The sequence below is a fragment of the Pristiophorus japonicus genome, chromosome 18, assembly GCF_044704955.1.
Source record: "Pristiophorus japonicus isolate sPriJap1 chromosome 18, sPriJap1.hap1, whole genome shotgun sequence".
NCBI classification, from domain to species: domain Eukaryota; kingdom Metazoa; phylum Chordata; class Chondrichthyes; family Pristiophoridae; genus Pristiophorus; species Pristiophorus japonicus.
Window position 1 is genome coordinate 82,739,664 of NC_091994.1, and position 288,358 is coordinate 83,028,021.

Consider the following 288,358-nt stretch of genomic DNA (forward strand, 5'->3'; position numbering starts at 1 on the left):
GAAGACTTGCATTTATATAGCGCCTTTCATGACCACCGGACGTCCCAAAATTCCTTTACATCCAATGAAGTACTTTTGAAGTGTAATCACTGTTGTAATGTAGGAAATTGTTCTGCTAATGTGAGCAGTCCTCCAGTATTTCACTCAATTGACCAATGTTTATGCTTAATTCTAAAAGAAATGTCCCAGGAAGAGCATCGCCCACACATACACACTTTTTGGCTTGGCCTATTTCACTGCAATCAGGAGCATGAACTCTGACTGAGATTCCCCCTCCCTAGCCAAAGGGAACTGAGGTCATTTGCACTTAGAATCATAGAAAAAGCATAGAAAACTAACAACACAGGAGGCCATTCGGCCCATCATGTCCATGCTGGCTGAAAAAGAGCTTCCCAGCCTAATCCCACCTTCCAGCACTAGGTTCATAGCCCTGTAGGTTACGGTTCTTTAAGTGCACATCCAAATACCTGGATGGCGGTTGATGTGGGTGGCGCTCTCCAGGCCACTATTTATTGCCCATCCCTAATCGCTCCTGACAAGGTGAAAGTGAGCCGCCTTCTTGAACCGCTGCAGTACATGTGGTGAAGGTGCTCTCACAGTGCCGTTAGGGAGGGAGTTCCAGGATTTTGTCCCAGCGACTATAAAGGAACGGACGATATATTTCCAAGTCAGGATCTCTATCAGTGAGTAAACTTTAGCATTGTTGTTGCCAATTTAAGTGTATCTAAGGGTTAAGTCATGGCAGGAGAGCTCGGTCACGTGTTATGCTCCTCCTGTACCATGTGGGAACTCAGGGACACTTCCGGTGTCCCTGACGGCTACGTGTGCGGGAAGTGTATCCGCCTCCAGCTCCTGACAGACCGCGTTGCGGAATTGGAGCTGAGGGTGGATTCACTATGGAGCATCCACGATGCTAAGAATGACGTGAATAGCACGTTTAGTGAGTTGGTCTTACCGCAGGTGAAGAGTCCACAGCCAGCTAGGGAATGGAAGACCAGCAGGAAGAGCAGTGCAAGGAAGATAGGGCAGGGGTCCCCTGCGGTCATCCCCCTGCAAAACAGATACACCGTTTTGAGTACTGTTGAGGGGGATGACTCATCAGGGGGGGCAGCAGCAGCCAAGTTCATGGCACCGTGGCTGGCTCTGCTGCACAGGAGGGCAGGAAAAAGAGTGGGAGAGCAATAGTGATAGGGGATTTGATTGTAAGGGGAATAGATAGGCGTTTCTGCGGCCGCAACCGAGACTCCAGGATGGTATGTTGCCTCCCTCGTGCAAGGGTCAAGGATGTCTCGGAGCGGGTGCAGGATATTCTGAAAAGGGAGGGTGAACAGCCAGTTGTCGTGGTGCACATTGGTACTAACGATATAGGTAAAAAAAGGGATGAGACGAATTTAAGGAGCTAGGAGCCAAATTAAAACGTAGGACCTCAAAAGTAGTAATCTCAGGATTGCTACCAGTGTCACGTGCTAGTCAGAGTAGGAATCGCAGGATAGCTCAGATGAATACGTGGCTTGAGCAGTGGTGCAGCAGGGAGGGATTCAAATTCCTGGGGCATTGGAACCGGTTCTGGGGGAGGTGGGACCAGTACAAACCGGACGGTCTGCACCTAGGCATGGACCAGAACCAATGTCCTAGAGGGAGTGTTTGCTAGTGCTGTTGGGGAGGAGTTAACCTAATATGGCACGGGGATGGGAACCAATGCAGGGAGACAGAGGGAAACAAAAAGGAGACAAAAGCAAAAGACAGAAAGGAGATGAGTAAAAGTGGAGGGCAGAGAAACTCAAGGCAAAAAACAAAAAGGGCCACTGAATGTAAAGGGGCTGCAGGAGGGGTCAAAACTAAAAATCATGGTTTAAAAACCACAATGAAAACACTCTACCTAAACGCACGCAGCATTCGAAATAAAGTAAATGAGTTGACGGCACAAATCATTACAAATGGGTATGATTTGGTGGCCATTACAGAAACGTGGTTGCAGGGCGACCAAGACTGGGAATTAAACATACAGGGGTATCTGACGATTTGGAAAGATAGACAAGAAGAAAAAGGAGGTGGGCTAGCTCTGTTAATAAAGGATGATATCAGGGCAATTGTGAGAGATGATATTGGCTCTAATGAACAAAATGTTGAATAATTGTGGGTGGAGATTAGAGATAGTAAGGGGAAAAAGTCACTGGTGGGCGTAGTTTATAGGCCCCCAATAATAACTTCACGGTGGGGCGGGCAATAATTAAGGGAATAATGGAGGCATGTGAAAAAGGAACGGCAGTAATCATGGGGGATTTTAACCTACATATCGATTGGTCAAATCAAATCGCACGGGGTAGCCTGGAAGAGGAATTCATAGAATGCATACGGGATTGTTTCTTAGAACAGTATGTTACAGAACCTACAAGGGAGCAAGCTATCTTAGATCTGGTCCTGTGTAATGAGACAGGAATAATAAACGATCTCCTCGTAAAAGATCCTCTCGGAATGAGTGATCACAGTATGGTTGAATTTGTAATACAGATTGAGGGTGAGGAAGTAGTGTCTCAAACGAGCGTACTATGCTTAAACAAAGGGGACTACAGTGGGATGAGGGCAGAGTTGGCTAAAGTAGACTGGAAACACAGACTAAATGGTAGCACAATTGAGGAACAGTGGAGGACTTTTAAGGAGCTCTTTCATAGTGCTCAACAAAAATATATTCCAGTGAAAAAGAAGGGCGGTAAGAGAAGGGATAACCAGCCGTGGATAACCAAGGAAATAAAGGAGAGTATCAAATTAAAAACCAATGCGTATAAGGTGGCCAAGGTTAGTGGGAAAATAGAAGATTGGGAAAATTTTAAACGACAGCAAAGAATGACTAAGAAAGCAATAAAGAAAGGAAAGATAGATTACGAAGGTAAACTTGAGCAAAACATAAAAACGGATAGTAAAAGCTTTTACAGATATATAAAACGGAAAAGAGTGACTAAAGTAAATGTTGGTCCCTTAGAAGATGAGAAGGGGGATTTAATAATGGGAAATGTGGAAATGGCTGAGACCTTAAACAATTATTTTGCTTCAGTCTTCACAGTGGAAGACACAGAAACCATGCCAGAAATTGCAGGTCACAGGAATGTGGGAAGGGAGGACCTTGAGACAATCACTATCACTAGGGGGGTAGTGCTGGACAGGCTAATGGGACTCAAGGTAGACAAGTCCCCTGGTCCTGATGAAATGAATCCCAGGGTATTAAAAGAGATGGCGGAAGTTATAGCAGATGCATTTGTTATAATCTACCAAAATTCTCTGGACTCTGGGGAGGTACCAGCGGATTGGAAAGCAGCTAATGTAACGCCTCTGTTTAAAAAAGGGGGCAGACAAAAGGCAGATAACTATAGGCCGGTTAGTTTAACATCTGTAATGGGGAAAATGCTTGAAACTATCATTAAGGAAAATATAGCGGGACATCTAGATAGGAATAGTGCAATCAAGCAGACGCAGCATGGATTCATGAAGGGAAAATCATGTTTAATTAATTTACTGGAATTCTTTGAGGTATATAACAAGCATGGTGGATAGAGGTGTGCCGATGGATGTGGTGTATTTAGATTTTCAAAAGGCATTCGATAAGGTGCCACACAAAAGGTTACTGCAGAAGATAAAGGTACGCGGAGTCAGAGGAAATGTATTAGCATGGATAGAGAATTGGCTGGCTAACAGAAAGCAGAGAGTCGGGATAAATGGGTCGGTTTTCGGGTTGGAAATCGGTGGTTAGTGGTATGCCACAGGGATCGGTGCTGGGACCACAACTGTTTATAATATACATAGATGACCTGGAAGAGGGGACAGAGTGTAGTGTAACAAAATTTGCAGATGACACAAACATTAGTGGGAAAGCATTGTGTAGAGGACACAGAGAGGCTGCAAAGAGATTTAGATAGGTTAAGCGAATGGGCTAAGGTTTGGCAGATGGAATACAATGTCGGAAAGTGTGAGGTCATCCACCTTGGGGAAAAAAAACAGTAAAAGGGAATATTATTTGAATGGGGCAAAATTACAACATGCTGCAATGCAGAGGGACCTGGGGGTCCTTGTGCACGAATCCCAAAAAGTGAGTTTGCAGGTGCAGCAGGTAATCAGGAAGGCGAATGGAATGTTGGCCTTCATTGCGAGAGGGATGGAGTACAAAAGCAGGCAGGTCTTTCTTCAACTGTATAGGGTACTGGTGAGGCCGCACCTGGAGTACTGTGTGCAGTTTTGGTCACCTTACTTAAGGAAGGATATACTAGCTTTGGAGGGGGTACAGAGACGATTCACTAGGCTGATTCCGGAGATGAGGGGGTTACCTTATGATGATAGATTGAGTAGACTGGGTCTTTACTTGTTGGAGTTCAGAAGGATGAGGGGTGATCTTATGGAAACATTTAAAATAATGAAAGGGATAGACAAGATAGAGGCAGAGAGGTTGTTTCCACTGGTCGGGGAGACTAGAACTAGGGGGCACAGCCTCAAAATACGGGGGAGCCAATTTAAAACCGAGTTGAGAAGGAATTTCTTCTCCCAGAGGGTTGTGAATCTGTGGAATTCTCTGCCCAAGGAAGCAGTTGAGGCTAGCTCATGTATTCAAGTCACAGATAGATAGATTTTTAACCAATAAGGGAATTAAGGGTTGCGGGGAGCGGGCGGGTAAGTGGAGCTGAGTCCACGGCCAGATCAGCTTGATCTTGTTGAATGGCGGAGCAGGCTCGAGGGGCTAGATGGCCTACTCCTGTTCCTAATTCTTATGTTCTTATGTTCTTAAATGTGATGAGGATTTCTGCCTCTACAGCCCTTTCAGGCAGTGAGTTCCAGACCCCCACCACCCTCTGGCTGAAGAAATGTTTCCTCATCTTCCCTCGAATCCTTCTACCAACTACTTTAAATCTATGCCCACTGGTTATTGACCCCTCTGCTAAGGGAAATAGGTCTTTCCTATCCACTCTATCTAGGCCCCTCATAATTTTATACACCTCAATTAAAATCCCCCTCAGCCTCCTCTGTTCCAAGGAAAACAACCCCAGCCTATCCAATCTTTCCTCATTGCTAAAATTTTCCAGTCCTAGCAACATCCTCGTAAATTTTCTCTGCACCCTTTCTAGTGCAATCACATCCTTCCTGTAATGTGGTGACCAGAACTGCACACAGTCCTCAAGCTGTGGCCTAACTAGTTTTGTGTACAATATAAAACAGAAAATGCTGGAAATCTCAGCAGGTCAGATAGGATCTGTGGAGAAAGAAACAGAGTTAACACTTCAGGTCGATGACCCTTCGTCAGAACTGCCGAATGTTCGGAAAGAACAGATTCTTAAGGAGCACTGAAAGGGGGAGGGGAGGAAAGGACAAAAGGGAAGGTCTGTGATAAGGTGGAAGACAGGAGAGATTAGAGAGACAAAAGGGATGATGGGCTGACTTGAGATGGTAATGGCAGAAGTTAGAAAGAGATTAGTCTTGATAGGGTGTGATTGGCGGAATAATTGCCAGCTGCCATGGGAAACAGAGAGAAAAAAAAACACATAAGATCGGGGTGTGAAGTGGGGTTGGAAAAATGGTGCTGTATACAGTTCTAACATAACTTCCCTGGGTGAGATCAGCAAACAATTGGAGACTATTCCTGAACTGTACCACACAATGCAATGCATTCGCCCACTAGGCCATTGGAGAAAATATATTTGGTTCGAAATTTTTCCATATTTCATCATCTAGAATAGTCCGCCATCCCGTCAGCAGCAAATTACAGCCCATTATGTGTGTGAATTATTGTCTCAATATCATGATTTAAAAAAAATTCCAACATAGTCATAAAATAAGGTGTGAACGAATTAACAGTATGTTTAAGCCGTGGAATAATACTATAAAGAATGTGAACGCTGGCAAAGATACTGGCCAGGAATCAAACTAAAGGGTTTTGATGGCATTGTAAACTGTGAGAGAGCCCCTTGATTCAATTGAATTTTACTGCTAGCTATTGTGGATACTCCATGACTTCTAATTATAAGTGAAACTGGCATTTTCATTGCAGTGTTTAGACAGCATGTGGTAAATGTAGAAATTTGTGAGATTTGTTGTGTGATTTCACCCTACTTATAAAACTCATAAATTCACGGAGTGGAATCAAAAGCAGATTCAGCTGATTTTCTTGCGTTGAAAAATACTACAAAAATCTCGTTAACTTTTTTTTTTCTTGAAACAAGGTTTTGCTGAGTTGTGCAATGTTTGTCGAGACATGGTACTGTACAGATTACATAGTGCTTGGTCTTAGGGGAGACGGAAAGGAAAAAGTGCAAATGCTGCAAGTCTGCAATCATCCGAAATTGGCTCGTTCATTCTCATCTTTCAGTTCTGACAAAGCGTCATCCAAATTGTTAACCTGTCTTTTCTGAGGCTCACAAGCCTGCTGTGTATTTTCAGTTGAGATTTTTGAAACAATTGTATATATTTGAATCGCACTGTACAGAGGCTATAGCAGGCCTAAAGTGAGTAGAGATTGGTTGTTGGTGGGGTTTGAGTGGCATAAGAACATAAGAAATAGGAGCAGGAATAGACCATTTGGCCCCTCCAGCCTGCTCCGCCATTCAATAAGATCATGGCTGATCTGCTCTTGGCCTCAACTCCACTTTCCTGCCCGCTCCCCATAACCCTCGACTCCCCTATCGTTCACAAATCTGTCCATCTAGTGTCTGGTGTGCGGAGTTCTTGGAGCTGGCAGTGAGTTACTGGGGCCTCAATGTTCTCTTTATTTGGGCCCCTCAGATGTGGACCTGAGGGAGGGGTTTGGAAGCAGTGGAACTAACACGGTTTGGAACTTCTCCAGCTACAGGTGCATTCCATACTTTACTCAGACTGGCATATACCACACAGGTGTGTAGTCCATGTTTGCCATGGTAAGGGGGAGTTGGGTTGTGCACCAATAGTGGGCTACGCCTTCTCATGTGCAGAAACAGAGACTGTGCCAGCTTCAAGCAGCAGCAATTACTTACCGTCATAGTAGGCCAGACTTGGGGCTAGAACTAGGGAGATGGTAAAGCCAACCACAGTTCATGCGACCTCTACAACAACAACTGGCATTTATACAGCACCTTTAAAAACATCCCAAGATGCTTCACAGAGGCAGAATCGGACTTTTCAGAAGGATCTTTTTGGAGAACTATGAAAATAGGATATGTCCTAGGGTAGTCCTGACTATTCTAGGGTTTCCACAGTTTGCCCAGTCCAAAACCAGAGAAGGGTCCAACCCACATGCACACCCGTCCCCACTTTTATCTTACATACGACAAACAGCTTTTTATCAACTGGCTTTTAGATCCAAAAAAAACTTGATGGCCATCCCTAAAAAGATTTTTCAACTCTAAAAATTTGCAGAAAATTGGTGCAAAGTTCTGTGAGGTTTCCTCTGGTCACCCACCATTACTCTAACAGAAGACTGGCAGAAACCTCCACAAAGGGGCAGAAAGTTGCTTACACTGAGTTTGCAGCGGTTGACAGAGTCCCCAGTGGGCCTCGTCAGAACCTCCTTCCCCCCCTTTTGTGCCAGCAGTTGCTCAGTGGGTAGCACACTCACCTCTGAGTCAGAAGGTTGTAGGTTCACTCCAGGGATTTGAGCACATAAATCTAGGCTGACGCTCCAGTGCAGTACCGAGGGCGTGCTGCACTGTCGGAGGTGCCATCTTTCAGTGGGGCCTCTCTCAGGTGGATGAAAAAGATCCCATGGCACTATTTCGAAGACAAGCAAGGGAGTTATCCCTGGTGTCCTGGCCAATATTTAGCCCTCAATCAACATAACAAAAAAAACAGATTATCTGGCCATTAGGACATTGCTGTTTGTGGGAGCTGGCTGTGGCATATTGGCCGCCGCGTTTCCTACATTACAACAGTGACTACACTCCAAAAACAAGTACTTCATTGGCTGTAAAGTTCTTTGAGACGTCCGGTAGTCATGAAAGGCACTATGCAAGTCCAAGTCTTTCTTTCTTTTTCACAAAGTAAATGTCAAGAGCCGGGGAGGGGACACCCAACACCTGGAGCTCCCCCTGGCACTGTAGGGACATGGCATATCTCTGGAGTACGCCGAATGAGTTTAGGCATACTGGCCTTCAGATGGATGACAATGGGCCCCACCAGTGGGGTCCAGGCCAGGGAGTTGGCTTGGTCCCCCGAAGATAGGCTTGAAGGTTTTTTTAAAAGATGGACATAGCCAGAGTTGGCGGTCAGGCACCGGATATTTCAGCCACATGGGGCAGACAAGTGCCCGAGACAAGCCCGTAGTGGCACTTGCGCCCGCCTGCCCTATGCAAATTAGCTGCTCTGCCACTGACCCCACAAACCCCACTGGCAGACACTGGCTGCCCAACGTAACACTGGAATCATGTCCCAAGGAATTTCATCCCCGATATGTTTTCTACTCTAAGTATTAAGGCAGGGCAAACAAGCTTATTCCCTTTTAAATCTGTACAAGTGTGGGGCCCCTAACTGTGTCAAACTGTTTCACAACTGTTTCATGGTGCAACACTGCCATATGCTGGTCGTGAAGCAGCATTGCAGCAAATACTTGCGTCAGCTGAACAAATATCAAGGTGAAATTCCACGTCAATAGATTTGCAAAAAAATCTTCATGAATATAAAATTGTACCAACGGGAGAAATTTCATCACAAGGACATTAAGGTGTGTAGATAATGCAGGCTTTGTCTTACTCTTTCCCAACATGTATATAACAAAAGTAAAATACTCTCGCATCGTTACCTCTGGTACATAAGAAATAGGGGCTGGAGTAGGCCACCTGGCCCCTCGAGCCTGCTCCGCCATTTAATAAGATCACGGCTGATCTGATCATAGACTCAGCTTCACTTCCCTGCCCGCTCCCAATAACCCTTTATTCCCTTATTGCTCAAAAATCTGCCTATCTCCGCCTTGAATATATTCAATGACCCAGCCTCCACAGCTCTTTGGGGCAGAGAATTCCATGGATTTACAAGCCTCTGAGAGAAGAAATTCTTCCTCATCGCAGTTTTAAATGGGCAGCCCCTTATTCTGAGACTACGTCCCTAGTTTTAGTTTCCCCTATGAGTGGAAATATCCTCTCTGCATCCACCTTGTTGAGCCTCCTCATTATCTTATATGTTTCGATAAGATCACCTCTCATTCTTCTGAACTCCAATGAGTATAGGCAAAAAGGTGATAATGGCAAGAGCAGTGGTTGGAGAAACGTTGAATATCATGGAGCTATTTGTAATCATGGGTGGAACATGAAGGGTGGTCAGAATCAATTTGACTTGGATGCACCTAATAACAGCCCGGTTTTACCCTGAAGAACATTCTACCCTGTATAGTTTTAGGAATTAAAAGTATTGCATAACTTAGGAAGATTTTGATGCAATCTTTACTACACAGCCATGTTTCAATATCTGCCGGCTTTACAACCGATGAGTAAGACAAAGCCTGCATTATCTACATACCTTAATGTCCTGGTGATGAAATTTTTCCCGTTGGTACAATTTTATATTCATGAAGATTTTTTTGCAAATCTATTGACGGTGGAATTTCACCTTGATATTTGTTCAGCTGACGCAAGTAATTGTCTCTTGGTCTCGTTTGGAACCAGCCGGTACGGACTATGTGAACAGTCGATTAGACACTGGCAACATGTGAACTCCAGCAACAATCAACAATAATTGCACACCTTACACAGTACACTGCAGGTAATGACTATATTGTATGTTTATAGCTTCATAAGAACAGCAGGTACAGTGAAACACAGCTGTGGCAAGCCTAGCAAATGCAAGTTATAAAAATTGCTACAATTCCCAAATGTGGATTAAAATATTTTCTCAGCTTCCTTCATTATTTAGTTGGTGTAATGTATGCATCTGTATGCTCACAGGTTTGTAGAGCTGTTGAGGACTTGGGCTGGAGAGTGTTGCATGGAACAGTCCCGTGCAATCGTTTTTTTAAGTCAGTTCAAGAATTCCCAGGCCGCCTGTAATTTCTGTGGTCTGGAAGAGTCCGTGTTCCATGTTTATGTGGAGTGTGTCAGGTTACAGCACCTGTTCCATATTTGAAGGGGCTGCTCCTCAAATTCTGGTTGCACTTCAGTCCCACACTCCTGATCTTTGGGCATCCTGTGCGGATCCTTATAGGACTGCCCCAGGGCATGGCCAAGGTAGCCATTAACCAGTCCAGGCAGCGGGCGGTCGAGAGGTTCGTTCAGCCCGACTGCCTGCCTCTCTTCCACGATTATATTCGAGCCAGGGTGTCCCTGGAGATGGAGCACGTGGTGTCCACCGGTAAGCTCGTGGTCTTCTGCGAGACGTAGGCGCCTGAGGGATTGGAGTGCATCATCACCCCTAGCAACCAAATTCTAAGTTGATCCGTTTAATGTTAAAAGTGTAATCTGTTTAATTTGTCGATTTTAGTGCCCCTTTAATAAGGGAGCACTTGATTTATAGTTTCAACTTAAAACAGTTGTAGAGCTGTTGAGTTGGAAGTGGCTTAGCCAGTCATGTGATGCTCACAAGACTCAATAAAACCCCAACCAGTTGGGTTCGAGGAATCCACGATGAGGCAGGTGTTTGTGAGCCTGGTGGATGAACTGTAATGTGTAGTGTGATTGTTACACCTTTGCTAATAAACCAACTAGCTCTTAATAGCAATGTGTTGCTATGGATTCTTAAGCAAAAAACCCATGAAGCAAATACATTATAGTTGGTAAATCCAATACCCATGTAAAACTGAGCCGTACGGACAAGGAGGGTCTCACGTGCAATCCCCAGCATGTGATGACTTCGCTGATCTCAGTCTGAGTGGTGGTAAGGGAGCTAAATCTGTGTCAGTGCCTTTGGACTAAGGAAGGGGAAAGTCTGGCTTGAATGGTATCCCAATAATGAATACAAAGGTGTCACTAAACATAAAGCTGCTCTTACAGTACATGCTAGTTCAAGTTCTGTTATCGATTTTTTTCCGCAAAGTTGAGCCACCACAGAGTGAGTATGACTTTGCTTTGCAAGAAGGAATATATGCATATAATACCATTAGACATATCAGTTTCAGATCAATGGACTGTACTTCCAATTTAAATAAGAAATTCACCAACCCCAAATTCTCATGTGCAATAGTTGGAAACGTTTTTGCTCCCTGGGTTTTGGTGAACTAATTGATGACCTGAAAGATGTTCAATATGTATCACTGTCTGTTGATGCATCGAATAACGGACATGTAGATTGCTTCCTGTTATGGTTCACCATTCCAAGGCTTATGAAGGCAGTTCGTGTGTGCAAACTAAACTTGTGGATTTTGTTGAACTTAAAGGAGAGACGTCAGAACTTATTGCAGCTGAGGTAATAATTGCTATGAATAAGTATGAATAGGGTTGTGGCATTATCAACAGGCAATACAAACACAAACTTTAGCAGCCTACAAGGTCATGGAAGAGAAAATATGCACACCAAAGTAAAGGCGAGCTTAAAAAGGCCTTGGATGCCCAGCTCGCATCGTGCACAATTGTGCCTGAACTGCAAGGGACGCAATCCCTGTGGACGTTCAGAACATTCTAAGTAGGATTTTTGGATATTTTCAAATATTCACTGTTCACCTGGAAAGATTGCAAAGTTTTTGTGAGCACATGGGACAAGAATATCAGAATATACTGAACTACAGTATCAGTTGGCTGTCAGTTACTTTTTAAAAAATTCATTCATGAGATGTGGGCATCGCTGGCAAGGCCAGCATTTATTGCCCATCCCTGATTGCCCACGAGAAGTTGGTGGTGAGCTGCCTTCTTGAACCGCTGCAGCCCCGTGTGGTGAAGGTACTCCCACAGTGATGTTGAGCAGCGAGTTCCAGGATTTTGACCCAGCGACGATAAAGGAATGGCAATATACTTCCAAATCAGAATGGTGTGTAACTTGGAGGGGAAGTTGCATGTTCCCATGCACCTGCTTCCCTTGTTCTTCCAGGTGGTAGAGGTCGTGGCTTTGGGAGGTGCTGCCAAAGAAGCCTTGGAGAGTTACTGTAGTGTATCTTGTAGAGGCTACACACTGCAGCCACAGTGAGCTGGTGGTGGAGGGAGAGAATATTTAAGGTGGTGGATGGGGTGCCAATCAAGCGGGCTGCTTTGTCCTGGATGCTGTCAAGCTTCTTGAATGTTGTTGGAGCTGCACTCATGCAGGCAAGTAGTGGCATTGCACTCCTGACTTGCGCCTTGTAGATGGTGGAAAGGCTTTGGGGAGTCAGGAGGTGAGACACTCGCCGCAGAATACCCAGCCGCTGACTGGTTCTTGTTGCCACAGTATTTACGTGGCTGGTCCAGTTAGGTCTCTGGTCAATGGTGACCCCCTAGGATGTTGATGGTAGGGGATTCAGCGATGGTAATGCCGTTGAATGTCATGGGGCAGTGGTTAGACTCTCGCTTGTGTGGCGCGAATGTTACTTGCCACTTATCAGCCCATGCCTGAATGTTGTCGAGGTCTTGCTGCATGCGGGCATGGACTGCTCCATTATCTGAGGAGTTGTAAATGACTCACCACTGTGCAGTCATCAGCGAACATCCCCACTTTTGACCTTATGATGGAAGGAAGGTCATTGATGAAGCAGCTGAAGATGGTTGGACCTAGGACACTGTCCTGAGGAACTCCTACAGCGATGTCCTGAGGCTGTGATGATTGACCTCCAACAACCACAACTATATTCCTTTGTGCTAGATATGATTCCAGCCAGTGGAGAGTTTTCCCCCTGATTCCCATTGACTTCAGTTTTACTCGGGCTCCTTGATGCCACAATCAGTCAAATGCTACCTTGATGTCAATGGCAGTCACTCTCACCTCACCTCTGGAATTCAGCTCCTTTGTACATGTTTGGACCAAGGCTGTAATGAGATCTGGAGCCGAGTGGTCCTGGCGGAACCCTAACTAAGCATCGGTAAGCAGGTTATTGGTGAGTAAGTGCCACTTGATAGCATTGTCGACAACACCATCCATTCTGATGATTGAGATAAACTGATGGGGCGATAATTGGACAGATTGGATTTGTCCTGTTTTTTTGTGGACAGAACATACCTGGGCAGTTATCCACATTGTCAGGTAGATGCCAATGTTGTAGCTGTACTGGAACAGCTTGGCTAGTGGCAAGGCTAGTTCTGGAGCACAAGTCTACAGCACGACAGCCGGCATGTTGTCGGGGCCCATAGCCTTTGCTGTATCCAGTGTGTTTAGTCATTTCTGTAATTCACGTGGAGTGAATCGAATTGGTCATACAATACATATGTGCATGGGGAAAGCAAAAAGATGATTTGAGAGATTTGAAGTGTCTGCTTTTAAAGAAAGTTACTTTAAGATCCGAGGTTGAAACTGCAGTAGAATTACTGCAGTAGAAATGTCCGAATGTGACACTGTTTGATGAAGTTTAGGGGTGGAAGATTTTTGTCTATGGACAATTTATGTCTCTTAAGACATTATTTGGGAAACTGTGAAAATTAAGAGTGACATGTTTTGTATTAATGTGCATATAAACTATTTCCTCCTCATCATCATAGGCAGTCCCTCGGAAGCGAGGAAGACTTGCTTCCACTCTTAGCATGAGTTCTTAGGTGGCTGAACAGTCCAATACGAGAACCACAGACTCTGTCACAGATGAGACAAACAGTCGTCGACGGAGGGGGCGGGTGCTTGGGACTGTTTGCCTCACGCTCTTTCCGCTGCCTGCGCTTGATTTCTGCACACTCTCGGCGACGAGATTCGAGCTGCTCAGCGCCCTCCCGGATGCACTTCCTCCACTTAGGGCGGTCTTGGGCCAGGGACTGCCAGGTGTTGTTGGGGATGTTGCAGTCTATCAGGGAGGCTTTGAGGGTATCCTTGAAACATTTCCGCTGCCCACCTTTGGCTCATTTGCCGTGAAGGAGTTCCGAATAGAGCGTTTGCTTTGGGAGTCTCGTGTCTGGCATGTGAACTATGTGGCCTGCCCAGCAGAGCTGATCAACTGTGGTCAGTGCTTCAATAAACTATGTAAAATCATTTTGGTTGTAGTTTTATAATGCGCCATTAGATGGCGAATGTCATTTCTGTGAATTCTCATTGCGACAAAAACAACAACTTGTATTCATATAGCGGCTTTAAAGTAAAATTTCCCAAGGCGCTTCACAGCAGGGGTTTGACACTGAGCCACATAAGAAGATATTAGGGCAGATGCAAGAGGTAAGTTTTAAGGAGCATCATAAAGGTGGAGAGAGAGGTAGAGAGGTTTAGTGAGGGAATTCCAGAGCTTAGGGCCTGGGCAACAGAAGGCACAGCCACCGATGGTTGAACGATTAAAATCAGGGATGCTCAAGAGGCCAGAATTAGAGGAGCGCAGATATCGCGGCGGGTTGTAGGACTGGAGGAGATTACAGAGATAGGGAGGGGCAAGGCCATGGAAGGATTTGAATACCCCATGCAGGGGTTTTGCTTCTTGGGGCACTGGCACAAGTACTGGGGAAGGAGGGAGCTGTTCTGTTGGGATGGGCACTGTTGTGTTCCTAACACAGATGAGACTGCACACAGGGAGGTTAAAGTAACAGTGACCTCAGTCTTTATTAAGACACTCCAGAGTCAGGAACAGGCCTTAGGGGCCGGCTTATATACAGTGCTCCAAAGGGATGCTGGGATCCCTTGGGACTTCAGGGGATGCGCTCCCTGGTGGCGGAATATGGGAGTGCATGCTTTACAGATGCACAACATCACTCCCCCTCCAAAGTCAAAGTGAAAACTATTTACAAAGTGAGGTGGTCGGGAGCCTTTCTTTCCCTGGTGGACCGCCTCGGTACAAATGTCTGTTCTGGAGTGTTGGCTGTGCCCTCGCTGGGCTGGTGTGTTGTTGGCCCTGCAGGGCTGCTGGGTGAGCCTGGCCTTGCTGGGTTGTTGGGCGAGGTGGGTTCAATTTCCTGGTCCGGGATGGTGTCGTTGATCCTTTGGGTGTGTGTTGTGGGCTCAAAAAAGGTGGTGTCTGCCGTGGGTTGTTCAGGGCAGTCTGTGAACCGCAGCCTCGTTTGGACCAGGTGCTTTCTGCAAATTTGTCCATTATCTAGTTTGACTACAAACACCCTACTCCCTTCTTTAGCTATCACCATGCCCGCGATCCACTTGGGACCATGTCCATAGTTTAGCTCATACACAGGATCATTCAGATCAATTTCCCGTGAGACAGTAGCGCGACCATCGTTTACATTTTGTTGCTGCCGCCTGCTCTCTACCTGATCATGCAGGTTGGGCTGGATCAGCAAGAGTCTGGTTTTCAGTGTCCTTTTCATGAGTAGCTCAGCCGGGGGCACCCCTGTGAGCGAGTGGGGTCTCGTGCGGTAGCTGAGCAGTACTCGAGACAGGCAGGTTTGGAGTAAGACTTCTGTGACTCGTTTAAGGATCTGTTTGCTTGTTTGTACTGCCCGCTCTGCCTGCCCATTGGAGGCTGGTTTAAACGGGGCCGATGTTTGATCCAATTGCAGGTCATGAATTCTTTAAATTCGGCACTGGTGAAACAAGGCCCGTTGTCACTGACAAGTATGTCAGGCAGGTCGTGGGTGGCAAACATGGCCCTCAGGCTTTCAATGGTGGCGGTGGCGGTGCTTCCCGACATTATTTCACGTTCAATCCATTTTGAAAAAGCATCCACCCCCACCAGGAACATTTTACCGAGAAACGGGCCCACATAATCAACATGGATCCTCGACCATGGTCTGGAGGGCCAGAACCACAAAATTAGTGGTGCCTCTCTGGGCGTGTTGCTCAACTGAGCACACATGCTGCATTTCCGTACACAGGACTCTAAGTCAGAGTCGATACCGGGCCACCACACGTGGGATCTGGCTATCGCTTTCATCATTACTATACCCGGGTGTGTGCTGTGGAGATCCGAGAGGAACGTCTCCCTGCCCTTTTTGGGTGGCACTACGCGGTTACCCCACAACAGGCAGTCTGCCTGAATGGACAGCTTGTCCTTTTGCCGCTGGAACGGCTTGATTAGCTCTTGCATTTCAACGGGGATGCTGGCCCAGCTCCCATGCAGTACACAGTTTTTTACAAGGGACAGCACAGGATCTTGGCTGGTCCAAGTCCTAATCTGGTGGGTCGTGACAAGTGATTTATCATTTTCAAACGCTTCCATGACCATCAACAAGTCTGCGGGCTGCGCCACCATCAACAAGTTTGCAGGCTGCGCCATTTCCACCCCCGTGGTGGGCAATGGTAGCCGACTGAGAGCATCCGCACAGTTCTCGGTGCCTGGCCTGTGGCGGATGGCATAGTTATATGCTGATAGCGTGAGTGCCCACCTTTGTATGCAGGCTGAGGCATTAGTATTTATCCCCTTGTTTTCAGCGAACAGGGATATGAGGGGCTTGTGATCGGTTTCCAGCTCAAATTTGAGGCCAAACAGGTACTGATGCATTTTCTTTACCCCGAACACACACGCTAATGTCTCTTTCTCAATCATGCTGTAGACCCTCTCTGCCTTAGACAAGCTCTTGGAGGCATAGGCGACAGATTGCAACTTCCCCGCAATGTTAGCTTGTTGTAATACACACCCAAGTCTGTACGACGACGCATCACATGCTAACACAAGTCTTTGTCACGGGTTATAGAATACAAGCAGCCTGTTGGAGCATAAAATGTTTCTGGCTTTCTCAAAAGCAATTACTTGTTTTTTTTTCCATACCCAGTTCTCACCTTTACGCAATAACACATGTAGGGGCTCTAAGAGGGTGCTGAACCCCAGTAGGAAGTTACCAAAATAGTTGAGGAGTCCCAGGAACGACCGCAGCTCCGTGACGTTCTGTGGCCTGGGCACGTTCCTGATAGCCTCTGTTTTGGTATCTGTGGGCCGAATGTCGTCCGCCGCGATCTTTCTCCCCAAAAACTCCACTTCTGTTGCCATGAAGAAGCAATTTCGACCTCTTCAGCCGCAGCCCTACGCAATCCCGTCGCTGGAGGACCTCCTCCGGCTTTGTAGGTGCGCGATGGTGTCCCGACCTGTGACCAATATGTCGTCCTGAAAAACCACCTTGCGTGGTACTGACTTGAGTAGGCTCTCCATGTTTCTCTGGAAGATCGCTGCAGCTGACCGAATTCCAAAAGGGCATCTGTTGTAAATGAACAGTCTCTTGTGCATGTTGATGCAGGTGAGGCCCTTCGAAGATTCCTCCAGCTCCTGCGTCATGTAGGCCAAAGTAAGGTCGAGCTTGATGAATGTCTTGCCTCCTGCCAGCGTCGCAAATAGGTCATCTGCCTTAGGTAGCGGGTATTGGTCCTGCAGCGAGAAACGATTAATAGTTACTTTACAATCACCGCAAATCCTGACCGTGTCATCATTTTTGAGTACTGGAACAATCGGGCTGGCCCACTCACTGAATTCCATTGGGGAGATGATGCCCTCACTTTGCAGCCTGTCCAGCTCGATTTCCACTCTCTCCCTCATCATGTGAGGTACTGCTCGCGCCTTGTGGTGAATGGGTTGTGCCTCTGGGACCAAGTGGATCCGCACCTTCGCCCCAGAAAAGTTTGCAATGCCTGGCTCAAAAAGGAAAGGAAATTTGTTAAGAACCTGGGTACATGAGGCCTCATCAACATGTGATAGCGCTCGGATGTCATCCCAGTTCCAGCGGAATTTGCCCAGCCAGCTCCTTCCAAGCAGTGTGGGGCCATCACCCGTGACAATCCAGAGTGGCAGTTCGTGCACCGTGTCCTCGTAGGTGACCTTGACCATGGCGCTGCCCAGGACAGTGATGAGCTCTTTGGTGTATGTTCTCAGTTTCGTGTGGATGGGGCTCAGGGCTGGTCTGAGTGCCTTGTTGCACCAGTCTCTCAAACATCTTTTTACTCATGATGGATTGGCTAGCGCCAGTGTCCAGTTCCATGGCTACGTGTAAGCCATTCAATTTTACATTTAGCATTATAGCTGGACATTTTGTCGAAAATGTGTGCACCCCGTGTACTTCAGCATCTGCCTCCTCTCTCTGAGGCTCGAAATTGCTTTGATCCACCATGTACCGATCTTCCTCTGCCACGTGGTGGTTATCAGGTTTTGCAGAGCTTGCAGCTCGTCTGCAAGCTTGTTGGAGGTGCCCCATTGTTCCACAGCTCTTGCAAACATACCCTTTGAAGCAGCATGAATATGCTGAATGGAAGCCTCCACAACGCCAACAAGGTGTGAATTGCCTTGCATTCATCCTTTGTTGCGGACTCTGAGTCATCTGGGTCACCTGAGGCCTGTGCTATCGCAATGGCCTTACTGAGGGTCGGTGTCTCTACAGTCAATAGTTTTCGTAGGATAGTCTCGTGGCCAATGCCCAGTACAAAAAAGTCTCTGAGCATCTGCTCTAGGTAGACATCAAACTCACATTGTCCTGCAAGTCGCCTTAGCTCGGCGACGTAACTCGCCACTTCCTGACATTCAAATCGCTGGCACATGTAGAACCGATACCTCGCCATTAGCACGCTCTCCCTCGGGTTAAGATGCTCCCGAACCAGTGTACACAGCTCCTCATATGACTTGTCTGTGGGTTTCACCGGAGCCAGAAGATTCTTCATGAGGCTGTAGGTCGGTGCCCCGCAGACCGTGAGGAGGACCGCTCTCCTTTTTGCAGCGCTTCCTTCTCCATCCAGCTCGTTGGCCACAAAGTACTGGTCTAGCCGTTCGACATAGGCTTCCCAGTCCTCGCCCTCCGAGAGCTTCTTCAGGATGCCCACAGTTTGCTGCATCTTTGCGTTGGATTCGTATACTCGTCGCCAGTTGTTGTGCTCCTAACACAGATGAGACTGCACACAGGGAGGTTAAAGTAACAGTGACCTCAGTCTTTATTAAGACACTCCAGAGTGAGGAACAGGCCTTAGGGACCGGCTTATATACAGTGCTCCCAAGGGATGCTGGAATCCCTTGGGACTTCAGGGGATGCGCTCCCTGGTGGCGGAACATGAGTGCATGCTTTACAGATACACAACAGGCACCACTTAAACCGGGCTGGAACCAGTATCCTGGTGAATCGAATAACTAGGGCAGTAGGCAGGACTTTAAACTAATGAAGGGGGGAGGGAGTATTCAGGAAAGTGTAAATTTAAAAGCAGCAAGAGAAATGTCAAGGCTCTGGAGCAGAGCAGAGTTTGGGATAAAAATAAACAGAGTGGGTCAGGAAGGGACAGAGAGAGTAACAAAGGCCATCAGTAACTAAGGTGACATCAGGGGAAAATAGAAAAAAGTCAAAGCTAAAGACACTATATCTGAATGCGTGAAGCATTCACAACAAAATAGATGAATTAATAGCGCAGATAGAAATTATTAGGTTTGATTTAATGGGCTGGATTTTCGGCTTTGACGATTTTGGGGCGATAATGGCGGCAGGACGGTAAAGTTTGTGCCCAGGAATAGTTTGCACCTCAGTCATCAAAATTGGGGAGCTGGGCCTGTAAGTCTGCCTGTAGGAGCTGGCATATCTCTGTGACCACATTTTTTCAGAAGCACAGCCTTCTAACATACTGTGCCTCAGAGAGCTGGAGGTATGAGCGATGTTCCCTGTAAATGCATGGGGGGGTAAGACCTCCTCCCCATACGTTTGCGACCTCTTCGATTACGTTGCAAATGATCAATAATACACCTTCTTCCAGCTCGAAGCTGTATGAATATAGCAGCCAGGATTACTGGCTCCCGACCTAGCATGACCCCTATATCTTTTAAAATGTCCTTATATGTCCTTTATAAAACAAACTAGAAACTCACATAAAGTTCACAATGAAAAGAATCAACTAACGCAGTTGTCTTCTCCCAATCCTTTTAATCACTCACAACTCCAACTTTCTCCTCCGTTTTCAACATGGCGGCGTTAGCACCTGGTGCACCCTGGGTCCGACTGCTTTTTCTTGGCACATTCTTGGGCGGACGCTAGAAAGTTCCACCCAGGGCACTAGAGCAGTGATGCACGCCGATTTACGTCATCAAAATGGTCAAAACAGCGGCGGGCGGTAAGTTTTAGCGCCGCCGCAAACCCATTGGCGAAAGTTCCGCCCGGGCGCAAAATCCTGTGCGCTTTGTTTTTCGCCCAAAAATCATTTTTTCACCCTGCCGAGGTACTAAATGGGGCGCAAATCAGCCGAAAATCCAGCCCAAAGGGTCTTAGCTCTGAAAGAAGGAGGGAGAGAGAAAACAGGGAATTATAGACCGGTCAGCCTGACCTCAGTAGTGGGTAAAATGATGGAATCAATTATTAAGGATGTCATAGCAGCGCATTTGAAAAAAGGTGACATAGGTCCAAGTCAGCATGGATTTGTGAAAGGGAAATCATGCTTGACAAATCTTCTAGAATTTTTTGAGGATGTTTCCAGTAAAGTGGACAAGGGAGAACCAGTTGATGTGGTATATTTGGACTTTCAGAAGGCTTTCGACAAGGTCCCACACAAGAGATTAATGTGCAAAGTTAAAGCGCATGGGATTGGGGGTAGTGTGCTGACGTGGATTGAGAACTGGTTGTCAGACAGGAAGCAAAGAGTAGGAGTAAATGGGTACTTTTCAGAATGGCAGGCAGTGACTAGTGGGGTACCGCAAGGTTCTGTGCTGGGGCCCCAGCTGTTTACATTGTACATTAATGATTTAGATGAGGGGATTAAATGTAGTATCTCCAAATTTGTGGATGACACTAAGTTGGGTGGCAGTGTGAGCTGCGAGGAGGATGCTATGAGGCTGCAGAGTGACTTGGATAGGTTAGGTGAGTGGGCAAATGCATAGCAGATGAAGTATAATGTGGATAAATGTGAGGTTATCCACTTTGGTGGTAAAAACAGAGAGACAGACTATTATCTGAATGGTGACAGATTAGGAAAAGGGGAGGTGCAACGAGACCTGGGTGTTATGGTACATCAGTCATTGAAGGTTGGCATGCAGGTACAGCAGGCGGTTAAGAAAGCAAATGGCATGTTGGCCTTCATAGCGAGGGGATTTGAGTACAGGGGCAGGGAGGTTTTGCTACAGTTGTACAGGGCTTTGGTGAGGCCACACCTGGAGTATTGTGTACAGTTTTGATCTCCTAACTTGAGGAAGGACATTCTTGCTATTGAGGGAGTGCAGCGAAGATTCACCAGACTGATTCCCGGGATGGTCGGACTGACCTATCAAGAAAGACTGGATCAACTGGGCTTGTATTCACTGGAGTTCAGAAGAATGAGAGGGGACCTCATAGAAACGTTTAAAATTCTGACGGGTTTAGACAGGTTAGATGCAGGAAGAATGTTCCCAATGTTGGGGAAGTCCAGAACCAGGGGTCACAGTCTAAGGATAAGGGGTAAGCCATTTAGGACCGAGATGAGGAGAAACTTCTTCACCCAGAGAGTGGTGAACCTGTGGAATTCTCTACCACAGAAAGTAGTTGAGGCCAATTCACTAAATATATTCAAAAGGGAATTAGATGAAGTCCTTACTACTAGGGGGATCAAGGGGTATGGCGAGAAAGCAGGAAGGGGGTACTGAAGTTGCATGTTCAGCCATGAACTCATTGAATGGCGGTGCAGGCTAGAAGGGCTGAATGGCCTACTCCTGCACCTATTTTCTATGTTTCTATGAATCAGTTTGGGTGGAGCGAAGAAACAGCAAGTGGCAGCAAACATTGGTGGGAGTTGTTTATACAGTAGTTGTAATGTAGGGCAGAGTATAAATCAGGAAATTAGAGGCGCATGTAACAAGGGTAATACAGTAATCATACAGTAATCTACATATAGACTGAGCAAACCAAATTTGTGGTAATAATGTGGAAGACGAATTCATGCAATGTATACAAGATAATTTTCTAGATCAGTATGTTGAGGAACCAACTAGGGAGCAGACTATTTTAGATCTAGTATTGTGCAATAAGAAAGGGCTAATTAAAAACCTTGCAGTAAAGGGGCCCTTAGGGAAGAGAGACCATAATATGATAAAATTTTATATTAAGTTTGAAAGTGATTTCGTTAAATCTGAAACTAGGATCTTAAATCTAAACAAAGCAAACTATGTAGGTATGAAGGGTGAGTTAGCAAAGGTAGATTGGGAAACTATATTAAAAGGTATGACGGTAGACAAGCAATGGCTAGCATTTCAAAAATGAATACATAATTTACAACAAATATACATTCCTTTAAGGCACAAAAATTCCACAGAAAAAGTGGTCCAACTGTGGCTAACAAGAGAAGTTAAAGATAGTATTAGATCAAAGGAAGAGGCTTATAATGTTACCAAAAAGAGCAGTAAGCCTTAGGATTGGGAGCTTTTTAGAATTCAGCGAAGAGGACTGAGAAATTGATGAAGGGAAAATAAAATATGAGAGTAAACCAGCGAGAGGCATAAAAACAGACTGTAAAAGCTTCTATGGGTATGTAAAAAGGAAAAGATTAGCAAATGTGGGTCCCTTACAGGCGGAGACAGGAGAATTATAATGGGGAATAAGGAAAGAGCAGAGAAATTTAACAAAATTAAGGCTCATGGGATTGGGGGTAATATACTAGCATGGATTGACGATTGATTAATGGACAGAAAACAGAGAGTAGGAATAAATGGGTTATTTCGGGTTGGCAGATTGTAACTAGTGGGGATACGCAAGGATCAGTGCTTGGGCTTCAGCTATTCACAATCTAAATCAATGATTTGGATGAGAGGGCCAAATGTAATTTATCCAAGTTTGCAAATGATATACAGCGAGGTGAGAATTAAGAGTTGTGAGGAGGATGCAAAGAGACTTTAAGGGGATATAGACAGCCTAAGTGAGTTGATATGAACATGGCAAATGGAATATAATGTGGAGAAATGTGAAGTTATCCACTTTGGTAGGAAAAATAGAAAAACAGAGTATTTTTTAAACAGTGAAGGATTGGGAAATGTTGTTCAAAGTGACGTGGGTGTCCTTGCACATGAATTACTGAAAGATAATGTTGTGTATCTGTAAAGTATGCACTCCCATGTTCCGCCACCAGGGAGCGCATTCCCTGAAGTCCCAAAGGATCCCAGCATCCCTTGGGAGCACTGTATATAAGCCAGCCTCTAAGGCGTGTTCCTCACACTGGAGTGTCTTAATAAAGACTGAGGTCACTGTATCTTTAACCTCTCTGTGTGCAGTCTCATCTGTGTTAGGAACACAATAACTGGCGATGAGTATATGAATCCAACGCAAAAATGCAGCAAACTGTGGGCATCCTGGAGAAGTTCTCGGAGGGTGAGGACTGGGAAGCCTATGTCGAACGGCTAGACCAGTACTTTGTAGCCAACGAGCTGGACAGAGAAGGAAGCGCTGCAAAAAGGAGAGCGGTCCTCCTCACGGTCTGCGGGGCACCGACCTACAGCCTCATGAAGAATCTTCTGGCTCCGGTGAAACCCACAGATAAGTTGTATGAGGAACTGTGTACACTGGTTCGGGGCATCTTAACCCGAGGGAGAGCGTGCTGATGGCGAGGTATCGGTTCTACACATGCCAGTGATCTGAAGGTCAGGAAGTGGTGAGCTACGTCGCCGAGCTCAGGCGACTTGCGGGCCAATGTGAGTTTGATGGCTACCTGGAGCAAATGCTCAGAGACTTTTTTGTACTGGGCATTGGCCACGAGACCATTCTACGAAAACTTTTGACTGTAGAGACACCAACCCTTGGTAACGCCATTGCAATAACACAGGCGTTTATGTCCACCAGTGATAACACCAAACAAATCTTTCAGCACACAAGTGCTAGCAATGTTCATAAATTAACTGGAACTGTGTTTGCGAGCAGAAATGTACACGGCAGAAACCACGAGTCTGCAACTGCCAGCAGGCCTCAGGTGACCCAGATGACTCAGAGTCCGCAACAAAGGATGAATGCAAGGCAATTCACATCTTGTTGGCATTGTGGAGGCTTCCATTCAGCCTATTCATGCCGCTTCAAAGGGTATGTTTGTAAGAGCTGTGGAACAATGGGGCACCTCCAATGAGCTTGCAGCCTGCTAACCACCACGTGGCAGAGGAAGATCGGTTCATGGTGGATCAAAGCAATTTCGAGCCTCAGAGAGAGGAGGCAGATGCTGAAGTACACAGGGTGCACACATTTTCAACGAAATGTCCACCTATAATGCTAAATGTAAAATTGAATGGCTTACCTGTAGCCATGGAACTGGACACTGGCGCTAGCCAATCCATCATGAGTAAAAAGATGTTTGATAGACTGTGGTGCAACAAGGCACTCAGACCAGCCCTGAGCCCCATCCATACGAAACTAAGAACGTATACCAAAGAGCTTATCACTGTCCTGGGCAGCGCCATGGTCAAGGTTACCTACGAGGACACGGTGCACGAACTGGCACTCTGGATTGTCCCGGGCGATGGCCCCACAATGCTTGGAAGGAGCTGGCTGAGCAAAATCCGCTGGAACTGGGATGACATCCGAGTGCGATCACATGTCAATGAGGCCTCATGTACCCAGGTTCTTAACAAATTTCCTTCCCTTTTTGAGCCAGGCATTGGAAACTTTTCTGGGGCGAAGGTGTGGATCCTCTTGGTCCCAGAGGCATGACCCATTCACCACAAGGCGTGAGCAGTACCTCACATGATGAGGGAGAGAGTGGAAATCGAGTTGGACAGGCTGCAAAGTGAGGGCATCATCTCCCCAGTGGAATTCAGCGAGTGGGCCAGCCCGATTGTTCCAGTACTCAAAAGTGATGGCACGGTCAGGATTTACGGCGATTATAAAGTAACTTTTAATCGTTTCTCGCTACCTAAGGCAGACGACCTATTTGCGACGCTGGCAGGAGTCTTCGAAGGGACTCACCTGCATCAACACGCACAAGGAACTGTTCATTTACAACAGATGCCCATTTGGAATTCGGTCGGCTGCAGCGATCTTCCAGAGAAACATGGAAAGCCTCCTCAAGTCTGTACCACGCACGGTGGTTTTTCAGGACGACATATTGGTCATGGATCGGGACACTGTTGAGCACCTACAAAACCTGCTGGAGGTCCTCCAGCGACTGGATCGCGTAGGGCTGCGGCTGAAGAGGTCAAAATGCGTCTTCATGGCAATAGAAGTGGAGTTTTTGTGGAGAAAGATCACAGCGGACAACATTCGGCCCACAGATGCCAAGACAGAGGCTATCAGGCACCCAGGCCACAGAACGTCATGAAGCTGCAGTCATTCCTGGGATCTCAACTATTTTGGTAACTTCCTTCCGGGGTTAAGCACCCTCTTAGAGCCCCTACATGTGTTATTGTGTAAAGGTGAGAACTGGGTATGGGGAAAAAAACAAGTAATTGCTTTTGAGAAAGCCAGAAACATGCTCCAACAAGCTGCTTGTATTGTATAACCCATGTAAAAGACTTGTGCTAACATGTGATGCGTCGTACGGAGTCGGGTGTGTATTACAACAAGCTAACGTTGCAGGGAAGTTGCAATCTCTCGCCTGTGTCTCCAGGAGCTTGTCTAAGGCCGAGAGAGCCGACAGCATGATTCAGAAAGAGGCATTAGCGTGTGTGTTCGGGGTAAAGAAAATGCATCAGTATCTGTTTGGCCTCAAATTTGAACTGGAAACCGATCACATGCCTCTCATATCCCTGTTCGTTGAAAACAAGGGGATAAATACTAATGCCTCAGTCCGCATACAAAGGTGGGCACTCGCGCTATCAGCGTTTAACTATACCATCCGCCACAGGCCAGGCACCGAGAACTGTGCGGATGCTCTCAGTCGGCTACCATTGCCCACCACGGGGGTGGAAATGGCGCAGCCTGCAAACTTGTTGATGGTGGCACAGCCTGCAGACTTGTTGATGGTCATGGAAGCGTTTGAAAATGATAAATCACCTATCACGGCCCGCCAGATTAGGACTTGGACCAGCCACGATCCTCTGCTGTCCCTGGTAAAAAACTGTGTACTGCATGGGAGCTGGGCCAGCATCCCCGTTGAAATGCAAGAGCTAATCAAGCCGTTCCAGCGGCGAAAGGACGAGCTGTCCATTCAGGCAGTCTGCCTTTTGAGGGGTAACTGCGTAGTGCTACCAAAAAAGGGCAGGGAGACGTTCATCTCGGATCTCCATAGCACACACCCGGGTATAGTAATAATGAAAGCGATAGCCAGATTCCACGTGTGGTGGCCCGGTATCGACTCTGACTTAGAGTCCTGTGTACGGCAATGCAGCATGTGTGCTCAGTTGAGCAACACGCCCAGAGAGGCACCACTAAGTTTGTGGTCCTGGCCCTCCAGACCATGGTCGAGGATCCATGTCGATTATGCAGGCATGTTTCTCGATAAAATGTTCCTGGTGGTGGTGGGTGCTTTTTCAAAATGGATTGAATGTGAAATAATGTTGGGAAGCACCGCCACCATTGAAAGCCTGAGGGCCATGTTTGCCACCCACGGCCTGCCTGACATATGGTCAGTGACAACGGGCCATGTTTCACTAGTGCCGAATTTAAAGAATTCATGACCCGCAATGGGATCAAACATGTCACCTCGGCCCCGTTTAAACCAGCCTCCAATGGGCAGGCAGAGCGGGCAGTACAAACAATCAAACAGAGCCTCAAACGAGTCACAGAAGGCTCACTCCACCCACCTGTCCCGAGTACTGCTCAGCTACCGCACGAGACCCCACTCGCTCACAGGGGTGCCCCCGGCTGATCTACTCATGAAAAGGACACTTAAAACCAGACTCTCGCTGGTTCACCCCAACCTGCATGATCAGATAGAGAGCAGGCGGCAGCAACAAAATTGTCGCGCCACTGTGTCACGGGAAATTGATCTGAATGACCCTGTGTATGTGCTAAACTATGGACATGGTCCCAAGTGGATCGCGGGCACGGCGATAGCTAAAGAAGGGAGTAGGGTGTTTTTAGTCAAACTGGACAATGGACAAATTTGCAGAAAGCACCTGGACCAAACGGGGCTGCAGTTCACAGACTGCCCTGAACAACCCACAGCAGACACCACCTTTTTCGAGCCCACAATACACACCCAAAGGATCAACGACACCACCCCGGACCAGGAAATCGAATCCATCACGCCCAACAGCCCAGCAAGGCCAGGCTTACCCAGCAGCCCTGCAGGGCCAACAACACGCCAGCCCAGCGAGGGCACAGCCAACACACCAGAATAGACATTTGTACCGAGGCGGTCCACCAAGGAAAGAAAGGCTCCCGACCGCCTCACCTTGTAATTAGTTGTCACTTTGACTTTGGCGGGGGGGGGGGGGGGGGGAGGGGCGGAGTGATGTTGTGTATCAGTAAAGCATGCACTCCCATGTTCCGCCACCAGCATCCCTTGGGAGCACTGTATATAAGCCGGCCCCTAAGGCCTGTTCCTCACTCTGGAGTGTCTTAATAAAGACTGAGGTCACTGTTACTTTAACCTCTCTGTGTGCACTCGCATCTGTGTTAGGAACACAATAGTTAACATGCAGTTACAGTAAGCAATTAAGAAAGCAAATGGTATGTTGGCCTTTATTACAAGGGCATTTGAGTATATGAAAAAAAGATGTCTTACTGCAATTAGATAGGGCCCTGGTGAGACCACACCTGGAGTATTGTGTACAGTTTTGGTCTCATTACCTAAGGAAAGATATACTTGCCATAGAGGGAGTGTAACGAAGATTCACCAGACTGATTCCTGGGATGGGGGGATTGTCCTGTTATGAGAGATTGAGTATACTAGGGCTATATTCTCTAGAGTTTAGAAGAATGAGAGGTGATCTCATTGAAACATACAAAATTCTTACAGGGCTTGACAGGGTAGATGCAGGGAGGATGCTTTCCCTGGCTGGGGAGTCTAGAACGAGGGGGTCACAGTCTCATAATAAGGGGTCGGCCATTTAGGACTGAGATGAGGAGAAACTTCTTCACTCAGAGGGTGGTGAATCGTTGGAATTCTCTACCCCAGAGGGCTGTGGATGCTCACTCATTGACAGAGATCAAGACAGAGATCGATAGATTTTTGAATATTAATGCAATCAAGGGATATGGGGATAGTGCGGGGAAAGTGGAGTTGAAGTAGATCAACCATGATCTTATTGAATGACAGAGCAGGCTCGAGGGGCCGAATGCCGTATTCCTGCTCCTAATTCTTATGTTCTTATGAAAACAAGGATGAGATTTTTTAATTGAAGCACTGCTTAACCGGGAACCAATGCAGGTCAGCGAGCATATGGGTAATTGGTGAGCGGGACTTGGTTAATTATCTCTCTTGGTAGTCTGTCGTATCCAACAACGACATTGTTGTGCTAATCATCAATGGCATGTATCTTCAAGTGGCTGTATAGGCCAATTCTGGATGCACATAGTCTCTTGCACACCGGACAAGGGAAGTTTAGTGTGCCTGATGCTGACAATACTGCCACCTGATGTCGTCTATCTCTAGTGTCCCACAGGCATTGACATCGGCTTTCTTCGAAGGTCTGGCAAGCAGTCCTCGTGAGGGTTCGCCACTGGATTTTATTAGCTGCTGTATTCTCGAGGTCCTTTAGTCGGATGCCACAGTACTGGAGGTTAGCCTTAATGCAATCTTTATAGCACTTGCGGGGGTGCCCCTGGTGTCTTCAGCCTTCACAGAGCTCGCCGTGAAGAAGCTGAGGAGGGATCCTTGACTTATCCATGCGGATGACATGTCCAGCCCACCGGAACTGGTCTCGCATGATCATCACCTCAATGCTAGTTGTTTGTGCTATCCCCAGAATCTCAAGGTTTGACACCCGGTCTTGCCAGCGTATGTGGAGTATAGATCTGAGACTGCGCATGTGGAAAGCTTCCAGCTTTTTGGTATGTCGTCTGTAGGGTGTCCAGGTCTCACATCCATAAAGGAAAGATGAGAGAACAACTGCTCTATACACCGACAATTTAGTTGACAGTCGGATGTGGTGGTGACACAACACCTTGGTGCGCAAGCGACCAAGTGCTTGGCTGGCTTTGCAGATCCTTGCATCAATCTCCTTGTCCAATGACCCATCACTTGATATGGTGCTGCCAAGGTACTTGAAGCTGTCCACTGTCTTTCGTTGTATACTGCTGATGGAGACTGTGTGAACAGGTGCTGTGGTGCCAGGGGCAGGCTGATAGAGAACCTCAGTTTTACTATAACACTCGTTATATCCGCATTATCGTTGACTGCGTAATGATTAATGGAGGTTAACCTCTACACATATTCCACTAGCAGAAGCAACAATGTCATAATGTCGAGTTTCTTGAGATGCGACCTGGCTATTTTGCTGCGCAGCCACCCTGGATTCAGTTTAGAAAATAGGTCACCTTTCCCAACATAAATTAGCACTTTCAAGAAAGGTGTGGGGGAAATTGTGTGGCACCTTATTTATTCTTCAGACCTAGCCGGCAAGGACACGATGGGCCAAATGGCCCCCTTCTGTGTCCTAATTTTCTATAATTCTATGAAATTTACCTTGTGCCACTTTGAAGCTGTGGTCCCACTTTCAGAATTTAATATAAGTTTTTCAGATTTACATTTTTCCCGGGTCGGTCACTCTCTTCTTCGAAATGCAGCCTTTTTTTTTTAAATCAACCCCTTTGTCCCTGCTTCAGCAGAGAATCTGTCATGGCTGCACCTTCCCTCCTGCAGGTACTGACTGCCACCCCTTGCCCACTCACCTCCGCTCTCCCCGCCCTGCCGCCATTGTGTTGTGGCTCCGTCGCCATGGAGACCGGGCCGCCCGGAGCGGATTGAGGGACGGACCCGGCGCGGTCCGTGCGGAAATTGGTTCCGGCGGCCGTGGGCTGGGGAGGAGGAGGAGGAGGGGGGCAAGAGAAGCGGCGGCCTCGGGTTGCTTCCCGATCCATCCGTGCGGTGTCACTCGGGCCTGTGGTGAGTGAGCAGCGGTCCCCGGTCTCCCTTTGAGGCGGGAGGGCGGGTGGAACGGTTTGGTTTCAGTACCGGAGCCCGTCCTGCCGCTCAACGGCCGATTTCATTCAATTGCAGGCTGGGGCTTTTTAAAATATACCTTTATATATATATATATATAAATTGCAGCTCCTGTCAATGTTACATGACTCGGTGAAGGAGTTAGACCTCCCAGTCTGGCTCAGTGGGCCAGTTAGAGGACAAGGAGCCCCAGCTTCCAGCCTCGATTCCTCACCCCAGTCAAGTTTGTTTCATTTCGAACGGAGCAGGCTGAGTGAGGGGAGAGCTTATTGAGGCGTGTAAAATTCCGAGGGGCCTCGATAGAGTGGGTAGGTAGGACCTATTCCCTTCGCAGAGAGAGACTTGCATTTATATAGCGCCTGTCATGATCACTGGACGTCCCAAAGCGCTTTGCAGCCAATTAAATACTTTTTGGAGTGCAGTCACTGTTGTAATGTGGGAAACATGGCAGCTAATTTACGCAGACGGGCCAAGAACCAGGCGGCACAAATTTAAAGTAATTGGTAATGGATTTAGTGGGGATTTCAGGGGAAATGTCTTTACCCAGAGGGTGGTGGGGGTCTGGAACTCATTGCCTGAAAGGGCGGTAGAGGCATAAACCTTCACCACATTAAAAAAGTACCTGGATGTGCACTTGAAGTGCCGTAATGTACAAGGCTACGGACCAAGAGCTGGAACGTAGGATTAGGCTGGATAGCTTCTTGTCGGCAGGCGCAGACACGATGGGCCAAAGTGACCTCCTTCCATGCTGTGAATTTCTATGATTCTATAAGCTGGTTCCAACCAGAGTGGCCCTACAATTGACCTCCGTGACCCTGGGTTAGCGAAAGAGAAAAAATAAGCCAGTGATCCCACTCCTTATCACTATCCATTGAAATTGCCTATGTGTGGTCTTCAGAGCAGGGCATGGTCAGGCTTGACTGCCAAATAGCTTGTGAATACCTGTTGCCTCGCCTCGCACATCAACAGTGGCTGCGTGTGCAACGTTCACAGGGTGACTGTCTTCCATGAAATTGTAACCCTGTCAGAAGCCATTGCTGTCACGAAAGGAGGAGAGCAATTCGTATGTTTGGATCTAAATAAATATCAATTGTTGTACACAATGTAAGTCCAGTGATGACTCAGCTTTAGGTAGAGAGTGTTCATGACAATCCATTTCAAACTGCGTTCAGATTTACCCTCAAATTGTTCCTTTTGCAGGAGATGGAACCATCCTGTCGTAAGGAGAAGCCGAAGCCAAAGGAGCCGGCCTACCGAGGGGACAAAGCCAAACAGAAATCTGCTTTACAAGAACTCAAACAGAGGCAGCGAGCTGAGGTATATGATACAAGGCTGATTTGCTGATTAAGCGCTCAGTGAGTTACAAAGCAAGAGGCTGACCAAAGAGAATCTGCTGACGTCCAAAACCATGAGTAGAGATCAAGCAGTTTATGTTTGTTACCTGAACCCAGGCTTGAATTACAGTATTTGGTCGTGGTTATCCTGTATTACTGAAAGAAATAAAGACTTTCATTTATGTAGTACCTTTCACGACCACCAGACGTCCCAAAGCACTTTACAGCCAATGAAGTACTTTTGAAGTGCAGTCACTGTTGTAATGTGGGAATGCTGGTCCGCAAGTGGTAGCTACAGAGTATCTGATTTATACTGATTGGAGCGTGGGCAGATATAGCAGGAGCTGTGGGAGACTGTAGAGGGACGTGATCGGGGCCCAGGGGAGGCGCGAGTTCGGGGCCAGGGGCCCAGGGCCCAGGGGCAGCACGGGCCAGCCCACACTGCGATATGTATGCGCACTAGGTCCGTGCAGCAGAGCTGGTCTCCAGTCGTCTTGGGTAATCCTTGCCACTGGACCAAGACCTGACTGTCAAGCCCATGTGGTGGCTGGTGTGCTATAATGGCCACCCCACGTTAAAAAAATCCACGCACAGGCATCTTCCACCCTTCAGGATGTAGCTCGGATCCTTCATTGAAACACCTGTGAACTCGTCCTTTTTTTGGCATGCAAGCAAGTCATCCTCGTTTCGAGGGACCGCCTATGATGATGATGATGATTTATACTGCCTGGCTGGAATCATCCTCTTAGTCAGGAGAGAGCTTTTCTCCCGGTCAGTAATTTTTGCTGGGCTTGCCAATGTGGGCTTTCTCAGAATATTAAAAAAGATTAACCGTTGGATTGCAAAATTTTCACGTGGTCTATCAAACATCTTTTAAACCTGGATTGACCGTGAATTCATAGGCAATGTCAAGCCCAAGTGGGACAACCTCTCCAATGAGTAGGGTCATGGACCCACTGCGCTTCTAAGTCAGATCAGAGTTACATTGTCATTTTTGTGTCGCTTTGGAAACCACGTCACAATTCAAAAGTGTCGGTATGAATGCAAAATTAAATACACTGAGATATAATTTACAAAATCTTGGAAAATGGCATTTTCTTACCTTTTTTGAGACGTGTGTGTGTATGTTTTTTAACCTATTGCCATTATTGGAGCTCCAAGCAAGATTAGTTTTACCTCTGTCAAAATGAATTGTGAGATCTTAAGAAATATCAGTGCTCAGACCGATGGGATGAAAGTCTTTCCTGTTTGCTGGCTGTAAGGGTCTTGATGTGAAATGAGTTTGGGAAGTTTCCATCTAGTGTCCAAGAACACCAGCCTCGTCTGCTCTCTCAGGTGAAGGTAAAAGATCCCAAGGCACTATTTCAAAGAAGAGCAGGGGAGTTATCCCTGGTGTCCTGGCCAATATTTATCCCTCAATCAACATAACAAAAACAGATTGTCTGGTCATTATCACATTGCTATTTGTAGGAGCTTGCTGTGCGCAAATTGGCTGTCGCGTTTCCTACATTACAACAGTGACTACACTCCAAAAGACTTCATTGGCTGTAAAGTGCTTTGAGACATCCGGTGGTCATGAAAGGCGCTATATAAATGCAAGTCTTTCTTTCAGTTTGAAAACCTCTGCAATCCTATACTCCCAATGGAGAGCCTTACTTGACAGGCGTGCAGGTGGCGTGAATTGACGCCACGCTGTCCCTATCTCTAACATATTCATGCAGAATGCAGGGTTTCTGAATTTACTCTTAGCTGCCTAAGATTACATTGTTTACATCTTTTCATTGGTACGGTGCTGAACTTTATACTGTCTCCACCTCCCCCGACAGATCTACGCTTTGAACAAAGTGATGACGGAGCTGGAACAACAACAGTTTGAGGCTTTCTGCAAGCAGATGCAGTCGCAGAGCGAATGAGGACAGCACTGACTACCTGACACTCCACAGCCCAGAACAGGCAGCTTTTTTTTTAATAACACTAAATGCATACAAACAATGACGCATTAAAAACAAAACAATTCTATTCTTTGTTTTTAAGCAGACCTCAGAGTTAGACACAAAATAAATAACTCGTCTCTGATTACAACTTTTTGTCAGCAGAACAGGTCCCTATTGAATTATTTTGTTTCCCTCAAGTTAAAACGTTTCGGGTTACTGTATAGCGGGAACAACAATCAGCCAGGGTTGCCATCCAGTGTGTCCTGCTGAAAAGTATGCACGTGCCAATGTTGGGTGAAGTCCAGAAGGGCTTCAGTTGCAAGGACCTGCATGCAGGAATTAGTCTTTCAGTGCTTACTGTCAAGGATAAATGAAGAATGGCCAATTGAGTGAGGTACTAGGGGTGCTGTCGGTCCTCTCCTGAATCCAGATTCCAAACAAGGCTTCCTACCGACCCAGCTTCTCTTGCCCTCTGCAAAGAATGGCAATTATCTGCCATTTTATGAACTGAGTTGGGAAGAATAATCCTCACAAGCAATTCTTGTGTTGACATTTGCTCTTGTATATGAAAGTCTGGAGCGAGAAAAGGCAGTATGAACCAGCAAGCCTGCTGCACCCAGAATCCATGTATTATTCTAGCATGGAGTCCACCCTAAACCACCAGCACCATTTCCTGTTGATCCCCTCCAATAAGTAACACAAAATTCCTCACCTATCTCCCCTGAAAAATATCAGGCAGTGTTAATAATATCTCTCTAACCCACAAACCCCCCCCTCCTCAACAGATAGCGATCCAGTTCCCTCTTAAAGTTGGCCCTTGAATCTACTCCATTCTCTTCCAAATGTGCACTCCCTTGTGGGGGAAAAAAAAAAGCTTGTTCTGATTTCAGACCTTGCTCGAGTCTTATGAAGTTTGTAGTTGTGCCCTCTTGTATCTGTTTATCCTTCTTTCAAGCCACTATAGACTTGCTTTGCTTTGCTTCCAGCCAGCAGAGTTAAAAACAGTGTTCCCTCCAAACTGTGTGTGTGCACACGGTTGCGTGGTAATCTGCAAGGACCCGCGCGGGGCGCTCACGAGCTTTTACATTGGAAATACTGCGCATGCGCAGAAATTTAATGGGACCGTGCATTGATAGAAACAGGCCGCACAGAACATAGTACAGCCTACGGGGAACATTGGTTAAGAAGCTTCACTTTGCACCCAATACTAGGAAACTAATGCCTGACTCCAGAGCGAAGCAGGGTGAGCCTTCTCCAGCTTTACATTACCAATATGGTTGCTGTGTAAATGCACCTTATGGGTCAATGGAATCTTGGTTCAATAAGTTTTAAAGAGCCCTTGGAACAATCTTTTTAATTTCCTAAGCATTTGAACGTTTCCTTTGTTAGTAAATCAGTTTTGAATACAGGTGTTTCATCCAGCCTGACATGTCTGTATCTTGCAGGTCTCCAGGGATGATGTTGGATCACTCACTCTAGCTTAACCCCCAGTTGAAAAGGCCAGAAATGTCCTCCTTCCACCCTCAGTCACTCTAGATAGAGCATTAGAGCAACGTAGTCAGGAAGCCTGCCTGTAATATTGAGGGTTGGGATCAGCACAAATGATCTGGAATTTTCCTGGATAGATCGGGAGAAGCGTAAGCTGTAAAGGTTCGGAATTCTCCTCTGAGAGTGCCGTTCAGAATTGAGTGCAGAATGGAGCAATGATGAAAGTTAGATTACCTACTTTGTAAGGTCTTCATTCTTCAAATGGAAGTATTTTCCCATTGGTTTTCTTTAGAAAAAATGTGTATTTATATACGTGTTTATGTGTTTCATTATTTATTGTCATTATATACTGTAATTTATACGTGTTATTTCAGCTTCCCTGGGAAAAGTACTGGTAACAATCCGAGGGAGGCAAGATGGCTGCCACTGTAAATGACTATAAAGGTAGAACTTTAAAGGGGAATGAAAGTCTTATGTAGGATTTTTTGTTCAAAGTACTGCACAATGTCGATGTAAAAAAAAAATTATGAAAATATTTCAGGGTAGAGTTTCCGCTCGGTTGTGTTGTATTTTCCCAAACTCGGTGTAACTCGCGCAAAAGATCGTGGAGTTTTATCCGTAAATTACATCCAGCGCAAATCAAGTTTCCGCAATCTTTTGCACTAGATTCAAAAAAGATCGTGCTAGAAGCTGGCCCCGCCCACAAAACTGGCCTCGCCCCTGGGATGAATTAATCACCATTGGGAGTTTCTGCTAATTGCACTCGTTTGTGGTCTTCAAGGAGGCTCTAAAAATTAAGTTGGAACTTTTGGGCGCAAGGACACTAATTTGCACATTTTAAAAGCTTTTGAAATGTTTTTTCTAATTTAGTAAGAAACTGACTACTGTATCCCACTAACTAGCAAATGCTTCTGTGTATATTTTTAAGCCATTTGCAGTCATTTAGAATCAGGTTACTCACAGGTAGTGGATTGAATCTATGACTAAAAATACTCTCTTTTTTGTGATAAACCCATTTTCAGCTGTATTAATCAAACTGCACCAGGCTACCACACTTAAATATATCAAAGGAAAATTATTTAAAGCTGAAAAAAAAATTTATGAAACAATTATACGGGTTCGTGGCAGATTTTGCGTTTGGTGTTATGCAAATGAGTTTGAGCAGAAACTCGAGAATGAAAACACTTTTCAAAACTGGCGCAAATATGGGCCCATTTTGCACCTGGGTCACTGGTTGCAACCAAAGTGGAAACTCTAGGCCTTTATATTTAAACCAGTCTTGTTTCTTGCTCCAATGGAAACCCTCTTTCTCCCCCCCTGCCCCCCCCACCCCCCCCAGATCTCCTTCGTTCCGGAGCCTTGCCAGTGGTATCACTGACGGGAAGGAACTGTCTGCATCCCAGAACAGCTTCATTCATTTTAATAGGAACAGAGCCAACCCCCACCCCACCCTGACCCTGGGTAAAGCCAGTGAAGTCAGGCAGCTCTGCAATGGCTCTCGAGCTCAAACTACTGCAGGGTGCACTGAGCAGCAGCAGAGCTGTCCTGGTGGAGAGGAGGCCCAAAGTGGTGACTGACATCTTGTACAGGAAGTTTGACATTTTTAATACCTTTTTAAAAATTCAGTATGGGGCGAGGGATATTTGGAACAGGAACTACCCCCTGTCTTTCCTTTCACCTTTAATTATCCCCTACATTACAACAGTTCAAAAGTACTTTGTTGGCTGTAAAGTGCTTTTAGGACCTTATTTCAAAGAGCAAAACCGAGCAAAGCAACAGGCCTCTTTCAAACATTTGCTTTAAATGAGACAATGATGGTTTGAATTTTATTTTGTTGCTTAATGTTGTCAGAAAGTTTTGTAGAGGAATGATTGATCTACTCCTGGAGCAATGCCAACCAGCCTATCTTTTGTTGACTTGTTGAAATGATTAATCCTTCAGGCGTGCAGAATCATTGTCAGATGGATATTGGCTGATCAGATGTATGGGAACATGTTGGTGTTGCATTGATCAACTAATTCTGTTACATTATAATCCATTAGTTGCTTTCATTAGTGCGCCTATGTTGTTACAAGGGGTCAAAAATGATCTTATGGCTTTATGTATGCACTAGTTTTGCACAAAAGGATGCTAGTCTGGAGCTTCAAGCCACCAGTGTAGATACTCCGAAGATACACACTTAAAGATCAGCGTAGAACGGATAACAATAGATTGCTTCACCAGTGACTCTAAGGTAAGGTCTACCTCAGTCTCATACAGACCGTTGTGGTCCCCGGTTCAATCCTCACTCAGTGTTGAGATAGCTGGTTTCTCCCTGGGGCCATGGTAAGGAACATAAAGAATAGATGCAGGAGTAGACCATATGGCCCCTCAAGCCTGCTCCTTCATTCAACAGGATCATGGCTGAACTTCTACATCAACACCACTTTCCTGCCCGATATCCCTTAATTCCCGTAGTGCCCAAAAATCTATTGATCTTAGTCTTGAAGATATTCATCGACTGAGCATCCACAGGCCTCTAGAGTAGAGAATTCCAAAGATTCACAACCCTCTGAGTGAAAACATTTCTCCTCATCTCAGTCCTAAATGGCTGACTCCTTATCCTGAGACTATGGAGGTGAAATTCTGTTGCGTCCCGTTTGAGGGCGGTAACATCCGGGAGGCGAGACACTTTGTGCCAGGCGCGGAAGTCCTGCCCCGCTTGCTAAATTCGGGTTACCACCCCCAAAGGAAATGGAGCGCAAAATAACATGCTCCACTTCCTTTCTGGGGCAGTAGTGGGGTAGACGGGTCGGGAACCAGGTGCGGCACTACGCACCGTGGTTACCGCGAAAGTCGTTAGCGGCTTGCGCTGCACCCAACACCCGGGCGAAAAGTCGTTTGCGCCCCGTTAGCACCAACGGAAGGTGCAAACCACTCTAATCTCTAGGCCTGTGATTCCTAGTTCTAGACTCTCCTGCAGTAAGTACATTACAATCTGCTGCAATGCTTCGGAGTTAGGGAAGGTCAATTCAGCCAGGGTTTCCATTCCAGATTGCTATTCATTCACTTCTGCTGGAAGTGTGCAGGCATCGAGCTAGACTCTGATGTCTAAGACTCTGCTGCCACTCACTGTCGAGGCTTGAGTGGGATGCCAGGGGTTAATGCCAGCATACCCCAGTGAACGAGGTCAACATCTTCAGGTGAGGAAGGCAGCAAAGGGGGAAAAAATGGTTTAACATTTCAAGTAGGACCCTGCATCAGAACAGTTCTTGTGAAGAGTCCCACCTGAAACATTAACCAGTCTTTCTCTTTCTGAAACTAATGGATGAGCTCTGTCCTTTCAGCATTTTCTGTTTCTATTTCCTGCATTAAAAATAAGAACTTGGCATTTATTTAACACCTTTTAACTACCTCAGGACGTTCCAAAGCACTTTACAACCAATGAAGTACTTTTGAAGTGTTGTCACTGTTGTAATGGAGGGAAACGCGGCAGACAATTTGCGCACAGCAAGGTCCCACAAACAGCAAAGTGATAATGACTAAGTAATCTGTTTTTGTGATCTGGGTTGAGGGATAAATATTGGCCAGGACACTGGGGAGAATTTCCCTGCTCTTCCAATTATGCCATGGGATCTTTTACATACACCTGAGACGGCAGACGGGACCTTGATTTAACATCTCGTTTGAAAGACTGCAACTCCGACAGTGCAGCACTCCCTCAGTACCGTACTGAAGTGTCAGCCAAGATTAAGTGCTGAAGTCTCTAGTGTGGGACTTGAATCCATCACCCTGACTCCGAGACAAGAATGCTATCATTGAGCCAAGGCTGACACCTGTGTCTAGTCCAAGAATCATCGAGATCGATGTAACAAAAAACTTGGTGAGGTCACAGAGATTGGTTTCTCATTGTTGTATGAAACAAAACTGGTGTTTGTTGTATTTATGAATTAATTCGCTGAAGGAGAAGTCTGACTGTTTACACATACTGATGCTGGATACCCAGCTTGAAACTGCTATAATTCAATAACTTTTATAATAACCACGTTAAGTAACTTCACGCAAAGTTCTGATGAAGGTACTGTCACGGATCTTTGTGGGCCTATACTAAATAAAAAATTGCCTGGGAGTGTTCCTATAAAGCGTTTGAGTTATTGTCTCTGCTAAGCAGCCGCTAACATGCTGATGCCACTGTCTTCGGTCTCGCCACAAACTCCATTCCCCTCCCTGGTCACTGTCTGAGGCTAAAGCGGACTGTTTGCAACCTCGGCGTCCTATTTGACCCTGAGCTGAGCATCTGACCCCGTATCCTCTCCGTCGCCAACACTACCTACTTCCACCTCCGTAATATCGCCTATCTCCACGCCCGCATCAGCCGAAACCCTCATCCGTGCCTTTGTTACCTCCAGACTCAACTATTCCAATGCACTCCTGGCCCGTCTCCCATTTTCCTCCCTCCATAAACTTGAGCTTATCCAAAACTCTGCTGTCCTTATCCTAACTTGCACCAAGCCCCGTTCACCCATCATCCCTGTGCTCACTGATCTACATTGGCACCCAGTCCATCAATCCCCTAATTTTAAAATTCTCTTCCGTGTTCAGATCCCTCCATGCCCTCGCCCCTCCCTATTTCTGTAACCTTGTCCAGCACTGCAGCCCTCCGAGATCTTTGCACACCTCCAATTCTGGCCTCTTATGCAGACCCGACTTTCATTTCTTAACCATCATAACTTCAGCTGCCCAAGCTCTGGAATTCCCTCCCTAAACCTCTCCACCACTCATCCTTTAGGATGCTCCTTAAAACCTACCTCTTTGACCAAGATTTCATTCACCTGTCCAATATCTCTTTTTATGTGGCTCGTATTTTGTCTGATGACACTCCTATGAAATGCCTTGCGATGCTTTTACTGCATTAAAGGCGCTATCTAAATGCAATCGTAGGCGGTCCCACGAACGAGGATGACTTGCTTCCACAAGAGTTCACAGATGTTTCAATTAATAGCCCGATGTTCCAGTTCTGAATTCCAATTGAGGGGGTGGAAGATGCCTGTGCGTGGATTTTTTTTAACGTGTGGTGACCGTTGCACATCAGCCACCACATGGGCTTGACCTTTATCCAGTGGCAAGGGTTGAACCAGGACGACTGGAGACCTGCTCTGCTGCACGAATCTAGTGCGCACACATATCGCAGTGTGGGCTGGCCCGTGCTGCCCCTGGGCCCTCGGCTCTTCTGGGCCTCGTACCCTCATTCGCCGCAGCTTCACCCACGATGTTCCAGGGCCCGGTGCCCCAGCTCTATTTATAGCCCCGACCTGCGGTGGTGTTCTCACACAGGTCGGGGCGGCCCACAATAAATGCAATGTGATAGGGATTTACGTGCCCTGATTTTCCATTGGGCATTTTACTTGGTTTGCCTGAATCTTATGATTATTCTACTACCTATTAACACCTTCCCCCTTGTTGATTTATATGCCGATGTATTAATTGAGCACAGACCGAGGATTGAACTGAAGACTTTCCTGGTCCATAGGACAGTGCATTTACCAATTGAGCTACTGGGAGATTTTATTTTATTTTAATTCCACCACTAAATTCCTTCTCCACTAAGCAACCTCAAACCACCCACAACCACAATCACCTATACCCACAAGACACCATCTCCCACAACCAACATTCACCAATCAACTGCAACCACAGCACACCTCTAATGCAGCGCCTCTAATGCAGCAAAATGTCCCGCACTTTTACAGGGGGAAGGGAATACAGATACCAAGCAAGGAGTTAAGAGAGGTTTTTGAAGGTTGGAGGAGAGGCAGCAGAGCAGAGGGGTGTAGAGAGAGAGTTCCAGGAGCAGGTGAGTGATGTTTGCAGGCTCTGTTGCTTATGATGGAACACAGGTACAGGGGGAGGCCATTTAGCCCATCGAGCATGTTCCGCCATTAAATGAGATCACAGCTTATCTGTGACCTAACTCCATATACCCCTTTGCCCCATCTCCCTTAATGCCTTTGGTCAACAAAAATATATCCATCCCCAATTTAAAATTAACAATTGACCTAGCATCAATTGCTGTTTGCGGAAGAGAGTTCCAAACTTCTACCATCCTTTGTGTGAAGAAGTGTTTCCCCCTAATTTCACTCCTCTAATTTTTAGACTATGCCTCTAGTCCTAGACTGCCCAACTAGCGGAAATAGCTTCTCTCTATCCTATCCATAATACCTTGAAAACTGCTCAAATCACCCCTTAACCACCTAAATTCCAGGGAATACATTTTTGTGCAATCTCTTCTCATAATTTAACCCTTGGAGTCCAGGTATCATTCTGATAAATCTACGTTGCACTCCCTCCAAAGCCAATATATCCTTCCTAAGGTGTGGTACCCAGAACTGCTCACAGTAATCCAGGTGTGGTCTACATTTGTTTACTTTATTTAAAAATGAAATATGTGTGTATCAAGTGAGGGAAGCACTCCCAGGTCAGTTATAACAGATTTGAATCGCAGTGTAAAGCTCCCTCTCAGCACTGTCTTTAGAAGAGTGCCCCTACTGGGGAAATCTGGTAGTTTACAATTTCCCACACCACATCTTCAATAAGTGATATTGCCAATGAATGACTGGGATAATTTTGCACTGCGGACCCTGCTTCTTGGGCAGTCCCCCAGTGTTGAGGATGACTTGCTTCTACACTAAAATGAGTTCTAAGGTGCCTGATGCCAGGTCCCGAACATCATTTTAAAGGGTGAAAGATGCCTGTGCATGAATTCTTTTAACGTAGGGTGCCAGTTACCACACGGACTTGACCGAGCAAGGTCTTGGTCCAATGGCAAAGGGATCCAAGACGATTGGAGACCAGGCTGTGCTGCATGGGCCTAGCACACACACATTCCTACTGACACGCTCCCTCGGGTCCTCTCTCCCTGGTTTTCAGGACCCTGCCCACTTGGGACTGGGTTAAGACCAACAAACAGAAGGGTCATCCCATCAAACTGGACTGAATCCTAGGTCCCTGAAGTGAATGACTAGTGTCTAGCCCACTGCAGTACACATACCTCATAAAAGTTCTACCCCTTCTCCCCATCTTTCTTACTGATTTGATAGTATCATTTGTACACTAGCTCATTTGGAGTGGCTATACCGCAATTTTAGAAAGAGTGGCCAAAGAGCAATTATAAATACTGAAGTATTGATTTCAGCTGAAAGGCAGTGAACCCTTACTAATGTGTATTGGTGAAGCAATTTGTGGAAATGTATACTGACATTGCAATCCATTTTACATCAATGGTTTCTTTGAAAGCAAGAACCAATGTCTATCCTATTATTTTTAACTGTGTATTTGTTTTTCTTCCCTTCTCTTCCAAATGTGCTGAATTGTGCTGGGAGTAAAGTTTCTCAGGTGCAGACTACCCTCCCAAGTGGCCATTCTTATCTCTCTCTCTCTCTCTCTCTCTTAGGCCGTCCCTCGTATCGAAGATGATTATGTGCGGTTTCACAGCTGAGTGTCAGCGGGCTGGACAATTTTAGCAATGAGGAAAGATTGGACAGACTGGGGTTGTTTTCTTTGGAACAGAGGAAGCTGAGGTGAGACTAGATTGAGGTGTGTAAAATTATGAGAGGCCCAAACAGGGTGGATAGGAAATATGTATTTCCCTTAGTAGAGAGGCCAATAACCAGGGGACACAGACTTAAAGTAATAGGTAGAAGGATTAGAGGGGAGTTGAGGAGAAATGTTTGCACCCAGAGGATGGTCAGGATTTGGAACTCACTGCCTGAAAGGATGGTAGAGGCAGAAACCCTCATTGCATTTAAAAAGTACTTGAATATGAAGAGCTAGAAAGCGGGATTAGGCTGGATAGCTCTTTTTCGGCCGGTACAGGCACGGTGAGTCGAATGGCCTCCTTCTGTGCCATAAATTTCTATGATTGTATGTGACACTGGAGACCATCATTGCTAAGCCTGATGCTGCTCTCAGCAGTCATACACACATTTTCCTAATGAGGTCGCTAGAGTCAAACATGAACGCTGCTTGACTTTTTAAACCATTTCCGAGATCAGAGGCACAGGTCAATTATTGCCTGAGCTGAGATCACCTTACTCAGCAGAGATTGAATCTGGTTCTTCTGCTATGGGGAGGGTCAGTCACAAAAAATCTTCGTCAACGGTGTTCCCGTCCTTTCATATAAATTCCTCCATGGCCTTCCTCCACCCAATCGCTGCAGCCATCTTCTCCAGCCACATATCCCCTCCCTGCATGCCCCACTCCTCTGACTCAGGCCTCTTTGCCCCCCACAGTGGGTGAGAGCCTTCAGCTGCGCATTCCCTCCTTAAAACTTTCTGCCTCTCTCCACCTTTAAAAACCTTCCCAAACTCCATTTCTTCGACAAAAGCTATTGGTCAACCTTCTCAATCGCTGTCTTCCTAGCTCAGCATCAATTTTCCTGTGAAGTGTCTTGGCACAGTTCTTAATGTTAAAGCCACTATTATAAATACAATTTGTTGTTGAGTCAGTTGGAGAAGCTGAATACTGTAACCGTAAGACTATGTCACCTTGCTATAAAATCATTAATATTAAAGTGCTGGTTTCAGCTTACCAGGTATTCAACTGTTACTAAATGGTGTTTCGTGAAGCAATTTGTGGCAAACAAATATTCAGATGGTGCGATACACTTTGGGACCATGGTTTTTTTTATTTTGAATAGAAAAATTGATGCCTGAATTTCACAGAATGAATTTGAAATCCATCCTATTTAATTATTTTGGCTGTGTGTGTGAATCATTCCATTTTCTACCCTACCTTGACTGCACTAAATCATGCTGGGACTGGTTTCACAAGCATCAGCAAGCTCTCTGGGATTTCACCAATGTGAACATGCTTCGCTAGATCACAGGCATTCGACTATGAGGGGCATCTTAGTTGAAGGCTATTGGTGGTCGCCCTGTAATCGCTAGGTACAACCTTCCCAGCAAGAGTCTTTGGGCAGTGATCAGCAGCAGTAAATTGGCTGCTTTTTTTAGCCCTTTGGATTAAGAAAGACAGACTTGCATTTCACTAGCGCCTTTCACGATCACCGGCTGTCTCAAAGCGCTTTACAGCCAATGAAGTACTTTTGGAGTATAGTCACTGTTGTAATGTGGGAAACGCGGCAGCCAATTTGCGCACAGCAAGCTCCCACAAACAGCAATGTGATAATGATCAAATAATCTGTTTTTGTTATGTTGATTGAGGAATATTGGCCAGGACACCGGGGATAACTCCCCTGCTCTTCTTCGAAATAGTGCCATGGGATCTTGTACGTCCACCTGAGAGAGCAGATTAAGGGCACTGAAGCCAATTTATAGCACACCACAAAACTGTTCGGGTCTTGTTGAGACTGTGGCCACCAACATCTTTAGAATTTAACTTCTCCGAGTTGAATGATAAATTAGATACTGGGATGGCAGCTGGTGTTTTTTGCTTAATTACCGTAGGAAATCAAGGTGAAATTGAGTTTCTCAGGACTTTTGTTTTTAAATCAGCGGGGACAGCTTGCAGCAGCAAGTTGGAAATATTGGGCTAAATGTGTAACTGAACTATACAGACTCGGAAAATCCCAGCTTCGATCCCCATTTTTGGTGAAGTTTGTTGACCTCAGTTGGACTGATACTATGGGTGTAACATTTTGCCTTGGCTCCCCTGGGCTGCTGTTTCATAATCTAGTGACTCCTGTTGGATGGTGTGTGTGCGCGTGTGTATATGGTGTGTGCGCGTGTGTATGGTGTGTGCGCTTGTGTATATGCCACATGAACCAAGGTCGGCTGTGATGACTCGTGTGGTTGACTAAACAGGTGACACTCACTGCTTAAACTCGCACAGGAAGAGTGGTCTTTTCACTGAGGCGCCAAAGCACAGCTAGCACCCACGAAACTGTACCCCAGCATCCGTCAGCACCTTCGGGATAACAAGGGAGAAAATTGAAGAGGGAGAGGAGTGAGTTTGATCGGCTTACTGGTCTTTTCTCATCCGATACAGACATTTTAAACCCAACAGGCTCAATCAAAATAAAACATCGCTGAAGCCTCCCGTCAAAAAATAATGTATGGCAAATATGTAAGCAGCATCCCATAATTTTATTCAGGACATAATCAAGGAGGAAACAAACTATGTGTTACATTCTGCAGGTCTGAGACTAACATGGTAGGATTTCCATCATGCATCTCCCACCGCCCAATAATCCCACCCCAACCAAATCAAACACCTTCAAAGATACTACGGGCGGGCTTCTAACATTCATGGGCTTGATGAATATTTCAATCCGAAGTGCGAGAAACAAATACCTTTAAAGGATATCCTTTGGATAGGCTGGACATACAGTTTGTATTGATGTGACGGAGTTTTCAGCTTCACATCAATGTAAACCATCTACTTTTAGCATGCACTCTCGCACTGTTGGGGTTCCACACGGGCAGCAGCTTGGTGCAAGTACCGAATATTCAAAGTCCTTTGGACGGTCTGGGAACTTTTGGAAATGTTCAATTGGTATTAACGCCAGCAGAGAGCCCACAGTCCCACCAGCTCGCTCCGGACATGGGCATTTCACCGGCTTTCGAATGGTGCATTCAGCTCTGTGCAGATTCCTACTCTTGTCCCTGGGTAAGAAGTGACCCAGGGCACGTAGCTCCGGGCTGCCTGTCCCCACGCCAGTTATTGCAGGTGATCAGCTGGGACCAGTATGTACAGTACCACGACATCCATTAATTCAAGGGCAACCTTCACAAACCAGTCAAGGGTGAAATGTAGAACACAGCAGAGAAGGCTCAGTTGACAAAAGAAATACTACACTAAGTAAGACTTGTGATCTAATTAAAGAGGTGCTTTTAAAAGGTGACGTAACCATCCAAGCTGCCATTTTATTCAGTACTGTATTACTTAAAATGGCCCCTGCTTGTGAAGGTCAGTGAGAACGAATTTATTGTGTTCTCATCAATCTTTGACTGAGCAAGTCTTGGGCTTCAGCACATTATCACACCTTGATGAACAGAGATTGCTCCTCTAATTAGTTTGGGAGTTGCTTTGTTCAGATGGGGGAACCAGATCAGAAACCGCTCACTAGTGGTCCGCTGAGCACTGGCTCATCCAAGGATAACCATACAGTCTAGAAGGTTCAGGATTCCTGCTCTGTGTCTAGCCCACTGTTAGGACTCTACAACTCACCTCAGCAACACGAGGGAAAGGTGAAGTGGGGGTGATGACATAAATCCCTCACTCAGGGTTCCTAGTTGTGATCAGTAGACACGGCATCCTTTTGGAAAGTATGGATATTGGGTGAGGAGAGGACCGTAAGAACTAGGAGCAGGAGTCGGCCATACGGCCCCTCGAGCCTGCTCCACCATTTAATACGATCATGGACTCCGCTCCACATCCCTCCCCGCTCCCCATAACCCCTTATTGGTTAAGAAACTGTCTATCTCTGTCTTAAATTTATTCAATGACCCAGCTTTCACAGCTCTCTGAGGCAGCGAGTTCCACAGGTTTACAACCCTCAGAGAAGAAATTCCTCCTCATCTCAAATTTAAATGGGCAGCCCCTTATTCTAAGATTATGCCCCCTAGTTCTAGTCTCTCCCATCAGTGGAAACATCCTCTCTGCATCCATCTTGTCAAGCCCCCTCATAATCTTATACGTTTTGATAAGGTCACCTCTCATTCTTCTGAATTCCAATGAGTAGAGGCCCAACCTACTCGAACCTTTCCTCATAAGTCAACCCCCTCATCTCCAGAATCAACCTAGTGCACCTTCTCTGAACTGCCTCCAAAGCATTCTATCCTTTCGTAAATACGGAAACCAAAACTGTACGCTGGGTTATGAGTCAAATAGCTCCACCACAGTCACAGTCTGGGTTCACACAACCAATGGCCACTTGAGTGAGATACTGGATTGTGACAGGTGCCCATGGAACCAGCAACAAATCAAAGCCCTCGGGGGGTGGGGGATAGACTCAATAAGAGAAGGATTGCGTACAAAAGGTGGCCAATTTTCAAGACTGATTAATAGGCCAGTGCACTACAGGCAGGGTTCAAAATCAACTGTGGAGAGGCTCTCAGCTTTTATTTTTTCCCCTGAACTGCAGTCCAAACAATTAAAATCAGGTGAAATCAGCAGCAAATCATGCTTTCTCAGCTTTAAATTAGCAAACATCCATCATCGAAAAATTTCACCTTGCGTCAGCGAAACAGTTTCGCAGGCAACAAATAAAATACTTCAGATTAACGGTCCCGACCTGTCCTCGAAGTGTAACGCTTAAAAGGAGCCGACACATCACAAGCTGCATCTCCAGCTGTTCGTCTGCCACTGAACCCGGCTGTGCTGCCTTTCGGTGGCACGGGTGGCTGAAGGCACACACACACAAGCTGAGGCACAGCCTGCACCAAACTCACCGCAGTTGCGGCTTGCCACAACTGGTGGTTCCCAAATTCGGCCCTCATTTGGGAAAAAATTTTGGGGGGGGGGGTGTTTTGTGGAGGGGGTTGTGAAAGAGTCATAATCAGACACAACCGCAACAAGGCTGAACAACAGGGTGTTTAAATTAATCGTAACTCCAGAATAATCAATTCAACATCACACAGCAGCCGCCGCTGTAAGTTTTGACTTATTTTGAGCCGGCACGTACAAGTCAAAGAAATAAAATGAATAATGGTGCCTTCTAAAAATAAATACTCGAGAGAGAGAGAGGAAAGGTGAATGATGGGGCTAATAACTCTCAGTCGCCCCAGGCTACGGGAATGAGTCACGCTGCTAAATCGGAAAGCCTTGGCAGCGAGCCTCCCCCAATGGCTCAGGCAGTTAGTCCCAGTAAGTGGCTGAGCTACACGGACCGCCGCTCGATCAATCTCTCATTGCGCTGAGCGGGAGGTTTGACTGCGACGGGGCTTACACGATCAGCCGGGGTCCTTGCACCATTTCTTCACTCAGAGGATTGTGAATCTTTCGAATTCTCTGCCCCAGAGGGCTGGCTGTGGATGCAGAGTCGTTGAGTGTATTGATGGCTGAGCTAAGATAGATTTTTGGACTCTAGGGGAATCAAGGGATATGGGAATTGGGTGGGAAAGTGGAGTTGAGGTCGATGATCAGCCATGATCTTATTGAATGGCGGAGCGGGCTGGAGGGGCAGGGCCGTAGGGCCTACTCCTGCTCCTAATTCTTATGTTACTATCCAACAACCTCGGCTGCAATTTCTACATATGGGGGATGTTGGGCGAGGGGTAGGGTTGGCTGTGAAGGCTTCCGCAGTCAAATAGTCCGATACTGCCAAAGCTCCCGTGTGAATATGTCAGCAGGAACTCGAGTGGGCCCAGAGCCTGTGCACCTGTACCCCACTGGGAGTCAGCCCCTTCAGGAGAGAAGGAATGGGCAAGAAAAGGAGACGGGGTTGAAAGTGCAGCTAATGTTGCTTCTTTTGAATATACAGTGTGGAGAACATCGCTCCAGGCAGAAAATGCCCATTTTGGCCCTTTACATTGGAAGAATAAGTGCAGAAATATGGTTTGTCTAAAAAATGCACTATACCCGGACTGAAAGGAATCACTTGGATTGCAGTTACTTCGTGTAGGGTGCTAACTAATGAGTCTTGTTCTGTCCTAACTCTGCAAACCTACGGTAAACAGTCTGCCAAACCAACAGAACCACGTCCACCACTTTGATTTTAATGCACAGGGTGAGTGGTGTCAGTACTCGGGGGCGGGAGTGGACAATGTACTTCCTGCATCAAGCATCAAGCACTCCCATGGACTGCACACATCAGATGCTGAAGGTACTTTGGCTCTGCCCCGAACTTCAGAAGAGCACCCCTACTATATCCGTGGGACTTTGCATTTCCCGTTCCCGCAAGCCTTTTGCACGAGGATGCCGATTTAGTGCCATTATCGGAGCAGTTTTGTGTTTCTGGCCGCCGCCATTCGGGAGTGGGGCCACGCCGTTCAAAATAACTAGCACAGAGAAAAGTCTCTCACCCATCCAAGTCCGGGCTGGTCTCGGGGCGCATGCACGCTATAACCTTAGCACTGATCTGCAGCAGAAGCCTCACACCGTCACAAAGGTCCCGAGTCAGGGCCCAATCTGACTCCAGGCTGAAGCGGGACGATTCTTCCTCGTCAGGAAAGCCACTTCCCATCAGCATTAAAACTGTCATGCAAATGTATCCTGGCAGATAAAAACAGTCTGCATTCACCACCCAATCCCTAACCCACCCCCCCAAAAAAAGAACATTCATAAATAATTTGAGTTTCATTAAAGACACACTGACAGAAGTAAAGCACGGTGTCCCAAGGCCGACATGTGCCTGGCATCGATGTCTGTACGCAGGCGTGGTCCCATTCATCCACCACTTCGTCCATCAAACAAACTCCACGTTAAGAAATCTGAAAGCAACATAAACGAAAAGGAGTCCCAAACTCATTGATCGATGCACGTCCAGCCTCAATACCAAACGCGCTGGTTATTGTGAAAGGGTCTTTAAGACACCTCGGGTCAGCACTTGCTGACAGCTCATTTGCAGTTTGGCTAAAAATTCGCAAACTGGTTTGGAGTCCGTTTCGCTTCACACGTCATTCACATCAATTTGCATCAGTTTCAATCCCTCACTTACTCATTGCAATGTCTGTACCTGTAAGTATGCTCACGGGTTTGTAGAGCTGTTACGTGAGAGGTGGGCACCGGAGAGACTAGAGTGCATCATCATCCCCCGGCAACCAAATTTTAGTTTGATTTATTCGGTTTTCGAGTTGTTGTGCCCCTTTAACAAGGGGAGGGAACTTGGTTAGTTGTATGACATAAAATAGTTGTAGAGCTGTTGCATTGTGAGTGGCTTAGCCAGTCACGTGATGTTCACAAGACTCAATAAAACCCCAGTCAGTTGGGTCTTGGTCATCCATGATGAGGTATGCAGTTGTGAGCCTAGTGGATGAACTGGTGATGCGTCGTGTGATTGTTAAACTTTTGTTAACAAACCAACTAGTTCTTAATCAGAATGTGTTGCTATGAATTCTTAAGCAAGGAACCCATGAAGCAAATACATTACACCCACCCTCGTGGGTGGGAATTGCAGGCGACTGACCTGGAAAGAAGCACAAAGGCACACAGACAGGCATGCAAACAAAGTTCTGGGCGAAAGCCATCTGCTGCGCTTTCTGCATAAGCCTCCAACATTTAAACCTCATGCTGGTGACTGGATTGTTAAGTCGAGATGTGTCAAGTTTCAGGCACTGAGCCAAATGGGAATGGCGGAGGAAAAAAAGAGAAGGGGAGAGAGCGAGAGAGAAAATATATAACTACTAAAATATAAAACCAGTGAGGTAGCACAATGCAGCGGAGGACGATGGGCATGTTTGCCCATCCCACTAAGTTCCTGATTGCCACCTTGTCATTGTGGGGAAGCTGAGAGAGTCAAGGCTTGGTACTCCCAAATGAGGTGGAGGGGAAAAGGGAAAACAAAATGGAGGAAGAGGCACAGCAGGCCTATTTTGATGCACTTCCCAGAGAGCCAGTTTTGAATGGCACAGACAGAGACACTGGCAACAGGTTACCCACCTGTGCCCTCCCAGCAGTTAACGCCCTGACCCAGGAGGATCAGAGGTTCGAGAAGAGAAATAGATGGCCTTAATCTTAAATTAAAATCAAGAGGAGGGAGAGATGGCGGTGGGGGGGGGAACAGAAATCAAAAAGGGAGCTCTGATTTTATCCCAGCAGATTTTCCCATATTTTTAGATCCGGACGGTGTTGATTCGCAATGGTTGAACGTTTTTGCCGTTGGCGTGGCTCTGCCCGGGGCTGAAGTATGGGAAAAACTTTCTGTTGAACTTCTCCCGGAAGGTGTAAAGCCAGGACATGTCGTCGGCATTGTAGAAGGTCAGGAGGCCCCTATCGTAGTCAAAATACACGCCAACCTTCTCCAGCTTGGACTTGACGTTGAGCCGGGTCCAGGGCTCCGTGCAGGCGCTGTACTGATTCCCGTCGTGCATCACGATGCAATGGAAGCCTCGGGAAGGCTGGATCTGGATGCTTCCTTTCCGGCTGACGGACTCTAGCGCCACGCCGATCATCCACTGCGTTTTCTCCGACACCATCACCTCCCAGTAGTGGGCGCCATTGTCGAAGCCGTCCGACCCCAAGACGGACACCTCCACGTCAAAGCGCTTCGGAGAGTCTTGCAAAGGCTGCGGGTGGAGGTTCCCGTACGCCACGATGGTGCAGTCGTCGGAGAGGATGAGGCGTTGGTGGGCCGTTATAGGATCCAACGTCAGCGCTGCCGGGACTGTGGGGGAAAGAGAATTCAAATCGTGACCGTGCTTTCAAAATGACACGCGCCAGCTACAAAATCATTGGATTATGGGTAATCATCCATATCAGATCGTCACCAAGGAATCCAATAGGGAATTCAGAAGGAACTTCTTTACCCAGAGAGTGGTGAGAATGTGGAAATCGCTACCACAGGGATTGGTTGCAGGGATTAGTAACGATGCATTTAAGGGGAGGCTAGACAAGCATATGAGGGAGAAGGGGATAGAGGGTTATGCTGATAGATTTAGATGCAGAAAGAGGGGAGGAGGCATAGACAGGTTGGACCGAATGTCCTATTTCTGTGCCGTATATCCTATGTAATATCTCATATTATATATTTTGTTTTTAAATCTTTTTCTCCGTTTTCTTCCCTCCTCTCTTCGAAGAAAGAGAAAGAACTTGCGTTTATATAGTGCCTTTCATAAGAGTTTTCCAGCCAATTAAGTACTTTTGAAGTGTGAGGGCAAAGATCCTGGAGGAGCAGGGTATCTCAGACAGCAACTTCCTGATTTCCGCGTTTAACTGCGCATGTGCTGTCTGATATAATCCTTAATAAATGGGGAGCGCTGATAACCTCACAAAATCCGGACCACCGAAATACAACACACACACACAAATCTATCAGTAGAGGGAGCTGCAACCAGTCATTCATGTGGGCATCTGAACAGCAACAGTGCCACTAGATGGCGCTTCATCATAATTTTCATTAAATCCATTATTCTACAATGGAGTCCCATGCAACTACCAAGCCCTATCACTCGAGCCCTTGAAACCCAGGTTACTCAGTCTTATTTGAACCAAGAACCCCCATTTACTGATTCATCCTGTTTGTATTTTGTGGCCCTGGAGGTTCGAAAAGGGCTGCGTTTAGTGATGGCTAAACCTTAAATCAGAACTCCAGGATCTGTTATTTTCAGCGAACATACACAAAACAAAAATGGGAACGTGAATTTAAACTTCATAAGTGGTCCAGAGACCTCTCATGTCACAGTACTGTGCACAAAGACAAAAGGTTGAACATCCCTATTGTAGGTCACCTTATATTGAGCACCGGATTTGGCTAGTTGTCCATCCCATTCAGTCGAACATCAATCGGCATGGATACCGATGTACTACCAATGGCTCAATGAGTGAACGCACCACCTGCAGACCAGGAAGGCCCCCAGGTTTGATTTGTCCTGAGATAGCTGAACCTCAGCTGTGGAGGTCTCAGTGAGTCTGGGGTGATACTACAGAAAAAAACAGCAGAGTTTCTGCTCCTCAAAGGCCTTTCCGAGGATCTTAAGATTAAAAATGAACCATCGATATTACAGAACATACTAAAGCTTTTTCAAGGTCCGACATTGCCTGAAGTGATTGTGATGTTTCCATCATCGTTCCCCAGTGTGTCCACCCCCGCTGTTATTCATCAGATTCTTCATTCAGCTGCAGGCTACAGCACTATCGAGGGACCCAGAGTTACTGTGAGATTTTGCACTAATACATATTAAGAATGATGGAACAGGGGGGGGGGGCGGAATCCTTGTATTCATATTATTGTGCTAAATCTCTCAAATTAAAAAACACAAACAAATAGCAGCAGTGTGTCGCAATATTTTAGTTAGTTAAAAAATGTAAGTCTAGAGATTTTTTTTTAAAGAAATGAGATTCAGCCAAGAGCCAGTAAATTGACAAAACTATTATGGAGTAGAGTTGGTTAAACAGGTCGTTAGTTGGTTAGTGATTAACTGCTTATTCAATTCTGCCAGTACTTGATTGGATTCCTCCACAGAATGGCCTAAATTTACCCTCCTCGCCCCTCCCAGGACAGTCCAGGTCCAACTCCTCACCTCAAAAAGGTATTCAAACCCTTTCATTAAATTTGCTTCAGTGCTCAAAGTAACCCCAAACCCACTTACCCCACTCACGGACACAAATACAGGGAAACCAGGTGGACTTTTTGTAATAGAGAGCTCCACCTAGTGGACGACTGGTGTACTGCAACTACTGATGTAAATAATAAAGGATCATGTGGCAAGGTCACACGATGAGTTTCTGTATTGGAGCCATCTTGTGTAGTGTGCTGTGTTAGTGATGTAAGAATGTATCGCATTGCACTCAAGGATAAATAAAATACTGGCACAACTCAGACCTGTGCAATTTTTTATCTACACAATGTGATACTTTACTATGTTATTACATGCTGCGCGTTGACTACTCAGATCTGCCAGAAACTCTGCATCAAAGCCCCAGTGATATCCCGCTTTCCAGCCGCTCACTCATGCTGAACCAGACAATGTACATTCTTTGATACTCTGTTTGACACTTTGCTGAACAGCAAAACCCCGATCTTATCCATCCAATTTCACCTCCATTCATCACTGGCCTGCATCCTTATTTCACCTTCAGGCTGGATTTTCCAGAGCTTTCTCTCTTTTTTTTGAGCTGCACCCACCATAAACCCTAACTCAGCCAAGACTCTGCTGCAGGCATCCTAGCCAAAACCAGGTCCTGCTCACCTATCGCCCTCATCCTCACTGACCTTCCCAATCTGCAGCACATTGATCTCAAACTGCTTCCATGACTTCGCCCGACCCTGACTCAGATACGTGCACCAGCTCTGCACCTCAGCTCACACTGTCCACTCAGACCCTGAACTTCTCATCTTCCCTCTGTTCCACCGTCAATGACAGAACCTTCGAATATCACTCACCTGCTCCTGGAACTCTCTCCCTACACCCCGTTGCTCCGCTAGCTCTCCTCCAACCTTCAAAAGCCTATTTTTTCAACCATGTCTTGGTCCCCTCTCTTAACTCTAAGTCTTGCGTGGTATCTGTATTCCCTTCCCCCTGTAAAACAGTGCGGGACATTTTGCTGCATTAGAGGTTCTATATAGTGGTGTTGCAGTTGCAGTTGATTGGTAGATGGTGGCTTATTAGGTGATTGTGGTCGTGGGTGGTTAGAGGTTGCTTAGTAGAGAAGTTTAGAAACTAAATACATGGTGGAATTTAGTTTGTGAAAACATCCATTAAAATAAAATAAAACCTCCCAGTAGCTCAATTGGTAAAAGCACTGCCCTATGGACCAGGAAAGCCTTCAGTTCAATCTTCGGCCTGTGCTCAATTAGCTGATCTCAACCAGGGTAGAAGTAGGGATGTCACAATTGACTTCAATATCTCTAGGTGAGACGGCGTGGGGGGGGGGGGGGGGGGGGGTAAAAATCAGGCAGGGCTCTTCTAATCGTCGCCCAGGGGCAGTGGCTAGGCAAGGCATAATTCCACCCCGTCCTCTGTAAAACAGCCCATGGAACATCCCATGTCGTGGAGAGGAGGGAAGAAAACTGAGAAAAAGATTTTAAAACAAAATATATAAGTCATTACATAGGATATATGGCAAAGAAACAAGCCATCCGGCCCAACTAGTCCATGCTGGCGTTTATGCTCCACTCGAGCCTCCTCCTGTCTTTCCTCATCTAACTCGATCAGCATAACCCTCAATTCCCTTCTCCCTCATATGCTTGACTAACCTCCCCTTAAATGCATAGCTACTATTCGCTTCAACCAATCCCTGTGGTAACGAGTTCCACATTCTCACCACTCTTTGGGTAAAGAAATTTCTTCTAAATTCCCTGTTGGATTTCTTGGTGACTATCTTATATTGATGCCTCCAGTTCTGCTCTTCCTCACAAGTTGAAACATTCTCTCTGTATCCACTCTTATCAAAATCTTTCACAATTAGATCATCCCTCAGCCTTTTTTGCCTTCTATTTTCCCAAAAGAAAAGAGACCCAGCCTGCTCATCCTTTCCTGATATGTATACCCTCGCATTTCTGGTATCATCCTTGTAAACCTTCTCTGCACCCTCTCCAGCACTTCTATATCCTTTTTATAATATGGCGGCCAGAACTGCACGCAGTACTCTTATGTGGTCTAACCATGGGAGTCCGTGATTACTAATCCATTTGAAAAGGGGTCCTTCAACCCAAAAGGTTGTGAGAACCACTGCCCAGAGCAGCGTTGCCCATGGTTGACAGTAGGCTTTATGGTTGGCAGACCTGGGGCACCCCATTTAATTGGTTGCTCACCTGGCTGAATATCCTGGAACAAGGATTTCCATATGGTGTATTGCAGGGGGCCCATGTACTTTGAGGTCGGAAAGTCTTCATATGTTAAATTGGTTTCGTGGATTTTTCCCTTTAACCTGGAAGAGAAATCACATTTTAACGCAGAGAAAATGAACACTGTGACCCTCACTGGATCAGTCAGGCAGGATCAGGGGGCACAAATTTAAGATGTACAAGGCTAGATCTAGATTAGACGTCAGAAGGTGGTTCTTTTCCCAGAGAATAGCAGACCTCTGGAACAAGCTGCCCTCTCATGTGGTGGATGCAGACTCACTGAATTCCTGCAAGCAAAAGCTGGATTTGTTTCTGGCTGCGGCGGAGATTAACTCTTACAGAAGGTAGGTACTGCAGGGAGTTTAGTGGACAGAGTGATCTCCTGGACTAGTTTCAATTGCCTAGATGGGTTGGAGAGGAATTTCCCAGATTTTTTTCCCCCAAATTGGCCTGGGTTTTTTAATGTTTTTTTTCCTCTCCCAGGAGATCACATGGTTTGGGGTGGGGTGGAGTGTATATGTTGTGATACACAAGGTATCACAATTGTGTGGAACAGGCTCGATGGACCAGAGAGTCTTTACCTGTCCATCATTGTTCGTATGGACCAAGCCACACATAACGCAACAGAGTTCAAAGCATCGCTTCTTACTCTCCAATAATTAGCATCATTCTATAGTCTTTGAAGCACACTGGGGGGGGGGGGGGGGGGGGAGTTGAAGGCCACATATTTGGTCAAACATCCCCGGTTCCCTTGAGTATAAATGCACGTGTTCATAATCTTGCAGAAGCCACTGAGTAACATGCCAGCTTTGACCAAAGAAGAGTGAAATGATGAAAGTTAGCTCCTTTGATAGCTCAGTTAATAAATGCAACACCCAGTTTGGTACTGAGTTACACAATCCTTGATGAAGATGGGAAGGAAAGCAAAATTAAATAAACAGAACTGGATAACGTCAAATCAGGTCACTTCAGATACTAGTTAACACCACTCAGAATGAAGTCAGACCTCTGGCTCATGCGGCTGATGGGTATGAGAGGGTTCAATGAGGACCGAGTGGAAGATTGTCCCTGTGACACCCAACAGTCACAATCCCCTCCCACCTCCTTAAAATAACACCACACAAATGAAGGTACTAACCTTGGAATATGCAACTCGAGAAAGCTGTGGATAAAACAGGGCGATTTAAGTACAATCGACTCCGCCATGAAGAAAAATCCTATCAACTAATACTTGCTGCTTCACAACTCTCTAATTTAGTAAATGGTGGAAGGGCCAGACCGGTTAGCTGGCCCATTGGATTGCCAGTACACTGCAAAGGGAATGAGATAGCCAAGATGGCCAAATGTCAAACCTCCCATTTCAAGATAATGGAAATAGTACCAGTGTTGATCTTCACTTCTATTGCCACCAACCAGGAGTGTCAGAAGACAATGTTTGTGACAGTATGGACTCTGTGCACAGTCCCTCTGGCCTCCTGCTCCCTCAAACCCCAGTGACTATAGTCTACTCGTATGTCCGCATGCCTGATACGAGACTCCCAAAACAAGCGCTCTACTCTGAGCTTCGACATGGCAAGCGAGCTCAGATGGGCAGAGGAAACGCTTCAGGGACACCCTCAAAGCCTCCTTGAAAAAGTGCAACATCCCGACCCACACCTGGGCCAAGACTGCTCAAAGTTTTGTTAACTCTGTTCCTCTCCACAGATGCTGCCTGACTCGCTGAGATTTCCAGCATTTTCTGTTTTTATTCCAGATTCCAGCATCCACAGTATTTTGCTTTTGTACTGTGTATACCTACAGCTTAAGTCACAAAACCAAAGTAACTATTTCGTGTCAGAGGGTTATTATCATGGCCATTCTTGCCAGTTTTAGGGGACTTTTTTTGAAGCTGTTGGTCAGCTTTTGCTGGGTTGGGGTATATGGGGTTTTTCCCAGCATCTATAGGGGCTCTATTCAAATAGAACAATTGACCCTATAGTTGCTCCACTGGTAGAGTAATCTCTGGCCTTCATTTGGTAACTTTCCACGGTAAGATTGGGAAGACACTGCGTGGGGAATCAGTGGCACAGGCCTGTGTTTCATCATTCCATGGCACAATGTGATGCAGCATTCCTGGAAATGGCCCTCGAGCAGTAAGTTGGTTGGGAATGTGGTCCTCAACAAAAAGTTAGTGCAGCTCCGAGATAAAGGAAATGGAAGGTGAAGACACGAGTAGGACATGCAAACTCTTCAGCGGACCGATTTAAGATGAATGTCCCATGGAGCGGACGGTTAATGTATACTCTACCTCTCCAAAGTGGTGTTGATTCCTTCGAGGAAGAGCAGCTTGTCTGCCTCGACAAGCTTCTCCTGCAGGATCTGCATCCCCTCCTGCACCTCGTGCAGCTGGTGGCTGTAACGCTGGATCTTTTGCTCAATGTCGTTCAGGGTCCGGGCTGTGTCCGTCTCCAACTCCTCCAGCATCGACTTCTGCTTGTCCTTCAGGAACCGGTGCAGGCGCTCAAAAGCCTCCGCGATGGTCGCTCGAAGACTCTTTGCAGAAGACTGAGCAAGATTTTTTTAAAAAGCAGAAAAAAAAATCAAAGTCAACAAAGCTGCAATCAAACTCTTTCGCCGTGGTCACCGGCCGAGAATAGGCGGGCAATGTCGTATTGTCACATTTGGAATTGTCTGTTGGGGGAGGGAGGAGCCTTTGATCGTCATTTCTGTCGACTGATTAAAAAGAAAGGCATTTAAATAGCGCCAGATGTCTCAAAGCGCTTTACAGCCAATGAAGTACTTTTGAAGTGTTGTAATGTAGGAAACGCAGCAGCCAATCTGCGCACAAGCAAGCTCCCACAATGTGGTAATGACCAGATACTCTTATGTTGATTGAGGGATAAATAATGTCCCTGGACACCAACGATAACTCCCCTGCTCTTCTTCGAAATAGTGCCATGAGCAGACAGAGCCTCAGTTTAATGTCCCATCTGAAAGACGGTACCTCCAACAGTGCAGTACTCCCTCAGCACTGCACTGGAGTGTCAGCCTGGAGTGGGACTTGAACCCACAACTTTCTGACTCAGAGGCGAGAGTGCTACCCACTTAGCCACTGCTGACATTATGCCAAATGTTATCCCTCTAAAAGGAGCCATCACACTAGCAGAGTTAAAGATAAAGATGGATGCTAAACGAAGCAATACCTACCATTAAAAGTTAATTCAAATGGCCCAAATTGCTAGCTTACTAACACGGTCATGGAATGGGGGCAGGTGCGGGACCCAGTCCTTCACTGCACAGTTGACAATCTGAACTGCAGGGAGGCACCGAGTAAAGCCCGTCACCTCTCCCAACTAGGGTGAGGAGGAGGAAGAAAAAAAATCAGAAGGGGTCCGTCGAATCTCCTAGCAACAAATTGCAGGAGGCATCTGCAACAGCCTTGAGTAGGCCCTTCACTGTGAGGTGCCAGGATTGTCACGCAAAGAAACAAACATTCTGGGGCTACCCATGGTGAAGATATTGCCACACACAGACACACACACACTGTGAGCTGGAATAAGAACAGACCCTGACGATATTAAGCTGAGAGCACAATGTGCAGGAATCCAGCCTTCTGCTCCCAGTCACTGCTGCCACTCTCACAGACCTAGCCAGCTAAAGGTAGACAGCGGTGACACAACAGGTCAAATTTCACTTGGCTCCGACAGGAACCTGATATCTTCGCTGCCCCGATGGTTCAGTCATACAGTCAGTGCAGAAGTGAGTCATACACACCTGAAGGTCCCAACGTTAATCCCTGGTCTGTACTGTCAGCTGATATCAATTGGTGCTGTTGGAGCACTATAATTGGCCTCAGTATGCCTAATGAGGGGGGGGGAAATCATCCAGGGATCCGGCTTTGAAACACTATGCAGTGATTCCCTGTGGACAGTACGTGTTATGGACTTTAGTTAACGATGTGTTTGGCTCGGTTGCAATTAGCCTGCTGATGCTCGCTAATAAAGACTGGCCACTAGAGGGAGGTAATGGAGGGCATCACACACTCATGGACCTGTGAGCCAGCACCTTCTCAGGGTAAGAAATTGGAAGGTCAGGAAAACGCACACCGACATTTAGATTCTGGAATAATGAACCCGTTCCCAGTATCCCACTTCCCCATGTGGAAACTGTTAAATAAGCACATATACTGACCCATACTATTTGAATTACCTCAGCCGTGGCTCAGTGAGTAGCACACTTACCTCTGAGTCAGAAGGTTGTGGGTTCAAGTCCCACTCCAGGATGCGATTGGCTCGGTTGCAATTAGCCTGCTGATGTTCGCTAATAAAGATTGGTGAGTGAGCATGTAAATCCAGGCTGACGCTGCAGTGCTGAGGGAGTACTGCACTGTCGGAGGTGCCGATTTTTGGATGAAATGTTAAACCAAGGTCATGTCTGCTCTCTCAGGTGAATGTAAAAGATCCCATGGAATTATTTCGAAGAGCAGGGGAGTTATCCCCAGTGTCCTGGCCAATATTTATCCCTCAATCAACAGAGCAAAAACATTATCTCGTCATTATCACATTGCTGTTTGCGGGAGTTTGCTGTGCGCAAATTGGCTGCCACGTTACAACACTGACTTCACTCTAAAAGTACTTCATTGGCTGTAAAGTGCTTTGGGACGTCCGGTGGTCGTGAAAGGTGCTATATAAATGTAAGGTTTTCTTTCAACGTTCAACACAAGCCCTTTACTGACAAATATTTTGAATTAAGCACACTGAACATTAGGTGGCACTACCTCAGATCCCTGACTGTACAGTAACCGTTTCCCCATCTCTACATTTTCTCTGCTCTTTTGACGAAAGCACTGAATCATAAGAACATCGGAAAATGCGAGCATTGGCCATCAATCCCTCGAGCCTGTTTTTCCATTTAATTAGATCATGGCCGATCTGTAGCTCAGCAACATTTACCCGCCTTTGTTCCACATCCCTGGATAACCTTACCCAATAAAAATCTATCGAATCATATTGGGGTCCAGTTCCATGGACACTCACAACCTTACAGTTATATATGTAAACTTGTATATACCTTGTACAGCCACCAGAGGGCTCATCCCCTGGAGTCCCAAGGGACCCCACAATCCCTTGGGAGCACAGGTACTTAAGAAGGCCTCACAGGCTGGAGAGGCACTCTGGAGATCTGCAATAAAAGACTACGGTCACACTTTGCTTTGAGCTCACAGTATCCAGTCAGACTCTTCATTCATACACAACACTTAGTGCTTCATTCTTCATGTGCAAGGTTGGTCAGTTATTGTAGACAGGCCCTTTTTGACTATGTGGAGACACTGGCCCCGATATTCACGGGGTGTCGGAGCGAGAGGCGAGGAGTTATGGTCGGGAGACCCAGAAGTTCAGGTTCCCCCGAACGTCATGGAATCGTGCGCATGTATTTTCTAAAAGCAGATGCCCCACCCGGAAGCCAGCCCGACTGGCAGGCTTGGATACCTGTCGGGCAGGATATCCTGCGGCCCTAGGCCACAGCTCAGGAGCAGGTAGGTTTAGCAGTTGTTGGTGGTAGAAATCGCGGGGGAGGGCAAGAGCCTGGTGGGGAGAGGTGGGGGCGATTGCGGGAGTGTTGAAGATCGCAGGGAGTCGGGGAGAAGGGTCGAAGATCGGGGTAGAGTCGGAGATCGCGGAGGAAATCAAGCAGGGGTACGGTGATTGTTGGGGGGCGCGGGGGGAGCTGGTGGTTTGCTTGTTGGGCTGGGGGGGGAACACTCCTGCTCCTTCTGGCCCACAAGCAATGTTGTAAAGTCACTTACCTCATGGATCCCACCCCTCTTGCCTCCTTGTCAACTGTGGCTCAGTGGGTAGCACTCTCGCCTCGGTAGTTAGAAGGTTATGGGTTCAAGTCCTACTCCAGGAACCTGAGCACATAAATCTAGCCTAACACTCCAGTGCAGTGCTGAAGGAGTGCTGTACTGTCGGGGGTACCGTCTTTTGGATGAGACATTAAACCGAGGCCCCCTCTGCTCTCTCAGGTGGATGTCAAAGGTCCCATGGCACTATTTCGAAGAAGAGCAGGGGAGTTCTCCCTGATGTCCTGGCCAATATTTATCCCTCAATTAACATAACAAAAACAGATTATCGTGTCATTAACACACTACTGTTTGTGGGGGTTTGCTGTGCGCAAATTGACTGCCGCGTTTCTCACATGGCAACACTCCAAAAGTTGAGACGTCCGTTGGTTGTGAAAGGTGCTATATAAATGCAAGACTTTCTTTTGTTCTTTTAGCTGCCCGGTGTCCTGAGGCCTGGGAAACATGGGGAAAAAATAGAAACCCTGTTAAAATGAAGTTGCACAGCCTCCTTAAAAAGGTTCCAATGACTGACCCCCGCCTCCTGAGAGCAGATTGGTTACTCGCCCCTCGTCCCGCCTCTGTTAAACCGGAAGTGGGCGGGTTTCAGGTAGGTTGGGCCCCTGTTTGAGATTTTTGAACATTTTAACCTCCCACCCGAACCAAACCCAACCGTTTTGGGGAGTTAAAATGAACCCCCAGGATGCACCTTCGCTCGAGTGTAGCAGTGCAGGCTTCAATAGGTCTGCTTACATGCACAAACTGTGGCACTGTCAGTCTACCTCACGTGCGCATCAGCTGTTTGCTGATGTTGAGGATTTAGGCACAACAGCTGCCACCCATCAGGGCTCTGGGCTGCAGCGCCCGAGAAATACTTACAGGTTAGGATAGTAGCTCAGTTGCCATGCACACTAGGAAGATGTGAGATGTGATCTACCCAGTCGGCTTCAGCACCCCCTGGGCTAGCGAGGGAGTTTGAGCCAAAGTTCCCACTCCTGGTCGCTATGCTGTGACCCCTGCCAGACACCGGGTGCGGACAGGAGAGGATGGGGCTCGGTTGTGATCCCACTCCCCACAGTTGGATGCCCTGCTGATGCTCATTGTCTGGGCCCAGGCATAACGAATGGCCACTTGGGCGAGGTGCCGGATGGGAGCCAGTGTGTGTGGAATGGTACCCAAAGCAGAGTTGGCCCCCTCCGAAGAGGAGGAAAGATAGGTTGCATGGAGGTGTGTGTTAAGCAGCTTATTTTATAGAAACATATAAAATAGGTGCAGGAGTAGGCCATTCGGCCCTTCGAGCCTGCACCGCCATTCAATGAGTTCATGGCTGAACATGCAACTTCAGTACCCCATTCCTGCTTTCTCGCCATACCCCTTGATCCCCCTAGTAGTAAGGACTTCATCTAACTCCTTTTTGAATATATTTAGTGAATTGGCCTCAACTACTTTCTGTGGTAGAGAATTCCACAGGTTCACCACTCTCTGGGTGAAGAAGTTTCTCCTCATCTCGGTCCTAAATGGCTTACCCCTTATCCTTAGACTGTGACCCCTGGTTCTGGACCTCCCCAACATTGGGAACATTCTTCCCGCACCTAACCTGTCTAAACCCGTCAGAATTACAGAGTGCGTACAGTACAGTTCACGTCTCCAGCACATACACAGAATTTTGATTTGCATATAATGAATACAGTGAGGGAGACAATCTGGCCCAAAGCCCAGGCAGAGAGTTATATATAAGAGATAAGGATAATTAAAATCCTGGCTCAAATAATTACTCTTTCATTGGAGTAAGATCCACTGAAGAACCTTCTCTGTGCTTAAATATTTTCTGAATGGTTTTATTCGCTAGATGGTTCTGTCTCTTGCTGGCTTTGGGTTCCAAAAGATGCTGGGAGCCATCTGGTGCCTCAGCCAACTGGGCCTTCTTCACATGGGAGCCTAAAACAGGGAGTGTTGGCGGGCTACTCGACTACATGAGGAATCACAGCGAAATCGGAATCTCTCCTCACCCAACGTTCGCATACGTGCACTTTCCAGCAAGGGTCACTCGATCGTAATCAAGCGCAGGAAGCCTGGTCCAATTCCTCCACTTCAGTCCGGACTCCATCCATCACCCTGACAGAGATAAACTAACCTAGCATGGGCTCGGTGTTGAATCCAGGACCCTCTTGGTCAGCTCCACATTCATCAACTGAGCCATTGAGGAGGTGTGAATATTTTGTCAAAATAGAGCTTTTTTTTTTTATAAAGTGTAATATAAGAAAAACTCAACGGTAGTAAACATTTCCAGAAGCCATTTTTGTTAGTAATTTTGAAAATGGTTACGGCAGAATGTCAAAGCCACTTGGTCCCTACTTCTCCCACCTGTCTCTATATTGGATACGTGTCTCTTGCGCCCATCGCACAGCACAGCCACCGTGGTCCTGATGAGTAGAAGAGACCATTCACTTGTTTTTTTACAGTGGGTTAGACACTGTGTTTCACCTCAGGGGTCCGAGGTTTCATTCCAGCCCAGGCTGGTGAGATGGAAGTCACCTCCAAAAGATGTCAAGGCCCAACGCCAGGGTCTGCAAGCCCTACTGCAGGACTTGAGCACATAATCTAGGGTGAACCTCCAGTGCAATACCCGAGGGATGTTACATTGTCTTTCAGATAAGAAGTTAACCCAAGAAAATACTATAAATAATGTTCGAAGAAGAATAGGGAGTTCTTTCTTTTTTTCTTTCATCCATCCATCTATCTATCAACTGGTCAGATCGGTCGAATTTTGTTAAAAGAAAGACATGCATCATATAGTACCTTTCACTGGCTTTTCAATGGGAAAAACCGCGCATGCGGTTTGAATGGGTCACGCACCCAAAAAGAACATTGCTGAAGACTCTGGCATGGGGCTTGAAATCTTAACCTTCTGACTCAGAGGCAAATGTGCTATCACTGAACCACAGCTAACACTTAGATAAGTGCATCAAAGAATATGGGTCATGGGGGGGTAAATGGAGTTGAAGTACAGATCAGCCATAATCGAATTGAATGGGGAACAGGCTCAAGGGGCTGAAAGGCCTCCTCCTGTTCCTATCTCATTTGCTATTTGCGGGACTTTCTGAGCACAATTTGACTGCCAAGTTTTGCCTATAAAACGGCAATGACCATCTATCAAAAAGTAATTGGCACTAGCATGGTAGCATAGTGGTTATGTTACTGGACTAATAATCCCGATGCCTGGACTAATGATCTGGAGACGTGAGTTCAATCCCACCACGGCAGCTGGGGAATTTAAATTCAGTTAATTAAACAAATCTGGAATAAAAAGCAACGTCAGTAATGGTGACCATGAAACTACTGGGTTGTAGTAAAAATCTGTCTGGTTTACTAATGTCGTTTAAGGAAGGAAATCTGCCACATGCCATCCTTACCCAGTCTGGCCTACATGTGACTCCAAACCCACAGCAATGTGGTTGACTCTTAACTGCCCTCTGAAATGGCCTAGCAAGCCACTCAGCTGTACCAAACCGCTACTGCAGCGGCTCACCATTACTATGTCAAGGGCAATTAGGGATGGGCAATAAATGCTGGCCTTGCTAGCGACACCCACATCACGTGAATAAAAGCTAGTATCAGTAATGGTGACCATAAATCTACCAGATTATCATAAAAACTCATCTGGTTCACTAATGTTCTTTAGGGAAGGAAATAAGTCATTCTTGCCTGGCCTATATGTGACTCCAGATCCATAGAGAGGTGGTTGACTCTTAACTGCCGTCTGAGATGGCCCAGCAAGCTGCTCAGTTGTACCAATCCGCTGCTAAGAAGTATAACAGCACTGTGGGAGCACCTTCACCACATAGATTAAGGATGGCTCACCACCATCTTCTCGAAGGCATTTAGGGATGGGCAATAAATGCCGGCCTTGCCAGTGCCGCCCACATACTGTCAACAATTCTTTTTTAAATGGGCTGAATGGCCTCCTTCTGTGCAATAAGCTTCTATGATTAAATGCTTTGCGATGTCCTGCGCACATAATAAATTGCTGTATAAATCTTCCTTTACATGAAATGAGTTAGCGAGGTAGTTGACACTAAACTCTGCTATAAATTGCCAGCCATATTCAGAGGTTGGTTCTGGTTGGAATTGTCATGCTGGCACAGTCGGGAGCAGATGGGAGAAACTTGGAAGGGAAAATGTATTCTTTAAGGTTTACCTTTGTCTCGGAGAGCTGGCGTTTCAGTAGCTGTAGTGCCTTCTTGTGTCCATGCTCGCTGTCCTGCAAAGCTTCATATTGATCCTTCAACTCCCTCTGCAATTAAAACAAGGTAAATAAGTTTGGCAGACAATCAGGGGAAGCTGGCCTGGGAGTTTCTGACCCTGGCAGTATGATGCAAATTAAAAACAAGCACAGTTGAAGTGACATGAGCCCATCCTCCCACTCCCCAAGTGAAACCTTAAACCTGACTAAGGCTAAGAAATTGCTCTGGGTTTCCTGTTCAGACGTTAACTGTTAGTTTTTGAAGGTCAGAGAGGAAGCTGTTGACTACAGAATATTTCTGAATTTGGACGCTGTGCTGAAACATGTGTTCAAACGTGTGCACAAGGGGCCATCAAATGAACGGCAAAGTCAATAATCCAGACAATCAGCTGTGAAATGCAATTTAAGAAAGCTATTTAAACAGCAGCAATTACACTTGGGAGGACACGACAGATATTAACCAATCGCTGCGTGGCGGATAGCCGAGTAAGGAACGCCAGGTTTGCTGGCCGGGTGTCTTGCTGGGAAGGGTCAGGGAGAGGAGGGCCACCAAAGCTCGATTCCGGGGATGAGGGGGTTGACTTATGAGGAAAGGTTGAGTAGGTTGGGCCTCTACTCATTGGAATTCAGAAGAATGAGAGGTGATCTTATCGAAACGAATAAGATTATGAGGGGGCTTGACAAGGTGGATGCAGAGAGGATGTTTCCACTGATAGGGGAGACTAGAACTAGAGGGTACAATCTTAGAATAAGGGGCCGCCCATTTAAAACAGAGATGAGGAGAAATTTCTTCTCTCAGAGGGTTGTAAATCTGTGGAATTCACTGCCTCAGAGAGCTGTGGAAGCTGGGACATTGAATAAATTTAAGACAGAAATAGACGGTTTCTTAAACGATAAGGGGATAAGGGGTTATGGAGAGCGGGCGGGGAAGTGGAGCTGAGTCCATGATCAGATCAGCCATGATCTTACTGAATGGCGGAGCAGGCTCGAGGGGCCATATGGCCGACTCTTGTTCCTATTTCTTATGTTCTTATGTTCTTAAAGTGAGCTTCCCTCTCCCCAAAGCACCGAGAAGAGCAGAAATGGAAGGTGGTGACTAAAAGGGTGAATGCAGCATCCAGCGCCCAAAGGATCTAGTCAGGCATCAGGAAAAAGTTGCCAGTCCTCAAGAAATCGGTTATTGTAAACTAACGGCTCTGCTACGTGACAAGCACCGGCTTAAAAGCAAATGCTAAAAAACATCCGCATCTGCTAACAGTTTAACCATTTAACGCTGGGCGACACTAAGCAGCGAGACCAGGTTACTTAGATGCAGTCCTGCCACAATAGAGCCAAGTCAAAAAATGCTTTGTTTGACTGGGGACTAGCAAGATGAATGCTTACAATTACAAAGTGCACATTGGCAACCTATGGGCACAGCAGCAATTCTTAAAAAGGTTTCACACAAGGAATACATATCTTCATTTCATATCATGCAGTAAGAAAGACTTGCATTAAAAGAGCCAATGAGGTAGTTTTGAAGTGTAGTCACTGTTGTAATGTAGGAAACACAGCAGGCAATTTGTGAACAGCAAGGTCCCACAAACAGCAATGCGATAATGTCCAGGTAATCTATTTTAATGATGTTGGTTGATGGATAAATATTGGCGAGGACACCGGGGAGAACTCTGCTGCTCATCTTCGAAACAGTGACTGGGCCTCATCCGACAGACGGCACCTCCGACAGTGCCGCACTCCTTCAGTACTGCACAGAAGGGTCAGCCGAGATTGATGTGTTGAAGTCTCTGGAATATGTATCCTCGTTTCCTATCGTGCAATATGTACCTGAAGCTGTATGACACTGTCCTATGTACTTTCAATGTCTGTCCTATTCTGCTAACTGCAGGAAGATGATGGCATTTGATTGACACTAATAAACATGAAAACAGGAGGTGGTCCACAGCATTGTAAGTCATTAACTCCTTTCAAAGAAGCTGTGGTACAGTCAAGGGATTCAGGGAGAGTGAAGCCTGAATATTATCCCCCGAGCTCGGATCATAACTTCATGTCCTACTGAGTAACTGTCACACAGCCAACCGGAAGAGAGTCGCCCAATGAAAATACTTCTTCAAGGTAATTATTTGAAACTGAATTTTGACATTTTGTTCCGTCAGAGTGGAAGAACAAAGTGCAGTCATAGCTGCTGACCCCCCGAGCAAACCAGCGCCTTCACGGCCCCCTGTGTCACCATCACGTTCTCTGCCAAGCACCAACACAAATCCTGGAGGTTCCACATCGGCAGGTTGAGGGCGTTGCACTGAGAGAGTCACAGCGAATGGAGAAGGAGCAACAAGTGGTGACAGCTGCTCAAAGTCCAAATACACCACATCCACTGGGAGAACCAGTGGACAAGGGACAACCAGTGGATGTGGTGTATTTGGACTTTCAAAAGGCTTTTGACAAGGTCGCGCACAAGAGATTGGTGTGCAAAATCAAAGCGCATGGAATTGGGGGTAATGTACTGACGTGGATAGAGAACTGGTTGGCAGACAGGAAGCAGAGAGTCGGGATAAACGGGTCCTTTTCAGAATGGCAGGCAGTGCCGCAGGGCTCAGTGCTGGGACCCCAGCCCTTTACAATATACATTAACGATTTAGGTGAAAGAATTGAGTGTAATATCTCCAAGTTTGCGGATGACACTAAACTGGGTGGCAGTATAAGCTTTGAGGAGGACGCTAATAGGCTGCAGGGTGACTTGGACAGGTTAGGTGAGTGGGCAAATGCATGGCAGATGCAGTATAATGCGGATAAATGTGAGGTTATCCATTTTGGGGGCAAAAACACGAAGGCAGAATATTATCTGGATGGCGGCAGATTAGGAAAAGGGGAGGTGCAACGAGACCTGGGTGTCATGGTTCATCAGTCACTGAAAGTGGGCATGCAGGTACAGCAGGCGGTGAAGAAGGCAAATGGTATGTTGGCCTTCATAGCGAGGGGATTTGAGTATAGGAGCAGGGAGGTCTTACTGCAGTTGTACAGGGCCTTGGTGAGGCCTCACCTGGAATATTGTGTTCAGTTTTGGTCTCCTAATCTGAGGAAGAACGTTCTTGCTATTGAGGGAGTGCAGCAAAGGTTCACCAGACTGATTCCAGGGATGGCTGGACTGTCATATGAGGAGAGACTGGATCAACTGGGCCTTTATTCACTGGAGGGGAATGAGAAGGATGAGAGGGGATCTCATAGAAACGTGTACGATTCTGACGGGACTGGACAGGTTAGATGCGGGAAGAATGTTCCCAATGTTGGGGAAGTCCAGAACCAGGGGACATAGTCTTAGGATAAGGGGTAGACCATTTAGGACTGAGATGAGGAGAAACTTCTTCACTCAGAGAGTTGTTAACCTGTGGAATTCCCGGCAGCAGAGAGTTGTTGATGCCAGTTCATTGGATATATTCAAGAGGGCGTTAGATATGGCCCTTATGGCTAAGGGAATCAAGGGGTATGGAGAGAAAGCAGGAAAGGGGTTATGAGGGAATGATCAGTCATGATCTTATTGAATGGCGGTGCAGGCTCGAAGGGCCGAATGGCCTACTCCTGCATCTATTTTCTATGTTTCTGCCTTGGCCACAGTTCCCCGGGGGGATTCCGACCTTGTGGGACCTGCTTAAAGACAACACGCTGCTCTCGGTTTACATGGGTCACTTGTCTATGAAGCACTGAGGAGCTCACGTCCCAGATGTGCACATTCACAGTCGTCTGCCCTGCAGTCTTCCATGGGGCATGTGGAAACAGAGCCCTCAGTTGCCTAGGTCACTGGGCACAATCTGTCATGAATAATCACATTGCAGCTATAGTAGCCTAGGGCTAATGTTGTCTCGGTCAGCTTTAACAAGCTGAAATAAAAATCAGATATAGAGACAACCTTCAGGCAGGAGTTCACAGATCTCTTCTGCCCAAACTTCTGCTGCCAACTATGGCTCAGATGGTAGCACTCTCCCCTCTTAGTCAGGCAATTAAGAAAGCAAATGGTATATTGGCCTTTATTGCAAGAGGATTTGAGTACAAGAGTAAAGACCAATTATATAGGGCCCTGGTGAGACCGTGCCTGGAGTATTACGTATAATTTTAGTCTCCTTACCTAAGGAAGGATATTCTTGCCATAGAGCGAGTTTAACGAAGGTTCACCAGACTGACTCCTGAGATGGGAGAATTGTCCTATGAAGAGAAATTGAATAGACTCGGCCAATAATCTCGAGAGTTTAGAAGAATGAGAGATGATCTCATTGAAACATACAAAGTTCTTACAGGGCTTGACAGGTAGATGAAGGGAGGATGTTTCCTCTGGCTGAGGAGTCTAGAATCAGGGATCATAGTCTCAGAATAAGGGATCGGCCATTTAGGACTGAGATGAGGAGAATCTTCTCCACTCAGAGTGTGGGGAAACTTTGGAATTCTCTACCCCAGGGAGCTGTGGAGGCTCAGTCTTTGAGTATATTCAAGACAGAGATCGATAGATTTTTGGATATTAAGGGAATCAAAGAATATGGGGAGAGGGCAGGAAAGTGGAGCTGAGGTAGAAGATCAGCCATGATCTCATTGAATTGCAGAGCAGGCTCGAGGGGCCGAATGGCCGATTCCTGCTCCTAATTCTTTTGTCCTTATGAGTCAGAAGGTTGTGGGTCCAAGTCCCACTCCAGACACTTGAGCACAAAAACCTAGGCTGACACTTCAGTCCAGTGCTGAAGGAGTGCTGCAATGTCAGAGGTGCCGTCTTTCAGATGAGACATTAAACTAAGGTCCCGTCTGCTCTCTCAGGTGGATGCAAAAGATCCCGTGGCACTATTTCGAAGAAGAGCAGTGGAGTTATCCCCGGTGTCCTGGCCAACATTGCTCCCTCAATCAACATAATAAAAACAGATTATCTGTTCATCATCACAGAGCTGTTTGAGGGAGCTTGCTGTGCGCAAATTGGCTGCCGTGTTTGCTCACATTCCAACAGTGACTACACTCGAAAAAGTAATTAATTGTGTGTAAAGTGCTTTGGGATGCTCTGAGGTTGTGAAAGGCGCTATAGAAATGCAAGTCTTTCTTGCAGGCAGATCAATGGACAGTTCAGTGCCCAGCAGCAAAGACATCCCTTGGAGTACGAACGGTTTGGAGGCTGCCCCTCGAGGCAATCTCACATCCAGCCAGTCAAGCATCCCTCTGCACAAGTGGCAGTAGGTGTGACAGAAAGTAGGCTAGACCAGCCAATCACGAGACCCAACATGGCTGATTCAAGCGCAGGGACATCACAGTGCACGCCACACGGGAGGTGTTGGTCAACCAGATGGCAGAAGGTCATAAATCCCCTGGACCTGATGGCTTGCATCCTACGGTCTTAAGAGAAGTAGTGGCAGGGATTGTGGATGCATTGGTTGTAATTTACCAAAATTCCCTGGATTCTGGAGAGGTCCCAGCAGATTGGAAAACTGCAAATGTAACGCCCCTATTTAAAAAAGGAGGCAGACAGAAAGCAGGAAACTATAGACCAGTTAGCCTAACATCTGTGGTTGGGAAAATGTTGGAGTCCATTATTAAAGAAGCAGTAACAGAACATTTGGAAAAGCATAATTCGGTCAGGCAGAGTCAGCATGGATTTATGAAGGGGAAGTCATGATTGACAAATTTGCTGGAACTCTTTGAGGATGTAACGAACAGGGTGGATAAAGGGGAACCAGTGGATATGGTGTATTTGGACTTCCAGAAGGCATTTGACAAGGTGCCACATAAAAGGTTACTGCACAAGATAAAAGTTCACGGGGTTGGGGGTAATATATTAGCATGGATAGAGGATTGGCTAACTAACAGAAAACTGAGAGTTGGGATAAATAGTTCATTCTCTGCTTGGCAACCAGTAACTAGTGGGGTGCCACATGGATCAGTGCTGGAACCCCAACTATTTACAATCTATATTAACGACTTATTATAGAAACATAGAAAATAGGTGCAGGAGTAGGCCATTCGGCCCTTCGAGCCTGCACCACCATTCAATGAGTTCATGGTTGAACATGCAACTTCAGTACCCCATTCCTGCTTTCTCGCCATACCCCTTGATCCCCCTAGTAGTGAGGATTACATCTAAATCCTCCTTGAATACATCCAGTGAACTGGCCCCAACAACTTTCCGTGGTAGAGAATTCCACAGGCCCACCACTCCCTGGGCGAAGAAGCCTCCCCCCATCCCAGTCCCAAATGGCCCAACCCCTATCCCTAGACCGTGACCCCTGGTTCTGGACCTCCCCAACATTAATAAAAACATAAGAATTAGGAACAGGAGTAGGCCATCTAGCCCCTCGAGCCTGCCCCGCCACCCAACAAGATCACGGCTGATCTGGCCGTGGACTCAGCTCCACTTACCCGCCCGCTCCCCATAACCCTTAATTCCCTTATTGGTTAAAAATCTATCTATCTGTGATTTGAATATATTCAATGAGCTAGCCTCAACTGCTTCCTTGGGCAAAGAATTCCACAGATTCACAACCCTCTGGGAGAAGAAATTCCTTCTCAACTCGGTTTTAAATTGGCTCCCCCGTATTTTGAGGCTGTGCCCCCTAGTTCTAGTCTCCCCGATCAGTGGAAACAACCTCTCTGCCTCTATCCTGTTTATCCCCTTCATTATTTTAAATTTTAAATTTTAAACTTGGAAGTAAGGACTGAGTGTAACATAGCCAAGTTTGCTGATGATACAAAGATGGGAGGAAAAGCAATGTGTGAGGAGGACACAAAAAATCTGCAAAAGGACATAGACAGGCTAAGTGAGTGGGCAAAAATTTGGCAGATGGAAAGTGTGAGATCATGTACTTTGTCAATAAAAATCAAAGAGCAAGTTATTATTTAAATGGAGAGATTGCTAAGTGCTGCAGTACAGTGGGACCTGGGGGTACTTGTGCATGAAACACAAAAGGATAGTATGCAGGTACAGCAAGTGATCAGGATGGCCAATGGTATCTTGACCTTTATTGCAAAGGGGATGGAGTATAAAAGCAGGGAAGTCTTCCTACAGTTATACAGGGTATTGGTGAGGCCACACCTGGAACACTGCGTGCAGTTTTGGTTTCCATATTTACGAAAGGATATACTTGCTTTGGAGGCAGTTCAGAGAAGGTTCACTAGGTTGATTCCATTGATAAGGGGGTTGACTTATGAGGAAAGGTTGAGTAGGTTGGGCCTCTACTCATTGGAGTTCAGAAGAATGAGAGGTGATCTTATCGAAACGTATAAGATTATGAGGGGGCTTGACAAGGTGGATGCAGAGAGGATGTTTCCACTGATGGGGGAGACTCGAACTAGAGGGCATGATGTTAGAATAAGGGGCCACCCATCTAAAACAGAGTTAAGGAGGAATTTATTCTCTTAAACAGTGTTGTAAATCGGTGGAATTAGCTGCCTTGGAGAGCTGTGGAAGCTGGGACATTGAATAAATTTAAGAGAAAAATAGACTGTTTCTTAATCGATAAGGGGATAAGGGGTTATGGGGAGCGGGCAGGGAAGTGGAGCTGAGTCCATGATCAGATCAGCCATGATCTTATTAAATGGCGGAGCAGGCTCGAGGAGCCGTATGGCCTACTCCTGCTCCTATTTCTTATGTACTTAAGGGAACCATACAGCCGTCCGGCACATCTCCTCCTTCCACAGGGAACTCACGTAGAAGCAGCAGCAGGTTAGACACCGCATGTCGAACACAAACCACAAGCACAAAAGGGAAAGTGCTGTGGCAAATCACACTAACAGCCTTCACACGCTACACAAAGGTCCTGAAATTGGTTTGAACTTCATGCTGAGTACTTATTTATAGTGGCTGAGGATAATGCAGGTGACTGACAAAAGATAGGAACAGATGGTAGTTAAGCAATTGTGCAGTACAGTGCAGAAGATGGTTTGGCCGCTTACTTTGTAGATGTGATTAGTCAGACTAAAGAAATGCTGATGCTGTGGCACTTACTGAAGTGCATTTCGAATCCGTGCCTGGAGCACCAGCCTTTCTGGACGCATTGCTAGTTTGGTTCCTCATTCTTTGCTGCCAACTTCACCCCCTTGCTCTGCCACGGCTTTGCCACCCCATTCTCTGGGTCTGCCTGGTGAGATGTTACGCAGCACACAGGTGCCAACAATTCTTCATGGAGCTTCGAGGTGGGGATGTGTTGTACTCCATGTTCAGTGGGTAGCACTCTCGCCTCTGGGTCAGGAGGTTGTGGGTTCAGGTCCCACTCCAGAGACTTAAGCACAAAAAGTCGAGGCTGGCACTCCAGTGCAGTGCTGAGGGATTGCTGCACTGTCGGAGGTGCCGTCTTTCGGATGGGACGTTAAATCGAGGCCCCGTCTGCTCCCACAAGTGGAAGCAAAATATCCCATGGCACTATTTCGAGTGCAGGGGAGTTATCCCCAGTATCCTGGCCAATATTTATCCCTCAATCAACATAACAAAACAGATTATCTGGTCATTATCACATTGCTGTTTGTGGGAGCTTGCTTGTGTGCAAATTGGCTGCCGCGTTTCCTACACTAAAGATCTGCAAAAGGACATAGACAGGCTAAGTGAGTGGGCAAAAATTTGGCAGATGGAGTATAATGTTGGAAAGTGTGAGGTCATGCACTTTGGCAGAAAAAAATCAAAGAGCAAGTTATTATTTAAAAGGAGAAAGATTGCAAAGTGCCGCAGTATAGTGGGACTTGGGGGTACTTGTGCATGAAACACAAAAGGATAGTATGCAGGTACAGCAAGTGATCAGGAAGGCCAATGGTATCTTGGCCTTTATTGCAAAGTGGATGGAGTACAAAAGCAGGGCAGTCTTGCTACAGCTATATAAGGTATTGGTGAGGCCACACCTGGAATACTGCGTGCAGTTTTGGTTTCCATATTTACAAAAGGATATACTTGCTTTGGAGGCAGCTCAGAGAAGGTTCACAAGGTTGATTCCGGGGATGAGGGAGTTGACTTATGAGGAAAGGTTGAGTAGGTTGGGCCTCTACTCATTGGAATTCAGAAGAATGAGAGGTAATCTTATCGAGACATATAAGATTATGAGGGGGCTTGAGAAGGTGGATGCAGAGAGGATGTTTCCACTGATGGGGGAGACTCAAACTAGAGGGCATGATCTTAGAATAAGGGGCCGCCCATTTAAAACTGAGATGAGGAGAAATTCCTTCTCTCAGAGGGTTGTAAATCTGTGGAATTCGCTGCCTCAGATAGCAGTGGAAGCTGGAACATTGAATAAATTTAAGACAGAAATAGACGTTTTTTTAATCGATAAGGGGATAAGGGGTTATGGGAGCAGGCGGGGAAGTGAACCTGAGTCCACGATTGGATCAGCCATGATCTTATTGAATGGCGGAGCAGGCTCGAGGGGCCATATGGCCTACTCCTGCTCCTATTTCTTATGTTCTTATTACCACAGTGACTACACTCCAAAAGTACTCCATTGGCTGCAAAGTGCTTTGATGGTGGTGGTGAAAGGTGCTATATAAATGCAAGTCTTTCTTAGTCTTCTAATACGGTGGAAGCTGTGCCTGTAATGTCAGTGGAGCACTGACTCCAATCGCCCATAATGTGCAATAGAGTATAGGTTTCAGCTAGAGTGCACAGCAGCTCACCTTACAGTCATGTAAACAAATGCAGTTCCTTTAGCAACACCAGCTGAATACGAGACCGAGTAATGTTACTGTCGGACTGCAGTGTAGCTCCTTGTATCCGAACAATAACAAGGAGGGCGGCAACTAAACGGCAGTGGAGGGACAGGAGAGGACAGGAAGGAATAGAGGGATATATTGAAGGGGTTAGATGAAGAGGGAGCTAGGAGCTAAATTAAAAAGTAGGACCTCAAAAGTAGTGATCTCAGGATTGCTACCAGTGCCACGTGTTAGTCAGAGTAGGAATCGGAGGATAGCCCAGATGAATACGTGGCTTGAGGAGTGGTGCAAAAGGGAGGGATTCAAATTCCTGGGACATTGGAATCGGTTCTGGGGGAGGTGGGACCAGTACAAACCGGACGGTCTGCACCTGGGCAGGACCGGAACCAATGTCCAAGGGGGAGAGTTTGCTAGTGCTGTTGGGGAGGAGTTAAACTAACATGGCAGGGGGATGGGAACCTATGCAGGGAGACATAGGGAAATAAAATGGAGGCAGAAGCAAAAGATAGAAAGGAGAATAGTAAAAGTGGAGGGCAGAGAAAGCCAAGGCAAAAAACAAAAAGGGCCACATTACAGCAACATTCTAAAGGAGCAAAGTGTGTTAAAAAGACAAGCCTGAAGGCTCTGTGCCTCAATGCGAGGAGTATTCGGAATAAGGTGGACGAATTATCTGCGCAGATAGCAGTTAACGGGTATGATGTAATTGGCATCACGGAGACATGGCTCCAGGGTGACCAATGCTGGGAACTCAACATCCAGGGGTATTCAACATTTAGGAAGGATAGGCAGAGAGGAAAAGGAGGCGGGGTGGCATTGCTGGTTAAAGAGGAAATTAATGCAATTGTAAAGAAGGAATTAGCCTGGATGATGTGGAATCAGTATGGGTGGAGCTACGGAATACCAAAGGGCAGAAAACGCGAGTGGACCACCAAACAGTCGCAGTGAGGATGGGGACAGCATCAAACAAGAAATAAGGGATGTGTGCAATAAAGGTACAGCAGTTATCACGGGCGACTTTAATCCACATATTGATTGGGCTAATCAAACTGGTAGCATTGCGGTGGAGGAGGATTTCCTGGAGTGTATTAGGGATGGTTTTCTAGACCAATATATCGAGGAACCAACTAGAGAGCTGGCCATCCTAGACTGGGTGATGTGTAATGAGAAAGGACTAATTAGCAATCTTGTTGTGCAAGGCCCCTTGGGGAAGAGTGACCATAATATGGTAGAATTCTTTATTAAGATGGAGAGTGACACAGTTAATTCAGAAACTCGGGTCCTGAACTTAAAGAAAGGTAACTTCGACGGTATGAGGCATGAATTGGCTAGAATAGACTGGCAAAGGATACTTAAAGGGTTCATGGTGGATAAGCAATGGCAAACATTTAAAGATCACATGGATGAACTTCAGCAATTGTACATCCCTGTCTGTAGTAAAAATAAAACGGGGAAGGTGGCTCAACCATGGCTAACAAGGGAAATTAAGGATAGTGTTAAAGCCAAGGAAGAGGCATATAATTTAGCTAGAAAAAGCAACAAACCTGAGGACTAGGAGAAATTTAGAATTCAACAGAGCAAGACTAAGGGTTTAATTAAGAGGGGGAAAATAGAGTACGAGAGGAAGCTTGCAGGTAACATAAAAACTGATTGCAAAACCTTCTATAAATATGTGAAGAGAAAAAGATTAGTGAAGACAAACGTAGGTCCCTTGTAGTCGGATTCAGGTGAATTTATAATGGGGAACAAAGAAATGGCAGACTAATTGAACAAATACTTCGGTTCTGTCTTCACGAAGGAAGACACAAATAACCTTCCGAATGTACTTAGGGGACAGTAGGTCTAGTGAGAAGGAGGAACTGAAGGATATCCTTATTAGGCGGGAAATTGAGTTAGGGAAATTGATGGGATTGAAGGCCGATAAATCCACGGGGCCTGATAGTCTGCATCCCAGAGTACTTAAGGAAGTGGCCCTAGAAATAGTGGATGCATTGGTGATCATTTTCCAACAGTCTATTGACTCTGGATCAGTCCCTACGGACCGGAGGGTAGCTAATGTAACACTACTTTTTAAAAAAGGAGGGAGAGAGAAAACGGGTAATTATAGACCGGTTAGCCTGATATCAGTAGTGGGGAAAATGTTGGAATCAATTGTTAAGGATGAAATAGCAGCGCATTTGGAAAGCTGTGACAGGATCGGACCAAGTCAGCTTGGATTTATGAAAGGGAAATCACGCTTGACGAATCTTCTGGAATTTTTTGAGGATGTAACTAGCAGAGTGGACAAGGGAGAACCAGTGGATGTAGTGTATTTGGACTTTCAAAAGGCTTTTGACAAGGTCCCGCACAAGAGATTGGTGTACAAAATCAAGCGCATGGTATTGGGGGTAACGTACTGACGTGGATAGAGAACTGGTTGGCAGACAGGAAGCAGAGAGTCAGGATAAACTCTGCTTTTCAGAATGGCAGGCGGTGACTAGTGGAGTGCCACAGGGCTCAGTGCTAGGACCCCAGCTCTTTACAATATACATTAACGATTTAGATGAAGGAATTGAGTGTAATATCTCCAAGTTTGCGGATGACACTAAACTGGGTGGCGGTGTGCGCTGTGAGGAGGACGCTAAGAGGCTGCAGGGTGATTTGGACAGGTTAGGTGAGTGGGCAAATGCATGGCAGATGCAGTATAATGTGGATAAATGTGAGGTTATCCATTTTGGGGACAAAAACACGAAGACAGAATATTATTTGGATGGCGACAGATTAGGAAAAGGGGAGGTGCAACGAGACATGGATGTCATGGTTCATCAGTCACTGAAAGTGGGCATGCAGGTACAGCAGGCGGTGAAGAAGGCAAATGGTATGTTGGCCTTCATAGCTAGGGGATTTGAGAATAGGAGCAGGGAGGTCTTACTGCAGTTGTACAGGGCCTTGGTGAGGCCTCACCTGGAATATTGTGTTCAGTTTTGGTCTCCTAATCTGAGGAAGGACGTTCTTGCAATTGAGGGAGTGCAGCGAAGGTTCACCAGACTAATTCCAGGGATGGCTGGACTGTCATATGAGGAGAGACTGGATCAATTGGGCCTTTATTCACTGGAGTTTAGAAGGATGAGAGGGGATCTCATAGAAACGTATAGGATTCTGACGGGACTGGACAGCTTAGATGCGGGAAGAATGTTCCCGATGTTGGGGAAGTCCAGAACCAGGGGACATAGTCTTAGGATAAGGGGTAGGCCATTTAGGACTGAGATGAGGAGAAACTTCTTCACTCAGTGGGTTGTTAACCTGTGGAATTCCCTGCCGCAGAGAGTTGTTGATGCCAGTTCATTGGATATATTCAAGAGGGAGTGAGATATGGCCCTTACGGCTAAGGGGATCAAGGGGTATGGAGAGAAAGCAGGAAAAGGGTACTGAGGGAATGATCAGCCATGATCTTATTGAATGGCGATGCAGGCTCGAAGGGCCGAATGGCCTACTCCTGCACCTATTTTCTATGTTTCTATAAGAAGGGTGGGAAGAGGCTCGTGTGGAACATAACCACCGGCTTGAACCTATTTTCCGAATGGCTGGTTTCTGTGCTGTAAATGCCAAGCGAGACTATGTAAGACTAGTGTGAACTGGGAGGAGAGGGGAAGAAGAGTACCGTTTGCTACCAGTATGCACATCCTACAATGCTGCAGTGCACAAAATAAAACGTTCCCTGTGCGGCGGTTTGGCAGCAGGTGAGAAATAGGCAGGATGAGCCATTCTCTGAATGACTGCTCTCAGTAACCCTCCCACAGTGCCGGCGTTAAGCCTGGTATTGCTGCTGATAAATCAATCTTCTCACACTGTGAACACTCCAAGGGGCCGAAATTCGGTAATGCCCTATTTGGGGGGGGGGGGGGCGGTAACCGAGCCGAGGCGGGACATCCTGCGCCCAGCGGGGAGGTCCCGCCTCGGCAGCGAAATTGGGGTTACCGCCCCAGAGAGGAAGTGCAGCGCAATCTCACGCGCTCCACCTCTTCTCGGGGGCGGGACCGGGACACCAAGCGCGGGAATTTTACAGGTGCACCGCGGAGCACCGTGTATCACTGGTGGGGGCACAGGGCCCTCCTCTCCCGTTAAAGGGGATGACACGCTGCGAGCTCTGCAATGGGGCGAGGGGGTCACCGCTTCTTCACCGGGGAGCAGCCCGGCACAGAAGCGGAGTGTCGGGCTGCACCATCGTGGCACGGACCCCTCGATTTCCATAAGGGAAGGCCCCGGGGGGCGCTAACAGGAGGCGCAAACGATGCGAATTTCTCATCCAAGGGCTCTTCCAATTTTGTTGTGCCACGGAGAGGCACCTTGTCGCATACAATAAGCAGACAAGCAAGAAAACTAACAGGAGCTGGCCAACAGATTCACAAAGCTGACAGCCCGAGAAAAAAATCCTGACATTGGAAAACCGATCCTGACTATAGGCCTGTAACTCTGAAGGCTTACCGTAACGTAAGCAGGAGCTGTACCAACATTCCATCACTGATACAATGAATGTTTTTGCCAAAAACAGTCAGGATCTCTTTTCATTTCTTGCAGAGAAATTATTGTGAATCTGTAGTGGGAACTTTCTGTTAGAAACCCAAATTGATAATTTTTTTAAAAATCAGTAGTATATTGTGATGTATAGACATTATTTTTCCTCCTTATTCACAATGGAACTTTGCTGTCTCGCCAACCCCCCCACCCTCCCCCCCCCCACTCCCCACCCCGCCCAATCCCGGTTATACTAGCACTCTTCTCCTTCCGCTCCCCACCCGCCTCAGGACATGTTGGTACTCGTCCCCTCCCTCAGGTCATAGCAGCACTCTCCGCTCCTCCCCTTCCCATTTCTTCTCCTTTCCCTCCCCCCTGCCAGTCCCGGTTTCGACCTGATGCTGCATCTGTTCCATGCATGGGGATGGAATTCTGCTGCATGCTGTGGGTGGCAATTCCTGAGGCCACGCAACCCAGAGCATTCAACATCATTCTAGCCCCTTGGAGCAGGAGCATCGTGGCAGGAGCCAAGAAAGGCACAGAGTCCCACCTGCAAGGGCAGATCGGCAATGACTCAAAACACGGACTCTGGATGTGTGAAATATATCAGGCAGCACAAAAGTATGGCTTTTAGCTACAGTGTGCATTTAGGGATGGCTACACCTTATTGTAATATAATCGTGACACGGTGTAAGCACACAGTGCCAGTCCTACCAACTCCCACTTGCAGCTGGATGCTGTAATGCCATCACTGGGAGGCAGCAGGGTTGGCATTGTGGAAGGATGAGATTAGAAGAGATCATCCCTTGCGGTTAGGCAAGGAATTAGTTTAATTCTGGAGAGAGTGGATTGAACTATATGTTTTCAGATAGTGCCGTGTTTTACGCATTAACAATTGAGATTTTTAAACATATTCTTCAACCCTTGTGCACAGAACAAAATGACAAAGCCCTATACATTCAGCCGCAGAGTGCCCACTATTCATCATCATCATCATCACTGGCAGTCCCTCGGAATCGAGGAAGACTTGCTTCCACTTTTAAAATGAGTTCTTAGGTGGCTGTACAGTCCAATACGAGAACCACAGTTCCTGTCACAGATGAGACAGATAGTCGTTGAGGGAAGGGGTGGGTGGGGCAGATTTGCCGCACGCTGTTTCCGCTGTCTGCGCTTGGTTTCTGCATGTTCTCGGCAACGAGACTCGAAGTGCTCAGTGCCCTCCCGGATGAACTTGCTCCATTTAGGGCAGTTTTTGGCTAGGGACTCCCACGTGTCAGTTGGGATGTTGCACTTTGTCAAGGAGGCTTTGAGGATGTCCTTGTAACGGTTCCTCTGCCCACCTTTGGCTCGTTTGCCGTGAAGGAGTTCCGAGTAGAGCGCTTGCTTTGGAAGTCTCATGTCTGGCATGCGGACTATGTGGCCTGCCTAGTGGCCCACTATTCATGTGCTAAACGGCCTTCTAAGCCTCCAATATTGTGGGCAGAAAGCACATGCTCATTACGAGCAAGAAGAGGCAGTGTGAGGTCATGCACTTTGGCAGAAAAAAATCAAAGAGCAAGTTATTATTAAAATGGAGAAAGATTGCAAAGTGCCGCAGTACAGCGGGACCTGGGGGTACTTGTGCATGAAACACAGCAAGTGATCAGGAAGACCAATGGTATCTTGGCCTTTATTGCAAAGAGGATGGAGTATAAAAGCAGGGAAGTCTTGCTACAGCTATACAGGGTATTGGTGAGGCCACACCTGAAATACTGCGAGCAGTTTTGGTTTCCTTATTTACGAAAGGATATACTTGCTTTGGAGGCAGTTCAGAGAAGGTTCACTAGGTTCATTCCTAGTGAATGAGGGGGTTGACTTATGAGGAAAGGTTGAGTAGGTTGGGCCTCTACTCATTGGAATTCAGAAGAATGAGAGGTGATCTTATCGAAACATATAAGATTATGAGGCTTGACAAGGTGGATGCAGAGAGGATGTTTCCACTGATGGGGGAGACTAGAACTAGAGAGCATGAACTTAGAATAAGGGGCCGCCCATTTAAAACAAAGATGAGGAGAAATTTCTGCTCTCAGAGAGTTGTAAATCTGTGGAATTTGCTGCCTCAGAGAGCTGTGGAAGCTGGGGCATTGAATAAATTTAAGACAGAAATAGACAGTTTCTTAAACGATATGGGGATAAGGGGTTATGGGGAGCGGGCAGGGAAGTGGAGCTGAATCCATGATCAGATCAGCCAAGATGGGCCGTATGGCCTACTCCTGTTCCTATTTCTTATGTTCTTATGTAAGAGTGCCGCCCACCATGTTGGTAAAGGCCAAAATATTGGCCTGCCCATGCCTGAAACAGGAGTTAGGCCCTCACTCCCCATCTCTGTAATCTCCTCCAGCTCCCTTGAGATGTTTGCGCTCCTCTAATTCTGCCCTCCTGAGCATCCCTGATTATAATTGCTCAACCATTGCCTATACCCCAAGCTCTGGAACTCCCCGCCTAAACCTCTCCGCCTCTCTACCTGTCTTTCCTCTTTCAAGACATTCCTTAAAACCTACCTCTTTGCCCAAACTTTTGCTCACCTGAGCTATTTTCTACCTATGCGGCTCCGTGTCAAATTTTTTAAATCTCATGATACTCTTGTGAAGCGCCTTGGGATGTTTCACTACGTTAAAGGCGCTACAGAAACACAGAAAATAGGTGCAGGAGCAGGCCATTCGGCCCTTCGAGCCTGCACCGCCATTCAATAAGATCATGGCTGATCATTCAACCTCAGTAACCCTTTCCTGCTTTCTCTCCATACCTCTTGATCCCTATGGCCCTAAGGGCCATATCTAACTCCCTTTTGAATATATCTAACGAACTGGCCTCAACAACTCTCTGCGGTAGGGAATTCCACAGGTTAACCACTCTCTGAGTGAAGAAGTTTCTCCTCATCTCAGTCATACTTTCGTGCAACAAAAGAATTGCATTTTTATTTTAACAAGGTGCTTCACAGAGAGAAGAGGGGCTAAGTGGTCAAGGATTTTAGGATCGAGATGGACCGAGTGGTCAAATGTTTCAGAGAGTTGGGTGAAGGCACAGTAGGATTTTAAAATGTGGGTGAGGGAAGAGCAGCATGGTGCAGAGATTTACAGAGGGAATGTGCCAGAGTATTGGTACGGTTGCTACAATTTTGACCCTGGGATAGGGAGAGGACAAAAATAAACCCATGATCCCTCCCACTTTTCACTATCCAGCATCCCTGGATGGAAAGTGCGAATGTGGACGTCAATGAGGACAGATTTGATTATGATGCCCCCAATGATTGAATAGCCCGCTGCTACTCGCTGTTTAGGCTCACCGTGAAGAATGGCAAGTTAAAGTGCGGAACTGGAGAGCAGCCGATACCCGTGAAACGGACTACAGAGAACATGAAGTGTCAAAAACAATTGCATTGAAGATCACAGTGTTCTCTGAGACAGCACTCTCTTTCCTTCCCGACAGTTCAGTTGGTAGCTATGGGATTAAGGCCTACAGACCAGACAGCCCAGGTTCAATCCTCAGTCTGCCCCAGTTAAAGGGGGAGCGACAACCTTTTAGACAAAACAGAAGGACCCCACAGGCAACAGAGTGACACATTCTGAGACAAATGAGAGGGGTTGAAATTCGGTACCAAAAGAGTGAGAGAGCAGTGCTAACAGAGGCAATGCACACTCATCCTCGGGCACCAACGGAGCGGCAGCTCAGGAGACCGACTCGGTTTCCCGACGATGGGCTGTCGGTATCCTCGCGCCTGAAAAAGAAAAATCTTTACGAAAATTTCAGCGACCCACACTTCCCCAACTGCTACCATAAGTAAATAGAAGCTAAAAAAATGAACCTCCTCCACTGATGTTAAACAAGAATTGTTGCTCTTTTGAAAGATCAAAAATTTAAACTTAACAACTTACCTCACTCTCTGGACGATACCACCCCGGGACTCCCGATATACCAACACCTCACTGTCTGAACAATACCGCTCGGGACCCCCAATATACCAACACCTCACTGTCTGAACAATACCGCTCGGGACCCCCGATATACCAACACCTCGTTCTCTGGACGATACCGCTCGGGACCCCCGATGTATCGACAGCTCACTGTTTGAACTATACCATCCCGGGACCCCCGATATACCAACACCTCGCTGTCTGAACAATACCACTCGGGACTCCCGATATACCAACACCTCGCTGTCTGAACAAAACCGCCCGGGACCCCCAATATACCAACACCTCGCTGTCTGAACAATACCACTCAGGACCCCCGATATACCAACACCTCGCTGTCTGAACAAAACCGCCCGGGACCCCCGATATACCAACACCTCGCTGTCTGAACAAAACCGCCCGGGACCCCCGATATACCAACACCTCGCTGTCTGAACAATACCGCCCGGGACCCCCGATATACCAACACCTCGCTGTCTGAACAATACCACTCAGGACCCCCGATATACCAACACCTCGCTGTCTGAACAAAACCGCCCGGGACCCCCGATATACCAACACCTCGCTGTCTGAACAAAACCGCTCGGGACCCCCGATATACCAACACCTCGCTGTCTGAACAATTCCGCTCGGGACCCCCGATATACCAACACCTCGCTGTCTGAACGATACCGCCCGGGACCCCCGATATACCAACACCTCGCTGTCTGAACGATACCGCCCCGGGACCCCTGATGTACCAACAGCTTTCCCAGTCGGGGAAAGCGTCTGCCGGTAAAGCGGGCCATCTAACTGAAGTTTGCTGCCGCCGCGCCGGGTGGGAGGGGGGGGGGGGGGGGGGGGGGGGCGTTGCATGCTCGATGACATCACCACATGGGTGGTGTTAGTGCGCACAGCGCCGGCCCCACCGACCAACTAAAGTTTTCGGGAGGCGAGGACAGCGCTCCACTGCGTCGGTAAGTCCTTAGCCACCCGTTAGCCGTCCCTCTCCGGCGCCAATGGGTGGCATTAAAAAACGAATTTCGACCGTGTCTCTCCCTGTCGCCAAATGCGTTCAATGCAACATGCCCAAGATCTTTGAAAACAGCAACAATTCTTGTTTAACATCAGCGGAACAGGTTAAAATATTACGGAAGCAAGGCCTCGGCAGAGAGACAGCAGCATCTAAAAAAATATAATTGCTAACCAATTTCTTGGAATCTGGCACCGCTCTTTCCACGTACACTTCTTTAAAAAGTGGTCACAGCTGAATGCTCCTTCAGCTCATTGCTTATTTAATCAGCACACACCTCCACAAACACACAATGAAAGAATTATTCCAGCCCAACAAACACCTGCTTATGGTGTGCGAGCAGGGTTTAAGAGGAGGAAATTCAGTCACTCAGTCATTCTCTCCGGGTTGGGAGTAAGGCACAACTGGAATCTCTTTCCATTATTTGATTTTTAAAGCTTTCGACCAATATTCCTCTCTTCTCTTCTCGTGGTTTTCACTAATGCTCAGATACAGTTCTGTAGGGCACCATCTGACACTTCGTCCAAGAGGCCATTCTCCATACGTCAGGCTAAATAGTGGGGGAGGTTGGCAGGCAGTTCGATCACGGGTAGGCCCAGATCAGATCCTCAACTGACATTTATAAACGTGCACATTCTAGCAGGGGACACCGGATAGCGATCAGAAACAATAGTTGATTTTTTTCCCCCCTCTTTCTAGCCTAGGAATGCCAGAGCCAATTTCAGCAGGCCAACTACATTAATTAAGTCAGCAATTGAACCTGGGGCTTCCCTTCCTGATCTGTGTGGTTGAGCTCTTTTTGTTCCTTCCGAGATCCAAGTGAATCCCACTCATTTTCCCTCCTCCTGGCATCCTCATTCACTGCAGTGAAATCAAGATAGTTTGTGCCTCATTCTTTGCCAGCATCATAGAATCATAGAAATTTACAGCACAGAAGGAGGCCATTTCGGCCCATCGTGTCCGCGTCGGCCGACAAAGAGCTATCCAGCCTAATCCCGCCTTCCAGCTCTTGGTCCGTAGCCCTGTAGGTTACGACACTTCAAGTGCACATCCAGATACTTTTTAAAATGTGGTGAGGGTTTCTGCCTCTCCCGCCCTTTCAGGCAGTGAGTTCCAGACCCCCACCACCCTCTGAAATTTCCACTCAAATCCCCCCTAAATCCTACATAAGAACACAAGAAATAGGAATGGGAGTAGGCTATACGGCCCCTCGAGCCTGCTCCGCCATTCAATAAGATCATGGCTGATCTGATCATGGTATCAGCTCCACTTCCCTGCCCACTCCCCATAACCCCTTACCCCCTTATCGTTTAAGAAACTGTCTCTTTCTGTCTTAAATTTATTCAATGTCCCAGCTTCCACAGCTCTCTGAGGCAGCGAATTCCACAGATCTACAACCCTCTGAGAGAAGAAATTTCTCCTCATCTCTGTTTTAAATGGGCGGCCCCTTATTCTCAGATCATGCCCTCTAGTTCTAATCTCCCCTTTCAGTGGAAACATCCTCTCTGCATCACCTTGTCAAGCCCCCTCATAATCTTATACGTTTCAATAAGATCACCTCTCATTCTTCTGAATTCCAGTGAGTAGAGGCCCAACCTACTCAACCTTTCCTCATCTCTGGAAACAACCTAGTGAACCTTCTCTGAACTGCCTCCAAAGCAAGTATATCCTTTCGGAAATATGGAAACCAAAATTGCACGCAGCATTCCAGGTGTGGCCTCACCAATTGCCAAACCTTCTATCAATTACTTTAAATCTATGCACCTTGGTTGTTGACCTCTCTGCTAAGGAAAATAGGTCCTTCCTATCCACTCTATCTCGGCCCCTCATAATCTTATACACCTCAATGATGTCTCCCCTCAGCATCCTCGAATTATGGCATTCCTTAACTCCCTCAGCCTTCCCTTCCTCCCACAATCTGTAGGCTTTGAAACCCATGTATGGTGCCAATGAAGGAAAACCTTTGCTCTATGCACTGTACTAACTTGAGACCCCTACAACCTAACACAAGCCAACTTTTTAGGACTATCTCAAGGCACAAACCTAAACCCACCCTTTCCTTCAACCACTGTCTGTCCCACCTGTGACAGAGACTGTAGTTCCCATATTGGACTGTTCAGTCACCTAAGAACTCACTTTTAGAGTGGAAGCAAATCTTCCTCGATTTCGAGGGACTGCCTAAGATGAAAACCTTAGGCCAATTTTTTGCTGATTTTTAAAATTTAGTTTTCTTTTCTCTTGATGACGTGTTTACTGCAATATGGTCCGTGGACACAGTATCTCACTTGAACACTTATCATTCAGGTGTGTGTCATGGTACTAAGTGTCAGCATAGTATGGACCATGGGACGATATCCCATCTAGTCCTCCCCCAATGTTCATACCCGTAAATGCAGCATGGGGGTCACTGTGTCGCAATCAGGAACACCCTGGCAACATTTTCCATTCCCTCACCCAGATGCACTGCAGTTAAAACCGCAGCCTACAGTTATCCCAGCAGAGATCATCCAAGTCAGCACACCTGAGGAACCCTCCTTGATGGGGACTTCTGTGCCATTCACCTTTGAGCCATTGAGGGGATGGGGGGGGGGGGGGGCGGGGGCGGGGGAAGACATATGCCAAGGAGAAAAATATTCTTCGAGAGACCACCTGCCGAAACATTTTATGGTCCATGGTCCCCAACTCGCTCATACCGCTGGCCCCATGCAAATGAGGTGCCCGCCCACTGACCCTGCAAATTCACCAGGGGTGGCATTTCAGGGCCAGCATTACGAGGATCTGTCATTTCCTGTCCGATTACCTCAATTTTGTATCAGTTTTATACCTTTCTAAAAACAAACCCTAGCCCAGAATGTCCTGCACATCTCCAAATCATATTTCTATAACTATAATCTACCTCCAAGCATACCGCAAATTCCTTTGGGAGAATGGGAGTGAGAGCCAGGGTTTGAGACAGAGAGAGAGAGGCATGGGCCAAGTCTCTTGTCACTCACGCTGCACACACATTGGCCGGAATTTTGCCAACAGCGGCGAGACGAGTGCGGCTAGCAGTGGTGGCTTGTGGGAATTTTACGATGATTGGGCTTGTTAAGCCTGCCCTGCAAGGTTCCCGGCCAATTAAAAGGAAGCCGGTCTGATGATGTAATCTGATGACGCGTCATCAGCCGGTTTCCTTAAAGGGACCATGGCCAACCTTTTTTTGACAGTTCTTCTGTCCGTGCTCTCCAGCATTGAGGTGCTGCAAACACTGACAAGAGGTGCACAGGGAAGTGATAATGTAGATAGAGAGAGGGTGCACCATGACTCCCTCCAGATGCTTATGGAGGGAGTCACAGTACACTGGGAGGTTCTCTTCCCTTCCAATGGATGGAAGAGACCTCCCCAGGACACCAATGCATCCTGGTTGCACATTGCACAGGAGGGCACAAGCAGGAATAGTGTCAGGAGGACCAGGCTGCAGTGGTGCAAACCAATGATCTCAATAGATCACGAAACGTTACTGCAAAGTTACACTCAACCTTAGCCTGCTGTGCCTCTCATCACATCCCCATCACTCTGCCTTCCCTATCCTACTCCTGCACATCCTTACACCAACTCTCCTTACAACTCCACCCATCCCTCTCTATCTATCTACATTATCACATACCCATCTCACTAGCCACCCCTCACACTCACCCTCATCCTTGTCCAGCCATAGCAACTAACAACACACAAGGGTAGACACTTGGGTCTTTTAGCCAATGTTCCTGTAGAGTTTCTGCTAATGTGTCAAACGTTGAAATCTTTATTTTGAACACTTTATGTTCTTGGATAGATGTGTGTGCACCTTTGGTAATGGCTTAGTGAGTTGCAGTGAATGGTGAGGCATAATGGTACCTCCACAATAGTGATGAGTGTGAAAGGAATGGCTTCGGCATTGCAGATGCTTTATGGAGTTGGTGTGGGATGGTGCCAACCTGGCACATCATGTGGCAGCCAGGGTGTACAGCATCAAGTGAAGTAAATGTGGCCATGGTGAGGTCATCCCTGGCATCCCGGGCAGCAATGTGGCCGGATGCTGATGCTCTGTGTCCTGTGCAGCATCAGGTAATTGCGGAGAAGGTTGGTGTTGTTGTTGGTGATGCTGGTGTGTGTAGTGATGTTGGCGTTGGGGCTGATCATGGTGGGATTCTGAGGAGCAAGGTGAGATTTTCTCAAGGGCACCGATGCTGATGGAATGGATGGCAGGTGAAGTTGAGATGACAGAAGCGATCTGTCAATGGTGAGAGAGGTTGCTCCCAGGAGGTGACAGTGGATAGAGAGTTCACTGCGAACACTTCCAAAGTTCATACAGCTCAAAAGTCTCCTCCAAATCCTGAAGGCTTCAGGTTATCACATTGGAAAGTGAACAGCTGTGAAATGGTAGCTTTTATACAACTTCTGCAGCTGTCAACGAGCCAAAGCAATGGAGAGTCACTGAGAACCCAACACACTTACCTGGCATGAAACCCGAGGGAGGGAAAACGAGTCAAATAGTTTGTAATAATGTAAGTGCCTGCTTTTAATCCTCTTAAATAACACTAAACTACCTGTTAAGTACCTTAATCAACTGGCCTGCCGCTTGGTGTCGGGTCTGCGTGCGGATCACAGACCCGACAGTTGATAAACTTACAAGGAGGCGGGTTGAGAGCGGGATGTTGATCCCGCTGTCCTTCACGGCCATTTTGACAGCGGACCCACGTCCAAACCCGTACTCGCAAGGTTGGGACGGTTCCGGCCATAGCTTCAGGCTATTTGGATTTGCATAATGTCAATTTCGCAGGGGTTTCTGTTTGCAAGTGTTACAGTTGGGGTGGATGGGGCTATCCTTCATGCGCTGCCCTGGGCATACGCCTGTATGGTCATCCAGTCACGTAACCACTACTTTGCTGATTTACCTCATCTTCTCTCCTACTACCTTGGCCTGTCACTTTGGTTTCTCAATAAATGAGAAGCAGAAAGAGTAAATTTATGTTAGAGACGCAGCAATCTGGTACCATTTTAACACTCCGTATTCCTCGCAACAGACATGACGCATACAAGGTTAGAAGCCAAAATTCTGCAGCAAGATTTACTTAGTCCGAGGCTGCCTTGTGCATTGCCTCCTCCCAGTTCCAAGATCCAACTCAAAGTGAACTCATGATCAAAATGGCATTGATGTCCTTTGCAGACACGGATACCCTCAGGCGCTTGCTGTGCACCAGAACTGTAAGAGTTCGGAATTAATTCCAGTTCCTTTGAGCAATTTCCCCCCCCCCCCCTCCCGAGTTGAAATCAAAGGCCAGGAGCTGCAAGATTTTAGAAAACATAAATCATTATACTGCTACTCTAAATACGAGAGAGAAGAGAGAGAGAGGGAGAGAGTGAAAGAAGGAAAGGTTAGAAAGGGACAAAGTAAAGAAGGCTACACATTAATAGGACAGATTCTTTGACATATTTGTAGCCTTGGAGGGAACGGGGTGAACTTCCTCGGAGCCTCTCCCGTTCCTTCGCTGAAGGTGCAGTGAGAAATCACCCTGCAAAGGAGGAGTGCATGTATTCGAGGGGAGGCAGGGGGGGGCGGTGAGGGATTGTAACAAACTGTGTTAAATAATTACATTTGCGTCAGACTCACAACTAACATGCAGAGGGATAGCGGCCTCCATGGCTCAGTGAGTACACGGACTGCCCAGTGTAAAAATAGCCGCGCAGACCTGGGGAAGGCTCCAGGTTCAATCCTGAGTCTGTGGTAAATTCACTGACCTTGGCAAGGCTGGTAACACTACTACTTTTGCCCCTTGTGCCCCCCGGGGAAGATAACAAACAAGAGTAGCCATAATCGTTATCTGATGACCTCTCTCCACCCTGCCCCTCTGGAAAGTGCATATACATGTGTTATGTATTTGCTTCATGGGTTCCTTGCTTAAGAATTCATAGTAACACTTTGCTATTAAGAATTAATTGGCTTATTAACAAAGGTTTAGCAATCACACCACACGTTCATCCACTAGGCTAACAACTGCATACCTCATCGTGGATGACCTGGACCCAACTGGCTGGGGTTTTATTGAGTCTTGTGAACATCACGTGACTGGCTAAGCCATTCACAATGCAACTGGTCTACAACTATTTTGTTGTAAACATTAATCAAGTGCCCCCTAATTAAAGGGGGTGGGGGCACACTCCAAAAACTTTTCAAGTGCCCCCTTCTTTTTTTTTTTGAGGGCACCAAAAACACAAATTATACAAGTGCCCCCTGGCTAAAAGGAGGGGGGAGCACTAAAACCAACAAACTTAAACAATAAAATTTTAGACATAGTTCAAATTAAAATTTGGTTGCCGGGGGTGATGATGCACTCCAGTCCCTCCGGTGCCCACCTCTCGTGGAAAGCCGGGAGCGTACCGGTGGACACCGCGTGCTCCATCTCCAGGGACACCCTGGCTCGGATGTACGCGCGGAAGAGAGGAAGGCAGTCAGGCTGAACGACCCCCTCAACCGCCCGCTGCCTGGACCGGCTGATGGCACCCTTGGCCGTGCCCAGGACCAGTCCTACAAGGAGGCCCTCGGACCTACTCGCTCCCCTCTGCACAGGGTGCCCAAAGATCAGGAGTGTGGGACTGAAATGCAACCAGAAATTGAGGAGCAGCCCCTTCAAATATTGGAAGAGGGGCTGCAACCTCGCACACTCAGTAAAAACATGGAACACGGACTCTTCCAGACCGCAGAAATTGCAGGCGGCCTGGGAGCCCATGAACCGACTTAAAAACTTATTGCACAGGACTCCTCCGTGCAACACCCTCCAGGCCAAGTCCCCGATAAATAAGGGGAGGACTCCCGCGTAGAGAGGGACCCAGGGACCCCCGCTTCCTCCGGACGGCAAGATGGTACGCCATGGCATGTCTGGACGGCAGATGAGGATGGCAATGTGGAGAGTGTGCAGGAGCAGCCCGTACAGGAATCCCGTCCGCGCAGAACTGAAAGGCACGAAGGGGATTTCCCGGAGGATGCTCAAGTTGTGAGGCGCTGGCTCCCGAGGGAGGTTCCAGGGCTTGGCGCCGATGAAGAATTCCGTCCGGACAGAGGTCAGTTCGGACGGGATCTGCCCACGTGCTTGAGCCCCCTCGACACACCTAACGGAGTCAGGGCCCAGAGCTGTTTTTAGCGACTCGATGGCATTGGCCACGCGCCGGACGTCGGCCCAGTTTAGGCGCCGTGCCAGCACGTCTGCCGCCATCCAGCCCGCTCCTCCGCCATCGAGCAGGTCCCTGACCCTGGTCACCTCACCAGCCACAGCCCTCTCGTCCGACTGCCACCTAAAACCTCAGTCGTGGAGGTACGGATTCCCGAGCAGCGGCTCCTGCAGGACAGCCGCCACTCCAGACGAGGGAGAGCTGTGCTTGGTGGCGACTCTGTTCCAGACCCCGATGAATAGCTGGTAAAAGACAGGCAGCCCCCGCATGGCGGTCCTGATGCCCCCCAGGTTCACAAACAGGAGCTGCGTGTCGTAATTGAGGCTGTGCTGCTGGCGGAAGAAATACGTCGCCAACGCACACCATCTAGGAGGGGGCTCGACATACAGGTATCTCTGCAGGGTTTGAAGACGGAAAGTCGCTAGCTGGGTGCTGACGCACACCAACGCCTGGCCACCCTCCCTAAGCGGGAGACTCAAGACCGCGGCAGAGACCCAGTGCTTCCTGTTGTTCCAGAAGAAGTTGACCAGCTTCTTCTGTATCTTGGCGACAAACGCAGGGGAAGGGGTCAAAGTGACCAGCCGATACCACAGCATAGCGGCCACCAGCTGGTTTATGACTAGCGCTTGACCCCTATAGGACAGCACTCGGAACAGTCCTGTCCAGCGCCCTAGGCGAGCGGCGACCTTGGCCTCCAGCTCCTGCCAGTTCGCCGGCCAGGCTTCCTCGTTAGGGCTAAGGTAGACTCCCAGATAGAGGAGATGGGTCGTGCTCCAGGCAAAAGGCCTGAGCTCCTCCGGCAGGTAGTCCACCCGCCACTGACCCACCAGGAGTCCGGAACATTTCTCCCAGTTAATCCTGGCGGAGGATGCGGCCGAGTAAATCTCGCGCATCCTCCGCAGGTCAACGGGATCCTCGACCATGAGGAGCACGTCAATCGGCATAAGCCGAGAGGACGACCTCCACGCCTGGCCCTTGCAGAGCCAGTCCCGTCAACCTCTTCCGCAAGAGGCGCAGGAAAGGCTTCACGCAGATGGCATATAACTGGCCGGACATGAGGCATCCCTGGTGCACCCCTCTCCCAAAGCGATGGGGCGCCGTCAAAGACCCGTTAACCTTAATCAGACACTCCGCAGCGGCATACAAAAGTCGGATGCGGGCAACGAAATGCGTCCCGATCCCGAAAGCGCCAGAGTTCGCAACAGCTCTACAACTATTTTGTAGCAATCAGAAAATCAAGTCCCCCCTGATTAAAGGGCGGGGACACACCAAACACTTTCAAACAAGTGCCCCCTTGTTTTTTTTTGTCTTGTGTTTGAGGGCACTAAAACACAAATTATACAAGTGCCTCCTTGCTAAAGGGGGGGGTGGGGGGCAAGAGCACCAAAACCGGCACAATAAATAAATTAAACTTTAGACACAACATAAAATTAACATTTGGTTGCCAGGGGTGATGATGCACTACAACTCTTTTTGGCTGTAAAACAATAAATCAATTACATCAAGTGTCCCCTGATTAAATGGGGGGGGGGGGTCGGAGGACGCCAAACAGTCTTCAAGCGCCCTTTTTTGTTTTTTTGGGGGGGGGTTTTTGTGGTTTTTTGGGGCACTAAAACCACATTATACAAGTGCCCCCTGGCTAAAAGGGAGGGGACACTAAAACCCGGCACAATAAAACAAATTAAACTTTAAAACATATAAAATCAAATAAAAATTTGGTTGCCGGGGGTGACGATGCACTCCAGTCCCTCCGGCGCCCACCTCTCGCGGAATGCCTTGAGCATACCGGTGGACACCACGTGCTCCATCTCCAGGGACGCCCTGGCTCGGATGTACGCGCGGAAGAGAGGCAGGCAGTCGACCCCCTCGACCGCCCGCTGCCTGGACCGGCTGATGGCACCCTTGGCCGTGCCCAGGAGCAGTCCTACGAGGAGGCCCTCGGACCTACCCGCTCCCCTTCGCACAGGGTGCCCGAAGATCAGGAGTGTGGGACTGAAGTGCAGCCAGAATTTGAGGAGCAGCCCCTTTAAATAATGGAACAGGGGCTGCAACCTCGCACATTCAGTAAAAACGTGGAACACGGACTCCTCCAGAGGAGGCTCAAGTTGTGAGGCGCCGGCTCCCGAGGGAGGTTCCGGGGTTTGGCGCCGATGAGGAATTCCATCCGGACGGTGGTCAGTTCGGACGGGATGTCCCCACGTGCTTGAGCCTCCTCGACACACCTAATGGAGTCAGGGCCCAGCGCTGTTTTTAGCGACTCGATGGCATTGGCTGCGCGCCGGACGTCGGCCCAGTTTAGGCGCCGTGCCAGCACGTCTGGCACCATCCAGCACGCTCCTCCTCCATCGAGCAGGTCCCTGACCCTGGTCACTTCGCCAGCCACAGCCCTCTCGTCCGCCTGCCACCTAAAACCGCGGTTGTGGAGGTACGGATTCCTGAGCAGCGGCTAGCTGCGCTTGGTGTTGACTCTGTTCCAGACCCCGATGAGTTCCTGGTAAAAGACAGGCAGCCCCTGCATGACAGTCCTGACGCCCCCACCAGGCTCACAAACAGGAACTGCGTGTCATAATTGAGGCTGTACTGCTGGCGGAAGAAATACGTTGCCAGCGCACGCCACCTAGGAGGGGGCTCGACGTAAAAGTATCTCTGCAAGGACTAAAGACGGAAAGTCGCTAGCTGGGTGCTGACGCACACCAACGCCTGGCCGCCCTCCCTAAGCGGGAGACCCAGAACCGCAGCAGAGACCCAGTGCTTCCTGTTGTTCCAGAAGAAGTCGACCAGCTTCTTATGTATCTTGGCGACAAATGCAGGGGGAGGGGTCAAAGTGACCAGCCGGTACAACAGCATTGCGGCCACCAGCTGATTTATGACGAGCGCTCGACCCCTGTAGGACAGCACTCGGAGCAGTCCTGTCCAGCGCCCTAGGCGAGCGGCGACCTTGGCCTCCAGCTCCTGCCAGTTCACCGGCCAGGCTTCCTCGTTAGGGCCAAGGTAGACTCCCAGATAGAGGAGATGGGTCGAGCTTGCTCCACCATTTAATACGATCATGGCTGATCTGATCATGGACTCAGGTCCATTTCCCCACCCACTCCCCATAACCCCTTATTCCCTTATCAGTTAAGAAACTGTCTATCTCTGTCTTAAATTTATTCAATGACCCAGCTTCCACAGCTTTCTGAGGCAGTGAATTCCACAGATTTACAACCCTGTGAGAAAAGAAATTTCTCCTCATCTCAGTTTTAAATGGGCGGCCCCTTATTCTAAGATTATGTCCCCTAGTTCTAGTCTCCCCTATCAGTGGAAATATCCTCTCTGTATCCACCTTGTCAAGCCCCCTCATATAAGTTTCGATAAGATCACCTCTCATTCTTCTGAATTCCAATGAGTAGAGGCCCAACCTACTCAACCTTTCCTCATATGTCAACCCCCTCATCTCCGGAATCAATCTAGTGAACCATCTCTGAACTGCCTCCAAAGCAAGTATATCCTTTCTTAAATATCGAAACCAAAACTGTATGCAGTATTCCAGGTGTGGCCTCACCAATACCCGATATAACTGTAGCAAGACTTCCCCGCTTTTATACTCCATCCCCTTTGCAATAAAGGCCAAGATTCCATTGGCCTTCCTGATCACTTGCTGTACCTGCACCTGTACCAGGGCCAGCAACAAAACTGCAGCATTTACATGACCAAAGTATTAATCAACATCTGAGCAATTGGGTGGGTTTAATTATAAACGGCCTATTTTCTTAAAAACTTAAAGGATATCGAATCAATTGTCTTTAATCGGCAATGTTTGTTTTGGGCTGATGATGGCTTCAGATCAATAACCAAATGCCTTGAGCAAAATCAGGTCCACGACATGGAATAGTCAATGGGAGGAAAAAAAAGCAAGGCAAAAAATTATTTATTTCGCTTTATAGATTCGCTAACTAAAATTAATTGCCCCACATATTTTCAAACGAGGGCTATTCCTCCAGTACTCAGTTATTTCCATTTTTTCTGGCTGCTTTGCTTGGGTTTCAAGCTAAGATTTATGACCGTCAATAATTCAAGGCGCGACAGATATTCTATGTTGCAGCAAGTCTCAAAGGCTCTTACATGATTAACTCTCCCTGGTTTCTAGAACAGAAGGCAGACTGAGTGCAGCTCGATTGCTGTTGATACCTGCCACAGCGAATGTAGATAGGGGTCAATTCTCTCACAGCAATAACACAGCTGTACTTTAACTATGTACCAGGCCTGCCAATACTGGCCAAGTCCCGTGGGTGAGATTTTCCGATGCAAGCCATGTTCCTCACAGCAAGCATGTATATATGGCTATAGCAGCAATCGGTATCTGTTACATGGGCTGCAGGGGACAGCAAAGTCTCTCTCTCTCTCACTCTCTCTCTCTTTTCCCCATCTTCTTCCTCTTTCCAGCACGAGTCATTGGATAGAATCATACAACACAAAAGGAGACCATTTGGCCCATCGAGACTGTGCCGGCTCTTTGAAAGAGCTATCCCATTAGTCCCATTCCATTTGCCCTTTCCCCATAGCCCTACAAATGTTGCCTTTCCAAGTACATGTCCCAATTCCATTTTGATAGGCACTATTGAATCTGCTTCCACCACCCTTTCATATAGTGCATTCCAGATCATAACAACTCGCTGCATTAAAAAAAAGTTTTCCACATCACCTCCCTGGTTCTTATCTGAAAAAATTATCTTAATAGGAGCAGGAATCCTGGTGGATTTCTCCCTCTGTAGCCGAGGGACACTGAAGCTAACTGTAATGACCCAACCATTGCTTCAGCTGAGATCAGCTAACCGAGCAGACTTTGGACCTAGCCTGGGACTTCCTGATCAGTGTGACTCAGTGCTAAACCTGGAATGACCTATCCACTAGGCCATCGGGAGGAGCTCTCAGTATATCTTTTGTTATGTCTGTAATGCACTTAGGAATGACTCCACGAGGCAATGTGTTGTACCCAAACTGTTGTGACTTTGGTCCTTTATTCATAACTCCAGAGTGAGGCACAAGCATGGTGGGCAGCCTTTTATACTGAGCCCTGCACACCTATGCAGGTGACCCTCAGGTCTCCCACCGCAGTGCCCTCTGGTGGACAGCCTCTGCCACAGGGGCAGGAAACCTCGGTCTCCACCAGTTGCACCCTCTAGTAGTGCCAACATAGTATATACACAGTGTAAACCTTATTGATAGTACATCAGGTAAGAAGTCTCCATCTTATGTAACTATACATTGACTACACAGAGAATTTATCTATAGTCTGCATATATAACAACTTTTATTGCACAGGAATCTCTATTATCTCCTATTACCAAAAGGAAGAGAGTGAAGGGGGGGAAGAGAGTGGAGGGGGGGGAAGAGAGTGGAGGGGGGGGGAAGAGAGTGGAGGGGGGGGAAGAGAGTGGAGGGGGGGGAAGAGAGTGGAGGGGGGGGAAGAGAGTGGAGGGGGGGGGAAGAGAGTGGAGGGGGGGGGAAGAGAGTGGAGGGGGGGGGAAGAGAGTGGAGGGGGGGGGAAGAGAGTGGAGGGGGGGAAGAGAATGGAGGGGGGGAAGAGAGTGGAGGGGGGGGAAGAGAGTGGAGGGGGGGGAAGAGAGTGGAGGGGGGGGAAGAGAGTGGAGGGGGGGAAGAGAGTGGAGGGGGGGGGAAAGAGAGTGGAGGGGGGGGAAGAGAGTGGAGGGGGGGGAAGAGAGTGGAGGGGGGGAAGAGAGTGGAGGGGGGGAAGAGAGTGGAGGGGGGGAAGAGAGTGGAGGGGGGGAAGAGAGTGGAGGGGGGAAGAGAGTGGAGGGGGGAAGAGAGTGGAGGGGGGGGAAGAGAGTGGAGGGGGGAAAGAATGGAGGGACTCTCCCCTCCTCTCGTCCCAACAAAGCCGAGGCCAGCAATTTTTGGTCTTGCAGGTATAGTCCAACAATACCCTGGGCAGTGGAACAAAAAGAATACAGTACAACTAACGAAAAGTGATGCGGTTTTATTCACCAAAAAGAAAAAGGGAATATAAATAACAAAAGAATCCCTGCAATGAGGTGATATTTCGCTCAAGGCTTCATCCTGTGAAAATTCTGCTGGGTAATCAGAACATCCAATAATTGGAGTGCTGATGACGGAGGTGCCAACACATTATACATCACTGTGCCAAGCGGCTGGGGAGTGTTTCCTGCAGGCAGGTATTTTACTAATAACTGCCCTGATACACTTTTGAATTACAGAATATTCTGGATAATTATTGTCCCAGATTCAAAGAAAAAGCTCTTCATTATTTATGTTGACTGAGCACAATCTCTGCCGAGCCTTGGTTATCAAGTAAGCTTCAGGTTTAAGCACCCCCTCCCCCAGCTCAGCACCCCAGGGAGATATCTACTGACAGAGTAGCAAAGAGTACTGGAAGCACGGGTTACTATCAATCAGAATTGATACTTAGGACAGCTTGCTCTTTGAACTCGCCAGGATAGTGCTTGATTTAGCTTGGCAGACACCACCAACGCCCGCCCGCCCCAACAAACCAATAAAAAGGACAAAGGGCAGGGTTTGAGATCAGCACTGGGAACCCTGGATAATATTCACTCTCTCTAGGCCGGTGGTCCTGAACCCAACTGTAGTATCCCAGTCACAGGGGCCACTGACCGAGGATTATCACTGGAACTGCAAAGGGGTCATTTAGGAGAATTTTTTTTGCACTGTTATTAGAATGTGGAATGGTTCGCCACAAGTGGTTATTGAAGTACAGGTACAGGTACAACTTCTGAAATCTGGCTACCTCGGGACCGAGACCGTGCCGGTTTTCGGATTTTTCCGGATTTCGGACCTCGCTGTTGGCGCTCCTCGCTGCCAGCAGATCCCCGGTGCCCGGGGCTCCCCGGCACTGCGTTTTTTACCGGTTTCTTCGTTCCTCGCTGCCCTATGTCACCATCTTGGCCACCTCAAAAATGTCCGCTTTTCGGACAATTCCAATTTTCGGACAGCCGGATTTGAGACGTTGTACCTGTAGCAAGTCTGATGTCATCATTGGAAATGGTAGCATAGTGGTTATGTCACTGGACTGGTAATCAATGTGGTTGACTCTGAACTGCTCTCTGAAATGGCCTGGCGAGATGTATTCAAGGCAGCAGCTAATCTTCTCAAGGGCAATTAGGGATGAGTAATAAATGCTGGTCAGTGACACCCACATTCCGTGAATAAATAAAAATATGTAAGCATGGATAAATGTTTGAAAAGGACAAATATAAAAGGATACAAGGAAAGGAATTAGAATAGATAGTGCCAACTGAATTATAAAAATCAAGGAAATAACAACGCAGAAGAAGGCCCTTCGACACATCATACCTATGCTCGGTTGTTGTACTTTTGTCAGTGAGTTTTATTTTTAAGTCCCACCCTAGGGCTTGAGCACATAAACTAGGTCAACACCGCAATGCAGTACTGACGAATGCTGTGTTGTTGGAGGTGCCGTGTTTTGGATAAGCAGTAAAATTGAGGCCCAACTGCCTGCGCAGGTAGACGCAAGAGAGCTAAATGAGACTATTCGACGACAACAACAACTTGTATTTATATAGCGCCTCTAACGTAGCGAAACGTCCCAAGGCGTTTCGCAGGAGTGTTGTGCGATAAAAATTTGACACCAAGCCGCATAAATAGAAATTAGCGCAGGTGACCAAAAGCTTGGTCTAAGCCGTAGCATCTTGAAGGGGGAAGAGAGAGGTAGAGAGGCGGAGAGGTTTAGGCAGGCAGTTCCAGAGCTTGGGACCCAGGCAACAGAAGGTATGGCCACCAATGGTTGAGCGATTACAATCAGAGATGCTCAGGAGGGTATTCAAAGAAAAGCAGGCAATTTTCCCAGTGTCCTGGCCAATATTCTTCCCTGAAGCAGTATCACCAAAACAGATTAACTGGTCATTTGGCTCAATTCGCTGCCTGTGGGTCTTGCAGTGCGAAATCGGCTGCCACGTTTGTCTCTATAACATTAGCTGCACTTGCAAAATAAATTCATTGGCTGTGAGACGCTTTGGGACATCCTGTGGATGTGAAGGGCAGTATATAAATGTAAATTATTTCTTTGCAAACTAGCGCTGGCACAACATCCTCTTGCCCTGCTATAATTTCAATTAATTGCTATCCTTGCTTAGGCAAACTAACCCAACACAGCCAGGAGCTGAGCCAGACAGGCTGCAGGGCATTCTGAAGGGGGAGGGTGAACAGCCAGTTGTCGTGATACATATAGGTACCAATGCTATAGGTAAAAAGCGGTATGAGGTCCTACAAGCTAAATTTAGGAAGCTAGGAGTTAAATTAAAAAGTAAGACCTCAGGGTTGCTACCAGTGCCACGTGTTAGTCAGAGTAGGAATCACAGGATAGCTCAGATAAATACGTGGCTTGAGCAGTGGTGCAAGAGGGAGGGATTCAAATTCCTGGGACATTGGAACCGGTTCTGGGGGAGATGGGACCAGTACAAACCGGATGGACCGGAACCAATGACCGAGGAGGAGTGTTTGCTAGTGCTGTTGGGGAGGGGTTAAACTAATATGGCAGGGGGATGGGAACCTATGCAGGGAGACAGAGGGAAATAAAATGGGGGCAGAAGCAAAAGATAGAAAGGAGAATAGTAAAAGTGGAGGGCAGAGAAACCCAAGGCAAAAATCAAAAGGGGCCATATTACAGCAAAATTCTAAAGGGACAAAGAGTGTTAAAAAGACAAACCTGAAGGCTCTGTGCCTCAATGCGAGGAGTATTTGTAATAAGGTGGATAAATTAACTGCGCAGGCAGCTATTAACAATTATGATATAATTGGGATTACAGAGACATGGCTCCAGGGTGACTAAGGCTGGGAACTCAACATCCAGGGGTATTCAACATTCAGGAAGGATAGACAGAAAGGAAAAAATGGGGTAGCGTTGCTGGTTAAAGAGGAAATTAACGCAATAGTAAGAAAGGACATTAGCTTGGATGAGTAGAGCTGTATGGGTAGAGCTGTGGAATATCAAAGGGCAGAAAGCGCTAGTGGGAGTTGTGTACAGACCACCAAACAGTAGCAGTGAGGTTGGGGATGGCATTAAACAAGAAATTAGGGATGCGTGCAATAAAGGTACAGCAATTATCATGGACGACTTTAATCTACATCTAGATTAGGTTAACCAAGTTGGTAGCAATGCGGTGGAGGAGGATTTCTTGGAGTGTATTAGGGATGGCTTTCTAGACCAATATGTCGAGGAACCAAATAGAGAGCTGGCCATCCTAGACTGGGTGTTGTGTAATGAGAGAGGACTAATTAGCAATCTTTTTGTGAGAGGCCCCCTGGGGAAGAGTGACCATAATATGGTAGAATTTTTTATTAAGATGGAGAGTGACAGTGTTAATTCAGAGACTAGGGTCCTGAACTTAAGGAAAGGTAACTTCGATGGTATGAGACGTGAATTGGCTAGGATAGACTGGCAAATGATACTTAAAGGGTTGACAGTGCATAGGCAATGGCAGACATTTATAGATTATATGGATGAACTACAATTGTACATCCCTGTCTGGAGTAAAAATAAAAACAAGGTGGCTCAACCGTGGCTAACAAGGGAAATTAGGGATAGTGTTAAATCTAAGCAAGAGGCATATAAATTGGCGCGAAAAAGCAGTAAACCTGAGGACTGAGAGAAATTTAGAATTCAGCAGAGGAGGACAAAGGGTCTAATTAGGAGGGGGAAAATAAAGTATGAGAGGAAGCTTGCAGGGAACATAAAAACTGACTGCAAAAGCTTCTATAGATAGGTGAAGAGAAAAAGATTGGTGAAGACCAACGTAGGTCCTTTGCAGACAGAATCAGGTGAATTTATAATGGGGAACAAAGAAATGGCAGACCAATTGAGCAAATACTTTGGCTCTGTCTTCACTAAAGAAGGCATAAATAACCTTCCAGAAATACTCGGGATTCGAGGGTCTAGTGAAAAGAAGGAATTGAAGGAAATCCTTATTAGTCAGGAAATTATGTTAGGGAAATTGATGGGATTGAAGGCCGATAAATCCCCAGGGCCTGATAGGCTGCATCCCAGATTACTTAAGGAAGTGGCCCTAGAAATAGTGGATGCATTGGTGATCATTTTCCAACATTCTGTTGACTCTGGATCAGTTCCTATGGACTGGAGGGCAGCTAATGTAACACCCCATAACCCTTAATTCCATTGTTGGTTAAAAATCTATCTATCTGTGATTTGAATACATTCAATGAGCTAGCCTCAACTGCTTCCTTGGGCAGAGAATTCCACAGATTCACAACCCTCTGGGAGAAGAAATTCCTTCTCAGCTCGGTTTTAAATTGGCTCCCCCGTATTTTGAGGCTGTGCCCCCTACTTCTAGTCTCCCCGACCAGTGGAAACAACCTCTCTGCCTCTATCTTGTCTATCCCTTTCATTATTTTGAATGTTTCTATAAGATCACCCCTCATCCTTCTGAATTCCAACGAGTAAAGACCCAGTCTACTCAATCTATCATCATAAGGTAACCCCCTCATCTCCGGAATCAGCCTAGTGAATCGTCTCTGTACCCCCTCCAAGGCTAGTATATCCTTCCTTAAGTAAGGTGACCAAAACTGCACGCAGTACTCCAGGTGCGGCCTCACCAATACCCTGTACAGTTGCAGCAGGACCTCCCTGCTTTTGTACTCCATCCCTCTCGCAATGAAGGCCAACATTCCATTCGCCTTCCTGATTACCTGCTGCACCGGCAAACTAACGTTTTGGGATTCATGCACAAGGACCCCCAGGTCCCTCTGCACCGCAGCATGTTGTAATTTCTCCCCATTCAAATAATATTCCCTTTTACTGTTTTTTTCCCCCAAGGTGGATGACCTCACATTTTCCGACATTGTATTCCATCTGCCAAACCTTAGCCCATTCGTTTAACCTATCTAAATCTCTTTGCAGCCTCTCTGTGTCCTCTATACAATCCGCTTTCCCACTAATCTTTGTGTCATCTGCAAATTTTGTTACACTACACTCTGTCCCCTCTTCCAGGTCATCTATGTATATTGTAAACAGTTGTGATCCCAGCACCGATCCCTGTGGCACACCACTAACCACCGATTTCCAACCCAAAAAGGACCCATTTATCCCGACTCTCTGTTTTCTGTTAGCCAGCCAATTCTCTATCCATGCTAATACATTTCCTCTGACTCCGTGTACCTTTATCTTCTGCAGTAACCTTTTGTGTGGCACCTTATCGAATGCCTTTTGGAAATCTAAATACACCACATCCATCGGTACACCTCTATCCACCATGCTCGTTATATCCTCAAAGAATTCCAGTAAGTTAGTTAAACATGATTTCCCCTTCATGAATCCATGTTGCGTCTGCTTGATTGCACTATTCCTATCTAGATGTCCCGCTATTTCTTCCTTAATGATAGCTTCAAGTATTTTCCCCACTACAGATGTTAAACTAACCGGCCCATAGTTACCTGCCTTTTGTCTGCCCCCTTTTTTAAACATAGGCATTACATTAGCTGCTTTCCAATCCGATGGTACCTCCCCAGAGTCCAAAGAATTTTGGTAGATTATAACGAATGCATCTGCTATAACTTCCGTCATCTCTTTTAGTACCCTGGGATGCATTTCATCAGGACCAGGGGACTTGTCTACCTCAAGTCCCATTAGCCTGTCCAGCACTACCTCCCTAGTGATAGTGATTGTCTCAAGGTCCTCCCTTCCCACATTCCCATGACCAGCAATTTTTGGCATGGTTTTTGTGTCTTCCACTATGAAGACCGAAGCAAAATAATTGTTTAAGGTCTCAGCCATTTCTACATTTCCCATTATTATGTCCCCCTTCTCATCTTCTAAGGGACCAACATATACTTTAGTCACTCTCTTCCATTTTATATATCGGTAAAGCTTTTACTATCTGTTTACTATCGAAGGGCCGAATAGCCCGCTCCTGCACCTAATTTCTATTAGGCTGTTTCGCTCACACGATACCTTTAAATATTCAAACAGTAGAAAGCCGATTAGAATTGCTAATTTTTTCTTTTGCAATGGAAGTTTTTTCCCCCCTCATGCGGCAGAAAGTTCCTACTGGCTTTTCCACCGTGAATCGCTATTAGGCAATTGTAACATTGCCCAGATGGGTTATTCATTTAACAGGACTGGACTATTCTGGCTCTGAGAGGCGCTTACAGTTCCAACACAAACTTCTGACGCCAACAGGAGAAAGTTCATTAACAAAAAAGTGACTCATTAATCCCATCAGATTATTCATTTTCCTTAAAAGAGGTCATTCTAGTTTACAGATCTACCAAGCATGGAACGGAGCCAATAGAAAGGGCCCAGATCCCAGCCCTGGACTCTGCTGATCCCAACCTGGAGCCCGTAAGAGTGCTTCAGCTGGCTTTAGCACCCTTCGGCCAGGGAGCGATAAATGTCAAATTAGCCAGGCTCCTGCTCCCAATTTACTAATCAATAACTCCTGCTGGAAAGTGCATGGAAAGTGGGAGAGGGTGTGTTAGTTGTCAGCTGTGAGACTGCCCCAACGATCGAGCAGGTTGACGATAATCCCTATCCAAATACAGGTGTGAAGATTAGCCACCCTCATTCAGGTAGCTGATAGTGCTAGGACACATGAAACCATTATCCCAATCGTGTCTTCAGGAGAAGAGGGGAGAAAATGGAGGAGGAAAATTAGACTCGAGGGGCCAAATGGCCTCCTGCTCATTTCTTATGTTCTTAAAATTACAAACTCAAGGCTAATGACTGCATTCTCACTTTTTTTTTAAATTGCTTTGGGTCTGTACTGACGTTTGACTTTGATACAAGACGTCTGGCCCTTGGAAGACTCAAGACTTTGTTATATATTATTGACTAGCGGACCTCCCGTGGGGTTGCTCATGACAATTCAGATGATACGCTATTTTATAAGGACATAAGAACATAAGAATTAGGAACAGGAGTAGGCCATCTAGCCCCTCGAGCCTGCTCCGCCATTCAACAAGATCATGGCTGATCTGGCCGTGGACTCAGCTCCACTTACCCGCCCGCTCCCCATATCCCTTAATTCCCTTATTGGTTAAAAATCTATCCATTTGTGATTTGAATATATTCAATGAGCTAGCCTCAACTGCTTCCTTGGGCAGAGAATTCCACAGATTCACAACCCTCTGGGAGAAGAAATTCCTTCTCAACTCGGTTTTAAATTGGTTCCCCCGTATTTTGAGGCTGTGCCCCCTAGTTCTAGTCTCCCCGATCAGTGGAAACAACCTCTCTGCCTCTATCTTGTCTAACCCTTTCATTATTTTGAATGTTTCTATAAGATCACCCCTCATCCTTCTGAACTCCAACAAGTAAAGACCCAGTCTACTCATTCTATCATTATAAGGTAACCCCCTCATCTCCGGAATCAGCCTAGTGAATCGTCTCTATACCCGCTCCAAAGCTAGTATATCCTTCCTTAAGTAAGGTGACCAAAACTGCACGCAGTACTCCAGGTGCGGCCTCATCAATACCCTGTACAGTTGCAGCAGGACCTCCCTGCTTTTGTATTCCATCCCTCTCGCAATGAAGGCCAACATTCCATTCGCCTTCCTGATTACCTGCTGCACCTGCAAACTAACTTTTTGGGATTCATGCACAAGGACTCTTACATCCGGTCCAGGGTGTCCTTGGAGATGGAGCACGCGGTGTCCACCGGTACGCTCGCGGCCTTCCGCGAGAGGTGGGCACCGGAGGGACTGGAGTGCATCATCACGCCCGGCAACCAAATTTTAATTTGATTTTACGTTTTTAAGTTTAATTTGTTTTAATTGCCGGTGCTTTTAGTGTCCCCCTTCCCTTTTATAGGGGGCACTGGGGAAAATTGTGATTTTAGTGCCCAAAAAAAAAAACAAAAAAAGAAAAACACAAAAAAAAACACAAAAAAAGGGGGGGGGGGGGGAAAAAAAAAAAAAAAAAAAAAAGGGCCTTGTAAATGTCTGGAGTGTCACCCAGGTCGGGTGGCACCGTTTAATGTTTTATGTTTTCACAGATAAACTCAAAAGAGTTTCATGCACAAGGACCAATTGGAGAGCAGTGGAGGCGTGTCCTGCTCAGTAGGAACTGTGAGCAGTGAGGAGAGCAGCCATCAACTTGAGCTCCTGCCTGGAGAGCCCTGAGACCAGCCCAGGAATAGAAGGAAGGAAGGGGCTTCACCTTCAACTTTCATCCAGAGGGAGAGGAGGAGAACAGAAAACTTTGAACATCTTTATCATTTCTGCAAAGAGTTGGAGAGAGGGGGAAAAGACAAACAACCATCCAGTGTGGAAGGAGGGAGACTCAACTACTCTACAGGTGGGTGTGGGTGCATTTCCCCAAACAGACTTTGTTGTATCGGTGGGGGGAGGAAAGAAGACCACTGAGGGCCGGAACATCGCGGGGGGTGTGTGTGTGTGTGTGTGGTAGTGTGCGTGGGGGCCGTGCTTACAACTAGGCCCCCCCCCACAATTGGAACCCCCCCCACCCCCCCCACATTTGCCTAGCTTGGGATAGCTGGAGCTACCAGGCTGAAGATTGTTATTAATCACCCAATTAAAGATCGTTAGGAGTGCCTGGTGGCTCCAGCTACCCCAGGTGAAGACATCTTCTCCCCCCACCTGAAGACCACCTCAAAGACTTTTGTGTTTTGCCATCTGGGGAGTGCACCCACCCACAGCTGCGAGGAGAGACCTGCCCTCGCAGCCCCCCCCCCTTCCCACCCCCCTCTCTCTTTTCTCTGTTACTCTGTTTCTCCCCTCTCTCTCTGAGAGCCCTTCCTTCCAAATTTACAAAAAAAAAACCAAAACCAATTAAGACAACTGAGCAGAGGGAGCAAGGCCTCTCCCCAATTGTCAACGAGGGGAGAGGTGCCTCGTTAAGGGCTCCTCTGCTCAGTTAACAGACGAGGCCATTAAAGACCATTAAGGCCTGTGACTCTGGGGTGGGTGTAGCCCTTAAAGGGACCCCGTGATGGCGACCCCATCCACGCCGGTGGCAGGGCCAGCAAGGACGTATGCGCAGGTGGCAACCGCTTCCACAGCACCTCCTGCGCCACCCGCTGCCCTGCCACCATTTACACTTATAACAAAAAAACACGGGGTCAAGAGCTACACTCACCCCACAATGAGCATCGAGGAGTGCGTGCGGGCGATGGCTGGGGTAGTCGGCCCCTCGGCCATTGTCGCAGCCTCCAAGATGTCTGGGAAGGCCGTGTTCTTCCTGGGGTCGGAGCGGGCGGTGTCCCTGGCCCTTGAAAAGGGGCTCACGGTGGGCGGGACGTTCCTGCCGGTGGACCCTCTCGAGGCCACCGCGCAGAGGGTCATCATTTCAAACGTCCCGCCCTTTGTTTCCGCTGAGCTCCTCCTCCCTCACCTACAACAACTGGGGGAGGTAAGGTCAGGGATCAACCCCATACCGCTCGGCCTCAGGGAGAGCAGCCTGCGCCACGTGTTCTCCTTCCGCCGCCAGCTCTTTGTCCGGCTGGCGCGGGAGGACACGACGGAGGGAGATTTTAATGTGGTGCACGAGGGGACTGCCTACCGCGTCTTCTGGACGTCGGACGGCGTGCGGTGCCATGCCTGCAGGGAGGTGGGGCATGTTCGCAAGAACTGCCCCGCCTCCAAGGCCGCCAAACCACCGAAGGTGGCCAAGGCTGGCACCGCCGCCACCCCTCCCCCTAGTTGCGTCCGCGTGCCGGGAGCCATGGGTGCGCGGGCATCGTCGGAGGCCTTTGTTTTCAGGGCCTCCGGCGGGGGGGAGGGAGAGCGTTCGACCGGAAAGAAGGCGCGGAAGAAGGCGAAACATCTCGAGGCGGGTCCCCTCGGTGCGCCGGAAAGTCTGACCACCGCGCTCAGCCCAACCCAGTCACCGGCGAGCGCGGGGTGCCCCGAGCCCGTGCCCGGGCCCTTGAATACCACCACAGAGGGGCCCAGGCGCGGGCAAGAAAAGGAAAAGGGGGGGGCGGAGCGGGAGGCCTCGGCAGACATGGAGGTCTCCCTGACTCCGCGCGCCCCCAGGAACAAAAAGAGGCACCGCCCCAATGAGGCGGAGGGGGAACAATATCCCTCCGCGGAGGAGGCGGTGCCCGCCGCGTGTCCCGCGTCCCCCACCAGCGCCCCCAAATTGCGCTGCAGGCGCGAGGAGTCTTTCCCCGGGGAGGGTGAGACAGTTGAGGCTGCCCAGCCTCTGCCTCCCGGGGATGGAGTGGAAGATCTGCCTGTCGTGGGGGGCGTGGGGACCGCGGAGGAATGCGTAGCCGCCGGGCCGGGCGTCCCGGGGACTGAGGCGGGCGAGGCCGAAAAGGCCGAACCTGAGCCCGCCCAGCTATTACCCAACTTCCCCCGGGATTTGCTCGACCCGGCAGAGAATGAAACAAATAATTATGACACTGTAGATGCTGGGCCGGGGGGTGGCAGCGGGGAGGGGGAGGAACACCCACCCTCGCCCCTTACTTTGGAGCTGGAGCACTTGGAGGGCCTGGGGATTTCCTATGGCCGGGTCTCTCCTTGTTCTCCGGTTCCTGGGGCGGAGGGGGAACCCCTTCCGCTGTCATTTCCCGACCCAGCACCATTTTTAAAAGAGCCCAGTGGGGACTCCTCTGCCGACGATCCTGGGGGTGGGATCGGGGCAGTGCCAGGGCCGGTTGGAGCGGCCGGTTCATTTGCCGTACCTTGTGCGGTCGATGGGCCGGCTGCTGGCGGCCACCTCCCGGAGGAGGACGGGGACTCGGTGGGGGACGCGGGTGAAGACCTAGAGACCACCGCCAGGGAGGCGGTGGATCTGCTCGCGGCCGCCGCTGAGGCCCTCCTCGTTCCTGCAAAGGAACTCCGGGACTTTTTGGCCCAGAGCCGGGGTCGCCGCGACCAAGCCCGACTGGCCCTGGAAAAATGGTCCGAGCCGGAGCTGATCAAGGGGTCCGTCCGCGCCGCCGTTAAAACCTTGGCCGCGGGCGGGCCCTTGACAAAGGAGCAGCACCTTGAGCTGCACGAGCTCGAGGGACTCCTCGCTGGGCTGCGGAGGGAGCGGAGTTCAACAAAAGACTCCGCTCCCTCCCCCACAATAGGTTAAGGTAGAGGTTGCACTATGCTTTTGTCATGAAGATAACCATAGCCAGCCTCAACATCAACGGCGGCAGAGGGGCACGCCGTAGATTTGACAATTTTTCGCTCCTGCGGGAGGGGAAATATGCGGTGTGCTTCCTGCAAGAAACCCACACCGTTCCGGGAGACGAAGCCACGTGGCTCCTGGAATGGCAAGGAGAGGTCCGCATGAGCCACCTCACCGCCATTTCTAGCGGGGTGGCCATCTTGCTGGGCCCGCATTTTCAGCCGGAGATCTTGGGGGTCGAGGAGCCCGTGCCAGGCCGCTTGCTGCACGTAACGGTTCGCCTGGGGGACGTGCCGCTCCATCTCGTGAACGTGTACGCCCCTCATCCCGGCCCGCAGCAAACGCGCTTCTTTGAAGAGGTGTCCGCTCTTCTTGGCTCCGTCGACGTCGGCGACTGCATTGTCCTCGGGGGGGATTTTAACTGCACCCTCGAGGCGAGGGACCGCTCCGGTGCCCCGCAGTGCATGACGGCGATGGAGAAGTTGAGGGACCTGGTCGGGTCCTTCGACTTGGTGGACGTCTGGCGAAATCTCCACCCCGACTCCAGCGCCTTTACTTGGGTGAGGCCTGGAGTTGGATGGTCTAGAGTCGACCGCCTTTACGTGTCTCGGGCGTACGTTTCCTGCGTCCCGGCGGCCTCCATGCGGCCGGTGCCGTGTTCGGACCACCACCTGGTGTGGGCGGAGCTCGCTTCGCTCCGCGCGAGGACGGGGTCCGCGTACTGGCACTTTAACAACCGGCTGCTGGAGGACGTGCGGTTCCAGGACTCGTTCCGTCGATTCTGGTCCGACTGGAGAAGGAAGCAGGGGGGCTTCCCCTCCTTGAGGCTATGGTGGGACGTGGGCAAGGCTCACGTCCGCGTCTTCTGTCAAGAGTACGCGAGGGGGTCGACCAAGAGGCGGGCGGCCAGAGTCGGGCGCCTAGAAAAAGAGGTGCTCGACCTGGAAGCCCGTCTCGGTCAAGTCGTCCAGGACCCGGCCCTGCGGACGGTGTACGAAGCGAAGAAGGCCGCGCTGAAGGACCTGCAGCTCGTCGGGTCCCGAGGCGCGTTCGTGAGGTCGCGGATCCGGTTCCTGCGGGATCTGGACCGCGGCTCCCCCTTCTTCTACTCGCTGGAAAAAAGGCAGAGTGTCCGTAAGCAGCTCTTGACGCTGCTGGCCGACGACGGCTCTCTCGTCTCGGATCCGGAGGGCGTCAACAACAGGGTCCGTGAATATTACGGGGCTCTGTTCTCTCCGGATCCGTCCAGCGAGGAAGCGCGTAGAGTTTTGTGGGAGGACCTGCCGAAGGTCAGCCCGGAGGGCGCCGAAAATCTGGAAGCTCCGCTAAGCCTGGCGGAGCTGACCGGTGCCCTCGCCCGGCTCTCGAGGGGAAAATCCCCGGGGCTGGACGGGCTGACCGTGGAGTTCCACAGGGCGTTCTGGGACGTCCTGGGGAGCGACTACGCGCGGGTCCTGGGGGAAAGTCTGGCGACCGGGGAGATGCCCCTCTCTTGGCGCAGGGCAGTCATCGTCCTGCTGCCTAAGAAGGGCGATCTCCGCCTCCTTAAGAACTGGCGCCCGGTCTCCCTCCTCAGCACGGACTACAAAATCTTCGCCAGGGCGATGTCTGCTCGCCTTGGTGCCGTGCTGGACCACATGATTCACCCCGACCAGTCATACACGGTCCCGGGCCGGACGATCCACGACAACATCCATCTGGTCCGGGACCTCATCCATTGCTCCCAGGAGGCTGGTCTGTCGGTCGCCTTCCTATCCCTCGACCAAGAGAAGGCGTTCGACAGGGTGGATCACGACTATCTGCTCGGAACTCTGCGCGCTTTCGGGTTCGGGACGCATTTCGTCGCCCGGATCCGACTTTTGTACGCCGCCGCGGAGTGTCTGATTAAGGTTAACGGGTCCTTGACGGCGCCCCTTCGCTTTAGGAGAGGGGTGCGCCAGGGATGCCCCATGTCCGGCCAGTTATACGCCGTTTGCGTGGAGCCTTTCCTGCGCCTCTTGCGGACGAGGTTGACGGGACTGGCTCTGCAAGGGCCGGGCGTGGAGGTCGTCCTCTCGGCTTACGCCGATGACGTGCTCCTCGCGGTAGAGGATCCCGCTGACCTGCGGAGGATGCGTGAGTGCCAGGAGATTTACTCGGCCGCGTCCTCCGCCAGGATCAACTGGGAGAAATGTTCCGGACTCCTGGTGGGTCAGTGGCGGGTGGACTCCCTGCCGGAGGAGCTCAGGCCTTTTGCCTGGAGCACGACCCATCTCCTCTATCTGGGAGTCTACCTTAGCCCCGACGAGGAAGCCTGGCCGGCGAACTGGCAGGAGCTGGAGGCCAAGGTCGCCGCTCGCCTAGGGCGCTGGACAGGACTGCTCCGAGTGCTGTCCTACAGGGGTCGAGCGCTAGTCATAAACCAGCTGGTGGCCGCAATGCTGTGGTACCGGCTGGTCACTTTGACCCCTCCCCCTGCGTTTGTCGCCAAGATACAGAAGAAGCTGGTGGACTTCTTCTGGAACAACAGGAAGCACTGGGTCTCTGCCGCGGTCTTGAGTCTCCCGCTTGAGGAGGGCGGTCAGTCGTTGGTGTGCGTCAGCGCCCAGCTCGCGACTTTCCGTCTTCAGACCCTGCAGAGATACCTTTACGTCGAGCCCCCTCCTAGGTGGTGTGCTCTGGCGAGGTATTTCTTCCGCCAGCAGCTCGACCTCAATTATGACACGCAGCTCCTGTTTGTGAACTTGGGGGGTGCCAGGACCGCCCTCCGGGAGCTGCCTGTCTTTTACAGGGAACTCATCAGGGTCTGGAACAAAGTCTCCACCAAGCGCAGCTCTCCGCCGGCTGGAGTGGCGGCCGTCCTGCAGGAACCGCTGCTCGGGAATCCGTACCTCCACGGCCGAGGCTTCATGTGGCGGTCGGAAGAGAGGGCTGTGGCTGGTGAGGTGACCAGGGTCAGGGACCTGCTCGATGGCGGAGGAGCGGGCTGGATGGCGCCAGTCACGCTGGCGCGGCGCCTAAATTCTGCCAACGTCCGCCGCGCGGCCGATGCCATCGAGTCGCTAAAAACAGCTCTGGGCCCTGACTCCGTTAGGTGTATCGAGGAGGCTCAAGCACGTGGGGAGATCCCGTCCGAACTGACCCCCGTCCGGACGGAATTCCTCATCGGCGCCAAACCCCGGAACCTCCCTCGGGGACCGGCGCCTCACAACTTGAGCCGCCTCGGGGAAATCCCCTCCGTGCCTTTCAGTTCCGCGCGGAGGGGTTTCCTGTACGGGCTGCTCCTGCACACCCTCAACTTTGCCATCCTCGCCGGCCGTCCGGACACGCCATGGCGTACCATCTTGCCGTCCGGAGGAGGCGGGGGTCCCCGATGGAGGGCACTCTACGCAGGGGTCCTCCCACTATTCATCGGGGACTTGGCCTGGAGGGTGGTGCACGGAGCAGTGCCGTGCAACAAATTTTTAAGCCGGTTCACGGACTCCCAAGCCGCCTGCAATTTCTGCGGTCTGGAGGAGTCCGTGTTCCATGTTTTTATTGAATGCACGAGGTTGCAGCCCCTGTTCCACTATTTGAAGGGGCTGCTCCTGAAATTCTGGCTGCACTTCAGTCCCACTCTCCTGATCTTTGGGCACCCTGTGCGGAGGGGAGCGGGTAGGTCCGAGGGCCTCCTCGTAGGACTGCTCCTGGGCACGGCCAAGGGTGCCATCAGCCGGTCCAGGCAGCGGGCGGTCGAGGGGGTCGTTCAACCTGACTGCCTGCCTCTCTTCCGCTCTTACATCCGGTCCAGGGTGTCCTTGGAGATGGAGCACGCGGTGTCCACCGGTACGCTCGCGGCCTTCCGCGAGAGGTGGGCACCGGAGGGACTGGAGTGCATCATCACGCCCGGCAACCAAATTTTAATTTGATTTTACGTTTTTAAGTTTAATTTGTTTTAATTGCCGGTGCTTTTAGTGTCCCCCTTCCCTTTTATAGGGGGCACTGGGGAAAATTGTGATTTTAGTGCCCAAAAAAAAAAACCAAAAAAGAAAAACACAAAAAAAAACACAAAAAAAGGGGGGGGGGGGGGAAAAAAAAAAAAAAAAAAAAAAAGGGCCTTGTAAATGTCTGGAGTGTCACCCAGGTCGGGTGGCACCGTTTAATGTTTTATGTTTTCACAGATAAACTCAAAAGAGTTTCATGCACAAGGACCAATTGGAGAGCAGTGGAGGCGTGTCCTGCTCAGTAGGAACTGTGAGCAGTGAGGAGAGCAGCCATCAACTTGAGCTCCTGCCTGGAGAGCCCTGAGACCAGCCCAGGAATAGAAGGAAGGAAGGGGCTTCACCTTCAACTTTCATCCAGAGGGAGAGGAGGAGAACAGAAAACTTTGAACATCTTTATCATTTCTGCAAAGAGTTGGAGAGAGGGGGAAAAGACAAACAACCATCCAGTGTGGAAGGAGGGAGACTCAACTACTCTACAGGTGGGTGTGGGTGCATTTCCCCAAACAGACTTTGTTGTATCGGTGGGGGGAGGAAAGAAGACCACTGAGGGCCGGAACATCGCGGGGGGTGTGTGTGTGTGTGTGTGGTAGTGTGCGTGGGGGCCGTGCTTACAACTAGGCCCCCCCCCACAATTGGAACCCCCCCCACCCCCCCCACATTTGCCTAGCTTGGGATAGCTGGAGCTACCAGGCTGAAGATTGTTATTAATCACCCAATTAAAGATCGTTAGGAGTGCCTGGTGGCTCCAGCTACCCCAGGTGAAGACATCTTCTCCCCCCACCTGAAGACCACCTCAAAGACTTTTGTGTTTTGCCATCTGGGGAGTGCACCCACCCACAGCTGCGAGGAGAGACCTGCCCTCGCAGCCCCCCCCCCTTCCCACCCCCCTCTCTCTTTTCTCTGTTACTCTGTTTCTCCCCTCTCTCTCTGAGAGCCCTTCCTTCCAAATTTACAAAAAAAAAACCAAAACCAATTAAGACAACTGAGCAGAGGGAGCAAGGCCTCTCCCCAATTGTCAACGAGGGGAGAGGTGCCTCGTTAAGGGCTCCTCTGCTCAGTTAACAGACGAGGCCATTAAAGACCATTAAGGCCTGTGACTCTGGGGTGGGTGTAGCCCTTAAAGGGACCCCGTGATGGCGACCCCATCCACGCCGGTGGCAGGGCCAGCAAGGACGTATGCGCAGGTGGCAACCGCTTCCACAGCACCTCCTGCGCCACCCGCTGCCCTGCCACCATTTACACTTATAACAAAAAAACACGGGGTCAAGAGCTACACTCACCCCACAATGAGCATCGAGGAGTGCGTGCGGGCGATGGCTGGGGTAGTCGGCCCCTCGGCCATTGTCGCAGCCTCCAAGATGTCTGGGAAGGCTGTTTTCTTCCTGGGGTCGGAGCGGGCGGTGTCCCTGGCCCTCGAAAAGGGGCTCACGGTGGGCGGGACGTTCCTGCCGGTGGATCCTCTCGAGGCCACCGCGCAGAGGGTCATCGTGTCGAACGTCCCGCCCTTTGTTCCCGCTGAGCTCCTCCTCCCTCACCTACAACAACTGGGGGAGGTAAGGTCAGGGATCAACCCCATACCGCTCGGCCTCAGGGAGAACAGCCTGCGCCACGTGTTCTCCTTCCGCCGCCAGCTCTTTGTCCGGCTGGCGCGGGAGGACGTGACAGAAGGGCACTTTAATGTGGTGCACGAGGGGACTGCCTACCGCGTCTTCTGGACGTCGGACGGCGTGCGGTGCCATGCCTGCAGGGAGGTGGGGCATGTTCGTAAGAACTGCCCCGCCTCCAAGGCCGCCAAACCACCGAAGGCGGCCAAGGCTGGCGCTGCCGCCACCCCTCCCCCTAGTTGCGTCCGCGTGCCGGGAGCCATGGGTGCGCGGGCATCGTCGGAGGCCTTTGTTTTCAGGGCCTCCGGCGGGGGGGAGGGAGAGCGTCCGAGCGGAAAGAAGGCGCGGAAGAAGGAGAAACATCTAGAGGCGGGTCCCCTCGGTGCGCCGGAAAGTCTGACCACCGCGCTCAGCCCAACCCAGTCACCGGCGAGCGCGGGGTGCCCCGAGCCCGTGCCCGGGCCCTTGAATACCACCACAGAGGGGCCCAGGCGCGGGCAAGAAAAGGAAAAGGGGGGGGCGGAGCGGGAGGCCTCGGCAGACATGGAGGTCTCCCTGACTCCGCGCGCCCCCAGGAACAAAAAGAGGCACCGCCCCAATGACGCGGAGGGGGAACAATATCCCTCCGCGGAGGAGTCGGTGCCCGCCGCGTGTCCCGCGTCCCCCACCAGCGCCCCCAAATTGCGCTGCAGGCGCGAGGAGTCTTTCCCCGGGGAGGGTGAGACAGTTGAGGCTGCCCAGCCTCTGCCTCCCGGGGATGGAGTGGAAGATCTGCCTGTCGTGGGGGGCGTGGGGACCGCGGAGGAATGCGTAGCCGCCGGGCCGGGCGTCCCGGGGACTGAGGCGGGCGAGGCCGAAAAGGCCGAACCTGAGCCCGCCCAGCTATTACCCAACTTCCCCCGGGAGTTGCTCGACCCGGCAGAAACAAAATATATTGATTTTAATGAAACTGTAGATGCTGGGCCGGGGGGTGGCAGCGGGGAGGGGGAGGAACACCCACCCTCGCCCCTTACTTTGGAGCTGGAGCACTTGGAGGGCCTGGGGATTTCCTATGGCCGGGTCTCTCCTTGTTCTCCGGTTCCTGGGGCGGAGGGGGAACCCCTTCCGCTGTTGTTTCCTGACCCAGCACCATTTTTAAAAGAGCCCAGTGGGGACTCCTCTGCCGACGATCCTGGGGGTGGGATCGGGGCAGTGCCAGGGCCGGTTGGAGCGGCCGGTTCATTTGCCGTACCTTGTGCGGTCGATGGGCCGGCTGCTGGCGGCCACCTCCCGGAGGAGGACGGGGACTCGGTGGGGGACGCGGGTGAAGACCTAGAGACCACCGCCAGTGAGGCGGTGGATCTGCTCGCGGCCGCCGCTGAGGCCCTCCTCGTTCCTGCAAAGGAACTCCGGGACTTTTTGGCCCAGAGCCGGGGTCGCCGCGACCAAGCCCGACTGGCCCTGGAAAAATGGTCCGAGCCAGAGCTGATCAAGGGGTCCGTCCGCGCCGCCGTTAAAACCTTGGCCGCGGGCGGGCCCTTGACAAAGGAGCAGCACCTTGAGCTGCGCGAGCTCGAGGGACTCCTCGCTGGGCTGCGGAGGGAGCGGAGTTCAACAAAAGACTCCGCTCCCTCCCCCACAATAGGTTAAGGTAGAGGTTGCACTATGCTTTTGCCATGAAGATAACCATAGCCAGCCTCAACATCAACGGCGGCAGAGGGGCACGCCGTAGATTTGACAATTTTTCGCTCCTGCGGGAGGGGAAATATGCGGTGTGCTTCCTGCAAGAAACCCACACCGTTCCGGGAGACGAAGCCACGTGGCTCCTGGAATGGCAAGGAGAGGTCCGCATGAGCCACCTCACCGCCATTTCTAGTGGGGTGGCCATCTTGCTGGGCCCGCATTTTCAGCCGGAGATCTTGGGGGTCGAGGAGCCCGTGCCAGGCCGCTTGCTGCACGTAACGGTTCGCCTGGGGGACGTGCCGCTCCATCTCGTGAACGTGTACGCCCCTCATCCCGGCCCGCAGCAAACGCGCTTCTTTGAAGAGGTGTCCGCTCTTCTTGGCTCCGTCGACGTCGGCGACTGCATTGTCCTCGGGGGGGATTTTAACTGCACCCTCGAGGCGAGGGACCGCTCCGGTGCCCCGCAGTGCATGACGGCGATGGAGAAGTTGAGGGACCTGGTCGGGTCCTTCGACTTGGTGGACGTCTGGCGAAATCTCCACCCCGACTCCAGCGCCTTTACTTGGGTGAGGCCTGGAGTTGGATGGTCTAGAGTCGACCGCCTTTACGTGTCTCAGGCGTACGTTTCCTGCGTCCCGGCGGCCTCCATGCGGCCGGTGCCGTGTTCGGACCACCACCTGGTGTGGGCGGAGCTCGCTTCGCTCCGCGCGAGGGTGGGGTCCGCGTACTGGCACTTTAACAACCGGCTGCTGGAGGACGTGCGTTTCCAGGACTCGTTCCGTCGATTCTGGTCCGACTGGAGAAGGAAGCAGGGGGGCTTCCCCTCCTTGAGGCTATGGTGGGACGTGGGCAAGGCTCACGTCCGCGTCTTCTGTCAAGAGTACGCGAGGGGGTCGACCAAGAGGCGGGCGGCCAGAGTCGGGCGCCTAGAAAAAGAGGTGCTCGACCTGGAAGCCCGTCTCGGTCAAGTCGTCCAGGACCCGGCCCTGCGGACGGTGTACGAAGCGAAGAAGGCCGCGCTGAAGGACCTGCAGCTCGTCGGGTCCCGAGGCGCGTTCGTGAGGTCGCGGATCCGGTTCCTGCGGGATCTGGACCGCGGCTCCCCCTTCTTCTACTCGCTGGAAAAAAGGCAGAGTGTCCGTAAGCAGCTCTTGACGCTGCTGGCCGACGACGGCTCTCTCGTCTCGGATCCGGAGGGCGTCAACAACAGGGTCCGTGAATATTACGGGGCTCTGTTCTCTCCGGATCCGTCCAGCGAGGAAGCGCGTAGAGTTTTGTGGGAGGACCTGCCGAAGGTCGGCCCGGAGGGCGCCGAAAATCTGGAAGCTCCGCTAAGCCTGGCGGAGCTGACCGGTGCCCTCGCCCGGCTCTCGAGGGGAAAATCCCCGGGGCTGGACGGGCTGACCGTGGAGTTCCACAGGGCGTTCTGGGACGTCCTGGGGAGCGACTACGCGCGGGTCCTGGGGGAAAGTCTGGCGACCGGGGAGATGCCCCTCTCTTGGCGCAGGGCAGTCATCGTCCTGCTGCCTAAGAAGGGCGATCTCCGCCTCCTTAAGAACTGGCGCCCGGTCTCCCTCCTCAGCACGGACTACAAAATCTTCGCCAGGGCGATGTCTGCTCGCCTTGGTGCCGTGCTGGACCACATGATCCACCCCGACCAGTCATACACGGTCCCGGGCCGGACAATCCACGATAACATCCATCTGGTCCGGGACCTCATCCATTGCTCCCAGGAGGCTGGTCTGTCGGTCGCCTTCCTATCCCTCGACCAAGAGAAGGCGTTCGACAGGGTGGATCACGACTATCTGCTCGGAACTCTGCGCGCTTTCGGGTTCGGGACGCATTTCGTCGCCCGGATCCGACTTTTGTACGCCGCCGCGGAGTGTCTGATTAAGGTTAACGGGTCCTTGACGGCGCCCCTTCGCTTTAGGAGAGGGGTGCGCCAGGGATGCCCCATGTCCGGCCAGTTATACGCCGTTTGCGTGGAGCCTTTCCTGCGCCTCTTGCGGACGAGGTTGACGGGACTGGCTCTGCAAGGGCCGGGCGTGGAGGTCGTCCTCTCGGCTTACGCCGATGACGTGCTCCTCGCGGTAGAGGATCCCGCTGACCTGCGGAGGATGCGTGAGTGCCAGGAGATTTACTCGGCCGCGTCCTCCGCCAGGATCAACTGGGAGAAATGTTCCGGACTCCTGGTGGGTCAGTGGCGGGTGGACTCCCTGCCGGAGGAGCTCAGGCCTTTTGCCTGGAGCACGACCCATCTCCTCTATCTGGGAGTCTACCTTAGCCCCGACGAGGGAGCCTGGCCGGCGAACTGGCAGGAGCTGGAGGCCAAGGTCGCCGCTCGCCTAGGGCGCTGGACAGGACTGCTCCGAGTGCTGTCCTACAGGGGTCGAGCGCTAGTCATAAACCAGCTGGTGGCCGCAATGCTGTGGTACCGGCTGGTCACTTTGACCCCTCCCCCTGCGTTTGTCGCCAAGATACAGAAGAAGCTGGTGGACTTCTTCTGGAACAACAGGAAGCACTGGGTCTCTGCCGCGGTCTTGAGTCTCCCGCTTGAGGAGGGCGGTCAGTCGTTGGTGTGCGTCAGCGCCCAGCTCGCGACTTTCCGTCTTCAGACCCTGCAGAGATACCTTTACGTCGAGCCCCCTCCTAGGTGGTGCGCTCTGGCGAGGTATTTCTTCCGCCAGCAGCTCGACCTCAATTATGACACGCAGCTCCTGTTTGTGAACTTGGGGGGTGCCAGGACCGCCCTCCGGGAGCTGCCTGTCTTTTACAGGGAACTCATCAGGGTCTGGAACAAAGTCTCCACCAAGCGCAGCTCTCCGCCGGCTGGAGTGGCGGCCGTCCTGCAGGAGCCGCTGCTCGGGAATCCGTACCTCCACGGCCGAGGCTTCATGTGGCGGTCGGAAGAGAGGGCTGTGGCTGGTGAGGTGACCAGGGTCAGGGACCTGCTCGATGGCGGAGGAGCGGGCTGGATGGCGCCAGACACGCTGGCGCGGCGCTTAAACTCTGCCAATGTCCGCCACGCGGCCGATGCCATCGAGTCGCTAAAAACAGCTCTGGGCCCTGACTCCGTTAGGTGCATCGAGGAGGCTCAAGCACGTGGGGAGATCCCGTCCGAACTGACCCCCGTCCGGACGGAATTCCTCATCGGCGCCAAACCCCGGAACCTCCCTCGGGGGCCGGCGCCTCACAACTTGAGCCGCCTCCGGGAAATCCCCTCCGTGCCTTTCAGTTCCGCGCGGAGGGGTTTCCTGTACGGGCTGCTCCTGCACACCCTCAACTTTGCCATCCTCGCCGGCCGTCCGGACACGCCATGGCGTACCATCTTGCCGTCCGGAGGAGGCGGGGGTCCCCGATGGAGGGCACTCTACGCAGGGGTCCTCCCACTGTTCATCGGGGACTTGGCCTGGAGGGTGGTGCACGGAGCAGTGCCGTGCAACAAATTTTTAAGCCGGTTCACGGACTCCCAGGCCGCCTGCAATTTCTGCGGTCTGGAGGAGTCCGTGTTCCATGTTTTTATTGAATGCACGAGGTTGCAGCCCCTGTTCCACTATTTGAAGGGGCTGCTCCTGAAATTCTGGCTGCACTTCAGTCCCACTCTCCTGATCTTTGGGCACCCTGTGCGGAGGGGAGCGGGTAGGTCCGAAGGCCTCCTCGTAGGACTGCTCCTGGGCACGGCCAAGGGTGCCATCAGCCGGTCCAGGCAGCGGGCGGTCGAGGGGGTCGTTCAACCTGACTGCCTGCCTCTCTTCCGCTCTTACATCCGGTCCAGGGTGTCCTTGGAGATGGAGCACGCGGTGTCCACCGGTACGCTCGCGGCCTTCCGCGAGAGGTGGGCACCGGAGGGACTGGAGTGCATCATCACGCCCGGCAACCAAATTTTAATTTGATTTTACGTTTTAAAGTTAATTTGTTTTAATTGCCGGTGCTTTTAGTGTCCCCTTCCCTTTTATAGGGGGCACTGGGGAAAAATTGTGATTTTAGTGCCCAAAAAAAAGAAAAACACAAAAAAAAACAAAAAAACAAAAAAAAGGGGGGAAAAAAAGGGCCTTGGAAATGTCTGGAGTGTCACCCAGGTCGGGTGGCACTCTTTAATGTGTTATGTTTTCGCAGGTAAACTCAAAAGAGTTTCATACACAAGGACCCCCAGGTCCCTCTGCACCGCATCATGTTGTAATTTCTCCCCATTCAAATAATATTCCCTTTTACTGTTTTTTTTCCCCCACAAGGTGGATGACCTCACATTTTCCGACATTGTATTCCATCTGCCAAACCTTAGCCCATTTGCTTAACCTATCTAAATCTCTTTGCAGCCTCTCTGTGTCCTCTACACAACCCGCTTTCCCACTAATCTATGTGTCATCTGCAAATTTTGTTACACTACACTCTGTCCCCTCTTCCAGGTCATCTATGTATATTGTAAACTAGGACAAGAAGGTTCTACCACAAAACGTACAATGTAGTATTCTCCAGCTAAGAAGGTGCATCCCTTTAAAGTCACAAAGTTGAATTGCTGTTGAGTAAACATAGGGCGAGGTCAATCAGGATGAAACGGTTTTTAAAAATTTATGTATGATAGCTGTGGTCGGAGCTCACCAGACATCGTCACAATTGCAGGAGTCACTGGATAGCGATCAGGAGCAGAAACTGTGGCCAATTTTGCTCCCTCTAATCCAGGGGCACAGAGGTCAACTATAGCACCCCTGACACCTCCCCAACCGAGATCCACTATCTCGGCACAGACTAGATATTAAAGCTGGGACCATCCTCGTCTTTGTGGCTCAGGTACTCACCAAACCTGCTGAGCCATTGGATGAGCTCTGATATCAACAGAGAGCTGACTGTCCAGTCTCCTCTCTCATAACTTTACAATGTTACCAGTATTCTGATGCCACTGAGCAAGGTTCGGTGCATGTATTGAAGCTGTATTGTCCCTGGACAGAGAGTGACACAGGAGCCAGCAGTGTAACTCCAGCCTGCCTGCCTCCTGTTCCTTTACAAATAGAATGGCTGTCCCCTTAATTTCCTTCCAACTGGACATAAAGAACACAAGTATCTTTTCAGTACTGACTCTCGTCAGGACCACATTAGAGACCTGGCAAAGAAAGTCATGACCCTTGAAGCAGCAATGTGCTTATCTGATTGACAAATAGTTTTGAGTTGGAAAGAACTGCAGTACTGTTGGTGATGTCTGCCTCTGTTCATCTCAGCTCGTGTGCAGCAATCTGTATTTCAGGACATGTGGCTCAGTGGGTCGCACTCTCGTCTCTTGAGTCAGAAGGTTGTGGGTTCAAGTCCCGCTCCAGCGAGCGGAGCACAAAAATCTAGGCTGACACTGCAGTGCAGTGCTGAGGGAGTGTTGCAAAATCAGAGGTGCCGTCTTTCGGATGAGATGTTAAATTAAAGACCTGTCTGCTCTGTCAGGTGGATAGAAAAGATCCTGTGGTACTATCGAAGAAGAGCATGGGGTTATGCCTGGTGTCCTGGCCAATATTTATCCCTCAATCAACATCACTACAAAACAGATTATCTGGTCATTATCATATTGCCATTCGTGGGAGCTTGCTATGCGCAAATGGCTGCCGCGTTTCCTACATCACAACAATGACTACATTTCAAAAGTACTTCATTGGCTTTAAAGGGCTTTGGGATGTCCTGTGGTCATGAAAGACTTGCATTTATACAGCACCTTTCTTTTCATCTAAGTGGAGGGTGCTGTCAACCCCAAATAGCCTGTGGTTCACTCATGAACACAAGGGACATCTCATCACATCATCTACAAACGGTTCCCTCAAGGCAAGGACCATTGGGCCTTGTTTTTGTTCTGCTGGTCTTCAAATTAGGCATCCCTTATGATGATACAAAGCTATGGGATCTTTTCAACCCAACACTGGTGTTTGGGGCCTTGCACTAGTAATCACAGGAAGGGGTAGTAGGGCTGCCAACTCTGGTTGGATGTACTCCTGGAGGTTTCATCACATGACCTCCTGCCTCCAACCGCCTGGCCCGGCCCCGCCCCCACGCTCCCATCATTGGGTGCTTCAAACGATTATCGTCTTCCTGCACCAATTGAAAGGCAAACAGGCTCTTAATTACCTGATTAGATGATGCTTGACGGTCAATCAAACAGCCTTTTATCCCATCTCCAATATTTTGATAACTAATAAATGTTCATAGAAAATGGGGGGGAAAAAAAATCACTCACAATTTTAAAAAAAATGTCCCTCTGATTTTTCTCCTGGGTTTTGCTCACAGCAGTGTCCAGGAGATGAATCTTCAATTCCTGGGAACTCCAGCACAATACCAGAGGGTTGGTAACTGCTGAGTCAGAGACTGAAGTAATAATAATTTTCTTCTAGTGCTGCAGAGGTATGTATTGCAGTACAGATTTTCAAACTAGGATCTATAGGACTCGTAGAGGAACCCAATGAGTACATGAGGTTATCGGATTTTGGTCTATACAAGATTGGCCCATTTACACAGTGCCTCCAAAAAATTGGTATTTTACATTTTTGGCACTTGTTGGGTTAACTAGCACATCATATTATTGCTGTTGCTGACAATCAATAAACTGCAATGACATCACTAGAGGGTAAATAGTCTGCTTGTCCGCTCAAGGTATATAGCTCCACGTATTAGGGAAGTGCACCATGCAGCCCATGAGCAGAAAAGCATGGACCGTGCCTGCATGATTTCCTGATACGCACTCCCTGCGAGTAAGGGTCCATATTGGAAAATGTACCCTTATTTCCCTTTGGGTAGGCGAGAGCATAGGTCAAGTCAGTGGATCTCCGGGAACGTGCCAATATTTGCTGGAGGTTTCCCAGGAGGATGTAACTAGTTGCACGGGACCCCAGGAGTGCACGAATAATTGTGTAACGTCACCTGGGAGTGTGTCAATACGTACAGGGGGGTTTCTAGGATTATGCCAATGGCTGCAGGCACACCACCCCCCCCCCCCCCCCCCCCCACCCTCCACCTCCCCACACCTAAAGATTTTAATTTGTGGCATTATAAAGCTTCTATACATTACAGAATTGGTTTAAGCAGAAGTGTTTCTGTAATTTTTCACATTTCGGGTTGCGGAAATCGGAAAATCTCTCCCCCAAAAAGGCTGTGGAAGCTAAAACAATTGGGGCTTTCAAGATTGAGGTAGATACAGTTTTATTAGGTAAGGGTATCAAGGGATGTGGAGCAACGGTGGGGTAAATTGAGGTGCAGATCCACCATGATCTAATTGAGTGGCAGAGCAGGCCCGAGGGGCTGAATGGCCTACTCCTGCTCCGAATGTTATTAATGTACTGGGGCTGCTGCTGGTGCTTGGAATCCAATCCATTATGTTCTGTTCATGGGCTGCATATGTGCAGTTCACTAATATGTGAAGCTACATGTCTGGAGCTTACAAGCAGAATAGTTAACCAACATGCTGGTGAAAGCCTTGCACCCCAACTCACGTGATCTGCTCACCTTAACATGGCCCACTGCAAACAACCAATACCAAACCTCCTCCCTCATTCTGCCCCAGTGCTGATGTCAGAGTCTTCACTCACTATGCCCCCTACACTGTAGATGCCGTTCCTAAATATCCAAATAGAACTTGACATAAAACAAGCCAGGTCTTTTCATGAAAATTCTCGGTAAATCTTTGTTTAGGAATGAACAAGTGTCAAAAAAGCAAAGCATCATTTTTGTTACAATATTTGCAAGTGTTATCACTCGAAGATTGTCAGTTGTCTACCCTTGTCTATTTTGAAGTAAACTGTCCAGTAAGACGTGTCCAGCTTTCTGTCTAGTTTTTCCTATCTGGTATTATGGAGCTTACAATAAACACCAAAATTGGTCTAATGCGAGTTCTTCCTGTGGCTAGAAATATGCCATAGCATCAAAATGATATTCCAACAGCACCAGCAGGAGAGGAACAACCTGGCAGATAACACGTCCTCTAAAGAGCTAGAGCGAGCCTTTGGCTGAGTGGTAGCATTCCCGACTCGGAGTCAAAGGGTCCGAATCCCACTCCGGACAATCCCGGTGAGTGGAGACCGGTAATCCCGCTCTGAATTCTGGTCTGACATCCAGAAGGATACTCGGATACGATAGGTGTGGGTGGCCCGCAACTTCCCCCATCATCATATGGGTTGTGGGAGCCCATAAAAACCCTCCCGCTGTATAGGACTAACCACCCGATCAGCTTGGAGGTGATGGTGTTCCCATGTGTCTGCCGCCCTTGTCCTTCCTGGTGGTAACGGTCGAGGGTTTATGCCCTTGGGTCCTCCTTCCCTCAGGTTTTAGGCTTGGCTGACGGTAGTGACCCTATGCTATATAGTTCCAATCCAGTTTACAACACCCCATCATTTTGTGAGAAAAGGGCTTGCTCCGTACCTTATTCTGAATTTGTGTTCCTTTAAGTAACCGCAGGATAGAAATAGTAGAAGTGTTTGTCCTTGGGAAGAACTAAGTAATTGAGCAAAATAGTTGGTTCCAAAGAATGGCTAAAGGTAATGGGTTGGGAAGAAGTCGGCTCGAGCTCAGTAATAACACGTGGGTTTGGGAGCAGCAAGGGAGCCTTGGAAACTAGGCCACAATACTTTGAAATATTTGCGAAGAGCAGCAGGCTGGTTTGGGATGGATTGAAGGAGAAACAGAGAAACTGGAGCAAGCCAAGACATGAATGTAGAGGAGGGCCAGTCAGATGACAACAAAAATAATGATCCAACATTAACAAGCAGCACTTACATCGTAACATTACAAGATAAACACAGCTGAGGCAGGCCATTTGACCCATCTTAACTTATCCATCTGACATGAAAAATGTCCTCCCTTCCCCCGAACTCCCCCGCCAATTACATAGCATTCCTCGTGTAAAAAAAAATGTATCACAGAACCCGGGAAAAAGCAGGGACAGAGGAGAAAAGGTTAAGCACAAACAAAGAGGTTCGTTTTTAGTAGACTGGTGAATGCAGTGGGGGGGAAGGTATGAAGACAAAATTGTTTGGGAAAGAGTTCCAGAAGGCAGGAGCGCAAGATGTCCCCAGCTCTCTATTTATAGTGAAACTGTAAATGCGATATTTATAAACTATACAACACAGCTTAGGAAACTAGCAAAACCTGATGAGCCGTATCCAAAAGACTGATACAACCCCACCTCCCTTAAAAAATACTGACAACCAAACAGACCTGAATGTGATCTTATTGACGCATGGAAACAGACTGTAACAATGAAAATGCTGTAGGACACAGACTTGTAAGTTAAACAGTAGGTAGAAGCATAGAGGCCGAAATTGCCCCTTTCATTAAGGCCTGTTACTACCGCAAATCGGCGGTCACGCTGCGGAGTGGAGTGGCCGCTGATTTTTCGTGGAATGGCCGCTGATCGCCCAATTGCCCTCCCGAGTTTTCCCGGCGGTGCCCCGATTCCCACCCCCTCCCCCCGCCTTACCGCTCCGCTGCTGCCGATCCATGTTAAGTGCGCCATCACCGTGCGCACCGCCGATCTACCCCCCCCCCCAACGGCAACATTCCCCTCAGAAAATCTTTGGCCCGCCCGGCGACGCCAAAACCTGTTTTTTTCCGGTGGTCCAGTGAGGTTGTGGCCTTCTGCAGCGGTGGTGCGGCTTCCCTTAAAGGGGAGGGCGCACTGCTGCCGCCATGTTTTTTTTTGTTGGCCGACTGCCATGTCGGCCCGGCAATTTTACCCCACTCTTCGGTGCCTGGAACCCTCCCTGGTGGCCCAGTGGGCCGAACTTTAAAAATCGCGAAGGCTTTCCCCTTTAAGTGAAGGGGAGAGCCGTCGTGACGCAGCGCCTTGATGACATCATCGCGGCGGTCATTCCGCACCCCCCCCCAACTTCCGCCCCTCAGGTGTTGCCACCGCCGCGTGTCGTGTACTCACCGCCATGTGTCCGCCCCTCTCGTGTACTCACCGCCGTGTGTCCGCCCCTCTCGTGTACTCACCGGCCCCATTAAAAGCAGCTTCTGAATCCAAGTAAAAAAACAACAAAGAGCGGAATTTCGCTCAAGAGGCGACCTCAACCACAGCTGTGGTAAAAACACACAGAACAGGGTGGGAGCGCCCCATTCCGGGCGGGGAACAATTTCGGCCCCACAGAATTAGAGAATGGTTACAGCTCAGAAGGAGGCCATTCGGCCCGTCGAGCCCGTGCCGGTTCTCTGCAAGAGCACCTCAGCCAGTCCCACTCCCCCGCCCTTTCCCCGTAGCCTTGCAAATTATTTTCCTTCAGGTATTTATCCAACTCCCTTTTAAAAATCACAATCGAGTCTGCCTCCACCACCCTCTCAGGCAGTGCATTCCAGATCCTAACCACTCGCTGCATAAAAAAGTTTTTCCTCATGTCGCCTTTGGTTCTTTTGCCAACTGCCTTAAATCTGTGTCCTCTGGTTCTTGACCCTTCCGCCAATGGGAAGTTTCCCTATCTACTCTGTCCAGTCGCCTCATAGTTTTCAACACCTCTATCAAATCTCCTTTCAACCTTCTCTGCTCTAAGGAGAACAACCCCAGCTTGTCCAGTCTATCCACGTAACTGAAGTCCCTCATCCCTGGAATCATTCTCGTAAATCTTTTCTGCACCCTCTCTAAGGCCTTCACATCCTTCCTAATATTCCATTATCTGTAATCCAGGGGGGAAGGTACACAAAGGCAGAGTCAGACAACAGTAGTGGCTTTAGAAATTTCTTAGAGGGCTGGGAATGCTCAACATTCTGGGCTCTGATGGCATGCTGTGGCCCTCCAAAAACATTTCATTCTCGGCACATTGTGTATGTTCCAGCATTTTAGAACCTACTGTAATTCCACCTTTCAAGTCGAAAATAATTCACCCTGGAAGGTCACGAGGTCTCCAATCATATCCCACCAGAAACAGAACCACATTAACGCTGAACTTCAACGAGCGACGAGTTGCTTACAGCGCGGGGCGAGGAATTTGAATGAGAGATTAGCAGCTCCGAAAATGCGGGCAAGCGGACACGGGTTCTGAAACACTGACTCTGTAAACCACAAGACCGCTGCTGCAGATGTGAGATATTGAAACACAGGTGGTCTATAACGCAGGTGGTATATAAAAAGAGAACATAGCCCAGAGGGCAGGGTGGAGCACAGATGGGACATGAACATTTTTGCAGCTAACATCCAGGAATTTTATATTACTGAGCTTGCAGCTGTGAGGTGATTCGTGTTTCCTGGGTACCTTCAAGGTCTGCCAACTTCTCTCGGTTAACACTTTGTTGACTCCTTCAGCCGTGCTCAGTCCCTGCCTGCCTTTGCCTTCCCATTAGGGCCTGTTGCTCTCTCCTTGCTCTTCAATACTGTGTCAGCTGTGGCTCAGTGGGCCGCACCCTCGCCTCAGAGTCAGAAGGTTGTGGGTTCAAGACCCACTCCAGAGACTTGAGCACATAAATCTAGGCTGACACTCCAATGTAACAACCAAGGGGGTGCTGCACTGTCGGAGGTGCCGTCTTTCAGATGAGACGTTAAACCGAGGCCCCGTCTACTCTCCCAGGTGAACGCAAAAGGTCCCATGGCACTGTTTCGAGGAAGAGCAGGGGAGTTATTCCCAATGTCCTGGCCAATATTTATCCACCAATCAACATTCACTAAAACAGATTATCTGGTCATTATCTCATTGCTGTTTGTGGGAGCTTGCTTGTGCACAAATTGGCTGCCGTGTTTCCCACATTACAACAGTGACTACACTCCAAAAAGTACTTCGTTGGCTGTAAAGCACATTGGGACATCCTGAGGTTGTGAAAGGCGCTATATAAATGCAAGTCTTTCTTTTTCCTCGGCTTCCCTTCTCTCCCCCCACCACAGCTCCAACCGCCTTCCCTTTCCAATACTTCGCCGCAGCACCTCAAAAACAGGCTGTGGAAAATTGAGCAGGCCCGGCCCGGCCCCCGGTCCAGGCCAAATACTTTGGTTCTGTCTTCATGAAGGAAGACACACATAACCTTCCGGAAATACTAGGGCACCGAGGGTCTAGTGAGAAGGAGGAACTGAAGGAAATCCTTATTAGGCTGGAAATTGTGTTAGGAAAATTGATGGGTTTGAAGGCCGATAAATCCCCGGGGCCACAGGCCGAGGACAGGCCATGGAGACAGAACAGCATATCTCTGCTGCCTGAGGAATATAGGTAAAAGCTGAATTTCCCATTAGTGAAACATAAAATCCAATTTGGATAGGTTTGTTTTCCTGTCCTGCTGTGCAAACAAAATAATACGATGGTCTCGAGGACAGTGGTGACACTTTGGCGCAGATCCTAACTTTGTGCGATCGGGAGTCGACAGCCCGTTTTACATTTGCCCCGGTTTTTATTTCCATTGAAGTCAATGGATGGGGAGCGATGTAAAACGTTCTGCCGGTTCGCCATCACTGGTCTTACACTGCCGCACTAAGTCGAGATCTAGCCTTTGATCTGAGAATAAGATTGGGCCAGGTTTTTCTTTCCAATGTTATTATCCTCAGGAAAAACAGGTGTTATTTTAACAGCAGGGGCTGACTGACATCTCCTTGCTCGCAGAGAAAATGAAACCATCACAGGAGGATGGAAGGAAAGAAGAAAAGAAGGAAAGACTTGCATTTATATAGCGCCTTTCACAACCACCGGACATCTCAAAGCGCTTTACAGCCAATGAAGTATTTTTGGAGTGTAATCACCGTTGTAATGTAGGAAACGCGGCAGCCAATTTGTACACAGCAAGCTCCCACAAACAGCAATGTGATAATGACCAGATAATCTGTTTTTGTTATGTTGACTAAGGGATAAATATTAGCAGGACACCGGGGATAACTCCCCTGCTCTTCTTCGCAACAGTGCCATGGGATCTTTTACGTCCACCTGAGAGCGCAGACGGGGCCTCGGTTTAACGTTCCATCCGAAAGACGGCACCTCTGACAGTGCAGCGCTCCCTCAGCACTGCACTGGAGTCAGCCTACATTTGTGTGCTTAAGTCCTTGGAGTGGCTCAGAAGCGAGTGTGCTACCCACTGACACAGAGAAGCAGCAAAGGAGATGCTTGTTTAGAACTCCGAGATCGGAGAGACTTCGGCGCACCACTTGTCAGAGTCAGTCACTATCCATCAGTTGCCATGCAGTTTTCACAAGCACAGGAGTCGTGCGAGGCAGCAGCAAATGCGCAGACAAACTGACTCACAGTTAGTCATGGAGTGATTTCCAGGGAGTGCACAAAAGTCTTACTTTGATGAGGATTCAAGGGAGTCAGTAAGCACAGTGCAGGGAGGGGCGTACTGTAATTCCAGGTGATTTACAGTAAAACCGCCTGTCACTGTAGCAGCGCTTTACGATTAGTCAGCCTGTAAAGGGGACTGCTTTGCCTGTTGTGACATTTCGGGACAGCAGGGCAGGCGAGAGCAGATTTTGTTTCAGACGGGGCATTTGAACCAGCATGCTGCAGACAATGAAGGCTAGCTTGACATTCCGGTGATCATTCACATATATTGCTGCTGCTGCTGCAATTCTCTTCATGTGAACTCCGCAGGGGTCATTGTCAAGTTGGGCTCGTGGCTTCCATTCTGGGGAGGGGGTTGGGGAGTCAGTTTCAGTAAAAGCAGACATTGGAGCTGGACTTTCCCTTTTCGAAAAAAGCACAGAGCTTCAAGAGTGGGAGACAGTCAGGCAGCGAAGGACTGCGAGAAGGATGCAATGCACAGTGGAGAGGACAGAGAAAATTAGCTTTTGGTCAAGCAAGATTGGAACATACAAAATTCTTACAGGGCTTGACAGGGTAAATGCAGGGAGGATGTTTCCTCTGGCTGGGGAGTCAAGAACCAGGGGTCACAGTCTCAGCATTAAGGGGTCGGCCATTTAGGACTGAGATGAGGAGGAATTTCTTCACTCAGAGGGTGGTGAATCTTTGGAATTCTCAACCCCAGAGGGCTCAGTCGTGAGTATATTCAAGACAGAGATCGATAGATTTTTGGTCATCGCCCCAAAACCCTCTTCTCAATCTTCCTCGCTGCCATGCTCCACCTCACACTCAACAAGCTCCCCGCTGGAGTGGAATTAAACTACAGAACCACTGGGAACCTGTTCAACCTTCGTCGTCTCCAGGCCAGATCCAAGACGACCCCAACCTCTGTCGTCGAGCTACAGTACGTGGACAACGCCTGCGTCTGCGCACGTACAGAGGCTGAACTCCAAGTCAAAGTCAATGTATTTACTGAGGCATACGAAAGCATATGCCTTACACTAAACATCCGTAAGACAAAGGTCCTCCACCAGCCTGTCCCCGCCGCACAGCACTGCCCCCCTGTCATCAAGATCCACGGCGCGTCCCTGGATAACGTGAACCATTTCCCATACCTCGGGAGCCTCTTATCGACAAGAGCAGACATTGACGACGAGATTTAGCACCGCCTCTAGTGCGCCAGTGCTGCCTTCGGCCGCCTGAGGAAAAGAGTGTTTGAAGACCAGGCCCTCAAATCTGCCACCAAGCTCATGGTCTACAGGGCTGTAGTAATACCCGCCCTCCTGTATGGCTCAGAGACATGGACCATATACAGTAGACACCTCAAGTCGCTGGAGAAATACCACCAACAATGCCTCTGCAAGATCCTGCAAATCCCCTGGGAGGACAGACGCACCAACGTTAGCGTCCTCGACCAGGCCAACATCCCCAGCATTGAAGCACCGATCACACTCGAGAAGCTGGGCAGGCCACATTGTTCGCATGCCTGACACGAGACTCCCAAAGCAAGTCTTGTGTCAGGAATACCTTCACGATAAATGAACCAAAGGTGGGCAGAGGAAACGTTTCACTGACACCCTCAAAGCCTCTCTGATAAAGTGCAACATCCCCACTGACACCTGGGAGTCCCTGGCCAAAGACTGCCCTAAGTGGAGGAAGTACATCCAGGAGGACGCTGAGCACCTCGAGTCTCATCGCCGAGAGCATGCAGAAATCAAGCGCAGGCAGCAGAAAGAGCGTGCGGCAAACCAGTCCCACCCACCCCTTCCCTCAATAACTGTCTGTTCCACCTGTGACAGAGACTTTGGTTCTTGTATTGGACTGTTCAGCCACCTAGGAACTCATGTTAAGAGTGGAAGCAAGTCTTCCTCGATTCCGAGGGACTGCCTATGATGATGATGATTTAATAAGTCGTTGCTATATTTCTGCCAAACGGTTTGCCAACTTTCTGCTGAAAATTGTGGTTTAAAGTCTGCTCTGCTGCATTTCTTTGATTGGAATCAATCCATTTGCCGGAAAGCTGAGTTTCAAAGATTTTTGGAATGTGGGAAAACCTCCTGCTTGGCGTGTTGTTTGTTTATAAGCACAGGAGGCTTGTGAGCTGGCAGCCCCTGCACAGGCAGTGAGTCATGCTGGCTCACGGAGCCATCCCCAGGGTAGTGCAGGGAGTTCAAACAGCCGGCTTTTAGTTACAAACACACACAAGCAAACACTCCGAGATGTTGACCATCCGTGTAAAACGCATTTACAATTTTACTACAAATGGCAAGCAGCGGAAATCATTCAGTAAAGTGAGGGCCTCGGCCCAGAGCACAGCAGAGTGAGCTGGGAGCAGAATAGGGGCGATTTTGAAAACGGGAATTTGGTGAGAATGTGAATTTGGTGCAAGTGTGAATTTGGTGCAGAGGAGAAAGAAGTTAATTAGCCAAGGAGCAAAAGTTCAATTAGAAACATAGAAACATAGAAACATAGAAAATAGGTGCAGGAGCAGGCCATTCGGCCCTTCGAGCCTGCACCGCCATTCAATAAAATCATGGCTGATCATTCAACCTCAGTACCCCTTTCCTGCTTTCTCTCCATGCCTTTTGATCCCTTTGGCCCTAAGGGCCATATCGAACTCCTTTTTGAATATATCTAACAAACTGGCCTCAACAATTTTCTGCGCTAGAGAATTCCACAGGTTAACCACTTAGTTGTTCATGCTTTAATACTTAACTATATAGTATCCTAAACTTTTAAAAAAATTAATAAAGAGGCTAGAGCAAAAACCCAACCAGCAGCTTTAATAATTAATAAAACAATAAATAAAGAAGAACTGATGTCAACAAGAGATGACATCGGCTAAATAAACCCAGAAAAACCCAAACAACCGAAAAGATTAAACAAGAGTAGAAGGTATCCTCAACCCGACTGGAGTCTGTATGGTACCACGGGAGAACATACTGCTGCTGGCTGCGAGGCTCCCGCTCCTAGCCCTGGCCAAAGGGCATTGCCGGTGCATGCTCCAGTCGAGAAGGTATTACTTGATTTATTTTACATTTTCTATGTTATGGTTTATATGGTTCTTTATTGGTTAAAGTGATGTGTTTAATGCTTTAGTGTTTAATGCTTCCCACCCCGACTCTGGCTACCTGCGCTGAACACTTAGCTCACCACAGGGTTTTATCAGACCGTACACAAGTGGACACTTATTCTGGTCTAAGTTAGTCTGGAGTAAGTTTTAATTGTCTAAACTTGCATAAATGGCCAAAACAGGGGTAAGTGGTTGGTAACGCCCCCTTCTGAAAAAGAAAACCGAACCAAAAAAAACCTAACTAACTCAATTGCACTGGAGTAACGTAAATGTGGAGAATTTAGATTTTTAAGTTACTCCAAAAAAATCTAGTTGCTCCAAAAAAAACAGAGCAACTCATGGGGAAATTTGGGCCCAATAAAAGCAACTAAAAGAAATCAAATTAAATCATAATATAGGATTAAAGGTGAATTGGTTAGCTCTGGAAATAGATAGATAAATAATTGTTCTGTGATAAATAAAAGATAGATAATGGCAGCACGGGCAGGACTGCAGAATGTGGGAATTTAAGGACAGTGAGCCTGTCCCAGAGGGCCACACCTGTGGACAATGCCAATGTCTTGACTCACATCTAGCTCAGAGTCGCTGAGCTGGAGCGCGAGTTCTGCACATAGGAGATGAGGTGGAATATCTGGACGGTTTACTTCAGAACAGGGTTAGACCACATAGAGAGACACAGTTACAGGAAGAGGAATGCGTGGCTGTCAGTTAGCAAAGTAGGAGGAACCTAGTGTAAGTAGGAAAGGCGGTATCGCAGAAGCTAAGCCTATCCAACAGGTATGGCGTACTTGCTCCAAGCTCAAGGTGCTCACCCACACTGCGATCCCTGAAAATCAGGGCGAGAGGACCTAAGGGAGGGAGAGAGGGGGTTAGTGGGAATATGTGTGTGTGTGCTAGGCCCATGCAGCAGAGCCTGGTCTCCAATCGTCTTGGGTCCCTTGCCATTGGACCAAGACTTTGCTTGTCAAGTTCGTGTGGTAGTTGGTGTGCAACAGCCACCCCTCGTTAAAAGAATTCATGCCACAGTCATCTTCCACCCTGTAGAATGAAGTTCGGGACCTGGAGTGTCAGGCACCTTAGAACTCATATTAGTGAGGAAGTAAGTCATCCTCGACTCCGGGGGACTGCCCAAGAAGAAGACTTGCTACCTGTGGGGATAAGGATGAACATTGAGGGAAGAATGGCCAGAATGCTAATTAAGGCACCATGGAGCAGAAGGCATTCCAAGGATGGGAGCAGCAGAATAGAAATGTTGTAGTTATAGGGGACTGGATAGTTAGGAGGATAGAGGCTATGCTCTGAATCGGAGACAATCCAGGTTGGAGTGTTGCCTACCCATTGCCAGCGTCGGGGATATCTCGAAGCAACCAATGGGAGGAGGATGAACCAGTGGTCATGATCCATATTGGAACCAACAATATGGGAAAGAACAGGGAGGAGGACTTGCTGAGGGAGCAACAGCAGCTAGGCGCTAAATTACAAAGCAGGGTCTCGAGGGTGGCAATCTCCAGAATACCACATGAGCCATATGCTAATTGGCATAGCGATAAACAACACGTTGTATTTATATAGCACCTTTAACATAGTAAATGTCCCAAGGCACTTCACAGCAGTGTTATGATAAAAAAAAAATTGACACTGAGCCGCATAAGTCGAAATTAATGCAGGTGACCAAAAGCTTGGTCAAAGAGGTATGTTTTAAGAAGCGTCTTGAAGGAGGAAAGAGAGGTAGTGAGGTAGAGAGTTTTAGGCAGGGAGTTCCAGAGCTTGGGGCCAAGGCAACAGAAGACACGGCCACCAATGGTTGAACGATTATAATCAGGGATGCTCAAGAGGGCAGAATTAGAGGAGCGCAGACATCTCGGGGGGTTGTGGGGCTGGAGGAGATTAGCGAGATAGGGAGGGGCGAGGCCATGGAGGGATTTGAAAATAAGGAGGAGAATTTTGAAATCGAGGTGTTGCTTAACCGGGAGCCAATGTAGGTCAGCGAGCACAGGGGTGATGGGTGAGTGGGACTTGGTGCGAGTTAGGACACGGGCAGCCGAGTTTTGGATCACCTCTAGTTTACGTAGGGTAGAATGTGGGAGTCCAGTCAGGAGTGCGTTGGAGTAGTCAAGTCCAGAGGTAACAAAGGCATGGACGAGGGCTTCAGCAGCAGATGAGCTAAGGCAAGGGTGGAGACGGGCGATGTTACGGAGGTGGAAATAGGTGGTCTTAGTTATGCTGCGGATATGTGGTCGAAATCTCATTTCAGGGTCAAATATGACACTAAGGTTGCGAACAGTCTGGTTCAACCTCAGACGGATGTTGGGGAGAGGGATGGAGTCAGTGGCTAGGGTAGTCCTGAACCATGTCGGTCAGGTTCTACATTCAGTCTGTGCTATGTTACCTGATCTTAGTGATGGGGACGTTGCGATTGGCTTCAATGACCTGGGAAATAAAGGCGGAGGTAGGGAGTGGAAAGTGAGAAATAAATTAGTTGGGGATCTCAATCCTGATCCCAACTTCCCCCAGAAAGTATCGGCATTGTGCTTGTTGGCTGTGGGCAGGATTGGGCTCAGTTGTGAAGCATTCCTCTCAAACACAGATCAGGGAGAGAAAGAGCAGAGGGTAACTTTCAGAAGTAGCCCCACCCACAGCCACAAGTTTCAGTCCCCAAAAATAGAATGATCCGAGGGACTGCTCCAATTTCCTCATTTTATTCATTCCCCTCCTGAATACACCCGAATTTCTGCCATCCATGCTAAAATGATGTTTATTTATTTGCACATTGTGGCAAACAATGCCTTTCAGTTCTGGAATGTTTGCAATACAATAACTTGCAGCACAAAATACCAACATAACTGGCAATTTCTCCCGAAGAGGAAAATATTTTTAAAACCACAAGAATGAACCACCTGTCTAACACACCCTTACTGCACTCTAAAATGCAGATAGACATCAAACCAAGTCCCAAATTGTGATGGGATTGGTTTCATCCCATTTACATACCCGCACACTCTCGATCATACACTTTGAAAAATAACTATATGGAAATAGTTCCCCTTTAATTTGGTTTTCCATTTCATTCCATGATGACAGCCAGCTAACCCAGGCTAAGGCCTCCAACAACAGCGTTACTTATCCAATGTTCGGCCCTCCTGACCTGACTCCTGCTGGAGTGTGGTGTTACAGGCAATGGCACAGTCCTGCTGCCCACCACCCAAGTCCCCATTCTTCATGTGTGAGCCTAGCAACCTACTTCGATCACACGGCCCGGGGGAGGACCTTCATGACTGAACACGGTTCATATCTGTGGCAGGGCTGGGGTCGAGAAGGGCAGGGCAATACAGAATAGGAAATGTCAGAGTGCAGCCTTCGGTGAAGGCAAGGAAGAGCTCCAAAATTACAGCACTGAGTGACAGGCAGCAGAATGCGAGCACAGGGTGGAATGTGAAACCTCCCCCAGGGCACTATTTGTGTTACCGAGACCGGCCCTTGGGCAGAGCACCATCACACAGATGCTCCACAGACACAGCAACTGCCGCACTTTTATTTCTCACAAGCAACAATCTTCATTGCAATAAGGCTGTTTACTGCACCAGATGGTGGCTTGATGCAGCTGATTAAAGGCACAGTGCCATTGTGGAACAGAAAGCATTTAGGCAAACACTCCTCCTCCCCTCCCCCCCCCACCCCCCCCACCCCCCACCCCCCACCCCCGTCCTCAGCAGATGAAGGCCCCTGTATCATTTGTGACATGCACACGAGTGGTTCAGTCCTGTATCCCAATGTGATTTACAGTATTAAATTGTATATTGGCAAATCTTCATTAAGGTAATGGCCTATTTAACAAATAGGTCAGATGATGAATATACAATTGATGCAGCCGTACTTGGTAAAGTGCTTCTAAAGTACATAAAACATTAGGGGGACAGGTGTCAGTAAATAATACTATATTATCTATAGGAGGGCAATACCTATATATGCGCAGCTCTCCATTCGTCCAGACAGAGAATGTTGGAAAGCTGTTCTAATATGTCCTTACTATACAGTACAAATGTACACGAGGCCCATACTAGAGAGAAGGTCACACTGTGACCAGTAACCTTTATTCCAGCATTGAAGTGGAGAAGATGGGTGGAGCTTCCCCTTTTATACCTGAAAGTCCAGGTTAGGAGTGTCTCCCACAAGTTCACCACCTATTGGTCAGTGTTCTCACGGTGTACAACTTAGGTCAGTTTATACATGGATTACAATGACAGTTGAATACATGACATCACCTCCCCCCCAAAGTCTTATTGGAATCATAGGTTAAGTCTCTCTGGTGGTTTACGCACCCTTGCAGAGCGCCTGAGTTGGGGCTCCGGTTGTTGGGCGCTGGCCTGAGTGTCTGCTGTTTGCGGTGCCTCAGGCCTGTCCGGACTGCCCACAGTGACTGGGCTCTCCGCCACTTGGTTCCGGTGTTCGGTCACCTGTGGTGGAGTGAACTCTACATCGTGTTCTTCCTCTGCTTCTTCTATGGGGTTGCTGAACCTTCTTTTTGTTTGATCCACGTGTTTGTGGCAGATTTGTCCATTGGTAAGTTTAACTACCAGAATCCTATTCCCCTCTTTGGCAATCACAGTGCCTGCGAGCCATTTGGGCCCTGCAGCGTAGTTGGGGACAAAGACAGGGTCATTGACATCAATACATCGCGCCCTCGCATTCCCGTCATGGTAGTCACATTGTGACCGGCGCCTGCTCTCAACAATTTCTTTCATGGTGGGGTGTATGAGGGATAACCTGGTTTTGAGCGTCCTTTTCATTAACAGTTCTGCGGGTCGAACCCCTGTGAGCGAGTGTGGTCGGGATGTATTGACCAACAGGAGGCGTGATAAGCGGCTTTGCAGGGAACCCACTTGGATTCTGAGCATCCCCCGTTTGATTATCTGCACTCCTCGTTCCGCCTGGCCGTTTGAGGCCGGCTTGAATGGTGCCGTTCTGACATGGTTGATACCATTTCCTGCCATGAAGTCCTGGAACTCAATGCTTGTAAAGCACGGGCCATTGTCACTGACCAAGACGTCCGGTAGACCATGGGCGGCGAACACTGCCCGTAGACTTTCTACCGTGGCAGAGGATGTACTTGAATTGAGAATGTCACACACGATCCATTTGGAGTAGGCATCTACTACAACCAAAAACATTTTTCCCATGAAAGGAATTGCGTAGTCCACATGGATGCGTGACCATGGCTTGGCGGGCCAGGACCAGGGGCTAAGGGGGGCTTCCCTGGGCGCACTGCCCAGCTGGGCACATGTGTTGCACCTGCAAACACAAAGTTCCAGGTCTGCATCTATCCCTGGCCACCAAACGTGTGACCTGGAAATTGCCGTCATCATGACAATGCCCGGGTGCTCATTGTGGAGTTCTCGATGAACACCTCTCTGCCCATCTGGGGCATGATTACGTGGTTTCCCCACAGTAGGCAATCGGCCTGAATCAAGAGTTCATCCTTGCGCCTGTGAAATGGTTTAAATTCCTCAGGGCATGCCCCGTACGTGGCTGCCCAGTCCCCATTCAGGACACATTTCTTGACGAAAGACAGTAGCGGGTCTCTATTTGTCCAGACTTTGATCTGACCAGCTGTCACGGGTGAGCCTTCACTTTCGACAGCTTCAAGACCATCTCAGCAGCATGCTCGGTTGCCCCCTCGGTGGTGGCTAGTGGGAGCCTGCTGAGTGCATCGGCGCAGTTTTCAGTGCCCGGTCTGTGCCGAATTGTATAGTCATAGGCGGCTAACGTGAGTGCCCACCTTTGTATGCGGGCCGACGCATTTGCATTTATGGCCTTGTTGTCGGCCAAAAGGGACGTTAGGGGTTTGTGATCTGCCTCCAGCTCAAATTTCCTGCCAAACAGGTACTGGTGCATTTTTTTTTTTAAACTGCATATACACATGTAAGCACTTCCTTTTCTACCATCCCATAGCCCCTTTCTGCCTGGGACAGACTTCTGGAGGCATAAACTACCAGCTGTAACTGACCCTTGGCATTAACATGCTGCAACACACACCCGACCCCATAGGACGACGCATCGCACGTTAAAACAAGTTTCTTACATGGGTCATATAGCGTTAACAGATTGTTGGAGCATAACAAATTGCGTGCTCTATCAAGAGCCCTTTCCTGGCTGACCCCCAGACCCATTCGCGACCTTTGCGTAGGAGCACGTGTAGCGGCTCTAACAGCGTGCTCCATTTCGGAAGAAAGTTACCAAAATAGTTCAGGAGCCCCAGGAACGAACGCAGCTCCGTCGTGTTACGGGGTCTGGGTGCTCTCTGGATCGCTTCCGTTTTGGACGCAGTAGGTCTGATCCCGTCTGCTGCTACCCTCATCCCCAGGAATTCTATCTCTGGAGCTAGGAAGACGCACTTCGCCTTTTTCAGTCGCAGACCTACCCGGTCCAGTCTGCGTAGCACCTCCTCCAGGTTGTGGAGGTGTTCTTCAGTATCGCAACCCATGATGAGGATGTCGTCTTAAAAAACCACCGTCCCTGGAAACGACTTGAGGAGACTTTCCATGTTTCGTTGGAAGATCACGGCGGCCGAGCGAATCCCGAACGGACATCTGTTGTACTCAAACAACCCCTTGTGTGTCGTGATGGTGGTCAGCTTCTTCGACTCACTCGCCAGCTCCTGGGTCATGCAAGCTGAGGTCAGGTCCAATTTTGAAAACAGTTTGCTACAAAGAGGTCCGCAAAGAGGTCCTCCGCTCTCGGTAGCGGGTACTGGTCTTGGAGTGACACCCGATTGATGGTGGCCTTGTAATCACCACATATCCTGACCGACCCATCCGCCTTGAGCACCGGCACAATCGGGCTCGCCAAATCACTGAATTCGACTGGCGAGATGATGCCTTCCCTCAGCAGGCGGTCCAATTCGCCTTCTATCTTTTCCCGCATCACGTACGGCACCGTTCTGGCCTTGTGGTGTACTGGCCTAGCGTCTGGGTTTATGTGAATCACTACCTTGATCCCCATGAAAGTTCCAATGCCGGGTTGAAATAGTGAGTCAAATTTGTCCAGGACCTGTGAGCATGATATTCACTCCACAGAAGAAATTGCATTGACATCGCCTCATTTCCAGTTCATGACAGCAAGACAACTCCTCCCCAGCAGTGCGGGACCGTCCCCCAGGACAATCCAGAGTGGCAACCTGTTCTCTGAATCTTTGTGGGTCACAACTACCGTGGCGCTGCCTAGCACCGGAATGATCTCTTTTGTATATGTCCGTAGCTGTGCGTCAATCGGCAATAATTTTGGCTTCCTGGCCTTGGACGCCCACAATTTGTTGAACTGTTTGATGCTCATCAGGGACTGGCTGGCTCCCGTGTCTAGCTCCATTGATACTGAGATGCCATTGAGGAGCCCTTTCATCATTATCGGTGGCGTCCTGGTATATGAACTGTATATGTGCTCCACATGAACTCGCTGAACTTCAGCTTCCAGCGATTTCCCCCAGTGTCCATTTGGCCTCATAGGGCTTACATCACACATCAACCTGGCTGCAGGCTTCCTGCACATAGCTCCAAGTGACTGCTGATGTTGCAATTTCTGCAAGCTCTGGCTGTGTGTTTACCTCCACACCTCCAACATGAGCCGTTGTTGGAAATAAAAGGTCCATTACCAGTCGATCGTCTCTGACTGTCTCTGTAACTGTCCTTAAATGCACCATTGACAGGTGTTGATGGCCCCATTACTGGCCGCATTGTCCCTTGCGATGGCATGAATCGCCGTTCAGCTAGCCATTGTCTCTGTTGATTTCTCCCTTTGGGTTCGACTACATACTCGGGCATGTCCGATTGCCCCTGTCTGCCTGGAGAACTATGTCCCGTGTTAACAATGTTGACTCCCTGTCCATTTGCTGCATTTAAACAAAGATTTTTGTCAAACATCATTCTGGTCTCTTCCTCCCCTGAGATAAATATCTGGGCCATCAAAGCTGCCGATTCTAAGGTCAAGTCTTTGGTCTCAATCAGTTTCCTGAAAACCCCAGCGTGCCTGAAGCCCTCAATAAAAAAGTCTCGCAGCATCTCCGCTCTGCATGCATCTGGGAACTTACATCGGCTCGCCAGTCACCGGAGGTCTGCCACGAAGTCTGGAACGCTTTGCCCTTCTCGTCGCCGGTGCGTGTAAAACCGGTATCTCGCCATGTGCATGCTGCTCGCTGGTTTAAGGTGTTCCCCGATCAACTTACTGAGCTCTTCAAAAGTCTTGTCCGCCGGCTTCTCTGGCGCTAGAAGGTCCTTCATCAGGGAGTACGTCCTGGATCCACAAACCGTCAGGAGATGAGCCCTGCGTTTGTCGGCCGAATCCTGTCCCAACCATTCCTTAGTGATGAAACTTTGATTTGTCTCTCAATAAAATCGTCCCAATCATCGCCAACACAGTACCTCTCGTCTGTGCTGCTCGTGGCCATGCTTGCATGGTTTAAATCCCAGTTTCTCGTTGCCAATAATATGTCCTTACTATACAGTACAAATGTACACAAGGCCCTTACTGGAGAGGTAGTCACTCTGTGACCAGTAACCTTTATTTGCCAGCACTGAAGTGATGAAGATAGGTGGAGCTTCCCCTTTTATGCCTGAAAGTCCAGGTTAGGAGTGTCTCCCACAAGTTCACCACCTGATGGTCAGTGTTCTCACGGTGTACAACTTAGGTCAGTTTATATATGGATTACAATGACAGTTGAATACGTGACATGTTCGACCATGGGGAGCACTGCAGCCGAGCCCAAACCTGTCCTCGTGTCCGCACATTCCAGCAAGGAATCGAGGGATAACAATCAGGAGCAGGAACCTTGGCTGATTTTCCCACCCACTATCCCACCCCCCTCCCCCACTACACCACCCCCCCCGCTCCCCCTCCCCCACACACACACACACAACCCCACCCCCTCTACCCCCCACACACACCCCGCCCCTCCACACACCCCGCCCCCCTCCCCCCACACACCCGCCCACCCCTCCCTCACCCACACACCCCCCGCCCCCGCTCCCCCACCCACACACCCCCTCCCCCACCCACACACCCCCTCCCCCACCCCCACCCCTCTCCCCCGCCCTCCTCCCTCACACACACCTCCGCCACCCTCCTCCCCCACACACACAACCCGCTCCCCTCACACACGCACACACCCGCTCCCCTCACACACACACACACCCGCCCCCCTCACACACACACACCCGCTCCCCTCACACACACACACACACACACACACCCGCCCCACATCCCCCGCCCCCCCACACACCGCCCCCACCCACACACACCGCCACCCCTCCCCCCCCCCACACACACACACACACACACACCCGCCCCCCTCCCCCCCACACTCACACCCGCCTCCCCACATTCCCCGCCCCCCACACCCCATCCCCCACACACCGCCCCCCCACCCCCAACACCCCCCACTCCCCCCAACACACACCCCCTCACCCCATCTCCCATCCCCCCCCGCCCCCACCCCCCACAACCCCATCTCCCACACAACCCCCCAGTCCCCCATCCCCCACACAACCCCCCAGTCCCCCATCCCCCACCCTCCCCAACACACACACCCCCCGCCCTCCATCTCCCCCCACATACACACACCCACCCCCATCCCCCCCACCCCCCGCCCCCACCCCCTTTGCCTCCTGTGCCCAGGCGCACAAAGCCCAGTTCTCTGCTGTTGGCCAAGGTAAAAATCAGAGCATCCAACATGAAATGGGGTTGAGTGTCGGACGTTCCTGCTCTGCATGGCTCAGCTGCACATTGGGCTGTGCAAAAGAAAATACTGTTGATTAGCGAAATACCCCGAAGCAATTGAGGGTCTGCATGTTTTTGACTGTAGATGCCATTGGCACACCTGACTTGCCGATAAAACAGCAGCGCTCTATGCCAATTGAGATGAACCTTTCTCTCTGTGCTCTTTCGGCAGAAGAAAATGTAATGAAGCTGTCACGTATGTACATGCTGTTTGTAGCCACCAGATGGTGTCATTGTTGTCAGCCACTGAGCAGCACGCACATGGTGCTGCTCTGGTATAAAAGGCCAGCCATTTTGTGAGTCAGGCACTTTGGGCCCAAATAAAGCAGAAGCAAGGTTGTATCTTGCTTAGTTAAACAGTACGCAGTTTAAACCTTTATTGCTTACATAACAGAAGCCATTCAAGTGTGAGTACTTAAAGCTGATAAAGGATGAACCCCTCCCCCCATTTCAAGCACTGTCCAATAAAAGCAATGCGCTCTTCATACCAGACCGATCAATGTAACGAGGAGGAAAATGGCACCGGGAAGATAGCTGATGCAAGATCAAAACTTCTGTCCTGGCGCACAGAGTTCACTAAAAGTTTATAGCTGCAGTTGGCATTATTCATGATGGCCAAGCTATTGATCATGTGAATCCATAAAAATCACTGCAAACCAAAGGACCTGATTGATTACTCGGGACCAAGGCCAGGGAGAAAGTTACAAGAAGCTCAACACAATCAAGGTTGTAACTAACTTCTCCAAAGCCTAGTGGGTGTAAAGGTCTAATGTCCTCCTGCAGATCTAAAGGTCCTGGGTCTGATTCTGGACTGTTGAATTATCTGGTCTCAGCCAAGACAGCAGTTGAGCTTTACAATTGGTCTCCGACGAAGGAGGGCACAAATAGCCGGGGTTTTATTGCTGGAAAGCCCACAGATGTGGACAATGAGTTAGAACAGGATTACATAAGAACTAGGAGCAGGAATAGGCCATTTTGCCCCTTGAGCCTGCTCCGCCATTCAATAAGATCATGGCTGATCTTCTACCTCAGCTCCACCTTCCTGCACTATCCTGGGGGCTGGGAGCATGTGATTCGGACTGAGTGACAGCTGCACCGACCAATGGGCGATTAGGGCCCGCCCATCTCCACAACCAATCAGGAGGGGGAACGATGGGTCTGCTCCAATGAGGAGGTGGCAGTTGAATGCAGCCGGGTCATTGAGCGCAGGCACGGTGGGGGGAGGGGCCTCCACAGGCTTTGCTGCGGAGCCAAGAGGAGCGATGGCGGGAAAGGGAGAAGGAGAAGGAGAAGGAGAAGGAGAAGGAAGAAGGAGAAGGAGAAGGAGAAGGAGAAGGAGGGAGAGGAGGAGGAGGGAGAGGAGGGGGAGGGAGAGGAGGGGGAGGGGGAGGGGGAGGGGGAGGGGGAGGGGGAGGGGGAGGGGGAGGGGAGGGGGAGGGGGAGGGGGAGGGGGAGGGGAGAGGAGGGGGAGGGGGAGGGGGAGGGGGAGGGAGAGGAGGGGGAGGGGGAGGGAGAGGAGGGGGAGGGGGAGGGGGAGGGAGAGGAGGGGGAGGGGGAGGGGAGGGGGAGGAGGGGGAGGGGGAGGGAGAGGAGGGGGAGGGAGAGGAGGGGGAGGGGGAGGGAGAGGAGGGGGAGGGGGAGGGAGAGGAGGGGGAGGGGAGGGAGAGGGAGAGGAGGGGGAGGAGAGGAGGGGGAGGGAGGAGAGGATGGAGAGGGAGAGGGGGAAGGAGGGAGAGGGGGAAGGAGGGAGAGGGGGAAGGAGGGAGAGGGGGAAAGAGGGAGAGGGGGAAAGAGGGAGAGGGGGAGGGGGAAGGAGGGGGGAAGGAGGGGGAAGGAGGGGGGAAGGGAGGGAGGGGGAGGGGGGAGGGAGGGAGGAGGGGGGGAGGGAGGGGGGAGGGAGGGAGGGAGGGGGGGAGGGAGGAGGGGAGGGAGGGAGGGAGGGAGGAGGGGGGAGGGAGGGGAGGGAGGGAGGGAGGAGGGAGGGGAGGGAGGGAGGAGGGGGGAGGGAGGGAGGGAGGGAGGGAGGGAGGGGGGAGGAGGAGGGAGGGAGGGAGGGAGGGGAGGGAGGGAGGGAGGGAGGGAGGGAGGGAGGGAGGAGGGAGGGAGGGAGGGAGGGAGGGAGGAGGAGGGAGGGAGAGGGAGGGAGAAGGAGGGAGGGAGAAGGAGGAGGGAGAAGGAGGGAGGGGGGGAGGGAGGGAGGGGGAAGGAGGGAGGGAGGGAGGGGGAAGGAGGGAGGGAGGAGGGGGAAGGAAAGGAGGGAGGGGGAAGGAGGGAGTGAAGGAGGGAGGGAGAGGGGGAGGGGGAAGGAGGGGGGAAGGAGGGGGGAAGGAGGGGGGAAGGGAGGGAGGGGGGAGGGGGGGAGGGGGAGGAGGGGGGGAGGAGGAGGGGAGGGAGGGAGGAGGAGGGAGGGGGGAGGAGGAGGGAGGGAGGGGGGAGGAGGAGGGAGGGAGGGAGGAGGGAGGAGGAGGAGGGAGGGAGGGAGGGGGGGGAGGAGGAGGGAGGGAGGGAGGGAGGGGGAGGAGGAGGGAGGGAGGGAGGGAGGGGGAGGAGGAGGGAGGGAGGGAGGAGGGAGGGAGGGAGGGAGGGAGAAGGAGGGAGGGAGAAGGAGGGAGGAGAAGGAGGGAGGGGGAGGGGAGGGAGGGGAAGGAGGGAGGGAGGGAGGGGAAGGAGGGAGGGAGGGAGGGGAAGGAAGGAGGGAGGGGGGAAGGGAGGGAGGTGAAGGAGGGAGGGAGGGAGGGAAGGAGGGAGGGAGGGGGAGGGAAGGGAGGGAAGGAGGGGGGGGAAGGAGGGAGGGAGGGAGGGGAAGAGGAGGGAGGGAGGAGGGGGAGGAGGGAGGAGGGGAGGGGGAAGAGAGGGAGGGAGGGAGGGGGAGGGGGGAGGGGAGGGAGGGAGGAGGGAAGGGAGGGAGGAGGGAGGGGGAAGGAGGGAGGGGAGGGAGGGGGAGGGAGGGAGGGAGGGGAGGGAGGAGGGGGAAGGAGGGAGGGAGGGGGAAGGAGGGAGGGAGGGGGAGGGAGGGGGGAAGGAGGGGGGGAAGGAGGGGGGAAGGAGGGGGGAAGGAGGGAGGGAGAGGAGGGAGGAGGGAAGGAGGGGGAGGGAGAGGGGAAGGAGGGGGGAGGAGGGGGGGAGGGAGGGAGGGGGAAGGAGGGAGGGAGGGAGGGAGGGGGAAGGAGGGAGGGAGGGGGGGGGAAGGAGGGAGGGAGGGGGAAGGAGGGAGGGAGGGGAGGGGAAGGAGGGAGGGGAGGGGGGGGGAGGAAGGAGGGAGGGAGGGGGAAGGAGGGAGGGAGGGAAGGAGGGAGGGAGGGAGGGAGGGGGAAGGAGGGAGGGAGGGGGAAGGAGGGAGGGAGAGGGAAGGGGGGAGGGAGAGGGAAGGGGGGAGGGGGAAGGAAGGAGGGGGAGAGGAGGGGAGGGGAGAGAGGGGAAGTGGAGGAAGGGAGAGAGGGGAGGGAGGGGAGAGAGAGGGGGAGGGGAGGAGGGAGGGAGAGGGGGAGGGGGAGGGAGGGGAGAGGAGGGAGAGGGAGGAGAAGGGAGAGAGAGGGGGAGGAGAGAGAGGGAGAGGGGGGAAGAGGATTGGGAGAGGGGGAGGGGAGAGGGGGAGGAGGAGAGGGGGAAGGAGGAGAGGGTGAGGGAGGAGGGAAAGAGGGAGGGAGGAATGACAGGAGAATGAAGGAGAAGGGGGGGGAGGGAGAGGGGGAGGGGGGAGGGGGAGGGAGGGGGAGGGAGAGGGAGGGAGGGGAGGGAGAGGGAGGGAGGGGGAGGGAGAGAGAGGGAGGGAGGGAGAGTGAGAGAGGGAGAGAGGGAGGGGAGGGAGAGTGAGAGAGAGAGGGAGAGAGGGAGGGAGGGGGAGAGGGAGGGAGGGGGAGAGAGAGAGGGAGGGGGAGAGAGGGAGGGAGGGGGAGATAGGGAGGGAGGGGGAGAGAGGGAGGGAGGGGGAGAGGACATCAGCGTTGATTCCAAAGACGAAGATGATGATAACAGTCTCGACAAGTACTGTGCAATTAAGATACTAATTTCATCGCAAATGTTTCCTTTAATTCGCCTATTTCCCAAAGATTTATCTCTGTCTTGAATATACTCAATGACTGAGCAGCCAGTCCTCTGGGCTAGAGAATTCCAAAGATTCACCAACCACTGAGTGAAGACATTTCTCCTCATCTTAGTCCTAAATGGCCGACCCCTTAATCTGAGACTGTGACCCCAGTTATAGACTCCCCAGCCAGAGGAAACATCCTCCCTGCACCTACCCGGTTAGGCTCTGTACGAATAGGTTTGTTTCAATGAGATCACCTCTCATTCTTCTAAACTCTAGAGAATATAGGCCTAGTCTACTCAATCTCTCCCATCCCAGGAATCAGTCTGGTGAACCTTCGTTGCATTCCCTCTATGGTAATTATATCCTTCCTTAGGTAAGGAGACCAAAACTGTACACAATACTCCAGGTTTGGTCTCACCAAAGCCCTGTATAATTGCACTTATATAATACGACCGCCCAAAGTGGAGGAAGAGCATCCGGGAGGGCGCTGAGTACCTCGAGTCCCATCATCGAGAACAAGCAGAAACCAAGCATAGAAAGCGGAAGGGAGCGTGCGGCAAACCAGGCTTCCCGACAATCCTTTCCTTCAACCACTGTCTGTCCCACCTGTGCCAGAGACTATAGATCCTGCATTGGACTCCTCAGTCACCTGAGAACTCACTTTTAGAGTGGAACCAAGTCTTCCTCGACTCCAAGGGACTGCCTATGATGATGATGATAATTGCAGTAAGCTCTTATACTCAAATCCTCTTGTAATAAAGGCCAACATACCATTTGCTTTCTTAATTGCCTATTGTACCTGCATGACATTGACTTGTGTATAAGGACACCCAGGACCCCCTGAACACCAACATTTCTCAATTTTTCACCATTTAAAAAATACTCTGTTTTTCTATTTTTCCTACCAAAGTGGATAACTTCACATTTCTCCACATTATATTCCATTTGCCATATTTCTGCCCACTCACTTAGCGTGTCTATATCCCCTTGAACTTTCTTTGCATCCTCCTCACAACTTTCATTCCCACCTAGCTTGGATATATTACATTTGGTCCCCTCATCCAAATTGTTGATATAGATTGAGGCCAAGCACTGGTTCTTGTGATACCCAACTGGTTAGTCTGCCAACTGGAAAATTACCTGTTTATTCCTACTCTCTGTTTTCTGTCCATTAACCAATCCTCAATCCATGCTGGTATATTATTACCTAAATCCCATGAGCCGTAATTTTGTTTAATAACCTCTTGTGTGGCAACTTATCGAATGCCTTCTGAAAATCCAAATACTCCACATCCACTGGCTCCACCTTATTTATTCTGCTAGTTACAACCTCAAAAAACTCCAACTGATTTGTCAAACATGAGTTCTCTTTCATAAATCCGTGTTGACTCTGCCCAATCCTATTATTATTTTTTTAAGTGCCCTGTTACCACATCCTTAATAATAGATTCTAACATTTTCCCTACTACTGATGTCAGGCTAGCTGGTCTGTAGTTCACCGTTTTCTCTCTCTCTCCTTTCTTAAATAGCAGGGTTACATTTGCAACCTTCCAATCCGCGGGAACTTTTCTAGAATCTATGGAATTTTGGAAGATGATAGCCAATGCATCCACTATCTCTATAGCCACCTCTTTCAAAACCCTAGGATGTAGGCCATCAGGTCCAGGGGACTTATCACCTTCCAGGCCCATTAATTTCTGCAGTACTATTTTTTTTACTAATATTAATTTCTTTCAGTTCCTCATTCTCGCTCGACCCTTTTGGCTCTCCACTATTTCCAGGAGGTTTTTTGCGGCTTCTTCCGTGAAGACTGACACAAAGTATTTGTTTAATTTCTCTGTCATTTCCTTATTCCCCATTATAATTTCTCCTGTCTCATCCTGTAAGGGCCCCACATTTACTTTCACTAATCTTTTCCTTTTTACATACCTACAGAAGCTTTTACAGTCTGTTTTATGCCTCTCGCTAGTTTTCTCCCATATTCTATTTTCTCTTTCTTTATCAATTTCTCGGTCTTCCTTTATTGAATTCTAAAATCCTCCCAATCCCCAGGCATACTGCTCTTTTTGGCAACATTATAAGCCTCTTGCTTTGATCTAATACCTGTACTACCTTGAACTTCTCTGGTTAGCCACAGTTGGACCACTTTTCCTGTGAGGTTTTTCTGCCTTAAAGGAATGTATATTTGTTGTAAATTATGTATTCATTCTTTAATTGCTAGCCATTGCTTGTCTACCATCATACCTTTTAATGTAGTTTCCCAATCTACCTTAGTCAACTGGCCCTCATACCGATGTAGTTTGCTTTGTTTAGATTGATGACCCCTGTTTCGGAATTAACTAAATCACTTTCAAACTTAATATAAAATTAAATCATATTATGGTCACTCTTCCCTAGGGAGTCCTTTACTGTACGGTTATTAATTATCCCTTTCTCATTGCACAATACTAGATCTAAAATAGTCTGCTCCCTAGTTGGTTCCTCAACATACTGATCTAGAAAACTATCTTGTATACATTGTATGAATTCGCACTGCACATTTTTACTGTTAAGTTTGGTTTGCCGAGTCTACATGTAGATTAGAGATAGGGCTTGGCTATAATATTCATCATGACAGGATAGCCTGCTGAAGCTCACTGCCTAGGATCAGACATGAAGAATGGACATTTGAATGAGATGTTGGGAGGTCTACCAACACCTTGCAACTGTACCCCAGGAACAACCAGCAGGAGAGAAAGGAGAGCAACTAAATACCTGCAGTTTCAGTTCGATTTGACTTCCGTTTCCAGGTTACTGATGACTTGTGGCTGGTTGTGTTAGACCACTGTTTTCCTTTTCTCCCTAACCTTCTCTCCTGAAGGTAGTTTCTCACATTGGTGTCCCGTGCCTGGAGCCCAGCCACCTCCAGTACCTCGTGCAAGTGACCGTCCTTCATAATGCAAGCCTGGAATGCTTGCTATGCATTCACATTTGAATTTGAGGGTTAGAGTCTTGTGGGCCCAGTTTACATTTGTGAATGATAATAAGCACAGAGCAGGTCCCTCTGGCCTCAACTTTGTACCTCATCAAGTCCCACTGCTACGCGAAATGATTTCAGCTGCTGAATCACATTCACTAGTTGCAGGACTTAGGCAGGGTCAGCACTGATTGGGACAGGGAAGAAAAAAGGTAAAACGAAAAAAAGAGTGAAGACAGCAAAAGTGATGTTTTGGGAGGGGAGAAGCTGAGATAGCCACTTTGTAGGGTGGGAGCTAGAAGGCAGCCAAGGGCAGTGCTTTGGGGAGGTTGCGAGGTGAAGAGTGACAGGTTTAAACGAGTTTGAGGGGAAGAAGAGGGCCAGGTTGAATTGAAGAGATAGAAGAAGAATGCAAGAACTGGGGGATTGGAGGAGGAGAGAGTGTCTGTAAACTGGAGAGAAGGGCTTCAACGCAGCAGAGCAACGGTGAGGTAACTTTTGGAGAAGTGGTGCTGTACAGAAAACCCAAATGCCACTCAAGAGTATGAATCCAAGAAAAATAATGAAACCAGAATGCAACATTTTTAAAGTAAAAATTCAAAATGTTCTGAGAGGTCAGAGATAGAGAGAGGGAAAGACAAAATACAAACAAACCCTTAGTCCTATTAAGAGCAATTTCATGTTGAACCCTTCAACAGCAACAACTTGTATTTATATAGCGCCTTTAACGTAGTGAAACGTCCCAAGGCGCTTCACAGCAGTATTATGATTAAAAATTTGACACCGAACCGCATAAATAGAAATTAGCGCAGCTTGGTCAAAGAGCTATGTTTTAAGAAGCGTCTTGAAGGAGGAAAGAAAGGTAGAGAGGCAGAGAGGTTTAGGCAGGGAGTTCCAGAGCTTGGGGCTGAGGCAACAGAAGGCACAGCCACCAATGGTTGAGCGATTATAATCAGGGATAACACTTGATTAACTTGATTGTATAATATGTACTTAGAAACATAGAAACATAGAAAATAGGTGCAGGAGTAGGCCATTCGGCCCTTCGAGCCTGCACCACCATTCAATAAGATCATGGCTGATCATTCACCTCAGTACCCCTTTCCTGCTTTCTCTCCATACCCCTTGATCCCTTTAACCATAAGGGCCATATGTATCTGCCTCGTGAATATATCCAATGAACTGGCATCAACAACTCTCTGCAGTAGGGATTTTCACAGGTTAACAACTCTCTGAGTGAATAAGTTTCTCCTCATCTCAGTCCTAAATGACTTACCCCTTATCCTTAGACTGTGTCCCCTGGTTCTGGACTTCCCCAACATCTGAGTGAGTGAGTGAGTGAGTAGACATTTCCTTTATGTAGTAAGTAGGCTTCTACATGTGTTTTATTGTATTTTAAAATAATGAATGATTGGTTAATAATTTGTGTACAGATCAGGCCAACCACACTTTTAAACTAAAGACTCACACTGGAATTATTTGGGGGCTTTCAGTGGTTGGGTTTGGTTTGATTACAGTGAAAGAATCCTAATTCATAATCGGTACCTCAATGCTTTTCGCACCCTATAATCCACCTCCACCACCATGACTTATAATTAATGATGAATCAAGGCCGTCACAAGAGCTATTTGTTGTGTTGATACTAATACACATTGGGCAAACATCACACTTAACGCAGTTGTGTAATACTCGGAATTCATCACCTCAAGTTGTTCCCATGGCCAGTAACTTGCAACCACCATACTCCACCCTAGTGTTATACAGCTCAAACTGCTCTCTCCAGATACATCCATGGTTTAGAAGAACAGAAGTTATAATCTATCTGCCTTTTTCTTCAGCCACGTCTCCTGGGCCGCTGAAGCCCTCTTCGCTTTGCCAGATTTTCCATGTTTCCCTCCTCCTCTGGCTATTCTGCCGTAACCATTCACATGTCCTCTGGGTCTCCGATACATCTTTTGTTTCTCTCATTTCTATCGTTATTGCCTCTTTTTCTCTTACACCATCATCACTTCTGTCACTTAATCATTTCCAGTCCACCACCTAATCACTGACCTCTGTTTTTTTTACCCGAGCCTCTTTTTCCCTGGCTCTGTTCATCGTTATCAGCTGTTCATGTGTAACATCTTGTTATCCTGACAAATATCATTGGCCTGAAACGTTTGCCCACCCTTCCTGTCTCCACAGATGCTGCCTGACCTGCTGATTGCAAGCCTGCGATCGACAGATTTTGTATTAGGCAAGGGTATCAAGGGATAAAGCGGGTAAAGAAGTCGAGCTATAGAACAGCAATGATCTCATTGAATGGCGACACAGGCTCAAGGAGCTGAACGGCCTACACCTGTACCCATGTTCCTACAAGTAATTCTAGCATTTCCTGTTTTATATTTCAGATTTCAAGCATCTGCAATATATCTCTTTTTGATTTATAATTGTACAGCTGGGTGTTTATCACAGTTCTAGTGTCAGCTGTGGCTCAGTGGGCAGCACACTTGGCTCTGAGACAGAAGGTTGTGGGTTCAAGTCCCACTCCAGCGACTAGAGCACATAAATCTAGGCTGACACTACAGTGCAGTGCTGAGGGAGTGCTACACTGACGGGGGTCCCGTCTTTCAGATAAGATGTTCAACCGAGGCCTTGTTTTCCCCCTCAGCTGGACGTAAAAGAACGCCTGCCACTATTTCGAAGAAGAGCAGGGGAGTTAACCCCAGTGTCCCAGCCAATATTTATCCCTCAAATCAACATAACAAAAACAGATGATCTGGTCATTATCACATTGCTGTTTGTGGGAGCTTGCTGTGTGCAAATTGACTGCCGCGTTTCCCACATTACAACAGTGACTACACTCCAAAAGTACTTCATTGACTGTAAAGTGCTTTGAGATGTCCGGTGGTCGTGAAAGGTTCTATATAAATTTCATTCCTTGGTTCAAAAATGTCACAGGCCCACCATTACACTTATTGAAATCCGAGTGATAGTGCTCTTCATGTATATAGGGTATTCCGATATGCCAAATCAAGTCTTGTAGCGATCCAAAGCAATAACAAGTAGGGTTTCTTACTGTGTTCTATCTCCTCATTACAGAGACCACTCACAGGGAGAGAGAGGTGACAAGGGTCTTAAATCTAAACTAAAGAAACTACATAGGTATGAGGAGCGAGTTGGCCAAGGTAGATTGGGAAACAACATCAAAAGGTATTACAGTAGACAAGCAATGGATAGTATTTCAAGAATTAATCCATAATTTACAACAAATATACATTCCTTTGAGGCACAAAAACTCCACAGGAAAAGTGGTCCAACCGTGACTAACAAGAGAAGTTAAAGCTAGTATTAGATCAAAGGAAGAGGCTTATAATGTTGCCAAAAAGAGCAGTAAGCCTGGGATTGGGAGGATTTTAGAATTCAGCAAAAGGAAGACCAAGAAATTGATAAAGAAAGATAAAATAGAATGAGAGTAAACTAGCGACAGACATAAAAACAGACTGTAAAAGCTTCAATGGGTATGTAAAAATAAAAAGATTAGTGAATGTAAATGTGGGTCCCTTGCAGGATGAGTCAGGAGAAATTATAATGGGAAATAAAGAAAAGACAGAAAAATTAAACAATTTCCTTTGTCTCTGTCTTCATGGAAGAAGACGTATAAAACCTCCCGGAAATAGTGAAGAAGAAAGGTTCGAGCAAGAATGAGCAACTGAAAGAAATTAGTATTAGTAAAAAAATTGTACTGGAGAAATTAATGGGACTGAAAGCTGATAAATCCCCTGGACCTGATGGCCAATATCCTATGGTTTTGAAAGAGGTGGTTATAGAGGCAGTGGTTGTCATCTTCCAAAATTCCATAGATTCCAGAAAGGTTCCCATGGATTGGAAGGTAGAAAATGTAACCCCACTATTTAAGAAAGGGAATGAGAGAGAGCCTGGAGAGGAGAGAGAGAGAGAGAGAGAGAGAGAGAGAGAGTTTAAGGGGGGGGGGGGGATGGAGAGAGCCTGGAGGGGAAGAGAGACTGAGGGAGGGAGAGAGCTTGGGGATGGGAGTGGGGGAGGGAGGGAGGGAGGGGGAGAGAGAGAGAGAGAGAGAGAGAGAGAGAGAGAGAGAGAGAGCCAGCCTGGAGGGGAGAGAGGCTGGGGGAGAGAGCTTAGGGGGGGGGGGGGGGGGGGGTGGAGGGAGAGAGCCTGGAGGGGAGAGAGACTGAGGGAGAAAGAGAACTTGGGGGTGGGGGTGGGGGAGGGAGAGAGAGAGCCTGGAGGGGAGAGAGACTAAGGAAGAGGGAGCCTGGAGGGGAGAGAGCGCTTAGGGGGGAGGGAGAGAGAGAGCCTGGAGGGGAGAGAGAACCTAGGGGGGGGGGGCGTGGGGGGTGGTAGAGAGAGACGGGGGGGGGGGGATCGGAGGGGAGAGAAGTCCTTCCAATGCAGAAGTCACAACACTGTCACTATTGACTTCATACCCAATAAACCTGTTAACAATCCGCACACAATACCCCATCTATGGCGGGGGGAGGGGAGTCATGCACTTGCGCTGGGACAAGGGACTTCGGCCGGGGGGGGAGGGACGCACTTACGCTGGGGTACAAGAGTTCGGCTGGCACCTGGTGGCTTCTAGGGAGACCTAACCTCTGGTTTCTGGAAGTCAAAGTGGATCGAGTTACAATTTGTGAAGTCAGTGAAAACTTGGGCCAGGCGGTTCCAGTTACACATTCCAGAGAAACTTCAGGGTGTGGCTTATCCTCCACGGGGGCCTATCAGAGACAAGGGCAGCCATTTTTACAGTACAAATAAACACATCCATCTAAGAAAGGAGGAAGAGAGAAAATGGGGAACTACAGGCCAGTTAGACTGGCATCAGTAGTAGGGAAAATGCTAGAATCTATTATTAAGAACATGGTCAAAGGGCACTTAGAAAATAATAATAGGATTGGTCATAGTCAACCCGGATTTATGAAAGGGAAATCATGTTTGACAAATCTATTAACAGTTTTTTGAGGTTGTCACTCGCAGAATGGATAAGGGGGAACCAGTGGATGTGGTGTATTTGGGTTTTCAGAAGGCAATCGATAAGGTGCCACACAAGAGGTTATTAAACAAAATTAGGGCTCATGGGATTGGGGGTAATATACCAGCATGGATTGAAGATTGGTTAACGGACAGAAAACAGAGAGTAGGAATAAACGGGTCATTTTCAGGTTGGCAGACTGTAACTAGTCGGGTACCGCAAGGATCAGTGCTTGGCCCCAGCTGTTCAACATCTATCTCAATGATTTGGGTGAGGGGACCAAATGTAATATATCCAAGTTTGCTGATGATACAAAGCTAGGCGGGAATGTAAGTTGTGAGGAGGATGCAAAGAGACTTCAAGGGGATATAGACAGGGTAAGTGAGTGGGCAAGAACATGGCAAATGGAATATAATGTGGAGAAATGTGAAGTTATCCACTTTGGTAGAAAAAATAGATAAACAAAGGGGCCAAAGCTGCCCCGTGCTGGATTTGCAGCGCATAATTCGAATTAATGTTTGGGTTAGCGCTGGCGCGGGAAATGCGTATTTGCCATCTTTTGGGAAAAAAAATGTTGGGCAGTATCCGTGCCTTCTATCGGTGCTCCTGGGGCGCTCACGCGGCAATCGTGGCGCACAATGTTCAGCGTTACTCACATCAGTGTGTCGGGGGCTGATGCACCACATCATATCACCACGTCGCAACATCTCTTCACTTCTCTTACAGGGGAGGGAAGTTGCGATCTGAGCAGCTCCTTTAGTGTCTCGCACTGGGCTACCAGAGAGGGCGCCAGCCTGGCCAGCGGCCCGGCCGAACAAGCTGCCACCATTGTTGGGCCGTCTGAAAAGTCGGCCGACACAAAAAAGATGGCGGCCGCCACGCTGCCACCTCCCCTTTAAGGGTGGCCGGGGCGCCACAGCCACAGCTTCTCGCCCCTCGCCCCGAGAAGCTGTCGGCGGCATCGCCCCACTCAGGGCGCAAAGGGGTCGGCACGAGGCGATAAAAGTTCATCGCCGTGGTGCAATGCAAACCTGTTTTCACCTACCGGCCCCCGGGGGCAATTCTGGGGGAGCGCTCTGTGCGCAGCGCCTGGGAAAGAACCCTTTAGTGCACCCCTACTGCCAGCCACCGGCCCTGACAGGCCCTGCGCAAAGGGGCAATTTCACAGAGTATTTTTTAAATTGGAGAGATTGGGAAATGTTGGTATCAAGAAACATAGAAAATAGGTGCACGAGTAGGCCATTCAGCCCTTTGAGCCTGCACCGCCATTCAATATGATCATGGCTGACCATGCACTTCAGTACCCCATTCCTGCTTTCTCTCCGTACCCCTTGATCCCTTCAGCCATAAGGACCATATCTAACTCCCTTTTGAATATATCTAACGAACTGGCCTCAACAACTTTCTGTGGTAGAGAATTCCACATGCTCACAACTCTCTGAGTGAAGACGTTTCTCCTCATCTCGGTCCTAAATGTCTTACCACTGATCCTTAGACTGTGACCCCTGATTCTGGACTTCCCCAACATCGGGAACATTCTTCCTGCATCTAACCTGTCTAAACCGTCAGAATTTTATATGTTTCTATGAGATCCCCTCTCATTCTTCTAAATTCAATTGAATATAAGTCTAGTCGATCCAGTCTTTCTTCATATGTTAGTCCTGTCATCCCGGGTATCAGTCTGGTGAACCTTCGCTGCACTCCCTCAATAGCAAGAATGTCCTTCCTCAGATTAGGAGACCAAAACTGTACACAATATTCAAGGTGTGACCTCACCAAGGCCCTGTACAACTGCAGTAAGACCTCCCTGCTCCTATACTCAAATCCTCTTGCTATGAAAGCCAACATGCCATTTTCCTTCTTTACTGCCTGCTGTACCTGCATGCCAATTTTCAATGACTGATGTATCATGACACCCAGGTCTCGTTGCACCTCTCCTTTTACTAATCTGTCACATTCGGATAATAATCTGCCTTCCTGTTTTTACCACCAAAGTGGATAACTTCACATTTATCCACATTATACCGCATCTGCCATGCATTTGCCCACTCACCTAACCTGTCCAAGTCACCCTGCAGCCTCCTAGCATCCTCCTCACAGTTCACACCGCCACCCAGCTTAGTGTCAGCTGCAAACTTGGAGATATTACATTCAATTACTTTGTCTAAATCATTAATGTATATTGTAAATAGCTGGGGTCCCAGCACTGAACCTTGCGGTACCCCACTAGTCACTTCTGAAAAGGACCCGTTTATTCCCACTCTTTGCTTCCTGTCTGCCAACCAGTTCTCTATCCACGTCAATGCATTACCCCCAATACCATGTGCTTTAATTTTGCACACTAATCTCGTGTGGGACCTTGTCAAAAGCCTTTTGAAAGTCTAAATACACCACATCCACTGGCTCCCCCTTGTCCATTCTACTAGTTACATCCTTAAAAAATTCTAGAAGATTTGTCAAGCATGATTTCCCTTTCAAAAATCCATGCTGACTTGGACCAATCCTGTCACTGCTTTCCAAATGCGCTGCTATTACATCTTTAATAATTGATTCCAACATTTTCCCCACCACCGATGTTAGGCTGACCGGTCTATAATTCCCTGTTCTCTCTCTCCCTCCTTTTTTAAAAAGTGGGGTTACATTAGCTACCCTCCAGTCCATAGGAACTGATCCAGAGTCTATAGAATGTTGGAAAATGACCACCAATGCATCTACTATTTCTAGGACCACTTCCTTAAGTACTCTAGGATGTAGACTATCAGGCCCTGGGGATTTATCGGCCTTCAATCCCATCAATTTTCCTAACACTTGCTGACTAATAAGGATTTCCTTTAGTTCCTCCTTCTCGCTAGACCCTCGGTCCCCTAGTATTTCCGAAAGGTTATTTGTGTCTTCCTTATTGAAGACAGAACCAAAGTAATTGTTCAATTGGTCTGCCATTTCTTTGTTCCCCATCATAAATTCACCTGATTCTGACTGTAAGGGACATACATGTGTCTTCACCAATCTTTTTCTCTTCACGTATCTGTAGAAGCTTTTGCAGTCAGTTTTTATGTTCCCTGCAAGCTTATTCTCATATTCTACATATCCTAATTAAACCCTTTGTCCTCCTCTGATGAATTCTAAATTTCTCCCAGGTGCCCTTGAATCACTGAAAGTTAATGTGCAGGTACAGCAAGCAATTGAGAAACCAAATTGCCTTTATTACAAGAGGATTTGAGTATAAGAGTAAAGATGTCTTAGTGCAATTATATAGAGCCCTAGTGAGACCTCACCTGGAGTTGTGTACAGTTCTGGTCTCCTTACCCAAGGAAGGATATACTTGCCATAGGAGTGCAACCAGTCTGATTCCTGGGATGGGGGATTGTCCTATGAGGAGAGATTGAGTAGACTAGGCCTATATTCGCTAGAGTTTAGAAGAATGAGAGGTGATCTCATTGAAACATACAAAATTCTTACAGGGCTTGACAGGGTGGATGCAGGGAGGATGCTTTCCCTGGCTGGGAAGTCTAGAACCAGAGGTCACAGTCTCAGAATAAGGGGTCGGCCATTTAGGACTGAGATGAAGAGAAATTTCTTCACTTAGAGGATGGTGAATCTTTGGAATTCTCTACCCCAGAGGACTATGGATGCTCAGTCATTGAGTATGTTCGATAGATCGATAGATTTTTGGATATTAAGGGAATCAAGGGATATGGGGATAGTGCAGGAAAGTGGAGTTGAGGTAGAAGATCAGCCATGATCTCACTGAATGGCTGAGCAGGCTCGAGGGGCCAAATGGCCAACTCCTGCTCCTGATCCTTATGTTCTTATGCTCTCCCTGCAGAGCATTACCCCAGCTCCATTGCACTGGAGATGCAGTCCCAGTGCTACAAGGGAGCCAGATTTGCAAACAGAACAGAGTTAGTGACATAATGGCAAGGCTATTCACTACATTTTGTCCATTTTGTTTCTTCCAAATTCTTCTCCTCTGCTGACAGCAGTGATGCCTGCTTGCGTAAAGGCCCCACCGGTGTCAGTAACTCACCAGTGCCTCACACACAAGCCATTCTTCGGGTGCCAGTCTCGACAGAGAGTATCCCCTCATCATCAGCAGCATCAGCGCTAACTCTGACCCTGTCCTCACCCGACACTCAGATTTCCAGCAGCTCTCACTTTGCCCTCTCTGGCCCAGGAATTGTCGCTCTGGTCCCCACTGCCAATCTCTATCCAGTGAACCACCGCTGTAAATGGTGCAGAAAATACTGGATGAGGACACGGTCAGACTGGGCCACACAGCCCATGGCACAATAGCTTTCCCGTCTTAGATGCACCCACGAAGATTAGTGGGTGAGGTATCAGAGGGAAGCTATCACCTATAAAACCAAAATACCTCCGTCAGGAGAGGAGAGGAGAAAAAAGCCCCAACAAAACCAAACACTTCCTTCACAAAATAATATTTCAACAGCAATTTGTATAATCACTTTCCCATCCGGGTGAATGCTTCTCATTTAGTAATTTAATACTTGGTGCACTGTGTCTGACACAGAACACACAGGGGAATGTCTGCCTGAGTGCTGGAGACAAGGCCCTAATTTAATCGGGGGGTCGCAAAGAAGCCATTATATCACTCAAGCTGCACTCTCATGGTTTATGGATGTCAGCTGGCTACCTCAATTTTAATTACAGCTCTTTTTCTAAACCACATTCTTTTGAAAATATAACAACACAGTGGCAGTTGTTCTCTCAGCATCACAGCTGGGTTTTCCAATCAAATTTTAATTTATCTAACAATGGCATTACATTTAAAAATAGGCACTTTCACCAGAGAAAACACGAGAATCTTTCAGAACAGGACTAGGGCGTTAGACCTAATCAATATTCCCAGTGATTAACTCCGGTTATAGACTTGAGCACACAGCTTATGCTGACACTTCAGTGCAGTACTGACCAATGTTCCCTTCAATTTTGCTTTTGGTCCGCGCAGCCACTTTAAAGGGATGCGCGGCCCATTCGAAATTCTGCGCATGCGCGTTTTTTCAATTTAAAAGTCAACTCACTGGCAGCGCGGAACCTCCAGAACACTGTGCAGCCGTGCAGCTTAAAGGGAACATTGGTCCTGAGGGAGTGTTGCATCATCAGAGAGCCCATCTTTCGGATGAGACGTTAAACTGCCTGTTCGGGTGGATGTAAAAGACTCTTATGGCTCTTTTGAACAAGACCAGGGAGTTTTCCTGGCGTCCTGGCCGACATTCATCCCGCAACACCCCCAAAACACATGTTAACTGATCACTCATTCACCCCTTGCTCCAGGTACCTTGCTGTGGACAAATTGGCTGCTGCATTTGCTTACATAAGTGACTGTACTTTAAAAGTAGCCTGTCGATTAAGTTCCAAGAAACAGCCTCAGTGTGTGACAAGATGCTATATAAATGCAAGTTTTTTTCTTCATTTTCTCCCCATATCCCTCAATTCCGTCGCTCTACAGAGAAGCAGTACATTTATGTTGGCAGCCAGTTTGTTCTCACTGGTACAAAATGAGACCCTGTGGTCTTTTGGTGAGAACATAGGAACAGGAGTTGGTCATTCAGCCCCTTGAGCCTGCTCCGCCATTCAATGAAATCCAGGCTTATCTGTGACCTAACTCCATATACCCATCTTTGGCCCATATTCCTTCATACCTTTGGTTAACAGAAAGCTATCAATCTCCGATTTAAAATTAATAATTGATTTAGCATCAATTGCCATTTGCAGAAGAACGTCCCAAACTTCTACCACCCTTTGTGTGTAGAAATGTCTCCTAATTTCACTCCTGAAAGGTCGAGCTCGAATCCCCATCCAGTGGTATCTGTTCCCTACCCTATGTGTTCCCTTTAATATCTTGAAAACTTCGATCAGATCACCCCTTAACCTTCTAAATTCTAGGGAATACAATCCTAATTTGTGTAACCTCTCCTCGGCTTGGCAGTGGTGCCATACACAGTTGAATAGTCAACAGTCATTTCCACGGTTCACATATGGCCATTTGGCCGAGGTAACAGAGTCTGTGGGTGCCTGTGGAACCGTACCCAAGCAAGATTGAGTGGTTTCAGGAGAGGGGCAGAGAAAATTGGAAATAAATAATTAGAGGAAAAATGAAAGATTGAGGTGTATCCTGCTCCTGTCACTGTCAGCTCTCCCGGTACTGTGCACAAGAAGGAACGAGGGTTCATTCCAAACCCCTGCTGGTTTCACAGAAAAACATTCAGGATTAAACACAGCCTGTGCAGGGGGTGGGAGAGGGGGGGGGGGAAATTAAACAAACACAATCCTGCTGAGCAAGCGAGTTCTCCCCCTCCCTCCCTCCCACACACACACACACACGCCGAGCTCTTCCAGATCCTGTGGCCTCACTGCAGTTTTGGCAGCGCAGCCTCAGCATATGGTAAAGACGCGGATATTCTGCACCAAAATCTCCACCATTAAACATCGCCTTTTGTAAAAAAAATTACTTTTATCCATATTAAAATGGCACCTGCTGTAGTCGTGAGCCACACAGCCTCTCTGATCCTTCCTGCATAGCCCAGCAGTGCACAGCAAGATTTCACTAATCTGTTTTTAGTGGTGTTAGCTGAGGGAGGAATATTGGCCAGGACACCAGGAAAATCTCCCTGCTCTTCCAATAATGCGAGTGGATCTTTAACATAAAGAAAAAACTTACATTTATATAGCACCTTTCATGACCACCGGACATCTCAATGCACTTTACAGCCAATTAAGTACTTTTTGAGTGTAGTCACTGTTGTAATGTGGGAAACGCGGCAGCCAATCTGCGTACAGCAAGCTCCCACAAAAACGGCAATGTGATAATGACCAGATAAACTGGTTTTGTTATGTTGATTGAGGGAAAAATATTGGCCAGGACACCGGGGATAACTCTCTTCCTCTTCTTCAAAATAGTGCCATGGGATCTTTTACATCCACCTGAGAGAGCAGATGGGACCTCGGTTTAATGTCTCATCTGAAAGTCGGCACCTCCGACAGTGCAGCACTCCCTTAGCACTGCGCTGGAGTGTCAGCCTAGATTTATGTGCTCAAGTCTCGGGAGTGGGATCCACTCTGAACAATCCACTTTAAACCTACTTTAACAAGCAGACAGGGCCTCGGTTTAACGTCTCATGTGAAGGCTAGCATCGGCAACAATGTAGCACTCCCTCAGTATGCCAGACGATGTGCTCAAACCCTAGAGTGGAGCCGGAGCCCACAGCCTACAAAACAGTCCACTGCACTGCAAAGTGCTTCGTATGTAAAGCACTTTGAGCTGTTTGAGAGATGTGATAAGGCTGAAAGTCTTTCTTTAATCTACAGATAGGCACGCACAGTTGCTTTAGTGTCGCACTTTGTTGCAAGTGAGGAGCAATTAAAAAGAAGAAAAAGAACTGTCAGTTTATGGCTTTCTCAGAGAAATTATAAAGCTTCATCCTCCATCCCTAATAAATATAACAGAGGGCATTGAACCAGCAGTGAAGCACTGACAATAAAGCACATCCAGATTTTTTTTTTTAAAAAGGACTTGAAAGATCGTCAGAGAGGTCTCACAGGACCAACCTCCAGTTTTGTTAACAGCTAGAATCAATCCACACATACAGACCAACAGTTATGTCAAAATGTCAACACTATTCTGCCCTCAAAACATGCAGTTCTTCTGTAACATAAAGGCACCAAAATTGTTCCTGTAAACATTTATTTAAAGACGATTTACCAAAAAACCGTGCCCAACCAGAGAAAGCATCTTAATTTACAGTGTTCCTGGAACACACCGACCCAAGTTGAGATATTTTTGTGTAAATTTTTTCTCCTTTTATCTCTCCCCCCCCCCTCCCATATCTCCTCTCCGCGAGGTGTTTACACTTGCTGGGTTATAATTCTGTAATGTATTTGCTTTAAGGGTTCTTTGCTTAAGAGTTCAAAGCAACACAATGCTTTTAGGAACTGGTTGGTTTATTAGCAAAAGGTTTAACAATCACACTACACATTACAGTTCATCCACCAGGCTCACAACCACCTGCCTCATTCTGGATCCCCCAAACCCAACTGGCTGGGGTTTTATTGAGTCTTATGAACATCATGTGACTGGCTAAGCCACTCCCGACTCAACAGCTCCACAAACCTGTGAGCATGCTCACAGGCGCACACAGTACAATAACCATTGTCATCATCAGGATGGAGGCGGAGGTCTCTGTGGGTCAGCAATGGTAGAAATGCATTCCTGGTCTGCATGGTTGTGCTGGATCCTCAGCCTGCACGTGGCCAGATCTGGGATGGCACATCCCACGGCAAGTGCCTCTGACAAGAAAAGCTTATCTTTGCCACGAGTTGCATTTTCCTTCAGAGGCAGCTAATGAAAGCCCTTTCATAGGAGGGCTTTATTTAAGACAGCATGACTACTGGGTCCTTTACATTACAGGGTCACCTCAGTTGATACAGTTGGCATTAGAGGCAAAACAGGCAATGAAGGATAACACTGCACATACTAGTATTAGGCAGTCCCTCACAGTCCGGTGGTCATTCGCAAGTTTGGTTAAAACCATTTTTTTTAAACAAGAGTAAAGGTCACGTACATTAACCATCTGAATACAAGAAATTTGTTACACTGTTATGATATTTGCTGCAAAATAGGAGGGGGAATATTCCCCGTATGGCTCAGTTGGCATACTGCTATCCAGTGTGGAACTGGGGCATACAGATCTCCATCAAAGGCAGTAATCAGAACACTATCTTGGAATTCGACAGCTCCGAGCTAATTAGGGGAGGAAATAGCCAGGATATCCTCTCCTGATCAATAACCACAGCTCCATTCATAGTCTGCAAAGAGGTTCAAGCTTGGCTGTGATGCTTCCCGTTATCATATGGTCTGCCAGCACTCACCACCTTAGGCTGGCACATGAAGGATGGATAATTGGATGAGATAAAGAGCGGCTGGCACCTATGGAACTGGACCCCAACACGAGTCAGGATCTTCAAAAAGCGTAGGAGGGAGAAAAATGTGTGTGGTGGGGAGAAATGTGCTAAGCAATATAGTGAACAGATACCCGAGCTACAACGCAATCGTCCCTCAGTCTTGATGACCGATGACAAAATGCTTGGAAGAACTGCGACATACGGAATGGATTCCTTATGGGAGGACCCCACAGTACAATCTGAAGGATCAAACCTTCCTCGCAAACAGCGGACAATCATCAACTGCCTCAGAACCGGTCACGGTCGATGCTGCCACCTTCTCCATAGATGGAACCATCATGCGACTGCGGAGCTCCTAATCAGACCCTGGGGCACATCACTGAGCACTGCCCTCAGAGGGAATTCTCAGGCAGCCTGTGGGATATCCACGCTGTTACACCAGAAGCTTTGGTCTGGATATTCAACTTAGATATTGATATTTGATTTGCTACTACCATACGAAAGAAGACGACAAGCTTTAGAAAGCATATAGAACAAGAGGGAAGCTCACACACAGAAGCTGGAGAGGGTGGTGCAGAAGAAGAAGACTTGGATTTATATAGCGCCTTTCATGACCACCGGACGTCTTAAAACGCTTTACAGCCAATTAAGTACTTTTGGAGTGTAGTCACTGTTGTAATGTGGGAAACACAGCAGCCAATTTTGTGCACAGCAAGCTCCCACAAACAGCACTGTGACAACAACCAGATAATCTGTTTTTAGTTATGTTGATTGAGGGATAGATATTGGCCAGGACACTCGGGAAAACTCCCCTGCTCTTCTTTGAAATAGTGCCATGGGATCTTTTAAATGCACCTGAGAGAGCAGACGGGGCATCGGTTTAATGTCTCATCCAAAAGATGGCACCTCCGACAGTACAGCACTCCCTCAGTACTGCACGGGAGGGTCAGCCTAGATTTATGTGCTCAAGTCCCTGGAGTGGGACCTGAACCCACAACCTTCTGACTCAGAGGCGAGTGTGCTACCCACTGAGACACAGCTGACACTCTCTGAGGTTGCACTCTTTAACGGTATGCTGAGCATCGATGAGCCTGATGGTCTTTTGTTACCCTGTTATGAGGGGTTTTGATAAAGCAGACAAGGAAAAACTGTTTCCACTGGCAGCTGATTGGTAACCAGAGGATATAGATTTAAGATATTTGGCAAGAGAACCAGAGGGGGGAATGAGGAGAATGTACTTATTTTTACATAGCGTGTGGTTAGGATCCGGAATACACTGCCTGAAAGGGTGGTGGAAGGAGATTCAATAGTGACTTTCAGAAGGAAATTGGATATATATTTGAAAAGGAAAAAACTACAGGGCAATGGGGAAAGAGCAGGTGAGTGCGACTAATTGGATAGCTATTTCAAAAGAGCTGGCACAGGCAGAATGGCCTCCTGCTGAACGATTCTATTCCTTGTATATTTATCTGTAAATCCAAAATACTTGATGTACTTTGATCATATTTGTTATGAGATATGAAGGGGGAGTGAAATTCTACATTAGATTTTTTTTGGTGCCATCCACTGCAGGTACAAACAGGCAGTACATTCCACCTCACTGACAACACAACCGCATCTTATCATAGAATCACAGAATGGTTACAGCACAGAAGGACATCATTTGGCCCGTCAAGCTCGTGTCAGCTCTCGGCAAGAACGCCTCAGCAAGTCTCACTCTCCCGCCCTTTCCCCGTAGCCCTGCAATTTTTTTTCCTTCAGATACTTATCCAATTCCCTTTTAAAAGCCACGATTGAGTCGGCCTCCACCGCCCTTTCAGGCAATGCATTCCACATCCTAACCACTTGCAGCGTAAAAAAAATTTTTCCTCACGTCCTTCTGCCAATCACCTTCAATCTGTGACCTCTGGTTCTCGAAGCTTCCACCAGTGGGAACAGTTTCTCTCTATCTACTCTGTCTAGACCCATCACAATTTTGAACACCTCTATCAAATCTCCTCTCAACCTTCTCCGCTCTCAGGAGAACAACCCCAGCTTCTCCAGTCTTTCCACGTTACTGACCATCTACCAAGAATTAACAACTTTGATGGGATTAGTGTAAATATATTAGTTGAGATCAGCAGCTGATAACCTTTACTTTATTTTATTTAATGAATCAATTTGTTAACAATGGAAAATAGGATCAGGAAATGTAAGTGAATGGGGAACGAGGCAGTGTATAACTGAACCAGAAAGCCCAGCGGTTTCTCAGCTCCATTCCCGGTGTGCTGAGTTAGCTGATGTGTCAGCCGAAGCCTAATGATAGTGCATTTGCCTCGGAGTCAGAAGGTTGTGGGTTCAAGCCCCACTCCAGAGATTTGAGTACAAAATTGATGCTGAAACTGATTGAGTGCTACACAGTCGGAGGTGTCGCCTTTCGGATGAGATGTTAAACCGAGTTCCCGACTGCCCTCTCAGGTGAATGCAAAAGATCCCATGGCATTATTTTGAAAAAGAGCAGGGGAGTTCTTCCCGGTGTCCTGGCCAATATTTATCCCTCAACCAACAACTAAAAACAGATAGTCTGGTTTGCTGTTTGATGCCGTGTGTGGGACCTTTCTGTCCACAAATGCCTGCCACATTTTCTACGCTACAACAATGATTACACTTCAAAAAAAGTACTTTGTTGGTTATAAAATGCTTTCGGACATCCTCAGGTCTTGAAAGGAGCTATATAAAATGCTGACGTGCCACAATTAGCTTCAGCGCCCCTGGAGTAGGGAACGGAAATTCACCACAGTTCCCTAGTTAGGATCCAGCGATTCCTGCTGGAAGTACATGGACATGGATGTGGGATGAGAACGAAAATGGGCTCAGCTGCAGTGACTCCATTTCAAATAGCTTCCTGAAACTCTCAGTCTAGATTCAGCCTTGTAAAATGACCAGCAGGCTGAGGTACCAGATGATGTCTCCATCCATGTCCCCCTCCTCACTCACAATCAGCTCCTCAGCAAGTTACCAGCACTTCCTGGAGAGGAGGTTGGGGGGGGGGGGGGGGGGAAGATCTAATTCTGAAAAAATGGGATCAGAAATTCTGCAGAAATTAAAACAATATTTAGAAGGAATGCACACTTCATGAAAAATGTCTCAAAAAGTTGATTTGGAGCCCTTAATAGCAACTGATTATCGTGTCCTCACATGTCGTATTTTAACTGGCCTGATTCACACATCTTCCTCACCCCGCCTCCCATCAAGAGAAGGAGGGTTTGTTAGATACTCTTCATGAAGACATTGCTTCTTTAAATATGGAGTTGCCTGGAATCTATAAATGCTCAGTTAGACTTATTTTTAAAGCCCTGTCTGTAAAACATTTGCCTCACACAGGATATTTTTAGGTTATGGCAGTTATTTTGCCCCCAATTCAGTGCATCAGATTACCAGGGATCACTTGGTGGATCACTGGGAATGGCTGACACTTTCGCCCACCAAAGTCGGCTTTGTTTTTAAAAAGTGCCCCGACAGTTGGCCAGGACTTTTGTTTAGTAAACATTGCACAACGAGGTGATACAAATAACATTTACAAACCACATTGTTTTACAAAAAAATCATTTCACTTGCATGTGATATACATCGCCTTGAGGTCAGTGCCCCTTTAAGATTGTGCTCTTAAGAGAGAAAAAAAACCCGGATAACTGAGATTTACCTGGATTTCTTCGAATGACTCCTCGATGTTGGTGACATGGTGCTGTTCATGCAGGGCAGGCTCATCGCAAAAGAAGCACACCAGACATTTGTCGTTGAGGCAGAACAGCTTGACTTTGTCATGGTCCTTGCAGGGGAAGGAGTTCCTCTGGGCTTGCAGGATGGCATCCAAGGGAAAGGCGCTGTACCGCTCCACGATGTTGGACAGCTTGAGGCTGGGGGAGAGCAAGGGGTCCCTGAAGGACCTCCTGCACTCGGGGCAGTCCCTGGAGCAGTGGTCCTGCCTGTTCCAGTGCTCCGTGATGCACTTCCTACAGAAGTAGTGCTCGCAGCCGAAGCTGACGGGGTCCTGGTAGATGCTCAGGCAGATGGAGCACAGCAACTCGTCTTTGAGGCTGCAAGCCATGAAGAGCAAAAAAAGGGTGGGAGGTTTGGCGGGATCGTGGTGCCGATCAGATCCGCCTGCGAGTGATGATCCCCTCCCTCGCTGCCCCGGTCCGGTGTCACTTGCTCTCTGCGATCGCCCTTTGCTGCTGATCCATTTCATTCCAGGAAGTGTTTCTGCGGACTGCACCAAAGCCCACACCTGGGAGAGGGGGAGAGAGGGGGGGAACCCAGCACAGACCGGAATCACCAGCTCATCCCCTTGCCATACTTCTCACTCACCTTGTAATTGTTATCCCAACCAGGTAAAACTGTCCTTTTCCAGGCGACTGAAATGTGCTTCAAAGGTGAATGTGTGAGGTTTTGGGACGGTCCCCTCCCCTCCCGCGGAAGTGGTTGCGCCCGATTGTGTTATTGTTACATTTCATGTTGCCATCGGATTCGCTACATCAAAAAAAGGGGACTGGAAATCCTTCAACTCGTGAGGGTTGTGAATGTGCGACCACCCAAATTATTGCACTCCTCTCCCCCATACCCCCACAGGGAAGCCTTAGGAACAACATGATAGGGTTTCCCTCTTTTTAAATGATCTTTGCCAATTGTCTGCCTTTGTCTCTTGTGACTCTTATTGGAGTAAAACTCAGCAGGGGTCGGCCATGCTCCGGTTCCATAGACCAAAGGGACATTCTTCATCGTGATCCTAGCTTGCAATTCAACTGTGAGGGCATCATAGCCCAACACATCATTGATGTGTCCCGGAGGCCAATTTTAACACCCAACTTTTATTTAAAGATTTCAATACCATCAAAATAGATTTAAAAACACGCAGCTGGGAACACGAGAGTAACGGGGCACATTATATGTTTAAAACAATTCCAAAATGATGACTAATGTATTTGCTTCATGGGTTCTTTGTTTAAGAATTCATAGCAACACATTGCTATTAAGAACAAGTTGGTTTATTAACAAAGGTTTAACAATCACACTGTACATTACCAGTTCATCCACTAGGCTCACACCACCATCGTGGATCCCCTAAACCCAACTGCCCGGAGTTTTATTGAGTCTTGTGAACATCACGTGACTGGCTAAGTCACTCACAATGCAACAACTCCACAAACCTGTGAGCATACTCTCAAGTGCATACATTACTGTGACCACATGTCAAACACTCTTTGTTTGAAGAAGAATTTCCTCATATCTGTTCTAAATTGACCGTTTACTAGTTTGAATCTGTGTCCCCTTGACAATTAAATTTTAGGTAATATTCTGTGTTTATTTTTTTCCATTCCCTGAATAATCTATAATATATTCTCTCAGGTGCTTCCTTTCGAGGCTGAACAGCCCAAGTTTCTTCAGAAATTGCATTAAAACTCAGAACCTGATAGTAGAGATCAGTCTCGTAGTACTTCAATACTGGTCACAATATTCAACGTGCAGTCTGACCAGAGCAACAACAACAACTTGTATTTATATAGCACCTATAATGTAGTGAAACATCCCAAGGCAGTTCACGGGATTATTATGAGAGAAGAAAATTTAAATTTGACACCGAGCCACATAAGGAGAAATTAGGGCAGGTGACCAAAAGCTTGGTCAAAGAGGTAGGTTTTAAGGAGCGTCTTAAAGGAGGAGAGAGAGGCATAAAGGTGGAAAGGTTTAGGCAGGAAATTCCAGAGCTTAGGGCCCAGGCAACAAAGCACGGCCACCAATGGTTGAACGATTATAATCAGGGATGCTCAAGAGGACAAAATTAGAGGAGCGCTGATCACTCAGGAGGTTGTGAGGCTGAAGGAGATTACAGCGATAGGGAGGGGTGATTGATTTGAAAACAAGGATGAGAATTTTGAAATCAAGGTGTTACTTAACTGGGAGCCAATGTAGGTCAGCGAGCACAAGGGTGATGGGTGAGCGGGACTTGGTCGAGCACTATTAAGTTTGATCACTAACTAACCTGACTTAAATTCTATTTAAATTGGTTCATCCTAAATTACTGGGGTAGAGATGCTGCTGATTGTCCACAAAAGGAGACCAGGATTGGAGGATAGGATTTCATTACACAACCTCGTGATATTTCTTATTTAAGAGGCACATTTTAAAAGCTATAAACTTTAATTTGTTTACCTAACAGGATTTCCTGCCATATAAAGTGACCAATGCTTTTCTATGTATAAAAACAGATAATGAGCTGTACACCATGTTAAAGGCAGTGACTTACTGAGACATAGAGACAAAAAAGGTCCGAGGTTTAATCCCTAGTCTGTGCTGAGTGGCAGAAAGTGTGCTGCAATTGGCCTCCATGTCCTTGGACTAGGGATTGGAAAAGTTAACCAGGGTTCCCACTTCTGTCAGCTATTGAATGGCTCTACGTTGGAATTGTTTGAATAGAGGATAGAGCTCAGCAGCGACGCACTCCTAAAATCATAAAGACTGCTTTTTAAGCTCAGGAGTAGTTATGTTGTTCATCTTAATAATTGGTCATTAACCATGAAAAGCTTCTAGTGATCCCATAGCCACCATAAACTGGCACTTCAATGTTACCAAATACCCACCAGAGACTAACACATGGGCAAATTGTTGGAGAGATCTTGCACCCCAAGCCTATCTTATTTTGGCCGAGGCTCTAAGTGTAGGACACCACCAAGGTTGTAAAAACTAGGAGAGAATCAAAATAAATCAGCAAATAATGGTTGGGTATCATCAAGCTTGGGTTTTGCTGTCAGCCAATGGCCCATTGCTAACACTCTCACCTCTGAATCAGAAGATCGTAGGTTCAAGCCCCACTTGAGAGACATGAGGACATAATCCAGGCTAACGCTGCAGTGCAATACTGAGGGAGCGCTGCACTGTCGAAGGTGCCGTCTTTTGGATGTGGTATTAAACCGTCTGCCTTTCAGGTGGACGTAAAACATCCCACAGCACTCTTCGAGCAAGAGGAGAGGAGCTCTCCCAGTATCTTAGCCAATACTTATCCCTCAACCAAATTATCTGGTCATTTATTTCATTGCTGTTTGTGGGACCTCAGCTGTGCACATTTTGGGTGTCACATTTCCCTACATTACAACAGTGACTACATTTCAAAAATATTCAATTGGCTGGGAAGTGCTTTGCGACTTCCTGAAGTCATGAAAGATGCTATATAAATGCAAGCTCTTTCTTTAAAATCCTGGCCACAATGGTACCGTACCCCAGCAATAGTCAATGTATTCAAGGAAGGATGAGCAAGAAAATTGGAGCAGATAAAATATTACTGGATCTGCCTCTGATGCTGACTGGCCAGGTATACCTTGCTACAATAGCAAAACAATGTGGGTGCTGGAATCTGAAATAAAAACAGAAAATGCTGGAAATACTGTCATGTATGTAAACATTGTAACTGTGTAAGACTTGCCATCAGAGGGCGCAACTGTTGGAGGCCCTGCACACCTTGTGCAAGGGAGTATAAAAGAGATTAAATGCTGCAAATGGGAATGGCAGAATCATCAACAGCTGCCGTCTGAAAACATATGGGCAGAGATTATGGTCTGAAATTGTTGAACTTGATGTTGAGTCCAGAAGGCTGTAAAGTGCCTAATCAAAAGATGTGGTTCTGTGCCTCGAGTTTACGTTGAGCTTCATTGGAACAGTGTAAGAGGTCGATGACGGAGAGGTCAGAATGGAAGTGGAGCTTAGAAATAAAGTTTTAGGCGATCGAAAGCTCGGGGTCACGCTTACGGACTGAACGGAGGTGTTCCACAAGGCGGTCTCCCAATCTGTGTCTGGTCTCCCCAATGTAGAGGAAACCGCATCGTGAGCAGTGAATACAGTATACTAAATTGCAAGAAGTACAAATAAATCGTTGTTTCACCTGGAAGCGGAACTTCCCCTCCCCTCTCAGCATTCCAAAGGGACCGCTCCCTCCACGACACCCTGGTCCACTCCTCAATCACCCCCAACACCCCCTCTCCTTCCCAAGGCACCTTCCCGTGCAAGTGCAGGAGATGTAACACCTGCCCCTTTACCTCCTCCCTTCCCACTGTCCAGGGCCCCAAGTACTCCTTTCCGATGAAACGCGGATTGGGTGACTTTGCGGAATATCTCCATTCAGTTCGTATGGGTGACCCAAAGCTTCCGGTCGCCTATCACTTTAATTCCCCACTCCATTCCCACTCTGACCTCTCCGTCCTCGGCCTCTTACACTGTTCCAACGAAGCTCAACGCAAGCTCGAGGAACAGCACCTCATCTTTCAATTAGGCACTTTACAGCCTTCTGGACTCAACATCGAGTTCAACAATTTCAGACGACAGCTATTGATGATTCTGCCACCCCCATTTGCAGCATTTAATCTCTCCTGCCATCCACCCTATCACAGACCGTCCCTTTTGTTCTTTACTCTCATCCCCCCTGTCCCTGCTTCTGCACCTGCTTAAAATCTGTTACATCACTAACTTTTTCCAGTTTTGACGAAAGGTTACAGACCTGAAACATTAACTCTGTTCTCTCTCCACAGATGCTATCTGCCATGCTGAGTATTTCCAGCATTTTCTGTTTTATATACTATACTACTATTTTCTGGTTTTATTTTAGATTTTCAGCATTTGCACTTTTCATTTTACCAGTCTGTTCTTTTTTATGCTCAATAATTACATGGAATTACATAGAATGGACACCACAGAAACAGACCATTCGGCCCAACTGGTCTATGCCAGTGTTTATGCTCCACACGAGTCGCCTCCCACCTCTCTTCCTCTAACTCTATCAGTATAATCTTCTATTCCTTTCTCCCTCATGTACTTATCTAGCTTCGCCTTAAATGCATCTATGATATTCGCCTCAAATACTCCTTGTGGCAGCGAGTTCCACATTCTCACCACTCTGGGTAAAGAAGTTTCTCCTGAATTCCCTATTGGATTTAATTGTAATTTTCTTATCTTTATAGACTTTAGTTTTGGTCTCCCCCACAAGTGAAAACATATTTTCTACATCTATCCTGTAAAACTCTTTTATAATCTTAACGACTTCTATCAGGTCACCCCTCATTCGTCTCTTTTCTGGAGAAAAGAGGCCCCGCCTGTTCAATCTTTCCTGATAGGTATAACCTCTCAGTTCTTGTGACATCCTTGCAAATCTTTGTTGCACCTTCTCTAGTGCCTGGCTCAGTAGTTAGCTCTCTTGCCTCTGAGTCAGAAGGTTGTGAGGTCAAGTCCCACCACTCTAGGGACTTGAGCACATAGATCTAGGTTGACACTCCAGTGCAGTGCTGAGGGAGCGCTGCATTGTTGGAGGTGCCGTCTTTCAGATAAGACGTTAAATCGAGGCTCTGTTTGCTCTCTCAAGTGGACATAAAAGATCCCATGGCACTATTTGGAAGAAGAGCAGGGGAATTATCCCCAGTGTCCTGGTCAATATCTATCCCTTAATCAACATTACAAAAACAGATTGTCTGGTCATTACCAGACTGCTGTTTGTAGGAGCTTGCTGGTACACAAATTGGCTGCCACATTTCCCACATTACAACAGTGACTACACTCCAAAAGTACTTCATTGGCTGTAAAGCGCTTTGAGACGTCATGAAAGGCACTATATAAATGCAATTCTTTCTTTCTTTAATATGGAGACCAGAACTGTGTACAGTACTCCCAATGTGGTCTAACCAATGTTCTATACAATTTTAACATAACTTCTCTGCTTTTCAATTCTATCCCTCTAGAAATGAATCCTAGTGCTTTGTTTGCTTTTATTATAGCCTTATTGACCTGTGTCGATACTTTAATGATTTGTGTATCTATACCCCTCGATCCCTTTGCTCCTCTACCCCATTTAGACTCTTTGTTTATCCTGGGATGGAAGCCTTTCTCACTATGCATCCAATTTCAGGTACTGCATGGGCTAGACGCAGAAATACATTTGCAGGATCCTTTGCTGCAAATTCACTGTCCAACTCAAACTCTCTTCTCTCTGCAACCTCATTATGTTGAAATCAAGGGAGTGATTTTCTACACCGATGCGCTTGATGTATATTAGGAAATTGCACACATCCAGCCCATTAATTTTAATAGACGGAAAATCACGGACTGGGTTGTGCGATTTAAAAAAATATATTAGTTCATGGAATTTGGGCATCGCTAGCAAGGACAGCATTTATCGCCCATCCCTAACTGTCCTTGAGAAGATGGTGGTGAGCCACCTTCTTGAACCGCTGCAGTCCATGTGGTGACGGTACTCCCACAGTGCTGTTAAGGAGGGAGTTCCAGGATTTTGACCCGACAACAATGAAGGAACGACGATATACTTCCAAGTCAGGATGGTGTGTGACTTGGAGGGGAACGTGGAGGTGGTGGTGTTCCCATGCACCTGCTGCCCTCATCCTTCCAGGTGGTAGAGATCGTGGGTTTGGGAGCTGCTACCGAAGAAGCCTTGGTGAGTTGCTGCAGTGCATCTATTGGATGGTACCTGTAGATTTCCTGATATGGCCCCCTGGCATATGCCAGCAGTGCCAATGTAGAACATCTACCCTTCAGACCCATTGCAGTATCCCTTTCTCATTCTTTCCCTGGACCTCGGAGCTACAGTACACCACACATCCCTCAGTCTTCCCTTCCTCCTGAAAACTTCAGGCTTGACCTACAATTGCAATTTCATTCATTACTATTTATTATTCCCCTCCCTAAAGAGCTACTGAGATTGTACTCCTTGAGAAGGGGGAGGGACACTTCTTGATTTTTTGCCCGATTCCATCGACCACTTAATAATTCAAAGTAGAACATTGTCCCATCAAGCACACTCAGAGCAGGTATAGCACAGGTTGGATGCGGGATAAAGTCCCCCACCTCGCCCACCCCACCCTACCCCCATACCATACCATCAAACACTCAGGACAAGTATAGCACGGGTTAAATATTGGGTAAAACCCCTTCTAAAAAATTTAATCAAGAACTTCCAATGTGGGCTAGATGCAGAGTTACATTCTTTCTACTCTGCCCTCAAGCATTGTCAAGTTAGTATGGGTCAAGTAGAAGCAAAGAAATGCTCCTGCACAATACCCAGCAAACATGACTGGGGGAGTGTGGGGTGGGGAGTGTATATATTGTGATGCTCAAGTTGCGTGGGAGAGTTTTGATGGACCAGTAGGTCTTTTCCTGTCCGACATGTCTTGTATGTTTGTATGTAACATTCCCAGGTCAGATATTGCATAATCTGGATGCAAAATAAAGCTCCTCAGCTCAGCCCCAACAATCTTCCGAAGACCCCCTACCTTACTGCATCATTTCCCACACTAATCATTCTTGCAATAATAAACTGGTTTAGCCTCAATATGTGCCAAATGATGGGTATTTTATTGCAATGGATCTGTAACCACTAGAAACTGGATTGAGATGCTCTAGGGGTGAAATTGCGTATTGCCCCGTTTGCGGGTGGTAACCTTTGCACGGCGGGCCATCCTGTGCCCAGCGCAGAAGTCCCGCCGCGAGAGCTAAATTGGGGTTACCGCTCCCGAGAGGAAGTGGGCGGCTCTGGGGCGCTAAGCACACACAAGTCAGAGCACTATGCGGCCTCTCCATGTAGCGCTGACCCGATCACAGGGCCCTCCCCTTCCGTTAAGCGGAAGTACCGGGCTGCACCATGCAAAGCTTTCCCTCTCAAAGTCCACCTGTAAGATCGCTGCTGGTTTATGTCGGGAATAAGGGACACCCCATGCTCTTCCAAGTACTGAGATGAATGATCTTATTGAATGGTTGTGCAGGCTCGAAGGGCCGAATGGCCTACTCCTGCTCCTATTTTCTATGTTTCTATGTTTCTATCTCTTACTCTTTACATAAACCATCAGAACTCCTCAAGTAGATTTCAGACATAACTCACTCCTAAGTATCCTTTATTTTATAAATAAACCGTCTGAACCCCTCCCCCCCCCAATTAGATTTTTAACTTAATCCTAGGTATCCATTATTCCATATATAAAGCATTGAAATGTTCAGTTTAGATTACAGCCTCTCACAGGTATCCATTATTTGCTATCTATAAACTCCTCAATTAGATTCCAACCTGTCACTCTCTGGTGGAACCTATATAAAGAGTACAGATTTAATTATGAGGTCCTAGATAAAATGGCAAATATTCTAAGATAAACTCATGGCGGAATCAGATCCTGTAGAATACCTTTAAGGATTTAGGGCTTATAAATAAAACATTTTTTGTAACGAGCTGATGGATGAGGCCTGGCCTCGGGAAGCATGAGTTCCATGTAGTGCACAGATAAGAGGGCTGATTGAATAGCCCCAGGGCTACAATCTCACTTGTGTGTTCTACAATCTCACTTCAGTGTTAATACTTTACCTCCTTGGGAATATCTTTCATCGAGGCAATCCTGTTTCAGCACCATGTGGGGATGAGAAAATGTCACACTATCAGTTGAGCAATTTTATTAAACCAATAAACTGGAGTTTTCCTGATTGTTCAATGTTTGAACTGAGCCATACACACCACATGGGCGCCAGGTTCATTCACTCAGGCCTGCGGTTCGGTTTGGGCGGTATCACTGTTTGCAGCACTAGGGAGGATAAATATCAGCCAAACCTCTTGTTCCTGGTCATCATCCCTGCTGAAAAAGACAAAGGTGTAGACATTGGTGAGGGCACAAGTGGGTTTGACTAATGACCTCTCCCAGTTCCTCCCATCCACAATGGTTGAACAACCTGCCAGCACTCACCATCATAAGTTGAAGCATAAAGAATGGATACATGGGTGAGGTAGAAGTTTGTGCCCATCGGTAGAAGAGTGGACACAACTGGGACCAAAAGAGCATGCAGTCTTCAATTCCATTGAAAATGCTTCAGGTTCCCCCCACCCCCACCCCTCCCCCTCCCACCCCTGCCCCCAGATCACAGTTTTTAAACTACAAACTCAAAATTATAAATTGTGTGATCATACAATACATAGTGTCAGCCTTTGGATAAGACATTAAACCGAGGCCCCATCTGCTCTCTCAGGTGAACGTAAAAGATCCCAAGGCACCATTTGGAAGCAGAGCAGGGAAGTTATCCCCGGTGTCCTGGCCAATATTTATCCCTCAAGCAACACAACAAAAAAAAAGATGTTCTGGTCCATTATCCCATTGCTGTTTGTGGGAGCTTGCTGTGCGCAATTGGCTGCTATGTTTCCTACATTACAACAGTGACTACATTTCATTGGCTGTAAAGCGCTTTGGGACATCCTGAGGTCATGAAAGGCGCTATACAAATGCAAGTCTTTCTAAAAATTTATCTTTTATATCCAATCCTACCAATCTGTGCCCTGCAATTCCCCATGGCAGTGCCAGCCCCATTCGGCAACCGGGCGCTGGGTGCTACATTTCTCTGAGGCATAGAGCATCAGGACTGGGCTCTACATCATTTCATGCCCTGTGGAGGAATAACTCCTTGACAGTGGGGTGAGCCCTCCAGTGGTCCAGCTAAACACGACTGACCATTTCCCAACTGAAAGGAATGGAGATGTGATGTGGCACAGTGTGCTGGCCCACGAGTACATGGCATCTATGACGGTGAAAGGCAATTGACCAATTATTCAATTCCAATGGCAGTTGCATTACCCTGGAGCGACCAGGCCAAAGCCAGGAGCCTGCCTTGGACGTGAGAGGCAAATGGCAAAGTCCCTAGCCACTGTTGCGCACCACTGAGCAAACAGCTGCGGCCACCACTGGAGGAGGCCAGGGATCAAGCAATATGGTTGTCCTCTCAGCTGCATGACTTTGTCCAGGGAGGCTGGGGGAAACAGATTTGAACCAAGAGGCTTCTGAATCCAAAGTTCTAGGGTTATTGATACCCCGCCACCTGCCTCATCGCAGAAAACATCTCCTCAAAGGATAAACCATCCCTGGCCACGGACTCGAGTTCAGAAGAGGAAGGCTGAGCGGCATAAACGTAAGTACTTCACACAGAGGTGCTGAACGTGTGGAATGAACTCCCTCAAGAGCAGCGGAGTCGGTTTATAGGATTTGAGAAGTAGTGAGGTGTATGATATTTTACAAACTTTGGGAATGGCTTGATGGCCCTCGGAAGTCTTACTATGTTCCTTTTTCACTGTTTGTTATTCGGCAATGTGGCAGATTCACCACCAGTTTTATAATTCAGGAGTCAGCAGTTTAACTGCTAGCTAATCCTGTATAGACAGGCTCTATACAGAAAGTTCCAGCTTCAAACCCTGAGTTAGCGACTCTCAACCAGAATAGCAGTAATGATGCTACAATATTCCTCAATGCCCCTGTGCTAGGGAAGTGGGGTAGGTTGGGGGGGTGGGGGGTGCGTGGAGTGGGGGAATCAGCTGTTGTTGCTGCTTCTGATCAATATTCAGTGACTCCTGCTGGAAAGTGCAAGTGTGAGGACCAGGTAAGATCAGAATCAGGCTCTTCTGTGATGCCCCCCCCCATCCCCCATCACTCACTATTTAGGCTCACCCGTGACGAAAGGCTACTTGCGTGTGGTACTAAAGAGCTGCCACTGCCGATGAAACTGTACCTGAGCAAAAGTCATTGCCTGGAGGAAAGGAGCGGAAAATCGAGGGAATTAGTGGCCTGAAAAGGAATTTTGAATATCTCAAAGTCAGAGTGCTGCGGAAAAGCCCTAATGGAGGAGTGATTTAACTGATGTCACATTTGCACTAAGATTAATGGCCATTCAGTTCTGTCAGACGTTCGATTAATTCATAAGTGCTTGTGGATCGAGCACCAAATCACTCACTGACCTCAGTATACAAAAGGGACCTATTTGTCATCACGATAAGAAGGAGAGATGTTGTGTGCTGCACAAAGGTCCCAGCACAAGTTAAAACTAAACAATAAACTGGACATCCTGGTAGTTGTTGTCATATTGTCGTACTCTTCCCTTGGAGAACAGTGGAAGAATTCACAGGCTGGTTAATTGTCTGACAGACTGCGACATGAATGCTCCTTCCATGGCCGTAACCCATCTTTATTCCAGCCGATAGGGTAGTTAGTCCTATACAGCGGGAGTTTTTTTGGGTTCCCACAACCCATACGATGTGGAGTTGAGGTCAAAGATGATCCATGATCTTATTGAATGGCGGAGCAAGCTTGAGGAGCCTATGGCCTACTTCTGCTCCTAGTTCTTATGTTCTTGTGTCAGCTGTGGCTCAGTGGGTAACACTCTTCGCCTTTGAGTCAGAAGGTTGTGGGTTCAAAGTCCCACTCCAGAGACATGAGCACAAAAAAATCTAGGCTGACACTCCAGTGCAGTGCTGAGGGAGCACTGCACTGTTGGAGGTGCCGTCTTTTGGATGAGACGTTAAACCTCTCAGGTGGATGTAAAAGATCCCAGCGCAATATTTCGAAGAAGAGCAGGGGAGCTATCCCCGATGTCCTGGCCAATATTTATCCCTCAATCAACATAACAATAAAAAAGATTATCTGGCCATTATTACATTACTGTTTGTGGGAGCTTGCTGGGCACAAATTGGCTGTCGTGTTTCCCACATTACAACAGTGACTACACTCCGAATGTACTTCATTGGCTGTAAAGCACTTTGAGACGTCCGGTGGTCGTGAAAGGTGCTATATACATTCAAGTCCTTCTTTCTTATGAGCAAGACCATCCACACTGGCGAGTATTGCGCTGGATGTCAAACCAGAATTCAGAGCTAGGGCTCGAGACTCCATTCGCCAGGATTGTCTGGAGCAGGATTTGAATGCTGCACCTTCTGTCATTGCACATGGTCGTGGGATGTCACCATCGACTTAAGCTGCAGAAGCATTGCTTTCTTCAACCTCTTGGTCATATGGAACTCTAAACTCACTTTTACAAAAGCAGCTTATAACATGTTTGCAAGATTGCTCCACAAGCAATAACAATCGTATGCACTACATCCAGTAGGTCAATATACCTATTATCTAGTGCAGTAAATGTGTCATCATAATCAATGCCTTCAGTCATTTTGCTGTCGAAAGAGTATTTCTTCAATGATTATGGAATCTCCCGATCCAAAAAGCAAACACTTCTATTGACCTCAAATGTGCATTTGAGGCTTTTTATCCTTCTTATTGTGGACATATTTTTGGCTCCCGTGTCTCTGACTACTCTTACAAGTGTGTTCTTGCTTCTTACATCCTGCAGAATGTTCACACTTGTCTCAGTGTGATGATGAATCCAGGATAATGAACAGTAAACCCTCTTTAGATTTGCTTCAGGTCCTGGCTCTATCCCATGGCTCCACATAATCCTCCCTTGTGCCTGCAACAAGCAGCAGAAAGACACAACACGAGAACTTGTGTTTTAAATCTCAATTGCCATCCAAATTTATTGAACATAACAACGAGCAAGTAAATAATAGTAATATAATACATATTTACAGCAGTATGCTATGCTAAATCTTTGTATAAGAACAATAAATGATTCAATCTCTATACTGAACTATATTTTATCAGAACATAAGAAATAGGAGCAGGAGTAGGCCATACGGCTCCGCCATTCAATAAGATCATGGCTGATCAACTCCACTTCCCTGCCTGTTTCCCATAACCCTTGACCCCACTATAGTTCAAGAATCTGTCTATCTCAGCCTTCTACACTTAATTTTTATATATTCTCACCAACTATGGAAGTTTCTGGTTTGCTAATTCTAGTCAGAGGTGCTGCATAGCATTTATCCATTCACAAACCTCAGATCGAACCTAAAGATTGTTGAACAGCTCCAGGCTAATAATCAACTCTCAAACCGCTATTGGAGCTTTGTGCAACCTGCCTAACTATTACCTTAAATGTAAAGGATCTGTCAACCAGACACGTAAGCTAAAGTCATCATACAGCCTGTTTTGGCTTGAATTGTGTAGCTTGCTTCCTTGCTCAAGCAACTTGCCCGGAGGTAGCTGAATCCAAACAAAACACTGTATAAATTTAGACTGGGATATAATTTCTAGCAGTGCACTGGTTTTTAATTCCTTATGTGTTGTGACTGAATTTGCAGGGCTACAGGGAAAGGATGGGGGGGGAGTGGGTCTAGCTGAGGTGCTTTTGCAGAGAGCCGGCATGGGCTCGACAGGTCAAATGGCCTCCTTCTGTACCGTTCTATGATTCTATGATAGGAGTCAGTACCAATGTCTCATTTTTTGATGCCAAGCATTGGCATCAGCCATCTCACTTAAGAATTTGAACACCATATTACTCGGTGGTTTCCAGCATCTAAATCAGGCTTCCATTGAAGTGAGATTCGGATTCACCATCACTGTTCTAAACTGTTAGCTTTCTGTAGAAGCTGTGGGGCATTTGGAAGCATATCACATGATAAGGCGTGCTGTGTTCTCAACATCTGGGTACTTCTCGTGACATCTGCATTAGCGATCTGGGTTTCCGGTTTGTGCATTGTGCACAATCAGGTTAGACAGTATGTGCGCTATAGGATTTTAAAGTATTTCTCTGGTTAGTTTTGGGCGCTGTCTCAATGCCCGACAGAACCTCTGCCTTGCATCACAAGAGCAGCACAGACTGAATTTTCCCAAGCATTTCAAATTGCCAGAGGCTGACACTTAGAGAGAAGAATAAAAAAGCAGAGGCTGCTTTTATATGCAAGACAGGTCAATTAATTTCCTACTTCCTTTAATAGGCACACGTCCCAAGCTGTGAAATTTATTTCTGGCTGCGAATTATCAAAGGAAATTGCTTCAAAATTGATCTGTACAGCTGAATCCGTCTAACTCAGCCCAAACACGCTAACATCAATGGAAAGTGGTTGTGGAAAGTAAGATTTGATCTGTAAAGCCCCCCTGATTTCTATAAGCAATGGTTGTTAAAAGGGATTCCACTGTACCTCGGTTAATATCTTTATATTCTTTGTTGCAGTTACGAAAGAAAGAACTTACATTTATATACCACCTTTCATGTCCTCAGGATGTCCCAAAGCACTTCACAACCAATGAAGTACCTTGGAAGTGTAGTCATTGTTATAATGTAGGCAAAAGTGGCAGCCAATTTGCAAAAGAGCAAGTGCCCACAAAAAGGAATGAGGTAAATGGCCAGAAAATCTGTTTGTTTTTGCGATGTTGGTTGAGGGATAAATGTTGGGCAAGACAACTCACATACTCTTTCTAAATTGTGCTATAGGATCTTTTATATTCACCTGAGAGGGCAGACAGAGCCTTGGTTTTAAGATCTCGTCCAAAAGACAGCACCCCCTCACTATTGCACTCAAGTACTAGCCTAAATGACGTGCTTAAGTCTCGAAAATAAGGCTTGAATCCATAGCCTTACGATTTTGAGGTAAAAATGCGACTGTAGAGCCAAGGCTGAACTGAAACAATCCAGCACGTGCTTCAGTTCCTCTGTTTTGTCCACGCTGGAAGATGTTAACCTGTGTAGTATGTCCAGGTTTGTTGAGCTGTCGAGTTGCGAGTGGCTTAGCCAGTCACGTGATGTTCACAAGACTCAATAAAACCCCAGCCAGTTGGCTTCAGGGGGCCCACGATGAGGCAGGTGGTTGTGAGCCTGGTGGATGAACTGGTAATGTGTAGTGTGATTGTTAAACCTTTGCTAATAAACCAACTAGTTCTTAATAGCAATTTGTTACTATGAATTCTTAAGCAAAGAACCCATGAAGCAAATACATTACAGTTAGCAGGACACAAGAAAACATTCAGGGCATGAAGATAGTGTGGAGAAGAACCAAAAGACTGAACCGTTGCTTCAGACAATTGAGTTCTGTGGAACAATTTGAGAAAATTGACCTTGACAGGAGGTGGCTGAAAAGAAACTTTAAAAAGGGCACATAAGATATTAAAGAAGAAAGAAAGACTTACATTTCTATAGCACCTTTCATAACCACCAGACATCTCAAAGCGCTTTACAGCCAATTAGGTATTTTTGGAATGTAGTCATTGTTGTAATGTGGGAAACTCCGTAGGGTGGGGAGCTCAGCAAGCTCCCACAAACAGCAATGTGATAATGACCAGATAAATTGTTTTTCTTGTGTTGATTGAGGGATAAATATTGTCCAGGACACCGGGGATAACTCCCCTGCTCTTCTTCAAAATAGTGCCACGGGTTCTTTTACACCCACTTGAGAGGGCAGACAGGGCCTCACTATAATGTCTCATCTGAAAGATGGCGCCTCCGACAGTGCAGCACTCCCTCAACACTGCACTGGAGTGTCAGCCTAGATTTATGTGCTCAAGTCCCTGGAGTGAGACTTGAACCCACAACCTTCTGACTGAGGCGAGGGTGCCACCCACTGAGCCACAGCTGACATCAAGCAGAAGTACTTCACACAAAAAGTGATCAACATTTTCAATGGGCTTTTTGGCAGGTTAGTGGAGTTAAACCTTTAGATTTGTTCAAGATCCAGTTTTCTCCCGGATGGATGAGCTTGGAAGGGCTAAACAGCCTCCATCACCTGTATTTATCTTGTGAACTCTGACCTTTTATGTTTGTATGGGGTGTTTTTAAAAAAAGCTTCCCTGATGGATCAATTGGTAAGGCCAATGTCAAGTGTCACTGAGCATACAGAGTACTTACCTACCGAGCTTTCGAGGAATCTCGGAAAATAACATATCTAACATGAAGAGGAAAGGGGAATGTTACCGGGAATAAAATACTGTGGTAGTTTCTGTTTGATAAGAGTTAGAAGACTGAGCTGTGCATTATGCAGGATTCATAGGTTGGCTGGTTTGAAACTAATGGACTGACCTGAAATTGACAAGCATGGCATTGGTGAAAGAAACAATACAGCTTTCAATTAAGTTGTTGTCACCCAGCTCTTCGACACAGGTGTTGACAAGCAGCAGTGCACTGAGGGGGAAGATGACAAACTCACTCTGCCTTTTAGTATCAGGAGGGCCGGCAGCTATGCTTGGATCACTGGATGTGAACTGAACTGTATTGAGGAAAGCTTTGTACATTGAATCTGAAGGAATACTTTGACAGCAGAATTTCATATAAAGCTTTCAAAGTCACTTGCCTTTTATCACCGCTTATCAACTGTGAAAGGAACTCGGATGGAGAATAATATTTAAGTCGTTCCCCAACCCAACAATATACTTTTTTATATTCTGCCAACAATAGCATATTATTTTGATTTACTTTGGTCTGCATTTCGTTTTCGCATTTCCCCCAGTCTTATTCCTTAAGGCTTTAAGTGCTGGATTTTCAGCTTGTCGCTGCCTCTGTTTTCACCCCAGCGGGGCGGCAATGGCGGCGATGAGCTCTTCCGGGCGGGTGGCCAGCTACCAGCGCCCCGCCGGGGTTTACGAGGACGGTTTCGAGGGGGCGCGGAGCATTACCGCCCGGAAGAGGCGAGCCGGTGTGCAACGCCCCTGGTCGCGACACCTGCTCGATTTTTGGCTGCCGCCCGATCCGTAGCGCACCATACAGCGCCCCCTGCTGGGACCGCCTGTGGAAGCGGACGGTCCGAGCTGTAGCGGCTGCAGTGAGATAAGTAATGTCCAGCTCAGGTAGGTGTGGTTGGTTTTTATTTTATTTTTTTCTGCGATTTATGTTGTGGTGGCGTGAGGTATTTATTGGGAATTCTTTTGGGTGTTTTTTTTTCAGGTTTTCATTACTCCCCAGGCCTCGCTTAGAGCGCTCCCAGGCCGGCTGTTTAGCTCGGGATTTTCACTTGCTCAGCCGGCCTAGCGCCCTAAGAGAGGTGTGTAACGCCTCCCGTAGCGCTCCGCCCCACACTCAGGGCCCAGCTGCCCAATTTTGCTGACTGAGGCGCAAACTATTCCCGGGCGCAAACTTTACCGCCCCGCCGCCATTACCGCCCCGAAATGAGCAGAACCTAAAATCCAGCCCTTAACTCTTTGCTCAGGAATGGTTCCAAGGTTCTCCCCAGTACTTTATCCAGGGTTGACAACTCTGGTTGCACGTATTCCTGGAGGTTTGACCACATGACCTCCCACCTCAGCAAAACAGCCTTTTCCCCGTCTCCAATATTTTTATAGCTAATAAATGAAAGTGTTCAAAGAAATTGAAAATAAAATCACAATTTTTTTTATGCCCCAATGCTTTTTCTCCTGAGTTCTCACAGCAATGTCCAGGAGATTAATCTTCAATTCCTGGAAACTCTAGGGCAATCCTGAAGAGTTGGCAATCCTAACTTTATCCAAGTAGCCATTCTTCATATGTGGCAGTTCAGGTTAAAGGTCATTGACCTGAAACGTTAACTCTCTCCACAAATACTGCCTGACCTGCTGAGTATTTCCAGCATTTGTACTTTGTACAAAGTTTTTACTTTGTATGTGAGCCTAGGATGAGTGTCAACAGGCTATTCCTGCATGTAAGGCATCACATCATTTTCTGAAATGACCTCCACACAGCCCTCGGGCCACTGGATGTTTCTCCCCTCTGTTCCTGGGCACTGAGGTCAATGGCCGTATCTCAGCTTCTGCTGTAATAGCTGATTCAGCACAAGACAAGGATCAAATTTACAACCTTTTGATCTGTAAGGCCTTTTATATCAGTTACTAGGACCATTTTTTAAAAATCCAATGTTCAAAGGAAATGGGGGAGAAATTCAGTTGTGCCTCAGTTGGGGCGGTAACCCAGGCAGAGCGGTAATTTTAGCGCCTTGAAAAAGTTTACGCCTCCTGCCAAGAAATTTGTCGGAATTTGACAAAGAGCTGAAGGTGGCGCAGAATCAGCCGTTACACATGTGACCTGGGGGTGCTAACAAAAGTTCTGCCGCCAGATTTTCCGGAGCCATTGCGCATGTGCAGATCCCGGGAAAATCCCAGTCTTAAAGACATAATGCAGCCATTAAATTTTTCAAAATCACTTCTTTCCAACCTGTACTGTTAGGTGTGTCTGCCAGCTGCACACTCGGAGGCTCACGCACCGTGCCGTGTGGAAACTGTGACCTCCGAGGGAAGCACTTCCTCATCCCTTTAAGTAGCCACCAATCAACGGCTCTGGAAGGCTGTACCGATTGTTTTTTCACACGGGATTATTGGCGGTCACTAAATGAGGCGGCCGAACTGGGCGCAAACTTGGGCATTGCACCAGGAATACATCATGATCGGAGTGATCGTCAGCAGCTAGGCGCTAACGGTGAGCCTCTAATGAATTTTCTGTCGGGGCGCTAAAAACTGCGCTCCCAGTTGCTAAGCTCTAACCCTCGCATTGACGCCCATTTTGGCCGCTAACAGAGGCTATAGACAACCGAAAATCCAACTCAATAATCTTAATCTAAGTTTTATATTTTCTTGTTAATAAGATCACATTTTTTTTCTCCTTCTGTGCGAATGCAACATGTGTCCTTAAGACGTATTTTGGGTGTGTTACTATCTAGGCTGGAATCCAGCAGTGCTTCTTCTCAACTGTACGCCTAAGGCCACAAAGCCAGCTAATATCTTGCTCGAGACCCACTCCCAGAAATGCTGCAACATAGAATCATAGAAATTTACAGCACGGAATGAGGTCATGGGGAGCTAGGATGCGTTCCTGCATTTGAGATTCTCCACCGCTGTGAGCTCTGACTTCAATCACACCACTGTGGAAACCAGACACTTCTCCAAAGGAAGGGAAAAGAACAGTGGTACGATTAAACTGGTGTATTTTAATAGGGCCCTTCCACTTGCTGTATAGAAACTAGGAAAACTCTGCTTCTTAATATCGTTCATTTGCCTTCTTTTGCTGGAGACTAAGAAAAGGGAAGGGAACAACATTGAATTCCAATTCAGCCAACATCCCACGGTATCGTAGGCTGGAGGCTCAGAGGTACATCAATAGGTTTGCAGAAGGGCTACAAGACGAGAGATTAGTGGGCTGCAAATGCCTGAGGCCACAGTATGAGTATCACTGTCACCACGTATGTATGTTTGGTGGGAGGGAGGGAGGAGAGCATGCCGGGAGATCTCGGAGATGCAGTGATCGTGACCATCTTTAAAAAAGGGGACAAGTCCGACTGCGGCAACTACAGAGGAATCTCCCTGCTATCAGCCACTGGGAAAGTCATCGATAGAGTCCTCCTCAATCATCTTCTCCCTGTGGCCGAGGAGCTCCTCCCGGAGTCACAATGCAGATTTCGTCCCCTAGGGGGCACAACAGACATGATTTTTGCAGCGTGACAGGAAAAATGCAGGGAGCAGCGCCAGGCCTTATACATGGCCTTCTTCGACCTTACAAAAGGCCTTTGACACTGTCAACCACGAGGGTCTATGGAGCATCCTCTTCCATTTCGGATGCCCCCAAAAGTTTGTCACCATCCTCCGCCTGCTCCACGACAATATGCAGGCCGTGATCCTTACCAACGGATCGATTACAGACCCAATCCACGTCCAGACCAGGGTCAAACAGGGCTGCGTCATTGCCACAACCCTGTTCTCAATCTTCCTTGCTGCCAAGCTCCACCTCACAGTCAACAGAACCAGTGGGAGCCTGTTCAACCTTCGCCGTCTCCAGAGCACCGCAACCTCTGTCGTCGAGCTACAATACGCGGACGAGGCCTACGCCTGTGCACACACAGAGGCTGAACTCCAGGACATAGTCGCTGTATTTACTGAGGCGTACGAAAGCATGGGCCTTAAGCTAAACATCAGTAAGACAAAGGTCCTCCACCAGCCTGTCCTTGCCGCACAGCACTGTCTCCCAGTCAACAAGATCCACGGCGCGGCCCTGGACAACGTGGACCACTTCCCATATCTCGGGAGCCTCCTATTAACAAGAGCAGGCATTGATGACGAGATCCAACACCGACCAGGCCCTCAAAACTGCCACTAAGCTCATGGTCTACAGGGCTGTAGTAATACCCGCCCTCCTGTATGGCTCAGAAACATGGACCATGTACAGTAGACACCTCAAGTCACTGGAGAAATACCACCAACGATGTCGCCGCAAGATCCTACAAATCCCCTGGGAGGACAAACACACCAATGTTAGTGTGTTTGACCAGGCCAACATCACCAGCATTGAAGCACTGACCACACTTGATCAGCTCCGCTGGGCAGGCCACATTGTTTGCATGCCAGACACGAGACTCCCAAAGCAAGCGCTCTACTCGGAACTCCTTCATGGCAAACAAGCCAAAGGTGGGCAGCCGAAACGTTACAAGGGCACCCTCAAAGCCTCCCTGATAAAGTGCAACATCCCCACTGACACCTGGGAATCCCTGGCCAAAGACCGGCCTAAGTGGAGGAAGTGCATCCAGGAGGCGCTGAGCACCTCAAGTCTCGTCGTCGAGAGCATGCAGAAATCAAGCGCAGGCAGCGGAAAGAGCGTGTGGCAAACCAGTCCCACCCACCCCTTCCCTCAACGACTATCTGTCCCATCTGTGACAGAGACTGTGGTTCTCGTATTGGACTGTACAGTCACCTAAGAACGCATGTTAAGAGTGGAAGCAAGTCTTCCTCGATTCCGAGGGACTGCCTATGATGATGATGATGTTTGGCTTTCATTTAATGAACCTGTTCAACCTTCGTCGCCTCCAGGCTAGATTCAAGGTCGTCCAAGATCTGAGGTCCAACACCGCCTCCAGTGTGCCAGCGCAGCCTTCGGTCGCCTGAGGAAGAAAGTGTTCGAAGATCAGGACCTCAAATCTGGCACCAAGCTTATGGTCTACAGGGCTGTAGTGATACCTGCCCTCCTATATGACTTAGAGATGTGGACCATATACAGTAGACACCTCAAATCGCTGGAGAAATACCACCAATACTATCTCCGCAAAATCTTTTAAATCCCCTGGAAGGATAGACACAGCAACGTCAGTGTTCACGATCAGGCCAACATCCCCAGCATCGAAGCACTGATCACACTCGACCAGCTCCGTTGGGCGGGCCACATCGTCCGCATGCTTGACACGAGACTCCCAAAGCAAGCGTTCTACTTGGAACTTCTACATGGCAAGCGAGCCCCAGGTGGGCAGAGGAAACATTTCAAGAACACCCTCAAAGCCTCATTATAAAGTGCAACATCCCCACCAACACCTGGGAATCCCTGGCCCAAGATCGCCCTAAGTGGAGGAAGAGCATCTGGGAGGGTGCTGAGCACCTCGAGTCTCGTCACCGAGAGCATGCAGAAAACAAGCGCAGGCAGCGGAAGGAGCGTGCGGCAAACCAGACTCCCTACCCACCCTTTCCTTCAACGACTGTCTGTCCCATGTATTACAGAGACTGTAATTTCCGTATTGGACTGTACAGTCACTGGAGAACTCACTTTCAGAGTGGAAGCAAATCCTCCTCGATTTCGAGGGACTGCGTATGATGATGATGTTTGTGGGAGCTTGCTGTGTGCAAGTTGGCTGCTGTGTTTCCCACATTACAACAGTGACTACACTCCAAAAGTACTTCATTGGCTGTAAAGCGTTTTGAGACCTCCGCTGGTCATGAAAGGCGCTATATAAATGCACAACTTTCTTTCTTTCGTATGGTAGTAGCAAAGCAAATCAAATGTCAATATCTAAGTCTTGTATCCAGGCCAAAGCTTCTGGTGTAACAGCGTGGATTTCTTGTAGGCTGCTTGTGAATTTCCTCTGAGGGCAGTGCTCAGTTATGTGTCTCAGGTTCTGATTAGGAGCTCATGCAGTAACGTGACAGAGATGCTTTAATCTTCCATCTATCAACAGTAATACACAGTGTGGTCATGTTGTGCCAAATGCAACAGGCAAAATAAGATCTGTAGATACTCTTGTGGCTTTGTTCTAATCTGCCCTCTGTGACTGAAGATTTTGAATCTAATTTTTATCCCTCCCAATTTTCTTCATCGTTATCAAAATCCTGGAACTCTCTACCCAGCAGATCTGTGGGAGTACCTTCACCACAGAGACTGCAACGATTCGAGAATAAGGCCCACCACCACCTTCTCAAGGACAACTAGTGGACGAGCAATAAATGCTGGCCTTGCCAACGACTCCCTTCCCGAGAATGAATAATAAAAAAACATGGCATTTCTAACGAAGGTTTCCATCTATTGCCTCATCCAATACCAGACAGGAATGGAGGCGTGCAGATCTGATCGTGGCTTGAATTCTGATGTTTGCTTCACTACTGAAGAAAATTAATTGAAAACTGTAATACTTCAACATCATAAGGCAGCAAGTCAAGGTACAATAGAGTTTTGGGGGTTGAAATTGCCCCACGCCCAGTATTGAGGCGCACACTTAGAATTAAAAGCAGATATATAGCGCCTGGCGAGACGGGCCGCTACATCGCAAGAAATTGGGCTCTTTGCCCCCCCCCCCCAAAAATTGAGGGCTGTAACGGGGTGTTCATGCGGCCCTCGCAGGGTGCTTGGGCAGCACAACGCTCAGCGCCATGATCTTTGCAGCACGCCAGTTGCAGGAAAAATGCCGGGAGCAGCGCCAGCCCTTATGCATGGCCTTTTTCGATCTTACAAAGGCCTTTGACACTGACAACCGTGAGGGTCAATGGAGTGTTCTCCTCCGTGTCGTGATGACATGCAGGCTGTGATCCTTACAAACAGATCCATTACAGACCCAATCCACGTCCGGACCGGGGTCAAACAGGGCTGCATTATCGCTCCAACCCTCTTCTCAATCTTCCTTGCTGCCATGCTCCACCTCACAATCAACAAGCTCCCCGCTGGAGTGGAACTAAACTACAGAACCAGTGGGAAGCTGTTTAATCTACGCTGCCTCCAGGCCAGGTCCTAGATCACCCCAACCTCTGTTGTTAAGCTGCAGTATGCGAACGACGCCTGCGTCTGTGCACATTCAGAGGCTGAACTCCAGGATATAGTCAATGTATTCACTGAGGCACATGAAAGCATGGGCCTTACGCTTAACATTCTTAAGACAAAGGTCCTCCACCAGCCTGTCACCGCCGCACAGCACTGCCCTCCAGTTATCAAGATCCATGGCGCGGCACTGGACAATGTGGATCATTTCCCATATCTCGGGAGCCTCTTATCAACAAAGGCAGACATTGATGCGGAGATTCAGCATCTCCTCCAGTGCGCCAGCGCAGCCTTTGGCCGTCTGAGGAAAAGAGTGTTTGAAGAACAGGCCCTCAAATCAACCACCAAACTCATGATCTACAGGGCTGTAGTAATACCCGCCCTCCTGTATGGATCTGAGACATGGAAGAGGTATAGAAGGCACCTCAAGTCGCTGGAGATATATCACCAACAATGTCTCCGCAAGATCCTGCAAATCCCCTGGGAGGACAGGCGCACCAACATCAGTGTCCTCGTCCAGGCTAACATCCCCAGTATTGAAGCACTCGATCAGCTTCGCTGGGCAGGCCACATAGTACGCGTGCCAGATAAGAGACTCCCTAAGCAAATGCTTTATGCGGAGCTCCTTCATGGTAAACGAGCCAAAGGAAGACAGCGGAAACGTTATAAGGACACCCTCAAAGCCTCCCTGGTAAAGTGCGACATCACCACTGACACCTGGGAGACCCTGGCCGCAGACCGCCTGAGGTGGAGAAAGTCCATCCGGGAGGATGTTGAGCTCTTCGAATCTCAACGCAAAGAGCATGAAGAGGCCAAGCGCAGGCAGCGGAAGGAGCACGTGGCAAACCAGCCCTACTGACCCCTTCCCCGATGAATATCTGTCCCACCTGTAACAGGGTCTGTGGCTCTCGTATCGGACTGTTCAGCCAGCAAAGAACTCACTTTGGGAGTGGAAGCAAGTCTTCCTCGATTCCAAGGGACTGCCTATGATGATGATGCATGGCACTTCAGTGCTGCTGCAAGCTCTGCAGCCACTTTAGTGGTGCCCATTGGGCCACCAGGGAGGGTTTCGGCCCGGCCAGCAGCCGCCATTATCATGCCAACTGCAAAGTCGGCCGACAAAATTAAAAGATGGCGCTTGCAGCGCCACGCCCTCCCCTATCAGGGTGGACGGGGCGCCATAGCCACCATAGCTTCGCGACCCGCAAAGCTGTCGGGAGCATCGCCCTGCGCCAACCTCGCTCCCATGGGACAATTTCCCCCTCGGGGCGCAAAGGGGTTGGCGCGGGGCGATAAGGGGTCGGAGCGCACGGCGATGACATCATCGATGACAATATTGGCATGTGCGCTGGCGCCCAGGGCAAAGGTTATGGGGCGCGACGCAAAGCCATTTTTGCCACTGCCATCCCGGGGGCCTTTTTGAGAGGGCAATTTCGGCCCCTCGGTGTCCAGTTTGGATATTAAAAAAATTCAGGTTGCTTGGTCAAAAGTTGGACCATCTGATCCAAAACTGGACCGACAGTAACCCTATTGCTTACTGGTAGAAACTAAGCTTGATTGAAAAGGGCCGAATCAAAGTCATAAATAACATCCTGCATGACTGTGACCTTGGTTCACTATCACTCCTCATCCTTTTTGCAGCCTTTGGCACAGTGTCGCTGCTGCTCACTAGGAAGCGGTCTGAGCGAGTGAGCGTTTCGTCCAAGCGACGGTGGGGCTGCCTCGTCTTGTCTAGCAGTTCGCAGGGGACTGCCGACTCGCTTTCCTTGAGGGCACCGTTATGAGCACTCTCTAGTTTGGGATCCTGGCTGGTCCAGGTCCCGTTCGGAGGAGCCGTTGCGGGTGACCCTTCGCTCTTGGGCCTTGCCGTGGTGGCGAGTGGGCTTTTGGGCTGCGCCTTTTCCACTCGGGTGGTGGGCGATGGTAGCCGACAGCGAGCATAGGTGCAGTTTACTGTTTCTGGCCCGTGGCGGTACATGCCATCGGGTGCCTGCAATGTTAAACCGATCTGAGGCAGGGTGTCGCCACCGGTGCCGCTGCTCTCCAGGGATCGTTTACTCTGCGGCTTGTCTATTTCTCTCAGCTGTTCTGGTCCCAGGGACACAGGCTACAGCATTGGGTAGCCCGCTGGACCTGTATATGACCGTTAGGTGTTCGTCCATTACATTGGCTGATTGCAATTTGCACCCGTAATCGCTCAACAACATTTTGCTCGTTACAGCTGGACTTTTACATTGGTTACCAATTTCAAGCAGTTCATTCAAAAATTGGCGGGTTGCTGGCCTCCTTTAAAATGGCCTTACTACTTTTATCCCAATCGTCTTCCTTGCATGGAACCACGTGTCGTTGCTCCATTAGCGCTGCACCACGTGGTTTGGACGCCATCTTACATAAGAACATAAGAACATAAGAATTAGGAACAGGAGTAGGCCACCTAGCCCCTCGAACCTGCTCCGCCATTCAAAAAGATCATGGCTGATCTGGCCGTGGACTCAGCTCCACTTACCCATCCGCTCCCCATAAGCCTTAATTCCTTTATTGGTTAAAAATCTGTCTATCTGTGATTTGAATACATTCAATGAGCTAGTCTCAACTGCTTCCTTGGGCAGAGAATTCCACAGATTCACAACTTTCTGGGAGAAGAAATTCCTTCTCAGCTCGGTTTTAAATTGGCTCCCCTGTATTTTGAGGCTGTGCCCCCTAATTCTAGTCTCCCCGACCAGTGGAAACAACCTCTCTGCCTCTTTCTTGTCTATCCCTTTCATTATTTTGAATGTTTCTATAAGATCACCCCTCATCCCTCTGAATTCCAACGAATAAAGACCCAGTCTACTCAATCTATCATCATAAGGTAACCCCCTCATCTCCAGAATCAGCCGAGTGAATTGTCTCTGTACCCCCTCCAAAGCTAGTATATCCTTCCTTAAGTTAGGTGACCAAAACTGCACGCAGTACTCCAGGTATGGCCTCACCAATACCCTGTACAGTTGCAGCAGGACCTCCCTGCTTTTGTACTCCATCCCTCTTGCAATGAAGGCCAACATTCCATTCGCCTTCCTGATTACCTGTTGCACCTGCAAACTCACTTTTTGGGATTCATGCACAAGGACCCCCAGGTCCCTCTGCACCGCAGCATGTTGTAATTTCTCCCCATTCAAATAATATTCCCTTTTACTGTTTTTTTCCCAAGGTAGATGACCTCACATTTTCCGACATTGTATTCCATCTGCTAAACCTTAGCCCATTCGCGTAACCTATCTAATTCCCTATGCAGCCTCTCTGTGTCCTCTACACAACCCGCTTTCCCATTAATCTTTGTGTCATCTGCAAATTTTGTTACACTACACTCTGTCCCCTCTTCCAGGTCATCTATGTATATTGTAAACAGTTGTGGTCCCAGCACCGATCCCTGTGGCACACCACTAACCACCGATTTCCAACCTGAAAAGGACCCATTTATCCCGACTCTCTGCTTTCTGTTAGCCAGCCAATTCTTGATCCATGCTAATACATTTCCTCTGACTCCACGTACCTTTATCTTCTGCAGTAACCTTTTGCGTGGCACCTTATCGAATGCCTTTTGGAAATCTAAATACACCCCATCCATCGGTATACCTTTAACCACCATGCTCGTTATATCCTCAAAGAATTCCAGTAAATTAGTTAAACATGATTTCCCCTTCATGAATCCATGTTGCGTCTGCTTGATTGCACTATTCTTATCTAGATGTCCTGCTATTTCTTCCTTAATGATAGCTTCAAGCATTTTCCCCACTACAGATGTTAAACTAACCGGCCTATAGTTACCTGCCTTTTGTCTGCCCCCTTTTTTAAACAGAGGCATTACATTAGCTGCTTTCCAATCCGCTGGTACCTCCCCAGAGTCCAGAGAATTTTGGTAGATTATAACAAATGCATCTGCTATAACTTCCGGCATCTCTTTTAATACCCTGGGATGCATTTCATCAGGACCAGGGGACTTGTCTACCTTGAGATCCATTAGCCTGTCCAGCACTACCTCCCTAGTGATAGTGATTGTCTCAAGGTCCTCCCTTCCCACATTCCTGTGACCAGCAATTTTTGGCATGGTTTTTGTGTCTTCCACTGTGAAGACCAAAGCAAAATAATTGTTTAAGGTCTCAGCCATTTCCACATTTCCCATTATTAAATCCCCCTTCTCATCTTCTAAGGGACCAACATTTACTTTAATCACTCTCTTCCATTTTATATATCGGTAAAAGCTTTTACTATCTATTTTTATGTTTTGCGCAAGTTTACTTTCGTAATCTATCTTTTCTTTCTTTATTGCTTTCTTAGTCATTCTTTGCTGTCGTTTAAAATTTTCCCAATCTTCTAGTTTCCCACTAACCTTGGCCACCTTATATGCATTGGTTTTTAATTTGATACTCTCCTTTGTTTCCTTGGTTATCCACGGCTGGTTATTCCTTCTCTTACCGCCCTTCTTTTTCACTGGAATATATTTTGGTTGAGCACGATGAAAGAGCTCCTTAAAAGTCCTCCACTGTTCCTCAATTGTGCCACCGTTTAGTCTGTGTTCCCAGTCTACTTTAGCCAACTCTGCCCTCATCCCACTGTCGTTCTCTTTATTTAAGCATAGTACGCTCGTTTGAGACACTACTTCCTCACCCTCAATCTGTATTACAAATTCAACCATACTGTGATCACTCATTCCGAGAGGATCTTTTACTAGGAGATCGTTTATTATTCCTTTCTCATTACACAGGACCAGATCTAAGATGGCTTGCTCCCTTGTAGGTTCTGTAACATACTGTTCTAAGAAACAATCCCGTATGCATTCTATGAATTCCTCCTCCAGGCTACCCCGTGCGATTTGAGTTGACCAATCGATATGTAAGTTAAAATCCCCCATGATTACTGCCGTTCCTTTTTCACATGCCTCCATTATTCCCTTGATTATTGTACGCCCCACCGTGAAGTTATTATCTGGGGGCTAAGAAACTACGCCCACCAGTGACTTTTTCCCCTTACTATCTCTAATCTCCACCCACAATGATTCAACATTTTGTTCATTAGAGCCAATATCATCTCTCACAACTGCCTTGATATCATCCTTTATTAACAGAGCTACCCCACCTCCTTTCCCTTCTTGTCTATCCTTCCGAATTGTCAGATACCCCTGTATGTTTAATTCCCAGTCTTGGCCACCCTGCAACCATGTTTCTGTAATGGCCACCAAATCATACCCATTTGTAATGATTTGTGCCGTCAACTCATTTACTTTATTTCACGAATGCTGCATGCTTTTAGGTAGAGTCTTTTAATACTAGTTTTTAAACCATGATTTTTAGTTTTGACCCCTCCTGCAGCCCCTTTATATTCATACATATTGTCCCTTCCTATCACCTTGTGGTTTACACTTACCCCAGTGCTACTCTGCTCTGTTGCCTCCTGCCTTTTGCATTCTTTCTTGGGGTCCTGCTCATCTGCGCTCTCACTCACTCTAAGTAGCTCAGAGCCCTCTCCTGGGTTCCGAATACTCCTCGCCTTCAGGCACCGAGCTTTCAGGCTTGCCTTTTCATAACACTTTGACCCTTTAGAATTTTGCTGTCCATCTTTTTCCTGTCCATGATATCAACTGCCGCGATCTTCTTTCCCAGGGATTCTGTCACTGAAGCTGGGAAGGCGCCCTCGGATCTAACCTTCCTCCCCAGGAGTCCTGCCACTGAAACCGGGAAGGTGCGTTCGGGTCATCTCGGCCGGATCATCACCACACAGTTGTGATGAGCAGTCTGTGCCTCGGGGGCTGCGCGGATCTGTTCTCTGGTGCCTGGTCCAACCGAAGGTGGGGGCTTGCTCTGCCTCTGAGCATGGGGGATGTCGATCGCTGGAGGGATGAAGTCTTCCCAGTTCCAATTAATCTTCCCCATCCATCTTCTTCCAGGTAGCGTTGGTCCATCACCTGAAACAATCCACAATGGTTAATTGTGCACCGCGCCATCATGGGATACACTTACATCTGCACTACCGACAACTGATATCAGTTCCTTGGTGTAGGTGCGCAGCTTTGCCTGAACCGGGACCAGCTTGGGCTGTTCAGCTTGATCATTCCATAGCCTCTCAAAGGCTTCCTAGCTCATTACTGACTGACTCACCCCCGTGTCCACTTCCACGAAGACTGGAACGCCATTTATCTCGACTTCCATTATCACTGGAGGACAATCTGTGGTGCAGGTATATACTCCATACACTTCGTCCTGGGACTGAGCTGCCTCGCTAGCCATCTCCTCGTAATCCACAGCCATCTGCTGACTCCTCTTCTACGTGGTGAGTCACAGCTCTTTTGCACATTCGCTGGAGGTGGCCCTTTGTGCTGCAGCCTTTACACACATAGTCTCTGAACCGACACTGATGAGCCCTGTGATTACTTCCGCAACGCCAGCATGGTGCTACTTGACTTACGTTTGCACCCTTCGGCGGACTCTGAGCTAAAGGACTTGGGGGCCTGTACGCTCTGCTCTGGGCAGATTCATGTTCAACAGTTCTGCCTGTGAAAGGCGCCATTCTATTTACAGTACTTGCCATCCTGAGAGTGAGTCATCATCTGCTTGGAGCTGCAGCTTGAGGTCATGAACGCCTGGCTGATGCTGATGGCCTTCTGCAAAGTGACGGTGGTTTCGGCAGACAGTAGCCTGTGAAGAAGGGCCTTATGACCGATGCCAATTACGAAGACGACCCGCAATGCATCGGCGAGGGATGCGCCGAATTCACACGGTCCTGCCAGCCTCCTGAGGTCGGCAGCGTACTTTGCGATTTCCTGGCCCTCAGGGTGGTGGTGTGTATAAAATCGATGCCTGGTCGTGAGGATGCTCTCCTTCGGTTTGAGTTGGTCCCGAATTAGCACTTTCAGCTCCTCGTATGACTTGGTCGTTGTTTTCTCTGGTGCAAGCAAGTCCCTGACGAGGTCGTAGACGGCAGGCCCACAACTGGTCAACAGGATAGCTCTGCGCTTATCTGCCAGCGTGGCTGGATCATCGTCTACCAGGTCATTTGCTACGAAATATTGGTCGAGCTGCTCCGTAAAGGCTTCCCAATCTTCACCCTCTGAGAACTTTTCTAATGCACCAACGTTAATCATTTTTGCGTGAAAGTTCGTAACCTTGTCGCCAGTTGTTAAGTCTTTAATACTCTTATGAATGACTCCACGAGGTCTAGTATTGTACTTGAGCTGTTGTGACCTTACTCCCATCTATTGTAACTCCAGAGTGAGGCACAAGCATGGTGGGCAGCCTTTTATACTGGGCCCTGCACACCTATGCAGGTGATCCTCAGGTCTCCCACTGCAGTGCCCTTGGGTGGCACACCTTATGTGACTATACAGTTAGTATTCATGGTCTACATACATGACAGTCACCATCCTTTGCCTGCTCCACAATGACATGCAAGCCATGAACCTGACCAATGCATCCACCACAGACCCAATTAACGTCTGGACCGGGGTCAAGCAGGGCTGCGTCATTGTTCTTCTCGACCTTCCACACTGCAATGCTACATCTCATCTTAGCAAGCTCCCCGCTGGAGTGGAGCTGAATTATAGAACAGATGGGAATCTGTTCAACCTCCGTCACCTCCAGGCCAAATCCAAGGTCGTCCCATCCTCTGTCTTTGAACTACAGTACGCGGACGACGCTTGCGTCTGCGCGCACTCGGAGACCGAACTCCAAGCCATCGTCAACACCTTCACCGAGTCGTACGAGAGCATGGGCCTTATGCTAAACAGCCATAAGATAAATGTCCTCTACCAACCTGATCCCATCACACAGCACTGCCCCACGATTATCAAAATCCACGACGAGACCTTGGACAACGTGGACCCTTTTCCATACCTCGGGAGTCTACTGTCAGCAAGTGCAGACATTGATGATGAGGTCCAACACCACCTTCAGTGTGCTAATGCAGCCTTCGGTTGCCTGAGGAAGAGAGTGTTTGAAGACCAGTACCTCAAACCCGGCACCAAGCTTATGGTCTACAGGACTGTAGTGATACCCGCCCTCCTATATGGCTCAGAGACGTGGACTATATACAGCAGACATCTCAAAGTACCTTCAGCGCTGCATCTGCAAGATCCTGAAAAGCCCCTGGGAGGGTAAATGCACCGACATCAGTGTTTTAGCTAAGGCCAACATCCCCAGCATTGAAGCATTGACCTCACTCGATCAGCTCCATTGGGCAAGCCACATCGTCTGCATACCCAACACGAGATCCCAAAGCAAGCTCTCTACTCGGAACTCCTACACGGCAAGCGAGCCAGGTGGGCAGAGGAAACGCTTCATGGACACCCTGAAAGCCTCCTTGACAAAGTGCAACATCCCCACTGACACCTGGGAATCCCTGGCCCAAGACCACTCAAAGTGGAGTAAGAGCATCCGGGAGGGCGCTGAGTACCTCGAGTCCCATCACCAAAAACAGGCAGAAAACAAAGCGTAAACAGCGGAAGGAGGAGGCATCAACCCAGGCTCCACCAACCAACCTTTCCTTCAACCACTGTCTGCCCCACCTGTGACAGAGACTGTAGTTCCCGCATTGGACTCCTCAGTCACCTGATAACTCACTTTTAGAGTGGAAGCAAGTCATCCTCAACTCCGAGGGACTGCCTATGATGATGTTGTCACACTGCTAGTTTGGCATCCAATCCTGGGTGAGCCAAAATTTCCTCCAATAAGACATTGGGTAGACTGAAGCTATTGTCTTCAGCCCCCGCTACAAACTCCGTTCTCTAGCCACACTGTCGCAGGCTAACCCAGACTATTTGACCCTAATCTGAGCTTCTGACCCCATATCCTCTCCATTACGAAGACCATCTACTTCCACTTCTGTAATATTATACAGCTCCATCCCTGCCTCAGCCCATCTGCTGCTGAAACCCTCATCCATGCTTTTGTTACATCAAGACTCAACTATTCCAATGCTCTCCTGGCCAGACTTCCATCTCCCACCCTCCATAAACTTGACCTCATCCAAAACTCTGCTGCACATATCCTAACTGGCACCAAGTCCTGTTCAGCCATCACCCCTGAGCTCACTGACCTACATTGGGTCCCAGTCCCCGAATGCCTCCATTAAAAAATGTTCATTCTCGTGTTCAAAACCCTCATTCATGCTACCTCTCGATTTGACTATTCCAACGCACTCCTGGCTGGCCTCCCACATTCTACCCGATGTAAACTTAGGGTCATCCAAAACTCAGCTGCCCGTGTCCTAACTCGCACCAAATTCCGTTCACTCATCATCCTTGTGCTTGCTGACCTACATTAGCTCCCGATTAAGCAACACCTTGATTTCAAAATTCTCACCCTTGTTTTCAAATCCTTCCATGGCCTCACCCCTCCCTATCTCCATAATCTCCAGCAGCCCCACAACCCCTCGGGATATCTATGCTCCTCTAATTCTGCCCTCTTGAGCATCCCTGATTATAATCCCTGATCAAGAAATAATGGAGGCTTGTAATAAAGGAATGCCAATAATCACGGGCGATTTTAACCTTCATATTGATTGGACAAAGCAAATTGTCCAGGGCAGCCTTGAGGAAGAGTTCATAGAGAGTATCCAGGATAGCATCCTGAGACAGTACATTGCGGAACCAACCAGGGAGCAGGCTATCTTAGATCTGGTACCGTGTAATGAGACAGGATTAATAAATGATTTTGTTGTAAAGGATCCTCTAGGAATGAGTGACCATAATATGGTTGAATTTCAAATTCAGTTGGAGGGTGAGAAAGTTGGTTCCCAAACCAGGTCCTAAGCTTAAATAAAGGAGACTACAAAGGTATGAGGGCAGAATTGGCTAAAGTGAACTGGGAAAATAGATTAAAGTATGAGACGGTTGATGAGCAGTGGCAGACATTTAAGGAGATATTCCATAACTCGCAACATAAATATATCCCAATGAGAAGGAAAGACTGTAAGAGAAGGAATAACCATTCGTGGCTAACTAAGGAAATAAGGGAAGGTATCAAATTGAAAACAAGGGCATACAATGTGGCCAAGACGAGTGGGAGGCCAGCGAATTGGGAAACTTTTAAAAGCCAGCAAAGAACGACTAAAAAAATGATAGAGAGGGAAGATAGATTATGAGAGTAAACTAGCATGAAATATAAAAACAGATAGTAAGAGTTTCTACAGTTACATAAAAAGGAAAAGAGTGGCTAAAGTAAATGTTGGTACCCTAGAGGATGAAACTGGGGAATTAATAATGGAGAACAGGGAAATGGCAGAAACATTGAACAAATATTTTGCATCGGGCTTCACGGTAGAAGACACTAAAACATCCCAATAGCGGATAATCAAGGGGCTATAGGAAGGGAGGAACTTAATACAATCACTATCACTAATGATGTAGTACTCGGTAAAATAATGGGACTAAAGGCGGACAAGTCCCCTAGACCTGATGGCTTACATCCTAGGGTCTTAAAAGAAGTGGTTGTAGAGATAGTGGATGCATTGGTTGTAATTTACCAAAATTCCCTGGATTCTGGGGCAGTCCCAGCGGATTGGAAAACCACAAATGTAACGCCCCTTTTTAAAAAAGGAGGCAGACAGAAAGCAGGAAACTATAGATCAGTTAGCCTAACATCTGTCATTGGGAAAATGCTAGAGTCCATTATTAAGGAAGCAGTAGCGGGACATTTGGAAAAGCATAATTCAATCAAGCAGAGCCAGCACGGTTTTATGAAAGAGAAATCATGTTTGACAAATTTGGTGGAGTTCTTTGAGGATGTAACGAGTAGAGTGTATAAGGGGGAACCAGTGGATGTGGTGTATTTAGATTTCCAGAAGGCATTCGATAAGGTGCCACATAAAAGGTTACTGCACAAGATTGGGGGTAATATATTAGCATGGATAGAGGATTGGCTAACTAATAGAAAACAGAGTGGTGATAAATGGGTAATTTTCCGGTTGGCAAACAGTGACTAGGCAACGGTGCTGGGTCCTCAACTATTTACAATCTATATTAATGACTTGGATGAAGGGACCGAGTGTAATGTAGCCAAGTTTGCTGATGATACAAAGATGGGTGGGAAAGCAAGTTGTGAGGAGGACACAAAAAATCTGCATGGGATTTTGACAGGCTAAGTGAGTGGGCAAAAATCTGGCAGATGGAGTATAATGTGGGAAAATGTGAGGTTATCCACTTTGGCAGAAATAATGGAAAAGTAAATTATAATTTAATTGGAGAAAAATTGCAAAGTGTTGCATAATAGGGGGACCTGGGGGCTCCTTGTGCATGAAGCACAAAAATTTAGTATGCAGGTACAGCAAGTAATGAGGAAGACAAATGGAATGTTGGCCTTATTGCAAGGGGGATAGAGTATAAAAGCAGAGAAGTCCTGCTACAACTGTACAGGGTATTAGTGAGGCCACACCTGGAGTACTGCATACAGTTTTGGTCTCCGTATTTAAGGAAGGATATACTTGCATTGGAGGCTGTTCAGGGAAGGTTCACTAGGGTTGATTCTGGAGATGGGGTTGATTTATTAAGATAGGTTGAGTAGGTTGGGCCTATACACATTGGAGTTCAGAAGAATGAGAGGTGATCTTCTTGAAACATATAAGATAATAAGGGGGCTCGACAAGGTGGATGCAGAGAGGATATTTCTACTCATAAGAGAAACTAAAACTAGGGGATATAGTCTCAGAATAAGCAACCGCCCATTTAAAACTGAGATGAGGAGGAATTTCTTCTCTCAGAGGGTTGTAAATCTATGGAATTCTCTGCCCCAGAGAGCTGTGGAGGCTGGGTCTTTGAATATATTTAAGGCAGAGATAGACAGAATTTTGAGCGATAAGGGAGTAAAGGGTTATGGGGAGCGGGCAGGGAAGTGGAGCTGAGTCCATGATCAGATCAGCTGTGATCTTATTGAATGGTGGAGCAGGCTCGATGGGCCAAATGGCCTAATCCTGCTCCTGTTTTGTATGTTCTTATAACCGCTCAACCATCGGTGGCAGTGGCTTCAGCTGCCTATGCCCCAAGCTCTGGAACTCCTTGCCTAAACCTCTCCGCCTCTCTTTCCTCCTTCAAGACGCTCCTTAAAACCTATCTCTTTGACCAAGCTTTTGGTAACCTGCGCCAATCTCTCCTTATGCAACTCGGTGTCAAATTCTTTGTCTGATTATACTCCTGAGAAGCGCCTTGGGACATTGCACTATGTTAAAGGCGCTAGATAAATGCAAGTTGTTGTTAACAGAATTTCTTCTATCCTAATGCCTCCTTCTTTGGCTTAGTGATAACTTGTGTCAGATTACGCTCGTGCGAAGCATTTTGGGCCATTTTACGACGTTAAAGGCACTATATAAATGCAAGTTCTTGTTGAAAGCTCCCCCATAACCAGCGCACTGTAAACCTCATTACTGCAGAGCATATTTGTGAAGGCAAATATTTGTCTGGAGAAGAATGGTTTAAATACCCCAGCAACGGGTTAAGATACAAAATGCTGCACTAAATAAAAATCACGGTTTGTGAAACAAAATTAGTTTTAAAGAAAAGCACTGGAATATGATGCTTCTAAAGCTATGGGGTCACTTTGTAGGCTGCAGCCCAGTGAACATACTTCAGTTCTATATATAACAGATCAATGCAATGTTGAAATAATAAGGGATTATATAGTAAGGAATGTTCCTGTGAGTGTGAGTGAGTAAAATATCGTGGCATTGAGCTACTTTTCGTGTGCTGCTTTCCCAGCCCCAGACCCCCTCACTGCCTGCAGTAACCAGAAGTGAATAGCAGGCGACCCGGAAGATGAGATCTGCCTGAAACAAGCCCGAAGATCATCGCAACCCTTTTATTTTTTTTTTTAAAAAAGACCCTTTGCAAGCAAGGTCTGTATGCAATGCTCTGATTTCAAAACTTCATTTGCTGCACTCGGTGCAGACGATGCTGGTGGTGCAAATGGCGAGATTAAAGGCGAGAAGAAGCTTTGCTCTGTGCAAAGTGTTACAGTATTTTCAGATCTTTGGCTTTTGCATTCAAACGCAATGCAAGGCATGCGTGTTCTAGGAAGTGTTCAGGCGTCTGGATTTTTTTTGTGTAGTGTGTGTGTGGTGTGTGTGTGTGCCGGGCGATTCAAACCCTTGGCAATTCTTAAATCGCACGTAAACAATGAATCATCAGACATGCAAATGTTTCCGTTGATCTGGGCAGATCGCTTTTTTTTGTGTTTCATTACTTTGGGACCTGCAAAATATGGCGACTCTATGTCCTTTTTTTAAACACTGGCTGCCATTTTTGTTTTTTTTTTCTTTTGTCGCTTTTTTTATTAAAAAAACTCCAGACAGTCTGAGAATGTGGGAGAGGCAGAGCAGCAGGGCAACCGCAGCAATCGGGGCAATAGAATAATCCCAGTCTTTCTAATTTTTTTTGCAAAAAGTTTCTGACCAATTCAAAAAAGACATTTTACATTTTTTTTAAATCAATTTTGTGAATTGCAGAATTTTTTTTGGAGCGTGAAACAGACATCCTGCGCCTTTACACAATTAAAACATAAACCTTTGAAATGGTGTTTAAGAAATGTTACTAATAGGTTTTGCATTAAGTTATATATTTTTTTAAGTTGTGAATTTTAAATCGAAGCTTTGGCTTGATAGATTAAAAGTTTTTTTTTCTGTTTATAATGTTCAAAAGTTTTGCATTAATTGAATTTAAAAAAAAATTGATTCAACTCAATGTTTTACAAAGAGAAATTGTCACTTTTTAAATCGACTGTGTTCATCTTAATTGAATAATTAATATGTTAAAGCGAAAAGCGAGGATTAAATTGCATGAAATAACAAATCATTGAGGCTGATAAGGAAATATGCAAAATGCACCACCAGAAGGGAATATTCTCTGAGGGGGGGGGGGGGGGTGGAAACAGTATGTCAGAAATGTAAGGAAAAGAAAAATGCGTTTTTATTTGCTGATTCTGAAACGCCGCTGGACAGAGTGATGGTAGTTGCTGTGTTGCTGTTGAGTGCTGCGGTGGTTGATTGATGGATGGAAGGGCTCTGTCTGTTCAGGACCAGGTGCTCCCAGGTTGTCCTCCTGCTGTGTCCCCACTCACTGCTGGGGAAATGTGGGCAGCAGCGCACCAGTCCCAACGCAGGTGGCTGAAAAGACCACACAATCTGTCTGGGTGAGGAGGTTGTCTTGTGTCCTTGTACAGGTTCTCACTCCTGAGTTTGGCTAGGCGGTCATTCTGGATAGATGATTCTGCAAGAGGGGTTAGGTGATCTCTGGACAGGTATTCAGTGTCTAGTCAGGACTGGTCATTTTGGATATGATGGCTGGGCAGGTCACTGGACAAGTGATGAATGGGCAGCGAGCCAATTTCTCAGCTGAACAGGTCACTGGCCAGGTGATGGCTGGACAGATGGTCAGTGTCTCGTCTGATGTGATCTGGTTGGACAGATGAGGTGACCTATCGGAGCACCCAGTGGCGTTGGCCCTGATCCCTTTTTTCTGGAGACTTCCGATGGCGTGTGGTGTAGCTGGGCCAATAATGTAAAACTTTTGAAAACAAGTGCTGTAGATTTTCAGCATTGTCGGGTTATCTGCTCCACTGAGAGAGGGAGACATACTCTTCCATTTCTTGTTTGCAGTCATTATCGAACTGTTGAAATTAATTGCTGGCTTTTGATCAGGCTAAATTGGAGATTTCAGAAATTATTTTAATATTTTCCATAATAATGAGTACAATAGATGGAATTAAAAATGTTCTCATTTCCTGCAGTTTTATTTTTTGTTTCATCCATCCCTCCTCCAAAGTTCTCATCTCTTAACCTGCAGGTTCAGCTCACACTGGTTTACAATTTCATGGATGTTAACTCTGGTAATTAACCCAATTGGTCATTTGCTGGGTGTGAAACTTCGCACTCTGTTAAGGGCACAGACAAATCTGTTATTTTAACATAAGAATATAAGAAATAGGAGCAGGAGTAAGCCATTTGGCCCCTCAAGCCTATTCTGCCATTCAATGAGATCATGGCTGATCTTTGACCTCAACACTTTCCTGCACTGTCCCCATATCCCCCAATTCCCTTAATTTCCAAAAATCCATCTTGTCTCAACGACTGAGGTGGAGACGCCCTCTGGGGTGGAGAATTCTAAAGATTCACAACCCTCTGAGTGAAGAAATTTCTCCTCGTCTCAGTCCTAAATGGCTGACCCCTTATTCTGAGACGGTGACCCCTGGTTCTAGACTCCCCAGCCAGGGGAAACATCCTCCCTGCATCTACCCTGTCAAGCCCTGTAAGAATTTTGTATGTTTCAATAAGATCACCTCTTAATCTTCTAAACTCTAACGAATATAGGCCTAGTCTACTCAATCTCTCCTCAGGACAATTCCCCCATCACAGGAATCAGTTGGCGAACCTTCGTTGCACAGTTAATTAGTACACTAAAATAATGTCCGATGGAATTTTACAAAAAAAATTAACTACCAGAAGAAATTTAATCTCTGTGTGTCAGCAAGATATTCCAACATAGGGGCATTACTGCAGAGCCTGACCCTCTTCTCACCCAACATCCCCCATGCACAATTTACCAGCAGGAGTCACTGGATAACAACCAGCAGACAGGAATTCTCAAAGGCTCAACCTTACAGGCTTCATTTTGGTGAAATCTTGTTTATGTGGAGTGTGAAAAAGAAAGACTTGCATGACCACCGGTTGTCCCAAAGCACTTTATAACCAATGAAGTACTTTTTGAAGTGTAGTCACTTTTGTAATGTCGGAAACGCAGCAGCCAGTTTGCGCACAGCAAGTTCCCACAAATAGCAATGTGATAATGATCACATAATCTGTTTTTTTTTTAAGTGATGTTAAATGAGGGATATATATTGGCCCTGCTCTTCAAAATAGTGTCATGGGATGTTTTACGTCCACCTGAGAGAGCAGACGGGACCTCGGTTTAACATCTCATCCGAAAGACACACCTCCGACAGTGCTGCATTATCAGGAGTGTCAGTTTAGATTTTTGTGCTCAAGTCCCTGGAGTGGGACTTGAACCCACAACCTTCTGATGCCGAGGTGAGGGCGATACCCACTGATCCACTGGGGGCGGAAGAAGAGAATGAAAGTTTTACATTGGATAGTCCAAAATGCACCAACCTTGTCTCTAAGCTCATCCACCCTCTATGCGAAAATCTCTGATGTATTACTTTAAATGAAGCAACTAGGGGAAGGGCTGTTTCCAAGGCTGAATGCTGAAACATCAGACCTGAATGATCAAACACCAGGAAAATGGCCTTGATTGGGAAGCTAACCCTAGTGAGGCATAAGTTTTTAATTATTTATCAAACATTGAGAAACAATGGGGGATATATTTCTTCAACACATCGCCAAGTCTTGTCCTGAAATGTTTCTTTAATGTTTCAACCGCAACAGTAGGAGAGTAGACACGGATTAAAACAGGGAAACGACGTCAGTTCTTCTTCAAACAAAGAGTGATAAACACACAAAATAGACTTCCCGGTTAGGTTGTGGTAGCAAAGACAATGCAATTCTTTCATCATCATCATAGGCAGTCCCTTGGAATCGAGGAAGACTTGCTTCCATTCCAAAAGTGAGTTCTCAGCTGACTGAACACTCCAATACGGGAATTACAGTCTCTGTCACAGGTGGGATAGACAGTCATTGAAGGAAAGGGTGGGTGGGGAGTCTAGTTTGTCGCACGCTCCTTCCGCTGCCTGCGCTTGTTTTCTGCATGCTCTCGGCGATGAGACTCGAGGTGCTCAGCACCCTCCCGAATGCTCTTCCTCCATTTTAGGGCGGTCTTTGGCCAGGGACTCCCAGGTGTCAGTGGGGATGTTGCACTTTGTCAAGGAGGCTTTGAGGATGTCCTTGAAATGTTTCCTCTGCCCACCTGGGGCTTGCTTGCCGTGTAGGAGTTCCGAGTAGAGCGTTTGCTTTGGGAGTCTTGTGTCCGGCATGTGGGCAATATGGCCCACCCAATGGAGCTGGTCGAGTGTGGTCAGTGCTTCGATGCTGGGGATTTTGGCCTGATCGAGAACACGGACGTTGGTGCGTCTGTCCTCCCAGGGGATTTGCAGGATCTTGCAGAGGCAGCGTTGGTGGTATTTCTCCAGCGATTTGAGGTGTCTACTGTATATGGTCCACGTCTTTGAGCCATACAGAAGGGCGGGTATCACTACAGCCCTGTAGACCATAAGCTTGGTGCCAGATTTGAGGTCCTGATCTTCGAACACTCTCTTCCTCAGGCGGCCGAAGGCTGCGCTGTCGCACTTGCGGCGGTGTTGAACCTCGTCACCGATGTCTGCCCTTGCTGATAATGGGCTCCCGAGGTATGGAAAGTGGTCCACATTGTCCAGGGCTGCGCCGTGGATCTTGATGACTGGGGGGCAGTGCTGTGTGGCGGGGTCAGGTTGGTGGAGGACCTTTGTCTTATGGATGTTTAGTGTAAGACCCATGCTTTCATATGCCTCGGTGAAGATGTTGATGATGGCTTGGAGTTCAGCCTCTGAATGTGCGCAGACGCACGCGTCGTCCGCGTACTGTAATTCGACGACAGAGGATGGGACAGTCTTGGATCTGGCTGGAGGCGACGAAGGTTGAACAGGTTCCCACTGGTTCTTTTGTTTAGTTCCACTCCAGCGGGGAGCTTGTTGAGTTGTGAGGTGGAGCATTGCAGCGAGGAAGATCGAGAAGAGGGTTGGCGCGATGACGCAGCGCTGCTTGACCCTGGTTCGGACGTGGATTGGGTCTGTGGTGGATCCATTGGTCAGGATCACGGCTTGCATGCCATCGTGGAGTAGGCAGAGGATGGCAACAAACTTTTGGAGGCAGCCGAAGCGGAGGAGGACGCTCCATATTTCTTCGCAGTTAACAGTATCAAAGGCCTTTGTAAGGTCAAAGAAGGCCATGTACAAGTGTTGGTGCTGTTCCCTGCATTTCTCTTGCAGTTGTCGTGCCGTAAAGATCATGTCCGTTGTACCCTGTAGTTGACGGAATCCGCACTGTGACTCCGGGAGGAACTCCTCAGCCACAGGGAGAAGACGGTTGAGGAGAATTCTAGCGATGACTTTCCCAGTGGCTGACAACAGGGAGATTCCTTTGTAGTTGCCGCAGTCGGACTTGTACTCTTTTTCAAAGATGGTCACAATTACTACATCTCTGAGATCTCCCGGCATGCTCTTCTCCTTCCAGATGAAAGAGATGAGGTCATGCATTCGAGCCAATAGTGCCTCTCTGTCATACTTTAGTGCCTCAGCAGGGATTCCATCTGCTCCTGATGCCTTGTTGTTCTTGAGCTAACGGATGGCCTTTTATACCTCGTGCAGTGCTGGGGTTTTGCTGAGATGGTGGCGAGTAGCATGCTGTGGGATGGAGTCGAGGACACTCGCGTCAAAGGCAGAGTCTCGATTAAGGTGATCTTCAAAGTGCTCCTTCCAGCAGGTCCTGACTGCTCGGTGTCCTTAATGAATGTCTCCCTGTTCTTGGCCAGCAGTGGGGTGGGGCCTTGGGTGCTTGGGCCGTGGGTGGATTTGACTGTGATGAAGAATCCTCGCAAGGCATGGCTGTCGGCCAGCTGCTGTATCTCCTGTGCTTTCTCCACCCACCGTCTATTCTTTAGGTTGCGGGTTTTTTGTTGGACCTCGGCCTTAAGCCGCCTGTAGAGCTGCTTTGCTGCTCCCGAGTTGGGTTGTTGCTTTAGGTTCAGAAATGCCCTGCGCTTGCGATTTATTAGCTCTTGGATCTCCTGGTCATTCTCATCAAACCAGTCCTGGTGTTTCCTGGCTGAGTGACCGAGCGTCTCTTCGCAGGCACTGGTTAGAAACATAGAAACATAGAAAATAGGTGCAGGAGTAGGCCATTCGGCCCTTCAAGCCTGCATCACCATTCAATACGATCATGGCTGATCATTCCCTCAGTACCCCTTTCCTGCTTTCTCTCCATACCCCTTGATCCCCTTAGCCGTAAGGGCCATATCTAACTCTCTCTTGAATATATTCAATGAACTGGCATCAACAACTCTCTGCGGCAAGGAATTCCACAGGTTAACAACTCTCTGAGTGAAGAAGTTTCTCCTCATCTCAGTCTTAAATGGCCTACCCCTTATCCTAAGACTGTTTCCCCTGGTTCTGGACTTCCCCAACTTCGGGAACATTCTACCTGCATCTAACCTGTCCAGTCCCGTCACAATTTTATATGTTTCAATGAGATCCCCCCTCATCCTTCTAAACTCCAATGCATAAAGGCCCAGTTGATCCAGTCGCTCCTCATATGTCAGTCCTGCCATCCCGGGAATCAGTCTGGTGAACCTTCGCTGCACTCCCTCAATAGCAAGAACGTCCTTCCTCCGATTAGGAGACCAAAACTGAACACAATATTCCAGGTGAAGCAATACTGGAAGCAATACGGTGGAGGAGGATTTCCTGGAGTGCATAAGAGATGGTTTTCTAGACCAATATGCCGAGGAACCAACTAGGGGGGAGGCCATCTTAGACTGGCTGTTCTGTAATGAGATAGGATTAATTAGCAATCTCGTTGTGCGAGGCCCCTTGGGGAAGAGTGACCATAATATGGTGGAATTTTACATTAGGATGGAGAATGAAACAGTTAATTCAGAGACCATGGTCCAGAACTTAAAGAAGGGTAACTTTGAAGGTATGAGGCGTGAATTGGCCCGGATAGATTGGCGAAGGATACTTAAGGGGTTGACAGTGGATGGGCAATGGCAGACATTTAGAGACCGCATGGATGAGCTACAACAATTGTACATCCCTGTCTGGCGTAAAAATAAAAAAGGGAAGGTGGCTCAACCGTGGCTATCAAGGGAAATCAGGGATCGTATTAAAGCCAAGGAAGTGGCATACAAATTGGCCAGAAATAGCAGTGAACCTGGGGACTGGGAGAAATTTAGAACTCAGCAGAGGAGGACAAAGGGTTTGATTAGGGCAGGGAAAATAGAGTACGAGAGGAAGCTTGCAGGGAACATTAAGACGGACTGCAAAAGTTTCTATAGATATGTAAAGAGAAAAAGGTTAGTAAAGACAAACGTAGGTCCCCTGCAGTCAGAATCAGGGGAAGTCATAATGGGGAACAAAGAAATGGCAGACCAATTGAACAAGTACTTTGGTTCAGTATTCACTAAGGAGGACACAAACAACCTTCCGGATATAAAAGGGGTCAGAGGGTCCAGTAAGAAGGAGGAACTGAGGGAAATCCTTATTAGTCGGGAAATTGTGTTGGGGAAATTGATGGGATTGAAGGCCGATAAATCTCCAGGGCCTGATGGTCTGCATCCCAGAGTACTTAAGGAGGTGGCCTTGGAAATAGCGGATGCATTGACAGTCATTTTCCAACATTCCATAGACTCTGGATCAGTTCCTATCGAGTGGAGGGTAGCCAATGTAACCCCACTTTTTTAAAAAAGGAGGGAGAGAAAAAACAGGGAATTATAGACCGGTCAGCCTGACATCAGTAGTGGGTAAAATGATGGAATCAATTATTAAGGATGTCATAGCAGCGCATTTGGAAAGAGGTGACATGATAGGTCCAAGTCAGCATGGATTTGTGAAAGGGAAATCATGCTTGACAAATCTTCTGGAATTTTTTGAGGATGTTTCCAGTAGAGTGGACAAGGGAGAACCAGTTGATGTGGTATATTTGGACTTTCAGAAGGCTTTCGACAAGGTCCCACACAAGAGATTAATGTGCAAAGTTAAAGCACATGGGATTGGGGGTAGTGTGCTGACGTGGACTGAGAACTGGTTGTCAGACAGGAAGCAAAGAGTAGGAGTAAATGGGTACTTTTCAGAATGGCAGGCAGTGACTTGTGGGGTACCGCAAGGTTCTGTGCTGGGGCCCCAGCTGTTTACATTGTACATTAATGATTTAGACGAGGGGATTAAATGTAGTATCTCCAAATTTGCGAATGACACTAAGTTGGGTGGCAGTGTGAGCTGCGAGGAGGATGCTATGAGGCTGCAGAGTGACTTGGATAGGTTAGGTGAGTGGGCAAATGCATGGCAGATGAAGTATAATGTGGATAAATGTGAGGTTATCCACTTTGGTGGTAAAAACAGAGAGACAGACTATTATCTGAATGGTGACAGATTAGGAAAAGGGGAGATGCAATGAGACCTGGGTGTCATGGTACATCAGGTGGTTAAGAAAGCAAATGGCATGTTGGCCTTCATAGCGAGGGGATTTGAGTACAGGGGCAGGGAGGTGTTGCTACAGTTGTACAGGGCCTTGGTGAGGCCACACCTGGAGTATTGTGTACAGTTTTGATCTCCTAACTTGAGGAAGGACATTCTTGCTATAGAGGGAGTGCAGCGAAGGTTCACCAGACTGATTCCCGGGATGGCGGGACTGACATATCAAGAAAGACTGGATCAACTGGGCTTGTATTCACTGGAGTTCAGAAGAATGAGAGGGGATCTCATAGAAACGTTTAAAATTCTGACGAGTTTCGACAGGTTAGACGCAGGAAGAATGTTCCCAATGTTGGGGAAGTCCAGATCCAGGGGTCACAGTCTAAGGATAAGGGGTAAGCCATTTAGGACCGAGATGAGGAGAAACTTCTTCGCCCAGAGAGTGGTGAACCTGTGGAATTCTCTACCACAGAAAGTTGTTGAGGTCACTTCACTAAATATATTCAAAAAGGAGTTAGATGTAGTCCTTACTACTAGGGGGATCAAGGGGTATGGCGAGAAAGCAGGAATGGGGTACTGAGGTTGCATGTTCAGCCACGAACTCATTGAATGGCGGTGCAGGCTCGAAGGGCCGAATGGCCTACTCCTGCACCTATTTTCTATGTTTTTATGTTTCTATGTGAGGCCTCACCAAGGCCCTGTACAACTGCAGTAAGACTTCCCTGCTCCTATACTCAAATCCCCCAGCTATGAAGGCCAACATACCATTTGCCTTCTTCACCGCCTGCTGTACCTGTATGCCAACTTAGGTCTCGTTGTAGCTCCCCTTTTCCTAATCTGCTGCCATTCAGATAATATTCTGCCTTCGTGTTTTTGCCCCAAAGTGGATAACCTCACATTTATCCACATTATACTGCATCTGCCATGCATTTGCCCACTCACCTAACCTGTCCAAGTCACCCTGCAGCCTCCTAGCATCCCCCTCACAGCTCACACCACCACCCAGTTTAATGTCATCTGCAAACTTGGAGATATTACACTCAATTCCTTCATCCAAATCATTGATGTATATTGCAAAGAGCTGGGGCCCCCGCACTGAGCCCTGTGGCACTCCACTAGTCACTGCCTGCCATTCTGAAAAGGACCTGTTTATCCAGACTCTCTGCTTCCTGTCTGCCAACCAGTTCTCTATCCACATCAGTATATTACCCTCAATACCATGTGCTTTGATTTTGCACACCAATCTCTTGTGTGGGACCTTGTCAAAAGCCTTTTGAAAATCCAAATACACCACATCCACTGGTTCTCCCTTGTCCACTCTACTAGTTACATCCTCAAAAAATTCCAGGAGATTTGTCAAGTATGATTTCCCTTTCATAAATCCATCCATCTTGGACCGATCCTGCCACTACTTTCCAAATGCGCTGTTATTTCATCCTTAATAACTGATTGTGGTGGCCAAGAGAGCAGACCAAGTGCTGTGGGCACTCTGCATCTTGGGGTCATCAAGGGTTGACAGGTTGGCAATGAGGCGCTGGCTGCATAGGGCTCTCTTAGCTGGGTCTTTGAGTGCCCCGGCGTTGATTTTTCTGCGGCTCAGCTTCTGCCGTCGTCGCTTTGGGGCTATATTGATGTTGATGACGGAACGGATTAGGCAGTGATCCGTCCAGCAATCATCAGCTCCTGTCATGGCGCGGGTGATGCGCACGTCCTTGTGATCCCTTGCTCGAGCAGGTGCCAATGCTTGGAGCGGGGGTGTTGCCACGAAGCCTTGTACTTGTCCCTCTGGCGGAACAAGTTGTTGGTGATGACAAGGTCGTGTTCTGGGCATTTTGTCAGGAGCAGGGTACCACTCGAGTTGGTTTTCCCTACCCGCTCTCTGCCGATCACGCCTCCCCAGAGGTGCAATCCTTTAAGAAAGAGTTGGCTGCTGTGATGGGGACTGTAAGTTCTGCCTGGATGGGTGGGCTGAATGACCTTCCTCATTTGCATAAATCTTGCGATACTGGATTAAAATTTATGGACAGGCACTAAGGTTGATTGGTCGAACATCGTTCCTACTGCCAGCTATGAGGGAAATACTCCTCATTTTAAATGAAGATAATCTTCCTTTTGATTTTCCTCTCCAATTGATTCCTTGACTTTGAGGCCGGCAATACATAGAAATTATAGAATGATACAGCACAGAAGGAGTCCATTCGGCCCATCGTGCCTTTGCCGACTCTTTGGTAGAGCTATCCAACTAGACCCACTCCCCTGCTCTTTCCCCATAGCTCGATAAATGTTTTCCCATCAAGTATTTATCCAATTCACTTTTGAAAGTTACTATTGAATCTGCTTCCAGACAGTGCGTTCCAGATCATAGCAACTCACTGTGCAACTGGTCGGTTCCTTTGCCAAACTGTGTCCTCTGGTTACTTTCTGCCATTGGAAATAGTTTTGCCTTTTTTACCCTTATCAAAACTGTTTTATGATTTTGAACACCTCTATTAGATCTCCTAACCTCTGCTCTAATGAGAACAGCCCAAGCTTCTCCAGTCTTTCATCCCTGGTACCATTCTAGTAAATCTCTTCTGCAACCTCTCTTAGGCCTTGACATCCTTCGTAAAGGGTGATGCCCAGAATTGAATGCAGTACTCAATTTGAGGCCTCACCATTGTTTTATAAAGGTTTAGCATAACTTCCTTGTTTTTGTATTCTATGTTTATAAAGCCAAGGATTCCATATGCCTTTTTTAACAGCCTTCTCAACTTGTCCTGCTACCTTCAAAGATTTGTGTACATACAGCCACAGGTCTCTCTATTCCTGAAGCCTTTTTAAAATTGTACCATTTACTTTATGATGACTTCCTGTTTTATCTGCCTTTGAGACAGCTAAGTGAAAATGCACACGACCAACCTGGGTGGCATGGCTGCGGAATTATCTCTACCTTGTTTCTCAACATTTTCCCTAGACTGTACAGTTCAAGATCAGGAGCTTGCCAACCAGGGAATTAACCTCGTGTTCATCCATTTCTGTGACCTGTTGCATTGGCGCCTGAGCCTTTCTGTTATGCCACTGTTGAAATGCTTTTATTGCAAATGCTTGGCCTTTATTGCAAGGGGGATGGAGTATAAAAGTAGGGAAGTCCTGCTACAACTATACAGGGTATTGGTGAGACCATTGGTGTGTACAGTTTTGATCTCCTTATTTAAGGAAGGATATACTTGCATTGGAGGCAATTCAGAGAAGGTTCACTTGGTTGATTCCTGAGATATGAAGGGCTTGTCTTATGAAGAAAGGTTGAGCAGGTTGGGCTTATATTCATTGGAGTTGAGAAGAATGAGGGTGATCTTACTGAAATATAAGATTCTGAGGGGGCTTGACAGGGTGGATACAGAGAGAATGTTTCCCCTCGTGGGGGAATTTAGAACTAGGGACCATAGTTTCAGAATAAAGGGTCGTCCATTTAAAATGGAGATGAGGAGGAATTTCTTCTCTCGGAGGATCGTGAATCTTTGGAATTCTCTGCCCCAGAGAGCTGTGGAGGCTGGGTCATTGAATATATTTACGTTGGAGATAGACAGATTTTTGAATGATGAGGGTGTCAAGGGTTATGGGGAGCGGGCGGGGAGTTGCGGCCAGGATCAGGTCAGCCATGATCTTATTGAATAGCGGATCAGGCTCCAGGGGCCAAATGGCCTACTCCTGCTCCTATTTCTTATGTTCTTTGGCACATCACTTTCAGTTTTCTCATTGAATGTGCTAACCAGACAGTTTTTCTGTTTGGTCAGGGGGCAGGACTTAACCTGGTTGTTTTGTCTCAATGTAATTCAGATAAGATCATATCTGTCTAATGTAAAGACCACACATAAATATTTTATTTTTAAATGGCCTTCGGGTTTCTCCCTTCCGTTCAGTTATGCTGGTTTTTGGTTTCACAGGATGTTGGCTACCATTCTGTATTTCACCCAAGGGCATCATTCCTCATGTGTAAACCTGGGTGTTGGGTGCTGACTGGGTACTCAACAATGAAGTAGTGAGGAAATCACAACCTCACCCAGTTGTGACATCCACACATGCTCACTCTACACCCCCTCTTCCCCCATCTCCATTATTCCTTTATTTCTGTTATTTTGATTAGTTATTGAAATCTTACAGATACTGAACAGGGCCTGAAATAAATTAAACCCATCCTGCAGTCTACCTCTAAACCGAGTGAGCCAACCGACGTCAGTATTCTGGAGCAGCCTCCTTTTGGGGCAAATTGGGTAGCCCCTCTCCCGAACATCAGCCAGAACATCTTCTTTACCTCTCTACAATCCAACTAGCCACCACAGCAAAGATTCAATGTGCCCAAATTGGATAACTCATCAAGCCTTTGTTTCCCCTCGTGGGGGAATCTAGAACTAGGGGGCACAGTCTCAGAATAAGTTGCCCATTTAAAATGGAGATGAGGAGGAATTTATTTTCTCAGAGGGTTGTGACTCTTTGGAATTCTCTACCCCAGCGAACTGTGGAGGCTAGGTCATTGAATATATTTAGGGTGGAGATAGACAGATTCTTGAATGATCAGGGAGTGAAGGATTATGGGGCACGGGCAGGGAAGTGGAGTTGAGGTCAAGATCAGATCAGCCATGATCTTATTCGATGGCGGGGCAGGCTCGAGGGGCCAAATGACCTCCTACTGCTCCTATTTCTCAGGGTCTTCTATCAATCACACACCCACCCCACAGCAAACCAATTTTTGTAAAGAGTAAGTTAGCCATCGACCAAGAGCCTGAAAGTTACAAGCAACTTATTGACTTCTAATTGAGCTGATCAGTTTACAAACCACAAGTATTTGAGTAGTAACCTTTACAGGGACCGGTCAGGTCAGCTGCAGAACCTCAGGCAATGCGCAATTGATACAAAGACTGGTTTGTGTGGTATTGCCTCCTGCCACTAGCTGTCAGTGGTACAATTAGTAAGTGCTATCATATTTTCAAAGTGTTTAAAAACTCCTAGGGACGAATTCACCACCTAGTTCTCCATTTTGACTCATTAACTCTGAACTTGAACTTCGAATTTGAGTCTGAATGGACTTCTGGTTAACCTTAAATGCAACAGACGGCTCAAGTCATTTGTGGAAATATTTTTGATTTCAGGTAGATTTTTCAATTTTACTACATGTGAACTGTTAAGAAAATTTGGAGTGGGAAGATATCGAGAGTCATGACTAGGTAGAAGTTGGACTGTTAGAAATTCAAGTCTTTCTTTACTACTTTGCTGCTGTATTTTTCTGGGAAAATTCAGGTGAGAAAGTCAGGTGCTTGGACGAGCAGAATAAATAAACGGCTCGAGCCCTCAATTGTTGGGTTTATTAGGCTCTTCAAGGTGAAGGATTTTTGAGCTCAGGAATTGGACCACTTTACCTTTTCAGTCATTTTCCAAGGTTCTGCTGCCAATGTGTAGCCTTGCTCGCCGGGAGAGCGCGTTGTAGATCTGGCCTGATGGAGTCAGTGCTCTTTCTCCAATAGCTGCTCTTGTCTGTCGATGCTTCACGCTGGAAGCAGAGTATTGCATAATGCACCCACCAAGCATTCCTCGGTCTGGTATCACACAGACGCAGAGTGAAGTTTCTTCTGTTTTACTGCATTGGTGCGTCTTAGCCCCAACTTCAAGAGAAACTGGCTGCATCGTCGTGACACTTTCGCACACCAGCCATTCATCCGGCCTGGGAGTAAGGTTTTACAAGATGGTACATTTGAGTTGTGGGGTCACTAGGAACTGGGTTGAGGTTGCTCAAACTCATTTAGCGTAGGACCTTTACAGCCAGCTGTGGGGTGGGGGTGCTTATTGCGGAGACTCATATCCCATCGATCTGTGTTGGGTTTGATCCCCAATCCCATTGGTTGAAGGTCAGTATCTACAACTGTGCCACCGATTCCTCCCTCCACCTTCCAATCAAAATACTTTCTGTTTGTGGACCATTTTAATTGGGGCTCGTAGCTGAGACAGCAATCGTACTCCTGCCTTAAACCAACCGAGAGCTTTCAGGTATCAGCTCATCTGCTGCTGAAGCCCTCATCCAAGCCTTTGTTACCTCCAGACTTGACTATTCCAGTGCACTCCTGGCTGGCCTCCCACATTTTACCCTATGTAAATTTGAGGTCATCCAAAACTCGGCTGCCCATGTCCTAACTCGCACTAAGTCCCGGTCACCCATCACCCCTGTGCTCGCCGACCTACATTGGCTCCCGATTAAGCAACACCTCGATTTCAACATTCTCATCCTTGTTTACCAATTGCTCCATGGCCTTGCCCCTCCCTATCTCTGTAATCTCCTTCAGCCTTACAACTCCCCGAGATGTCTGCGCTCCTCAAATTCTGCCCTCTTGAGCATCGCTGATTATAATTGTTCAACCATCGGTGGCCATGCCTTCAGCTGCCAGGGCCCCAAGCTCTGAAACTCCCTGTCTAAACCTCTCTACCTCTCTTTCCACCTTTAAGACGCTCCTTAAAACCTACCTCTTTGATTAAGCTTTTGATCATCTGCTGTAATTTCTTCTTATGTGGCTCAGTGTCAAATGTTTGTCTTATAACACTCCTGTGAAGCACCTTAGTACGTTTTACTATGTTAAAGGTGCTATATAAATACATGTTGTTATCGTCACGCAGTGGCAGGGAGACGTGGAACTTGCATGTGTTTCCTGAATTTGTGCCAGGTCAGCTGATTGTGAGTTGCTGGTGGAAATGGACATTTCAAGAATGTCTGAACAAGCCCACTGTAGCGTGTACGAGGCTTGAGCTCTCATGAAGATGATGACAGTTCTGTTGCTTAAAATAACTACTGTATTCATTCAAGTGCGAAAAAAGGAGTTTACTCGTCCAGTTATAATGTAACCCTTCCAATACTGGTGGCCATTAAAATTCGCACAAGTTCCCCAATGGCTCAGTGAGTAAATTTGATCTGCTACTGAGCCTTTCAGACCTGGAAGGTCCAAAGTGGAAACCCTGCTCTGTACTGGAGGAGCCGATCTCAGCTAGTGTAGCAGTAAGGTGTCTGCAACTGGTGCCTGTCTAGCCCCTGGCGTCGGGAAGGGCAACATCCCTATTCAGTGGCTCCTGCCTTAATGTGCATGTGTGTAGATGCCAAATGGGGATAGGGTCAAATTCAGTGATGAAGTCCTCACAATCCTTTAGCCTACAACACTTGCTGTTTAAATTCTCACATAACACCAATAATACTTGTATTTATATTAAAAAATAAAGACTTGGATTTATGTAGTGCCTTTCACGACTGCCGGACATCTCAAAGCCCTTTACAGCCAATGAAGTACGTTTGGAGTGTAGTCACTGTTGTAATGTAGGAAACGCGGCAGCCAATTTGAGCACAAGCAAGCTCCCACAAACAACAATGTGATAATGACCAGATAATCTGTTTTTTTGTGTGATGTTGATTGAAGGATAAATATTGGCCAGGACACCGGGGAGAACTCCCCATCTCTTCTTCGAGATAGTGCCATGGGATCTTTCATACAGCGCCTTTAATGTGGAGAAATGTCTCAAGGTGTGAGGAATAACAGATGCCAAGTCAACGAAGGAGCGATCAGGAGGGGTGACCAAAATCTGGGTCGGTGCTGGGTTTTAAGGAGGTTCTTGAAGAAGAGGGAGGAGGGAGTGTTTAAGGATTAGTGGGCATTTTTGGACACTGCTTTTAAGGAGGCAGCAGTGGGTGCCACGGAGGGCCCATCAGAGAATGCTGAGATGGGCACAGAGGATAGCCATGGGCTTGTTCATGGGAGATTCAAGCTAGGGACAATGGCAAGAAAGAAAGATCAAGTAGTGATGGGTTAGGGTAGGGATGGGTGTGGAGGATATTTGAGAGTGTGGAGCAGTGGGTGTGAATCTCTAGGACCTAGAGCAGTGAAGCAATGTAACACTGTTACATTGGGCTCATGGACTGTTAAGTGAAGATACCAAGTGAAATGACTGGTACCTTCCCTCACCTCCCCCCTCCAACTTTTTTCACCATTTTTTTCACCATTCTACAGTGTCAGCACGCACGCCTCTGAGTCTGAAGGTTGTGGGTTAAAGTCCCACTCCAGGAACTTGAGCACAAAAATCTAGGCTGACACCCCAGTGCAGTGCTGAGGGAGTGCTGCACTGTCGGAGGTGCCGTCTTTCGGATGAGCTGTTTAAACCGAGGCCCTGTCTACCCACTCAGGTGGACGTAAAAGATCCCATGGCACTATTTCGAAGAAGAGCAGGGGAGTTATCCCTGGTGTCCTGGCCAATATTTATTGCTCAATCAACATCACTAATGCAGATTATCTGGTCATTATCACATTGCTGATTGTGGGAGCTTGCTGTGCACAAATTGGCTGCTGTGTTTCCCACATTGCAACAGTGACTACACTTCAAAAGTACTTCATTGGCTGTAAAGCGCTTTGAGATGTCCGGTGGTCGTGACAGGCGCTATATAAATCCAAGTCTTTCTTTCTTTCATTGCTCCTCTGAACTTTAATCTCTTGTCCTTCCTGTGCTCCAAAAGGCATACACTTTTCCTGAACCATGAATCTTTGCTGTGTTGCAATCAAAACTCCGCATACTGTCTCTTGCCCTAACACATCCCTTCCGAGGACCTCAATTCTCCTTACCACCACCAATCTTCTCTTCCTCCTACAAGCTACCGGCTTTTTTTAAAAACTGGAGCTTGGTGTCACTAAATCTATGAACCTTATCTTGCGTTCTGTCCTACTGTCTTCAACCTTGATAGTGTGCTGCATTATGGCCCTGCTCTTCACCCCAGTCTCTCAATAGATAAAAGCTGTACTGTCATCATTCCTACAGGCCTGTGTTCAGATTAGAATGTTTTTGTTCCAGTAGTGCCATCCCTGTGACATCTCGATGATCTTTCCTGGGACTTAAAGCGCTCGTTTCTAACATTTGAGAATTTATCAAAGGTTTACTGACATCTGTTGTACTGACACTTCAGCAGGGGTCACATTATAGTAAAGTGCAAAGTGCTGAGCCTGGGGGATTTCCCTGCAGTCTCTTCCATCATGTTAGATAGATTTTCTTTTTTAAAATATCACTGTGAGTAATTGCAGATGATTCCGACTGAGGCAAAAACTCACCCAAACAGAGCAGGAAAATGCCAAGCACGATTCCCGGCCTATGCTGACATAGATCTTCTCAGACAGAACGTTGTTGATAAAGAATGACTTGGATTCATATAGCGCCTTTCACAACCACCGAACGTCTCAAAGCGCTTTACAGCCAATGAAATACTTTGGGAGCGTAGTCATGTTGTAATGTGGGAAATGCGACAGCCAATTTGTGAACATCAAACTCCCACAAACAGCAATGTGATAATGACCAGATAATCTTTTTTTTTTGTTATGTTGATTGAGGGATAAATATTGGCCAGGGCACCAGGGATAACTCCCCTCCCCCTGCTTTATTTCGAAATACAAATTATTTTGCGTCCACCTGAGAGAGCAGACAGGGCCTCGGTTTCACGTCTCATCCAAAAGACGGCATCTCCGACAGTGCAGCACTTGCTCAGCTCTGCACTGGAGTGTCAGCTTAGATTTTTTTTGTGCTCAAGTCCCTGGAGTGGGACTTGAACCCACAACCTTCTGACTCAGATGGAGAAGAGATGGGGGGGGGGCGGGGGGGAAGGAGGCTGGGGAGGAGGAGAAATCGTCCGGGATCCCTGCTCTTGATCGCTGTGCAGTGACTCTTGGGAAGTGTTTGTGTGTCTGGGGAGGGATCAGTCTCGGGTGTGATGCAAACCTTCCCCCTCTGTCCCCCCACACACACGCAGCCAAATACCCTGCCCACTCTCACTGTCATATACATGACGTATCGTTACTGGTGTCCATGGGATAATGCACAGCAAGAGGAGGCGGGAAAATTGGATGGATTCCAAAAACTTTTCAGCGTTCCATGGCTCCAGTCAGTTTGAAACTGAATTCCTGATGGCTATGGAGTAAAACTGACTTTAACCAAGGACTTTATCCACACTGTTACACCAGAAGCTTTGGTTTGGATATCCAACGTGGATATTGCCGTTTGATTTGCTTTGCTACGAAAGAAGAAGAACATAATGGGAATGGAAGCTGAACGTATCACACTCATTTGGCTCTGATATGTTCCCTCCCCCCACCCCCCCCCCCCCGTTTTCTTCCTCTTTGCTCTGCTGAAGGGCAAGCAACTGATTCTCAGGCCTCTGCTAATGTCACTCTGAGCTAGGCATCAAGAGAATTTCTCCTGATGATCCTCCCCTCTGATGTTTCCTCCATGGTTCTGTTCTCCTTTCAGTGACTCCCCAGAGCAGCACAGCTGAGATTGGGAACTCAGAAGAGCTGTGGGGAGGCACTGAGTAACTGAGGTGTACAAACAAGGAAAGGGCACTGATGTGATCCCCATCTTGTGCTGAGTTAGATAATCTCCGCTAGGCGAGCAATCATGGAAAGGGTGCTAAAATTGGGCTCATAGAAACATAGAAAATAGGTGCAGGAGTAGGCCATTCGGCCCTTCTAGCCTGCATCACCATTCAATATGCAACTTCAGTACCCCGTTCCTGCTTTCTCTCCATACCCCGTGATCCCTTTAGCCGTAAGGGCCACAACTAACTCCCTTTTGAATATATCTAACGAACTGGCATCAACAACTTTCTGTGGTAGAGAATTCCACAGGTTCACAATTCTCTGAGTGAAGAAGTTCCTCCTCATCTCTGTCCTAAAAGGCTTACCCCTTATCCTTAGACTGTGACCCCTGGTTCTGGACTGCCCCAACATCGGGAACATTCTTACTGCATCTAACCTGTCCAATCCCGTCAGGATTTTATGTTTCTATGAGATCCCCTCTCATTCTTCGAAATTCCAGTGAATATAAGCCTAGTTGATCCAGTCTTTCTTCATATGTCAGTCGTGCCATCCCGGGAATCAGTTTGGTGAACCTTCGCTGCACTTTCTCAATAGCAAGAATGTCCTTCCTCAGATTAGGGGACTAAAATTGTACACAATCTTCAAGGTGTGGCCTCACCAAGGCCCTGTACAACTGCAGTAAGACCTCTCTGCTCCTATACTCAAATCCTCTCGCTATGAAGGCCAACATGCCATTTGCCTTCTTCACCGCCTGCTGTACCTATATGCCAACTTTCAATGATTGATGTACCATGACACCCAGGTCTCGTTGCACCTCCCTTTTTCCTAATCTGTCACCACTCAGATAATCTTCCTTCCTGGTTTTGCCACCAAAGTGGATAACCTTACATTTATCTACATTATACTGCATCTGCCATGCATTTGCCCACTCACCTAACCTGTCCAAGTCACCCTGCAGCCTCTTAGCATCCTCCTTACAGTTCACACTGCCACGCAGCTTAGTGCCATCTGCGAACTTGGAGATATCACATTCAATTCCTTTGTCCAAATCATTAATGTATTTTGTAAATAGCAGTGGTCTCAGCTATTTACATTATACATTACACTTCGAAAGTACTTCATTGACTGTAAAGCGCTTTGGGACATCCTGAGGTTGTGAAAGGCGCTATATAAATGCAAGTTCCCATTCCTGAATATTGCCCAACAGCATCTAGTGGAAATGCAGTTGCAGGAGACATAGATGTGTAGACTGTGACCTCATGGTCAAACACCCGTTGCCCACACTGACCCATGAAGAATGGCTTCTTGTGCAATGTACCAGAGACCACCAGCGGAACAGTAATCCAGGATAAAATAATACATCTTTGTGAGAAAAAGCGAAGAGGAACAAAGAGAATCGGAGAGGAGGAGGGACAACATCTCCTTTCCCAGGATCAGAGAAAGCAGCACATGTATGCATGTGACTTTGCCAGGATAGTGGGCTTCCCCATGGTGCAGGGTGCCTTTGACTGCACCCATGTCGCTTTGAAGGCACCGCATCACAATCCTGAGATCTTCCGTAACCACAAAGGCTACCACTCACTGAATGTCCAGTTGGTGTGCGACCACACACGCAGAACAATGACCGTGAATGCCCACTATCCTGATAGCAGTTATGATGACTTCATCCTGCGCCAGCTCTATTCCAGTCCCCAAATGAAGCTCATGACTGGCTGCTTGGTGACGAGGGCTATCCGCGATCCACCCGGTTCATGACTCCCCTCCACAACCTCACCACTCCTGCCCAGCACTCGTACAATGAGAGCGATACCGCCACCAGGGACATCATTGAACAGACCATCAGAGTGCTGAAGCAACGGTTCCGCTGCCTTGACTGCTTGGGAGGAGTCCTCCAGTACTCGCCAGAGCGGATGTCCCTATTCGTTGTCGTCTGCTGCATGCTGCACAATCTGGCCATCATGAGGGCACAGCCATTGCCACCAGGCATAGCTGCAGCACCTCAGGAGGAAGAGGAGGAGGAGCAGGAGGAACAGCAGGAGGACAAGGAGAAGCAGGAGCAGCAACACCAGTGATGAAAGAGGCAGCGACTCCATCACGATCCTGTAAGAGAGATCCGTGACCGTCTCATCAGAGCTTGTTTCCACTGATTTGCATCCCATTTCCCGGTTCCTCTGGACGTCCCCATCATCGCATCAATTTGCCCTTCCATACCAAATCCCCAACACTGAAACGAGAGACAACCGCAAACATTAAAAACTCCAATTACCATTTATGAAACAACAATAAAATGTATAACTGTGCATTTATTCATTAACCTTGTGCATTTCCTTATAGCCCCTTTTTCGTTCACCTATTCTACAGCTTTTCCGCAGTGAGTCCCCTGTGGCTACAGCATGGCTGGTGGAAGGCTGCTGTGTGTCGGGGCCAGAGATTACAGATGGCCTTGTAGGACGCCCTCGACCAGATCTGGGCCTGGAAGGCCTGGATGTACACTGCACCACCTCAGGCTGGGCGGCAGCAGTCTGGGCTGGCTGGATGACAGGCAGCGACAAGTGCAATGGTGGAGTGGCAGTGGTGGGATCAGGAATACAGTCGTCCTGAAAGAGGTCAGCAGGTTCGTGCTCCAATGACCCACTGCCACTTCCCCGGGGCAGCACCTCAGCACCCCCACCAAACTGCTGGAGCACAGATTGCTGGGCTGCTGCAACACTGTGAGATCCCTGGTCGACCGTGGTGGACCCAGCGGCGATGGCAGCAGTCAGAGCTTGCGTGGTATCCAGCTGAGACTGCGTGACATCATCGAGACATTGCGTGGCATCAAGCTGAGACTGCTTGAGAGCAGTCTGAGCTTCCATGCGAGCAACTATTGACTCCATTACAGCACCAAGACGTTGCGTTGCTTCCGCCTGTGCTGCAGTGGAAGCTGCCACATCGCCCATGACACGCTTCATGAGGTCTGGATCCACACGGTCTCTCTGGGAGTCCACCATCGTCTGCAGAATGGCAATGATGAGCTCCATGGTGTGCGCAGAGCTGTGTGCAATGCTGGAGGCCGGCTCCTCTACACTCCTTACCACTTGCGACAGGCTCGCGGGCACCCTTGCCATTGTACCTATCATGTTGGAGTGCATGGCCATCACCCTTTGTGTGAGTGCCTCCCCATCGAGGTCCTCATCTGAGTCCTTACAGCAGATCCCGCGTGTGAACTCGCTCTCTGGGGAGATGGCTCCCGAGGTTCCCTTTCCCCTTGACAGTGCTGCAGCCCGCTAAGCCCCAGTGCATCGCCCAGTGCAGACCCCTAACCTAACCTCTAAGGACCGCATAGTGCCAGTATCTGAGCTGGTGCCCGCGGGTGAGAGAAGCAGTGACGCAGTGGTTGGCTCCTCCTCCTCGCCCTGTTCATCCTCGTTCCCCTCCTCATCCTCGTCCCCCTCTTCTCCCTCGTGACTCAGTTGGACAGGGGGGCGGGGGGGGGCCTCAGGCACAGGCTGGTCATCTGCTGCATGGTTATCTGAAAACATAAATGGCACAAGAGTTGCGTTATGGAGAGGGCAGGTGAGCAGGTATGGAGCAAGGAAGGCAGACAGTTTGAGGAGCTGGAAAGTGATAAAGGACTTCTGGTTTAACAAGGAAGAGGGGATAAAGATACCATTGTTGCCCCCAGCGGGCTCGATATCTCTGCTGCCCACCATCTGTGGGCCAATGAGCTGCATCATTTGCTGCTGCTCCATCCTGTTGTGTGCCATCTTGGCCTGCAAAAGAAAGGAAACTGTGAGTAAGAGTCCAGTTATGTGTGTGGAAGATATGCCTGCTGTGAATGTAGGCAAGGCGTGAAATGGGGCTGTGACTGTGAGTAGGTACAGATGGTTGTTGGTTGCCTGTTGGGTTAAGTGCTGGTTTGCAGTGTGTGCACAGACAGAGGCTCAGAGGCTGGTATGTAAGAGTTGTGCAAACATGTGCTCACCGTGACCACCCAACTGAGGTTGTTGAAATTCTTGCGGCACTGTATTGGGCTTCTGTCGATCACGGTGCTGGCCGATTCCAGGCATGTCTGCTCACATGGTCCTTATAACCTATGGATTAGGCCTTCTCCCAGATGGAGGGAACAGTGCCTCCCTCCTTCTCTCCACTGCCTCACCAATGTCAGGTCTTTGAACCGAGTGGCCCTTGCATGAGGTCTTGGTGCAGCCATCACAGATCTTCCTTGCAGCTCTCAGTCAACTCCAGCAATAATGACAATGACCAGGTGCTGCCTGAAACGACATCCCCTTTAAGAACTGGAATGAACAGCAGGCTAATTATCACTGAATGAAAATCACCTGAAATTGGATGTAGCACCGGTAATAGCACCCCAGTGAGGCCATTAGTGCCTCAGATACCGCCTCCCTTTTCTCGCATTTCTGAGGGGAAAGTGCCCAATTTCCCACAATTTTGCAGCCCATCTTGCCGGGCGCTAACTGTTCAAACATAAAACTTAGCGTCCCAAACGCGACACTACTGAATTTAGCCCCCTTTGAGATTAAGCTGCACTCATCATTATGAGGGAGTTGAGGTTTGAATGCCAACACAGAAGGCACAACAACAACTTGCATTTATATAATGCCTAAAACATCCCAAGGAAATTTATAGGTGTGTTGTCAGACAACATTTGACACCGAGCCACATAAGGAGATATTGGGAAAGGTGACCAAAGGCTTGGTCAAAAGGATAAGTTTTAAGGGGCGTCTTAAAGGAGGAGGCGGAGAAGTTTAGGGAGGGAATTCCAGAGCTTGGGGCATAGACAGCTGAAGGCATGGTCGCCAATGGTGGAATGAAGGAAATCGGGGATGCACGAGAGACCAGAATTGGAGCAAGGCCGAGCTCTCGGATGGTTGTCGGTCTGGAGTAGGTTAATGAGATATACTGGAAGGCACCATGTGTGGATGGGATATGAAAAATCACATCGGGGGCTGATAATAGCATGGTCCTCCCCTCTGATCTTCCCTCCTACAGTGCCTGTTTTCCATTTGGTGCCTCCACAGAGCAGTACATCCGAGATTGAGGTTATGTTTGAACTGTATAAAACACTAGTTAGGCCACAGCTAGAGTACTGCGTGCAGTTCTGGTTGCCACATTACAGGAAAGATGTGATTGCACTAGAGAGGGTACAGATGACATTTACGAGGATGTTGCCTGGGCTGGAGAATTTTAGCTATGAGGAAAGGTTGGATAGGCTGGGGTGTTTTTTTTTTGAACTGCAGAGACTGAGGGGAGACCTTATTGAGGTGTATAAAATTTTGATGGGGTCTAGATAGAGTGGATAGGAAGGACCTATTTCCCTTCGCAGAGGGGTCAACAACCGGGGGCCATAGATTTAAAGTAATTGATAGGAGGTTTCGTGGGTATTTGAGGGGAAATATCTTCACCCAGAGGGTGGTAGGGGTCTGGAACTCACTGCCTGAAAGGGTGGTAGAGGCAGAAACCCTCACCGCATTTAAAAAGTACTTGGATGTACACTTGAAGTGCCATAACCTACAGGGCTATGGACCAAGAGCTGGAAAATGAGATTAGGCTAGATAGCTCTTTGTCGGCCGGTGCAGTCATGATGGGCCAAAATGGCCTCCTTCCCTGCTGTAAATTTCTATGATTCTATTTCTACCATTGGGAACTCAGGAGAGGTGTGAGGAGGTTTACCCAATGGTTCAGCTGGTTATAAGACAGTAAGTAGCTCTTGCATTGGTCGCTCGCTCTATTGTTGCCGTGAAGACCTGCCCCTCTGCATGTCCCAGTGTGGGCCTGAATGATCATCAGCATTCAGAGCCGATGTGCAAACTGTTCACAAGGCTCATTTACGCCTGAAGAATGATGCAAATGAGGGTTCCTCTACATAGAGGGCCTGAATAGCAGGGCAGTCCCAAAGTGCCCATTGGGAACAGGGAAGCCTGCCTCAGAAACATTTCATTGTGATCCATGGTGTCCCTCTCCTTCCTGTAGTACTACCGTTGTTAGATGCCACTGTTTTCTTTGGTGTTCAGATGTTTGCGCTCCTCTAATTCTGCCCTCTTGAGCATCCTTGATTATAATCGCTCAACCATTGGTGGCCGTGTCTTCTGTTGCCTCAGCCCCAAGCTCTGGAATTCCCTGCCTAAACCTCTCTGCCTCTCTACCTCTCTTTCCTCCTTTAAGGCTCTCCTTAAAACTTACCACTTTGACCAAGCTTTTGGTCACCTGAGCTAATTTCTGCTTATGCGGCTCGGTGTCAATTTAAAAAAAAATCTCATAATACTACTGTGAAGTCCCTTGGAACGTTTCACTACGTTAAAGGCGCTATATAAATGCAAGTTGTTGTTGTTGAGCGGCTAAGGGGATCAAAGTCGACAAGAAGATGTCAGTGCTTCATAGGCAGCCAGTACCCCATCATTACCCGCATTGTCCGCCTTGCGAATTCCCACTTCCTCCAATCCGCGAATCTATAGGCATTGTCCGTATGCCTGATACAAGACTCCCGAAACAAACGCTCTACTCCGAGCTCCGTCATGGCAGGCGAGTCCCAGGAGGGCAGAGAAAACACTTCAAGAACACCCTCAAAGCCTCCTTGAAATAATGTAACATCCCCACCGACTTTTGTGAATCGCTGGCCCAAGACCGCTCAAAGTGGAGGAGATACATCCGAGAAGGAATGCGAACACCTCGAGTCTCTTCGTTGGGAGCACGCGGGAGACAAGTACAAACAGCGGAAGGAGCGTAGGACAACCCAAGCACCCCACCCACCCGTCCCTTCAACCACCGTCTGCCCCACTTGTGACAGAGTCTATAGATCCCGCATTGGACTCATTCGTCACCTTAGAACTCATATTAGTGTGGAAGCAAGTCATCCTCGACTCTGGGAGACTGCCTAAGAAGAAGATTAGCATGCCAACCCCCAGCCCTTGTGCCCTCCCAGTGCATCGTACTACATGCACCTAGCATCATGGTGTGAACTCAACCCATTTGGGTGCAAGTGTATCCAGTACCTTATCAGTGTCAATCCTCATCAGCCCCCTAGATTAAGGGTAGCCATGTTTCTCAGGCTCCGAGAGTTACTCTGCTCAAAGAGGCAATGATGTGAGCCGAGGGGAGATTCTTATCACCTCCTTATGTTTCTCTCGGCCATGGTCATTACTCCTAAAGCCACATGGCAGTATCGTTAGAGGACTTGGGGGAACTGGGAGAGAGCAACAGAGAGAAAGAGGCTTGCATTTATATAGCGCCTTTCGTGACCTCGTGGTGTCCCAAAGCGCTTTACAGTGAATTAGGTAGTTTTTTTAAACAGTGCAGTCACAGTTGTAATGTAGGAAACATGGCAGCCAATTTGCCCACAAACAGCAATGTAATAATGACCGGATAATGTTTTAGCGATGTTGATTGAAGGCTAAATATTGGCTCATACACTGGGGAGAATTCCCCTGATCTTCAGCCGTCAGCCATGGCTCAGTTTCTGAGTCAGGAAGTTGTGAGTTCAAGACCCACTCCAGAGACTTGAGCACAGCATCTAGGCTGATACTCCAGTGCAGTACTGAGGCAGTGCTGCACTGTCGGAGGTGCCGTCTTTCGGTTGAGGCGATTAAACCGAGGCTAGAAAAAGTGCATCGGAATTTCCCTGGTGTCCTGGGCAATATTTATCCCTCAACCACCATCTCTACCTGCTGTGTGCAATTTGGCTGCTGCATTTCCTACTCTCTCTCTCTCTCTTTTCTCTTAGGCAGTCCCTCGGAGTCGAGGATGACTTTCTTCCACACTAAAAATGAGTTCTCAGGTGACTGATGAGTCTGATGTGGAACCTACAGTCTCTAACACAGGTGGGGCAGATCGTGGTTGAAGGGACGTTGGTTGAAGGGGCGGGTGGGTGGGTGCTTGGGTTGCCGCGCGCTCCTTCCACTGTTAGCGCTCGGCCTCCACTTGCTCCCTGCGAAGAGACTCGGTGTTCGCCGCCTTCCCGGATGCTTCTCCTCCACTTTGGGCGGTCTTGGGCCAGGGATTCCCAGGTGTCAGTGGGGATGTTGCACTTTTTCAAAGAGGCTTTGAGGGTGTCCTTGAAGCGTTTCCTCTGCCCACCTGCATTTCCTACATTACAACAATGACTACACTGCAAAAGTACTTTATTGGCTTTGAAGTGCGTTGAAGAGTTTGGAAAAGGTGCTATATAAATGTCTTTTTTTCTTCTAAATAGTGCCATGGGATCTTATATGCCCAACTGAGAGAAGGTGAGGCCTTGGTTTAACCTCTCATCCGAAAGACGTCACCTGCGACAGTGCAGCACCCCCTCAGCACTGCACTGGTTGTCTGGACAGGATTGAAGCAAGGGATTTAAATAGTTTACCCGATATCTATTCTCTATTTGTAATGTGTTGCAGGATAATTGAGGAACTCTGACCTTACCTGAATAGCTAGAGATTATGCGTGAGTCGAGGTAGATTCTGTCAGCAGGCTGTTTGATGGTGGAGGTTACCACAGCCGAGCCAGGTCCTGGTGTTTATACGTCAGAGGACCCTGATTAGCGACCAGGAGCAGAAACCACTGTCTAGTTTCTCTTCTCCATAGGCCTGAGGATTGTGAGGCCAATTGTCACACCGTAGCTGCAGCTCTGGCAGGGGCCAGGCAGCTCAATGTGTGTCTGATGTTGTGCAAGATCATTGACGTTAATTAGTCCTTGGTCGGTTTGGGGGTAGAGGAGAGTTATCTCCCATGGATTACAGCTGGAAGGGCAGGGCCCCACAAAGAGGAGTGAAGTGTAGCAGAGGCAGTTTGTCCAATTTGGTTTTCTGCAGAGTGACAGCCCATTGTTGTGCGTTGGCTGTGCAGGGTCTGTAAATGTTTTGAGGAAGATTTGGTGCCTCGGGGCAATTGTGCTGATGGAGGTGCTCGGAGCCAAAGGCGGGCAGAGGAAACGTTACAATGACGCCCTCAAAGCCTCCCTGATAAAGTGCGACATCCCCACCGACACTGGGAGTCCCTGGCCAAAGACCGCCCTAAGTGGAGGAAGTGCAATCAGGAGGGCACTGAGCTCCTCGAGTGTCGTCGCCGAGAGCATGCAGAAATCAAGCGCAGGCAGCGGAAGGAGCGTGCGGCAAACCAGGCTCCCTGCCCACTCTTTCCCTCAACGACTGTCCCACCTGTAACAGAGACTGTGGTTCTCGTATTGGACTGTACAGCCACCTAAGAACTCATGGTAAGAGTGGAAGCAAATCTTCCTCGATCCCGAGGGACTGCCTATGATGATGGTTACAGGTGCTCACTCCTGGAATGAATATCCCACGTGTGAGATGTAACCAGTAGGCATTGCTTGTTGCTGTGATCTGTACACGGTAATAACATACTGCCCCTGGGTTATAGTCAGAAACAAAATCAGCCAGGGCATCCATTTCTCCTCACTGTTCAGTGTACCCTTCTGGAAGTGAGCATGTGGACACTAGCTGAGGATAGAATGGCGCTTGACGATGAGGCCCTCCATGGTCCTGCTGACAGCCATTGAACAAAGGCAAGTGTTAGAGGAGAACCAGTGAGTCAATGCGTTCAGAGATGAGGGAAGTAGAGAATAATTAGCATGGCATATATATCTATCTGTCTGCCTGTCTGCCTTCCTATCTATCTGTCTGCCTTTCTATCCATCTGTTTATATATGTATCTGTTTATATATCTGTCTATCTATCTGTCTGTATCTCTCTATCTCTCTATCTCTCTCTCTCTCTTCCACTTGGGAAGACTTTCTGGCAGGGCAACACTGTCACCTGCCATGGAGATGCCCCTGATCTCAATGGACTCTCTGGGCCTCAGTGCCATTGACATGGTGGCGAGGAGCTCCCCACCTGTGCCAACGAATGATGCCAGAGCTGGGGTGGAGCCTTGTTGCGGCAGGTGCACGGGCTGCCACAGTGGGAGGAATAAGGCAGCGTAGAACTCTCCCGTGCCGTGCTCTGAGAGCGCTCGCACAGGCTCGATCCAGCAACCATACCTCGGAGGCCCCATCTGGCAAGCATTGAATGCTGGATACTGGGACCTTGCAGGTGGGCCCTGCCTCCAGTGTTCGAACTGGGCCAATGATGGGAAACATGGCAGAGCCTCACTGATTGACCCACATATTATGCCACCAGTCCTGCTCTCCAGAAAAGGGGGGAGTTGGGGTAGGGGTAGAGAGAGTCCAGGAGTGGACTGTAAGAAAGCTGGGTTTTAGTAGATCAGATTTAATATGAAGCAGTAATCATAAAAATAAAGTCTTGCTTTATTTTATATAGATGTATGTTTAACATTAGTGGACTTTGTATTTGAAGACCCGGGTCGAATGAACTATTCGCTTGTAATCACCTTAGACACATGTCATACTCGCCTTAGGATTGGCCCGCACGGTGCAGAGGGACGAGAGGGACTGGGGTGCCGTTTGCCCCTCTCAGTGTGACCCTGGGGCACTGTGTCCAGGCTGAAGTTCTGTTCCCACCGTACGGTCTTCTCCCCAGATTGTTCTTTGAGCTCCAGCCAGGTGATGCTGGGCGCTCGGGTGGGAAAGACAAAGATCTACAGCGGTGTGTTTAGAACAAAGCTGATTTATCAAAACAAAGCTGACAATAGGTCAGTATATGAGGAATATGAGGAGCGGCGAATGTTTGTGGCGGAGGAGCAGTGAGAGATTGTGGTGGAAGTGCGACGAATGTTTGTGGCAAAGGAGCGGCGAGAGATCGTGGTGGAGGTGCGGTAAATGAGGGTACGGGGCCCAGAAGAGCCAAGGGCCCAGGGGCAGCACGGGCCAGCCCACACTGCGATATGTGCGCGCACTAGGTCCGTGCAGCAGAGCAGGTCTCCAGTCGTCCTGGTTAACCCTTGCCACTGGATAAAGGCCGAGCTCTGTCAAGCCCGTGTGGTGGCTGATGTGCAACGGTCACCACACGTTAAAAAAATCCACGCACAGGCATCTTCCACCCCCTCAATTGGAGTTCAGGACTGGAACATTGGGTCCTTCATTAAAACATCTGTGAACCCATGTGGAAGCAAGTCATCCTGGTACCAGGGACCGCCTACGATGATGATGATGATGGAGAGAGAGTCAGCACATTTCCGACTCCTGTGTGCCCCCTTGCTTCGCTGAAATTTCATGTTCAGAAAACGGTAACAAATCACAATTCAAGAGCTTTGCAAATCGCCAGTCAACAGTTAAAAAGAAAATAGAGAATTAAGACGCACAAGATAATGAACACCAGTCTGCAAAGTCTACCAATGAAATGCAGCGGAAGCACAACCAATCAAATTGCTCAACGTACTGCTTTGAAATAAAAACCTGTCTTCCACGGCTGGGTCTCACTTTTCTGCCCTGCACGAACTGTAAGCAATGTCACGGAAGGTCAGCTAGTGTATTTTTTTATATATATAGATTTTTTTTTTAAACTCACAGTTACCACAAGTCTGTCGCCCTCCAGATATCACATGCCAAATTGCAGGTGCCAAACAGTTTTGGAAAAAAGGAAAAGGAAATCTGTCATTTCATGATGGGTTCTCCAGACCAGGAGCCAGAAACGTACAAAGAGTTGCCCTGTGGTTGACGTCAATGGTTGAGAAGCAATTACCTAAATTTGTCAGGACATACCATTTCCCCACAGTGAATACTGGGAACAGTGGCCTTTAAGGGACAGGCCAGGTTAGCAACTAAATATCACAACAGCACGGCACCCTAACCCTTGAGCAATGCCACGGGGGATCTGCCAGTACATAGCACTAGCCTGGTCCCTGAAAAGTCGACTGACTGACTTCTGTTTCTCCACAGAGACTGCCTGACCTGCTGATTTTGGATTATTTCCAGCTGTACCTGTCTTTGTTTTCACTCTTCTGGTCCAGATAGATTTAGCATTTCTAATGAGCCTTTTGTACCGCCTATTTCCACCTCTGTGACATCGCCCGACTCTGCCGCTGCCTCAGTTCTTCTGCTGCTGAAACCCTCATCCATGCCTTTGTTACCTCTAGACTTGTCTCCTCCACCGCACTCCTGGCTGGACTCCCACATTCTATCCTACGTACACTTGAGGTCATCCAAAACATGGCAGCCTGTGTCCTAACTCGCACCAAGTCTCGCTCACCCACCACCCCTGTGCTCGCCGACCTACATTGGCTGCCACTTAAGCAACAACTCAATTTTAAAATTCTCATCCTTGTTTTCAAATCCCTCCATGGCCTCACCCCTCCCTATCTCTGTAACCTCCTCCAGCCCCACAACCCCCACCGCCCCCCCCGCCCTCCCGCAAGATATCTTCGCGCCTCTAATTCTCCCCTCCTGAGCATCCCTGATTATAATCACTCAACCATCGGTGGCCGTGCCTTCAACGGCCAAGGCCCTAAGCTCTGGAACTCCCTCCCTAAACCTCTTCTGTCTCTCTACCTCTCTTTCCTCCTTTAAGACGCTCCTTGAAACCTTTTTGACCAACCTTTTTGTCATCTGCCCTAAAAGCCCCTGATATGGCTCGGTGTCAAATTTTGTTTTACAGCGCTCCTGTGAAGCATCTTGGGATGTTTTACTATGTTAAGGGAGCTATGTAAACACAAGTTGTTGTTGTTGCTGCCTGTTGGTGGCACCACTGTTTAAAGAACGTTTCTGCTCTCAGCAGCGACACAGACAGTCTGCTTATGGTACTGCAGGACTCTTGCCCCAACTCTGCAATATACTGTTCATAGTAAATGTTACATAGTCCTCCCTTGCTCAGTCCAAAGACTGTTTTATGTGGAGCTAGTCTGAAATATAAAGTGTTCCACATTGTTGTTGTGTAACTGACAGATAATTGAGGTAACAGGAGCTATGCACGGGCCATGATCTCGACTGTAAACCTGGGAACTAGCTCTCCCAGTGGCTCCGTTTGGTAAGTGCACTTATATGTTGTGCGACCGAGTCGTACACACTAGGAAGGACACAGGTTTGATCCATGGTCTGTGCTGTATTAACTGATTTCAGTCGAGTCTGCGTTAGGGGACACTGTAGTTGGCTTCATTGTTTCCCGAGGGGAAAAAACGGCCGGGATTCCTGTTCCTGACTGTTGACCTGTAGTGGTTGTTAGAGAGTATGGACATGGAGTGGGGCCGAGATTAGGTTTGGTCAGATAGCCTCCTGACGCTGTGTAGACTCACACATGAAGAGTGGTTGTGTGAAAGAGGCAGTGAAAGTGCCGTTGATGTCTGTGAGTTAGGAGAAGTGGTTACTATATTGGTGAGGTGGGGCAGACTGTACTTTATGTGTGGTTTCAATGTGGACAGCACACTGTTGCTGTACTATAACACACATATCATTAATAAAGAAAGAAAGACGGATTTATATAGCACCTTTCACGACCACCAGATGTCTCAAAACGCTTTACAGCCAACAAAGTACTTTTGGAGTGTAGTCACTGTTGTAATGTGGGAAAAGCGGCAGCCAATTTGCGCACAGCAAGCTCCCACAAACAGCAATGTGATAATGACCAGATAATCTGTTTTTGTTACGTTGATTGCGGGATAAATATTTTCCAGATTATAGGCAGTCCTTCGAATCGAGGATGACTTGCTTCCACGTCAAAAAGTTCACAGGTGTGTTTCAATGAAGGACCTAAAATTCCAGATCCCGAACTAAATCTCGAAGGGTGGAAGATGCCTGTGCTTGGATTTTTTTAACGTGTGGTGACCGTTGCACACCAGCCACCACACGGGCTTGACAGAGCTAGGTCTTGGTACAGTGGCAAGGGTTAAGCAAGACGACTGGAGACCAGCTCTGCTGCACGGGCCTAGTGCACACACATATCGCAGTGTGGGCTGGTCCGTGCTGCCCCTGGGCCCTCGCCTCTTCTGGGCCCCGAACTCTCGCCTCTCCTGGGCCCCGATCACGTCCCTCTACAATCTCTCGCCGCTCCTTCGCCCCGACCTCGCCGCTCCTGCTGTACCTGCCCACGCTCCAATCACCGACCTGGATCTTGGTGACATCCAGTCCAGTCGCCCTCTTCGCTGCTGTTGCTCTCCTGCTGCAGCACGTGCTGCTCCCTGGAGTGGTGCACCGCCACACTGCTCCTTCCACTCCCCGGCCTGCCCCGATGGTGCTCGGGAGCCGCACAGACTGCTGGACCAGGCCACCAGTATCCGGAAGGATTTTCCAGAAAACCGGGGATAACTCCCCTGCTCAGCCATGGGGTCTTTTACGTCCACTTGAGAAGGCAGATGGGGCCTCGGTTTAACATCTCATCCGAAAGACGGCACCTCCAACAATGCAGCGCTCCCTCAGCACTGCACTGGAGTATCAGCCTAGATTTATGTGCTCAAGTCCCTGGAGTGGACCATAACCTTCTGACTCAGAGGCGAGAGTGCTACTCACTGAGCCACGACTGACACTGTGAATGGCTAATAGCGGACATAAAAACGAGATGCAGTAAATCTGTAACACCATGCTCAGTTCCGCATAACCTGCTGAAAACCTTACATCCATTTGATCTCACAGTAGAAGTCCATCAGTCACAGGAACATCAGGAGCAGGAGGAGGCCATTCAGCCCCTCCGGCCTGCTCCGCCATTCAATCAGATCATGGCTGATTTGCACCACGACTCAATTTTCCTGCCTTTGCTCCATAATCCCTCGATATCCTTACCCAAAAACAAATCATCGACCTCAGTCATGAAAGCTCCAGTTGACTCAGCATCCACAGCCTTTTGCGGGAGAGAATACCAGATTTCTACTTCCCTTTGTGTGAAATTGTGCTTCCCGATTTCGCTGCTATATGGCCTGGCTCTAATTTTAAGATTATGTCCCCTTGATCTTGATTCCTCCACCAGAGGAAATAGTTTCACCGTATCTACCCTTTTAGTATTCTAAATACCTCGATTAGATCAGCTCTCAACCTTCCATACTCAAGGGAATACAGACCCAAGTCGCAGGCTGTGATCTACAGACACAGTGCCTTGCTTGGTCAGCTTGTCTGTCAGTCAGTGGCTCAGTGGGTAGTACACTGACCTCTGAGTCGGAGGGTTGTGGGTTCAAGTCCCACCGGGCGTCTCAAAGTGCTTTACAGCCAATGAATTACTTTTGGAGTGCAGTCACTGTTGTAATGTGGGAAACGCGGCAGGTTTGCACACAACAAGCTTCCACAAACAGCAATGTGATAATGACCAGATAATCTGTTATTGTTAGGTTGATTGAGGGAGAAATATTGGCCAGGACACCATGGATAATTCCCCTTCTCTTCTTCGAAATAGTGCCATGGGATCTTTTATGGCCACCTGAGAGAGCAGGTGGGACCTCTGTTTAACATCTCATCTGAGAGACAGCACCTCCGACAGTGCAGCGCTCCCTCAGCACTGCACTGGAGTGTCAGCCTAGATTTTTGTGCTCAAGTCCCTGGAGTGGGGCTTGAACCCACAAACCTTCTGACCCAGAGGCCAGAGTGCTGCCCACTGAGCCACAGCCGACACGTAGCGTCAAAGGGGCGCTGCTAAACGATCGGAAGAGAGATGAGGAAGATGTTGAAGTCTGGTAATTCGTTGATGTTAAGCTTGAGTTTTAAAAACCGCTGGATTGTAGGGGGAAGGGAAGACTGAAGGGGATGAGTAGCGCCACAGTATTGAGGTCCTGCTAAACAATGAGTGGGAGGAGGGTCTGGCGCAATGAGCAATATTTCCTCTAAGCTGTGCGGCTGTGCAGCACTCTAGAGGTCCCGTGCAGCCAGTGAGCCGTCCTTTAATGCAAATTTTGAAAGGCCCACGCAGCCCCTTAAGGGAAAAATTGACAACTTGATTTTATTGCTGTGAAAATGCAGAGACAGGAAAGAATGATTAGGACAGGGTCTGTGTAATTTGGGAGGAATAAGAGAAAAGTCCAGAGGAGAAATTACCATGGAAGTATTGATAAACTAAAGACAGTAAATGATTGCAGCGGTGGGAGTGAGGAAGGGTTGGACTTGAGAGGTGAGAGGGAGGAGTTTCATATCAGACAACAAGTCCCGTGCAGGAACAGGCTGAATGGCTCTCTCCTGTTCTGATGAGTGGGTTTAGAAGAGTCTGCCCCGATATGGGAGCGGCATTGCAGGTTTGGACGGAGTGCTTTTTTTTAGGGAGCTAAGGAGAAAAGGATTGCTTGCTGCAAAACGACTGCAACTTAAGGTTTTTGTTTTTCTTCCACAGTTGCCATGGCTGAGCCGCGGTTCAACAATCCGTATTTCTGGCCTCCACCAACCACAATGTCAAGCCAGGTACGAGTGAGTAGACACCACGTTAAAGAACGTAACGCTGTCAGACATTCAGGCACAGGGTGACATTTTGAGCTCAGGGTAGTTTTATATTTGAGGAATGCGTCGCCCTAGAAAATGTTGCTTGCATTTTGATGTCGGTGGTTCTTTACAGTGTTTGCAACGGCCCACCCCCTATTTTGAAATTAAATTGGGGAGGGGGTTGGGGGGGCGGGGGAGACATGTGTGCCCCAATGGGTTAGACACTAGGGGGGAGAATTTTGGTCGCGCCTCAGTTGGGGCGGTGTCCCGGGATGGAGCGGTAAATTTTATGCCAGCAAATGGTTTGCGTCTGCCGCGGCAAAATTCATCAGCTGGGCCCTGAGTTTGGAGCGGGCGCTGAGAGAGACATTGCACACCTCTTTTAGGGCGCTAGGCCGGCTGAACATGGGAAAATCCCAAACTAAACAGTTGGCCTTGGAGCGCCAGAACAGAGGCCTGGGGGAGGAAAGAAAACCTGAATAAAACCCATCAGAAACATTCCCAATACATAACTCAACATAACATAAATCGCAAAAAAAAACTTTAACAAAACAATCACACTTACCTGAGGTCGGCATTACTAACCTCACTGCAGCCGCGACAGCTTGGGATGCCTGCTTCCGCGGGCCGTCCCACCAGGGGGCGCGACGGAGCGCAAAGGGTCAGGCAGTAGCCAACAATCGAGCTGGTGTAGCGACCAGGGACGTTGCACACTGGCTCGCCACTTCCAGGCGGTAATGCTCTGCGTCCCGTCGATACCTGCACCAAATGTCCCAGCGGGGCGCTGGAAGCTGGCGGCGCGGACGCAAGTGCCTCCGGGGCACTAAGAGGAGCGGCAGAAGACTAAATGTCCACCCCTGGCTTTTCACCCATGGGAACTGGGTGTAAATCTAGCCCAGGCTGATGGGATCAAAGTCTCCCCTGTGTGGGCTGAAAGGGGTCCTCTGTTACATGGGCAGTGTCAACCCAGATCCCAGTAACCTCAGCAAAATGCTGCGCTCCCTCGGCACTAATGGGCACTAAATTGCCAATTGCTCTCAGAGAGAGCACAGGCCAGCTGGTGTGGGAAATCACAATTGGTGAACTGGTTTGGTGGGAGCCACTCTATCGAGGGTGGGGTGAATGTACACTTGTTTGTTCGGAATAGAGGGAACCCAACTCTGCATCTACCTAATCTGGGAACTGCATGATCTGGCACTGGGTGCCTGAAATGGAAATGGATCCCTTCCCCAGTACTGACATGTTCATGTTACCTCATGGGAGTATGTCCATTCACTTGTGAAGAAGGCCCTCACCATCCAAGAACTAATTGTGGATGATTGCATTGACATCATGGCCTCGATAGAAACTTGGTTGAGGGGCGATGACACCTTCCCCCGAAATGAAGCCTCCCCACCTGGCTATACCTTCCACCACTTGCCCTGCTCAGATCGTCATCGTGACAGTGTGGCTCTCATCACCAAATCATGCCTTGGCCTGTCCCCTATTCCTCTAACACTTTTTCTCCTCCTTTTGAGCATCTCACCTTGTTCCACCCCTCTCACCTCTCCTTTAAAATCCTCGTTCTCTACCGCCTACCCACGTACCATGAAAATGTTCTCACCGAGATATCTTCACCGCTTTCCTCCCTCAGCCTCTGGACCGAGCAACTTCTCATCCTCGGTGATTTCAACCTTCATCTCAATTCATCATGCTCGCTCTCCTCTGACTTCACTGCTCTCCTATTCTCCCATAATCTCTCCCTCCATGTAAACTCCCCATCCAATATTCACGGCCACCCTCTCGATCTTGCCATCTCTCATGGCCTCGCTACTCCCATTGCGTCAATCACAGATCAGGCCATTTCTGATCACTGCCTTGTATCGCTCTCTACCCACAGCCCCCTCCCCCACTCCCAACCGCACTTCCTTCTGTGTCCGTCCCTGGAAAAAGCTCTCTCCCAATTCACTTCCAACTGTACTTTTAAAATCCCAAGTGTCTATCCTTTGGCCCTCCATTCACCACCACATTTCTGCAGCCACCGATCACAGCCTAAACCCCATCTTTGATGCTCTGATCCCCATTAAAACCATTATTTTATCTCCCCCTGGCCAATCCCCCTGGTACAGCCCTCATTTCCGCTCCCTTCCATGGATATGGCGGACAACAGGTTGAGCCATTCACCGCCAGATCTGGCTGGACCACATAAAGAACATAAGAAATAGGAGTAGGAGTAGGCCACCTGGCCCCTCGAGCCTGCTCCGCCATTTAATAAGATCGCGGCTGATCTGATCATGGACTCAGCTCCACTTCCCTGCCCGCTCCACATAACCCTTTATTCCCTTTATCGCTCAAAAATCTGTCTATCTCCGCCTTAAATATATTCATTGACCCAGCCTCCACAGCTCTCTGGGGCAGAGAATTCCATAGATTTACAATCCACTGAGAGAAGAAATTCCTCCTCATCTCAGTTTTAAATGGGCGGCCCCTTATTTTGAGACTATGTCCCCTAGTTTTAGTTTCCCCTATGAGTGGAAATATCCTCTCTGCATCCACCTTGTCGAGCCCCCTCATTATCTTATATGTTTCGATAAGATCAACTCTCATTTTTCTGAACTCCAATGAGTATAGGCCCAACCTATTCAACCTATCTTCATAAGTCAACCCCCTCATCTCCGGAATCAACCTAGTGAACCTTCTCTCAACAGCCTCCAATGCAAGTATATCCTTCCTTAAATACGGAGACCAAAACTGTATGCAGTACTATAGGTGTGGCCTCACCAATACCCTGTACAGTTACTTTATACTCTACCCCCTTGCAATAAAGGCCAACATTCCATTTGCCTTCCGGGCATTATCAGGTCCTACTCTCGTCTGCCAAAACTGCTCACTATTCCAGGATCATCCTGGAATGCAAAGATAACCCCCGGCTTCTTTTCTCCACTGCTAACCGTCTTCTTAAACCCCTCACCCCCGACAACGTGTGAGGAGCTCATGGCCTTCTTAGTCACTAAGATTGAGACCATCCATGCAGCCGCCTCTGCCACTTCTCTTCTTTCCCCGAGCCCACCAGACCAAACCTCCTCTAAGATTCCCCCTACCCTAGCCCCGAACTCGCACCTTTCTGCAGTTTCTCTCCTATCTCCCCTCATGCCCTCTCCGAGCTCATCATGTGCAAGAGAACCACTTCCTGCTCCCTTGACCCTATTCCTCGAAACTGCTGACCACCCAACTTCCCTTCCTGGCTCCTAATGTTAGCTGATATTGTTAGCAGTTCTCCCTCCTCAGGTACTGTCCCACCCTCCTTCAAATCTGCTGTTATCACTCCTCTCCTCAAAAAAACATTCCTTGGCCTCCTCCGTCCTTGCAAGCTACCGCCCCATCTCCAAACTCCCGTTCCTCTCCAAAGTCCTTGAATGTGTTATGGCCTCCCATATCCGTGCCCATCTTTCCCGGAACCCCATGTTTGAATCCCGCCAATCCGGTTTCCGCCCCTGACACAGTACAAAATGGCTCTTATCAAAGTCACAAATGACATCCTATGCGACTGTGACAAAGGTAACCTATCCCTCCTCATCCTTCTGCAGCCTTTGACACGGTTGACCACTCTATTCTTCTCCAATGCTGATCCACCATCGTCCAGCTGGGTGGGACTGCACTTGCCTGGTTCCATTCTTATCTATCTAATCATAGCCAGAAAATCACCTCCAGTGGATTCTCTTCCCACTCCCGCATCGTTCCCTCTGGTGTCCCCCAAGGATCTATCCTTGGCCCGCTCCTATTTCTCTCTTGGTAACATCATCCAAAAACACAGTGTCAGTTTCTACATGGACGCTGACGACACCCAGCTCTACCTCACCACCACTTCCCTCGACCCCTCCACTCTCTAAATTGTCAGGCTGCTTGTCCGACATCCACTACTGGATGAGCAGAAATTTCCTCCAACTAACTATTAGGAAAACCGAAGCCACAAATCCATTAACCAAACCACTGACTCCATCCCTCTCTATGGCAACTGTCTGAGGCGGAACCAGGTTCTCAACCTTGGTGTCATATTTGACCTCAAAATGAGCTTTCGACCACATATCCAGGCCATAACTAAGTCCCCTATTTGCACTTCTGTAACATCGTCCAACTCCGCCCCTGCCTCAGCTCATCTGCTGCTGAAACCCTCATCCAAGCCTTTGTTACCTCTAGACTTGCCGATTCCAACGCACTCCTGGCTGGCCTCCCACATTCTACCCTACGTAAACTTAAGGTCATGCAAAACTCGGCTGCCCGTGTCCTAACTTGCATCAAGTCCCGTTCACCCATCACCCCTGTGCTCGCTGACCTACATTGGCTCCCAGTTAAGCAACACCTCGATTTTAAAATTCTCATCCTTGTTTACAAATCCCTCCATGGCCTCGCCCCTCCCCATCTCTGTATCTTCCTCCAGCCCCACAACCCTACGAGATATCTATGCTCTAATTCTGCCTTCTTGAGCATCCCCGATTATAATCGTTCCACCATAGGTATCCGTGTCTTCAGCTGCCAAGGCCTTAAACTCTAGAACTCCCTCCTGAAACCTGCCCGCCTCTTTATCCCTCTTTCCTCCTTTAAGACGCTCCTTAAAACCTCCCTCTCATCTACCCTAATATCTCCTTATGTGGCTCGGTGTCAAATTTTTCTTACCCTCCTGTAAAGCGTCTTGGGATGTTTTACTACGTTAAAGGCGCTATATAAATACAAGTTGTTGTTGTTATTGATGAGCATAAAATCATACAAACAAAACAATTAATTCTGCTCGCCGTTCTTTTAGGTTCCAGTGTACCATTTGTTGGGCAAGTATATGCTCTGCCAACGTTCCCTGTAAAGGTACATTGTGAGGTTCAGACTAGCCTCTTGGGGATCTCTGTCCATGTGGGGAAGGCCATGGAGAGCACAGCATGTGCCACCCAGCCAATGTGCAGTACCCAACAGGTGTCACCACACCATGCCAAAGCATGGTTGTTCGCAAAGAGGCAGAAAGATCACACCAGTCATTTACGGGTCACTCTAGTGCCCCCTAATGGCCAGCTTCATTGGCAGAAGCCGCGAGGTAATCACCTTCCCATCTGTGTGGCTGCAGAGGATGCGCCAAGCAGGGACACACACCCAAGAGGGGGGAAAAATAGCACAAAAATAACTTGTTTTATTTCCTTGAAACTGCCCAGAGACAGGAAGTTCTTGCATTCCGTGGAACGTTCCCTCCCAGCTGTGGAATGTTCTGACAAACCCGAATCTGAAAGACTTTTACTGCCATTCTAACTCTTGTCACTAAACTGCAAGATGATAAGTGCGGTGTTCAGATTGAGAAAAGTAAAAGGAAGAAAGATCTTGCATTTATATAGCGCCTTTCTCGGCCTCAGGATGTCCCAACGTGCTTCACAGTCAATAAAATACAATTAAAGATGCAGCTCCCCCTGTGGCTCATTCGGTAAATGCACCAAATTGGAACTTGGAACTTGGAGCCAACGACTGCTGGACGGACCACCGCCTAATCCGCTCTGTAATCAATGTTAATGTAGCCCCAAAGCGGTGATGGCAGCAGAAGCAATGCCGCAGAAAAATCAATGCCGGGGCACTCAAAGACCCAGCTAAGAGAGCCCTATACAGCCAGTGCCTCACTGCCAGCCTGGCGACCCTCGCTTACCCCGAGACGCAGAGTGCCCACAGCGCCTGGTCTGCCCTCCAGAGCACCATAACCAGTGCCTGCGAAGAGACGCTCGGTCCCGCAACCAGGAAACACCAGGACTGGTTTGATGAGAATGACCAGGAGATCCAGGAGCCAATAAACCGCAAGCGCAGGGCATTTCTGAACCTAAAGCAACAACCCAACTTAGGAGTGGCAAAGCAGCTCTACAGACGGCTAAAGGCCGAGGTCCAACAAAAAACCCGCTACCTAAAGAATAGACGGTGGGTGGAGAAAGCACAGGAGATTCAGCAGCTGGCCGACAGCCATGACGTGCGAGGATTCTTCACCACAGTTAAGTCCACCTACGGCCCAAGCACCGAAGGCCCAACTCCACTGCTGGCCAAGGACGGGGAGACACTCATTAAGGACACCGAAGCAGTCAGGGCCCGCAGAAAGGAGCACTTCAAAGATCTTCTTAATCGAGACTCTGCCTTTGACATGAGTGTTCTCGACTCCATCCCGCAGCACCACCATCTCAGCAAAATCCCAGCCCTGCACGTGGTAGAAAAGGCCATCCATCAGCTCAACAACAACAAGGCATCAGAGCAGATGGAATCCCCGCTTGGGGCACTAAAGTATGGCGGAGAGGCACTATTGGCTCGAATGCATGACCTCCTCTCTCATCTGGAAGGAGGAGTGCATGCCTGGAGATCTCAGATGCCGTAATCGTGACCATCTTTAAAAAAGGGGACAAGTCTGACTTCAGCAATTACAGAGGAATCTCCCTGTTGTCGGCCACTGGGAAAGTCATCACTGGATTCCTCCTCAACCGTCTTCTCCCTGTGGCTGAAGAGCTCCTCTCAGAGTCACAATGCGGTTTCCGTCCACTATGGGGTACAACGGACATGATCTTCACGGCGTGACAACTGCAAGAGAAATGCAGGGAACAGCATCAACCCTTGTACATGGCCGCCTTTGACCTCGCAAAGGCCTTTGACACTGTTAACCACGAGGGACTATGGAGCATCCTCCTCCGTTTCGCATTCCCAAAAGTTTGTCGCCATTCTCCACCTGCTCCACGACGACATCCAAGCCATGATCCTGACCAATGGATCCACCATAGCCCCAATCCACGTCTGGACCGGAGTCACGCAGGGCTGCATCATCGCGCCAACCCTCTTCTCAATCTTCCTCGCTGCAATGCTCCAGCTCACGCTCAACAAACTCCCCGCTGGAGAAAAACTAAACAGTAGAACCAGTGGGAACCTGTTCAACCTTCGTCGCCTCCAGGCCAGATCCAAGACCGTCCCATCCTCTGTCATCGAACTACAGTATACGGATGACACTTGTGTCTGTGCACAGTCAGAGGCTGAACTCTAAGCCATCATCAACATCTTCACCGAGGCATACAAAAGCATGGGCCTTACACTAAACATTCGTAAGGCAAAGGTCCTCCACCAACCTGACCCCGCCACACAGCACTGCCCCCCCCCCCCCCCCCCGGTCACCAAAATCCACGGGCGCAGCCTTGGACAACGTGGACCACTTTCCAAACCTCGAGAGCCCATTATCAGCAAGGGCAGACATCGACGACAAGGTCCAACACCGCCTCAAGTGCGCCAGTGCAGCCTTCGGTCGCCTGTGGAAGAGAGTGTTTGAAGACCAGGACCTCAAATCTGGCACCAAGCTTATGGTCTACAGGGCAGTAGTGATACCCGCCCTCCTATACGGCTCAGAGACATGGACCATATATAGTAGACACCGCAAAATGCTGGAGAAATACCACCAACTCTGTCTCCGCTCGATCCTGCAAATCCCCTGGAAGGATGGATGCACCAACGTCAGTGTTCTCGATCAGGCCAACATTCCCAACATCGAAGCATTGATCACACTCGACCAGCTCCGTTGGGCGGGCCACATTGTCCATATGCCCGACACAAGACTCCCAAAGCAAGCGCTCTACTTGGAATTCCTACACGGCAAGAGATCCCCAGGTGGGCAGAGGAAACGTTTCAGGAACACCCTCAAAGCCTCCCTGATAAAGTGTAACATCCTCACCAACACTGGGAATCCCTGGCCAAAGACCGCCCTAAGGAGGAAGAGCATCCGGGAGGGCGCTGAGCAGCTCGAGTCTCGTCGCCAAGAGCATGCAGAAAGCAAACGCAGACAGCGGAAGGAGTGTGCAGCAAACCAGACTCCCCACCCACCCTTTCCTTCAATGACTACCTGTCCCACCTGTGACAGAGACTTTAGTTCCTGTATTGGACTGTACAGTCACCTGAGAACTCACTTTTAGAGTGGAAGCAAGTCTTCCTCGATTTCGAGGGACTGCCTATGATGATGATGATGAAATGCATCAGCCATGTGGTACTGAGTCGTAGCGACTCCCTGCTGCTGTCTGTGGTGAGTTAGCTGATTCTGGTTGGGACAGTTATTGAGGTGCTACAATTGGCTGCAGTATCCCTGGGGGGAGGGCCATCGGGAATCACCTCGGGTACTCGCTCCTGATCGCTGTCCAGTAACCTCAGCTGCAAAGTGTGGGTTCGGCCTAGCACTGGGCTTAGGGTTAAGGTGGATGTCAGGCGGGGGGGGTCACGTGCCCGCTTGAGCAAGGACCCGCAGTGTGGTGGGCGCCCAAGGACCTGTATCTCAGCACGACCTTCTGGATAGGAAGCGGGGGGAGGGGGGAAGAGAGAGAAAACGGGGAGTTTGAACTTTGACCTTAGGACAATGCGGTCAACTCCACTGACCGATACCGTTCTGGCATCAATTCCGCAGCATACTCTGTGCTCTCGGGCACCAGAGCGTGCAGGTTTATGCTCCCGGTAAACCTGTTCGGTTGTTAACATTACGCTGTCTTATTTCTTCGGTGTCTTGTCCTCCCCCCTCCTCCTCCTCCCAGCTCGATAACCTGATGCTGATCAACAAGATCAAGGAGCAGCTAATGGCGGAAAAGATCCGGCCGCCACACATGCCCCATTCGTCCATGCAGTCCCAGCAGCCTTTGCTGCTGCCGTCGACCTCGCAGAGCGGCCAATCGCCCTTGTCCATCCTGAAGCCGCAGCAACTGTCCGAGGTCCACGCGCAGGTCCCTCAGCCGGACGTGGCCCTCCATGCCAGACCTGCTACCAGTTCTGTAACAGGTATTTTGAACTGTAAGGACATTTTTTTTTCTCGCACGCTAATTTGACTCTTGTTGAACGTTAATATCTATCTGACCTGTTTCCTCAGGAGGTGAAGCGCTGCTTTGGGACACTTACTAACTGTGGGGATCCGCCTGGTTTCAGTCGTGGTCACCGTAGGCATTTGGCAAAATGGTGGCCAGGAATTTGGCAAATGGTGGCCAGGCATTTGGCAAAATGGTGGCCAGGAATTTGCAAAATGCTGGCCAGGCGCTTTCTTACGGTAATGTAGGAGCAATATTTCTATTTAAACGGGGCCTTTTTCTGTACGTGTATGTGGAAGCTGCGATAACTGGCTCTGCTGACGACATGTTCCTGGTCTACCGGAGATTGACAAAGGGGCGGGAACAGAATGTATCCCAGCTCAGGCAACATCCCACAGCCCTGAAAGCGGCCTTGCAGCACACGATGCAGGAAGGGGTGCCGACTGAAGATGGGGAGGAGGCTGCAATTGGCCCACAGGCCCCGTGACAAGTACCACCGAGATAAGACACAGAGAAATAACTGCAGGTGGAAACACCCAGCAGGTCAGTCAGCATCTGTGGAGAGGGAGAAGCAGATAAGTCAATGTTTCAGGCGAAGGCTATTCACTTGAACAGCTAACTTTTTCTCCTTTCTCCACAGACCTTGACTGACCCGCTGCCGTGGCTTGATTTCTTTCTCGGTACCACTGAGAGAAGCTTTGCTTGCCACGGAACGGTTCCACTCGCAGTTGCCGGCCAAACGGCCATTCTTCACATGTGGACCCTGACCGCGAGTGTCAGCAAAGCTGTTTGATCCCCGGTACCCGTCATCTGAGATCCAGATCTGCACATTTGCAGCAGGAGTTACTGGAAAGAGATCAGGAATGTGAACACTGGCAGATTTTACTCCCTCACCTGCCCAGGGATGCAAAGAACTTGCATTTCTATAGCGCCTTTCATGACCGCAGGACACCCTTTACAGCCAATGAAGTACTTTTCGAGTGCAGTCACTGTTGTAATGTGGGAAATGCGGCAGCCAATTGGCGCACAGCAAGCTCCCACACACAGCAATGTGACAAAGACCAGATAATCTGTTTTAGTGAATGTTGGTTGAGGGATAAATATTGGCCAGGACACTGGGGGACAACTCTTCTTCGAAATAAAGCCAGGGGATCTTTTACGTTCACCTGAGAGAGCAGACACTGCCTCGGTTTAACGTCTCCTCTGAAAGATGGCATGTTTGACAATGCAGCGCTCCCTCAGCACTGCACTGGAGTGTCAGCCTAGATTATGTGCACTAGTCCGTAGGGTGTGACTCGAATCCACCACCTTCTGACTCTTGAGGCGAGAGTGCTACCCACTGAGCCACAACTAGACCAACTATAGCACCTTGATCACCATGCCAAATGAGATCAGACCTGGGACATTGCTGGGCGAATGTGCGCTGCACCAGACACTCCATCCACTAGAGGAGCCACTGCTCCTGTTCCACAGACAGGACCTGCCAACTCTCCCATACCTGGCAGGAGACCCGTAGATTAAATCATGAGCTGCCCCCCCCACCTGAGGCCCATGATTTCAGTGGACTCTGTCACTCTCTGGAGGCAGGCCCATCCCAGCGTTCAGTGACGAAAGCCTTTATTAAAACTATTGGCCTCATCGTTTGAATAGAGGACTTTCATTCTTGCTGTGGAAGCTGGGGTAGCTCGACCTCCACGGCTCTGCCTTGCTTTCTCTGACATTTCACTTCGAGAAATCAAGAAAAGAAAGCAAGGCTTGCATTTATATAGCGCCTTTCATGACCATCGGACATCTCAAAACGCTTTACAGCCAATGAAGTACTTTTGGAGTGTAGTCACTGTTGTAATGTGGGAAAGTCAAATGGAACACAGAGTTTCAATATAAGAACAAAGAACATAAGAAATAGGAGCAGGAGTAGGCCATTTGGCCTCTCAAATCTGCTCCGCCATTCAATAAGATCATGGCTGATCTGATCATGGACTCAGCTCCACTTCCCTGCCTGCTCCCCATAACCCTTTCTGTCTATCTCCGCCTTAAATATATTCAACGACCCAGCCTCCACAGCTCTGGGGCAGAGAATTCCACAGATTTACAACCCTGAGAGAAGAAATTTCTCCTCATCTCAGTTTTAACTGGGCGGCCGCTTATTCTGAGACGATGTCCCCAGTTTTAGTTTCCCCTATGAGTGGAAATATCCTCTCTGCATCCACCTTGTCGAGCCCCCTCATTATCATAACTTTCAATAAGATCACTTCTCATTCTTCTGAACTCCAATGTGTACAGGCCCAACCTACTCAACGTACCTTCATGTCAATCCCCTCATCTCCGGAATCAACCTAGTGAACTTTCTCTGAACAGCCTCCAATGCAAGTATATCCTTCCATAAATACGGATTCCAAAACTGCATGCAGTACACCAGGTGTGGCCTCACCAATACCCTGTACAGTTGTAGCAGGACTTCTCTGCTTTTATACTCTATCCCCCTTGCTTTTATACTCTATCCCCCTTGCAATAAAGGCCAACATTCCACTTGCCTTCCTGATTACTTGCTGTACCTGTATACTAACTTTTTGTGTTTCATGCACAAGGACCCCCAGGTCCCTCTGTACTGCAGCACTTTGCAATTTTTCTCCATGAAAATTATAATTTGCTTTTCTATTATTTCTGCCAAAGTGGATAACCTCACATTTTCCCACATTATATTCCATCTGCCAAATTTTTACCCACTCACTTTGCCTATCTATATCCCTTTGCAGATTTTTTGTGTCCTCCTCACAATTTGCTTTCCCATCCATCTTTGTATCATCAGCAAATTTGGCTACATTACACTTGGTCCCTTCATCCAAGTCATTGATATATATTGTAAATAGTTGAGGACCCAGCACCGATCCCTGCAGCACACCACTAGTCACTGTTTGCCAACTGGAAAATTATCCATTTATACCGACTCTCTGTTTTCTGTTAGTTAGCCAATCCTCTATCTATGCTAATATATTACCCCCAACCCCGTGAGCTTTTATCTTGTGCAGTAACCTCTTATGTGGCACCTTATCTAATGCTTTCTGGAAATCCAAATACACCACATCCACTTATCCATCCTGCTTGTTACATTCTCAAAGAACTCCACCAAATTTGTCAAACATGATTTCCCTTTCATAAAACCATGCTGACTCTGCTTGATTGAATTATGCTTTTCCAAATGTCCTGCTACTGCTTCCTTAATAATGGACTCCAGCATTTTCCCAATGACAGATGTTCGGCTAACTGGTCTGTAGTTTCCTGCTTTTTGTCTGCCTCCTTTTTTAAATAGGGGCGTTACAATTGCGGTTTTCCAGTCTGCTGGGACCTCCCCAGAATCCAGGGAATTTTTGTAGATTAAAACCAATGCATCCACTATCTCTGCAGCCACTTCTCTTAAGACCCTAGGATGTAAGGCATCAGGTGCAGGGGACTTGTCCGCCTTTAGTCCCATTATTTTACTTAGTACAACTTCATTCGTGATTGTATTAAGTTCCTCCCTACCTATAGCCCCTTGATTATCCACTATTGGGATGTTTTGAATGTCTTCTACCATGAAGACAGAGACAAAATATTTGTCCAACGTCTCTGCTATTTCCTTGTTCTCCATTATTAATTCCCCAGTCTCATCTTCCAGGGGACCAACATTTATTTTAGCCACTCTTTTCCTTTTTATGTACCTGTAAAAACTCTTACCATCTTTTTTTATATTTCGTGCTAGTTTACATGTTCCTGCAGTACCTTATCCTCTACACCAGGTGGCTCTGTTAGTCAAAAGACAAAGTGGAAAATGCTGGTAATACTCAGCAGGTCCGTCATCAGCTGTAAAGAGAACAGATATGTTAACGTTTCGGATTTGGCCCCTGCATCAGACATATCAGACAATTAGACATATCGGACACTGTTGTAGTGCTGGACATCAGCCACCATGTGGCGCTCTGGGACACCCTGCCCAGTGTCTGAATCGGAGATTGTGCAAACATGACACATTCTTTTCTTAATTTTTATACTAACTGGTGGCCATTCTTCATGCACTGTGTTACTAGGCCATACAGATCAGAAGATACCCAGCCTGGCCCCTAGTGTGTGTGCTGAATTAGCCAGTCTCAGCTGGGGCAGTAGTAAGCGGCTCTACAATTGGCCCAGGCACCCCAGGCTCGAGAGGGCAAAGGTCAGCTGCTGTCCAGTGCCCCTGATCACTATTCAGTGGCCCTGCGATTAAGGTGCCTGCATGTGGGCTTTGGGCTCAGCTATGATTTCCTCCACCTGGTCGAATAGCCTGCAGTTCACTGGACTCCCACGTGAATAATAGTCACTTCAGTGAGGGGGCCTGTGGAACTGTACCTCAGCCTATCAACACAGGGCCAGGAATAGACGCACTGGTTTGTCCGACACAAGAGCGATGCCCTGTGCATCACAATGTATATACACGCCCCACCCCACCCAAAATGTTAATGAAAATAAATTCACATAGACTCTAGTAAAATAAGAAACAACTTTATTGCTAACAGAGCTCTGGGAGAAGAGTTGAGATCCCGCGATCTGCGAGCACCTTCTCCCCGAGTGCCTTGTGCCGCGGGGTTATAAGCAGTTTACAGGGGGCGGAATACAATCATTTAAATTCATTTACATACAACCAATCAATCCATATGGCAACGCAATTTATTTACATACAACTTTTTAGTCCTAGTGAAACCTGATAGCATGGCGCGAGTTTGGGGGCCCTTCCTCTGTATCTTCTTTTGTGGTTAGTTATTCTGTTGCAAAGCTTTCTATGAAACAGTGGCCTGCACCTGGCCAGGAGTCACTTGTTGCTGCAGAGTTCATATCAGGGACAGCAGATAGGCTTCTTGGTACAAAGTTCATTTAGTGGAAAGGCAGATAGTTGGCCTACCCCATCATGCTTTGCTATGTCCGAAAATCCACTCCAACAGTTCCTCCTGTTGGTCCTGGAGGATGTTCACGAAATCCAGATGACCACAATGAAGGTGGCTCAGTGCCTACCTTCGAGGCAAGTTACTTCCCTGCCTTGCCTGTAGCTCTAGCCTACTCTTCATAGGTAGTGGTCTGTGCCTGCGTCATCCGCTCCGTCTTCCTCGGCATCTCCGGGTGTTCCCATCAGATGTTCTTTTCCGGTGATCACGCTGGCAAACGGCACTATTCGGGCCATCATGACTTTACAGCAGATATTAAAACATCGGATAATCAAGCAACAAGTAATTATTATTACAACAAGAATAACTACTCCATGCATTAAATAGGACCCCCAGGATCCCCCTAATAGCCAGTCAAGCCAGCGATTTATTCCCCCTTTTTGGGCCTTGTCTGAACTCGTCAAGCTGCTTTCTTATGGCATCAATGGCTTGGGTGATATTGTATGATTCATCTGTAACACGCGTTATACATTTGTCTCCTATTATTGTGCATACTCCCCCCTGTTGGGCTAACTGATAATCTACGGCATAACGGGTCTGCTGCGTATACAATCTTAATTCAGACAGCTCCCGGTTGATGGCATCCAATCCCTTAGATGTGTTGTTCCCCAGAATGGTTAATCCACAAATAAGATAGTTCCTATTTTTGGCACTAATTACCCCGCTGATCCCCCCCCCCCCACAGACAGGGCCCCGAGGAACCCGTGACCGAGTGATGATCCCAGCGTGATAGGCTCCTCCCAATCGGCACAGAACTCCTTGCTGATGGCCCGTGTTACTATCCTTCTCCGAGTATGCCCCCTTTGGGGGCATGGAACAGTGAGTGGTCCTACAGTTCCTACTGTAAAGAGGACCGGGAAGGTCGGTGATGCGGTCTTGAAGGTGCCGTTGAGGAGGAACACGAATCCCTCCTGAGCTCTATAACACTTTACGTCGGTGTTGCTAACACTCGTGAACTGCTTATACCACCAATTGCTCGGTTCCCTTGAATTTGAGCCCGATCCTACCAATTGGTAAGCATCAAACGGGTATGCCCATGTTTCTGAGCTGACATGAGTTCCGTTGCACTGACCGCAGATAACTTGCCTCCCTGCGGTCACGTTCAGGCATCTTTGCTCGTTACAGGTGCAAGTAAACTGGCCTCTATGCACTTGACAGTGCTGACAGGCACACTGCATCTGCACACAGGTGGCGTTCTCGGGGACCAGGGATTATACACACCCCCATCCTTGCCCCGAGAAGCAAAGCGGGTAGCTTGCATTGTCTGAGCATACCGTTTCATCCTTTCCCCGGGACCCCCTGCACACAGGATCTGTGGGATTTATTTATTCCACGCATCTTCCCTGTATACCCCTTCTATATTCGCCTGTTTGTCCCTCACAGGGTGCGTCCGAGGTATCCGCCGTATATAAGTCACAGGGGGTCCATCCAGGGGTGGCCACGAACAGGGCCTCTACTGATTGGGCTGGTGGGTAACACACGGTTCGATTGCCGTGTAAACGTATATGGGTCTTGAAAAACAAGTTATCTTCTAAGCCTATTAGCTTTACAACCGTGACAACATAGAGTAACGCGATTATATACGCTATCTTAGACATGTTTGTTACGCTCAAACAATACAATATTTACATATTAGCAGTAGCCATAATTTGGACTTGCTTGCAGTCGTCACCTGTTCGGGGTGCATAAACAAATATCCTGGTTACATTATCTTGAATCACATGTCTTATGTTTACTCATTAATTTCTTTGTACAATTTCAACTGGGTCCAACGTTTCCATACACTCTTCCCTCTTATGTCCAGACAGGCACAGGTGTCTCCACTGATTATGATCTCATATGGGCCATTCCATTTTGGTGCAAACACTGGTTTTTCAGGTAATGTTTTTACCATGACGCAACGTCCCGCCCTCGGGACGTCAGGGAGCCTTTCAAGCTCTTTCTGAGCGTCTCTCTCTTCCTGATTGTCTCTTACTAATTTATGCATCCCTTTGAGTTGAGTGCTTAGTTCCAAAACATACCGTTTAATTTTGTCTTTTAATGGGCCTACGTCGGCCCCACCTGTTATGATGCTTTCTGGTAATTGCATCGCCCTTCCTGTCATTAGTTCATAAGGGGTTAATCTGGTTTACCGTGGCTCTCAACTTCATTAATATAATAGGTAATACTTCTGTCCATGTTCTTCCTGATGTTTGCATGGCCTTGGCCAGGGCGTTCTTAAGGGTACGGTTCACGCGTTCTACCATTCCAGAACTCTGCGGGTGGTAGGGGATGTGGAATTTTTGTTTGATGCCCATCAGCTGGCCTACTGTTTTTACAATCTTCCCGGTGAAGTGGGTGCCTTGGTCGGAATCTACCTGAAGAGGCACTCCCCATCGGGGAATCACCTGCTCGGTCAATATCCTTGCCACTGTTGAGGCACTCCCCATCGGGGAATCACCGGCTCGGTCAATATCCTTGCCACTGTTGAGGCAGTGCAATCACGTGTGGGGAAAGCTTCCACCCACCGGGTAAATTGATCTATAATCACTAGGCAATATCTTTTTCCATGGGATGGGGCAAAGGACCTGTGAAATCAATTTGTACGTGTTCCCATGACCCCCGTGGACGGGGCTGGTGTCCCATTTTAATTTTAATGGGCCTGCCTGGATTATATTGTGCGCACGTAACGCATCGATGGCAATGTTTGGCAATATCTCTCCCCATCCCCTTTCACCACCAATCTCTGCCAAGACTCCCGGTCATGGCCTCTCGTCCTGAATGGGACAGGCCATGGTGCAACTCCAATAAGGTATTCTGTATGCATTCAGGCGCCATTACCTTGTCGTTTCGTCTCCAAACGTTATCCTTCCCTTGCGTTGCGCCCTGCTTTGTCCACATACCCCTTTCTTCCTCAGAAGTGTCCTGGTGTAGTTTCTCGATACTTATCTGTTCGTCTCGGACCCCAGCGGCACTGACTGAGGCTTCCTCACACTCCTCTTGTTCTAATGCCTCTTGTGCAGATAAGTCCGCAGCTTGATTTCCCTGGTGACTCAGCCAATCTGGACTGGTTCGGTCCGGCTCCCTTTGGTGGGCTTTAATTTTAATGACCGCTACCTGTTTTGGTTTATTACTGGCTGCTAAGAGAGCTTCTATTCTCAGCTGGTGTTTTATGGGATGTCCGCTAGTTGTGATAAAACCCCTCCTCCCCATGATGTCATATAATCGTGTCCTACCCCGAATGCATATCTACTGTCCGTATAGATATTAACGATCTTACCCTCTGATAGTTCCAGTGCCCGGGTGAGGGCTACCAATTCTGCCACCTGAGCTGACGACCCCCCATTAATTCGCCCTGATTCGACTGTCTCTAGATCCTGGTTAACTACAGCCCATCTGGTTCGAGGTAGTCCCTCTACGTATTTTCGCAAGCCGTCCACAAACAAGGTTTGTTCTGCGGTTTGAAGGGGCGTGTCTTTTATGCTATCCTCTTCCACGTCCATATCCACGTCCCCGCAATCGTGGGGCTCTCCCTCTTGCACTATGCCCTCCGCGGGGCTTTCCCCTACTTCTCTAATTATAGTTACTGCTTTGTTGGGTGGCAAGAGGACTGCTTCCCACTTTGCCCGTCTCATATTAGAAACGGTTCTCAGTTTTCCTGTGTTTAACATTTCTGTTTGGTGTGGAGAATGATGTTTCCGGTCATTACCACGGGCTCGCTTATTTTTACTGCCCAAGCTGCGCAGTCTAGTGCAGCTATACATCTGGATAATCCGGTCACCACCGGACCTTCGGCGGTGGAGTAATAGGCTATCAGTCTCCTTTTATCCCCGTGATCTTGGCCGTATAGAACCCATCTTCATTGTTACAGTGGATGTGGAAATCTTTAACCATGTCAGGCAGTCCCAATCCAGGTGCGGAGACTAGTTCTGACTTGAGTTTACTATACGCCTGTTCTTGTTCAGGGCCCCACTCTATAAGGTCTAGGGCCGGTTTTCCTCCCTTTACTAGTCTTTGTATGGGCTCGGCAATCTTTGCAAACTCAGGGATAAAGTTCCGGCTGTAATTAAAGAGACCCAGTACCTTCCTCACCCCCCCTTACCGTTACTGGTCTAGGCATGTCCTTGACAGCCTTTTTCCTATCCGAGGGCATTTCTTTCAACCCCTTTGAAAGGCACTATCCTAGGTCCAGGACTTGGGTTTTCCCTACCTGGGCTTTCTTGGGGTTGACCTTAAGGCCTGCCATCTCCAAAGCTCGTAACACCAGGTTTAGGGTTGCCTAATGTCCCTCCTTGGTTTCTGAAGCTATTAATATGTCTAATAATGTAAAATATTATTTCCTGCCGGTACTTCTATTTGTTTTAGTACATCGCTCATGACTCGGTGGAATATGGCAGGACTATTATGGAACCCTTGTGGTAATCGGGTCCAAGTATATTGTTTATCCTCCACCGTGAAGGCGAATTTCTCTTGTGATTCTGGGTCGAGGGGAAGTGCCCAGAAGCCATTGGCTATGTCCAGGACTGTAAAGATTTTATGTTCAGGGGATAATCCATTAAGGATTGTGGAGGGACTGGCCACTGTCGGGTATAGTTTGGGGGTGACCTTATTAAGGGCAGTGTAGTCAATGGTTAGTCTATAACTCCCATCTGGCTTCCCTACTGGCCATGTTGGGGAGTTAGTGGTGCTAACAGTTTCTCTTAAGATACCTTTTTCCACTAGTCCCTTTACTATTTCTACAACTGCTGTTCTGGCTTCGGGTCTTATAGGGTATTGCCGGTGTGGTTTATGAGATGGTCCAGGGACCTTAATAGGGTCCATGTCCGCCTTTCCGGTATCCAATTTTGTCTGTGCCCAAACCCCGGGCACAGAGGCACAAATGCCGCCATATCCTCCAGTCTCGGTATGCCAGTTGTTTTTTGTGGCTGTTGCTACACCTAAACTTTCCATATGGTGAGCCATCTGTCCCAAATCTCCCTTACTGCCATCTGCCTTTGGCCATGTTAATTTCCCCTTGCCACAATCAATCAGAGCCTGGAATTCCTTCATTACGTCATTCCCCAATATTGTTCCCTCACGATTCTTGCATACATAAAATCTCATGGGTATACATTAAATTATCAATTTCCACCACTTGGGTGGTGCTCAGGTAGACCAGTGTTGGCCGTCCATCTATTCCGTTTATTAAAACCTTTTTGTTGGTTACGGGAAGGGGTAGATTGGTAATGGATATTGAGGCTCCAGTGTCCACTAGCATCTCCCACTGTCGGCCCCCTACTAGTGCAGACACATATGTCCTTCCCTCCTTTTTACTTTGTACAGGGGCCGCCGGGCATCACAGGGTGGCTTTGTACTCCTGCCACTGCTGGTATTCCTGTTCTGACAGGGTCCTTGCCTTATTAGGATAGCCATTTTTACTATAGCAGGTCGCGTCTAACTGTCCCTTTTTGCCGCAATATGTGCATTGTTTTTCCATGCGTTTCCCCTTACATTCTTTGGCAAAGTGACCCACCTTCCCGCAGTTATGGCATGTCCCCTTTTTCTGTCCTCCCCCCGTCCCTGCTGCAAAATCCCTTTCTTGTTTTATCCTTGTTTGGGATTTTTCATCGCCCCCTCCCTGGACGCCACGAGCCCACTCGACCAGTTCATCATAATCCTGGGGTACAATTACTCCCATTTTTATAATGGTCTGGTGTGCAGCGGATAGTCCGTCCTTAAATGCCTGGATAAATGCTCGGTTGCCGCAGCCCGGGTTTCCCTGTCCAGAGCATTCTTGATATACCTGGAATAATCATTCCCCATACTCTGAGGCTCCTTCCCCCTTTTGTTGTTTGGTTGTACTAATTTTACTCCAATTAGTAGGGGCATTACCTAAAGTGTAGTTGGTGGCCCACCCAAACTGTATCCAGCTCTGCCCACAATTTGGTATTCGCACACCGGGGTTGTAATTTGCCCAGGGATGCCATTATCTGCTGTCTCTCGCCGGGGGTAAATGGTTTATAGGTTGCAGTGGGATTCGCTGCAGTTCCTCCCCTGGTGACTGGCGTCGCCGGGAAGGTCTCTAGATCTTCCTGACCCGGGGCTGTTGCCACACCTTGGTAATCTTCGTAAGGGGGCAGTGAGGCTGTTTCTCCCCCCTATTGGGAACGGTTCTGAATCTGTTGTTCTATCGCCAGACATTTCTTTTCCCATTCCCTACATTTTCCTTGTGCCTGACTTAATTGTTTACTTTTCCCTTCCCTTTTCTCTCTAACGTCCTTTACTTGCTCAATTAGTCCTGCTAACTGATGTACTAGTAATACTCCGGCCTTTTTGGTTTTATCTTTCTTTTGTTTTGCCATCCAATTTCGCTGCTGTTCTAATGTCTGGGATACATCCCAGCCGTCCTTCTGCATTTTTTTAATTAAGACTTGTCGATCGGTCATGTAAGAGTTAATTAGGGACCAGGGCGGTCCACATTTTACGTCCGTTTCCTTACCTGCCATTGAAGATGTTTGTTCTATGTTCCTGTATTCCCCTCTAGTTTATGGAATTTCTGAACTTAAATACTCACGGCCACGATTCACCTCGCAGAGACCTCTTGTCTTGCTCACGAAGATTAACATGTTTCCTTACCACCGGAGTCCGGCTCTTGGTTGGAGTGATCAGCTCCCTTCCGCACCGATTTCCATATCACCTTCTATGAACATTGGACTAAAATAATCAACCCCCGCATCACTAATTACTTTCAGTCTGCGTTATACGCCACTACAGTCTGAATTTCTTAACTCTTATCACATACTATCACATACTATCAAGTCATGTCTCTTTCCTCACTTAATCTATTTTATTCGTTTGATACCACTTCACCAGCCAGCTGCTTCCCCCAATATAATTTCTGGGTGGTCAGAAATTGACTACTGTCCCGTTCTACTGGGTCATACGACTATCCAGCTCCGCGGTATCCTGCCGACTACGTCAATTTGTTAATGAAAATACATTCACATAGACTCTAGTAAAGTAAGAGAGACAACTTTATTGCTAACAGAGCTCTGGGAAAAGAGTTGAGATCCCGCGATCTGCGAACACCTTCTCCCCGAGTGCCTTGTGCCGCAGGGTTATAAGCAGTTTACAGGGGGCGGAATACAATCATTTAAATTCATTTACATACAACCAATCAATCCATATGGCAACGCAATTCATTTACATACAACCAATCAATCCATATGGCAACGCAATTTATTTACATACAACTTTTTAGTCCTAGTGAAACCGGATAGCATGGCGCGAGTTTGGGGGCCCTTCCTCTGTATCTTCTTTTGTGGTTAGTTATTCTGTTGCAAAGCTTTCTATGAAACAGTGGCCTGCACCTGGCCAGGAGTCACTTGTTGCTGCAGAGTTCATATCAGGGACAGCAGATAGGCTTCTTGGTACAAAGTTCATTTAGTGGAAAGGCAGATAGTTGGCCTACCCCATCATGCTTTGCTATGTCCGAAAATCCACTCCCACATGAATAATAGTCACTTCAGTGAGGGGGCCTGTGGAACTGTACCTCAGCCTATCAACACAGGGCCAGGAATAGACGCACTGGTTTGTCCGACACAAGAGCGATGCCCTGTGCCCCACCCCATCCAAAAACCAAGTGGTGATCTGGGAGAAACGAAAAACAGATAAAAACCCAGGCCAATGGGGTGGGGGGGGGCGGGGGCGGAATCTGGAAAATTCCTCTCCAACCTTCTTGGCCCTGATTAATGTTATACAGCACTAACCCTTGTACGAGTTTATCTCTGCCTCAGCCAGAAACAGGTCCAGCTCTCGCTTGACGGGATTCAGCGAATCAGAGGCCCTCTATTCTCTGGAATGTGGGTGTCGCTGGTAAGGCCAGCATTTATTGCCCATCCCTAATTGCCCGCAACTAACCCAGTTCTGGTCTTATACACCTTAAAATTGTGACCCTGGTCCTCCCTAACATATTTAGTTGAAACAAACTGTCTACATCAACACAATCTATTCCCTTGCTCACCTTATAAACCTGTCAGCTCACCCCTAAGTCGATGCTTCTCTAAAGTGTAGAGTCTGAACTCTCTTAATAACTAAGATAACTTAAACTGGGAATTAATCTTGTGTCGCTCCTCTGCACCCATTCTAGAGCCTCAATATCATGGGGCTGGAGAGTTGGGTTGAAACAGGGAAAATAAAAATCACAGTTGTTGTAGTGCTTGATGTTTGCCATAGTGTGGCGCTCTACTCATCATCATCATCATAGGCGGTCCCTCGAAACGAGGATGACTTGCTTCCACGCCAAAAAGGGATGAGTTCACAGGTGTTTCAAAGAAGGACCTAATATTCTGGATCCTGAACTACATCCTGAAGGGTGGAAAATGCCTGTGCGCGGATTTTTTTAACGTGTGGTGGCCGTTGCACACCAGCCACCACACGGGCTTGACAGAGCTAGGCCTTGGTCCAGTGGCAAGACGACTGGAGACCTGCTCTGCTGCACGGACCGCGTGCGCACACATATCGCAGTGTGGGCTGGCCCGTGCTGCCCCTGGGCCCTCGCCTCTTCTGGGCCCCGATCACATCCCTCTACGAACTCTTGCCGCTCCTTCACCCCGACCTCGCCGCTCCTGCTGTACCTGCCCGCACTGCAGTCAGCCGTCGCCCTCCTGCAGCAGCACACGCTGCTCCCTGCAGTGGTATGCCACCACAAGCTGCTCCCTCTAATGGCCCCGGCCTGCTGATGGTCTTGCAAGCCGGGACCCTGCCGATTTCGGCGCTCTGCTACACTGCTGCTCAATCACGTCTGCACAAATACAACAGAAGTATTCCAGATTTTAATACAAGGGCAGGGTTCGAAAGGCTGATGATCAGCAGCTATTTACTGTCCCCACAGCTTTCTCCCCTCCTTTCCTATAGCTGGTGAATCCTGCTGGGGTGCTGGGTGCTCTCTGACACCTCACCCACGATTCATGTGCCAACCAACCCTGATTGTGTTTCCACCCGGAATCCACACACATGCACTTTGAGAAGGGAATGGTGTCCTGCTGTCCAGGCTGAGATCAACGAACGCACATGGCGGGGGGGAGGGGGGTGGTGAGATGGGATGGGACCTTCCTGATCTGGAACAGGTCCGGTTAATGTATTTACCAACTGAGCTATGGGGGCTCTCCTGATCGTGTATTCTTATTCCGTGTGAGGGCATCAGGCCCTTCCTGCACCTGGGCTCAGTGACTCCTCCAAGTGTCAGCTCAGTCGGTAAGTGAGAAGGTTGTGGGTTCAAGTCCCACTCCAAAGATTTGAGCACAAAAATCTAGGCTGGCACTCCACTGCAGTGCCGAGGGAGCACTCCACTGTCGGAGATGCCGTCTTTTGGATGAGACGTTAAACCGACGCCCCATCTGCCCTCTCAAGTGGATGTAAAAGATTCCAGGACACTATTTCGAAGAAGAGCAGGGGAGTTATCCCAGGGTATCCTGGCCAATATTTATCCCTCAATCAGCATAACAAAAGACAGATTATCTGGTCATTATCACAGTGTTGTTTATGGGAGCTTGCTGTGTGCATTTGGCTGTCGTGTTTCACACATTACAACAGTGACTACAATCCAAAGGTACTTCATTGGCTGTAAAGCACTTTTGGATGTCCTGAGGTCATGGAAGGCGCTATATAAATGCAGGTCTTTTCTTATTCTCCCTGTTTCCCGCTCCTTGTAACTCAATTGCTCCTCTCTTTCCCTGCTCCCTCTTTTCTCTCTCCTTCCTCCGTCTCTGTCTCTCTTCTTTCGCTTGTAGCTTCTTTTTCTCTATGTTCCATCCTCTCTCCCCCTTCTCTCTCTCTCTGTGCACCTCTTTCTCCCTCGCGCCCCCCCCCCCTCCCCCGGCTCCTGCTCCCTGCTCTCTGTCGCCCGACATGACTAGTTCTGCAATGGCCTTTCCCGTTGAGCTGCTTTTGCACTGGTGCCTGTCCCAGTTCCGGTTCTGGGAGCCCAGGGTCCATGTGCCAGGTAACATTGTTCACAACAACAACTTGCGTTTACATAGCGCCTTGAACGTAGAAAAACCTCGCGAGGTGCTTCACGGGAGCATAATCGGACAAAAATTGACACCGAGCCAAAGAAGGAGATATTAGGACAAGCTTGGTCAAAGAGGCAGGTATTAAGGAGCGTGTTAATGGAAGAGAGAGAAGTAGAGAGGCGGAGAGGTTTGGGAAAGAATTCTAGAGCTTGGGGCCTAGGCAGCTGAAGGCACGGCCGCCGATGGTGGGACGAAGGAAGTGGGGGATGTGCAAGAGGCCCGAGCTGGGGAACGCAGAGAAAGCCAGTTCCTTTAACCTGATGGCAGACTTGTAGACTTGGTTTTGATGGATTTACAATTCTGCTAAGATAGGGGAGCCAGATTTGGCTGGGTGAATGCTGGGATTTGGCTCACAGATACACATAGCCCGAAATCCAAACAGGTGAGCAGACAGAGAGACGGGGTGGAAATGGGACTGAACCCCATAAGACAGCAAGAGATGATGATCCATGTGTTTGATAAACACCGCCTCCCGTTGCATTCTCAGAGCACGTCAGCCACAATTACAGCTTCCAGTTCTACCAAATGGATTAAAAATAAATAAATACTGTTTGTCGAATCTCAGTGAGGCCCTGACATTTCATGAAGTGATCGAGGTTTGTCCTTGCGGTTCATCGTGCTGGTTGAACTGCGTACCTTGCACCTGTTATCTGTCCCATGGGGCTTTTGTCCTTTCGCATCAATGGATTGCAAGGCAGGACTATACACCTGTAACGGAGAAAAAGTAACAAGGCAATCACGGGCATCCAAACTGGCGGACTGTGCTCCCAGTCCCATTGGATAATATTCTTGGGGGCGGAGACGACTCATAAACATGTATTTCTAAGAGTACATTTTCAACTCCTCTTATCCAATAAATGAAATAGGTGGAAAACTACAGGCAGGAAATGTCCAGTTTCCTGATGCGTGCTCCCAGTCTGCACTAGGAGAGCAGTAAAGAAAAAAGACTTGCATTTATATAGCGCCTTTCACGACCACCGAATATCTCAAAGCGCTTTACAGTCAGTGAAGTGCTTTTGGAGTGTAGTCACTGTTGTATTCTGGGAAACGCATCAGCCAACTTGTGCACAGCAAGCACCCACAAACAGTAATGTGATAATGACCAGATAATCTGTTTTTTTGGTGATGTTGATTGAGGGATAAATATTGGCCAGGTCACCGAAGATAACTCCTCCGCTCTTCTTTGACATAGTGCTATGGGATCGTTTACGCCCACCTGAGAGAGCAGACGGGGCCTCGGTTTGTTTCATCCGAAATACGGCACCTCCGACAGTGCAACACTGCACCGGAGTGTCAGCCTAGATTTATATGCTCCAGTCCCTGGAGTGGGACTGTTCACTCTATGTCTAGTAGTAGACTCTGGATGTGCCGACTTAATACTGCTTTTTCACAGGGAACAGCTGAACAGGCCAGGCCAAGCACAGCTCGTAACTATAGCAGCTGAACATTAGAACTGTGCTCCAGATTCTCCACACTCACAGGTGAAACTAAAACTAGGGGCGTAGGCTCAGAATAAGGGGCCGCCCATTTAAACCTGAGATGAGGAGGAATTTCTTCTCCAAGAGGGTTGTAAATCTGTGGAATTCTCTGCCCCAGGGAGCTGTGGAGGCTGGGTCATTGAATATATTTAAGGTGGATATAGACAGATTTTTGAGCGATAAGGGAATAAAGGGTTATGGGGAGCGGGCAGGGAAGTGGAGCTGAGTCCATGATCAGATCAGTCATGGTGGAGCAGGCTCGAGGGGCCGAATGGCCTACTCCTGCTTCTATTTCTTATGCTCTTATGTAACACCTGGGAGATGAGCTCGCTTATCTGTGCGTGCGCATGAATTTCTCATTGACAAGGCAGAGAGTTGCAGAGGCAGTGTCTCTTTAACAGAAGTAGATTTGGGAATCAAACCGAGCTGCTCTGGCAGGCGAGATTCCAGTGTTGGCAAGGTTCTAAGTGCGGGTTTTCTAAAATACCATAGTGTTTGTTTCTTCCCCAGGGCTCAGCTTATCCTCGCCCACTGCCACTTGCGACTCCATCAGTGTGACCACCCCCAGCTTAGCGAGCCAGGGGCGTGCCGAGGTGACCTCTCCCACCCTGATCTCCGGCCTGATCACCCATCACAGCATGGACCCCGCGCACTCCAGCAAGAACGGCCTCGCCAACGTCCTGAAGACCGAGCGAGGGAGGAAGAAGATAAAAGGAGAGAACTGCCTGGGGCCGCCGGTTCTGGTGGTGCCCTATCCCATCCTGGCGTCGGGCAACGAACCCTCCAAGGAAGGGAAAACCTACAGGTTGGAAAATAAGCGGTAGAGTACCAGTTAAAAAAATAAATAAATGGGAGTCCCACCCGAACCCCCCCCCCGCAGAGACTACGGAGCTCACGACCGGGAGCAGTGAGGCTGGGGTGCGGAGCTCACTCAGAGCGGCCACACCAGCAGATCATTGCCCAGGATGTAGGTCCTGGGACCAAGGGCAGAGAGCGGGAGTAAGGTCAGAGGTCATCAAACTTCGTCTGTGACCGCCAAAGGTGCAAAAACTATGTGTCGGCCGGTAATGGGTTTAGAGCCAAGGCCTGCTCAAAGGTTTGCAAGTTTTAAAACCATTTTAATGTGTCTCTTTCAACATGGTTGTCCAGAAACTGGCTGCTTTCCCAGATGGGTTGCTCAGATGCAACTCTTTCCCATGGAAGCAATGGGGCTGCAACAGCATGAGAGACCAGCTTGTCCGACACACAGCGAGATGCGTTTTTTTCCCGCTATCTGGCATTTCAATTGACAACTAATAGGATTCATAGAATCAGACGACACAGAAGGAGGCCATTGGCCCACCACGACTGTGCCGGCTCCATGAAAGAGCTACCAATAGAGTCGCACTGCCCCGCTCTTTCCCCATTGCCCTGCACATTTTTCCTTTTCAAATATATATCCAATTCTCTTTTGAAAGTTGCTATTGAATCTGCTTCCCCCGCCCTTCCAGGCAGCGCATTCCAGATCCTGACAACTCGCTGTGTTTAAAAAAAATCTTCTCCCCCTGGTTCTTTTGACAATTATATCTGTGCCCTCTGGTTACTGAGCCTCCTACCTGTGGAAACAGCCTCTCCTCATTTACCCTCCATCAGAGTTGCAGAGGTGTGTTAGAATGCTACAGTGGTGGACAGGCAGCCAGTCACAGCACGAAATAAACACGTGGCTACCTGTAGAATCAGCTCGTCCTCCGACAACCAAACTCCCTGCTCCAGGGGGGACATTCCAGAACAGAGCCCCGCCACTGGCCTCAGCATTGCAGAATGGAGGCCACCATTCTGGAGTGGGGCTTTCCATTCACGAACAGAGTTTCCTATTCTGGCACGGAGCTCATTTTAGAACAAGGTCCCCCCCCCCCACCATTCAAGAGTGAAGCTTGCCATTCTAGAACAGCTCACCATTGTAGAGCATCGCTCCCCATTCCAAAAGTGAGCCCACTTTTCTAGAACAAAAAGTTCTTCCTTCTGGAGTAAAACCTTTCATTCCAGAACAGGACTTACTATTCCGATACAGCTCGCCACTCCAGAACTGAGCTGCCCTGTTCTAGAGCTCTCACCACTCTAGAAGAGAACTTCTATTGTTGGTACCGTGCAATGTTTCCCAGTTAGCCAAGAGACGACCTTTGACCTATGGCTTCTACTTGCCCTACTACGGAAAGAGCATAGTAGGGCCTTGGGCATCTGTTGCTCTGTGGTGCCTCACTCATGGTCTTTCTTTGTACCAGCCCAGAGACTGAACCTCAGCATCCTGTTCCACTGCGGAAGGTATCGGAGCTCGGCCTGATCCTGGTACAGTGTACACAGATGCCTACTTTTCAGAAGCGGTCACTTAGTTAAGAGTCAGGAGCTGGAAGCTTGGCTGATTTTGTTCTCAATAGCCTATGGGCACTGAGGCCAATTGTAGCTTCTTCAGGCAGACCAGGGGTCAAACCTGAGCCTTTTCTTGTTTATATGTGTCAATCCATATATATGTCTCCAGTTGTCCAGGACCCAGAGCACCACTTGTATTGTCTGCACCGACGGTGAAGTCAGTGCCTAGTTTGGCAGCTCGATGAGACTTTGCTGCCATTCTCTCCCTCTGCAATAACAATAGAGTTGGCCTCAGCACCCCTGGGCTAGGGAGGTTCGAAATCAGCCAGGATTTGTGCCCCTGATCATTATGCAGTGACTGCTGCTGGAAAGGGTACACGGGTAGATGTGAGGACAGGATCAAGCATTATTGTGATGGTCCATCTGGTTGAGCAGCCCGCTACTACGCACTGTCTAGATGCAAGTGCGAAGGAAGGCTGTTTGGGTGAGGCACCGGAGGGCGACTGGCATTTGTGGAACCCGTCGCCGAAACTCGAGTCAGCGCCCGCAAGAGAGTAGAGTCTAGGAAGCTCGTTGGGATATTTTGGCTTGCAAGAACGTTTTCCGACTGAATCCTGTTTCTGCCTCTTCCCCCCCACCCAGGTGTAAGATCTGCCCTCTGACCTTCTTCTCCAAGTCCGAAATGCAAATTCATTCGAAGTCCCACACGGAAGCGAAACCTCACAAGTGCCCGCACTGCTCCAAATCCTTTGCCAATGCTTCGTACCTGGCTCAGCATCTACGCATCCACTTAGGAGTCAAACCCTATCACTGCTCCTACTGCGAGAAATCCTTTCGCCAGCTCTCTCACTTGCAGCAGCACACAAGGTGGGGATTGTGAGTCTGTCTTGAGGAATTTGTCAGCATGGCTACATGTGGATTTCTTGTATGTTCCCCGACCTCCTTTAATCCGTTGCCCGTGCCTACCTCTGAACTGCCGGCTGTGATCATTCCCCCTTGTTCGGAATGGGGGAGCTGGGGCGGGCGAGGCGGCAATAGTCTCAACTCCAGATTTCACGTCTATTATTAATAGATGGTCCAAGTTAGTCTGCAGGCTAAACGGCTCTGTGCGAAGGGTGGGAGATGTGGGGGTTGGTTATTTGGAAGTCAGTTTATCCCAGCTTCCTTGGGACCCAATTAATGCCGAACTATGGATCCTATCGTTTTTTTCTCTCTTCCTGTGTGGAAATCCCTGGTCTCCACCTGGCAGCTATCTACAGCAGGATGGTTGAAATCAGGAGCTCAGTGTGTGGGGAATCGCAGAAGCAGACTTGCACTCGCATAGTTGAGCACTGTTGAAAGCAAGACATGGATTGAGTGTGGGCCCCTCCGCAGACAGTGCACGGCACTGGTCTCTTATCAATGGCATAATACGCAGCACAGATATTCCTACAAAAACACCTGAATTGTACTTTTTCTAATGCAGGATCCACACCGGGGACAGACCGTACAAATGTGCACATCCAGGTTGTGAGAAAGCTTTTACACAGTTATCGAACCTGCAGGTCAGTGAACAAGTGCATGCCCATTTTAGAGGCTGCTGGCGGACCGCCATCTCACTTGAAGTTTAATTGTTATATGGTACGGAATGTCAGAACTCTACTCCACTTGTCTGCTGGAGCAATTGATAAATGGATCATCTGTCAAAACAGAGCGGGTTTGGGGTGAGTTCACTGAACTCAGTTCAAGGGGCAATGGGAATACGACAGTTGGTTTCATCGCCCCTTCTGGGTTGGAGAGAAAAGTAACCCAGGGTAGGAGAAGGTGTGATGAGTCAACGCAGGGAGGAGGGAGAGTCTGCAAGGGTTTCCATTTGAAGTTTAGGAAGAATAAGAAGGGACTGTTGAGCAGATTGGGCCTATACTCGTTGGAGTTTAGAAGAATGAGAGGTGATCTTATTGAAACATATAAGATATTGAGGGGGCTCGACAAGGTAGATGTTTCCAGTCGTGGGGGAATCTAGAACTAGGGGGCACAGTTTAAGAATAAGGGGTCGCCGATTTAGAACTGAGATGAGGAGGAATTTCTTCTCTTAGAGGGTTGAAAATCTGTGGAATTTTCTGTCCCAGAGAGCTAAGGAGGCCGAGTCATTTAATATATTTAAGGTGGAGATAGACAGATTTTTGAATGATATGGGAGTGAAGGGTTATGGAGAGAGGGCAGGGAAGTGGAGTTGAGGCTAGGATCAGATCAGCCATGATCTTATTTAATGGCGGAGCAGGCCCGAGGGGCCAAATGGCCTACTTCTGCTCCTATTTCTTATGTAAGAGCAATAATCATAATATCAATAGAATAGAGAGAGAAGAGAACTGTGGTAATGTAAAGCAGGGGTTAGAGATGAGAGAACGATCACTTATCAGAAAAGCTTCTTCCATCTGTTTCCAGGACCTGAAAACTGTAGAACTCCTCTGTCTTCCATTCCTGCTGCAGTCTGCAGGCATTGAAAACCCAAGCTGGCCCAATCCCGACCTCAACTCCTTGCTTTTCCTCAACTTCTCTCCTACTCGCTGAATCTCGCTGGTGTCCTGGCTGGAGAGTCTAGAACCAGGAGGGCATAGTCTCAGGGTAAGGGGTCGCCCATTTAAGGCTGAGATGAGGAGAAGTTTCTTCACTCAGAGGGTTGTGAATCTTTGGAATTCTCTACCCCAAAGGGCTGTGGATGCTGAGTCGTTGAGTATATTCAAGGCTGAGATCGCTAGATTTTTGGACTCTAGGGGAATCAAGGGATTATGGGGATCGGGCGGGCAAATAGAGTTGAGGTTGAAGATCAGCCATGATCTTATTGAATGGCGGAGCAGGCTGGAGGAGCCCTAGGGCCTACTCATGCTCCTAATTCTTATCTTCTTCGGTTCCTATGGGCCTTACCCCCGGCTTCATAATAATAAACTCGACTCTGGTTAAATAGAAATCCCAGGAACGAGGCTTCATGCTGAGGCCAGGTGCTTCTCCACACGGGGGGGGGGGGAGGTGAAATATAGGCAGTAAGTCACCATAGACCGATTATACCATATACCATGACATTAGCAGATGTCCTCCTGCCCTCTGACCTGATGAACTATGAGTAGCGCAGAGGGTGAAAGACCACAAAAGAAGGATGAAGGGGAAGGAAAGGTGTGCACCAAAGGAAGGGCCTAAATGTACCCAGAGGAAGCAAGGTCATATACCCTGGTACTGGCCTCACTAAGATCTGAGGTCCATCTGTTTCATTTGTGTGAAGTGTTAAGCAGGTAGGCACAGCAACAGAGTGACTCATTCTCTGGCCTAGCCAAAGGAATGAAATTCTTCCAGGAAGATTAACAAGTATTGGTGAGACCACACCTGGAATACTGCGTGCAGTTTTGGTTTCCATATTTAAGAAAGAATATACTTGCTTTGGAGGCAGTTCAGAGAAGGTTCACTAGGTTGATTCCAGAGATGAGAGGGTTGACTTATGAGGAAAGGTTGAGGAGGTTGGGCCTCTACTCATTGGGATTCAGAAGAATGAGAGGTGATCTTATCGAAACGTATAAGATTATGAGGGGGCTTGACAAGGTGGATGCAGAGAGGATGTTTCCGATGATAGGGGAAACTGAAACTAGAGGGCATGATCTTAGAATAAGGGGCCGCCCATTTAAAGAGGAGGAATTTCTTCTCTCAGAGAGTTGTAAATCTGTGGAATTCGCTGCCTCAGGGAGTCATGGAAGCTGGGACATTGAATAAATTTAAGACAGAAATAGACAGTTTCTTAACCAATAAGGGATTAAGAGGTTATGGGGAGTGGGCAGGGAAGTGGACCTGAGTCCATGATCGGATCAGCCATGATCGTATTAAATGGCGGAGCAGGCTCGAGGGACCAAATGGCCTACCCCTGCTCCTATTTCTAATGTTCTTATGTTAAGTGAGACTTCGGATCGGAAGAAATATTTTCCTCCACAGCAGAACAGATGTGGGATGTACTCTGAGCCAAAGCACTTCGGGCAGAGTCTGTTAATTCTGACGTAAAGAAGCTTGATGAATATCTAGTTGGGTATGGCGATTGTGGGGTTTGGTAAGGACAGAGACAGTTACAGTGGTTCCAGTACTGATGGGGAGAGGAGAGAGACTGCTGTCTGTGGCACTGCCAGGCCAGATGTGAGAATATTCTGAAGTTATTCCTTATCAACCTTGAGGATTGTGGAGTATTTATATACAGAAGTAAAAACAAAAATATTGGAGACACATAAAAAGGTCAGTCAGCATCTGAAAGAGAAAAGACTGATTAATGTTTCAGGCAGGACTCAATCATCAGAACTTTCCCTTAGGAAATGAGACAGGTTGAGTAGAAACTATGATCTGTGGGTGGAGAATCGGTCTTTTCTCAGTTGTCAGCTTGGCTCAGTTGGTAGAACTCTCACCTCCTGAGTCAACTGAATTCAAGGCACACACCAGAACATCAGTGCATAGTGTAGGAGGACATTTCAGTGCACTGCTGTGGAAGTGCTGCGTGAGACGTTGAGGGAGATTTTCCCGCGTCTGAACCTTGGATCGCCTGGGCGCAGTGAATAGCGGAGAGTCGGGCGGATCAGAGCGCACGTCCCTGAAGAAACCTGCCAGTAAACTTGAGGTCATCCAAAACTTGGCTGCCTGTGTCCTAACTCACACCAAGTCCCGTTCTCCCATCACCTTTGTGCTCGCTGACCTACATTGGCTCCCGGTTAAGCAACGCCTTGATTTCAAAATACTCATCTTTGTTTGCAAATCCCTCCATGGCCTCGCCCCTCCCTATCTCTGTAATCTCCTCCAGCTCCACAACCCCCCCGTGAAGTCTGTGTTCCTCAAATTCTGCCCTCTTGAGCATCCCTGATTATAATCGCTCAACCATTGGTGGACGTGCCTTCAGCTGCCTGGGCCCCAAGCTCTGGAACTCCCTCTCTAAACCTCTCTGCCTCTCTACCTCTCTTTCCTCCTTTAAGACGCTCCTTAAAACCCAGCTCTTTGACCAAGCATCTGCCATAATTTCTTTTTATGTGGCTCGGTGTCAAATTTATTTGTTTTGTCTTATAACATTGCTGTGAAGAGCCTTGGGATGTTTTACTACGTTATAGGCGCTATATAAATACACGTTGTTGTTGATTTTACAATATTTGTTGAGCCCAGAAAATCCAGTGCACCTGGACGCAGACCCAGAAAAATCTTCCCCCATTGAACCAAAGCCCAGTCTGCCCATCCGGTCAGGTCGACTTAGGAGGTCCCAAGGATCTTTTTTGAAGACGAGAAGGGCGTTCTCCCAGTGTCCAGATCAACACACCTCCCTCAACCAACACCACCAAGACATGCTCATTCACTTCATTTGCTTTTTTGTGGCACCTTGGTGTTCTCAAATTGGCTGCAATGTTTGGCCAACAAAGGTAACGACACTTCAAAATTAACTCGTTGGCAGTGAAGCAGTTTGGTTCGCCCTGAGGACGTGAAATGTAAGTTCTTTCTTTTATTGTTCCTATTGTTTTTTTCAGTCACATCAACGACAGCACAACAAAGACAAGCCGTACAAATGTCCGAACTGCTACAGAGCGTACTCAGACTCTGCCTCGTTGCAGATCCATCTCTCCACACACACGGTTAAACACACTAAAGCCTACTGCTGCAGCATGTGTGGACGAGCCTACACCTCAGTACGTATCAGCAACTCTCTTCCCAATGAAATCAGCCCCAAAAGTTAGAGGAGTTCTCTTTTGAAAATATATAAATATTTTCTAATTTTTCTCCTAAAAGCGCTGACTCATGCTGGGTATGGGGCATTGAATCATGGGTAATGGGCATTGACTCATGGCTATGGGTAATTGACTCATGGGTATGGGGTATTGATTCATGGGTATGAGTAATTGACTCGTGGGTATGGGGCATTGGCTCATGGTCATTGACATGGCTATGGGACATTGGCTCATGGGTATGGGCATTGACTAGTGCTGGGTATGGGGCATTGACATGGGTATGGGGCATTGACTAATGCTGGGTATGGGACATTGGCCATTGGGAATGGGGCAATGACTCATGGGTATGGGGCGTTGACCGGTGCTGGGTATGGGGCATTAACTCATGGGTATGGGGCAATGACGCATGGGTATGGTACAATGACGCTTGGGTATGGGGCAATGATGCATGAGTATGGGGCAATGACGCATGGGTATGGGGCATTGACTCGGGTATGGGACAATGACACATGGGTATGGGGCAATGTCGCATAGGTATGGGGCATTAACTTATGGATATGGGGCATTGACATGGATATGGGGCATTGACTCATGGGTATGGGGCATTGACTAGTGCTGAGTATGAGGCATTGACTATTGCTGGATATGGGGCATTGACTCATAGATATGGGACATTGACTAGTGCTGGGTATGGGGCATTGACTAGTGCTGTGTACGGGGCATTGACATATAGGTATGGGGCATTGACTCATGGGTATGGGGCATTGACTAGTGTTAGGTATGGGGCAATGACTCAAGGGTATGCGGTAATGACTCATGGGTATGGGGCATTGGCCTTTGATTATGGGGCATTGGCTCATGGGTATGGGGCATTGGCTCATGGGTATGGGGCAATGACTCATGGGTATGGGGCATTGACTAGTGCTGGATATGAGGCAATGACTCATGGGTATGGGGTAATGACTCATGGGTATGGGGTATTGGCTCATGGGTATGGGGCATTGACTAGTGCTGGGAATGGGGCAATGACTCATGGGTAGGGGGTAATGACTCATGGGTATGGGGCATTGGCTCATAGGTATGGGGCAATGACTCATGGGTATGGGGCATTGACTAGTGCTGGATATGGGGCAATGACTCATGGGTATGGGGCAATGACTCATGGGTATGGGGCATTGACTAGTGCTGGGTATGGGGCATTGACTCATGGGTATGGGGCATTGACTAGTGCTGGGTATGGGGCATTGACATGGGTATGGGGCATTGGCTCATGCTGGAGTACGGTTCCATGGGTGATAGACACACTGTAGTACCTTGCCCAAGGGAACATTATTCACACATGAGCCTAGACAGTGGCTGTTACTGGGTTATCCTAGTTTGGGGGCATTCAAGCCAAGCTCAATCCTCTCATTACCCAAAGTCCACGCACGTGCGCTTTATAGAAGGAGCCACTGGATCTTGGAGTGGAAACTTGGAATTGTGTTTTTTCCCCACTCTCTAGTCCAGCTGCTGCTGTGAAACGTTGCTGTGGTACTGTTAATCCAGCACAGAGCAGATCACAACCTGTGGTCTTGTGCTGACTACTTCTCAGACTGCTCCATGTTTTGTATTGACATCTCCATGCTCTGGCTGCTTGATTGCAATCACACAATGATGGGAGAGTTGGGGAAACAGAGAGACCACCTCCAGATTTCCCCTCCTTCAGAGAGATTCCCCAACTTCTGCTTGTGGCAACCGAGATTGAGAATTTAACGTTTTTTGGCATCGCTTGGCATGGTTGGCATTTACTTGATCCGTCGATATGGCATATGGAGGGTAGGGGGTCATCATCATCATAGGCAGTCCCTCGAAATCGAGGAAGACTTGCTTACACTCCAAAAATGAGTCCTTAGGTGACTGAACAGTCCAATATGAGAATTACAGTCTCTGTCACAGGTGGGACAGTGGTTGAAGGAAAGGGTGGGTGGGACTGGTTTGCCGCACGCTCTTTCCGCTGCCTGCGCTTGGTTTCTGCATGCTCTCGGTGATGAGACTCAAGGTGCTCAGTGCCCTCCCGGATACTCTTCCTCCACTTTGTGCGTTCTTGGGCCAGGGACTCCCAGGTGTCGGTGGGGCTGTTGTATTTTATCAAGGAGGCTTTGAGGGTGTCATTGAAACATTTCCTCTGCCCACATGGGGCTCGCTTGCCGTGTAGGAGTTCCGAGTAGAGCTTTGGGAGTCTTGTGTCGGGCATGCGAACAATGTGGCCCGCCCAACGGAGCTGGTCGATTGTGGTCAGTGCTTCAATGCTGGGGATGTTGGGGGGTGGGGGTGGTTACCTGAGTAACTAGCATGCGTTTCAAGAAGGCTGGTTATAATTGAACCTCGCAACTGCGTTCGCTGATTGCGTTGCGCGAGGAAGACCGTGCTGAAATTGTTGACCTTTCTACCCGTTACAGGAGACATACCTCATCAAGCACATGGCAAAGCACACGGCAGTAGAGCATGCAATCGACACCCACTCCCCTCAGAGGACGGAATCCCCGAGTTGTCCTGTTCGGATTTCCCTCATTTAATCAGGCCCGCTCCCCACCGCCGGCCGTGTCGGAAACTGCAGCAAGTGGGCGCCCTGGGGGCAAAGGTCAGACGCATTCTGCGAATGAATAAGGAGCTTTTCCTTTCTCGGTATTTATTCAGTCTCTGAGAAGAGACCCCAAACACATCGGTAACATTAGCACCCAAGTTGTTAATGAGTGCAGAGACTCCCCAAAGACTACGACAATGCACTTTGAGCCCGAGTGTCGTCCGTTGCTGAGGAGGCGCGCGCTTCCCTCCCTCGGACAAACAGCTTCCGTTGCTGGGCAACGGCACTGGAAGCAACGACCGAACCTACAGACTGCTAACTCCCTCAAGTAAGGGCCTGGATCCGTACTATCTGAGACTTCATAAGCTGTGTCTGAAAGCACCACTTTTATTAACATTTAATATGTCTTACTATTACACAGGAAGACTAAGGAGGAAAAAGGATACAAGAATCGACTAGATATAGAATTATTAAACAGTATTTCATTTTGTTGTTCTGTGATAGTGCGACAATTCTAGTTTTCAGTTATCAATTATTAGCTAATATGAATTATTATACTAAATGTATGGTCAATTTTCATGTGTTCAATTGACGTCTTTGCCCTACCTTTTACAGGCTCTATATGCAGGCCCAGTCACAAATCATTTTTAATATGTATCCTTACCAGTTCAATACAAAATGGCCATGCCCACCCTCAGAACATGTCTAAGGTGATATAGACTGCTTTAATGGCAACTAAACTGCCTCTGCGCGCTTGAGACAAGTTGCCATGAATAGCAGGAAAAGAATTTGAGCGCGACTTTCGCTGCGGCATAAAAGTTTCGCTGCGGCATAAAAGTGCCCCTGCGGCAAACCTACTCTGCCAAGATAAAGGACCTAGACCAATTTTTTGCTCCAGTCAATGGCGTTACTCTGCTCAAAGGCTGCAGGAAATCCCGGGGAAATGAATCTGAGGCGCGGTGAAATCAAACGGACTCTGATTTCAGGCAGACGCGCCTGCAGTGCTCAAAAGTTGTCAGCGTCCCGCGGGCGGTGATCAAATCTGGCCTCACGGGACTGACTACCTTTTTTTAAAAACAGACATTTATTTATACGTCCTGTCATCTTGCGGCCATGCCACTTGTGCGTCCGATTTGCGAGTCTTTCTCTGTTGGAGTTAAGTCAATTCATCAGCTGCGTCTAACGTGGGTTGAGTCTTGAAGGGGTCATTCCAAAAATGTCTAGCAAACCTTTTTGTTTCCAAACGTACGATGTAAATGATACTGAAATGTCCGTCAAGTTTTTGTGACAAAGGTGCTTCACACGCCTGGAAACAAAGAGGTTTGTCAAATACTCTGTCATGAAGTTAGTCCCTTTTAATTTGGCTGGGAGATATACATTGAGATGAGTTACAGACTGGCATTAAGTTAAGGGGTTCAGATGGTTTATATACAGAATGGATATATAATAGTGAGTTATAGGCCGGAATTTAATCAAGGGGCTAAAGCAGTTAATAATAGACTAATGAAAACACAGGAGTGAGTTAAGACTGGAATCCAATCAAGGTTTCCAGATGACTTATTTCAGCCTATATTGTAGATGTGTTTACTGATGAATCATATATAAACTAATGGAAACCTGGGAGTGAGTTAAAGAATGGAATCTAATCGAGGTTATATCGTAGGTCAGAAAACTGGAGCATCATCTGAACCCTGAGCTTAAACACTATTCTTTCACCTCTGGAGCCCAGACTGATGGGGTGAAAGTGTCCAATGTCTCTGAGCTGGAAGGGCCGGCTACACGAATTGAGTTTGGGCCGTCCCAATCCATTTTCTAGTTAGCAATTCAGCACGGAACTGGCAGTCTTACTCAAGAGAGGCCACAAAGGTGTTTGGTGCGGAACGAGGGAAAATGCCACAGTGGTGCAATAGGAGGTGCTCTTCTAGGGTTGGGGCTGGGACATGTTGGGCCGGAGTCAGTGGCCCTTTATTCGGCATCTAGCTGTGCTGTCCTTAATCTGGGAGCATTTGATGGTGACGATGGATGATAGATGGAGATGGAAAGAAGTACTGGTGGTTGTGGACTCCAGCAGACAGAGGCTCAGCAGCATGCGGATGCATAATAGTTGGTCTATAATGAATGATATAGCGCAGCACAGGACCCTGCATTCTTTGGGTTAGCTGAACAACTCTTAAACATTCAACGTTCAATTCTGCTGCTCCTGGTATTTCATATCTCTTGTTTTTTTAATTATGATTCATATGCTACGTACACTTTTCATACTGTTATTTCAAAGCGATTTATACGATAAGAGTCAATGATAGTAATCTTTTCTTTAATTTTTTTATATATTATATATATTATATATATATAAATATGTATAATTCAGTTATGCCCAAGGGAGTGTCCCTCTCAGCCTGCAGATATAGAGTAGACATGGCCTTCACTGTCACTAATCTGATGTTCTTGTGGAACAGTATCTATGTTAAAATGTTTGTGGATTTGTAAAATAAATTGTTTAAGGTTAGTTTCACGTAAGGGTCCCTACCTGGGCAGATTAGTACACTGGCCTTTCACCTCTGGGACCTGGGTTTGAAAGCAGGCCAGACTGTTGGGTGGAAATTCTCCTCTGGATTGGTTGGATGTGAGGTTGCTGTGCGACAAGAACTTCTCACAGTCGCAGTGTGGTTCCATTAACCCACAACGCCAGACGGACCATAATTCAGCACTAAATTAGCAATCTCATTCAGGGCGAAGCAGAAAAATGTCATAGTGGCCCCTCACCTGAGGCCAAGGCTTCAGGAATTACTTCCTCTGGCCATGATGTGTCAGCAACCGAGCAGGAAGGTTCCCGCTAATTGCTATCCCTAACAAAATCACAGCAACGTTTGAAAAGGAAGTGTTTACGATTGTTCTGGAAATAATGATCAGAGAGAATCTTTCCGCCATGTTTACGACGTCACTAATACTGTACACGACGACCAGAGGAAATCGTTTTGCCGCCTTTGCAGTGTCATTAACACATAGGAACCACAGATGTCCTCTGCCCGCTATACATTAGCAACAGGGTAAATGCAACGGGAATGCTTCTTCCAGTTGCATTTGTGATGTTGCTAACATATAGTGACCAGAGGGCATTGCTCCCCATTGCAGGGGACAGAGTCAAAAGGAGATTTGCTCTGCAGCTGGCTCTGCTGTGCATGGCCTGAGAGCGCTTGATGCCAACAATGATTTGGAAAAAGTTTAAAAAATGTAGCCAGGAAAAATGTTTTGAATTATTTCCACATTTCAGGGACAAGGAGGCACATTGCTGAATAGGGGTGTTTGCATCATGTCTAGAGACCAGATACAATTCTGGTTTAGGGAGGATTGAGGGAGGGAAGGGTTGAAGCTTTACCATTGGTGCTTAAGCTGCTCCCCAATAGGACCAGTGTAGGAAATATTAAAATGACTCCTAGGGGCCCAGTTTTGTACTCACACTATCCCATAGACTATATGTATCATCTAGTGACAAAAGTGCCGTGTTTGATGGTTACTGTAGATTCCAGTACCGTAGAGAAAGTGCTGGAGGAATATTTTATCTGCACGGGACCAGGGCAGGGTTCTCCTTCTCCACCTTTACACTTTTTGTAACTTCTTCCAACCTCCCCCCCCCCCCACCTCTCCATCTCTCCCTGTTCTGAAGTTGCTGACTCTTGCTAGGATACATCTTCAGTACCTCACCCAGATGACCACTCTTTACGTGTCAGCCCAGGCAGACAGTCTGCCAGTCTGCTATATGAGCATGGGTGGGAGGAGTGGGGCATCGGAGCCCAGCCCAGTTCTCAGCTGGCTTCCACACGCACACTTTCCAGCAAGGGTCTTTGGGTAGTAATCAGCAGTGGGAACTCGCAATGGTTTCCTTCCCTCTCCTCAGCCCAGGGGCACTGAGGCCAGGTCTAGCAAACACTTCTGTTATACTGAAAACTGCTCATACGAAATGAAAACCAGGGACCATTTTCTAATGCTCAGTGCATAAGAGGCAGTGGGTTCAATTACCTGGATGCCGCCAGCCATGAAAATGAATCTATCTGTATACTGACTGAATTACTATACCTTTAAAAGCATGTGTTTCAGTTCAGATACAGGAAACTGCCTTTGGATTGTTATTCATCAGTTTCAAGTCAGATCCTGTGGAGAAATATTCAAAACTGAGACGGATAGGTTTTTGTTGGACAAGGGTATTAAGGGTTACGGAACCAAGGCAAGTAGATGGTTTTAAGATACAGATCTGCCATGATCTCATTGAATAGCGGGAACGGGCTCGAGGGGCTGAATAGCCTACTCCCGCTCCTATGTTCCTGAGACAATAGAGCACTTTTGACAGATTGGGGAGTCATTGCTTCAGTGAGTCTGTCTTTGCATCAGAGTCGAGGTGTTTGAAGCTGGGCTGAACCTTCTGTGACCTCCAGCATCAGTTATCTCACGGCAGATGAGATTTCCGTTTGATGGGGCTTTGCTAACATTCGTAACCATGATGAAGCTTGCGAGGTTTATGCGAAACCCAGAGATAGGATTCCTGCATCAGACTCAATGGCAGGTAGTTGTCACTGCGTATAGTACAACCATCTGCTTTACCATTCATATGCATGCCATTCTACAGCCTGAAAATGACAGATAGTCTAGGACTTAACCATGTGCTGATTTTATGATTATAGGATCTGGAACAGTATTAGATTTGTGTATATGACTTTATAGGTGCCAGGTAGAGAAGGGGATTAATAGAGGTATGGAGGTGTGTAAGCAGGGTGAAGTCTGTCCTCTTAGTTTAATAATAATGGGTTTTGGAGAAGCGGTGTTGAAGAACCCAAACACTACATTCCTGTCCCTGCCCAGCCTCCATACATTCGAACTTTCCAGCAGCAGTTGTCAGCTAGTGATCAGGAGCCCAGGCTGATTCGAGTCCCTCTATCTCAGGGGCATCAGCAATGTTACAGGGCAGAAAGGTCCCACATTGAGTCTGTGCTGAGTTAGCTGATCACAATGCTGGGGGGGTCACCACAATTGCCTTCCATATTCTGAGGCTAGAGAAGGACAAAAGCAACCAGAGTTCCAGCTCCTAACGTGAGGCCAGGATCAGGCTGGTCTATGTTGGCCAGCACGGTCATACAACCTGAACCTTCATAGTTGTGGTTCACACATGAAGAATCATCATCATAGGCAGTCCCTCAAAATCAACTTGCTTCCACTCCAAAAGTGAGTTCTCAGGTGACTGAACAGTCCAATATGGGAACTACAGTCTGTCACAGGTGGGACAGACAGTGGTTGAAGGAAAGGGTGAGTGGGGAGTCTGGTTTGCCGCACGCTCCTTCCGCTGCCTGCGCTTGTTTTATGCATGCTCACGGCAACAAGACTCGAGGTGCTCAGCGCCCTCCCGGATGCTCTTCCTCCACTTAGGGCGCTCTTTGGACAGGGACTCCCAAATGTCGGTGGGGATGTTGCACTTAATCAAGGAGGCTTTGAGGGAGAAGGAGGCATGACAAATGGTGATGTGGGCACAATAGCAGAGCTCTGTAACCAGCATTATTTTGTACCATTAGGAGAGGAGTGAAGAAATTTGGTGGTGGGGGGGGGGGAGTGGGGGGAAGGTGGGGCGGTAAAGCTAATATTTTTGGTTGGGTAATATGCAGATAACAAGGGAGAGGCCATATTGTCTGTCATGTGACCGTTGACTCATGCAGGGCATGTGCCTGGAAACAGCACACTGGATTATCATGGATTTTTCTTGGGATGCTGTTCCTTGTGAGTCAAATAAATAGCATTGTGGAAGTTAGATGACAGGAGCCTAAAGAAAAGATAACAGGCACATTATGCGGGATGTGGAAATGCCCACTCAACGATTTGCAAGCCACAACTAACATTCTGGAATTACAATTAAATTTTGCTCTTTTCTCATTTTAAAATGATTCATTCCCTCTTTTTATAAGATAAGGTAATACAAGCAGGAGTAGGCCATATGGCTCCTCGAGCCTGCTCCGCCATTCAATAAGATCATGGCTGAACTTTCCCATCCGATCCACATATCCCTTGATTCCCTTAAGAATCTAAAAATCTATCGATCTCTGTCTTGAATATGCTCAACGATTGAGCCTCCACAGCCCTCTGGGGTAGAGAATTCTAAAGATTCACCACCTTCTGAGTGAAGAAATGTCTCCTCATCTCAGACTTAAATGGCCAACCCCTTATCCTGAGACGGGCCGGGCCTTCCACTTTTTCAGCCTTCCACACTGTGTGCCAATATTTGGCTGGGCTGCAGGGCAGGCGAATAATTTTCATGCCTCGGCCAAACCGTTGCAAACTTAGCCACTGAAACATTCCTGAGGATAGGCTGCATTAGAGCTTGCTTCCTCCTTATGGAGCTGGGTTTAGGCTTCATCTGGCTGGATGAAATTGGAAACCCAGCCAGCGAGGGACTGTAGGTATGAACCCAAGATCTAGTGACTTGTTTGAGACACCGGCTCATGGTGCAACCTGAACACACGGAGAATTATTAGAAAGTGAACGTCAGTATGGTTAATTAGTTATTGTGGTCAATGGCTAAACAGTAGTGAATTTTTGTGGTTTCAAAAACTGGTAACTGCCTATAGCGTAGTTAATCAAAAAAGTGTCATAATTGACAGATCTAAAACCTTAGGATACCCATGTCCAATGTTTAGGGGAATCCAATATTGGAATCAAAATGGAATCCGTATTGGCGCAGTAACCGTGTTCCTCCTCTAGGTGTCTTTAGCAAATTTTGTAAATATGATAGGATACAGCAAATACCACATATTGCTAGCGACACCTTGCGGTAAGGCAGCAGTATTGCACTATTGTTTATAATTGTTGATAGGCGTTCAATTTGGACACCTTGCACCTGTTCCATAATGTCTTATTGAGAGTTCGGCCATCTGCTTGAGATACGGCTGGATTGAACACTCTGTACACATTGAACACTCTGTACACTATTTGTACATTTCTCTGGACTAACATAGCAACACTATTTAAAGCCAATCCACTCCTCATTGCCATGAAATACATAGACCATGCCAAATTAAATTGACCCTGCAAGAGTTTCATGGAATCACAATCTTAGGAATGTGCCATTGCAACAGCACCTGTCTCATTGTATTACAGAAACACACCAGGCAACATTTCAGACTCAACTGCATGTAGATTTGTGTCCTGTGATTGAAAGGTCAGATCAACAAGATGTACTCTTCCCTGCACTACAACCAACATTAACCAAGCAAACTGACAGCTGATCCCAGCTTCTGATGTTCTATATACGACCCTGTTGCTGTATTCTTGGCTAGCTCTGTATTCTAAATGTGTCATTTATCTGAGAAGTTCCAAAGAGGACTTTTTTTTAATCCTCTCTTGATTTTCACCCTCTAACCTCCTGAAGATGCTCTCTCGTGCGGTACCTCACCCAAGAGAGATATTCTTTATGTGGGAGTGTAATCAGTGACTATTCAACTGTAGAGGGCATCGCAGCTTAAGTACCATCCTCTCTTCGGCTGACATGCATGAACTTTCCTGCAGGTGTCGCAGTACAGCGATTAGAAGCGGGGACCCTGGTTGATCAATTAAGGGCCAGTTTATTTCAGGCCTGTCAGGTTATCAACTTGTGAAGCATGTTGTCTGAACACTCTTTTCGTCTCTTCACATTACAATCCTCATTGGTACAGTTTTATCAATATAGAAACGTCACGGGCACAAGCCTGCATCCTGCCCCTCTGCGACACAGTCAGCAGAAGCATCACCACCCTGTGGCTACCAAAGTGCGAGGTTCCACCTACTGCCTGTGAATGCGCTGATTTGCTTTTTCATTAGTGAGAGCAGTTTTGAGAATAAAACATAAACGGTTTGGGTACCTTGTTGGCTGCAACACTGAAGTGCCAGTCAGGAGGGAGTGGTCACAACACCGAGACTTTATTATGCACCACCTCTTCTAAGCTAGGGTGTTGGGGTGTTGCAATACCCGCGGGCTAGAGAGAGGAAATACCAGCTGGAGTTACTGCTCCTTTTTGTATTCCATGTATCCCTGCTGGAAAATGTATTTATGTGTGCGCGTGTTAAGCTGATCAGTCACAGTTGTGATGCCCCTCATGGTCAAATGACCTGCCAACTCTCTAGTGTCTAGGCTTACACATGAAGAGTGGGTACTTGGGAGACACACTAGATGGCTTTGTTACCTGTACTCCAACATGCGTGAGGTCTTTAAAACGTGTGTGCGCGGAGAGGCAGGTTGTTTTCTCAACGAATAATGATGGGTTACTGATTAACATTGTGCGCCACTACAGCTCTCATTTACAAAACCAGATACCGTACTGACTGGCATATTAGCTGCAATTTTTTTTAAAGCGAAATAAAAATCCGTTTGAGTTTGGGTTGCAGCCTATATATGAGTTGATGTTTTTCTCCTGCGGAGAGATGAAGTTCAGGTTGCAGCCTATATGTGCGTCAGTGTAGTATTTCAGGGCCAGGGTTTGAATTGGATATCAAGGCCCACAAACAAATACTGCATGTGGAAACATTCGTATAAGAGTGGGACTGGGCCAGTAGGGGTGTTTAATGTAAGGCAATTGGACACACCAGTCTGATAGCTATTACTGAATTCTTATTTTGTTACATGGACTAATACTGTAATTTCAATCTCTAAGAAATGCTATTAGTTTTACAATGCTGTCTGTGACGTTGGGTACCCCTGTGTCATCAGGAATTCCTGGCTTGCAAGCAACCGATTCCCATGAAGCAACATTCACAGTGGTAGATCCCACTATGAGCCAACACCATCATGAGGAAATTGTGGGGTGAGGGACGTACAATCTTTCTAACATAGTATTTACACCAGGCTCTTCCATAATCAACCATACACTGCCAGCATAAATTAATTGTTTGCAAGCAATGAATTGCTAATGACGCACTGGGCAACTGAAGTCGTTTTTTTTTTAAAGGTACTGTCCTGACATGTGAGCGTTTTGGCAAAACAGCTGGAAATATCTTTTGTGTTATCTTTTTATAATAGTTTTAAAACTGTACAATTATTGCAGGAGAGATTTTTAAGACAACCTCATGCCTTCTGCTGTGAATCCAGTTCAGTGTACTGTAAAGGGTAGATTTTTGGGTTGCCCGCTCCTGGTGAGGGGCCTCGCCCACTGGGAGCGAATATTTGAAACTCGCGCCTTACGACCCACAGTGTCCATCCTGCGCGCACGGCATTTCCCAAAATGTGCTCTCAGTGGGTGAGCTGTGGGCCCCGAGCGGGCAATTGGAGAATTGACCCGTCAATGTCAGAAGACCGAAGGCAAGTCATGGGAAGGCGCGGCATTTACTGGCTGTTGAACGTGGCCTGTTAAAACTCCGAGAGAGAGAGGTGTAACAGAAGTAGGCTGCTACCCTTTGTCAAGGAGCAGCAGGTGACGGGAGGGCTGCGATCATCTTTCGATACTTTCCGTCGATGAAAATTCATCAAAACCAAACGCCCTCGCATCGCAACTCTTAAACTCCAATCAAGTTCTATTTTAAAAGCCAATCTTCTAGAAATTCTGATTGTCAAAGTTCACGCCTGAATGCTAAACACACTCGGACTCACATTCCCATGCGCACTTTTTAAAAAAAAAATGCAGGTGTGCAGACCTTTGTTGGCCAAAATTTCTACCCTTTGAATTCCGCATTACATTTCTAAAAATTTCCATTCCAAAGTCAGGGTTTCTGCTCCTGATCATTCTGCAGAGTCCCCTCCCTCTTGTCCCTGCTGGAAAGTGTGTTTATGTAGTTACCTGACAGGAAGGCTTGCTCTCTGCACGAGCTGCAGCAACATTGTAAATCTGTTTATTATGTTTTATAACCATGATACAATAGCCTGTGGACACTGACTGCCTCGGCTCCAAAACCACTTGCAATCACAGAACCCACATCCTTCGAACTGACACAATCTGACCCAACAATCAGTTGACTATAGGATAACACTGTAACCAAAGCACTGATACACTGAAACCGGTTGATATTTGCTGTTTAACCAAAGATTTAACTGTGGCAGTGAGCAACTCTGCATTCATTGTTCTGAATTGGCTGAGCCAAAAGCAAAACCTTAATAAACAGATCAAATATGATAACTGTCACGTTTGGGTATCACGATATTGCAGATACCTTTTTGAGCCTAGTGCCTGCGGAGAGTGACTAATGACTGGCATGGTGTAAGTTATACCGTCAGCTCCGCAACGTTCGCAGGTCAGGGAAAACAGAGGCCTGTGTGTGTATTCATCCAACGTCCAGTTCAATTTTATTTTAATGTTAGCCAACTGGTCTATTCTTTCTCGGCTAACATTACACAGATTCAGAATTAAGTTTAAATAGCTGTCAGCAGGGCTGATGCAAGCCAATTTGATGCGAGACTGCAAGGTGACCTTGCTTAAATTGGAGGTGGGCAACCTTATGCCTGAATTACACTACAGTTTGTAAAAATGAAGTCATTTGACATCAATTTGACTTGTGTCATACAACTGGTCTTATAATGTCTATAATTTATTTTTTTAATTTATTCTTTTGGTCAGTGATCAATCTGTATTGGGGATCGAGGTGCTTCGGAATTGGGTTGACCCCTAGTCAAAGGACCTCAAAACAGCTGCCTGAGAGAGGCAATCATCTTCGCCCCCACCCCAGCTACTAGTCAAGTGGCCCCCTCTTGTAAAAACTGAGTGGGGGAAGTGGGAGGATGACTTGAGTTCTGATGTTGCTTTGCAGCTGACAAAAATGTACTTGAAACCCTTAATAACAAACACCCTTACAATTCTAAGATGGAGAAAGGCGAAAAAAAATTGGACTTCTGGCTTAACAAAAAAATGCAGACTGTTTACATTTTAGAAATTGCTGAAAAAGCTCACTCAGAAACTGGACTGTGCAGTCCTAACCGACATTCATATTCTCAGTTGCTTATCTGCTTAATGAGTTTTAAAAGATATCGCCCGTACGCCAGTAAATCGAGCCGCCGCCTTTCAGACTAAGGGGTAAATATTCCGACTGCACGCTCACTTGCACCTTGCCCGTCAGGAGTGCGGATTGTGGGATCGTAGGCTGCACGCGCAGAATTTTCCGACACGTGCTCTGAAGGATGGAGAATCGTGGGCTGGGGTCACGTGATTTCCCAGTATGCTCTTGGGGTGGGCAAGGCTCTTCACTGGGAATGTGCAATCGGAAAAAAACACCTTGAAACACGATCACATTGAATGCAGTTCAGCAGCTATGGAGACGGAACTTAATATTAGTGTTACTCCTTACCCCTATGTACATATGAATAAATGTTTTAAAATTTTTCTATGTCAATGACTACATCTACCACGTACTAATTTCATTTGAAACTTTTGAGATAAAATGTCTGTTATTTTTATACACATTTAAAAGCCTTAAAATATATAAAATTCTCTTTTTTTTCTCCAGTTTATTTTTTAAATATGTATTGTACTCATTACTTTCTATGGGTTTTGAAACTACCATTTTTTTAAAGTGAGTGTTGTATTTAATACTTTCCCCTCTTTGTTAGCATGAGGTTAATGTGGATGAAATAATACGGAATGAAAAATATGTTTCGTTCTGTGCAACGTTGAGTACGAACCAATCGTAACCCGGTATATTGTAGTTTAAAAATTGAAAAAAAAACTTTTTTTTTTTGTTTTTTTTTGCATCTGTCTTGGAGTGTGGTGTCTAAACATTACCTGGAATGGTTGTGTTCTTCATGGGCCAATACAGTTTAAAAGAAAAGTTTGCTTTGTATTATAATAATAAAAAATTTGTATCTTTCCGTTATTGAATAAAATATAAACATGCAGGATCGTGTGCTGATTTGTGAATAACAAGAACTTGCATTTATATAACGCCTTTTAACATCCCAACGCACTTTACAGGAGCGTAATCAGACAAAAATTGACACCCGGCCGAAGAAGAAGACATATGGGCAGGTGAGCAGAAGCCTGGTCAAAGCGGTAGGTTTTAAGCAGCGTCTTAAAGGAGGAGAGTAAGATAGAGAGGCAAAGAGATTTGAGAAGAGAATGCCAGAGCTCCGGGCCCAGACGGCTGAAGGCACAGCCACCAATGGTAGAGCGAAGGAAGTCACCGATGCGCAAGAGGTCAAGGGTGGGAGAAATGTGGAGTTCCTGGAGGGTTGTAGGGCCGGAGCAGGTTACAGAGATAAGGAAGGGCGAGACCGTGGATGGATTTGAACGCAAGGAAGAACATTTTAAACTTGAGGCGTTGGTGGGCCGGGAGCCTTTGCCGTGTGTGATGTAACAGTTTGTATTCTGTAATAATTGTGATAAAGCTTCCCAGATAGTTGGTAAATGCACTGCACCATGTATAACAATAATTTGCTCTTCTAGAATGAACAAAAATAGATAAGGGAATGAACATTGAGATATGAAGGGAGAGATTAGGAGTGGTGACCAGAAAGGTTAAGTAGGTTTTTAGAAAGCGGAGAGATAAGTAGAGGAAATAAGGAAAGGAGTTCCAGAGAGATAGGACCAAAAGAATTAGGAGTAGGCCATAGGGCCCCTCAGTCCTGCTCCGCCATTCAATCAGATCATGGCTGATCTTGGACCTCATCTCCACTTTCCTGCACTATCCCCATATCTCTTGATTCCTCAGCCTTGAATATACTCACCAACTGAGCATCCTCAACAGTTTGGGGCAAAGAATTCCAAAGATTCACAACCCTCTGAGTGAAGAAATTCCTCCTCATCTCAGTCTTAAAAAGCCGACCCCTTACCCTGAGACGATTCCCCCTGGTTCTAGGCTCTAGCCAGGGGAAACAATCTCTCAGCATCGACCCTGTCAATCCCCCTCAGAATCTTATATGTTTCAATGAGATCTCCTCTCATTCTTCTAAACTCCAGAGAGTATAGGTCCATTCTACTCAATCTCCTCATAGGACAGCCCTCTCATCCCAGGAATCAATCTCGTGAAACTTTGTTGCACTGTCTCTAAGGCAAGTAAGGAGACCAAAACTGTGCACAGTACTCCAGGTGTGGTCTCACCAGAGCCCTGTACAATTGTAGCTAGACTTCCTTACTCTTGTATTCCAATAAAGGCCAACATGCCATTTGCCTTCCTGCATGCTAACTGTCTGTTTCTTGTACTAGGACCCCTTAATCTTTCTGAACATCAACATTTAATTGTTTCTCACCATTTAAAAAATATTCTGGTTTTCTATTCTTCCTACCAAAGTGAATAACCTCATTTCCCCATATTATACTCCATCTGCCACCTTATTGCCGACTCACTTAACCTGTCTTTATCCCTTTGCAAGCTCTTTGCGTCCTCCTCACATCTCAGTTTTCCACCTAGCTTTGTATCATCAGCAAACTTTGATACATTGCACTTGGTCCCTTCATCTAAGTCATTAATATAGATTGTAAATAGCTGAAGACCAAGCACTAATTCTTGCGGCACCCCACTAGTTACAGCCTGCCAATCTGAAAATGATCTGTTTATACCTGCTCTCTGTTTTCTGTCTGTTAACCAATCTTTTATTCATCTAATACATTACCCCCAACTCCATGTAACCTTATCTTGTGTAACAACCTTTTATGTGGCACCTTACTGCATGGCTTTTGGAAATCCAAATATACTGCATCCACTGGTTCCCCTTTATCTACCCTGCTAGTTACATCCTCAATAAACTCAAAAAAAATTGTCAAACATGCTTTACGTTTTGTAAAACCATGTTGACTCTGCCTAATCATATTCTGATTTTCTAACTACCCTGTTAATACTTAATGGATTCCAGTATTTTCCCGATGACTGATGTCTGGCTAAATGACCTGTAGTTCCCTATTTTCTCTCTCCTTTCTTAAATAGCGGGGTTACATTTGCTACCTTCCAATGCACTGGGACCATTCCTGAACCTCTTTTAGAACCCTAGGATGTAGGCCATCAGGTCCAGGAGATTTGTTGGCTTTCAGTCCCATTAGTTTCTCAAGTACTTTTTTTCTCTACTGATATTAATTGCTTTAAGTTCCTCATTCTCATTAGCCCCTTGGTTCCCCACTATTTTTGGTATACTTTTTGTGTCTTCTACTGTGAAGAGAGATACAAATTATTTATTTAAAGTCTCTGCCATTTCCTTGTTTCCTAATATACTTTCTCCTGTCTCAGCCTCGAAGGGACCAAAGCTTACTTTTGATACTCTCTTCCTTTTTACATATGCATAAAAGCTCCTACAATCTGTTTTTATATTTCTTGCTGATTTACTCTCATATTTGGTTTTCTCCCTATTTATTAATTTTTGGTCATCCTTTGCTGGTTTCTAAAGCTCTCCCAATCCTCAGGCTTACTACTATTCTTTGCAGCATTATAGGTCTCTTCTTTTAATCTAATACTGTCCTTAACTTCTTTAGTTAGCCACGGATTGATCACTTTTCCCATGGAGTTTTTATTTCTCAATGGAATGTATATATGTTGACAATTTTTGAATATTTCTTTAAATGATTGCCATTGCTTACCTATTGTCATACCTTTAAATCTAATTTTCCAATTTACCTTAGCCAACTCACCCCTCATACCAACGTAATGATTGTGTTTAAATTTAAGACTCTAGTGTTGGACTTAAGAATGTCACTTTCAAACTTAATGTGAAATTCTATCATATTATGATCACTCTTCCCTGGAGGAAACTGTCTCGAATACATTGCATGAACTCGTTCTTCAGACCACCTGTGCCAATTTGATTTCCCCAATCTATATGCAGATTAAAGTCCCCGATAATTGCTGTATTACCTTTGTTACAAGCTCCTATTATTTCTTGATTAATGCTCTGTCCAATGGTATAACTACTGTTAGGAGCCTATAAACTACTCCCACCACTGTTTCCTGCCCTTTGTTATTTCTTATCTCCACCTATACTGATTCAACTTCCTGATCTTCTGAGGCAAGATCCTTTCTCACTACTATTCTTTATCTCACTCATGGTGAGCTAAAGAAAGAGTAACCTTGCTGAGTTGCTCCAGTATATACTGCAGCCACAGTGCACACTGCGCTGATGGAGAGAGTAGATATTGAGTCTAGTGACAGGGGCATTGATCAAGTATTCTGCTTTGTCCTCGATAGTGTTGAGCTTCCTGAGTGTTGTTACATGTTCATTGTGGATAAAAATTCAGTGTAACTATTAATACAGCACTTTTTTTGGCAGACATGTGTCTGTTAAGCCCTGCCCCCCCCATGTCATGTCTGTCCAGCCCTATCTCTTGTCAAGCTCCCCCCCCCCGCCCCCCCCCCCGAATCATTCCCTCCACATGGTGCCGAAAAGCATGGCCTGAGGCCCAAGACTCTGCTCGGGCCCCTATCCTGACTCTCTTCACCCCCCCCCTCCCCCCGACTCTCTCCCCTGCTCCGACTCCTCTAGGGGGGCGCCGAGAAGGCTGGCGTGCGGTGGCCGCGGGGCCGAGAGTGGCGGGCGGGGGGGCCGAGAGTGGCAGCTGTGGGGCTTATCCTCTGAGGGGACCAATCATA

The 288,358-nt window shown here is 48.1% G+C and overlaps 3 protein-coding genes across 5 annotated transcripts; 2 read left to right on the forward strand and 1 right to left on the reverse strand.

The window, feature by feature from the left end:
• The first annotated feature begins 29,706 nt into the window (after nucleotides 1-29,706).
• svbp (small vasohibin binding protein) lies at nucleotides 29,707-38,721 on the forward strand. The gene is made up of 3 exons (XM_070860178.1): nucleotides 29,707-29,787; nucleotides 31,045-31,161; nucleotides 33,005-38,721. Exons 2-3 carry the CDS (start codon nucleotides 31,048-31,050, stop codon nucleotides 33,089-33,091), a joined length of 201 nt encoding a protein of 66 aa, XP_070716279.1. The 5' UTR covers nucleotides 29,707-29,787; nucleotides 31,045-31,047; the 3' UTR covers nucleotides 33,092-38,721.
• A 10,086-nt stretch (nucleotides 38,722-48,807) lies between these two features.
• trim62.1 (tripartite motif containing 62, tandem duplicate 1) lies at nucleotides 48,808-166,827 on the reverse strand. The gene is made up of 5 exons (XM_070860179.1): nucleotides 166,292-166,827; nucleotides 65,003-65,098; nucleotides 57,271-57,527; nucleotides 54,951-55,066; nucleotides 48,808-50,861 (listed from the first exon to the last, which is right to left on the reverse strand). The coding sequence occupies exons 1-5, from the start codon at nucleotides 166,694-166,696 to the stop codon at nucleotides 50,311-50,313; spliced, it is 1,425 nt and encodes a 474-aa protein (XP_070716280.1). The 5' UTR covers nucleotides 166,697-166,827; the 3' UTR covers nucleotides 48,808-50,310.
• Nucleotides 166,828-202,060: 35,233 nt separating this feature from the next.
• On the forward strand, nucleotides 202,061-278,412 carry LOC139228802 (zinc finger protein 362-like). Of its 3 annotated transcripts, none has more exons than XM_070860185.1 (8): nucleotides 202,061-202,134; nucleotides 236,893-236,960; nucleotides 245,516-245,768; nucleotides 262,751-263,045; nucleotides 265,229-265,453; nucleotides 266,052-266,130; nucleotides 270,097-270,255; nucleotides 272,733-278,412. In XM_070860185.1, exons 2-8 carry the CDS (start codon nucleotides 236,898-236,900, stop codon nucleotides 272,847-272,849), a joined length of 1,191 nt encoding a protein of 396 aa, XP_070716286.1. In that variant the 5' UTR covers nucleotides 202,061-202,134; nucleotides 236,893-236,897; the 3' UTR covers nucleotides 272,850-278,412. The 3 variants fall into 3 exon arrangements, with proteins under 3 accessions (XP_070716286.1, XP_070716285.1, XP_070716287.1); XM_070860184.1 differs by having other exon boundaries at nucleotides 245,516-245,756; nucleotides 262,733-263,045; XM_070860186.1 differs by having other exon boundaries at nucleotides 245,516-245,756.
• The last annotated feature ends 9,946 nt before the right edge of the window (nucleotides 278,413-288,358 follow it).

Excerpts from the sequence above, each read along its gene's own strand:
- svbp (XM_070860178.1), top strand. The coding sequence starts at position 31,048 with ATGGAACCATCCTGTCGTAAGGAGAAGCCGAAGCCAAAGGAGCCGGCC. Across the intron at positions 31,162-33,004 it reads AACAGAGGCAGCGAGCTGAG|ATCTACGCTTTGAACAAAGT; the intron begins GTATATGATACA and ends CTCCCCCGACAG.
- trim62.1 (XM_070860179.1), bottom strand. The coding sequence starts at position 166,696 with ATGGCTTGCAGCCTCAAAGACGAGTTGCTGTGCTCCATCTGCCTGAGC. Across the intron at positions 65,099-166,291 it reads AGTCATTCGAAGAAATCCAG|AGGGAGTTGAAGGATCAATA; the intron begins GTAAATCTCAGT and ends TTTTAATTGCAG. Across the intron at positions 57,528-65,002 it reads GCCAGCTCTCCGAGACAAAG|TCTTCTGCAAAGAGTCTTCG; the intron begins GTAAACCTTAAA and ends AATCTTGCTCAG.
- LOC139228802 (XM_070860184.1), top strand. The coding sequence starts at position 236,898 with ATGGCTGAGCCGCGGTTCAACAATCCGTATTTCTGGCCTCCACCAACC. Across the intron at positions 263,046-265,228 it reads AAGGAAGGGAAAACCTACAG|GTGTAAGATCTGCCCTCTGA; the intron begins GTTGGAAAATAA and ends CCCCCCACCCAG. Across the intron at positions 265,454-266,051 it reads CACTTGCAGCAGCACACAAG|GATCCACACCGGGGACAGAC; the intron begins GTGGGGATTGTG and ends TTTCTAATGCAG.